This window comes from Parasteatoda tepidariorum, chromosome 4 (genome assembly GCF_982258835.1).
Source record: "Parasteatoda tepidariorum strain Cologne lab strain chromosome 4, Ptep-v5.0, whole genome shotgun sequence".
Classification (NCBI taxonomy): domain Eukaryota; kingdom Metazoa; phylum Arthropoda; class Arachnida; order Araneae; family Theridiidae; genus Parasteatoda; species Parasteatoda tepidariorum.
Window position 1 is genome coordinate 2,833 of NC_141758.1, and position 224,850 is coordinate 227,682.

Below are 224,850 nucleotides of genomic sequence, written 5' to 3' on the forward strand. Positions count from 1 at the left end.
CAACGATATCAACGATACAGTGCAGCGACGAAATGTTGAGATGGCTGAAAACGTTGAAATTTCTTTATGCAAACTTTTGATATCCAACGTATTTTCCCTTCAAGTTCATGAATCAACCTTGCCAGGTAATGTAGGCTCTACTGTAGGCATAGGTCCGGTTTGTAAAGGTAGGAAATATAATTCAAGATATGCTTTTTGCAAGAAGCTTGATTGTAGATATCAAAGGTAAATCTATTTTTAATACTGGCATAGACCATTTTAAAGCGAAAAATATTCCTCTTGCGAATATTATGTCTATTGCCACTGATAGGCTCCTGCAATGAGGGCCGACATCGCCCTTTTGGAAAGAGAGGTACCAGATATTTTTAGCTGTTCACTGCGTGATTCACAGATAGCATTTAGTAGGAAAAAATCTCAGCGACCGTTCGCATAAATCATTGCAATATGCCATGTCTGTTGTGAACAAAATTCACAATAATGCTCTTTACGATTGATTATTCAGACAGCTGTGTAAGAAGCGCAATGAAGAATTCAATCGCTTGCTACTATACACCGAGATTCGCTGGTTTTCCAAAAGCTTCTGTCTCAATAGGCATTGGAATCTTTTCGACTCTATGCTTGAGTTCTTCGGAAACAGAGATGTATCTCTGAGAGACAGATTGCTGGAATTTAAGAAAGACTGGCAGATTTATATGTAAAATGTAAGGGTAATAATTTACATCTTCAAGACAACGAGCTCAATTTGATCCCTACAAAATCAGTTATTTCTGCCTTCTTAAGAAAGCTCATTTTGTGGTTGGAATGAGTTCAGCCAAGCAGGAGAAATTCGCTCTGATGAGGCACAAGAATATTGTCAACACCTTGACTCTTTGCACATGGACTTTTCTGACCGTTTTAAAGATGTTTTGTTCCCTAAAAGTGCCTCAATGGGTTTATGGGTTCTGAACACTTTTGTGAATATTGAAACAGCAGAGGTTCAGATTTGGTCGAACTTTTAACTAATGAAACTTTGAAATGGTGATCGTCTCACAAAATTTTTGCTTAAAGGTAACGTCAGTCGTCTCTATCCTGGACTGTAGACTACCATTAAAAATTTTTTTAATTGCCATTCCTTCCTCCTAACTTGTTGAACGTGGATTCAGTGCAGTTACAGATCTTGTCACAAAAAGGAGAAATCAACTCGAAATTGTGCAGCGAGTGTATTTGCGTCTTCATCTAAAAGTATTAAACCGACTGTAAAGAAATTGGTTCTGAACCATTAAGTACAATCACCCCCCCCCCCCCAACATAGTTACTTGAATGTCTCGTTGATACTTCTTTTTACTGTTAAAAATCTTTTTGGGTGTTTTTTCATTTATCTAATTAAGAATAAATCATTTTTTAAGCATAGGTCTCTTTGTTGTATTTTTTTTCCTTAAACGTATTTGTTTTGATCATAACAAATAGACTGCGTTTACCTGTCATGAGAAAATTATCGAGTTAATGTACACATTATTTAAAAAAAAAAAATTTAAAGCACAAAAAAATTGCTTAAAGATGTTGCTTCTTATAATTCAGCACACCTCCCTCCGTCCCCATGCTCTAAATAACTAGATTTTCACGAAGGGGGGCGTTGAAATGCTTTTTGCTCCTTAAGGGTTGCAACGTTAAAAAGGTTGAGAATCTATGATGTAAATGATATAATCTGATAAATTGTTTACTCATTGCAAACGATTTAATTATTAGTGCACAAGTTCCGAAGCGAAATGCAAATTTCTTCACTGAATATAACATGTCTGTGAATTTAAAGAAAATTCCCTTCGAATCTTTTTCAATCCTCCTGATCTAAAGTACAATACCCATACTAGCAAGCTTAATAACTTAGGAGTTAAGTTTGATAAAAAAATTCAACTAGAAATTTCAAATTAAATCAATATCAAACCACAGTCAATAGAGAATAACTGTTCTGAAAAGTCTAACTGGATCCCGATAGAGATGTGATAGACCACAAATCTTAATGTTACTTATAGGACTTTCATTCTACCTTTTATTACATACTTTAGCGTAAACTTAATAACAGCAAATAATCAAATTTTTAAAAAACTAGACCTTTTACAATGTCAATCATTGAAATTTGTAACTGGAGTCAACACCGATAGATGCAATGCCTTTATCGACAAATAATAAAACCATTATAACTATAATTGAAAAATTATCTCTAATTCTTTATGAGAAACTAATTAGAATCACAAGAAAAGATAGAAATTTAAAAATTTAAAAAAAAAATGTATTCAATTTGTTTGGGACCTCAAGCAGAATTTTGAATTGCCAGCTTACATTGAAGACATTGTAAGAACTCACTGAATATGATGCATGTTGAAACAAGCTTCTGATTTCTAGCTTTTGTAAGAGAAACAATTCGGGTGTGTTAAGGTGTTTAGCTCCATATACTAGTGACAAACATTACCTAGAACGGGATACATATATACACAGATGGCTCCCTTTATGAAAATCCTGATTCGCAATTGTAGGAGTTTTTTTTCTACTTCTCCTTTAATGCCTCTGCGGAAAAATACCAAACAGTTTTTGATGGAGAACTAAAGGCTACTCGAATAATTCAAAAGCATCAACATATTTTCTGATTCTCAAGATTCAGACGATTAGTTCAACTGAGCAGCTGTCATCCAAAAAAATCTCTTGGGTCAACAACATTTGCGAGAGTTTTGTCTAAAGATAAAACGTTCTATATTTCTTCATCTAGCCATCGTCTCATTTTTAGAAACAAATATGTTGACACAGTAATAAAAGGCGTTCTAGACTTCAAAGTTGCTTAAATAGTTTTTGATTTCTAAAAAGTATTGAAGGAAGAATACCCTAATAGATAAGGAAGCTTTTTCCACGTGAAGGCTTTTTTCAGAAGAAGGCATTCTGTAAACGCGTTAAGCTTATTGGTTATGCAAGTTTTCAATGTAATTTTTGAACATCCTGTGTAAAGATCTAATTTTGTGGTAATTTATTACATGCATCAGATAATTGTTAAACAACTCATTCTGTTATGTTCATTCTAACTATTGCTTAAGTAGCGTTTTGCTTAAAAATTGACGTAGTTGCTAAAATTGTACGTCTTGGTTACTTTTAAAGTGAACCAGAACGATTTAGAAGCTAATTCAAATGTCTAATTATAAGTTTTTAATATAATTTAGTATCAGTTTCATTTACTAGAATAATTTCTCTAGCTATAAAAATGTCACATCATTTGTACACGAATGTAATTCGTGAAATCAAATAATACTTTTAATTACCTATTTAATGACATGCAAGTTTGTTGGCTATATGTTTCTGTATAATACAAGTTATACAGCTTTTGGATGGTTATTCGACTAACTCAAAACACTTAAACTCTTTGGAGTTTTCTACGAATGTTGCATTAATTATGTTACAACTATCAGGACACAGGACTCCAACCATTGAACTGGTCATTTTTAAACCCTTTAAACAGTTAGTTGAAAAGTTGCTAAGTTATCCTGACCTAATCACATAGTATCAAGAGTCGAATCTAGTGACTGAGGCTGGCATTATGGCAGCAATAATTGAATCTGCTCAAGAATTTAACTGTTTAGGTGTGTGACCCGTTAATCCACCAGTTTTTAATGAAACTCTTTTTCACCACTTGAAACTACGATCAGGGAGACGAATCAATCGGATTTAAGTGACGAGCGTTCTCGTGATGCAAGCAATCATACGGATTCAATAGACATATCTGTTTCAATGCATTCCTCTACACCGAAGGTTTTAATTAAATAAATTTCCGTGAGACTTCAATACCCAAAGAGTTAATCACTTCTAAATCAGAAAGAACTGCAGTATTAAGAAGCAGACCCTTATAAAATCAGTTCTTTTTAAATAACTGTTTTTTTTTTAAGCACGATATCGTTACGAAACTCAAAATCAGAAATGTGAAGAATAGGCGATAAGGATAAGTAGGCTTGAAAACAAGGGCGAGGATGGGGGGATATTACGTTTGACTTCAATTCTCAGACCTTTTTTTTAACATTTATATTTAACTATGAGCCGCGATGGCTCAGGGGATAGAGCTTTCGCCTTCCAATGAGGTGAACCGGGGTTCGATCCCGGCGATGGCTGGTAGATACGAATTCCGCATCTGGCTCGCACCGACCACACTGCTGACGCAAAATATTCTCAGTGGTAGACGGATCATGGGTTAGAGTCCCCTTGCCGTCAGACTAACCGAGGGAGGTTCTCGTGGTCCTCCTCTCCATCTAACGCATATGCGGGTTAGTTCGATCAAAAAGTCCTCCACGAAGGCAAATTTCTCCCAATACTTGATCCAGGAGTTCCCTTGTCTTCAGGATTGGGTTCAAAATGACAAGCCTACGTAGTTGAACATTAGTAGTCGTAGACCCAAAACTTGGGTCGGCTGTTCAACGACGGTTATAAAATAAAAATAAAATATCTAACTATAAAAAATGACAGATCGTAATTGAAAAAAGCTAAAGATATAGATACCACGGGCTACCGTACTCGAGACTTGCGGATAAGTATGGAATCAAATGATGCCGAAAATTGAATTCTTTTTTTAAAAAATGGGTTTTCGTATTTTTATTTTAATGCTATATAAAAAATCAGCAGAGAATGAAGTACATGTACATTTGCACCGAGTTCCCACGGCCTAGAATTTTCTTAAAGTGGTAGCAAAAGTGAGATATATATAGATAATTTAAGCTATTAATAAATATTTAATTTAAAGGAAATATGTATGGGAGCAAAAAATAACCCGCCACTCGAAAACTCCATCATCAATAATGCTTTTTAATCATGTACAAAAACACATTTAAGGAAAATTTTCATGACTACTGTAGTGTGTCTACCATTACAAAAATACAATTAAAATTCACTAGTATATAAGATATGTTAACAAAGTAGATGGGAGACCATCGGGTTCCGACCATCAAAACAACCATTTTGAAATATAAACTCCAATATAAATCTTGACCGCTGCTTCAGAGACCGCATGAGAACAAATTGGAAGAAATTCCAAGACGAAATTATGGGGCTGACTGAACTGGGTAAAAATCATATTAGAGATAATTACGATCTAGAAATTACAGCAGAAACTCTGCAGAACAAAATTATAGATTCATACAATAAAAATTGTCTAATACGATGGAAGTTATGGCCAAAACTCACTTTCCAGGAGCCATTGATATGGATAGCAATGAAGGGCAGCATTTCATTGACTCTGTAAAAAGAATACAAAGAAATCAATGGACCTATGCTGAAAATATTATCAATCAAGACAATGTCTAGAGGGCTATCTCCACCTTCAAACTACTTAAGAGCCCTGTACCTGATGGAATCATGCCTGTAATGATCCAAAAGGCAGGAGATCCTATCATCCCTGTGTTAACCAGAATTTACAGAGCTAGTCTGGCACTGGGACACATTTCAAAGCTATGGCAGAAGACCAGTATTATTTACATTCCCAAACCTGGCAAAAGTAACTATGACCAGGCTAAGTCTTTCAGACCAATCAGCTTATCTTCATTCTTTCTCAAAATTATGGAGAAAATTATTGATAGGCGTATTAGGGATTACCTGGGTAGAAATAACCCCTTGCATAATCTACAGTTTGCCTACCAACCTGGTAAATCCAAAGAGACAGCCTTAAACAAGCTAGTATCTAAGATTGAAGACACCCTGGAGAGAAAGAAAATTGTATTGACTACTTTCCTTGATATTCAGGGTGCTTTTGATAATACCTCTCGCCTATCCATTCTTAATGCCTTAAGGGATACAGGGATAGACCAAACTTTATGTTCATGGATTAGGACCCTACTTTTGGATAGAGTCATTCAAATGAAAATCTTCAACGAGACATTAGAAAAAAAACAACCAGAGGCTGTCCACAAGGAGGTGTACTATCCCCATTACTTTGGAATCTGGTTGTAAATAGCCTAATAAAACATCTAAATAATATAGGCCACTATACCCAGGGAAATGCGGACGATATTGTCATACTCATCCTTGGTAAAGATTTTTACATAACTTGCCAACTAATGCAAAGCACTCTAAGTTATGTAAGCAAATGTTGCAGGGAGAGGAATCTAGACATAAATCCACAGAAGACCAATCTAGTACCATTCACTCGTAAAATAAAAAGGGAAGGCTTTTTTATTCCAAAACTTTTTGACGTTGAAATCAATATTGCCTCCGAGATGAAATTTTTAGGCTTAATCCTTTACCAAAAACTCACCTGGAATAAACATGTTGACTACAAAATCAATCAAGCAAAAAATGCATAATGATGTGCTGGTAAAAACTGGGGTCTACAACCAAAAATGATGTTTAGGATGTACACAGCAATTGTCAAGACCGCTTTCACTTATGCTTCAGTGATATGGTGGTGTAAAGTACAACAGAAAACTGTGAAGGACTAACTGGGGAGTCTGCAAAGACTGGCCTGCTTGTGTATCACAGGCGCAATGTCTACAGCCCCTAACAAAGCACTAAAGGCAATTCTGAACCTGACTCCTTCAGATATCTTCATGTGCAGCGCTGCCAGAATAACTGCATATAGAAATAAACTGCAATATCAGTGGTATGACAAGCCCTCTTCTGGAGGTCATGCCAGGTATTACTAAGAAAAGTATTACCAGGAGGTATTACTAAGAAAATCCACCATCCAACTCTCCTTATGCCTTCTGACTCCATAGAGAAAAAGTACGTGTTTGAAAGACCATTTGAGGTAGTTGTTCCTACCAGAGAAGAATGGAATAACAACACGATTGATACAAAAAATGATGATCTAATCGGGTTTGCCGATCGATCAAAGAAAGGTAACCTCTCAGGACTGGGGGTCTGTGGCGTGTCACCAAGATTCAATCTTTTTAAAGGTCTTGGGGAATATGCTATTGTCTTTCAGGCGGAGGTACTTGCTATCGTCAACTGTCTGCAGATAAATATTAAGAAAGGCTACCATGGTAAGCGGATTCTTATTTTCAGAGACAGTCAAGCCCTTGATGGCTCTTTACTCATTTCAAGTTAAATCAAAAATTGTTCTGCAATGCAAGAATCCCCTAAAAGAACTGGCAAAAAGGAATGAAATTATTCTTATTTGGGTACCAGGACATATAGGAATCGATGATAATAAAAGAGCTGATGAACTCGCAAAACGGGGATCCTCTTTCAATCCAATAGGAACGGAACCCTTCTGTGGAATCAATATGAAGACTTCAAAGAAGACCATCCTAAAATGGGGAAAACAGGAGAACAAAGTTTGGCGCAATTCTCCTGGACAAAAACATGCTAAGAGCATGATCAGCAGTCCATCTGCAAAAATTGTTTCTGAAATCCTTAGGTTCCCAAGATTGAAGATTCAAACAATTGTAGGCTTCATCACTGGGCACTATCATTTTAGGAAACATCTACATAGAATGGGACTTTTCGAACAAGAACCAATATGTCGGAAATGCCGTGAAGCGGTAGAATCAGCACATCACATCCTATACGAGTGCATACCTGCCAACTTTTAATCCCTTCCATTATGATTTTTCCCAGTGGTATTAAAATGGAACTAAAATTTCAATTTTAAGCAACAAAATACGTTGTATTTAAAAAAGCTCAAGCTGACAACTATGATAGTAATACATATTAATATACATGATTAATTTTTTTAAGAATAGTGGTGTTCAAAATCATTTAAAAATTAAGTTTATAAAAGAAAAAATAGTATATATTTACTACCACATTACATATGAAAATAAAATTTTACGCCAAATGCGTAAAAGTTGGCTAGTATGCGAGTGTGATGCCCTCGCCCTTACGCGTCTCACCTTATGGCTATATCACACGAGAGAAAATATGTGCAACTGCAAGTGTAAGTGCAACTGTAAGTGAAATTTCTCCAAAAATTGCTCGTGTGATATAGAAATCACGGTTGCACGAAATATCTGCAACCGTTCAGGCAATTTCTGTCATGAGCCAATCAGATCGTTTGCTTTTATGACGTTTCAATTTTATGTGATGACGTATACAAATGTAAATAAAAATGGCGGCGACGTTGGTGAAGAGGATGATCGGATGAAATTTTTTATAGACGAAACGGAACAGTTTTTTAGTTTAATAATAACATTTTCTTTAAAATCAAAGCATTAAAAATACTTTCACACGATGAAATAACCATCTCAATGCAGTTGATGTACTACCATAACAGGAACCTGCACATCATTTTAGTATCGGTGAGTATAGTACACTATTTTCTAGATAAATTTTCTTTTAAAATATTTATTTATTTTAAGCTAATAAAATTAAAACTTATTATAATTTGTTCCGATCAAAGTTTTAATTACTTTCAATGGAAATAATTTCTATTTTTATATATGTAAAGATTTATACTGGCGAAAAGCTTTACTTTGAAATATTCGCCAAGCAACTCGCCAAACTTTGTTACATTATTATAACATAAAATATAATAATGATTATATTTCTTTACTAGCCGCTTAAGGCGGCCAGCTGTCCGCCACGCTATGTTTCTTGGGCCCTAGCACTGCTAGTAGAGGCACGATCATTTTCCAATCTTCTTTGACGTTTCTCGGACTCTAGCACTGCTAATTGAGACACGGACCTCTTCTAATCTTCATTGACGTTCCTCAGGTGTTTCTCGGGCCCTAACACTGCTAGTAGAGACACGATCCTCTTCCAATCTTCTTTGACGTTTCTCGGACTCTAGCACTGCTAATTGAGACACGGACCTCTTCCAATCTTCATTGACGTTCCTCAGGTGTTTCTCGGGCCCTAACACTGCTAGTTGAGACACGATCCTCTTCCAATCTTCTTTGACGTTCCTCAGGTGCTTCTCGGGCCCTAGCACTGCTAGTTGAGACACGATCCTCTTCTAATCTTCTTTGACGTTTCTCTGAAACTTCTTGGGCTCTAGAATTGCTTGTCGAAATTCGGTCATATTCCATCCTTTTTTGACGTTCCATAGACGTTTCTTGGGCCCTTCTTCTTCTTTGAGAATCTCTTAATATCTTTTTCTTTGACAAAATACAAAGTTTTTTGGAAGGCGGTTCTGCCATGTCAGTAATCGGGTTTTTAAGAAGTCAACGAATACTTTAGAACAACAATTACTATGAAAGCAAATCATGAAACTTCAATATTAAAATCTAAGTGCTTATCTGCAAACTGAAACTTTCTGAAAATAACTAATTACATTTAATAAAAACTGTTAAAATAAAGAATAGAAAAACCAACGAAATCCAAGGTAAGTGTGATCGTTCCTTCAAAAACAATTAAATTCCTATTTTATATATTATATAGCTACAACGCTTAAGAAAAAAAAAACTAAAATGATAAATACATGAAAAGAACACGAAAACGAATTAATTTTTTATGGTATTAATTTCTATTTCTATATAATTTTTTATGGTATCAATTTCTATTTCCGTATCACAATAAAAATTATCATCTTTGCTTAAGAAAAAAAATAGAGCATGGAAAGAAGAAGAAAAACTTATTATAACAATTATGAACAGCGACAAATACATCAAAGCGAAGCGTTCTATTTACGTACCGAATATGTTGCCACATTTTTAATACAAATGTTAAACTTTTCTTCACTTTGCTAAATGTAAACTAATGCGAACCTTTCAATTATTTTATTAATTCCTTCGTATATTACTGGTTTAAGTTGTCGAAAATTAATATTTCAATTGTATGGTTCGCATTAGCACACATTTATAAGAGTGGAGAAAAGTATATGCATTTTCTAATATGGCTCTTTGAAGACGAAAAAGCATAGATTTTCTTACAAAATGACTGATAACTAAAAAACTAATCCAAATTTTTGAAAAAGAAAAAAAATACTTCTTCATTATGTCAAAACAAAATTATGTGCCGAGTTTCGTGCCTGGGCGAGGCTTCTGGGGCGATATATTGTGATTACAGACAGACACACAGCCGCGTTTATTATTATGTATAGATTTTCAAATTTTAAACTTTATTACTGTTGATTGTAAAAGCATGTGTCCGATTATTTGAAATTTTTTTATTATTATAATTATTTGTAAATTAATTATTTTATTCTTCCCTAAGAATTCTTTTAATTTTTGAAAATCTAAAATGCAAATTTCCAATCTCCTTGTCTGTTTCTACATTCATCCCCTCAATTCTTTTTTTTTTGTGTGTGTGTGTGTGTGATGATTTACTAATGATACTTTACTTTTTATTTATACTTCACATTTATATTTTGATACTTAGCTTTTCTACAATGACAGTAAGTATGTAAGTGTACCTTACTAATTTTTCAATATACATAAATTTTTAATAGTCTTCGATCATAAATACAATCTATTTTTCTTAAAACAAATTTCAATCCAAACATAAGAACTACAAAACCAAATATACCTGCCATCTTTCATTAGTGTATAGAATAATCTTAGAACTCTAATCAAAATATCTGTCAAACTTAAAATAAGTTTAAAGGGGATACCTAAGGACTTAAATGATTTCAAATTAATGGTATTTAATCTCTCTTATTCTAATAATGTGTTGGTAAAATTTTATCATGAAAGTGATTTCTTTCTTTTATTTCAGATATTTCGTATAATCCTGTAAGGTTTGTCTGGTGAAGAAGGAAAGAGATGCAATACTGTTTTTATGAAAGAAATTAAAAAATAAGAAATGAAAATGAATAATGTTCTAAATGTTTCACTTGACAATAAATGTTTTGTTTTTTAAATTGATTCTTGTATTATTTAAAATGCAAAACAAAACAAGTAAAAGTCTGTAACAAAATAATATGATACATAAAAAGTATGTTCTTAATAAAATATTGTTTTTTTTCATAGTTATAAATAAATTTTAATTTATATACTGTATATTACAATAAATTTGTCCTAAAATAAATCCTATAATTTTTAATTAAATTATCTCATACCAATAAAGAATGTTTTAAATTTTACAATAATAAATTGTAAGTATGACATTGAAAATCCTCTTATATTTAAAAAACAATTTTACTAAGAAATTGGAAAAAATAATTTTCATAAAAGTGATACTCCTGATATGCAATGTGTAAATGAATAAAATTGATGATCCCTTAAAAACCAAACTCAGCGACACAGCCCACAGAGGGCCAAGGCCTTCTGTGCCCATCTCAGTTTTCTTGACCTTTGGGCTCTGGGATGCAGGAGCATTTGTTCCGGTTAGGTAGTCAGCCATACGTGAAACCCCCAGTGTTTAGCTCCCAAGTATGCTTGGTACTCATTTATCGACCCACTGAAGGAATGAAAGGCTTAGTCAACCTTGCTCGGTCCGACGATCGAACCAGGGACCTGTGGCACGACAGCGCGAAGAGCTACCGCTCAGCCACCGGGCGTGATGATTCCTTAATGCAATGTAATGTAATTTGATGACAATAAAATTCTGACACATTGTTGTATAGACAAGTATAGACATTAGTAGTATAGACATTATTTATTATGCATTTTTTAGACTAAATTAAAAAAATAGAATTGATTTGATAGAACTAATAGTTTTGATGTTATAAATATTTTATGAGCAAAAGGAAAGTCAAAAATTGTATATTTCATACATTAAACCCTCATTTCTTCTAAAGAATTATTTCAAAGGACTATGTGTTTTAATTAAGCTTAAAAAATTAAATTTGAAGAAATGCCTTACTTGTTTAGATAGCAATGTCAGTTGCATAAAATGGTATAAGTCATAAAATTGTCCTTTCTACACATGAAACTTTTATAAATTTTCGAGTAGCTAAACTATTAAATCAGACAGCTTGTTTTTATTCTCATTCGATTTAGCGTATACATTGATAACGATACCGCACTTGCCTAGCTAGCATGTTAGATAGTAAATATATATGAAAACTTCACATGATCATGATAAAATAACTAGAATTTGACAAAGAACTCTTTTCTTTATTATATTAGCCATTAAAAAATGATCAAGAGATTTTTCGGTTCGATTTCAGAGGGTGAAAAATAAAGCCTGAAATTGAGAATATCTTGCAAAATACAGCAGAGTTGCACATGAGAAAGCAAGGATCTCACCGAACCCAGCTCACTAGGCGCACATGCGGACTCGCAAGTACTTCACCAAACCTGTAAAATGATTGGCGCTTTCATACGCTATGGACTGACGGTACGCTGAAATTGATCATGGTTGAATGAATTCTGAAAACGTGAAATAGAAAAATGTGAAAAACACGTTTTTACATAATACGTGGCGAAAATCGACATTCCCTTTTATAAATTTCATTTTCGAAAAGGGAAAATAAAGCACCTTTTAAAAACACCCATTAAGAAAAGCACCTTTAAGGGCCTTTAAAAAATGAAAATCGAAAATAAGCACCTTTAAGCACTTTTCAAAAACGCTACGCACCATGTTTTATACCTTAGTCCAGTGATTCTCAACCTTTTTTTCGTTGCGGCACACTTTTAACGATTTCGAAATTTGACGGCACACAATGAAAAAATTAGATTAAAAGTTGTTTAATTACCTATTTTACACTGTGTTAAATAGTTTGTGATAATAATTTTAAATGTGGAATAAAATAATATGCACTACAAAATCACATTTATTAAGGGATTAATTATTTCTTTCGACCAATTTTTTATTAGTTAGTAACAGTTATTTATTTTTTGCTAGTTATAAATTGTTAGCTTGTTTTCTATAATTATTAACTGTTTTTTTTTAATTTCTTGTTGACCAGTTTTTTTGCTAATTATTGTTAGCTTAATTTTTGCTAATTATCCTTTGTTAATTTGTTTTTTATATATTTGTTTTTTTAGTTATTCTTTGTTAGTTTGCTTACTAATTGCATAGCTTACTTTAATGATCAGCTCTTACAACATTTTTTAAAATTGTGTGTTAAACACTTCCATCTTATTTTAAGATTGTCAGAGACAATAAAATCGCCGACGAAGATGCTATCACGCTGTTAAAGCGTGGGAAAATTTTAAAAAGTATATACATATACACTTTTCTTTATTTTAAACTTTACTCATAATTAAAAAAAGCATTATAATTTTTATTGTATCATTTTTAATATTTGGCGGCACATTTTAAGAATTTGGCGGCACACAAAAGTGCCGCGGCACAGTGGTTGAGAATCACTGCCTTAGTCACTCAAATCAAGATAAAAAAAATTGTCAAAATTCTAGATAGTATTTAAGTTCTTCCCCCTTTCACCCCCTTATCCTTTTAGAGACGCAACATGTATTTAAGTCCATCTCCCTTTCACCCCCTTATCCTTTCAGGGACGCAGCATGAAATTCAATGATATCTTAATATCATCTCATATTATGAGGTAGAAATCATAATCCTTTTTATACTATGCTACTTCACTATTGGGGAAATAAAGTTTTTTAGAATTTTAATTTCCTGCTGAAAAAAAGACTTAACACAAATACAAATGTAAAAAATTAAATCAAAATCAATCAATATTCTACAGCGTCTGTGATTTCTTTTTCCTCCCTTTACGAACATCGTTCAGAAACTATGATATAATAAAATATGATAAAATAAAATATGAGCCAAAAGTAAAGATAAATAACAAAATATGGTAACCCAATTACATGCAACCGTTCAGGCAATTAAGCAACCCTTTCGGCAACTCCGAACGGAGGAATTGCGCTTAGAGTTTCACTTACACTTGCAGTTGCACATATTTTTCTCTCGTGTGATAGAGGCATTAGGCAATCCATATCCTAAAGAGCTTCACCTTAACTCCATTAAGGGACTGTCGGACTATATAAACAAAGTAGGCGACCCAAGACAATGGAACTAGGAAAAATTGGGCTTGGAGCATGGTGCAAAATGCAACAAATGCAGAGGTGCCACATATCTGACAAGATCAAGCAAGAAGAACATGATTTCCAATGATAATAAACAGGATATTATATTTCAATAAATTTAAATACTGAATACTCATTACTCAATCATTCAATAGTTAAAGTAATGTATAAAATATTAAAGATGAAAGAGGGAAAAAACTATTGATATTTTTATTGATTTAAGTTATAGAAATACTAATAATAATCAGGGTTGGGTTTTTGACGTCAAAAAGTGGTTTTTGACATGACAAGGGTATAATACTGGTTTAAACCGTCAAAAATGTCAAAAACTGAAGTTTGCCAAGAAAATATATAAACTTCAAAACTACCAACAGTTGCCATGCATTATATTGAAATTTAATTATACTATAGGTAATCAGCAGGTTTTAAAATATTTTTTAATTAAAATTAAGGTAAAATAACAGATTTAAAATCTCAGAAATTTATATTCAAATGCATGTGCAGAAAAATTTTGCACAAAAATTGTTTAAATATTTATATTTAAAAATTTTTTTTCTTTTCTTTTTGATACTTAAGAAAATTAAAAGTTTATTACTATGCATTTTTGACATATAAGGAACATATAACTAATATTTATAAGGAACTTACAAGTTATGTTATATAAATACAAACTTGATACAAGATACAAGTGTATAAAAAAAATTTTTTTAATGTTATACCGAATATCTTTATTATCCAGTATGTTAATTTGAATTTAAAAGTAGTTATATTTATGAATAATGATAAATATAATTCATATTGTTTATTATATTTATTTATAATTATTACACTTATCATTTTAAAACAATTTTTATCTCTTAATTTTTTTTTCTCCACTCGTATTAAGAATACAAATAATGCATATCTTGAAAGCAAGAAGTAATTATTCAACAGCTGAATATTTACAGGGTGGTCACTCAAATCAGATTTCAAATTTCCCTGATTTTTCCAGGTTTTCCAGATAAAAATCTTAAAATTTCCAGGTTTTTGTTTCTTTTTTCTTATAAAGTATAGGATGTGTACAAGAAAAGTGTCTATATTATAAAATATTTTATTCAAAATGTTATTTTTTTAACATATCATCTTGAAAAAAATAATTTATTTTGACAATTTTCAGGATTTTTTATTTATTTTTTAATGTTTTGGCACAAAATTTTGAATCAAAAATCATATATTGACCAACAAAGGAGCCATTTTTGTTTAAAATTAAAATATGTTATAAGAGGTTAAAATGAAATAGAAAAAATTAGCATTAATGCAACAATTGTAAAAATTTGTCGACAAACATTGCTGTTAGTGATTGTAAAAAAATGTGTGATTGGTTGGTTTGCTCAGAAAAAATAATTCACAGATTTCTTTGAATAGGAGTAGAAAAGCTTTCAGAAAAAGAGTGCGATATAAAATCTATTATCATAAAATTATAACCAACTAATTTTTGGAGAATTTTATAAAGTTAAAAATACAAAGATATTTTGTCAAAATAGAGAAAAAAAAATAACCACCAAAGCATCGGAATAAACTTGAGCCATAAATGGATTTAGCCCAAGGACAGAATTTAAAAACAGAAGCTAATATCCTAATTCCCTTTTTCCACCAGAATCTTACCTAAATTTTCCTAAATTCCCATAGCGGTCAAAAGTTTGCACATTTGTTTAGCAACCGTGGAAGAATTTTAAATGGCATTCTAGTTTAACAAAACTATAATGGAGCAAATTTTGATGCAAGCAAAGTATCGCTAAGTTGATGATATTTCAACTGTTTGGCGATACATTTCCGTTAAAAAAAGTGGGTATAATGGATGAAATAATTTAAATTAAGAAAATTAGCAAATAATTTAAATTAGCGAAATTTGAAAAATCATCAAAGAAAAATTTCCAGCTTTTCTTTAAAAATCCCTGATTTTTCCAGGTTTTTATCCAAATTTCCCTGATATTTCCAGGTTTTTTCCAGTATAAAAAAATTCCCTGATAATTCCAGGTTTTCAAGGTTTTCCAGGTGGGTGGCCACCCTGATTTAGATATTCAACAAAACTATATCATATTCAGCAAAATGAATAGGCTGAATATACTGTAAATCGACACTAACTACTCTGTGTATTTAACAGAAAGCACTTAAATTTGTATTGTCTTATGTTAAAAAGATTATTAAGAAGATTTAAAGAAATATTAAAAAGATTTTTCTTTAAAAGAAGATGTCTAATGTACAAAACTGCTAATGTTTATCTTTAAAAATGTCTAATTTTTAGTATAATCTATACCAGTGGTGCGCAAACTTTTTTCGACCACGACCCCTTTTGTAGAGAGAAAATTTTTGGCGACCCCTAGAGATAAATGTTCACAAATATGATGTATATTTCGAGCATTTCTTTCGTTTCATCGAATAAAAACATCATCATATTTGACTCATGTTAATTTTATTTATAATTTTAAGAAAATACTTTTTGTATAACACAAAAATCAGTAAATTGCCCTTTAATGAGATGTATGTGGCTGCAAGTTTCTAATTATCTCATCGATGTTTGGATGTATGTTGCTAATTGCAATTCGCATATCATCTTCAGGTTTTAAACGCGAGTGGTATTTAGTTTTTATTGAAAATAGTTTGCTAAATCCAGTTTCACATAAATACGTTGATGCAAATTGTATTAACACTCTGATGGCATTCTTGCATAAAACGGGATATTGTTTTTCCACGGATAGCCAAAATGTTTGGCAAGGCTGAGTCTTAAATTGATTTCGAAGAGTATAATCACTAATCAGATCTATCAATTGCTCTTTCTCACTAATTTGAAGCGTTGAACTGCATATGTCAAAGGAAAATGGATCACGAATCCAACCAAGATCGTTTTCAGAAAAATACTCGAATCTTCTTGGAAATTTTTTCTTTAACTTTTCAATGTGATTGGAAATGATGTTTTTAAATGTAAATATATCTATATTATTTTCCTTGATAAAATCGTTAAAGCAAGGGAACATGTTGATGTTGTTTTCATTCAGTTCAGTTTGCCAGAGACTAAACTTATTCTTAAAAGCTTGAATTTTACTGGCTGTAGTTATGATAGTTGAATTCTCACTCTGCAAGCTCAAATTTAAGTCGTTAAGTTTTTCGAAAATATCAACTAAATAGCTCAGCTTCCCTAGCCAAACTTCATTGATATAATAACTTGCCAATCTATGTTTCTTTTCGATTTAGAACATGTACACTTCATTTCTCAAATCAAATATCCGTCGTTGTATTTTCCCACGTGAAAGCCATCTGACTTCGATGTGTAACAGTAATTTCTCATACGTTGAGCCCATCTCATTGCAAAGTATTGAAAAGAGACGGCTGTTACATTTAATGTAGTTAATTGAACTAACAGCGTCTTGTAATACGTTGTGCAACTCTTCATCCATATCTTTTGCAACAAGAGCTTTCCGATGAATCATACAGTGATTAAATACCATATGAGGTGCCACCTTCTGAATTAAGCCTCTGAGCCCTTTATTCGAACCTGTAAATGCTGCAGCACCATCAGTACAAACCGCAACACAGTTTGCCCAGGTAGAGACTTTGTTTCAAAATATTCATTTATTACTTCGAATATTTTTTCTCCAGTTGTTTTTCCTTCCAAATTTTTGCAACATAAAAACGTTTCTGTCATATCTTCATTAAAAATAAACCTAACGTAAATAATTAGTTGTGAAATTTTAGTAATATCGGTAGTCTCGTCCAGTTGTAAAGCAAATACAGATGAATTTTGTATGCGTTTTATGACTTCTGACTCGATATTTCGTGACATTTCGGAAATCCAATTGCAATTAAACAGTGAGTGATGGCGCTTCACTCTTTATATGTACAATGTATGGTATGCAGCATGCAGGGATAATGCATTTCATAAAAATTTGGCGACCCCCAAAAAACTTCTGGCGACCCCTAGTTTGCGCACCACTGATCTATACTATACACTAAATTTGGTTATAAATAAATTTCTTAATAATATCACTGCAGATTTTCAATAACACATGAAAATGAATACATAATATTACAAAAGATGTGAGTTTTCAAAAGTACAAGATTTTGGTTACTATTCAAAATATAAGTGTTTCTTCAAAATTTTAAATTTATTTTTTCTAGAACATATTTAGAAACACTATCCTTTAAAAAATATATAAATTTTATGTATTAATTAAATTTCACATATGAATATAGGTTTTTGACATTTTCGACATTTTTGACAATGAGGTTTTTGACATGACGGTTTAAACCATGGTTTAAACTGTCAAATGTCAAAAACCTGCCAACCCTGATACTAATAGATAAGAGTTCAAGTGCGAATTGAAGAAATTTGCAACATTTTATCAACGCAGTGAGGAAGCGAGAATAAATAAAAGACGCATCGAGAAATAAAATTCCAAAAAATTTATGCAAATAATAAAAGGAAAATTAAATTAAAAAATAAAATGAATAAATTTAACTATGAAAAATAATATAAAAGTAATAATTACGCATTTGGAATGTTAGAAAATAGAATCGCGGGAAAAATGCAAACAAAGGGGGGGAAAGTAATTATAAAGTTAATATTAAATAATTATTTTGCAACCCGATAAAATAATTAAACTTTTTGAAATAAAATGTACCTCAAAAAATATTAAAACAGGGGAAAAAATTTCGGAGTCAATAAAGCTTACTAATTTAACAATAACCAAAAATAAATCTTACCTCCAGTACGCACCTGAGTCTCGCTAAAGTGTAGCCATTCAACGGATAAGTCACAACGTGCACGAGGAGGTAACGTATGCGCATACACCTGTTTGAAACGTCAGAAATCGAGACCCGTTATGGAAAACAGGGATATCGGCAGTCTCAAATCTATAGTAGTAGTACCAATAATGTAAGTCTGGAAATTTCGGCTATTTGTCAAGGGAAAGAATTTTATTATTTTTTACACGTTTTGAAAGGTATGCAAAAAAGTTATTTTTGGATAATATTTTTTTAATTACCATCAAAATAGTTTTTTAAATTTGATGTCAAATTCTAACTGGCTGATTGAAATGACAAAATCCGCAGCTTAAAACGACCTTAGAAATAAATTATAAAAATAATAGTTAAATTATAATTTATTTAATCAATGTTATAATATTAATCAATGTAATAATCAATGTTAGTTAAATGAATATAAAAATTTTGTATTTAAACAATGGACAAAAATGGTAACTAACTTGCCAACAGCATTTCAAATATATTTCGGTTAGTAAAGCAGAAATTTTTTTTTTTACTTGACTGCAGTGTTTTCACTACAGCGCGAGAACGAGAGATTCTCGCTTATTTTTTTCTTTTCTCGCATTAAAAAATGATTAACGCGAGAAGATAGCGCACTCTATTAATGAATTTCAAAATGAGCGAATTTTAGAAAAAAATTCGTCTTCTGCCATTTTGAATAAAATCCGTTTCACTTTTCTTCCTTGGTCTTTCATTATTTTCAACATGGATCCCAGATTATCTAGCTTCCCTATTCACCAGTATTGTTCAGAACCGGTGCGAACAGCAGAACACAATGCCCCCCCCCCCCCCCCGAATGACGGAACATCTTTCAGAACACATTTTTCTGCAACCACGTGTTCACGGAAGGTAAGATTTCTTCATGTAAGACCTTTAAATTTCTTTCAATGCTACACATTTACTAAGTGATTCCGAATTGTTCAGCATATCTGCCATGGTCATTTAGCACTCAAAACCGAATTAAGACAAAATATCGTATACAAATGACTGATAAACATTTGAGCAACCTAATGAGAAAACCTGATGAAAAAGTAGATATAGAACGTTTTCCATATGATGATGCAGCAAATATATTCAATGATTTAAAAATTAGAAGATGTTAAAAATGTATTATAATTAAAGAAATATTTTTTTTCCAAGTCTATTCGCGTTTTTTTAATTTTTAGAAATCTCACTTAACTTTTTGAGATCTCACCCTGTTTTTGAAAAAGGGTGAGAAATTCTCTTATTTTTTTTTCTGTAATGAAAACACTGTGACTTAATATGTGTTTTTATAAAACCTCTACTTTCCAGTGAATCTATAATAAACTAGATTTTACTTTAACCAGAACCGCATACACACATATTTATGATGAAATACGAACACAAAATTAGAACAATAAAAGAGAATTAGACTGTTATAATTAAGACATTTTACTCAAAATTCCTTATATTTGGTTCAATTATTTACTTTAAAAGTATGTAAAACAATATTCACCTGAGTGTTTTTTAAAAAATCTGAATATATAAATAGCAGTCCTGTAAGAATCATAGTAATTAAAATAATATTCAAGAAAAAAAATTAAAAGAAAAAGTCTTCCCACAGAGAAAAATCAAAATTGTTTTGTTTTAAAACTTACAAAATAAATGTTTATGACTTTTTAAAAGTTCATTCTTTGCGTCTTTTACAGAAAATCCAGACACATTAAGTAAATCAAAATAGATAAAAGAAGTATACAAATTAGCAACGACTTCTTTGTAATTCCTGAAATAGCGCTTTTTTATACTGCTGTACTTCTAGCCATCTCAATAAAATATGTTCTGCAAGCACTTGTGGGTAGTCTTCCAGGTTGACATTTGGTTATCAGTACACATTCCGTAATCACCCTCCGTAATGGCCACCAAACTGTCATACTCTGATCAATACTGACTGTCAACCTATTTTACAAAAGTTTATTCATAATATTCCTTTTTTTTCTTTTTGAATTTTACTTGTCTGGCTCTTGGATTTTGCCTATTCTCCTTGTTTTTTTTTTATTTTTTTAATTTTCATTGTGTCTTGACTTGGAGGTTTTTTTAACATGTGATTATTAATATTGTCTATGACGAGGGCTTTCTTGCTATTCAGCCTTCCGATAATTTGAGAATTTTTTTGCACTGTCGTATGGTCGTCGATATGTAAGCTATTTTCGTTGATAACAATATTGTATTCCTCCTCAATAGTTTTTGTGAAGTCTGGAAAGTTATTGCCATTATCTGGGAACTGGTCTTCTAATGAATAAGCAAAAATTTCGATTTTTTCCTTGGTCGAAAAAGTATTCTGTTAACTCGTCAAGTACAGCGAATTAGAAGGTTTTATCGCCCTTCTGCAGTGATTTTTGACACTTGTCAAAATGTTAAAAAGGGTTTTTTGACGTGACAGATAAAACCTGCGGTTAAAGTCGAATAAAACTGCCAACTGTCAATAACTTGCCAACACTGATTTCAAGATATACAATTTATCAGGAGTATTTTGTATTTAAGTAATTTATACTTTCTTATAAACAGTTAGATCTTTTTTTAAATTTATTTACACGTCTAATAATTTGATAGAATTTAATTACTTTTAAACCAATAAATTTTCAGTCGTTTTTAATTATAAAAAATTAAAAATTAAGTTCATGTTATTGTTTTAAAAAAAGTTTGGCTATTAGTTAAAGCGACTAAATATTTTTAATTAAAAAAAGTTAAGCAAATTTTCACGTTTTTTAATAATTTAACAATACTACTTATAATATAGTACTTATAATATTTTTTTTCTTAAAATTTTTTCAATGCGTGTTTGTTTGATAATTGGTTAGATAATCAGTATAATTTTTAAACTAAAAAAATATTCAGTCGATTTCATTTTCAAAAAAGAAAATATGAAAAAAAATGAGAAAATGAATTTATAAAAAAAATTGTGATCACTGATTACCCACTGGTCAAAAGCTTTTTTTTCCGGTTTGACTCCGATAAACGCCACAACATTTCAAATCATTGGTTGCAAAAACTGTCTCAATCGATGTTTGTAGTCGGATTGGTTTTCAATCCTGGCTATATACATGTTTCAAGACGTCACAAAATACTTTTCCCTCTTCAGTATTCATATTTATATTAAAATCACCGTCAAGACAGTAATTATAAATTAATAATAAAAAGAATATATAAATACTTTAAATTATTATTATGTAAATACATTAAGAATGACTGCTGGTGAAAATAAAAAGAATTCTAAAAAAATTATCAAAAAGCAGCGGTCGCCATAGCAACACATAAAATGAGGACGCATGTGCACTACTTACTATTACTCTTGAACACAGTTGAAAAGTGTGATGACGTCCAAATAAAGTGCCATAAAACCCAAAACAAGACCCATTTTGCCAATGGGTAATAAACAAAAAAGCTTACATTTATTTTTACATTTTTTAAGTATAGAATTTGGCTATTAGTCAATTTAACTTTATTAACTTAAATAGATAAATAAAAAAAGGTCTAACGATGTTTCAAATGCACGTATAACTAAAGTGAAAATTTCTTTGGTTTTTTTTTTTTCCTTTTAATTTTTAATGCATGTATGTAAAATATTTTGTTACAGTTTTATTATTATTTTTAAATCAATAATTTTTAAGTCATTTTTATTTTTTAAAAAAATTAAGATAAAGCTTGTGATTTTTTTTTAACTTTAAAACGTCGGTTTTTAGTCAATCTATATTCGTTATTTTAATTGAAGAAATTATGCAATGCTATTGGATGTTATGGAAGCATTTTTTTGAAAATAACATTTTTTACTTGATTTATTCCTTTTTATTAACTTTTGATTGATTTAAAGATTTGTGATAGATAATTTTTGAACACATGTTAAATCGCGATACATCGCTATGTCTTACTGACGATGTATCACGATAAAGAATTTCTTATATCACCCAGTCGTACTCAACACCCGTTGATTTTTACTTGAACTTTGATTTATAATAAAATTACCTAATTTTTAAGATTAAATTCAAATAAATGATTCACTTTTGCATAAAACAAAATTTTACTTTTAATTCTATTTTTAAAATTATGACATTCATCAAATAAAATTTTTCTTTTAAAAAGTTACGTTTTAATTTCAAATATGAAATACTTGATATGCATTTTTCTTAAATTAAAAAAATTGCAACCCGCATTTGCGTGGCATGGAGAGGAAAACCACGAAAGTCTCATGATTAGCCTAACGGCAAGGGGACTCTAACCCATGATCTGTCTACTACTGAGGATACTTTACGTCAGCACTGTGATCGGTGAAAGCCAGGTGTGAGTTTTTATCGACCAGCCATTGCCAGAATTTGAAGCTGGTTCATCTCTTTGGAAGACGAACTCTCTATCCCCTGAGCCACCACAGCTTTCACACCTTTAGTTAAACTTATTTAATCCTATTCAACTAATAGAACTTACTTTGTCATGGTCGATAAATTTCGTCAAATACCAACAATATATAATACCAATAATATAAAGGCAGCAAGCCTTGTGCCTCGCAGCTCATAGAAGTTCGTATCCACCAGCCATCGCTGGGTTTCGTACCCTGTTCACCTCATTGGAAGGCGAAAGTTCTATCACCTGAGCCATCACGGCTCTGGTCATACACATTGGGAGGGGGAAAAAATGACAATAGTTGTGTTGCAAACCCCTCTGCCTTTACGAGCTTACATAATGTTTGAACGAACCCTTGAAAAAATTTTTACACTTAAAAATAGGTTTATTTTGAGAAATTTTAATTTTGTTTCTTAATATTCCAAAGTTAAAAAAAAAGGTAGAAATATGAGCTAAAAGTAATAAAATGTAATCGATTTATCGTTCTGGTTAGCATATGCATTACATATTTTTAAAAAAATTACACAAAAAATATCCAAGTAGAAAAAACTCACACATACGAATTTCAGATGAATTCAGTAAATACAATCTATATATATATTTCTCTTACACGGCGACAAAAAAAGCCTCATTACAACTCCCCGAATGGCAACGCTAGAAAATCGACCAATGGTTGTCTCTAAAAATGTCACATGCCAAATCTTGCTGAGGTGGCTCAACATATAGCGCTTTTAAAAACGGAAACTGAAATAACCAGAGAGAGCATCAGCAGGTTGTTCAATTCAGTTGCTGCAATCTCATACTATTAAGCTAGGCAGAAGTGGGTAGTATTTGTCGATAGATATCTATTTTAGTATTTTGTCGAAAGCGCTTTTTTTCACGAATTTATATAGACTAAACCAATTTTTAGTCATGGACAACTTTATGTTGGCCTCTCTAGGGTTAGATCATTTGACAGCCTAACAGTGATAGCTCCAAGTCCAGAAATTTATAATTGTGTGTTTAAGGAAGTTCTTAATCTTTAATAGTAATTATTTTTTTGTTATTAACAAAGCCCTTAATCTTTCTCAGTATTTGCTCGCATTTAGCATTTATTGCAAATTAATGTTTAGTTTCTGCAAGTTTTTCTTTTGTATGTCAAACTTCTAAGACTTATACTTATGTTTTTAACAAAGTTGTGAATCGTTCATGGCTATTATTTTTTAAAAGCATAATGTATGCAGGTTTTTCCATTGCAATTCACTTATTTCAATTTTTAACAGACTTGATTATAGCCAAAATTTTAACCTTTTTAAAGAGATATCAGTTTTAGAAATTTCATCTTAAGATTTTATACTATTGCACATTTCTAATAGGTTTAACGAATTACATGTCATTTATTTGAATTCAAATTTATTTCAATGACTTAGTATTTACTAAAAAGATGTATTTCTTTTTTTTTTTCTAAAGTTGTTATATGGATTTGAATGATTGTTTTGAATTCTTAGAATTTTGTGCATTTGCAATGTACCTAAGTTAGTAGCGAGCGAAGCGAGCTTGGTTTGCGAAGCAAACCATATAAGATTGCGTAGCAATTTTCGGGGGTTGGCGAGCGTTAGCGAGCAGGGGGAGCAGCCCACTAGTATAAAATAATACGTCACATTTGATAACAGCTAATAGTTTCTTTTATTTGAATTCCCTCCTAAAACGATTTTCTAGAATAATTTATGATAATTACTTATTGTGCTTAATCCATGTTTAGTAAAATTGTTAGTGCGAAAAATTAAAAAAGAATTAAAACCAAAAAAAATATATATATTTATTAAAACTAAAATGAGTTTCTCAGTAGTTATTACTACTAAGCATAGTAAAGACTCATTATAAGGGACCTCCAATGCCGTTCCAAAAAAATAAACTATGAACACTAGGCAGAAAAAAAAAATTTTTTTATTGTTATTCGGCAGCATATATTTTTTTTAACCTAAACTCTAACAGAATTCGAGAATGACGTGGTATGTTTAAGCAAATCTAAAATAAGGATGTCCATGTTTTAAAAAAAAAATGAGTGCATTTCGATTAAGTACCTGAATTAAAGGCACTTTCAACAGAGCCAAGATCCGTAAATAACGAAACGAAATTAAAAAGGAGAGCATGTGAATAATAAATTTGAACATTTTAAACTCTGGCAATTTGATTTGTTCACATATTAAGTACTAACTCGAATTGCTATTCTTAATTACTAAAATACTACTGTAAAAGGCTAGAAACTTATTACTGTTATTAAAATACAAATGAGTTTCAACAAAATTAAAATTCTGCAATGAAATAAAATTATACAAAAGAGCATTTGAAACTCCATAATATTTTGATATATATACATATGAAATGCTAATTAAAGAAAGGATAGTGATTTTAGCACAATTTTAAAAATGAAAATAATGCAACGAAATGAAACTAAAAATGATACACACTTGCACTTATTAATGCTGACAGGGCGTGTAGCCAAATTTTTCAACAGAAAATAAACACTTTTAAAGCACTTTTCAAGCACTCAAAATATTTTTAAGCACTTTAAAAAAATAACATAATTAGAGGGTTGGCGAGTTTTTGACAATTGTTGGTTTTATCTGGTTTTAACCGTCATGTTTAAAAAAAAAAAATTGACATGGTTTTTGACAATTGTCAAAAACTCACAATTTTGGAATAAGGATATTTATTTCCTATTATAAATATGAAGTATTTTTAAATTACCATACATGTAAAATTACAAGTGTTCCATCAATTATGTTCTTGAATTGTATTTAAACATAAAACTCTTTTGTTTTGAAAATTACTGCCAAAACCCAAATTTTGTTGCATAAAATATTAAATAATTATAAATAAAAATAGGTCAAATTGCAATTTATCCAATCCCTTAATTTGTTTAAGCATTGAAAATAAAAATACAAAAGCAATTACCTTATAAAAAACACTGAACAATCATCTTTTTCAATTTTAATAGCTGTACTAAATATTGATAGTAAATCAACTAAATCTTTAAATTGATCGATTTAAAAAATTATTAATAAACAGCATTAATGTAACGGCCCTCACCTGCTCCAGGGACTTCTGGATTGGGTTCAAAATGACAAGGCTACGGAGTTGAATATTAGTAGTCGTAAACTCGAAATTGGGTCGGCTGTGCAAGGACTGTTATAAAATAAACTAATAAATTTGGCCGGGAAAGCCTGGTTGATAGGGCGTTGGACTCGTGTTCGTGAGAATGGGAGTTTGAATCCAGCCGGCAGAAGAATACCCATGTATAAAATGGTGACTGGTGCATGTTAAATCTGTCGGGGTCACAAGTTCTCATAACAAAGAAATACCTCTGGGTACAAATCAAGCAATTCCCTTGTCTTCTGGATTGGGTTCAAAATTACAAGGCCACGGAGTTGAATAATAGTAGTCGTAAACTCGAAATTGGGTCGGCTGTGCAATGATTGTTATAAAATAAACTAATAAATTTGGCCGGGATAGACTGGTTGATAGGGCGTTGGTTTCGGGTTTGTGAGAATGGGAGTTTGAATCCAGCCCGCAGAAGAATACCCATGCATAAAATGGTGACTGGTGCATGTTAAATCTGTCGGGGTCACAAAGTCCTCCAAGTTCTCATAACAAATAAATACCTCTAGGTCCTAATCTTGCAGTTCCCTTGTCTTCTGGATTGGGTTCAAAATTACAAGGCTACGGAGCTGAATATTACTAGTCGTAAACTCGAAATTATGTCATTTGTGCAATGACTGTTATAAAATAAACTAATAAATTTGGCCGGGATAGCATGGTTGATAGGGCGTAAACCCAAAATTGAGTCGGTTGTTCAACGGCGGTTATAAAAAAAATAAAACTAAAAATCAAATTATATTTTCTTGTTTTCTTTCTAACTCTTTACATATTTTCTAGGCACATTCAAAATTTCATGTTTCTAAGTCTTATAGATTTTGTAACGTAAAGAAAAAACAATTGAGAAAAAAATTCGCAAAAAAATCATTAAAAATTGCAAATAAAATATATTCAAAATGAATCTAAAAAAAAAAAACTCTGTTAAATATATAGTGGCCCAGCACGCCAAATTTTGACTCTGTGCTTCAAATGTGCTTCTTTTGTAACTTTTTCCCTCGTTTAAATGATATATGTGCAATAAAAGAAAGGTTCTACATAATAGTCTCATCACAATTAATATATTTAACAATAAAGTAATATTATCAAATTTTTAAATAACATTATGTTAATACTCAGCAATAAAAAATAGTGACAGTTTACTTTAGGTGTATAGAAATGGAATTGAACTTATAAGGGCCCCATCATTTTCAGTAGCTTAGGGCCCCACCAAGCTTAAATCCGGCCCTGCAAGGAATCCAGCTCAATATACGCACATGCGGACCCGCAAGTATTTCATCAAGCATGTAAAACAAATGGCGTTTTCATACTCTATGGAACAACAGTACGATGAAATAGATTGAGGTTGAATTAATTGTGAAAACGTTGAATAGGACAATATCTTTTTGCATAATTCGTGGTGAAAATCAACATGGTAAAGAAAAAATATCTTATTTTGGAAAATAGAAAATTAAGCACTTTTTTAAAACACCTATTGAAAAAAGCACCTTTAAGGGCTTTTAAAAAACAGAAATCGAAAATAAGCACCTTTTAAAAACTCTACGCACCTTGTGCTGATTAACCAAAATAGAACTACAAAATAAAGTGAAATTGAATAGAAACATTCATCATATACAGAAAACAAAAAAAAGTTTAGATAAAAATCAAATTATATTTAAATACGAGGAATAGAAAAATTACCTTTTAAACTATCGTTCCTCTCCAGCACTTTGAAAGAGAGACTGAAACTTCCCGCCACCTGAAAGGAAAAGAGGAGAAAAAAATATATATAAAACAAAAATAAAAAGTGCGGGAACGAATCACAAGAAAAATAAGAAAATGTATCGATATTTTCAAGTTATCATTTGAGTAGATGTTTTTCACTGCGACATTTATTATCAAAAAAGGAATCGGCGTCAACAGATTTTTGCAAAAAAGGGAAAAAAATGTAATTTAGAAAGAATTTTAAGTTGAAAACTTTAAAAACAGAAGAGGATGATAAGAAGAATTTAATTGAATCATACTTTGAAAAAATATTACTTTTTAAATATTTAAATTAAAAGTGATTACGAAAGGGAAATCATATGCTTACTAGGGCATGAATTACACGAATCATTTTTTTAAAAGTGTAATTGATTTTCTTATTAAACTTTTGGAATTATTAATGCGAGAATTGTTCCTTTAAATTTCTGAAATCAACTCTAAGGACACCCATACAAGTATGAATACTGACTATCTAGCGCACGGACCCTAGACACTCATTACTGGACACCTGCGGCGACTTGTTAATCCGCCTAAACGTAATCATCACGTCGCTGCTTAACATAGTTCCTTTACCTGCACAAACTCACTATTTTCATTTTAGCATCTCCCCTGTTCCCTATTTTAATCCACAGCATAAGTAATCGGTGAATTTGAAATTTTTGACGAACTTTTTTATTTGTGGTGGATGAAATTGGAACTGCATTGTTTATCGGGGCACCTTCACCGGGGTGCTTATCTCTGGTAGAAAGGTTGTTATTGTCAAAGAATACAAAATACCTGAAGTAGAAAGTATACATGATGATCGGCGAGATAAAAAGATAAAGCTAAATCTTATTCTAAGTAATTAAGTAAAAAGAAATAAGTATCCTGGTGTCGAACTATCTGGCCATAAAAGTTGGCGAAAGAATTCTTAAGGCATGGCGCAGGAGGTTAATGCCTGACTCATCTACGGTTTATTTGCAATTGAGGAAGGGAACATTTACATGGGTTATTTACAAAAGTAAATTAACAAGGCAAATTTACAGGGAATATTTACACGTGAGTATTAACATAAAAAGTTTATGTGAGAATTTTAAAAAGGGAATATTTGTATAAGAAAAATTACTTATGAAGAAAATAGGAATAATAAAAGATTAACTCATAATTCCTTGGAAAACGTGCAAACATTATGGGAGTTCAAATAGCATTTCTCGAGAACTCATCTTATTTTTTGCTATTTTTCCTCAGAACAATAGGCTGAATAGTGCTGCTATCTAGCGATTAATTATTCAATTAGCAAAAGCTTTGTTTCTGTTCAAGAATTGGAAGCGTATAGCGCTTTCATCTAGTAGGCAAAGGTCTTTTTTTTAGCAATTCTGTTTCTTTCAAAAATGTAGCCAGAAAGTGGGAACTGGAACTAAATTGGTATTACGGGGCGCCTACACAAAAAGTGCTTATCCCCAGTGTAAAAGTTGTTTTGACTAAAGAATAATTTCCTTGTGATGAAAAGTTTACATGACTTTTTATGAAAAAAGAAATTCGAATTCTGTAAGAATTAAATCTTAAGATTAATAATAATAAAAAAAAGGATTAAGTTCCATAGATCCGGTTGCTGCTACTGGCTTTCGGAAAAGTCATGAAAATTTATCGAAAATTACGTATGATTTTGGAGGCCAATTTCCTGACTTACCTCAGGTTTATTTACAAATAAAGGGAATTATTTAAAGGGCGAATGTGCAAATGATGATAGCAATGCAGATGGATTATGATAACATACAATGTGATTGATGAGGGTCACTTTTTAAAAGGGGATCTTATTTTATTTACAAAATATACAATTATTAAATTTCATCATTCAAGTATGAAATTTCATCCTATAAATAAGATGGGTGCATGAAAAATTGAAAAAATTGTAGAAGAAATAGAAGGATAATTCTTCTTTTGAAAGTTCAGAAAAGATTCATAATTTTTAATGCTCTTTTCCAATAACTAGTAACCATCTCGTGGTGTCCTCTATTGGTTGAATTGAGAGTTATTCAGGAGCCGTAAGGTGCTTCCATCTGGTGCACAGTTGCTTTCCGGAAATTTAAGTTGAAGTCCAATATAATAATGAAGGGGATTAAAAGATAAGTGGAAACAATATTGAAGAAAAGGGAATTGAAGAAAAGGGAAACAATATTTTTCTTGCTGCTCCGTACAGTTGAGATTCTTCTTGAGATTTCTACTTATGAAGAAAAGAAAAAGATATAAATATTAAATATTGGAAGATTGTATTATAGTTGGGTGGGTCAATTTTTAACGCTGTTCGGGGTCTGTATTTGTCAGATTGATGATAATAATCATATATTGGTAGCTTTTTTGAATTTCAACACTATTAATGAAAATTAAATTATTATAAAATTTTATAGCTAATTTTTGAAAATATGCGTTGATATTTTTAAATCTTTACTAATGTTGGAATTTCTGTAATACCAGGGTGCGTTAGTTAAATACCTTAGTGTTGTGTTTTGAAGAGTTTGAATTTTTTTGAGATGGGTTGTAACAACACCACCGTATATTGCACATTCATAGCTGACTATGGGGCGTAATTTCATTTTATAAAGCAATAGCTTGTTTTTAATGTTTAATTTTGAGTTCCCTTCAGAAAAGATCAGCAATAAACTACAGACCCATAAGCTTGCTATCTGCTATTAGCAAAATTGCAGAAGAAATCTTCCTAAATAAGATCAGAAATCACTGCACAGAAAATAAACCCCCCCCCCCCAACAATTTGGATTTCAACCACAATTATCAAATACCCACCAAATATCAGAATAACGGACCTCATCCACAACGACTTCTTTAATAAAAAACACAATATTTCTTGACCTTGAAAAAGGCATTCGATAAAGTAGGGATCGAAGGGCTTATACACAAATTATTTTCGCTAAATTTTCCCTACACCTTTAATTTTTTTTATAACCGTCGTTGAACAGCAGACCGAATTTTTCAGTTTCCGACAACTAAGGTTCAACTACGTATCCTTGTAATTTTGAACCGAATCCAGAAGATCCAAGGAAACTCCTGGACCAAGTATTGGAAGAAACTTGCCTTCGTGGAAGGACTGTATGAAGGAACTAACCCGCATTTGCGTTACTCGGAGAGGAAAACCACAAAAACCTCCCACGGGTAGTCTGATGGCAAGGGGATACTAATCCATGATCCGTCTACCACTAAGGATATTTTGCGTCAGCACTGTGGTCTCTCGAGCCGGGTGTGAAATTCGTATCGACTTGCCATCACTGAGATTCAAACCTGGTTCATCTCATTGGAAGGCGAACGTTCTGAGCCCCCACGACTCCCGCATCTTTAATTTTATTTCGTATTTTATAACCATCGTTACGACTTCTAATGTTCAACTGTGTAGCCTTGTAAATTTGAACCCGATCCAGAAGACAAGGGAACTCCTGGATTAGGCATTGGGAGAAATCCTGGATCTGGTATTAGAAATTTGTCTTTATGGAGGACTTTTTGATGGAACTAACCCGCATTTGAGTTACAGGGAGAGGAAAACCACGAGAACCTCCCACGGTTAACCGGACATCAAAGGGACTCTAAACCATGATCCGTCCACCTCTGAGGATATTTTACGTCAACACTGTGGTCGGTGCAAGCTAGATGTGGGTTTGTATCGACCAGCCATTGCCTGGATTCGAACCCGGTTCATCTCTTTGGAAGACGAACTCTTTATCCCCTGAGCCATCACGGCTTTCACACCTTTAATTAAACTTATTTAATCCTCTTCAATTAATAGAACTTACTTTGTCAAGGTCGATAATTTCCGTTAAATACCAATAATATAAAAAGCGGCGTGGCACAAGGCAGCAAGATAGGACCAGTACTCTTCTTATTAATGATGTTCCCAAGCATTAAAACGTAATATTGGCTCTTTTCGCATTTATACTTTTTTTTACTTCAAGCGTAGTTCTCAGGAAGACTATCAGCTAACTTCTGGAGTCTCAAGAAAGTTTTATTTTATTTTATTTTATTTTTAAACTTCTTTTCTCTTTGAATAGATTAAACATCATCTAGTATCCATTCCTTACTGAAGACAGAATCACAAATTGTAAATTAAATCCGCCAGATGAAAACACTTTCTGGCTAAAGAACTTGGGTGAGCTGCCTATTATTCTGATTTTTAATGCCTATTATTCCTATTTTTGATGCCAATTTTATTAATGTCTATTTTTCCGGGCTCTGCTTCGATTTTTAATTATAGCTGTTATTTCTTTCGGTATAAATATGTTTCTTGCATTACTAATTTCTTTTAAGTATTTATGGCGGGCCTCATTAATTGCACCAGTAAACTCTTTTACTTTGATATCAATTTCTTCGGTTGTGTTCATAGGGTTAAAATTCATTTCTGTATTAATTAGGATTTCCTGGAAGCTTTCCCAGACTGTTATATTTTTATTTTCGGGTGGAAGTTGAAGGTGTATTATGGCAGGTCAGATGCTAGTTCATTAATTGCTTTTGAATGGATTCCGAAATCAATGGTGTTTGCTAGATTTGGACCAAACTTGGTTGGGGTAACAAGATAAACCATGTCAAGCTTTACTTTGGCTATAAAGTCTTGGAATCTTTTACCATTTCTGTTTGCTAATGGACAATTCCAGTCACGGTACTTGAAGTTACCGGCTATTAGAATATTGCTATTGAGACTTAAAAAGGTTTTCTAAATCTAATGTGAATGCGATATCGGCATTTGGGTTTATATAAATTGAAGTTATGAGGTAGTTTACATTAGTTTCGAATGCAGTGGCGTTGCACTGCCTGAGTAAGGGAGGGGTGAAACTTCTGTTTGGGATGAAGTTCTTAATAAACATACCGGTACCGCCTTATTGTCCTCTTTTGCAATGGTTTCTGGGGATATGATAAAAATAATAATTGCTAATTTTAACTGAATCATTAATCTTAAGTTTTGCTTCTTATATTAAAATAATATCCGGACTGTATTGTTCAGAAACTTTGTTTTTAGAACATTAATTTTTGGTTTGAAGCTGGTTGAGGAGATTTTCTGCTTTTTTCTATATTATCATTTATGGTTTTTATGTCTTGACTGAATATATTTTCAGGGTTTTTAAAAAACCATATTAATTCGGATATTTGCTCTAAGGCTTTATTCCTGGGGCTTGAGTGGCTACCAGGCGCGACGGCAGGTGGTGGATAGCCGAATGTCCTGTAGCACTGACCGGATAGCCTCTGAATAACATATAGGAGGTCGCGAATCAACTCCCGTAACCCAGGTGTTATTCGACCCGTGCCTTGGGTGAATGGCACTGCGGTTAAAGTGTCCTAATGGAGCCTCTAGTTCGACTGGCGAACCTCTAGAGTAATAGCCTTACCCAGCAACTCAGGCAATACTGGGCTGACTTTCTTTACCTGAACTTTTTATTTGAGGTAATTTATGGCTGAAAATGACGAAAACACAACTTAAAAAATTACTGCTTCTGCAGGTGAAATTCCCAAAGTAGACCGTTCTGCAAAAGGAAAGGAAACTAAGGAAAAACCAACTGAAGGAGAAGAAATGAACCCTTCATCAAAAGAGGTAGAAATGACCTCTACCCAGTCAACATCTCAAGTGGGGTAGGAAGCTATTAATAGCATGACTGCCTCCTTGGGTGGGATCAAACTTAAAAAAAGATTGTCTGGTGCACAGAAAAAGAAACTTGCCCGAGAAAAGAAGATGGCTGAAGGTACCTGGGTGGAAAACCCAAATCAAAACAGAGAGGCGAGAAAAGACAAAGGATGGAACAAGATGTGGCCCCAAAAGCTGCCAGGAAAGAAGGACCTGAAGGTATAACCTTTAAGGAAGCTCTAACGGCAGTTAAAATGGCTGTGATTCTTGAAGGACGTCCTCTTGAGAGTTTATCGGAAGAACAGGCCTTAGACCTTGAGTTCTTGATAACTAGAAAAATTTCAAGAAATGAAGAGGGTTTTGTCTCCACTTTTCTTTCTTGTAGACTAGAAAATGGGACACTTATTATCAACTGTGCAGATCTGGGGAGCTCTAAGTGGCTGGAACAGACTGTAGTTGAGTTAAACCCCTGGCAGGAGCAAACTCTCTTGGTGGGAGAGGCAAGGAAACTTTTCAGGACCACTAAGATTATTGCTAAACTGCCGAAAGTCTGTAGTAAACTGGAGCCCAAAGAGGTCCTGAGAAAGATTGAGGCACAAAATGGTGGGCTTACTCCAACCGAATGGAACATACTTCATCGGAAGAATGAACCATCAGGACAGACCATCGTCCTTAGCGTGCCTGAACTGGATGCGGCTACACTTGGCAGAAGGGGATATAAATTTTATATCGGACTTCATCAAGTTCAAGCAAAAGTCCTAGACAAACCTTCCAAAACTGATTGGGGTGAAGGTTCTTCAAGCCAACATCCACCACAGTAGAAGTGGCACCACGAACCTCACCAAGAAATTTCTTGATGAGGAGGATTTTCACCTGGCCCTGATCCAAGAACCTTGGCCAGTCAGGGGAAAAATCAGTCGCCTCAAAGGAACAAAAGGTAAGCTCATTTATGATCTTAATAGTGAAGCTAGAACATGTATCCTAATAGATACAGATATTAAGGTTCTACCTCTTAAGTGCTGATGACACCAGGCAACCAAGTGGAGGCAACTAAGTTAAGAAACCGGTTTTTGGTCTCTCGTTTGTGATCACACGTTACAACCTTCGTTTGTTCAACCAACTCTGAATAGTCCAATACCAGAACTTATATTTTTCAATAAAGTTTATTGCTAAAAGCTCTTTTAATTTTCATAGAAGCGATTATTGACGATGTACTTGAAGTAGGCATTGAGCTGATAGCTGAGGTTCTGAAAGAAGAACTAGAACAGAAAAAAGGTGATTTAAAAGCAAAATAATTTCTTTTGTTTGCTTTCAAAATTTCATTAGTACTCGGAAATATCTGTCAAAGAAATATCTATCAAAATGAGTTTAAAAAGCTTAGCGTTCAAGCTATATAATTTTGAATTTTCAAATATTTAAACAATTGTAATTAGTAATATGCTAGTTTTTTTTCATTCACTTTTAAAATTCAATAATAATTTGTAACTTTTAATATTTACACAGAGGAAATTAGTTTATAGGGAATTAGTTTATTCGCATAATCTTTGTTATTTATGTCCCAAAAACAAGGATACGTTTGAAAAATTTCAAAAAAAAAATACATATATCACTAGAATTCCATTTAAAACTAGTCATTGTTAGAAGATTAAACCAAGTTTAAATTTAAAAGATAAAAAGTCAGGATGCGTCAGAATCAGCACGTGTATTTTGTTTACTAAATGGTTGCTAGTTAAGGTTGAAAGTATTTGGAAACTACTATATGACACGTTTCAACTAATCTGGTTGCTCCACTAAAGTTGAAAGGTTTTAACTTCAGTTGCTAGTTGAAAGCAACCGGGCAACCATCATATGACACGTTTCAACTTCACCGAAACCGCTAGTTGCATTCAACTAGGTTGCCTCGTGTCATATAGCCTTAACAGATTTTATTTATAGGGATTTAACAGCAGTGAAAGTCAGACTCAACATAGAGGGAAGAGACCGAGAAATTGTTTTTTGCTCAGTCTACCTACCCTATGAGGAGAAGGCTTCACCTGATCAAACACTGCACAAACTCCTGCAGTTCCGTGCAGAACACAGCTTGCAAGTATTCTTAGGGCTAGACTGCAAAGCTTACCATACTGTCTGGGGCAGCACATACACAAATAAAAGAGGTGAGTGTCTTTTAGAATTTATTCTTAATTACAATTTATCAAAACATCCATTTTGAAATAAACTCCAATATAAATCTTGACCGCTGCTTCAGAGACCCCATGACAACAAATTGGAAGAAATTCCAAGACGATATCATGGGGCTGACTGAACTGGGTGAAAATCATATTAGAGATAATTATGATCTAGAAATTACAGCAGAAACTTTGCAGAACAAAATTCTAGGTTCATACAATAAAAATTGCCCAATACGTACGAGAAAAGCAAAGCCCCAATGTCCTTGGTGGAATAACTCTTTGGAAACTGAAAGGGCAAACGCCAGAAAACTTTTCAATAAAGCAAAGAAACATGGTGAGTGGGACAACTATAAAAGAGCCCTCACCAACTATAACAAAAACGTTAGAAAAAGCAAACGAGAATCCTGGAGAAAGTTCTGTGAAGAGGTAAATTCTATCTCTGAAGGAGCTTGACTCCAAAGAATCCTTAGAAGGGATGAACCCTTAATAGTTGGCACCTTACAGGATGAGGATGGCAACTTTGCTACAACTGGAAAAGAGATAATGGAAGTTATGGCCAAAACTCACTTTCCAGGAGCCATTGATATGGATAGCAATGAAGGACAGCATTTCATTGGCTCTGTAAAAAGAATACAAAGAAATCAATGGACCTATACTAAGAATATTATCAATCAAGACAATGTCAGGTGGGCTATCTCCACCTTCAAACAACTTAAGAGCCCTGGACCTGATGGAATCATTCCTGTAATGATCGAAAAGGCAGGAGATCCTATCATATCTCTGTTAACCAGAATTTACAGAGCCAGTCTGGCACTGGGACATATTCCAAAGCTATGGCAGAAGACCAGGATTCCTAAACCTGGCAAAAGTAACTATGACCAGGCTAAGTCTTTCCGACCAATCAGCTTATCTTCTTTTCACCTCTTCCTTTCCTCCTCAGCTTATCACTCCTTTGAAGAAACTCTCGCCGCGCCAATCCTCCGATATTCTCTAGTGTCACTTTGGCGCAAAGCTCGTACTTTTACTTCAAGAACAGAGCGTTCGGCCTTACTAGCTCTAACTAATATTGGAGCATTTCTTCTTGTGACATATTCTAAGACATTCATTATTTTCTATAATGACTTTCCTCAGTTTTTGCCGTGAATTTACAAAATTTTAAAACTATTAACGAAATGCCAGTTTGCGCGATTGCAACTTGCAAAAATTCTGATAGAAAAACAAAAGGAAAAAATATAATTTTCCGCTTGTTCCCTAAAGTAAATGAACAACTATGTAAAGAATGGATTCCGAAATGACACAGTTAATATAAAACAGCAATACGTTTTTTCTATCGTTAAAAACTTATATAAAAATTCGTTATCTAAATAGAAACCGCCTCGTTACTTCAAAACTGCATGTGAAAAAAATTAAAAAATGGATGAAGAAAATTAAAACGTAAGTAAAAAGTATAAATAAAATATATAGTGTACAGTTGAAATTCTCCTAATTTCATAACTAATTTTTGAAGTTATACTTCTTATGCGACTTCCAACAAGGTTGCATTAAACGTTTAACGCTACATTTTCATTGGCCGGGAAATTACGTGGTAGGATCCAGTTTTCCCTTATTCATTTCCATATTGTTTTGGTTCTCACTAGCATAAAAATAATGAAAGTCATAAAAGTATTGTTTTTCTATAAATATTTTTTTAGTTTGTTTTGATACACATATAATTTAATAGGGTAGTATTTTTTACTTTGAAATTTAGTGGATTCCAACAAAAATAAAAATCAGCCACCAAACCCATAGAAATGTTGTAAATGACTCGTTTCCTTTTTGGTCCCGTTCCAAATTTAGGGAATGACAAGGCTTGACCTTCAGAGAGCATTGCCTGCAGGACAGAGCCGTTTTTATGTTTATAGGGGCCCTTTATGAGTAAATTTAGAAAAAAAAATCTAATTTTGAATAATTTTTAAAAATTATTTTAAGATTAAAAAACATATAAATTAATTATAAAAGCTTATCACATCATCAAAATCAATTTCCTGTAAGACATACATTTTGCTTTGCAGCTCAAAATCTGTAAGATTTAGAAACATCAAATTATGAAGGTGTGTAGAAAATATGCAAGGAGTTAGAAAGAATACGAGAAAATACAGTTTGATTATGTTTTTTTTTTTTGTTGAAAAACTGACTCAATTTTGAGCCAATGTTTAACTACGTAGCCTTGAAATTTTAGAATCAATCCAGAAGACAAGGAAACTCCTGGAACAGTACCCAGAGGTATTGAATTGTTATGAGAACTTGTAGGAGTTTACGATCCCGACAGATTTAACATTCACCAGTCACCATTTTATACATGGGTATTATTCGGCCGGTTGAAGTCGAACTACCATTATCACGAACAGAAGTCCATTGCCCCTACCAACCAAGCTATCACAACCATTTTCACAGAAATGAAATCAAAGTGAAGTTCCATATAATAATGCTTCCATTATAAAGTTAATTTATTATTAATTCAAAACTTTGTTTAACATTCAACATATTAAATGTATAGAATATTTTTGAGTGATTGTAATAAATAAAATAATAGTGTAAAATAAAGTTTTAAACACCACGTTTTTCATGTAAACGAGAGAAAAAAAGAAATAATACTATTTTGTCACACCTAAAAAAAAAAAAATTAAAAGCACTTTCTTAAGACTGAGAAAATAACCATCGTTATAAGAACGAAAGCTAGTTATAATAATTATAAACTAGGAGGCTTCGCCCCCTGCTCGCTTGCGCTCGCCAACCCCCGGAACTGCTTTAGCAGTTCATTTCGGATTGCTTCGCAATCCGATGCTCGCTCATTGGATACGTTCTTAACGTCTAGCTTTTGTATACTTTTTTGAACACTGAAGTTCCGAAAACTTTTCACTGAAGAAAATTCTAAACCTGTGCATTTCAATATTAATTTGAAATTGCAAACAGTTCACATATTTTTCTTAATCACACTATTCTAGATTTCAGTTGTTGAGAAAAGTAACTGTTGTAAGTTTTGTTTTAAAGTCTTTACCACCAGAGGGCTAAAACCATGTGTTGTAAAGCAATATGAAATAGTACTGAACGCCGGATGTAAAGCATCGGCTTCGATGAAGATAATTTTGTGAGAATTTTTTTGATAATTCGGTGAGAATTCCCCCGATTAGCCATATGATGCTCACTACGTGCTCTTGTGCGCCGAAGCCTATCAATTAAAACGTATTAGCGTTTTATAATATAGATTAGCCATATGATGCTCACTACGTGCTCTTGCGCGCCGAAGCTTATCAATTAAAACGTATTAACGTTTTATATAATATAGATTAGCCATATGATGCTCACTACGTGCTCTTGCGCGCCGAAGCCTATCAATTAAAAATGAAAACTGTTGCCAATGCGAGAAAAGAAATATCACCGGTTTTATTGATACATACGTACGTATTAGCGTTGTATATAATACTAGGAGGCTCCGCCCCCTGCTCGCCAACCCCCGAGAATTGCTACGCAATCCTATGTGGTTCACGCCGTGAACCATGGCTCGCTGCGTTCGCTCACCAATGAACACAATGTTCTAGCACAAAGGCATAATATATTATCATCAAAGACATAGTATTTTATCATCAAAGACATAGTATTGTACTTATGTAGAAGAATTCTACCAATGTTCTTATTGGCTTTTAAAAAAGTATATTAGCTATTTAGATTGTACATGGTGAAAAAATCAAAACATTAGCTAAATAAGAAACATATTAGCAAAATAAATTATCAAATATTGCTTCACTAATATTCTGCATTTTAAAGCGTGAAAATTCAATGCATAAATAAACGCGAAATACAGGGTGTCTATAAAAGAACTCCGGGGTTTTAAAAATTCATATCTCACTAACTATAAAAGATAGCAAAATTTAGTCGATTTCTCTGAAAAGAGTAGCTCAAAAAGTTTTACTCATACCAATTGGGAATGTTTGTATCAACTGTTGGCGGCGCTGCAGGGCGTTGACCTTGAAATGGCGTCGCGAAATTTGAAATGATGGCGACTCCGCAACAAAAGGCTCAATGTGTTATTTGGCTCATAGAAACGAAGTCTTTAGTTACCGTACAAAGTGCAGAGAAAATTCGTCATGTTCAACATCTCAGGGAACGAATAGTCAATTGTGTGGCAACCGTCCCCCCACACATGCTCGCCAGGACATGGGAAGAGGTAGAATACCGTTTAGACGTCTGCCGTGCCACTAACGGGGCTCATATAAAACTTTACTAAGTGTTAAAAAAAACTTGAAAATGTAAGCTTTTCAGTCATGTATAAAACATGTATGTACACCCTGTATAAAAAAATTCAATGCATTCAATACAAACACTTAAACGTTTTTTAGACGTTTAGGTAGCTCCCAGTAGAAAAATATCAATTCAACAGCGGCCTTTTAAAGCATTCTCACTTCAATTAATTAATTAATTCCTAATTGAGTTTAAATTAAATATTGTCATGTTTTTAGTGCTTGAATCTGAATAGAACAACCTGATAATGCTCACTCTGGTTATTGTTATCTGGTTGCTCACTACGTGCTCTTGCGCGCCGAATCCAATCAATTAAAAATGAAAACTGTTGCCAGCGCGAGAAAAGAAATATCATCGGTTTTATTGATACATACATACATACATACGTACGTATTAGCGTTTTATATAATATAGATAGATAGATGTTATTGCTAATAAGAAAACTTAATATAAATTCACGGAGAACTGTCACGGGTATCCCAATATTCTCAGAGATTTTTTTAAAAAAATAATTGATTATCAATTCCGTTTTTATACTGAATTGAGCTTTTATATATATGTCTTCATATTCTCCACAAAAATTCGTTAAGTTCGGTAACTTTTTCTGACATGAATATTAACTTGAAACCCACAATGAAAATACTTTTAGCAAAGATTTTAAAAACTCATTAGAAGACATTACTGAACACTCGGAAAGTTTGAATAACATATTAGGCTATATTTTTCAGGAAGTTTTTTTAAAAAATAAAACACCAAAAATGTTAAATTTATTTTCCTTTTGCTCTAAAATCGCAGAATACGTGATTAGCGTTAAAAACCCTTCAAGGAATTAATTGAAAATTTTTTATTTCCCCCAGATCCTTTGAAAAAGCGTTAAATTTGGCAGTTATATAAATTTATTTATTTTTTGTAAATTTACTTTAATTTTAATTAAGAAAAATATTTTTTATCTGTATTGATGTTCTTAATTACATTTAAGGAGAATCAAAATTTTATAAGTGCGTAGGGGTGCTTGAGCTCACTCATCAGAACCTTTGAGGCTCTTAATCCAGCCATGCATACTCTGCTGCAACATGTCGAGAATCTGAAAAGCACATCCTCATAAGAATCAGGGTTGGGAAAAAATTTTAAGGAGTTGATACCATCAAGAACAAATGCTCCTTATAAACCATCAATGCAAAATTAATAAATATATATAGTTTTACATTGTTGCGTTGCATGTTACTTTTGTCTCGGGCTCTGGAAAATTTTTCTGAGCCAAAACTTTGTCGTCCAGTCCTGTCCTTGTGTATCATTCACATTCAGAGTATCACAAATCCGATGTTGTATCAAAAACCCCATGGATCTCGAAGCATCCATGAAATCCAACAATTGCTCCCAAACTGTCAGTTTAAAATCAATTGACAATAAATTCCATCACCTACGAGCCGTTACAATATGTAAAAATCCCATTTCGATGCAAAATTTCAAATGTGATGTTAAGAATGGCAACTTGACGCTAATCAAAAATCCTCAACACTCAATTTTTTGCTCGACCCAATATCCCAGCCGACTGAAAAACCAACCGGAAGTGACGTCATAGCAAGCTTACGATTCTGGGAACAAGCAGAAACGATTGCTTAGACTCATCAAATAACACAAGATTCGTTTTTCTTGAGGTTATGAAAAATTGTATGTTGACTTGTGATACTTTTAAACAACACATGACCAGAGACGAGCTAGAAAAATTACCTGAAATGAAGAACATCGGTTTGGGAAAAAACTTTCAGGAGCTGAAGCCAGCAAGAACCAACGCTTCTTAAAACCATCAGGGTAAAATTAAAAAAAAAATTAGTGTCTGTTGATTGAACATTTCGTCTTTGGTTTAGAAAATTTTTCTGGACTCTAACCAAAATTATTCTCCGAGTTCGAGTGATTGATTGTTGCTTGGCGAGTGTTGGGTATTCTTGTTAAGGCTTTAACAAGTGCGAAGGAGATTTGAGAGCAACTCTTCTACAACAGAGATGAAATGACATGTTCAGGAAATTACCTATCCTCGGTGTGCTTCACAGCATTCAGATTTTGTTTTAATGCAGAGCACATAAGGTGGTAGCTGGCTCTTCAAGTGTTGTGGGGGCAGCCTTTGCTTTTTACCCTTCATTTGTAGAAAAAACCTTGCACACATCACTCCAAACAATGACGGAATACTATCACTTATCGCTGTTTAAGGTGTTGATCATGTCGTGCAACTCCACCTTTCAATGCGCCACTTTTTTAGAATCGGTATTTCGTTGTCACAGGCAAGACATATCTTCCTGCACAGTTGTTAAATTGTCTCTTCCAAACAACTTTGCGCATTTTCAGATGGTTTGGGTAGAATCCATGAACACACTGCACTTTTTCTTACGTTATAATGAATTTTTGTTTCCTAAATTCCTTTGCTATATCATATTTTTTGTAAAACCTTAGATTCTTCCGCATTAATTATCGAGAAATTGCGATTTTCCATTCAAAAAACTCGCAAAGATCAAGAAATGATGCATTTACTTTCATTTATCGCAAAAGACATAATAAAAATAAATATACGGAAGGTGTTTTATTTATTAAATAGAATTCCAACGTTTGAATACTTTTTTTTATATCGTTTGAATACTTTTTTTTTATATTTGGTAAAGATAAAAATAGTACAAGGTAAGTGAACTTAATGCAGGTTTGAAAAATGTTTTAAAGGAATAGAAATATTAAATGAGGGGTTAAGGGAAATTACCGGGGTGCTACTTTCCTATCCAATGGTGTTTAACCACAGACTCAGCACTTAAAAAAAAAAAAAAAAAACTATTTTTTCTAGTTCAGATTACAAATTTTAAGAGCTTGTTAGGACCATTTTTAAGCTAAGATTGCCAAAAAAGGGTGGATTATACATTAGCTAATTATTTGTGCTGTTATTATCTGAGGGATTACAGACGTTCTTTTGATACAGCAATCCTTTAATCCTCAAAATATTATGAAGAGTTTCCACTCCTATTTCGTTAACGGAGCAAGTAACAACAAATAAGTAAGCTGCAGCTATGCTTGCAAAGTCCACACTACCAGGGAACCTCCTTTATCTCCACTTCTCTATTTTTTTTATTTCCAGCATTTAATACTTTTTTATATAGGAAACAAACAGCACTGTTTATGTTATAAACATAAATAAAGAAGTAAAAAATAAACAATTGAAAATTGTGTCTACGAGGGGGACCTTTTTTTCTAGTCACTCAAATTGACTTCAGAGTGAAGAAGGTATCACAGTAGTAGAATTCACAACTTAACTTTATTTTTAGTTTCAATATCTATCTCCGTGTAATAAATGGGTATATCATAAATAGAATAACTACACAAAGAATGATTTTTTAAAAAATTTTTTTATTCACTAATAAATATATTGCAAGAGCGATTTAGAATGTGTCATCCAGAATTCTCCTAGCTTGACATTTCAGGTCAGATTTTCCACTAGGGAAGTAAAAATAATAAATAAGGGAAATAATATTTCAAACATTTGTCAGACAAATGCAACACAAGCTTTGTGTAGACCTATTCTTTCAAATTTAGTACATTATGACACATAAGTCAGCGGTGTCAGTTATATATTTTTACCAGATCTGTATAGTTCGAACAAGAACGTAAGAGGAAGTTCTTTTCAGGGTATCCACTACAATTATCTTTGAAAATAGTTGCGTTAGTAGCCTTAAATATAAAAAAATAGTAGTATAAATCGCCTTCTCAGAGAAATAACGAAGCTACTTTTTCCATCCATGTAGTAGCTTTTTGAAAAATTATCAAAACACCTAAATTGAAACATCACATAATACAAATGTACAATACAACAATTGAAAATGTAGATACTCTATTTATCCCTAATTCTATCTTTAAACAGAATATTCAGAGAACTTAATTTAAGTACACATCATTCATTTAAATATAAGTGTACCAATTTGTTTAAGAAAATGACGATAATAAGGATTTAAATTTAATAACGTATTTAGATTTCAGAATTCAGCATGAAACTAAAACAAATAATATAAATGATAGTTATTTTTTTAAAAATAAGCATAATTTTTATTTTCTTGTAATTAAAAAAAGTTTTTTGTTTACATTTAATTTTTTAAAAAGTAACTTGTATTGAATTTCATTTAATTTAAACTCAAATAATAGTAAAACAACTTTATTAATCAATTATAATTTCTTTCAATTATAATTTCTTCCAGGAAGAGATCTCAACCATAATGAAAACATACTTATTAGGAAAAAAAGTGTATTTATTGATTGCTGCCAATTTTAACAATTACATAATTACAAATTTTAATTTTTAGAAATTGATATATTATTTCATTTTAGTTTTATTGTATGAAACTTTAATATGTACATATTTTATTCATTTAAGTTCAAATGAACTCATATTTTAAACATACCCATATTTTATAACAATATTGCTAACAAAGATCAATTCTTTTTACATATTCAGATTATATTTTAGTAATAAAAAAATAGATAAAAATAGTGTCAGGAAAAGTTTGAAATTGTATGAATACATACTGTGATATTTGATTTTTAAAACACCAGAAAATGAATCCTTTTTTTCATTTTAGTTTGTGAGCATGATATTTGATTTTTAAAACACACGGAAATGAATCCCTATGTTTGACTTTAATATGAACTGTGATGTTTGATTTAAAAATCTCACCTGTGTAAATTTGTACTATCAATCCCCCTTTCTATTTAGTCTACTTTTTTTTTTTATCTTTTAAGTAAATCATCTAAGTTTTGTATTTTTATTGAATATCAATTTTATTGAAATCTATCACAGGTTGCATAATGTGATGTGAAAATAAAACATAGCAATTAATATTCATGCAACTTTAAAATCGATTAAACTACTTCAAAATCAACATTTAACCCTGTACCTAAAGGGGTTATTAATCGGATAATGGTTGGAAGATGATGCAAATAATTTAAACACGCAGGCCTGCCAACCTTCTTGCAAAATATTTTATAGAGGGACATTAGACATTTAAAAACCAAAGCTTTCAGAATTTTTGTCAGCTATTTAAAAGCTTTCCCACCAAAGAGATGGAACAAAAGTGTGGAAAATAAGTTCAAATTAACAAAATTGAATATTAAGTATCACAAGAATAAATTTTTACAAAAACTGTATTAAGTCCTGAATACAGGGTTATTAATAAATTCTCATCTTAAATTACACTACCAATCATTTACATATAGTCTGACAATCACCAAAAGCTTCTCTCTTGGTTGCTGGACAGTACAGAATTAAGTATGAAACTGCATTAGAAAATGAAAATCACAGTATGCAAAACATACACTTTAAGTTACTTAACTTATTTGTAACATACCAATAAATAAAAAGAAAAAAAATTTGAATTTTTTTTTGGCCATACACTTGCATCTTTTTATGTGATGTGAGGAAGAAAGCTACCTACATACAAAAAATTTTTTTTAAATTCAGTTTCTTTTCTTTGAAAGAATTTCTTCAAATCTATTAAAAAATATGCATTTTTGACAAGGCATCTTAACATTGCAATGCTTTCCATAAAAATTAAGAGCTCCAACAAAGAGTGGTCAGAATGAAACAATGTGGAAGTGATTAAAGCAAAATGATGAAAAAATAGAAATGAAAAGAGGTTTCAGTACAGTCACCGCTAGCGCAGGCTCTATGATAGGTTACACAGCTGCTTCAAAAATTGAATGATTTGAGATGACAATCTATTTAAGTGCTGTACATTGAGGCTTTTGTTTGGAGTGGTGTCACCCTCAATGGGATTGGACTGCAACGGAACCAGTGATGAACCCAGATTTAGTTTAGTCAGTGATGACCATCTTTAAGAAGTGCGGATATGATAACTAATATTGATCCAGTGCACATGTAATGCCACTCATGGCAGGATCCATATTTCAACAAGACAGGAGTGCATTTGACCAGCTTGATCCCCAGGTTTCTCACTAAACAAGGGAAGCATCAAAGTCTGGCACCTCCAATATAATAATTGAGAGGGAGAATGTTAATCTGAGATATGATATACAAAATGCGTTACAAAGGTTGCGTCAAGGTAGTAGTATCTCCCTCATGGCAGGCCAAATTTATTCAAAAAGTATGAATGGGTATTTACAATAAGCGGAATCATTCAAAAAATTATGTACAATAACTACAATAAGAGAAAAAAAACAGTAGAATGATAACTAAATTTGTATCAATAACATTTGGTATTATAAAGATATTGAAGGCCATTTAAATTCAAGGATAGATGGCGCCAAAAGACAGAAGATGGATCTAAGTGTGGCATTAAAAATAAAGAGTTTATTGCGTAGGGAGAGTTTTGATTGTTAGCTTGTATCATATATCGAATGTAACACAAAGATAATTAACGGCTATTGACCGCCGCATAGTATTAAACAATGTCAGAGGATCATGGATTTTCCTTTTGATGCCTAGGATGATAGCCAGACACTTAACAGTATTAATTGAAATTTTCCAGTCTTTTAGCCAATTTTCGAGAGTAGTGATAAAAAGTTAAAAGTGAATGATGGCTGATCCATGATAGCAGTATCATCTGCAAAAATAAAATCGTTTACCTTTAGGAAGTCACACAGATAGATGAGGGGGTTAAGGAGAGATCAGAGAGCTTATGCAGAAGGATGTGAATCATGGTGTCGGGGAATTCAAGTTGGATAAAGATGTCTAAAGCTTTAGTGACGTCTAAAAAGAATGCCACTGTTAATTTCCTATTTATGAATTCAGTTGGTTTATTGTGGTCATTAGGGGTACTAGTAAAAATTTTAAGGTATTCACTGTTAGGTTTACCAGTTATTTCGAAATTTAGAGATTTGTTAAAAAAAATCTAACATTTCAAAGAAATTTTGCTCCATTTAGAACATTATTGGGTTTAGCTTGGGTGCATGGATTAAAATGAGAAGATTGAAGGTTTATATTGGATTGGGAAGAGAATGAGTGGTAAGATTATCAATAATAATTTCATTAGATTCTGAATCAGGATTATCTGTGTCGTTATTTGAGAGCGGTTGAAAAGGATTAGAACTCTTTTTAAGTAGGTATGCAATCAATCACGTTGTTTGGGTAGCCCTTTTGTGGGGGTCACCCTGTTTGGCAATAATATCATGTAAAGCATTTCTGAACAAATTAGTTTTATGCTTGATAGCATTTATAGGTTTATTGTCATTATTAAAGAACTTTTGGTTGATATCAAAAAGGTTGGGATAAAAATAAAAACAGTATTCTTATAATTTTAAGAGGATAAAAACTCACAATAATGCAATATTTTTAAAAATTAATAGAGAAATCATGGTCTGAAATTGACTTACCCATTTCTTTTAAAATAGCATTTCACTTTGTTGATTTCACTGATTCTATTGTGCATAACAAACACAACATAATAAGTGCTGGGAATGAAGCATAACCCTGAAGGGAAAAATGAAATGAGTAGAAGAGAATGTCCTCTCTCTTCAAAATCAAAATAGGGATTTCCTTGTCACCAAACAAGCATATCTGGGAGTGAAAATTTGACAACCCCCAAGTCTATTTGTTTTACAGTAAGTGGCAAAGAGAAGGTACTAAAAATGTTCATTTATTTGAATTTTTTTTTCTGCAATAAATGATATTTTTTTAATGCCTTACTTACATAAACCTTGTAAAATTTTACATTGTAATCATATATAAAATTTTGTTTCATTTTGACAATCTTTTCTAGGAGCTCTAATCTTTATGCCAATGAATGTATACATCATAATATAGTTAAGAAAAGCATCACAAAATTCTAGTTATTTTAATAACTCTAATGTTTGAAGAATATAAATTTACAAACATAAAACAAAAATGAAATAGCTTATCAAAAGAAGCAAAAATGCAAATAATTTAAATACAAGACTGTCGGAGGACAAGATTAAAATGAATTAATTAAAAAAAAAAATAGAGGATGCCTCAAAAATGCAATTAAAATCATTAAATAGAAAGGTTTTTGTTTTACAATAAAATCTATTCAGCCTTCTCCGAAGACACCTTGGAAAAGGTCAATTGTCGGGTTTTCAACAAGACATTTAGATAGGTAACAAAATGTATGCCATGATATTTCATTCTTGATTAAATGACTTAAAATGACGCTAACATAAACAATTAAAACACATATGCAGGTATGCATGTATTCATCGAATGCATGCTGACAAACTGGTTAATAATATTATTGTAAACCAAAATATACAAATGTTTTATAGACACACATCAAATTCAGAAGGATAAAACTATTGTGTTTCCATGCATAAACACAATTCCAATACTCAACATGACTAGAATATGCAATGGGTACAAATTATACACTTCAGAATCAAGTAATTGTGTTCAGTAAAAAGTTGCAAAGTCAAATTCAATGAAAATGATTACATACATAACATATAATACAGATCAAGAGTTAACTAAAACAAACAAATATATATTTTCTTATTAGACATTCATGAAATCAAAATAAATACACACTAATATATAAACAATAAAACACACAAAAAAAAGTTTTGTTATTAACCCTTTTTAATAAGTATAATTTAAGCAGATCTCCTCATCCATTTAATACGTATGATTTAAAGTATATGTAATGACAATCAGTTGTATTAAAATTGATTTAAAAATGACATCTAAATTATTAAACTAGAAAATCTGTAATTGAACAGTTGAATTTTTATTTGATTTAAAATTCTATACATTCCTGGGTACGGATGTACAATAACCATGCTTTTTCATTCATAAGAACTGTGTGTGAATATCATTTTTTGCACAGCATTCTTTTGTTTATTAGTATGAAAAGGTTATAAAATCTTGTTTAAAAATTAAAAATCTATTTCATTTCACTTTTTATCCTCACTACTCCAAATACCACTTTACAAGACAAAAAAAAATTTTTTTTTATTACATTTATTTTTAATAACAATAAAAAAACATCAATTTTTTTTAAACTTTACAATGTTAACTACAAGGAAATGTTTGTTATTTTTAAAAAACTCCAACATAATCACTTCAGAAAAAAAATATTCATGATTCAAATAGCTTTGATTGTTGCATGAAAATTCTATTCCAAAAAATTTTAGGTCTCTTTCTGTATTTCATTCAAAAAGATCATTTCCATTTAAGTTTAAAATAAAATATGGTTATTTTCTAGAGAATTGAACAGGATTTAATATAATAAATTAGAGACCTTAAAAAAATATATATTAAAAGAAAAGAATATAAATATAAAAAGGTGAAAGAAAAACACATGAAAATTACTATAAGCTCATTCTGTGTTTGTACTTTCTCTTTTACATGTGATTTTGACCTTGTAATACATGCCTAAAACCAGGTTGATGGGGAGGAAAAGGAGAACCTCGATGTGCCTCGTTGGGGGAATTCTGCAGAGGACTGCTGTGGGGAAGCCTGTTGATGGGAACGTCAGCAGGTATGTAATTGGGATGGTATTTTCTATGAATGGGTGATTCTAGGGATTGATCAGAGTAATCACTGTAGGCTTCATTGACAACAATGTTGTTATCAGTAGGCATTCCACGAGCAGATCCATTAGATTCTGAAGAATCAGGGGGAAAATAATGTATTTTTAAAAAGTCCCAAATAAAATATACTCAAACAAACAATAAATATTCCCTTTAAACTGAAAGAATATTTTATTTGTAGGGAATTTAAATTGAAAGGTGGTGTTTAACTTGTTTCTTTCTTAAACACAATAATTTTTCAATTTATTTAAAGTACAGTCCGCAAAAAAAAGATATCACCCTGAATAACTTTTGTTCTAATCATTGGATTTTCACAAACTAAGTATCAATCTTAATGGTTTCTGGGGGTGACCTCAAATATGCTAATTAATTAGTGCTAACTATTAATTAAGTTACGAAATCAGACACAAAAACGTACTTTCTCTGAATAAACATATATTTTTTTTTACATATTTGGAATCTAGACACTTGAATTAGGGGGGAGTAGACAAAATTTTAAAAAAATTGGGTGGTAAATTGGGTAGCAATAAAGGTTTATATATTTGGCGATAGTCCAGAAAACCGCCAAAAAAAGTCGCCTGCTCAAATGAATATTTTAAGATAACGCATTGACTAATTCAAAAGAGGAATGCTTAGTTTTACTAGGTTGCTAAGCAACCAAAATCTGACCGTAAAAAAATTGAAATAAAGTTCTGTGATTGCTTTAAGAGGTTTTATTAATTATTAATAGAAAATATCTCGAAGTTTCTAGGCAATAGACAATTTTTAAGCTGATTTCTGTCCAAAAAGCAAAAAAAAAAAATTTTTTTTAATCCCCTTTGTAAAGAAAATTTGAATCGATTTATAAATTATTTATTTCGTTCTGAGTTTTTAGTCTTTAAACACATGAACTTTTCATCTGATATTATTTAGATTATGTTGTTTTTGCTATATTTATTCGAGGATTTCATACTAAAATCAAATTAACATAACTTATTATAGCTATATACAAAATTTTAGGGATTATCATTTTTGAAGGGAAAAAAAGTGCTTGAAAAATAAAATGTAGATTGTATAGTAATTCTAATGCACATTCACAGAGTTTTCTATAATTTACGATATTTCTTTTTTCTATAACTCAAGGAATTGCTGAATGTTTAGTGGCATTTTAAAAACATTGAAATATGTTATGCTTAAGAATAAGATATTGAAATAATATGTTGCATATTGTATGATTAATTGTTTAAAAAATCACTTCATTCTGCTAGATATTTAGGTTACATGGTTTTCTTTGGATAAAGATGATTAGAAAATAGCATCCTCATGTTTCGATACATTCTGAAACTTACGTTCTCAAATTCACCATTAAGTGTCGCACAGCATATTCTTCAATTACGATAAGCTACATTTACCACCAAATACTGCTCCTATGATTATTTTTGTTTCCCTTATGTATATCTGATACTCTCTTTCTAAACAGAGCTTGTAAGATATTTAAGATACTGAAATAGGGGCACAAAAACTTAAAAGATAAAATATTTAATTCCATTAACTGAAAATATCTGGTCACAAAATTTTAATTTTTAAGTTAAATATAACTTTTACAATATTGATGCTCTTAGGTTTTTAAAGACCACGTGAATCCTGTTAAAATATTAAAATGCATATGTTTACTTTAACGAGTGTAAAATCCTTATCAAAATAATGATCAAGACTCAACTGTAAAACAGTATAATTGACAATAAAAAGTCAACTGGCTTCAAAACACATGAAGAGGGTATTGAAAGTCGACAAGTTTCGAGCGTTCAAATATAATCGCCCATTCTCAAGACTTGTCAGGTTTGAGTAACTTGTGACTTTTATTATTCTACGCTCAAAACATGTCTATTTTTAATATTATCTATTATTTTTTTAAATCAATGAAGTTTTTATATTTTCGATTCAGTTTCTTGTGATTATCCATTTAGTTACACAACATATTAAATTATTTCACTCGATATTAAAATAAGTTTTACATAAGTTAGAGGCACAGGTTCTTAGATTGAAAAAATTAATAATTCACTGCTTTGTGAAAAAATCAATACAGTACAATTTTTTTTGCTGCAAACCTTAACATTTTAATTCAAGGACATAAAAAAATTCAGTTTACAATTGAAATTTCAAAAATCGAATGTGAAAATGGAATGTCCTCTGGCACCAGGAATCGAAATTAAATAGTTACAAGGACTACTATTTAAAACAAGTTAGCGTTCCTGTCCTACTCAAAGTTGTTTGAAAAGGTATTTTTTATATATCGATTTCAAAGTTTATTCTACATATATTTTAGGGTATACATTCAGAATATTTCGATCGAGTTTATTTTTACACCTTTATTTGCTTAAAATTATTAAATAATTTGCTTGAAATAAATTATTCAAGCTACATGATTTAATGCATTTATAGTATAATAGTAAATGGGGCTTCCATCGCATATCCTTAACCTTAATACCGTTATAAATGGAATAAGCTTAGATAAATAATAAAAGTTAATTTTCAAGGAATAATATGTTTCGATCAAACAGATTTCATTCTGGAAATAGCGAAATTATTGAGTAGATCCCTTGGAGCAATATAAGTCTTTAAAAAAAACTTTACTATAATTTTGAAAGGAACTTTACTTTAAAGAAAACCTAAATTAAAGTACTAAAAAAATTTATTAGTATATTAATGAGGAAATAATAAACTTAAAAGGGTAAAGAATTATACTTTTAAAAATGTTAAACTTTAATTAAATAGTTGGTAAAATAGTTCTGCGAAACACTTCCGGAAATTTCTTTTAAGATTAAGACGATATAGGGTAAACCAACAAGTGAAGGAACACACCCCAGTGAAGGAACATTTCATAGATATTTTTTAAAAATACGATTTTAATCATTTTGATTTCGATTGATTGGTAACAGTAGCTTACTACTTAACAATAGGAAGTCATCTAACAATGCACTGAGTTACCTGGTCTTAGAGTCCACTCTGGAAAAAGTTTTGAATTTGTTAGTATCTGTTCAACGCCTTGTTTCTTTGACAAATTATAAGGTCTGGGTTTGTAGTTATCCGTTTAAAGTACAATTAATTGCATATAATAATGTTTTTTTTTTCTCATTGTGAAAAAGAGAATTCAAAAAATGGTTATTGAAGTTACGTTTTATTTATTTTAAGCATCATAACATAAGCAAGTACTGAGATTAGGGGGTGTTTATTAACTGGATTACCAAACGATGAAAAACCAATGAATAAACAAGTGTTCCTTAGCTGGGATTTTTTCAAGTTAATGAAAATAAAAGAAAAATTTTAATTTTCTTGTACCTTTAGTCATATTATACATCAAAATTATGTTAAAAATACAATAATCAACTTCTAACTAGTGAAGGAACAGACATGTTCCTTCACTGGGAATAGATTTCCCAGTGAATGAACAGTATGTGTGAAATATGATTTTACATGGATAATAAGTAGCTTTGAGGTACAGAGGACATCCAAAATTCAGTTAAATGTTGAATGAATAGTTCCTATAACAATTTCATTTCAAAATGCAAATTTAATTACTTAATTTATTTAAAGAATTATAATAATAATTTATTTATTATTTATCTTTATAAATGTAGTGATTAGTTATTACATCATACCTTAGACACCTTGATAAACTATGTTTTCTGACTAAATATAACAAATAAATATAATAATAAAAGCTTGAAACGAAAATTTCTTTGCAGGTTTTTGTGCCAATAATTAGCTAAATTATTATCTTATTGCGGTCCTTAATGTCCAGACGGGAACTGGTAGGAAAAATCAATTTAAAGACAATCATCCAGGTGAAAAATGGGTGAAGTTTTTTTTAAGGTGACATCCACCGATAACTCAGTGCAATGCGAAGATAATTTCAAAGGGCAAAACTTCCCTTAGAGAATAATATTCGAAATACTGGTTTTAAGAACTTTAGAAGAATCTTTAGGAGGGAAGTAGCCCTTGCACCCTTTTAGAAAGTGATTGCATTAACAATGCGAACGAAACAAGAGTTGAATACTGCCCTTAAACGGGAAAAATCTTTGGCCCAAAAAATTATAAGGATTTATATTCTAAAGTACCTAGGAAAGAAAAAAGTACCTCCATTGGTAGTTTTTCCTTACTGAAGAATTCTTTGAGATATTACAGAATCAGTCACTACTATATATTTCATTGGAAAAAGCGATTCATGAAATGAAACGATGACCGCAGCAACATTTTACAAATATATTGCAGATGTTTCTACCCATGGCTAATTAAAAATGTTAGCAAATTTCCTATTTTGCTTCTTCTGGATAGATATAAATCTCATATCAATTTGAAACTGAGCAAGTTTTGTTCATCAAAACAAATTTTCTGGTTTAGTACCTAATTCATGGAACTCTCCCGTTAGATCTTGAAAACAAAAGAATTGTAAAACATATGCCGGGAAAATTTTACATCCATTTTTGAATAAGATTTTAAGGCATCAACTGATGAAGTTAAAATGCTTTTATGAAATGCGATATTTTTCCATTCGATGTAGAAAACGTTTACTTTAACAAATGCATGTGAGACAGACACCAAGAGTTAATGAGCAAGACAGCTTATTAACAAAACACATACTTCGAGAGTAACGATGCTCTATTTCTTCAGAAGCTTGAGAAGGAAATCTCACAAGTTATGTTGCAAATTTTTAAAGGAACATTGACAGAAAAATTGAATCTCCCAAATATCCAATAGCCTGTGCTTTTCTCAATATTGAAGAATTTATTTCAAAAAGAAAATTTGGTTAATCAAATTTTGGCACTGAAGCTGATACAACTAACATTGATAATGAAAGTATCTTTAAAACTGATTTTGAGATAAGCCCTCTTGAGGCATTGTTAGTTGCAAAAAAAAATTGCTTCCATAAGTAAATGGTAAGTACTGCTGAAGATCCACTAGATATAAGATGGATTTTACTCAAACTTCGAAACTCCTTTTTCTCATTTATTATCCAGTGAGGAATTCTAGAAATGGTACTGTAAAAATCAAAAGAAATTTCGAAGATACATTTACATTGGCCAAAAATTTGGAAAAAAGAGGAAGGTTAAATCAAAAGAAAAAGAAATAAATTGCTTTTTTGCATTAACTTCAGAAAAAAAACGAAAATTTAAAGAGATTGAAAGAGCTGGAAAAAAAAGTTAAAGCAGAAAGTATGAGGAAGAGAAGAAAAATACTTAAAAAGATTTTTAAAAAAAGCTTAAAAAATATAGGGAAAAGAGTAAACAAAAAAGTGATCTAATTATAATAATAATAAAAACATCACCGGATTACACAATGATAAACGCTCATAATTTAGAACGGACTACTAAACTGTGAGAAAAAAAAATTAAAAACATTTTTTTAAATTATGTATTCAAACATATTTTACTTTCCATTCCATGCCTGAAAAAAGTAACATTTTCCACGTTAACTGTGGTTATATGTTGTAATTCCAAGAAAAATCTTGTTTTTAGGCATTTGTGTGGCCTATGGATTCCTAACGAGCATCAAACATTCTCAAAATTAAGTGTTCATTCACTGGAAAATTTAGTGTTTATTCACTGGTAAGAACTGTTACTTCACTTCGTTATCTTACTACTTATTATTTAAGCCACCAAAAGCTTAAAACAATATTATGTAAGTTATCTAATTTTTTTATACATAATTTGCATTTAATAACAAATACGTCGACACTATCATTTAGCTAAAATTACAGATTTTGAGATTTGTATGATTTTTTTTAAGGGCAAGCTAAGCTTAAGTGTTCATTCACTGGTAAGTTTACCCTATAAGATGTTGAGAAATTTGCGATGTTGTGAGAGATGCTTAAAAATGTTGACTACGCATTTTTATTGATATTTATAAAATATATATTCAAGAAATTGATAAATATTTTATTCCAAATTTATTCATACGTATGTATATTATTGCAATTGTATCAGTTATTGAGTAAAAAAAACTGAAAAATAAAAAGTAATCACATTAAAGAAGCACAATCTGTTGTATAATCATATTCTATCAGAAGCATGCTTTTATAAAACTCGACATTCGTTGAATAAAATGTTTTTTATTCAATAAAATGTTTTATTCAAATTTCCTTACTAAATTGCAAATCGATTTTTAGAAGACTAAAAAAGAAACATTGTATCAGTTATTGAAAAACAAAATAAAAAAAATTCAAAAATAATCACATTAAATAAGCACAATCTGGTGTATTCTATCAGATGCACGCTTTTTTAAAACTAGACATTTGTTGAATAAAGTGTTTTTTATTCAAAATTCTTTACTAAATTGCAAATAAATTATTAAATGACTAAAAAAGAAACATCGTATTTTATAGTGTGAAAGAAATAAAAATAAAAAGATTAGCAAACGATTATTAGCGAAAAAAATATGAATGAAATTTTACGCTACGCGCGCGAAGTCAAGTTCCTCCCAAATTTATCACATTTTAATATTAATCGCCCCAATTAGTTATTTTTTTATTGTCGCCGAATTATTTTCTTAAAAATAATTAATTTTATTTTTTCTCAGCTTCTAATAAATAAAAACAGTTGAAACTTTAGATTTTTCAATTGAAAAATATGTAGATTTACATGGTATAAAAAAATTCATACCTTATAATTCAATATTTTTTCATCCTCACTTTAATTAAATAATAAAAAATAATAAATAATTATTAAAAATTATTTTTTGCATGGAATTATTTTTGGGTAAATGAGTTTTATGAGAGGGTGCAATTTTTTTTTGAATTGCTTCATTAGTTTTGAAAATATTACTGAAAACACAAAAAGCGAAATTAACATTAAGGGGTACGAACTTTGAATCGCTCTCCTGACCAAACTATGGGGACCACATTTCCCAGATTGCGGCTACCCCCTATATTTTGAAGGTTAAGAATCCAAATATGTAAAAAAAATTATATGTTTATTCAGAGAAAGTACGTTTTTGTGTCTGATTTCGTAACTTAATTAATAGTTAGCACTAATTAATTAGCATATTTGAGGTCACCCCGAGGAACCATTAAGATTGACACTTAGTTCTTGAAAATTCGATCATTAGAACGAAAGTTATTCAGGGTGATATCTTTTTTTTTTGCGGACTGTACAATAAATTATTCTAATGAATGCTTCTAAAAACATCAAAAATCTTCATTTTATTTAAAATAGTTTTGAAATTCAATATTTTTTTAAGGAATATATGAAGTAAACTAAGGATGTTTTCAAAATCGTAGAAGCCATATAGATTTAATGAATATAGAAACAACTATATTTTACGTTATTTTGGTTACTCTTTTTCTCAAATTTAATACACAACTCAGATTAGTTTTAAATTTGAGTACATATTTTAGAAACAAAATCTTTGTATTAAAATAAAAACTAAATAAACAAATAAATTCTACAAGGAACAACTTACCATTATGAGTTTTGACAACTTTATGAGCGTTCTTGGTTCTGTTTTGATAGTGGGCATTGAAAGCTTCATCAAAGAGTTTTAAAAGAAATACTTTATCCTTACTGGCCTGCAATAAAACATCAGATTTTGATTGAAAACTTGTAGAATGAATGAATTAGAGGAATGAACACACCCCCTCCTCTTGACAAAATTTCCATAACAAAATAAATTATATTGATAAATGCAGAATTAAAAATGTTACGACTACTTTTCATAATTTGTACTTTTTTCAGAAACGTTTGAAGTGAATTGTTTTTTTTTCTTTTAATTTTTTATTAATATTGGTTTATTTTTATTAATAATATATTAATCTAAACTATAGGATTTGGAACTTTAAAAGAAATAATTTTTTATCATTTTCCAAAAAATTGTTTTTCTCAGTTTTATTATTATTGTGACGCTTATCGTCACTTAATTCAGAATCACAATAAAACATTTAAAATAGATTTATCGTAAATTGCAAAATAATTGATTAGATTTAAAATACTGTGGAAACTTCCATTAGTACATAGAACTTAAGCAAATACCAATAAACTCTCTTGATTAAAGTTAAGAAATACGTGTCGGAAAGGGTTAATCAGAAGTCTATAGTCCAAGTTTGATCTCTTGTGTGACCTTTCCAGAATTTAGTAATAGTTTTATCTTGCAAAAAGTTTAGTATAAAAGATCAACAAAAACAGTAGCAGTAGAAGTAGAGAGAGTAGAACCGAGTCATTTTGAGGTTCACCAACTTCCAATATGAACATCAGTATGGGTAAGTTCTCTCCATGCCAATTAGTTTATTTGTTGCTAATCAAAGCCTTTTAATTAGTTTAATTTGTTATATAAATTTGTATTTGATTAAAGCTTTATTAATTTAAGTATTTTAAATAGTTGAGGTATGTAAATTAATTCGACAATATATGCATAAAATAAACGATCACTGGTTATAATTGAATAGCAGTAGTTTGTGTCTGTAAACCACCGTAACATTATTTACTTCTAAAATACTTCATTAATTATTTTGGACAGATGTAAATAATTCTAAGCAGCTTGTATTTCTTATTTTAATTCTTAATAACTTTTTTCTGGCCAATTACACAAAAATACAATGAATTATTTTTACACTAAAATTTCAATATCAATAAAAAGAAATGGACATGTGTTTTAAATCATTACAAAACCAAATAACTCAATAGATGAAGTGTATTCAAGAAAAAAAGAGCTGTACCTGTTAATTCTCTAAGAATAAAATCCTTTCGTCTCAAAGAATAATAATAAAAAATAATAAAAAAAAGAAGTGATCTAAAGGGAATTTCATAAACATTTAAATTCAGTACAATGAAGTATGTTAAAAGCAAAACAATATTATAAATTTAAAATATATAATTATGTACTGTTAAAATGGTCTTTGAAACAAAATAATGAAGCTGCAGACAGTTTTTATAAAAACAAAATAAACAATTTAATCCCTCCAAAACAAATTCAAAATTTAAATTTAAAAAAATCTTTAATTTTGGTTTAAAAATAGCTAAAAAATTAATGAATGCAACAATAAAATATTTACATTAGGACGCTTTTAAAAAATTTAATGGACCTTCAAAAAAAAAAAAAAAAAACCATTGAATAAGTAAACTCTTAACTTTGATGTTATGATAGAACATATTTATAAACAAGCAATGGCTGGTGGTCCGCTCCTTTGTCCAAAAACATTATTTTTTTAATAGAAAAAAATGAGACAAAATAAAATACAAAGATAAGCCTTTTATTTATGCTCAATGTAAAAGAGAAACTACAAATATTAAGTAAAAATATGAGGACAGTTATGAGCAAAACTTTTACTTATTTTCATGCAAAAAATAATACCATAGACTACTGAATGCAATAGTTTAGCTTTCTAATGCCTTTTTTTAATCAATTTTTAAGATACTTTGATAAATATGCATAAACTGTGACTACTGAATGTGAATTGTAAAATAGAAAAAAATAGTTTATTCAATTAAGTTCAAATAATTTTTTGTTGATTTTGTCCAATTTTTTTATAAGTTTCATTGTAGAAGTAATAGAACATAATGCATTGTAAGTTATTTCTTTAAAATATAGTACTGACTTTTTTTTTAGATAAAAAACACACATGCTAACTTATGCTAAGAAATATTTTATATGTAGGGATTATGATACTGAAAGTGTTTGGAATAAAATTTTCCTTTAAAAAATTATAATGCAAAAGTCTTGAAAGTAGAAAATATTGTGTTATCAATGTCTTACATCTTATTTAAAGTCTAATATAGATTAAAGTAATGCAGACATGTGATTGCTAGAAGGAGAAATTATCTGACATTTTTTATTAACTTAATGGTTAGTTAGTTTTAATTTCGAATGAAACACTTTTTAATACTACATTTTTTATATACACAGATAAGAACAGTAGAAGGACTTATATAATGCAATTCTCACTAGCCAGCTGTATGGGAAATAACAATGAAATTTGCAATAAATAATTTGCAATTTTTAATTTTATCTAAAGTTGCATTTTGCTCTTTTAAATCTGCATTAAAAATATCGCTATTGAGCATGAATGAGGGGGAAAAAAAAGAGGAGTAGCAAATTATACAACAAAAAATAAGCACCTTTTAAGCACTTCTCAAGCTCTCAAAAAATATTTTTAAGCACTTTAAAAAAATATCATAACAAGGCAGAGCTTTCAAGTTTTTGACAATTGCAGTTTTATATTGTTTTCTTTAAAAAAAAAAAAAAAACCTTTTAGCATTGTTTTTTTTGACAATTGTCAAAAATCATGAAATTTTGAATCATGTAAAACGAATGGCGTTTTCATACGCTACGGACTGACAATACGCTGAAATAGATTGGGGTTGAATTAATTGTGAAAACATTGAATAGAACAATATGAACCGTGCCTTTTTGCATAATTCATAGCAAAAATCAGCATGGTAAAGGAAAAAATCTCATTTTGAAAGAGGGGAAATTAAGCACTTTTTTAAAAACACCCAATGAAAAAAGCACCTTTAAGGGCTTTTAAAAACGAAAATAAGCACCTTTAAGCATTTTTTAAAAACGCTACGCACCCTGTAGTAAAAGAAGAAAGAATGTCACTTTAACTGGATTTCACAAAATTTAAATTGTAAATTAGGGGAACACCAAAAAAGTTTTGTCAGAACATAAATTCTTGATAAGCTGAAGTCTTTGATTCAATGGTACAATTATAACTAAAATATTTAACTTAGATTTCTCAATTGAATTGTAAGATAATTTTTCTTAACTTAATAACACAATTACTTAATATTATACATTATTTCTTGCTACATTTATTCCTAAAAAATATTTTTAAACAGTTTTAACAAGAGATTTATTGATATGTTTTATCTATGTTTATTATATGCTTTATTTAATTTTTTTTTTGCTGTTTATCATAACTGAATGAATTTATTTTAGAATGTATTATTGCTTAACTCAGTTTAAGAATGAAACTTGAAATAGCAGAATTTTTGAAATCACAAAATTTTGAATTAAAAGCAAAATTCTTACTTTCTTTTTATCTGAAAAATTTAAATCTGTACAAACATATTAAAAAAATTTTTTTTTTCAGATTAAGATTATTTATTATGTATAAATACATAAGAAAATCCATTTTAATAACTTGTATTTTTAATATTAAAAGTTGACACATTATTAAATATAAAGAAAATATTTAAAATTAATAATGTATAATATGTCTAATATGTATATTTGTCTTACATTCAGTTTAGTTCCTCAGGTGCCTCACTTTTTAAAATTTTCCCCTTGAATATTTTCAAACAACAAAGTGCAAACTAGCAAAAATACAGTAGAAAACCAATTATTTGGGATACTCGGGATCATCGCTATCCAGGATGTCTGAGTTCTTCGGTTTTCTGCATCGACCAAAAAGTCTCGTTAATTTATGTTTTATTGAACCCAAATTACAAGGAAAAAGTGTAACACATTTTAAAATAAGAAAGAAAAAAAAAAGGAAAAGCTCTCTATATTAAAAAAAGAAAAAAAATGGTAGAAAAATAACATTTAAAAGAATAAAAACATTTGCAAGTTTAGAAAAGAAAAAACAAGTTTAAAAAATACAAAATTCACATATTTATTTATTGAAAACAATTAAAATCACAAAATTAAGTAATATAAAACAAAACCAATGAATTAAAAATGCAATGTATTTCATACCTAACTATACGAGGGGGAAAACGATAAAATAAAAGAAACACATATTAACCTAAATAAAAAAACACTTGAAAATAATTGAACAGAAACGATAGTTTAAAAAGACATTAACATAAATATTAAAACCCCAACAACAGCAATGAGATTGGCCAAAAGTCAAAAAAGCTGAATTTCCACCCGAGTAAATTTTACAAGTGTGCAATCGTTTAATAATAAATTCCAGACAATTTAAGATAATAAATAACTATGTGTTGACATAAAATTGTGTACCAATTTATTAATATATGAATGATTACATCGATACTTAACATTTAGTAAAAAGTAAAATTACCAATAGAAAAAATAAAGCTAGAAATTATATTTTTCTTCAGTTCACATAAAGGAGACAATTATTACTAGAGAAACTGCCTGGTTTAGCAAATTAAAACTACTGAGAACATACATTAACATTCTCTTTCTTCCAATAAATACTATTACAAGATTTATAACAAATATATCAGTAACATGACTTTTTAAATTATTTAGAAAAGAAAAGAAACTTTTACAATTAGAATCACTATGTTCATATTATAATCTAATCTAGCTAGAGCCCTGTGAAACACGTCAATAACTGTGAAGTAGAAACATATAGTAATTCCTTAACATACAAAAAGTGCTATTTTAGTTTGAAAATTACATGATAATCAGCAGCTGTTTAGATAATTATTTTTCCTCTGATAAGAATTTTGCATTTCATAGCATAAGCAGTAGCAGCATTATTTCTTAAATTTTGGTACTGAGTAACGCTTTCCAAAAAAAAAATTTGAATAACTTTTTAAGTGATTGCTTTTGTTTGCCATATCTTTTAAGTTTGCTATATTTTTATTTTTTTACTTTTGTTTAATTTGCTGCGAATGCTTCACGTTTTACAAAACAGGCAAAAAATCCTTTAAAAAGGTCAAATTGCTCGTATTGCAGCTTGTGAATGAGGGGAAACAGATTGGTGATCAATTTAGTCGTTAGCCCATCTTCAAACACATTTTAACAAATCTTATTTTTTCTTTCTTTACCTGCCTGTGTCACATTCTTCTTTGGAAGCACAGAATGTAAGTTTTGAATATGCCTTCTTCTTCTTCTTCAGCACGACAGCCCCTTACAGGCCTTGGCTGCCTCAACCACGCATAGCCTCCAACGCCTCCTATCCATGGCGACTTTTTTCCAATTGTTAATCTTTATTACTTTGAGATTTTTAGTAGTGTCATCCAGCCATCTAATTGGAGGTCTTCCTCTGGTCTGAGATCCAAAAGGATTTTTAAAGGTGGCGATTCGTACTGCATTGGATACCTCTCCAGATATGGCCAAGCCACCTTAATCTGTTGCTTAGGATGACCTGCACTATCTGTGGCTGTCCATAGAGTCTATATAATTCAAAGTTGTATCTCATTCACCAACAGCCTCTTTCCTGTACTGGGTCAAAAATATTTCTAAGGATTTTCCTTTCAAAAACACCAAGAGTACGCTGAGTGTCTGCATTTAGTGTCCATGTTTCACTTGCATAGAGCAATACAGGTAGAATAAGAGTCTTATAAATTTTAATTTTTTGACTGATTAGGCTTGATCTCAATTGCTTTCTAGTCCAAAGAAACACTTGTTTGCCATTTTAATTCGGTTGTCTACTTCTGTTTCTATGCTGTTTTGGTCATTGATCATTGTTCCAAGGTATTTGAATTCATTAACCTTTTCAAAGGTGTAACCATTTATGAATAAAGGATCATGATTTACAGTTGTGGTTAAAGATTCCATAAATTTACTTTTATCTTCGTTGATGGTAAGGCCCATATTTGTGGCAGAAGTTTCAAGAGCCAGAAAGGCCTCTCTCACTGCTCTCTCTGACCTTCCTATGACATCGATGTCATCGGCATATGCCAGAAATTGAACTGATCTATTCCAAAGGGTGCCTTTTTGGTCTAATCTACTATCTCTGATACACTTCTCCAGAGCTAGAATAAAGAGTAGACAGGCGAGGGAATCCCCCTGATGCAGGCCTCTCTCTGTTGAAAATGGTTCCGATAATTGATTTTGAATTTTAACCCTGCATCTTATATTACTTGGTGAAGCTCTGGTTAAGTTAATGAGTATAGTAGGGATCCCAAATTCGGCCATTGCTTCCAGTAGTTTATCTCTCTTTATGCTGTCACAAGCAGCTTTAAAGTCTATAAATAAATGAAAAGTTTTATATATACTAATAACTGACAACAGAAAAACAGTTACCAGTACTAGTTACTATACGTTACAGTAACTAGTGAAAGAAAAACTTACCTCTTACAAGAATTACGATAATTGATTTTAAAATCGCGTGAATACAAATAGCGATCTTGGATTTTAAAATCGAGTGAATATGAATTGATAATGGATTTTGAAATCACGTGAATATGAAACTCGATATTCGATTTTAAAAATGAGAAAATTCAAACAACGTTATAGTAATTTTAAATCGCGTAAATACGAATCACGATTCATAATTTTTAGATCGCGTGAATGCGAATCCCAATGCCTTATTTTAAAATCACATATAAATATGAAGATCGAAGTTTAATAATACAGTACAGAACCTCCTTTCTGGAAATCAGAAAACCGGAACGAAATTCAATAAATGTTCCTGCTATTTAAAATAATAATAATAATAATTTTTTTCATCATAAGATTCTAGGATTTTTCTTTCTCTTTTCAAAGATGTTTACTTTACTATTATTTCAGAAATAATCATTAGTTCCCTACACTGTCAAGAGAAGTAAGAATCTTGTACTAAATATCATCAATCATTCCCTTCCTCACCCCCTACATAGTTGTTTCTTTTAAATCATAGCTCAGTGAGAAGGGGTGACTCATTGAACAACTTATCATCTGGCCCTTAAACAAGGGGAGTCATTACTACCAGCTTCTCACAATAGGAGTCATCATGTTTGTTGATTGCTTATAGTCTAAGAGAGTTAAAAACAAATAATTTTATTTGTCTTCTTTGATTCTTAGAAATTTCTTAAAGTGCTCCTTACAGGGACTGCAGAACTCCTATTATCCATGTACCCCTTTTTTTTTGTTGTTATTTTCAACTTTTTCTTACTTTTTAAAAAATTATCTGACACTTCTGCTATTCCCCCTTTTAACATAGTGACAGCAAAGAAACAGGAACAATGACTCAAGGTCAGATATTGCAACTGCACCTGTTTTTCAATTCATTCATTTTGAATGGGGTGTGAGGAGAGGGTAGAACATAAATTCTTTTTATTGTCAGCTTCTGTATGGGCGTGTCAATTTATGTTTAACTGGAGTGGAGGAGAAATAAAATCCCTCAGCTAAATAAGGAATAAGATTGTGATGCATGTGTTTTTCCTTCTGATTTCAATTAATGTTTTAGCAAAATGTTGAAACCCAAGTTAAACTCTTCTAGATAGTAATCACGTGCCAGAAATACGGTGATATTGTCGCAGAACGTTCAAGAGTTTTTTGCTAAAAGATTTTTCCTTTGGGAAGTAAAAAAGTTTTCATTTCTTTTCTGCAGAAATTTTCAAAATATTTTCTTTTCATCCAGAATTATATTCAAACGATGTCTTACTCGCATATAGGAGGGTCAAGAAATGCTCACGATTTTTCTCTTCTCATTTGAGAATAATAAAGAATAATTAAATAAAAAATTGTGTTTTTCCTTTGCCCAGAAATTTTCGAAGGATTCCTTTTTTTCCCATCCAGAATTATATTCAAACAATGTATTTCTCACGCATAGGAGGGGAAAGAAATGCTCGCGATTTTTCTCTTCTCATTTGAGAATAAATAAAGAAAAATGAAGTAAAAAAATATTTTTTTCTTTTCACCAGAAATTTCTGAAAGATTATTTTTTTAATATTCAAACGATGCCTTAAGGCCTGGTTTCTTAGGACAGGACGCCGTCAGCTGGAAATCAGCACTAACCTCTGATTGGTCCATTTGTGAGTTTGATAGTATACGTCATCGAACGCTCATCTTGAACTACAATTGCCGTCCAACTCAACTGCAGTTGGATTACAGCGTGACGTTAACCACAGAAGCAATGGCGGACAACATCCAACAGCACATAAAAATCAGCCGAGATTTTGATTTTGACATTAAACATAGGTTCTTCATTAAACATAGCACTCTTCATTTAGCTCAGCTATAATGTGTTTTTTCTTGGACAAAGTCATTATTTGTTCTCTAAAACACTGGTCGACAATAATAAAATCAATACAAATTCAAAATAAATATTTGTTTACGTTATTAACGCATGCGCAAGGAGAGATAATGTCTGCGTTGGACCGACTGCTTACGCTGAGCTAACAAAAAAGTATTTTTTTGGCGTCAGTTCTACGTCAACTTTCCGCTGACGCCCAGATAAGGCGCTAGTTCTAAGAAACCAGGCCTTTACTCGCACATAGGAGGGGAAAGAAATGCTCGATATCTCTCTCGCGCAGAGGAGGGAAAAGAAATGCTCCTGATTTTTCCATCCCCCCTTTTTTGTTCATTTTATATTAAGCCTGTATATATTTCTATTTCTTTATTCTTTTTCCTTTTTATCTTATTAAGCTTATGTGTATTACTTTATCGTTTTTTCTTCTTTTTAAAAAACTTTTTTTTTAGTTGGGTCTGACAAAAAAAAAAAACGTTTTATTGTAGCGATTCAGAAAACCAGAAAAATCAGTTATCCGGAATAGCGATGGTCCCGATCGTTCCGGATAATCGGTTCTCAACTGTATAACCACATGAGCAAATCACGATATTGGATTTTAAACTCACGTGAATACGAATCGCTACATAGGATTTTAAAAACACATAAATACAAATTGTGATATTGGATTTTTAAATCTCGTAAATAAGAATCGCAATATAGGATATTTAAATTGCAAGAATAAGAATAAAAGTATTAGCAGATTCCGGACTTGGGACACATAAAAGGCTTGCTTGATGCAGTGACGTCTTAATTACGAAAATACGAGTTATCTGGCGGGCGGGTAAAACGCGCTTATCTTCTGCGCATAAAAGCAGAGAAAATAGCCAAAATAAGTAAAAATGCAGAAGGGTTGGCAGCAATGTAATTTGAATTTTCTCTTTATCTTTGAAAATCGGAAATAAATTTAATTATTTAAATTCAGCGGCTAAATTTTCTGAAAAAGCGGAATACTTATTAAAAAAAAGTAAACTTTCAGATAATCAGAGTTTTCGATAAAAAGGCTGAAATTCGAGACAAAAGGGGAAATAAGCTAAAAAGCGGAAAAATCTCATCCCTGCAACAAGGCAGGATATTATAAGATTAACTGAATTTTTTTAAAAAAATATTTAATCATAACATTTATGAACAAAAAGAATTTATTTATTGTGAAAAGAAAAAAAGACTCAAATGTAGTGGAATCAGAAATGTATCACTTTAAAAAAAAGAAAACTGCAAACTGCGTCATAAAATAATCGTCTGCTATTAGTAATAAATAATTGTATGCTTAGATTAATAAACAATCTTCTTTTTTTTAAAAAAAAACAGACAATATTTAACAAAAACAGACGCGATTTGTGATTCCACCTTAAGAAAAACTTGCAAGTGATACCGCACTTCTAAAGAATCAGAATTTATTCAAAAGAAAAATATTATTTCGTTAATTGATGTCAAATAGATAAATATATTATACATAATAAATAATGTATTATCTGAAATTATAAAACAATTTGTCAAAATAAATCAAGGATAACAAAAACTGAGTAACTAAAGTGGATTTAAAATAAATCTAACATGCAAATATACTCAGAAGTTTCGTTTCAAGTTCCTTAACTCGGGCATACAATTGACAACACTTAGATACTGTTATGAATAATAGAAGAATCTTAAAAATGCACCTAATGATGATTGTTTCGGAAAAAAATTGGATTTTCTCTAATCCCCTATTGCGTGAGAGCAAATAAGGCTATTACGAAAAGCGGAAGAGTGAAATTCAATTTGATCGAGTGTCGAATTCTCGGACAATGACGATTCCCGGTTTTGGGGTAAAATTGCATTTCCCCCTAACAATTCACTAAAATTTTTTCAGAAGCTCGTTTTTCCTGACTATTTCCGGGTCTTATGAATCTGTCATTTTACTTTCCGAGAATATCGTCGTTAAATTTCCGAATTTTCATTCCAGATTCTAAATTTAACATGATCCAAGTTTAGAAAAAGATTCATACTTTTTTCTTATTTTATTTTTGTTTTCAAAACTTCATGTTCTTATAAGGAGTGGCAAAACTTCGTCGCGCTTTAAATGAAATGTTCCCAAATTTTTTTCTTATTTAATCCACTTTAAATAATGAGTTAAAATTAAAAAAACTAACCACTCAAATTTGGATTCCAACGAATGTTCTATAACTCTCTTTCGAATCATTAAATGCTAGCCTAATGGTTGTTTTTTTTATCCCCCCCCCCACTAGCACAGCCAATTATGTTAATAATTTACTAAATTATAATTACAAAATTCTGATTATTTTTTAAACGATTAAATTCTGCTTAACTATATTCCTACTTTATTATTGAATAAAAAATATCCGTTTTTTAATCGTTTTCATATTTCCATTTTACTTTTTCTTAGATAAGTATGGGGATATATTTTTCTTTTTTATTTCTCTTTCATTTTCTGTTCACTGATATGTGTGTGCATATGCAATGCATTTTCCCCACCCCCTCGTAAATCAAAGAGAAAAAGAAATCAGCATGCCACTCCTTTAAATTTGATTGACGGCAGCATATCAAAAAAATTATTCTTTCTGACACACGTGAGAAAATAAAAAATTTGTCTCTTCCCTGTCCTTCTCGACCAAAAGATCTTCAAGGTCACGGAAGAAATGAAGTTTCTCAGGACAAACGGTAAGAAAAATCCACCCTTCCCCTCATTTTTCTCTACTCAACTTCAAGAATGAGTCAAATTTCCGCTTTTTTTCTTTAATCGATCTAGTTCAAAATGGTGGGAAAACTGAGCAAAATACCCCCTGTTTTATGGTCTCCCGGATACTGGATAAATGGTTCGCTACTGTATTTTCAATCTATTCGTGTTTTGATTTCCCCAGTATATATTTCTATCTAAACAAGCTAGGAAGTTCTCAAGGAAAGTAAAACTATTTTTCAATAAAAAATTCATTCTAAATTAAACCATTATTAAAAATTAAGGTCAAAATTATGACATTTATTTTACCCTGTATAATTTCTACAGAATAGTAGAAAAAAGTGTTTATGGTCTATAAATAAAAATTACATTCAAAGAATTTTTTCATCTCGCGGCTTTTTTTACACACACTGTTAAAGGAAAGTTCATCAAAATAACGACATCAAAGTAAGCGGTTCCAAATTTTGGTGCATCGTCTAGTTTACTCATTTGGACAAAATATGACATCAGCGTATGCATCAACACTTTTATCAATGTAGGTTCTCTAGGAACATCAAATAAAATGTCACAACTTTAGTGAATAATAAGGAAAGAGTGCGTTATAAAATCTATGAAGTTGAATGTGATTTCAAGAAGTAGGGATTCAATTATATTTTCAAATAAACAAATTAAAGAATGTAAATTACGGCAACCTAGGCCAATGAGCCCATACGCCAATTGTAAGATGCCTCATGGCCTTGACAGAACCCAGCCCAGTTTATATACAAGCAATACGCAGACAACGGGCAAGGCCCCGAGTCACGCAAGAATAAATGCACCATAGCTGCGATCGAGAGCAAAGGAGGCCCGACAAAGACCAAGGAGCAAGCTTCTGCTCTAAAACCTGATGAGCGGCAGTGCCAAACCCCCTGTAGACGCCAGGGTTCGCCAAGTGGGCCCACTTTGAAAAAACCCGCCCGGGTTTTATTGGGCGGGCCCACCTTGAAAAAACCCACTTGGAACAATAAGTGGGTTTTTTCAAATAAAAATTTTTTTTTGTTACTGAAACTTATTGTTTTGCATTTACTTTTATATAATTTATAGTGCAGCATAAATTTGTCAAATAGAGTTGCATGATTTATATGATTAAGTTTTTAATATTAGTAAAGTAAAAGAAACTCGAATCTTCATATAATTTTATAGTAGGTATCTACTATTGAAAACTTCAAGTGGGTTTTTTCAAAAAGTAATATTTTAATGATATTAAATCAAATAAAAATTTAAATAATATACTCTGAAAAGATCAATTTTTCAAATATAGTTGCATGCTTTCTATATTAATAAACAGGTTATTATTATTTAATCATATGTTTAAAAAAGTTGAAAAGAAACAATTTTTTTCTTTTTTTACCAAGTGATACATTAACAAATTTAAACAGTTTTATTTTCTGGCTTAAAAAAAAAAAAGCTAAAACTTTTTATTAGAGAACTTTTTAAAATTATTTATCTAAAAATTAAATCATTTTCCTAGGGTTAATTATTTGAAAACAAATGGGACAAATAGCTGATACTCTTTATAATTATACGTAGTTTTAATTTCACTTTCTATTAACCTTATTATAAAAAAATGTAAGACCATTAAATATTTATTTCAGTTTTTTATTTAACTCAAGTCAGATGAAATTTTAGTTTTTACTGATTATAAATATTTACAGATTATAATTTTATAATAGGTAATATCCATATGTTTAATAAATATAGTAAATAAATGTGTGTAAAAACAAAAAGATTAATAAACTTGTTCCTTTTATATTACTGCATTTATATTTTATAATTCCTAATTTAAAAAATTATGAAACGTAATGCACTTAACAATAAAGAAGATTCAAATAGGTAGTGATAATGCGTTATTTAAACTTAATATAAAATACATATAACCAGGGTTCCCCAAGTGGGCCCACTTTGAAAAAACCCACTTGGTGTTTTTTTTTCACAAATTGTTTTTTTTTAATTTGGTTCAAAAAGAAGTATCTCCTAATACTATCATTGGACACATCGTTGAAGTTAACAAATATTTTAGAAATGTGCATCAAGCACATGGATGGGCAAATGAAAAAAACTGCTTGATGACCCAATGACACTAGGTGGAATTCATATTGTGAGCACGTAAAAACTTTTGCCAATAATTATCATAAATATGAAAAGATTGTTCTTGAACATCAAAATGAATCTAATAATAATATGTCAAAAATATTAAATATTGTTGGCCTTTACCAATAAACTATCAATTGGGAAAAACAGATATCAATTGTTTCTTAAGCTTTAAAAAAGCTTCAATCAGAAAACATTTCAATTTCAGAAGCTGTTGAAATATGAATTAACTTACTATCGTGTGATGAATTAGAACCCTAAAAACATTTTGTAAAAAAATTCAATCAGGCTGTTCAGCCGCATCATTTATTAGCGTATGCATCCTGGATCCCGAAACTAGGGGACAATTTTTGAATGATGAACAAGACCAATTAGCAGAAAACTGTCTTTCTAAGCATCATCCAGAATTTCTGCCACGTGTTATGGCATTCAAAATTTCCGATCCTGAATACTTTCCAAAATCAAAGATGCTTGACAATGTTATTCAACAGTTTTCATCAAAAAATAGTGGAAAATTATGGCAAAAAAAAAAAAAATTAAATAAATAAATAAAATTCCTAGCTTCCACAAAATTTCTGTCAATTCTTTTTTATCTGAACTCAGCACCAGCATCCTCTGTCTCTATCGAAAGACACTTTTCAAGTTTCGGTTTGGTGCAGAGTAAACTTCGAAAAAGATTAGGAATAGATAAAGCTACAAAACTAATAAAAGTGTATCACCATCTAAGAAAGAAATGTAGACACTCTGAATCTGTTGTATGATAATAATAATAAAGGAAAAAATTGGACCTTTTTTTTAAAGTTAACTCTTAACATCTGCTGACAATTTTTAAATATTTGGAGAAAGTTTATCACAATTAAAAAACAGTTAAAAATTAAAATATTACTTTTAAGATTTTTTAAATATTATTTTTAAGATTTCATTTGAATACAATTTATTTTGTTTCTTTTAATCATGTTTCAAAATATTGAAAGCAAGCAAAAAAAAATTTCTATTAAGTGATACATTAAACAACAATAAACAAATTTAAAGTTTTATTTTCTGATTTTAAAAAAATAAGCTATAACTTTTTATATATGCTTTTTTTATAATTTTAAGATTAATTTGTCTTTTGAAACTATAAAGTTAAAATGTATCTAAAAATGCATATATTTATCTAAATATTTGAAAAAAGTGGCAAATAACTGATACTCTTTATAATTATACGTAATTTTAATTTCACTTTCTGTTAATCGTATTATAAAAACATGGTAGACCATTAAATATTTATTCCAGTTCAATTTTATTACAGGTAAAAGTCAGATGAAATTTTAGTGTTTACTTATACAACTCTATTTAATAAATAAAAATATTTTCACTGTAAAATTTATGAGCACTAAATGAAAAAACCCAATTTCCCCCGGGTTTTTTCAAATAAAACCCAATTTTCCCCGGTTTTTTTCAATAAAACCCAGATGGGTTGGGTTTTTTCAAAAATCCCCGGGTTTTTTCAAACCCTGGTAGACGCAGTCAAAACTGGGTCGACAGCAGGAAGATCGCTGCCACCCTGCGATCCATCGAGCGGTCCCAAGCCTGGAAGGCCCTAAACCACATACTTTATTAATTTAGAAAATACAAAATTGAAACAAAGTAAAACACAAAGCAAAATAGGATAGTTAATCCTATTTTGCTTATTAAGTTGGATCCGTACTGCTTATTCGTCTCGTGACAATTGATGCACTTTGGTTTATTTTTGCATGATGCCGCACGGTCTGCTTCATCACATGTGGAGTAAGTTTCAGTGTGGTAGCAGTCTTTGGCCATGAGACCGAGCCTGTTGCAACTATAGAATCAGAGTGGTCTTAGGTACTCTTTGACTCTGTAATTTCTCCAACCAACATAGACTCCTTCTTGCGCTAGAATCTTTTTAAAACTCTTTGCCTTCATTGCAAAGAGCACACCCTTCTTAGCTTTGATTGGGAATGCGACCTCAAGGTCGCCTTCTTTAATGTCATAATTGTTGGCTTTTGGGGAGGCCCTCTTTGGTCATCCTCTCTAGTAGCTCGAAAATTATAAAATGCGGTTTGCGTCTAATAGGCACTTCACAGAGCATTCATTTGCCAAGGTCTATTTCAATTTTCTCTTTCAAGATTGCCAAGTCTTGTCTGGTCTCTAATTCGACCATTAGTTCACCTATCTGTGTCTTTTTCAGCTCTTTGACCTTTAGTTCAATTTCATCTGGATCAATTTTCTCCTTTACAGCCTCTTCCATTGCCTATGGAGTAGAGTTCTCCTTTGTCTTGATCACGAATATGTGTTTTTTAGCTTTTTTCGAGAGATGTGCTTCCCGGCCAATTTGATTGCTTCTGCATATGTCTTCTCTTTCTTTCTTTTACTGTTCTGCTGAATCATTTCAGTTAAAGCTCTTTCGGCCTCAATTTGCGCACCCTTGGTGTACGAAAGAAGTCCGTTTTGATTTGACTTATTCAGGACAAACTCTTGCATAATACTCATAATTTTCTAGACTGCAGCCGCTGTAAAGGATTTCTCCTTTAGTTCATTAAGAGTTCTACTCATTTTTTCTCTAACAGGCACTGCGCTGTAGTCGACAACTCTTTTTGCTTTTCCTCGAAGGAGGACACGAAATCTTCAGGCGGGCCGAAATCGTCTTCATCAGAGCTCTCGATCATTCTATCTCAATCAGTAGGCTCTATCCTCTATTTCAATTTTTTGTCCACCAACAAATAAACAAATTAAAAGAAACAAAGAATAAAGTGAAAAAACTAGACTTAATGCAAAACCCAGAGGGATAAGGTCTACATTGATTAGGTAATAAAACATTGTAAATAAAAAGTAGAGATGTATTTTACTCACCAATATAAGAGTTTCTCTTATTTTTTTGATGACTGAAATATGAGCATTTGCCTGAGCTCTCATGTAATGAACTGCAAGACTGAAATTTAGAAACAGAAAATAATGAGTAAAATAGCTTAGTACGGAATAACAAAAATATAGTTACAAACAAAGCACTCACGAAAAAATAAAACTAATATTTCCCAGCCTCTTTATTTTTTTTTTGCCAGTACACTTATAGAGCCAATTTTCAAAAGTTTAAATAAAAAAGTTAACAGTTTAATAAATTTGTGAGACTTGAAAAAATGTCTACATAGAATTTTTTTTCCAAAAATATAAAAAGCGCGGTTTAAATAAAAATTCCCAATTTATTTAAAAATAAAAAGAATCAGATTTATTTGATTCAAATCAGAATTTTTAATATTTAAATCAAATTTTTAATTTTTTTTTAATGTACCAGTCAAATCATCAGATAAAGTTTAGTAACAGTGCTTAAAATAATTTAAAAACAATAACATAGTTAAAATAGTTGATATTTCTAACTAAAATTTTTCAAAAATTATTTTTTAATTACTATGAACTTATCACTGAATAAATAAAATCATGGTTATTTTTGTTTAAGCTAAACATCCTAAAACTTTAAAGACTGGGAGGCAATTTGTCAATTAGATATTTAATTAAGAGCTAATTAGTTAAGATCAAAATAAATAAAAGAAAAAAAATATTGCAAGTCTTTCTTCACTATTGGTAAACACTAACTACACACTTAATATGTTTCAAAAGTATTCAAATAAGCACAAAACAAAAAGTTAAAACGTGTTTATAAACATAATATTTCAATTATACTCCTTTTTCATCTGCAAAAGAGTGGATTGAAAAAATCTTTTAAAAGAAACCATCCTGGGCTGTTGTGTCACCAATGATGATGCAGCAAATTATTTCACACACAGGGAATGGAAAATTATAATTTATCAGTTTAATGTTATCCATTTTCTCCAATTATTCATTTATTAGTCTATTTTGAAATATTATAATTAACCCTTTTATTATTTCTTTGGAAAAACCTTTTCTTTCAATGAAGTTAGAGTTTTAAAAGAATCCCACCCTAAATAATATATATAAATGAATTATTTAAAAATAAAAAAATCAGTTTAAACAATAATTTTCTTTTAAAAAATCGCAGTTGAATTAAATCAATGATTTAAATTAAATTATTCAAATCATGCCGATATTGAAGTATTTAAACAATATTTATGAATTGCCCATGATGGTGAAGTATTTAATGTACGATTAAGGAATATAGAGTTAGGTACCGCTCTTGTAAATATGAATTTAAAATTAAATATTTTTTCATAACTCAAAACTCATAAAAATGCTAAAAAAACCTAACAAATAAATTAACAAGTGTCATTTTTTTTAAAAAAGAAAAAAATATTTAAAGTGATAACTAATAATAACAAAACTCTTTTAATCAGGTACATCTCTCTTTAGACCTCTATTTCATAAAATATTTTTGCTGACCAAAATAATATATTTTTTAAGAAAAGAAAATTTTAACTGTTTCTCTATTTTCAATTGAAATTTAGGAATCATTTTTTGTCCCAGTCCTAAAATAGATAGATTGATAGTGCAGGATACTTGTAAAGAAGCTCTGATTGAGAAAAACGTGCTAATTTAATTAATAAAAAAATTATACATATTTACTGATCTTGAATACAGCTAATATTACATCAAAATTGATTGCAGTATACCATTTTGTAATGACTATTTTAAATGTAATAAATTGACAATAAAAAAAATTGGTAGATACTTGTTAAAATATTATTCTTTTGCTAACTAAAAATGCTAAATATAAAAAAATTTTTGCTACCCCAAAATTTTTTTCGAATTTCAAACATTTTCATTTACAAAATAAAAACAAAACCATTTTAAAAGCTCTTTCAAAATAACCTCAAGCTTTGGGTGAGAGAAATGCAGAGAGAACTCACCACAAGGCACAAAAGACAGCAACCAGAACACTTGGAGCGGTGATATATTTCACAATGTCTGCAACAACGTTACCCACTTTGCCCCCTAAGATCGTACTCCGTAAGGCTTCTCCCACAGTATCAAAATTCTTGAAGGGGCCACAATCCGACGTTTCCAATCTGAAAGAGAACAACCAGCTGATATTCATAATTAAGAAACATGTTTATTTTTTTATTATTAATCAAATGCCAAAAGGGAATAATAGTTTAGTTCATTAAATATATTTCAATTATGAATTTCTCTTGAATTTTGTCTAGCTGGGAATCAAATACAGTCGGACCTCTATTTAACGTAGTCGCTAAATCCCGAAAAAAAGTTCGTTATATGGAAAATTCGTTAAATAGACAATCAACTTTTGAAATACTTACACAACACAAAACAGGTTTTAAATTCATAAACACTAGAAATAATTAAAATTGCAATGGATACAACTTTATTTTGTAAATTATTATCTATTATTTATTTTATAAATCATAACCATAAAAGAATTCTGCAAAGAAAGTAAGAATAGAACAAAATATTATCCAGTGTTTCACTATCATGCTACATATATTATAAAAGTAAATTTAAACATACATTATCTCATGTGTTCTTAATTTTAATTGCTACTGATAAAATCCGTTAATTTTGTCTGAGTTTTTCGTTTGAAAAAGTGTTTTTTCTCAGAATAAAGGTTGTGCATTTTTGTAATGCACCAAAAACTCCTTCATGCGTATCCTTCTCAAACTGCAATCCACGTCAAATTGTTTAAAATGATTTTAACATTTCATCATATGAAGGTTTGGTAATTTCTTCATCATTTCCTTCTTTCTCACAATTTATAGCTGCATTGTTTTTATTTTTCACACCGTCCGAAATATCCGATTCAGTTAATGTTTCGGTGGTTTCAGCTTTAGAATCAATAGAAAGAAAATCATTAATCCGTATATCATCATTAATTTCGTGGTTCTCTCTTAGCTGTACCCACATTTTTTTAAGTTCTAAAGGAACTCCGCACTTTCCAAATTCTCAGAGTTGACGAAGAATCCAGTTTTAGCAAAACTGTTACGAATGGTACGATCTGTAACATGCTTTAGAAATTTCTGTTATGGTATCTCGCAAATTGATCTTTGGCATAGATTGCTTATTTTCAACCGCAGTGATAACTTTTCATACAATTCTTTTGCAGTAGTGCAGTTTAAAGTTTTGAATCACCCCTTAATCCATTGGTTGCAGCTTCGATGTAGTGTTTGGAGGCAAGTAAAAACTGTTAAGTTTTTCAGTTTTTTGTTGATTTCTTTCGGAAGGGCAAGGCAATTGTCGAAAATTAGAGCGATTTTGCGATGCTCTGCAATCATAAGTTTGTCCAACTTATGAATCCATTTTCACAAATTTCTGATGTCATCTATGATTTATTGTTGAACTCATAATCAACCTCCAAAGATTTTGTACCCTTAAAACATCTTGGAGTTTTGCTTTTTCCTATAATTAATGGCTTTAATTTTTGATGGCCAGTCATATTTGCACCTAGCATGATAGTTACTCTTACTTTGCTATGTATGTGAGGCATGGCGCAGTTGGTAAAGCTGTGTAGCAAGTTAGGTTTCTCATACCGGTTGCCATGGGTTCGAAACCCTTCGACGGTCGACATTCAAATTTCGCCGGCCAGGTGGCCGAGCGGTTAGCGTTCCTGACTGCGAAGCCAATGGCTGCGGGTTCGAATCCCGCTCTGGGCATGGATGTTTCTCTCTGTGTTGTCTTCTGTTGTGTGTGATGTGTGAATGTGGCCCGCCCTATGAACGGGTTTGTGGCAGTGTGGCGTGGGTAATGTTGCTCGCCTCCGTGACTTAGGTTCACAGGTGCCCACTGGGTAACGCTAAATGAGCAACACTTCCGGCATCTTCCGAGGTGAAGAACGAGAGTTCAAGTGCCTGCCGTTATTTAAAAAAAAAAAAAAAAAAAAACTTTGCTATGTTTTCCTCCAAACAGGGTATCTGCTACATTTTAGATTTTCAAATTCATGACTTTCCATGACTAATTCCAAGAACTTTTCATGACTTATTGAGGTTACTATTTTCTCCGACAAAAACAGAATGATAAATTTAAAAAATGTTCTAATAACATTCATTGAAATGATAGGTATAACCAAAACTGTTTTACTCTGCATCTTCATATTTATTGATTTTAAATTCAAAAAACAGAGTTGAGAAAGAGTTGAAGCAATAAAATAGCTGAAAAAATAATAGCTGAGCAAAAAAAAATTTTTTCTGCAGAATTATATTCTAAAGGTAATTTTCTTGTTCATCAGAAAGGAAAGAAATACTCCTGTTTTTTCTATTCTCATTTCAGAGTTAAAAAAAAATTGCCAATGACTAGCTTGCTTAAGCTAGAATTTTAAATTGATAAGATAAAAATAATAAATAAAAAATAATAATTCTGTAATCACAGAAGTTTAAAACATACTTCACTCTAGAAATGATACTTTTTCTTTAATTTTTTGAAAGAACACCATAATTTTTAAAGAACAATGATAAAAACATTTTATATTTTAATAAAATATGACTCTGAGTGGGGATTTTGTTACAAATTCAGATATTCGGAACACCATGATATTGGGGGGGGGGGGGGCAGCAGAGGAATCCCATTCTAAAAATAAAATTTTTCGGCGACCTAGCTCCATGACTTATCATGGTTTTTTTTTAAAATAGTTAAAATCATGACATTTCATGACAAATTTTGCTCAATACCGAAATTCATGACTTTTCATGATTTTTCCTGACTTTCCAGGTGCGCGGATGGCAAACATTGAAAAAATAAACTCGTCTCATCAGCACTAAAAACAGGGTGGCCACTCCAAACCCATTTCCCTGATTTTTCCAGGTAAAAATCTTAAAATTTCCAGGTTAGCGTTTTTTTCCTTTTTTCTTATAAAGTGTAGGATGTGTACAAGAAAAGTGTCTGTATTATAAAATATCTTATTCAAAATGTCATTTTTTTAAACATATCTTGAAAAAAATTAATTTTTTTACAAGATATTTTTTTATTATTTTTTAATGTTCTGGTACAACATTAATTTTTAAAAAATTATGACGTGGAGGAAATAATATGTTTAGCTTGCAGAATATATTGTTTTTATTGAATAATTTTAATTGTTTTTATTGAATTTAATGTGTTACTTTAAGTAGTATTTGCTCAAAGTGTACCTACAAAATGACAAAATCAGAAAAACCAATTAAATCTTGGATAAATATTGTTTAATATATTTTCATTAAGGAAAAGAAAACCGTTTCAGGTGATAATATATCAATAATTTTTAATAATTACAGTGGCTCCCAAAAGTGCTCACTCACTTATAACTTATATTGAAATAGGAAATAAAAATTTAATAATTAAAATGAATATTTCACATTGGGTATTTGATAATAAGATGTATAATCTATTCTTAGCAAAACTGCTCGGAATATTTTAAAAACAAAGCAAAAGTTAATTTTTTAATCAAATAGTAACAAAAATGTTACCCCACGAAAGTCATCGTACATTTAAAAGTTTCGTTAATTTAACGAAAAATTAGATTTACTAATAGAGTGAGTTTTTTCTTTAAAAGTGTATAATGACTTTTGTGGGAAAAAGTTTTTGTCACTTTTCGATTATTGATTCCTTAAAAATAAACTTTTCCTTTGTTTTTAAAATATTTCATATTGTCATTTAAAATATTTCAACTTTGTTAAGATTAGAACACATTTTTTTATCATTAAATATACATTCTGAAACATTCATTTTAATTAATGGATAGTCTTATTTCATTGAAAGTCATAAGTGTATCAAGACTTTTGTGAATCACTGTAATTACATTTCAATATAAAGCTGTACTGTATACTGCATTATACTGTATTTCATCTTACCAGTGCTTTTTATAAAATTCACTGATCATATTTTCCTTAAACCAATATCTCAAGTCAAATTTTTAAATAATGGTACTTTGAAATAGCATTTTTATTTTAAGAGATTCAGTATAAAAAAATAAATGTCAGAAATGTAAAATTGTCTAATTTTTAGTTCTGTACTCTATAGAAGAAAAAAAATAGATAAAATTCCTTAAAATTTATACTTCTTTGATTTTTTTTCTTATTTGAAATTAAAACATTTAAAGAATTCCAATCTAAACACAAAGTTTTTTAGTTTAGCATAGTTAATTGTTTTTGTTAGAACGACTGGAATCTTGTACAGTGCAGAACTAAAACAAGTTTCGTTTTCCTTCTCCTGACTAAACAGATATGAATAAAAAAAATTATATTTTATGTATATACATCATTTAATATGTTTCCTATATATTCCTTAATCATTGTCAGCTTTTTTAGGTAAAAAGAGGAATAGTTTTGAAATATCATCTCTGGAATGCAAGCAACATTTACGAACTTTCGATACTGTGATAACTATACAGTTCGAATTTTGAATCAAAAAACTAATATTTACCAACAAAACCCTAAAATTTGATATTAATATATAGCTAGTTCTAAAAAAAACTTTTTTCAAAATAAAAATATACTATAAAAGGTTAAAATGAAATAGAAAAAATTAGCATTAATGCAAGAATTGTAACAATTTGTCGACAAACATTGCTGTTAGTGATGGGGGGAAACGCGTGATTGGTTGGTTTGCTGAGAAAAAATAATTTACAGATTTCTTTGAATGGGAGTTCAAAAGCTTTCAGAAAAAGAGTGCAATATAAAATCTATTATTATTAAATTATAACCAACTAATTTTTAGAGAATTTAATAAAGTTAAAAGTACAAAAACATTTTGACTCATTTTGTCAAAATAGAAAAAATTACCACTCTCAATTGCGAACAAACTTGAATCATTGTGTGAACAAACCCACGGACAGAATTTAAAAACCGAATCCTAACCCCTTCTTCCACATCCACCATAATCTTTGCCTTTCCTAAATTGCACAGTCTGCATAGAGATCAAAGACATTTGCTTAGCAACCATGGGAGAATTTTATGTTGTATTCTAGTTTAACAGGGTTATAATGGAGCAAATTTTGATGAAAGCAAAGTAAGTTGATGATATTTTAACTGTTTGAAGATACATTTCCATCCAAAAACTGTGGGTATAATGAATGTAACAATTTAAATTAAGAAAATTAGCAAATAATTTAAATTAGTGAAATTAAAAAAATGTATAAGAAAAAATTTCCAGCTTTTCTTTAAAATTTCCAGGTTTTTATCCATATTACCCTGATTTTTCCAGGTTTTTTCCAGTATTAAAAAAAATTCCCTGATAATTCCAGGTTTTCCAGGTGGGTGGCCACCCTGAAAAATGTTTTCTAGCTTATAGTCTTTTAAAATCTTATTAAGAGTTTCTGTAATCCAATTTATGCAATCTTTATCATTGACGTCATTACTTTCACCAGATATAACTTTTGCCATATATCCCTTTTTTCTCTTAAACTTATCAAGCCATCCACTACTTCCTTGAAATTCATCATGTCCCAATTCCTTTGCAAATTGAATAGCTTTCTCAGTTATTAAAGGTCCAGAGATGGGAATGTTTTTTTTTTCTCGCATTGCGTGCATCCACTGCCTTATATTCAAAACTGCCTAATTCACATCTTCATGGACTTATGTTTTAAACAAGGATTCGGTAAATCATTGTTTTTAATCTTATCACGGTTCCTTATTATCGTTGCTAAGCTGCTTGAAGAAATACCAAATTTTGAAGCAATATCTTTGAAGACCCATTCCCTCTATCTTCCCTGCTCTTTTCCTACTCAAGGAATTTCCCTCTTCCCCCCCTTTTCTAGAGGTGTTGCATTTCCTGTATGAAATGCAAACAAAAAGTGAAAGGAATTTTACTTTCTCTAAAATTCAAGTGGATGCGAAAATCAATGCAAGGTCATTTCCTCCATAAAATGCGTTAGCAAGTTTATAATTTTCTCAAATATTTTGGGAAATAAGGAAAGTAGATCTAAAATTTTTTTTCTCGATAAATTCACTTCGCTATTTGGAAATTATTTTACGAAGCAATTTCCAAAATGTTCTTGGTTCCACGAAAAAATTTGCAAAATAGAGAAATTCGTAAAATGGAAGTTTGTTAAATAGAAATCAAACTGTATGAATAAGAATTTTGATTTTATAAAATAGTCATTTCAACTGTTTTATTGTGACTTCGTTCTTAGATTTTTCAGAGAAATGTAACATCAGTTAATTTATTCTAAGTTTAATTTTTTGAGCAGATAATATTCTTTTACTTGAATGCTCGTTGTATATTCTTTCACTTTGTTTGAAAGAATGAAAAATCTAAAAATATGCATAGATTTTATTTCATTTAGAAATGATTAACTAAGTAAGTAAAAATACTTAAAGAAATAAAAAACATACATTGGAAGTCAAGATGAAAAAAAAAGCTAAAATAGATTTAATAAAATGCTCTGTAGTGTTTAGCAATTCCAGCAGAGGACGTGACACATTTGTCTTTCAGGTACAGTTGTGAAGCAAAGAAGGGTTGCTAGCTGTCACATGAGATTATTTTGACTGTGTTGTGTGAGCAATCATTTTTATGTTAAATTGTTTTGTCATCTTAATAAAATTGTGATTTGACTCAACTCAATTTGTTTTAAGAACACATCGAAACAAATTAACATGTCGTATGCTTCATAATATATTAAAGATTATTCAAATATGGGGAGTCTTATAGATTTTTTACACTTAAATGCTTGAAATCAGCTGAAATATTCCCCAATTTTGATGGACATTAAATAAACATCAAGATACATTTTTTCAGTATGTTTATTATGTTCTTTAACTCATAATTTTGAATAGCAAAAGCTTTTAAGCAGATTACCTTAAATAAGATGAACATAAAAAACAAGAACAAGAAATATCTTTGAATGACTTGGAATAGAAAACATTTTGAATGTATTTCAATAAAAGAAACACAGACACACAAGAGACAGATTGTTTTCAATTCACAACTTTTACCCTAATTAAAGAGTTGAAAAAAGTTCCACCAGACATTTTCACAACAAACTTATTTCGTCAAAAACTAAACAAAAATTTTTGCTTTTCTGCACAGATAAAGCAAAGTATTTTGTTTAAAAAAAAATCCAAACAATCTTTCAAAAAAAAAAAAAATATTATTTGTTATATTTTTTTGGGTGGTTATTTCCAAAAGTATAAAAGAATGTAGAAACTGAAAAAAGGAAACACATTAAAACACCGTAAAAAAATTATATTAACTTAATATAAGATTCCTGCCAGGTTGAATGGTTTCAGCATCATCCTCATATCATTCAAAGCAATTAAAATAAAAATATCAAAATTGCAATATCGGAAACACAATCTGTAGCTCTAGTATCAAATTCTGTAATTCTCATATTCTGATATTCTTGAGCCAAATTCTGCGGGCCACCAAGGCGAAGTGGCAATTGAAAATTTTGCATCCTGAATAATCATGAATAGTAATTCTTTTAATGCTTTGGTTCAATTTTTATTTTTGAAAAATATAATATACACAATAATCACATAGCAATGAAGTGTAATACGAGATTTCATATGCAAATATAAATTACATAACTGCTAAACTGTAGTGGCAGTTTACTCCTCTTGAAAAAAATTTAAATAATCAGTCTTATTTCCATTTCTAATTTTTTCTATATAAAAAACAGTCCTGTATCTAATTAAAAAATCTGAATATAAAGTATACACAATAGTTTTAACCGTAGAGTAACAATTTATGTGTTTACTTTATGTACATTGGGTATTTAATAAAGGGGTCTATCTGATTGTTTCCTTTCTGAAATTGAAGATCGCAATTTGTTGAATTGATTCACCAAAAATTCATTTGCATCTCAGCCTTATCAATCACTTGGGGCAAAGCTGGGATAGCCTGGTTGGTAGGGCCTTGGAACCCCGCTTGTGAAAATGGGAGTTCAAATTCAGCTGGCCGAACACTTCCCCTATATCAAATGATGACTAGTGCCCGTTAAATCTGCCAGCGTCACAAAGTCCCCCAAGTTCCCATAACAAATCAATACTTCTGAGGGGGGCCGGGATAGCCTGGTCGGTAGGGCGCTGGGCCCATATCCAAGAGGTCGTGGGTTCGATCCTCGCCGGCCGAAGACTCCCCGTGTAGTAAATGGTGACTGATGCACGTTAAATCTGTCGAGTCTCAAAGTCCTCCATGTTCCCACAACAAATCAATACCTCTGGGGGTACTGATCCAGGAGTTTCCTTGTCTTCTGGATTGGTTCAAAATTACAAGGCTACGGAGTTGAACGTAAGTAGTCGTAAACCCATGAAATTGGGTCGGCTGTTCAACGACGGTTATAAAATAAAATAAAATAAAATACTTCTGAGGGTACTGATCTAGGAGTTCCCTTGTCTTCCAGATCGGGTTCAAAATTACAAGGCTACATTGGTAGTTGTAAACCCAGAATTGGGTCGGCTGTTCAATAACAGTTATAAAATAAAATCCCTTACAACAATCTATTTTTGCATTTTAGGATCCTCTAAAGAATAAACAATGCAAGTGAAAAACATGAATAGTGATTTAGTGCAAAGAAGATGCTGATGAATGCCCTTTTTGCAACCACCCCAGGAATTACAATCAGTTGCAAGGATTAACGCAAACACAATCCCCCCTTTTTTTGTTGCAGAAAGGAAGAGAACATTAAAAAACATTCTCTAAAAGGGATATCTGTCTCGAAGGTATTTCAGCCGAAGACAAACTTTATTTTTAGGAAATGTATGATTATAAAAAGAGTAATAATGCAACACAATTTGCAAATGGAGGAAATGGAGAATGCATGGACTAGTTTTATATATCCTACTGTTTTTCTTTTTCTTCGATTGCTGATTTAAAGAAATATAATTTTGATTTACTTATTCTATATTTAAATTAAATATAATGATTTTTAGGTGTTCCCTTAATTTATTCTTTTAATTGATACATAATAAATTAGTTATTTCCATTTTTTAAAATTTATTTTATGAGTTTTTAGCAGTTTAATCATTTGATTTATCTAAATTTTGTATGCTAATAACTAAGTTCATACTCAAAAAGATATTCATATTTAATAAAAATGTAAATTAGAATGTAAAATCAAAATATCAAGTTCATAAATTATTTTTATTTTAAAAAAAAATCTGATGATTTCCTGAATAATCTTGGTGCAAATGAACCCTAAATAAAAATATACAATCACTAACACACATTAGGAAGATCAACTATAAAAAAAAAACTTCCTTAAGAAAATATCAACAATTAAAGTTTCCCACTTTCTCACACTAAGGTTAACTCTAAAAAAGAAAAGGCAAAATTTTAACTAAACTAAAGAAACTCTTCAAGGATCTGATAAAGATTCAAAATTATGCAAAAACTTACTTAACTTATGATTCCAATTTTTTTTATAATTATTATTTATATTGAAAATAGTAAAAATAAGTCTAAGTAAGCTGTTGAAACTATGATTTGTAACTTAACTGTACAAATTAGTTAGATAATTTACGGAATGCATCTCACTGCTTGAAAATAGGATGAAAAGTTGTTTAGCACATTTATACTATAAATAAAATTAGTTTGAAATCGCTATGTGATTTTCATGATGCAAAATTCTAATAGCTTGAAAATTATTAATAATTCAAAATACCCAAATATGGTGTATCCAACAGTGACTACAGTAAAGAGGAACATGACAAAAGTCAAGACTAGATAGAATGTCTGCATCTCATTGATGGACCAGGATCTTTTTGGAGGATGGCAGTTAGAAGACATGGACACCATTTTGATGTAGAACATAAGAACTAAAACGATGACGATGACGAGGGAGATGAAAGGAACGTAAAACATGGCCAGCCTGAAAGAGAGAGCATTAATAGAAATTGAAAATACTTGTGTGGTTATTTCTTTAAAATATCACTCACCAGGCTAGAGTCTGGAAATAAATGAGATCGAGTGTGTTGTATGCTACGTCAAATTCTTTCAGAGTGATTCGCTGAGTGATGTGTGAATGTACGAGTTTTCGGACAAACTCTCCCATAAAAGTGAAAATAAGGATAGCAATCACAAAATTCACCAGAATAAGACGGTAGAGTTCACTGCCCAGTTCCGTTTCATAACACTTTAAAGAACAAACAAAAACAATTATTAACACAAAATGTTCTTAAAATAAATATTGCAGTTCTATAGAGAAATGAGTTTTTTTTTTCTTTTTTAATGAAAAAGAGGAAACAAATCATTGCTCAAAAGTCTGGTTTAATGAATGTGCCAATCTATATCAAATATGATTTGGCATAGGGTTTCTTTTTGTTTGTTTTGTGATAACTGAAAAGGGTGAAGCTTGAGTCTTTTATTGTGAACTTAGGCTCTTTGATATTTGGTCGTTTTCATTTTTTTAATGTATATTATCTACACACCCTTTTAAATGCTATTTTTTGGCATGGGTTTTATGAAAATTATTTTTTAGAATTAATACAGCATTCAATCAAATCAGTTGGTTTCTCTTATATCTGCTTACTATTTCATTCCGAAGAAGAATTATGATTTTGTTTAACTTTTGTGGATTAAACAGTAGCTAAGATGAGGGAGATACATGGGCTTTTGTACAAATGTCGTAGGTGCTCAAATTTGACTTTATTTACTGAAATAATTTGAAATATTCTGTTTCCAACAAATAAATTGTGTCTACTATTTACTTTAATGAGATAATATTTTCTTCTATTTAAAATCTTATTCATTTTATATTAAAAAAAAGAGTGCTGTCTGATGGATACAATTGAATATGGGTATTATGGTATTGGTACAATTGGTTGAGACTTTAAAAAAGTTTAGTCACAAAAAAAGGAAGGGCTAATAATATAATCACAGCTCTTGAAATAGGGTCACCATTAGCAACCAATAAAGTTTGAGTGGCAGCTTTTCAATTATGATCTGATATTTTTCTGTAGTTCAATATTTATGCAAAATTAAACTAGAGCAATACTCAATTTTTTTCCTATTCTTACCTGTGTTCTCAACAATCAGAAAAAAAAAATTAAATTTTTCCTATGCTTCTGCACTGTTGCATATTCTTTAAATTTCTGATTCTGAGTTTCAAAATATGTTAAACAGAAATTTGAAACGTCATGTGGACACTCATAAGAAAAACTGCAGAGTTATGCTCGAAATCAACATAGACACAAAGCTATTCCCTCGGAAGGAGCATCTATCAGGAAAATACTGTGGCGAGGAAAACAGACACGACACACCACACTTTCCCCAATGAGTCCCTTAACACGAGCTTACCCTAGCAACATCACCACCAGAGCTAGGCCCAATGCCTGACCTCATTTCCTAATTTATTGTTTATTTATTACTCTAAAATTATTTAGAGACATTGTATAACTATTATAGAGCATTGACTATTGATATTTGAGAGCTGAGAGATCCAACAGAAGAAGCACGGCTAAAAATAAGATAATGTAGGAAGACACTAACAAGAAAATAGCGAAAAGTAGGAAAAAGTATATTCATGGGGGGGGGGGATTATATTTGGAACAAAATTTGAGCAATTGTTAGAATCAATTATAAATGCTTTTCAAAATTATCTGAGTTGCTGTTAAATGATGGTAGACAGGATGTGTTCCTATAGATATATTCAATTTAAAATTATTTGCTAGTAGACATAAAAAAAGGCATATAAACATTTCATAAGAACCTGATATAACTTAATACAAATAGCATGATCCAAAACTATGCTTGAGATTATAGTGATAATCATAACATGGAAAACAATTTAAGGTTTAGAAACATTCTTTTTGTAAGAGCATTGCTGTTGCTGCATTTAAAATATTAAAAGTCCCACACTTTATGCTTTAAAATCTTGGCTCTAAATATTATTAAGTTATCTCATGAAACAACTTAAGAATACATAAAATTTTAAAATTAATAATATAATAATTAATAAAGTACAATAAAAGTTCACAAAAAATTCATGCAATTGGAGGCCAGTCCCTGAAGTAAAAATATTACCATCAAAATTCTGAAATAATTCTTAAATTTAATGAATAAAAGGTAAAGGAAAATTTTGAGGAGATGAAGCTTTGGGATTCTTAACTGCTCTCAGGACCCACGTGAAAATATGTGATTAGTGAATGATCCCCAAGTCAAGTTGAAAGATTAAGGTACTGATCAATAAATAGAATATCTCGAGAAGGCCATTAGCTTGCCAGTGACGAAGACGATAACGCGTCACCAACATTGAAATTAAGGGAGGTATTGTTACTCGCGTCCGTGAAATTCCTGAATTCACACGTGCCTCCTGGGTGATGCTAAATGAGTAACAGCGTTCAACTATTGCAGCTCGCAGCAAACCGAAGGAAATGAAAAGAGTTTCGTTTTTCTATACTACAATGAAATGCTGGAGGTCTTTCCATCTCTAAGTTTAAGGAAATTAAGAAAATTGATTTTGAAGAGGATGTTGACACCCTAACAATGCAAGAAGCAAATATCACAGAAGAGAAAATGAAAAGATATTACATAAAGAATTATACTATGCATGGACTTTTTAAATCCAGGCAAATTGCCAGTGGTATACTTTTGCAATTAAAAATGAATTAACCACAACTTTCAAAGTGGTGAAAGAGATGAACAACAATGATTCATCAGAGATAGTGGAGACTAACATTTGGAACAGAAATGCCCATTTCAAAGTTTATGGTATTTATAGTCCTCCTAATAACAACAATCTTAACCTAGACATGTTGACTCCATTCAAGAATAAAATTATTGTAGGGGATTTCAATGGAGCATCCCCAAACTGGGGTTACTCTTATCAGAATCAGGTAGGAAAAATTGTAGAAGATTTTATTGGTACCAATGCATTATTTCTTTTATATGATAAATACGATCCAAACACCTTTATCCATTACTCAGAAAGTTCGACTAATCCAGACCTAAGTATGGTTTCTGCAAACATAGTTGAACAATGCAAAAGATCTGTGCTGGGCCAGACAGGTAGAGGACACAAAATGATTAAGACCTTAATTACAACAAAGTTGAAACTCACTAAGACCCCATTAAAAATTACGTGGAACTTTAAAAAGGCCAACTGGAAAGACTTTACTACAGAGGTTGAAGGAAAAATAAGTAACATAATGAATGAAACATCACCATACAAGCGAGCTTTATCCTTCTCTACAATTCTTCTTCAATGTGCAAAAAAGCATATCCCACGCGGAAGAATGAAATCATACGAGCCTTTTTGGAATGAAGAACTAGCCAAACAAAAGGCCATCAGAGACCAAGCTAGGCTGAGAGCAACAAAAAAAACTGTGAATAAAACAGAAGCGGAATGTCGCCTAGATGTTATTAAATGGAGACGCGAAAATGCCATCATGAAAAAGAAAGTTCTCGAAGCCAAAAGAGAAACTTGGAAAGAATTCTTTAATAAAATGGACTATCGGGTAGATGGGAAAAAAGCCTATCGTTTAATTAACAGTCTCAACAACAAAAGAACTCCAAAAGTTAACCACCCAATGGTTTTTGGAGACAAAGAGATCCGAGATCCAAGTTTAATAGCTACAAAATTCAACGAATACTTTCTCAATAAATTCTCCTTAAGTAAACAAAAGAAGAAGGAGAGGACACAGCTTAGAACAAATTACTCAGAGAGAAATGTAATAGACCCCATTTTAGTAAAAGAATTTTCAATTGCAGAACTCAACCAAGCAATTAAAAATATTCAAACAGGTAAACAACCAGGACCAGACAAAGTCTTCCCTGAGTTTATTAAACACCTAAGTGAAAAAAACAAGGTTTTCCTACTCTCCATTTATAACACGTTTTGGAGCAAAAATATTAGTTTACCAGCCGACTGGGTGAAAGCAAACCTCATCCCAATTTTTAAACCAGGGAAACCAAATGAAAATTCTGAAGCTTATAGACCAATATCTTTGACATCTATTCTAGCTGAAACATTCGAAAGAATGTTATCCTCCAGACTCAAATCTCTACTTGAATCAAAAGAATTAATCCACGAAGAACAGGCAGGATTCAGAAGCAATATGTCCACAAATAATTCAATAATGAAGTTAGTTCATAAGTTCAAAACAGGGTTCAACTCTAAAAGAAGCTCCTTGGCAGTCTTTATTGACTTTCAGGGTGCTTACGACACTATCTGGAGAAAAAAGCTACTTTACAAACTTGATAAAATCGGAATAAGAGGAAATATGTGGAACTGGGTAAGAAGATTTTTAACCCAAAGATGGGTAAGAACCATATGGAATGACACGGAATCTCAATTCCGGCAAAGTAAAATTGGCTTACCTCAAGGAGCAGTTTGCAGTTGCTCTCTCTTCAACATATATATCAATGACCTTATAACAATTTTAAAAGAAATTCCCGGGGTTAATGTCTCCATGTTTGCCAATGATCTAGTCATTTGGATCGAGGCAACTAACTCCAGAAAATATCAAGATCAGAAACATTTCCTCGAGAGCACCATGAATGAAACATTGAAAATACTACAAACTTGGTGCATTGATAATAATATGCTTTTAAATAAGAACAAATCTATGTGCCAATTCTTTTCCCTCCAAAAAATTAAGATAGATTTTGAATTGAAGATAGATGATGCTACGCTAAGTAGGAGTGATTGTACAAAATATCTAGGCGTAACACTAGATAACAAATTAAACTTCATTGATCACGTGAAAGTCACTGCAGAAAAAGTGGAAGGCAGAATATCAATGATGAAAAGACTTGCAGGAGCCAAATGGGGATGCAATCAAGCAACCCTGAATACAACGTATAACACATATGTTAAACCTATAATCAAATATGGTAGCAAGGCCTTGATTTCTACGGCAAAGAGTAGTATTGACAAACTAGAAAAAGCGCAAAATAAAGCCCTTAGGGTTATCATTGGAGCAGTGAAAACTATCCCAGTCGCAGCAATGCAACTGTACACTTCCAACCCTTCCATCAACATTGAAATTCAAAAGCAGGCAGTCAGAAGTTACATCAAAATGTTGACCTCACACAGAGCAGAGTGGATTCCAAATGAGGAACCCAGTACTCTCAAAACTCAAGTTTCACCAGTAGAAATATGTCAAAACACACTTCAAGATCTCGATGCTAACATTCCTACTGAAAGCACGTATAAAATTATCAATCCACTTGAATATGTAGACATCGAAAACAACTTGACTGCAGGGAACTTAAGGAAAAAAGACAGTATCGAGGCAGAGCTGAGGGCAACTGCGTTGCAAATGATCTGCGAAAAATACCCGGAAAGCGACTGGCTACATGCATATACCGACGGATCTCAGATACAAGATAGATCTGGAGCTGGTGTTTTTTGTAAACTATTTTCCCAAAGCGCCCTCGTGGGTCATTATATGACCAATTTTGATGCAGAGATCCAAGCAATTTATCTAGCATTACAGAACCTAAAAACAAGATCTAACGAGTTCCTAAGGGTGGTTCTATTGGTAGACTCCATTTCTGCACTTCAAGCAATCACAGAAAACCCATGTTTTAAAACTAAGCAGTTAAACGAAATTCAGCTTGATATAAACCTCCTCAAGGAAATGAATAAAACTATAGTTATACAGTGGATCCCTTCACATATTGGTATCGAAGGCAATGAGAACGCAGATTATCTGGCAAAAAACGGAACAACTATGCCTCAAGAAATAACAACCGTCACACCTGATACTCTTAAAAAATATGAAAAAACTCAAAGGAATAAATAATTATGATTTAACTATAAAATCAAAAGGCAAAATATTCAAGGCAATTGGAAATTTCTCTGTTACCAACCCCGTAAAGAAGCAGTAACCCCTTTTAGGCTTAAAACAGGCCACAATTGCTTATCAGAACATTCAGTGCCCCCCTCCCCCGAGCTCTTGGGCGCATTCATCCTCCCCAAAAAAGCCCTGAAAATGGCCAGTTGCTTCTTTTATTTATGTACTTAAAAAAAATTCTCTGGTCTAAATTTCCCCCCCCCCCCCAATTATTCATTTTATTTAGTGTAAAAATCCCCCCAAGCTTTAAGTAGGCGCATCGTGTGCCCATCTTCCCCCCTGATGGGGGCCCCTGAGAACATTTGTATAACATAAAAATTCTTCCCAGCAAAGCATGCCTGATTTGTGACACAGATGTATTAAACTCTGATCACCTCTTGTTGTGCAAGGGACTAGATAGGAACTCCCAGAAAAGTGGGAATGTCACTAAATTGTATTGGGACGCAAGAATTCTCATAAATTGTCACTAACTTTACCTTTTTCATGTTAATGTTTAAAATTTTATATTGTTGAAATGTTTATTGTTCTTTTTTGTTCACTTTACCTAAATTGTTGAATTGTTTCTTTGTTATTTTTCTGCTCCTTTGTGATGCAGTTAGCTGTCAGATTTTCTGAATTGAATTCCTAATAAAGCCATATGAAATACACACTGAAATTAACAAGAGAGCTAAAATTTTTGGTCTCTATTAGGGAAAAATTTTTGACAATATTTAGTTGGCCCCCGTGAAGAGGGCAAAAATGAAACTAAGAATTTCTTGCAAAATGCAGCAGATTTGCAAGAGAGGATAAAAATCCTTCCCGCTGAATCCAGCTCAGTATACACACATGCGAACCCGCAAGTATTTCATCAAACATGTAAAACGATTGGCATTTTTTAGGCTACGGACCGACGGTACGCCAAGATAGATTGGGGCTAAATAATTAAATCTTCAGAAAATCAACATGATAAAGAAAAAATATATCATTTTTGAAAAGGAAAATTAAGCACTTTTTAAAAACACCCAATGAAAAAGGGCCCTATAAGGGCTTTTAAAAAACGAAAATCAAAAATAAGCCCCTTTAAGCACTTTTCAATATTGCAATGCAGCCTGACTTTTCAATGACTTTCAAGGATCTACTCAGTAATACTTAATATACTGAAATACATGCAAAACAGATTTTATTACATAGAAGTATAAATTAATTTATCAACTTTAACATGCTTAATAGATGTGGCAATTTTTTAATATGTGTAGCTCACAGCTACCAATACAAATGGTTTCCTTATTACTTTGTGGCATATATCAGTTTGAAGTATTTGCTAAAAATTTCCAATTGATATTAGCATACTTACCAACTTTCAAAGACTGGCACCAGTAAAACTTTACATTAAAATTTTAATGAAGCATATTAGAATCAATGGGGTGTAGTGTGGCAGGCCTCCTTGTGGTGCACCCTGGGTAACGCTGAATCTGCTACAGCCTTCGCCAATCTCTTGCTGTCTTGTACTGATTTTGAAGACTATATGAAGGTTTTTAAAAATGTTTTAAAAAACTGTCCTTTCAAGGGCGCGGACAACCCCGGCCTTGAGGTTCTTTTCTGGAATGCCGGTGGCCTTACTATTGACAAGTTTACTGAACTTAAATATATTATTTCTCATGAAAAACCTGATGCAATTGGTATTGCTGAAAGCGGCTCATCTGCTGACAAGCTTGAATTTTTCCCAATGAAGAACTATAAATCATATTCTCTTACACGTTCTGGCCAAATAGCATCTGAAATTGTTATATTCGTTAAAGACACTCTCATTGCAGAACCACTGATTAAACATACCATGACATCCTCTGACTTTTTGGAAGTAATTGAATTGAGAGTGTGGAAAAACCACATTGGCTTTCGCATTTCATTCATTTATAATCCACCTTCAAATAAACCTGACCTAAATTCTCTCATTGTGGATTGGAATAAACACTCCATTATTTTAGGTGATTTTAATGCCCACTCCACCAGATGGGGTTATGACCAAAACTGCCCTATTGGCAATTTGGTAGAAGATTTTATTGATACAAACCAGATTGATTTTATGGAAAACTCAAAGGCCTCGCCTACTTTTCTTTCATATGGGGGCAGTTCTTCTCATCCTGACTTATTGCTGTCTCACCCACGATTAACACCTTTGATAAAACACGACCATATCATGGCTCCTGGTGGTGCTGGTCATAAGATCCTTTCTGTGATTATCTCAGAGCCAAGACTGACTAAAGAACCCAGAATTACTCGATGGAACTTGAGCAAGGCTAACTGGAAGAAGTAAGCAGAATTAACAGATTCACTTTTGGGAAACTGCCCTTTACATGAAAATGATGACACGGCCCTTGATCGGATCGTGATCAAAATTTTGCAATGTGCCAATGCTTATGTCCCCAGGGGCACATTAAAAATGCAAAACCTTTCTGGAATGATAAACTTCAGGCGCACAAGGAAGAAAAAGACCATGCAAGAGCTAGGGCAGAATCCACTGGCCTCCTAGAGGATTGTATCTCCTTAAGAAAAAGCCAGGCCATTTTAAAGAAAGAGATTTTAAATGCAAAACGCTCTTCTTTTAGCAAGTTTCTGGAAAATATGAACTATCGAAAAGATGGACCAAAGCTTTTAGATTTCTATCTGCTTTAAATGGAAAGCGCACACAATCTTGCAAACAACCTTTGAAGGTTGGCAATAGAACTTTAACCTCAAACCAAGATATTGCCAAAGCTTTTTTGAAACTTTATCGCAAGATTAGTAATTTTTACCCGATGACTAGGATTAAGAGGGGTGAAATAAATCCCTCTGGTGATAACCCAGAATGGAACTGCCTTTTCTCCTCACTTTTCACTGTTAAGGAATTTCAGAGAGGACTACATTGCTTGAAGAGAGGAAAGAGTGCTGGTCCTGATGGCATCCTCCCTGAATTTATTTTGGAACTTGGCGTTAAAGCTAAACAAACAATCCTTAATTTTATAAACAAAACTTGGGGTGGCACTTTCCCGAGCCTCTGGAGAAAGGCTGATGTTATACCTCTTGAAACATGGAAAAGATCCGACGGACATCCAAAACTTTAGACCAATTTCCTTGACCTGTATCCTAAGTAAGCTAACTGAAAGAATGGTCGTTGATCGGCTTCAGTTCTTTTTGGACTATGGTGGCCATATCTCTGAGAGACAGGCTGGTTTCAGATGTGGATACAATACAACGGAACAGATCGTCAGACTTTCACAGCATATTAAGGACGGCTTCCAAAGGAAGCAAAGTACACTTGCTGTCTTCGTTGATTTTAAATCGGCGTTTGACAGAGTTTGGAGAAAATTGCTTCTTAGGAAGTTGCTTCATAAGAAAGTGTATGGAAATCTTTTTAAGTGGATTAGTGATTTTCTTTCACAAAGATTCTTGAACATTAAATATGGCAATTCTCAATCAGGGTATGGGCAAACCAGGCAGGGCCTTCCACAGGGCTCAGTTTTAAGTCCTGTCCTCTTTAATGTTATGGTAAATGACCTTTTGAGCTACATTAAAAATGCTGTTCCAGAGACTGAATCTTGTATGCTGATGACCTTGTTATTTGGTCTACTGGCTCTGATATCTCTATGCTGGAGAAAACACTCAATTTGGCTTTAGAGGCTCTGGCATCCTGGACAACGAATTAAAGGTTAACCCGGAAAAGACAAATTGTGAACTTTTTACCCTTAGTACCAAAAAGTTTAATGTTAACTTGGTATACAAAAATAGTACTCTGGGTCGGACCGATTGTGCTACCTAATTGGGCATAACTCTTGATACCAGACTGACCTGGACTAAATACATAAATCAAGTGGCAGATAGCGTGACAAATCGCCTTGGTCTATTGAAACGTCTCGCTGGAATAAAGTGGGGTTCATCCCAAAGTGTCCTTACTTCCACTTTTACTTCTTACATTAAACCAGTATTTGACTATGGTTCAGAAATCCTTGTTACTGCCTCGGACAGTGCGCTACCAAAACTCGATTTGGTTCAAAACAAAGCACTAAGGCTCATCACTGGTTCTGCGATCTCAACCCCTATTTCTGCCATGCAGCTACAGACAGAAATTTATAATTTATCTGACAAACGAACTTATGCTTTCCTTTCTCTTGGTGAAAGATTGTTGAGAAAGGAGCACTTTTGGCCGTACTACAATCTTCCTCAAACTAGACTTAAATCTCAACATTCCTTTCTTTTTGAGTACCGGAGACTTGCAGAGATCTTTGAGGTCTCCAACTCCAAACTTTGCATGTATAGGCCACCTGTTTTTACGGGCCTTCTGAGATATGCCACTGCCAGATTAGACTTGGTACTGCCTGTTCGGAAATCGGACTTCCACCAGACCGAGTTGTATCCTATCGCTCTGGCCACTATACACAAGAGATACTCTTACGAGCAATGGCTGCAGGTTTTTACTGATGGATCCGCCACTTTTTCAACTGGTAGAGCTGGAGCTGGTGCTTACTCCAAATATTTCAGCCTTAGAGAACCTCTTGACACTTGGGCAGATAATTTTGATGGAGAAGTGTTTGCAATCCTTATAGCTATTATAGCTATTGGTAAACCATCTGAACAAAACATTGTTATCTTTGTCGATTCTCAGGCTGCTATTCAGACCATTTCTGAATGTAATTTATATCCCTCTGAATTCGAATTTAAGTGTAAACAACGCATTGACTCTCTTCTTTGTTCTGGAAGAGAGGCAGTCCTCCAGTGAATCCCCGGCCACTGTGGCATTTACGGAAATGAACGGGCTGACATGTTGGCTAGAGAGGCTTCAGCACTGCATCCATCTTCTCATCCAGTTCCCCTAAGAAATGCAGGCTTCTTAAGAGCAAATGCAGGCACAGAACAATATCTGCTCTTAGGGACTTAGCTGATGGAAAATCCTGGGCTAGCCTTCTAGATAACCAGCTGTGCTCTCACCTTTCCCTCCTTCCCAGAGCTGAGGGAGTTGCTTGCCTTAGATTAATTACCGGACACGACTACTTACAGGCCCATTTATTTAAAATTAACTTGGTCAATTCACCTCTTTGTGTGCTCTGTAACACTTCGCCTATGACTGCCTTATGTATATTCGCCTTTACAGAATTGAGAAATTATAAGGGTTGAATAATATGAAAATCTGGTTAGCATACTGATTCTACACTATGGTAATGAATTACATTTTAGGTGGATGAAGTTAGTTAGTTTATTTAAAAGGGTTTTACTACAAATAATTTGTTTCTTCAGGCAAGGATATTTTGTTCCACAGGAATTTTAAAGTGATAGGATTCTGTTAACAGGCATTTTGTAGCATAGTGTAGTGGAGAACCGATTTCTCCACAACTACAAAGTTTATGTCTTGACAGCTCAAATTCTACATTGATTTACGACAAAAACAGTGCTAAATCCTACTAACATGGTTGAAAATCAAAATGCTCATGTACGCAATTATTGAATTATGTGTTGTAATACTTATGATTTAGAAATATTGAGATTTTAAAATTTATTTTTTAAAAAAAATATGGTATAACTAGCAAAAAAGCAGTCAGAAAAATAATGTGAATTCACTGCAAAATCGGCGCAAATCAAATATGTGAATAAAAAGTTATTCAAATGATCAACCTGTGTAATATCTGATATAAATGTAGCAGGATTTCTAAAACCATGCAGAAATCTGCTATAATAAATGTTGAAAACCACAAGATTTATGATGAAATAGGTGATGGGTAAATCATTGTCAATTCAATAAGTATATGTGATTTGAGTCGTGACAGCTTTGATTTAAAAACATTTATTTTTTAAGATTACATAATTATCTATGGGTATAACTAGCAAAAAGCCAGGTAGAAAAACAATGAGAATTCACGATGAAATCGAAGCAAATCAAACACACACATCAAAGAGTTATCAATTCCAAGAACACTTATGTGATAATATTCTATTAAAAATATCAAGATTACTGAAAACTGTAAAAATAATTTCTGAAAATACTATTCTGTTTATCTGTATTCTATTCTACTGATTCGTAAAAAATTGATCGGTAAAAATAATTGCTGAAAAACTAAATGGATTTATAATGAAAATCCAACTCGCCAAAAGATGATGAAAGTTTTGAATGTGAAATTCAAAATTTCCGTGACGCACTTTTTTTTAATTAATAAAATAGATAAACATGTTTGATACAATTATCTTTATCAGACACATGTTTACATGGAACAAAAGAAAAATGTTTTTATTCACAGCTATTATGCAATTTTTGTGTAATGTTAGTGATTTTTTAATTGTTTCTTTCTTCAGCTCGCGGAAACTCGGAAGTTTTGACTAAGTTTCGTCCCAACTTATAAATTTGCATAAAAAACTGCTATAATCAACCTTATTACATGCAATTGCAGGTTCTTAGATAAGAAACATATTTAATTGTAAAAACACAATATCCTGTTGATTACACATAGATTTTAAACATTTATAATTTTTTTTTTTAAATTTTATATTCCATTATGTTGTAATAAGAAATTCATTCTTTTGTACTAAGCATTCCAAAAGTAACTATTTCAAGAAAAACAAAACAAGAAATAGGGAAGGTAATAATATTTGAATATGCTACCTGAAATTCTAACCAGTTAAAAACATTTTTAAATTCTTAAAGGAGTCATAATAGTATTTATGAAGAAAGCCGTTCAATGAAAATTATGCCTAACTTACAACTTCTTGATGTCGAGGAGGTTTGTAAACAATCATCCAGAAATATGTGACTATTCCTAACACAACAGCTCTTAGCATGACAACTCTAAAAAATAAAAAGATACTTTTAAAGTTAACAAACAAAGAGAAGAAAAAGTTTTTAGCATAATTTAATAGTTTTTTTTCTCCAAAAAAGTGAATTTTTATTCTCCAGTTATTTGACTTCATCTAAATTTACCACTAACCAAACATGTATAGTATACACAAATGTTGCTTGTGGAAAATTTGTCTCCATCATGGAAAATTTTTAGAATTACATTAAAAACAAAAAATGGTCCAAATTCCCCTATTTCATGTCACAGTAAATATTTTTTTGGACTTTATGGATAATATTATAGTATTCATCATTATAAACGAAAAACAGTCCCCCAATCTTCACATACAGTCAAAATCTTTAAGCAGAGCAGAAAATTTTTGAAATTACTCATTCAAAAAAAGTCAAAACTGGCAGATCAATTTTGCAGACTGATATATTAACTTTTTTTTCTGCTTTGCAAAAGGCATTCTTTTCCCAACTTGTATTTGACTTTTAAGTATGCTGGTATTTATAATATTCAACATGAAGTTTTTAAAAAATAAAAAGATTTTTTTAAAAAATAAGTGATTTTTAAACAAATAACACCAAAATAGCTCTGTAACATAACTTTGTTACTAACATAATTTCAAAGATAATTGAAGTTTTTATTGCCAAATTTTTCTTAATTTCTTTGTCCTAAATTTCGGAAGGCATATTTCGTTAAAGTTTGCAATTTTGCTAACTTCTCAGCAGTGTCCATGAATTGTTGAATTTCTCTTGCATATTAATTACTTATAATTCTTCGAAAAATTATTTATAGTTTTTATCTATAGTTTGAACATAACACAATTTGTGACTTCATTCATGGATAATGTCTTTTTAACACTTTCTATTAATTTGTGAAGATCTTATGAATGACCTATTTATTTTCTTTAAAATAAATTCTATTCCTTCATACACTTGAAAAGATTTTTTCTTAAGGTCTTCAAATAATGGATCAGTTTGTTTGTCCACCAATATGTAAAGGAAAAGGTGGCACTTCCAGCAGTAAAATTAAACAAGATAGTAAAAAAAGATAAGTATGCACTCAAAATTTAAATGCTAGATTTGAAAGTTGAAATATTCATATTCCTGTTCCCAAGAGAGTGAATGAATTAAAAAGTTTAGTATAACCATCAGAAGAAATTAATGTTTCAGTTCATACATTCAAATGGTTGTACAGTGCGTAAAAAAAGGATTTTCCTGAATAACTTTTGATCTTCACGTATCAGAACTCAATCTTAATGGTTCAAGGGGGTGACCTCAAATATGCTAATTAATTAGTGCAGACAATATTTTAGGTTACGAAACACTAAAACGTACTTTCTCCGAATAAATATTCTTTTTTGATGGATTTAGATTTCTGATCCCTAAAATATAGGAGGTAGCTGCAATCTGGGAAATATGGTCCCCATAGTTTGGACCCCTTAACCCACTGACGGTTCTGCATGTAAAAAGTCGCATTTTAACCTGCAGTCTTCTCTGCATAGCAAAACCGGTTTTCCCATGTTAACTGATAGGGGAACTGTGTGTAGGGGAGAAACATTCTCCCAATTTTGCCCATTTCCTTAACCGCCAGTGGGTTAAAGTTAATTTTACTTTTTATGCATTTTGCTATATCTCGAGAAGTTTCTAAATAAATTAAAAAATATTAGCACACATTTATGATGATTAGCTCTTAAACAATCATGTGGTTCAGTTGTTTATTACCACCATTTGAACAGCAAACATAAAAAAGAGTAATAGCTTGATTATAGAATAATAATTAAAAAGAAAACAAAGGAATAAAACCTTATCATTGTGAAATATAGCCTCGTCTTATTGGACACATAAGCTTCAAATGTTGTAGCAAATTTCAACAAATAATAGAAGATACTGGAGATGAGAGTGACTGTAATAGCAAAAGTCATGTGCTGAAGTATTGGTATATCAACCTGCAACCAAATAAAACAATGAATGATCACAGCAACTAGGAACAACCAGGCTATTCCGGCCCTCTGAAAATAATTCTTAGTGGAAGTGAATTAAGACAGTGATCTTTATTTAGAAGAAACTATAACTTATTTTAAACATGACCAGCACTTAGAGAGATTACTAATGGTTTAACTGTCCTTTAAATTTCAATATATATATATATATACAGTGAAACCTCCTGTTATGGACACTCCTGCAAAACGGACGCCTCTCAATACGGACATATTTTTAATTCCCCCAAAATCTTCTATGAATAAACCATTATGTACATTCTCCGCAAAGCGGACACTCCCGAAACCGGACAGTCATTTTGGCCCTGAAACGTTATTTTTTATCTCTTCAAACCGGACACTACTTTTTATAAATTTGAAAGAAAAAAAAATTTGCTTTAAATTGCAAGAAAAAATTCAACTTTTCACCATTTTTATAGCATATAAATTTTTTGCCTTATCCATAACTAAAAATATTGTTAAGCTATTTCAATACTGAAGAATCAATCTTTCTCCTGTCACCTTGCCTTATCTTTGTAAAGAAATGAGAGAAAATGATACTCTTCTTTTTCTAAAATTTTATTTCCAATGAGATGCTGCTTCCAATGAGATTTCCAATGAGACGTTTAGTTTCTGCCACACTAGATGGCAGCACCGAGACTCTAATTGGATGCTAAAGTGCACTAGGAATTTAATTTTGCCGGAAATGCCAAGAGCCAATAAGGCACTCCAGGGATCTTTTACATGCCGCATTATCATACGACATGGCTGCTGAGGATTTTCTGCACCCCGAAAATCCGGTGTCTGGGCCGGGGATTGAACCCGCAGACTTGGGCTCAGAAGGCCGACGACAAACCAACTGCGCCACCCAGCCACTGCACAGAGAAAATGATACTGCCCTCCTGAAATAATTCGGACCCTGGCATCTTTTGATCTTTTCATCTGGACCACACAGGTTATGAGACCCCCCCCAAGCTGAAATGACATGTTAAATGCTCTCAATGCTTCTTCCCCATTTAAAAATTCTTTAATTTTCTTATCAATTTGAAGACTGTGTTTAACACAGGCGGAGCAAAAAAAAGAGAAAAGAAGTATAATCTTTAAGGTGTTCATATAAATGAAACATTTATTGGGACACTTGATAGCTCATCAATTGCAAATAATCAACTCCATAAGTCCTCATGACTTACAGGTACGCATTTGCCTTTTTGGTCTTCAGTGAATCGTGGGAGGTTTACATTCAAGAAAGTATTAATCATGTTTCCTATAAAATTATAGGTAAGTGTAAGGGGATTAATATAATATAAAAAATAGATTAATATAAAAACAGTAATAGATAAAAACAGGATAATATAAAAACAGTAATATAAAAACAGTAATAGATTAATATAAAAACCTACCAATCCTATATTTTTAAATTTGAATACATAAGAAATCTAGGGCATTTTATACAACAACAAAAAAAATCACAGTAACTTTCAATGAACATTGCTATAAATACTAATTGATATATTAGAGTTCCTTGTTAACAGGGAATGCGGAATGGGATTCATTTACCATAAACATCAATTTGAACGGAATCTGATGTAATGAATAAATCATAGGTAAATTTGTTTGATGAGTTTTAATCAGGGAGGTGGATTGTGTTTGCAAAATTAATAAAATCTATATAATTAAAAATTATTAAGTAATCAATAAATCCTGATGGAAATAATTTCCCTCATAGAAATGTAAAAATAGGCTTCAAAAATTGGTATTTTGTGGTATGCCTACAATCTGTAGAAAAATACCCTCACCGTTAAAGATAAAATTGTTAAAAATACAAAAATCAACAATGTTTTCCCAATATTCAAAATTGACATCTAAAATATTATTGAAATCATACAAATATGAAAAAAGATCATCTTCTAGTTTGTCCAGTGGAACTTGTAAAAAGGTCCTTGAAATCAAAAGATGTGCAAGGGAATTATTTTAAATACAGTTATTTACTGGATTATTGTTTTTAATAATCCCTATAAATCCTGAATCATAGCCACATAGATATAAAGCGCTTTAATTTTATGAACTTTAAAATATGAACATTGAATATGAACTTTAAAATCATTTATATGTAGTGGGGTGGAAAATAAGTTTAAATGAAATAAAATTAAAAAAAATTAATATATACATTTAAGCATCACTAGAATAAATTTTTACAAAAAGCATAGAAAGTTGGCAGCTCTGCCTTTGTAAATATTCATTGTCATGAAAGTTAGATTTAGTAAACTGTCACTCAGATCACCAAGAGTTTCTCTGGCAGGAAAAAATATATAAAAAAAATAACAGGGTGGTCACTCAAAACAGATTTCAAATTTCCCTGATTTTTCCAGGTAAAAATCTTAAAATTTCCAGGTTTGGGTTTTTTTTTCCTTTTTTCTTATAAAGTGTAGGATGTGTACAAGAAAAGTGTCTGTATTATAAAATATCTTATTCAAAATATCATTTTTTTAAACATATCTTGAAAAAAATTAATTTTTTTACAAGATATTTTCTTATTATTTTTTAATGTTCTGGTACAACATTAATTTTTAAAAAATTATGACGTGGAGAAAATAATATGTTTAGCTTGCAGAATATATTGTTTTTATTGAATTTAATGTGTTACTTTAAGTAGTATTTGCTCAAAGTGTACCTACAAAATGACAAAATCAGAATAACCAATAAGACCTTGGATAAGTATTGTTTAATATATTTTCATTAAGGAAAAGAAAACCGTTTCAGGTGATTATATATCAATTTTTAATAATTACAGTGGCTCCCAAAAGTGCTCACTCACTTATAACTTATATTGAAATAGGAAATAAAAATTCAATAATTAAAATGAATATTTCACAATGGGTGAAATATTCATAATAAGATGTATAATCTATTCTTAGCAAAACTGCACGGAATATTTTAAAAACAAAGCAAAAGTTAATTTTTTAATCAAATAGAAACAAAAATGTTACCCCACGAAAGTCATTGTACATTTAAATGTCTTGGATCTCAGAATTAAAATTATCGTCAATTGCTTTTTTTATTTATTTATTTTTCATTTAATTTTTTATTTCTTTATTAGCAATTTAGTATCAAACCTATAATAGCAAAATTATATTTTAATTTTTGCTTGCTAACTCCGTAATATTTTATTTTATCATTTAAAAATGACTTGTGGTCGTAATAAAATAGATCAAATTTGATTATTCGTCTTCGTAAGAGGTAAATCAGTAATGAATATGTTAAATTAGTTTACTGTATTCAATTGAACTGTGCAATATGTGATAAAATGCTTAAAAGAAGGACTTCATATCAGAGATTAAAATTATAAATTTTGTGGAAAAATTCATAAATTTGCAATTGAGTGTTGTAAAAGTTTCTGTAAAAATTTTAAAAAAATATTCTGCACGAATTTCATCTAGAAAAAAAAAACTAGTTACACATATTTTCAACCTTTAAAAGCTATTGTAGATGCTAAAGGAAACTCCACTAAATGTTAATTTAATGAAAAATTAGATTTACTAATAGACTGAGTTTTTTCTTTAAAAGTGTATGATGACTTTTGTGGGATAAAGTTTTTGTCACTTTTTGATGATTGATTCCTTAAAAATAAACTTTTCCTTCGTTTTTAAAATATTTCATATTGTCATTTAAAATATTTCAGTTTTGTTAAGATTAGAACACATTTTTTATCATTAAATATACATTCTGAAACATTTATTTTAATTAATGGATAGTCTTATTTCATTGAAAGTCATAAGTGTATCAACACTTTTGTGAATCACTGTAATTACATTTCAATATAAAGCTGTACTGTATACTGCATTTCATCTTACCAGTGCTTTTTATAAAATTCACTGATCATATTTTCCTTAAACCAATATCTCAAGTCAAATTTTTAAATAATGGTATTTTGAAATAGCATTTTTCTTTTAAGAAATTCAGTATAAAAAAATAAATGTCAGAAATGTAAAATTGTCTAATTTTTAGTTCTATACTCTATAGAAGAAAAATTTCTTTTTAGAGAATTTAATAAAGTTATAAGTAAAAAAACATTTTGTCAAAATAGAAAAAAATTACCACTCTCAATTGCGAACAAACTTGAATCAGTGTGTGAACACGGACAGAATTTAAAAACCGAATCCTAACCCCGTCTTCCACATCCACCATAATCTTTGCCTTTCCTAAAATGCACAGTCTGCATAGAGATCAAAGGTTTCTACATTTGCTTAGCAACCATGGGAGAATTTTATGTTGTATTCTAGTTAAACAGGGTTATAATGGAGCAAATTTTGATGAAAGCAAAGTAAGTTGATTATATTTTAACTGTTTGGAGATACATTTCCATCTAAAAAATGTGGGTATAATGGATGAAACAATTTAAATTAAGAAAATTAGCAAATAATTTAAATTAGTGAAATTAAAAAAATATCTAAGAAAAAATGTCCAGCTTTTCTTTAAAATTTCCAGCTTTTCATCCATATTTCCCTGATTTTTCCAGTATAAAAAAAATTCCCTGATAATTCCAGGTTTTCCAGGTGGGTGGCCACCCTGATATACTAAAAATTTACCTTAGTAGAACTTTCAAACCATTAAACAATGATTTCTATAAGAATGACCTCATAAATTGCTCAAAAAATCTCTACAGCATAATTACACTAGCTTCAAATGAAATTCAGGAACAAACCTTGAGAGCTTTTCTTTCAAGCAAAAAGTAAGTGAGGTATCCGACACCTCCTATAACTGCTAACGAGAAGAGGGATACACAAACAAATGACACTTTCTGCAGAACATTCTGAGAAAGGGTGATAGTTTTTTCTGACAAGCGTTTCATATACAAAAGCTCCTGAAAAAATAAAAATCAATTTAAAACATAACTAATAAATATTAAAAAGATAATTTGCAGATTTTTTCCCAATTGAATCACACAGAAGGTAGTTTTAATATAGAAAATAGTTATTTAGGAAGACATGTGAGCATTTATCAAAATAAAAAGCATATTATGCATAAAAATTCCTAAGTATAAAATAAACTAAGATCTACTACGTGAAAAAAAAAAATTTATTTTTATAATTAGATTTTATTAGCTGCACATGAGCAGCAAGGACATAGAACCCTTAATCTAAGAAAATCACCCAAAGAAAACAAGAAACAAAAAATAAAATATAAAAAAATTAATGAGAAAACAAAAATATTTTAACAAAAATTTCTGAAATACAGTGGAACCACTTTAAAAAGTTTTCCCGCGAATGAAGTTATTTGTCAAAAAAACCAAATACCATAATGTTAAATTTACCTTCATAAGAAGTTTTTTTCCCATTTAAAAAGTTTTCACTTCCTTCCAATTCTCTCTTTTTTTTTAACTTTATATTTAAAATGTCTTATCTAGTTATAACTTTCTGTCACAAAAACAGGCATGTGAACTATGCAAAATCAACAAAGACCACTGACTTTCCTCCCTTCTCCATTACAAAAAAGGTGATTTATCAGGAACAGGTATGAGCAAAGGAATGTAAACCCTTTGATGAACAATGAAACTGATAAGAATATGGGGAACAGCTTGGTCTGATGACTCATGCACTACACTGCTGTCCCCACCCATTCAATGACTGATGTGAAAGATACATCTAAGCATTTAGCAGCATTTTGCTGGAAATTTTCCTAGTATTTTTGATTTTTATCTTAAATAATGCAGAATTTTTTTTTTTGATTTTTGTTGAAAACGTCCTGTAAAATCATTAAAACGTAAAGCACTATCTATTGAGGATAAAGTAAAAATTTTAAAAGCTGTTGACAGCTATTCTCAATTAACAAGGGTTCAAACAGCAAAAAATTTTAATCTTCCTGTTACTACGTTAAATGGCATTATTGCTAAGAAGGACATCATTTTAAACTCTTCTTGCTCCAGTGCATCCCAGAAAATAAAAAAAGTGAAAAGAGAAAAATACGAAGATATTGAAGAAAAAGTGATGATATAGTTTATACAAGCAAGATCCGCGAATATTCCTGTCAACGGAACTCTTTTCAGAGAAAAAGTATTGAAGATTGCTCAAAAATTGAACGTTGATTTCACGCCTTCCAATGGATGGATTGATCGGATGAAGAAACGAGCTGGATTAGTTTATAAAACAATTAAATGAGATTGTAACAGCGTTGATTTGCAAGAAGTTGAAGAATGGAAAGCTAAATTATCTTAACTTATTTCAGTTCATCCATCGAAGGACATTTTTAACATGGATGAATGTGAACTGTTTTTCAATCATTTACCCAATAAAAAGTATGCCTTTAAAGGTCAGGAAAAAACAGTAAAGAAAGTTTGACAATTTTAGTTGAGGCCATCAGTATGAATGGTATAAAAAAATTACCAATTTTAGTTATTGGTAAATCGAAAAAATCTTGATGCTTTCGAAATTTTAAGTTGCTGCCTTGTGATTATGACAGTAATCAAAAATCCAGGATGGCAATCGCAATTTTCGAAGCCTATTTGAAAAAGTTAGTACAGTAAGATGCAGAAAGAAACACAAAACATCATAATCTTAGTAGACAACTGTGCTGCTCATTCCAAAGAGAATCATCAGGTTGCAGTTTTTACCACCAAACCCTACTTCTGTGCTACAACCGATGGATCAGAGAGTTATCAAGGTATTTAAGCAGCATTATAAAATGCGACTCATCAAAGGGTTCACATTCCTTTGCTCATACCCGTTCCTGATAAATCACCTTTTTTGTAATGGAGGAGGGAGGAAGGTCAGTGGTCTTTGTTGATTTTGCACAGTTCACATGCCTGTTTTTGTGACAGAAAGTTAAAACGAGATAAGACATTTTAAATATAAAGTAAAAAAAAAAAAAAAAAAGAGAATTGGAAGGAATTGAAAATACAGGAAAGCTAAAAAAGTCAATGTTTTAGAAGCTATTGAGTTTATTGTATCAGCATGGGAATTCATAATACATTCTGGAATTGCTAATTGTTTTCAAAAAGCTGGATTCTGACGGAGATACAACTGAAGAGTATGATTTTGAAGCTGAATATGAAATGTCAGATGAAGAAAAAACGAAAAGTTTAATAATGATTGGAAGTTCCTCCAAAATAAACTTAATTTCACTGCATCGTTTAAAGAATATGTATCAGTTAATGACGAAATCTTACCTTGTGATGTGCTTACAATTACATTAGAGGATATTTGTGACGTTACAAATGAAACAGAAGAACTGAGTGAAACTGAAGAAGATATTGTTAAACCTCCTAATTTTTCTGATGCCAGTAAAGGATGGGTTACTTTTCGAACATTTATTTACAGTGTTGGAAATGTGCTCCCGGAAATGTTGAAATATTTACAACAGTTGGACAATTTTAACTTAAAGGTCGGTGAGAAAAAAACAAAAACAAACAGCTTTACTTAATTTTTTCTCGCAAAAAGACTAGGCAATAATTGTAAAAATGTGTAAAATTTTAAATAACATTGCATAAAATAAAAAATAAGGTAGTTAACTTTGTTTTATTTATTAGCAAGTTTTTTCTAAATGAATAGTAAAATTAATTATTCATTCCATTATGCTGATTTTGTAATATAAGTTACACAATGTAAAAATTTTTTAGTTTTTAATTTGTGTGTTTTTAAACTTTACCGTTTAAGAAGTTTTCCCGTTTAATAAGTCATTTTTTCCACTCCCTTGAAAAACTTCTTAAGTGGGTTCCACTGTATTATCATGAAAAGATTTAGCTTCTTTTTCAATCCAAACAGTTACATCAGGAAATATTATATGCTTTTTAATATTGTAAGCAAATTCCAAAGCAAAATATATAAATACAATATAGTGGGAGGGGCATCTGAGAGAGAGAGAGAGACCAAATTATTAACACAATTTAATCAAATAAAACAATATAAAAAATAAAACACACAAAAATATAAATAAATATTTAAAGCATAGGACGCCCAGTGGCTGAGCGATAGCGCATCACGCTGCCGTGCCACAGGTCCCTGGTTTGATCCCCGCCCGGGCAAAGTTGACTCAGCCTTTCATCCCTTCTGTCGGTCGATAAATGAGTACCAAGCATGCTTGGGAAGTAAACACTGGGGGTTTCGCATTCGGCTGACCACCTAACCGGAACATCTGCTCCTGCACTCCAGAGCCCAAAGGTCAAGAAAACTGAGATGGACACTTGGCCCTCTGTGGGCTGTCGCGCCGCTGAGTTTAGTTTTAGTTTTTATATAAAGCAGAGTGTCAACCAGGTGCCAAGGGGGGGAAAAATTCATGACCTTAAAACAAATTTTCATGAATTTCTTCACGGAATTTTGCTTTTAAATTTGCTTGTTTTTAGAAATTATTCAGTTTATGTTATTCAATACCCTTTATATCCATGTGATTAGTAAAATATAAAAAACAACAGAAATTTTTCAATGGACTATATGCTGCTGTTTTACAGGGTGAAATGTTGGTGACATGCTTTTCTGAAACATACATCATCCGGGCATATGGAATATTATTATGTTAAAATATTTTCAAGTACTGTTATTTTTCTATTGAATTTGACACTCTGTACATAACAATTTGGCAGTAAAAATTCAAGTAAGTCCGGCAATAGATTTAGAATAACAGTTTTAAATTATCATCTCTTCTTTAACTTTTTTAATAATAAATGTATGTCAAGAAAAAACAAAGAAAAAAGAGTTTAGAATTAATTCTTATAAAAAATCCATACAATTACTTACATCTCTTCTTCAAATTTTATAATATTAAAAGTATGTCAAGAGAAAACAAAGAAAAAAGAGACAAGAATTAATTCGTATAAAAAATCTATACAATTATTTACATAAAACTTATAATTGCAAAAATAAGATTTTGTTTGTAAGGCTGGGAAAAAAATTACCAATTTTCTACTGTTTCTCAGCTTTATTATTCTTCACTATTGGTTAGGAGAAGCATATACGAAAAATTCTTTTAATTTACTCTAGCGGTAAAATAACTTGGGCCCTCATTGGATAAGGTTTCAAAGGGCTGTTATTTTCAGATTGTAGAAAATTTATATTTTGAATTAATAGATGGCGTTGCAAACTTCTAATGTGTACTTTATGTTTTGTTGTTATCAAAGAATATGAATCCTTACCTCTCTGATGCTTTTTCAACAAGGTGCTGAAAACCCCAAGAAGATGATTGAAAATATTTATTACTGAAGAGGGGTTCGTTTGAATTTGATTTTGAACTTAATATTACAATTATTTCTTTTATTCTTTATTCAATTATTTGCTCTGAATTCGAAAATGTCAACTGAACTTTAAAAACGGAAGCAGAAAAGAGGTGCGGTCTGAGCATTGACGACTAGATTGTTTGGCGAAATCGAAAATGAAATAAAAAATGAAATTCCGAACATTGAAACTTTAGATGAATTACTGGCTAAACTTATTGAAAAGGAATCTTTATTGAAGGAACTGGATTTGAAAATTGAAGATTTGATTGATGCTGACAAAATTGAAAAGGAATACCAACAATCGGAAGAATATTCTGATAAGATTATTGTTTTAAAAACGAGGATTTCAAGAATTTTATCTTTGTTGAGTGCTAAGTTGGATATGGAAAACCGTAAGAACGATAACAAAAGTATTTCAACCGAAATTATTTCTGAAGAATTTCAAAATGTTCATCGAAAAATCGTGATCGAAAAATTCTACGGTGATGTTAAACTATGGAATAACTTCTGGGAACAATTTAAATAGACTATTCACGAAAATAAGACATTGAAAACTGTCTATAAGTTTGTGTATTTAAAGTTACATCTTGGCGGAGCTGCTGCAAGAACTGTGAATGGACTTTCGATTTGTGATTCTAATTATCTTGCAGCCATTGATATTTTACATGATCACTATGGAAGAAGTGACTTAATTATGAATGCTCACATGAACGAACTGTTAAATTTAACTGCAGTAAAGGCTTCTAGCGATGTTGATGCAGTGAGGAAACTTCAAGATAGCATCGAAATTGAAATACGAAGTTTAAAGTCTTTAAACGTGATGCCTGAAACCCATGGAAATCTACTCTGTCCAATATTGATGAAGCTGATTCCTGAAGATATAATTTTGGATTTTAACCGACAAAGAACGAAGGATTCTACTTGGAATATTGAAGAATTGTTAAAATTTATTAGAAACGAGATTGATAGCTGTGAACGATAAGCTCTACTCTAAAAAAAATCAGAAAAAGGTAATCTTAACGAAAATTTTAAATTCACTCCAGAATCAAAAGTAGAAGAAAAATCTTGGAATAAAAGAAAACTAAAGGTAAGCGCCTTTGCTTTATCAACATTGAATTTGAAATGAATTTTTTGTTCTAAGACTCACGATAAATTTAAACGTAATGAAGTTAATGTTTATAGGAAAAGACAAATTTTAATGAAAAGTGGTAGAAAAGTGGTTCAAAAAGGACATTTATCTATTTCTTCGGTTTGCATGAAAAGAAATCTTGCTTGTTTTCACTGCAAACAAAAGCATAATTATTCTGTTTGTATTAAACCTCCTGAAAACGAAAGTCCCGTTTCGAATAATGATAAAGAAATGCTCGTAAATAAAAATAATGGATCTCATGTTGTGTAAACCTCTGTGAAACAGAATTCAAATGTAATTTTACAAACTGTTACCGCTCTTGCTGTGAACAAGGCTGAATGTTTAGTTAGATGTTTGCTTCACGGAGGTAGTCAAATGTCTTTTATAAGTGAAAAGTTATCGAAAAAGTTAAATTTGCCTGTTACAGGAGAAATCGATCTTAATATTCATCAGGAATGAGATTAGCCAAAAGGCAAAAAAGCTGAATTTCTACACTAGTAAATTTTACGCAAGTGCAACCCTTTAATAATAAATTCCAGACAGTTTAAGATAATAAATAATGTGTTGACATTCAATTGTGTACTAATCTATTATTATATAAATGATTACATTGATACTTAGTGAAAATAAAAATTACCAATTGAAAAAATAAAGTTGGAAATTATATTTTTCCTCAGTTCACATAAGAGACTTATTACTTGAAAAACTACCTGGTTTAGCAAATTAAAACTACTGAGTATATACATAAATATTTCATTTCTTTTAATAAATACTGTTATGTGATTTATAGCAAATGTATCAGTAATATTACTTTTTAAATTATTTTGGGGAAAAAAAACTACAATGGGCAGAATCATTATGTTCATATTATAGTCTAATCTAACTAGAGCCCTGTGAAACATATCAATAACAGTGAAGTAGAAATATATAGTAACTCCTTAACATACAAAATTGCTATTTTAGTTTGAAAAATTAAATGACAATCAGCAACTGTTTAGATAATTATTTTCCATTTGATAAGAATTTTGCATTTTATAGCATAAATAACAGCAATTATAATTTAAAATTTTGATGATGAGTTAATTAACTCCTTTTCCAAAAAAAAAAAAAAAAAAAAAAAATTAATCACTTTTTAAGTGATTGCTTTTGTTTGCTATATCTTTTATGTTTGCTATATTTCGTCGTTAGTCCATCTTCAAACATTTTGTGACAAATCTTACTTTTTCTTCCTTGAAAGCACAGAATGTTAGTTTTGAATATATTCCCTTCCAGTTTCTCAGATGTTGATACTAATAATCGTCGTTAGAAAAACAGTCACCTTTATAGTAACTAATTTTAAAAATTTTTTTTACTTCTTACAAGAATCGCGATAGTTGATCTTAAAATTGCATGAAGATGAATAACAATTGTGGATTTTGAAATCACATGAATATGAAACTAGATATACGATTTTGAAAATGAGAAAATACAAACTGGGATATAGAATTTTCAAAACGTGTAAATACAAATCACGATTCATAATTTTTAGATCGCGTAAATACGAATCATGATGAGTAATTTTTATATTGCATGAATAAGAATTATGATGCATAATTTTTAGAATGTGAATTTTAATGTCTTATTTTTAAATCAGATATAAATACGAAAATTAATGTTTGATATTATAACCGCATGAGCAGATCAAGACATTGAATTTTAAACTCGCGTGAATACGAATCGCTACATTGGTCTTAGAAAGATTTTGAAAATGAGAAAATACAAACTGGGATATAGAATTTTCAAAACGTGTAAATACAAATCACGATTCATAATTTTTAGATCGCGTAAATACGAATCATGATGCGTAATTTTTATATTGCATAAATAAGAATTATGATGCATAATTTTTAGAATGTGAATTTTAATGTCTTATTTTTAAATCAGATCTAAATACGAAAATTAATGTTTGATATTATAACCGCATGAGCAAATCAAGACATTGAATTTTAAACTCGCGTGAATACGAATCGCTACATTGGTCTTAGAAAGACGTAAATACAAATCACAATATCGGATTTTTAAACCTCATATATAAGAACCGCAACGTACAATATTCAAATCGAGTGAATAAGAATCGCAACATGCAACTTTTATATCACGCAAATCTGAAAAGCTATGTTTGATATTAAAATCGTGCCGGCCGATGGTCGAGTAATTAGAGTGCCTGACTGCAAGCCATTGGCTGCTGGTTCGAATCCGGCGCAGGGCATGGATGTTTCACTCTGTGTTTTGTTCTCTATTGTGTGAATGTGGCCCGCCCTGTAAAACAGGTATGTCGCAGTGTGGCGTGGGTAATGTCGCTCGCCTCCGTGACTTAGGTTCACAGGTGCCCATTGGATAACGTTAAATGACTAACATTTCTGGCATCTTCCTCGGTGAAAAACGTTAAAGTTCAGTGCCTGCCGTTAGGAAAATAATAAATAAATATTAAAATCATGTGAATAAGAATCGGGATATTAGCAGATTCCAGGCTTGGGACCTCTAAAAGGCTTGTCAGAAGCACCGTCGTTTGAAGTACGAAAATCGGAGCTATCTGGCGGGCGGGTAAAAATGCGGAAAATCTCATTTGCTGCATGTAAAAGGGGAGAAAATAGCTAAAATAAGTAAAAACGAGGAAGGATTGGTAACTATGTAGTTTAAATTTTCTGTTTCTCTTTGAAAATCGGTGAATTTTCTGAAAAAGCGGAATATTTATTAAAAAATGTGAAATTTTTAGAAAATCTGAATTTTTGATAAAAAGCTGAAATTCAAGAGATAAAAGTGAAAAAGGCGGAAATCCGCTAAAAAGTGGAAAAATCTCATCCCTGTATTCATACATTTGGATCTAGTAAGAATGTAATTAGTCGTAGAAGGAAAGTGAAATTGAAACTTGTTGATCTAATTGATCCTGATAAGTTTGTTATTATTGAAGCTAATGAGTATCCAGTGATTACTGCTGCTGAAATTAAAATGTCTGGCAATGACTTAACTAAAACTTTGCATTCTTTGGGAATTAAACTTTCAGATGATGTGCCAACAGATCACCAACTGTATAAAGCAAATGAAATTTCAGTGCTATTAGGAAATGATGTTTACTGGAAAATTGTAACTGGGAAAATCGAACGAATTAATGAAGCATTAGATGCTGTAGAGACTAGATTAGGATGGTGTATTCAAAGTTCCGTTATGAGTTTTGATTTACGATCAATGACTGTTAGTTCAAATTTATGTTTAGATGAAGAGCTATCTAATAATATTAAATCTTTCTGGGAAATAGAATCGTTAGGAATAGCACTGGTCTTAGATGAAAAAGAAGATATAAAAGCACTTTCTTTATTTGAACAATCTATTCGCAAAAGAGATGGCCGTTATGAAGTAAACCTTCCATAGAAGAATGATATAGTTGATTTACATAATTTTCATAATCCTCGAATGAAAAATTGATCAAGAGATTTACGTCCAATCCTTATTTTTTCGAACTGTATAAAAACTTAATAAATTAACAACTGAAGGAAGAAATAATAGAAAAATCAGAAAATAATGCCTTTAACTCAAAGAAAACTTATTATGTTCCTCATCGGGCTGTAATTAGAGAAGATCATTCCACAACAAAACTGTGTGTAGTCTATGATGCTTCAACTAGAGAAAAAGGTCATCATTCTTTGAATGATTGTTTATTGCCAGGACCTAACTTAGTTCCTGATTTACTGATAGTTTTATTGAATTTTCGTAAAGGTGAAATTGCTGACATTCAAAAGGCTTTTTTACAAATTTCAATTGCACCAGAAGATCGTGATGCCTTAAGATTTTTATGGATTTCAGAAGACGCTATGTTTCCCAATACAAAATTTGAAATTTACAGAATGACTCGTGTGATGTTTGGAGCAACATCAAGCCCCTTTTTACTAGCAGCAACTATGCGTCATCACTTGAAGAAATTTCAAAACATCTATCCCATGACAACTAAGCTGTTAAATTCTTGTATGTAAACTCCTGTTTGTGAAAATTGCAACACCATGAAGGAATCGTCATAATTGAATGAAATTTAATACACATTTGAGTGGTAGTGGTACAAATAAATGATTAAACTTTCAAAGCAAACAAACAATAACAAGAGATCGAAATCAGTATTTTGTGTAGCCACCACGCTTCGCAATAAGTGCTGCTACACGACGCGGCATGGAGTGAAGCAAACTTTGAATGTCTGTCTGAGGAAGAGAATTCAATACTGTTTGTATGTGTACCCAAAGTTCGTCTGTAGAAGCAACAGGACGAGGATTACGAGCGAGACGCCGACCAACGAAATCTCACACATGTTCAATTGGCGACATATCCGGGGAATACGCCGGCCAAGGAAGAAGTTGTACCTGTCGCGATGCAAGGAAGGATTGAACAGTCCTAGCAATATGAGGGCGGGCGTTGTACTGTTGAAATACAGCACCTGGCAAGGCTTGAAGGAAGGGAACAGCTTGGGGCTGTAGAACTTCACTGATGTACCGGTTGCTGTTCAGATTACCCACAATTCGTAGCAATTGAGATCATTCATGATATGCTTTGTTATCGCAGACCATAACCCCGAGTGTTCGTCCACTGTGGCTTTCGATAACGCACTCCGGAAGATGGCGTTCACCGGCATAACGTCTGACACGAATGCGGCCATCATGGTACCACAAATTGAAGCGAGATTGGTCAGAAAACACGACACGCTGCCAATCAGCAAGCCAGTTCCTAGGCTGGTTGGTCCATTGCAGCCGCAGGGGGCGAAGGTTTAGCGTGAGGGGGATCCTGTATAAAGGAGTCCTTGCTCGCAGTCCACGCTGCAGCAGACGTCTACGAATTGATAAAGCACACAATGAAACACCTGTAGCTAATGACCACCGTGTTGCCAGTTGTCTAGAAGGAGCCGTACGGTCCGTTAGCGCAACGCCGAACAGGTGTCTATCATCGCGAGCTGACGTGACATTTCAGGGCCCACTCCCGGATTTCCGAGTTGTCCGACACTCGTCCATCCACTGCTTTCAAACTCGCATCACTGTGCTGCTGTTACGCTGCACACGAGCGGCTACTGCACGATGAGATAGTCCAGCTTCACGAAGGCCAATGATTCTCCCTCGTTTAAACTCCGTAAGTTGTTGAAATCTCGCTCTCTTTCATCAAATAGGCATAAGTAATGACTAAGCTAACATTTACCACTAGCAAATAACCACCGATAACCATACTCGCTTGGCTACAGCCGTCTATTTATTCTGATCCATCCGCCGTTCAGAGGGCACTGTTCAGTATACGCATGCGCTACGGGTCTGAAATTCTAATCATTTGCATATCATGCTCTACTTTGCATTTCCTGAAAATTTCAGCTCACTCGGGTAAGTCCTTCATGGTGTTGCCATTTTCACAAACATGAGTTTATGTTGATGATCTTGTGTATTCAACGAATTCTGTAGAGGAAGCATCGCAAGTACAGGAAGAAGCAACCCTAATATTTAAGCAGGCCTCCATGAACCTCGTGAAGTGGAAATCCAACTCAAGAATTTTGAACAACAAAATATATGGCTCAGAAGTTCAAGCTGATGGAAGCGAAGAAGTTCTTGAAGAAGTAAAAGTTCTTGGATTGTAGTGAGACTTGTCGAATGACTGTTTTAATTTTAAAACTGGAGACATTTTTAACTTTATAATTTCTAATCCTCGTACAATACGAACTTTATTGCAAGCTACTTCAAGAATTTTCGATCCTTTCAAATGGCTGTCCTCATTCATGATCCAAGTCAAAATCATGTTCCAAATTTTTTTTTTGAAAATCGATTGGGACGATATTCTACCTCTTGAAATCAATAAAAATTGGCAAGAATGGCACAAGCAACTTCATTTTTTAGAACAAATTGTGGTTACTAGGTGGCAAAATAGAGTTTTGGATCCATCTCGTGATGAATTACACTGCTTTTGTGATGCAAGCAAAAGTGCTTATGGAGCTACAATTTATTTGATATCTGCCAGCTCAACATCTAGATCATCCCAGTTAGTGATAGCTAAAAGTTGCACTTCTCCATTAAAACAATTGTCTCTTTCTAAACTAGAATTGATGGCTGCTGTTATCAGAACCAGAATGATTGTATCAATCCGTGACCAATTTCCTGAATCAAGAATCTTTATGTGGACTGATTCAACTATCACTTTGCATTGAATATGTGGATCTCCCCGGAAATGGAAATGTTTTGTCTTAAACCGAGTCACCAAAATTCAACAAAGAAGCGATCCCAATCAATGGAAACACTGTGCTGGTTCTGATAATCCTGCTGATTAGTTGACGAGAGAAGGAATCGACGCTAGTGCCCTTGTGCAGGACGATGTATGGTGTAAGGTGGCATGGGCCTCCATGGAATGAATGGCCGAATGAGTAATGAATGGCCGACTACTGATGATAGTCAGTTTTCAACAGGGTTGGGTTTTTGACGTCAAAAAGTGGTTTTTGACATGACAAGGGTATAATACTGGTTTAAACCGTCAAAAACCCGTCAAAAATGTCAAAAACTAAAGTTTGCCAAAAAAAATATATAAACTTCAAAACTACCAACAGTTGCCATGCATTATATTGAAATTTAATTATACTATAGGTAATCAGCAGGTTTTAAAATATTTTTTAATTAAAATTAAGGTAAAATAACAGATTTAAAATCTCAGAAATTTATATTCTGATGCATGTGCAGAAAAATTTTGCACAATTTTTTTTTAAATATTCATATTTTGAAAAAAAAAAAAAATTTTTGATACTTAAGAAAATTAAAAGTTTATTACTATGCATTTTTGACATATAAGGAACATATAACTAATATTTATAAGGAACTTACAAGTTATGTTGTATAAATACAAACTTGATACAAGTGTATGAAAAAAATTTTAATGTTATACTGAATATCTTTATTATCCAGTATGTTAATTTGAATTTAAAAGTAGTTATATTTGTGAATAATGATAAATATAATTTATATTGTTTATTATATTTATTTATAATTATTACACTTATCATTTTAAAACAATTTTTACCTCTTAATTTTTTCCCCCCACTTGTATTAAGAATACAAATAATGCATATCTTGAAAGCAAGAAGTAATTATTCAACAGCTGAATATTTAGATATTCAACAAAACTATGTATATAGTATTCAGCAAAATGAAATTCACAAGTATTTGGATAAACTAAATTTTCAGCATAGTAAATGAATAGGCTGAATATACTGTAAATCGACACTAACTACTCTGTGTATTTAACAGAAAGCACTTAAATTTGTATTGTCTTATGTTAAAAAGATTATTAAGAAGATTTAAAAGAATAATAAAAAGATTTTTCTTTAAAAGATGTCTAATGTACAAAACTGCTAATGTTTATCTTTAAAAATGTCTAATTTTTAGTATAATCTATACTATACACTAAATTTGGTTATAAATAAATTTCTTAATAATATCACTGCAGATTTTCAATAACACATGAAAATGAATACATAATATTACAAAAGATGTGAGCTTTCAAAAGTACAAGATTTTGGTTACTATTCAAAATATAAGTGCTTCTTCAAAATTTTAAATTTGTTTTTTCTAAATATTTTTTCTTTTTTAAATTAATTATAGTGTTTCTAAATATGTTCTAAAGAACATATTTAGAAACACTATACTTTATAAAAAATATATAAATTTTATGTATTAATTAAATTTCACATATAAATATAGGTTTTTGACATTTTCGACATTTTTGACAGTGAGGTTTTTGACGTGACGGTTTAAACCATGGTTTAAACTGTCAAAAACTGTCACATGTCAAAAACCTGCCAACCCTGGTTTTCAATGACTGACGATGTCCAAACTGAAATAACTGTTTCTTTTATTGCAAGTGTTGATCCAGATCCTGTGCTCAAAGTTGAGAACTTTAGTACTTTACGTAAATTATTGCATGTAACATCCTATATTTTCAGATTTCTAACCTTGTAGGCCTTGTGTAAAACAAAATGAGACAATTACGAGTACTGAAGCAAGTGAATCAAATAATTATTGGATAAGAACTGTTCAATGTAAATACTATGCCAATGAAATTAATTGTTTAAAAAATAATTTAGAAATCGATTCTAATTCTAAACTATTTCAGTTGAATCCCAAACTTGATGAAAATAAGATTCTGAGAATTAAAAGTCGTTTAGTTAATTCCTCATTAGATGTCAGTGAAAAGTGTCCAATAATATTACCTAATAATGATTATTTTGTTGTTTTAATTATTAAGGATTGTCATGAAAGGGTTTTGCATGCTGGTGTGAATGACACTTTATTGCTAATAAGAAGTAAATTTTGGATAGTGAAAGGTAGACAATTCGTGAAATCTGTTTTATATTGATGTAAAATTTGTAAAAGATGTAGTATTACTTCTGGTAAGCAAGTAACAGGTAATCTGCCTGTTGAGAGAATCGAAAAATCTCCACCGTTTAATATAACAGGCATCGATTTTGCAGGATCCCTTTATTTAAGGGATGGTTCTAAGTGTTACATTGCATTGTTTACATGTGCTGTAACTCGTGGGGTTCACTTAGAGTTAGTGTCTAGTTTAAAAGTTGAAAGTTTTATTCAGGCTCTAAGAAGGTTTTTTTGGATGCAGGGGCATTAGTAAAATAATATATTCAGATAATGCCAAAACTTTTAAAACTGCTGATCGTGAAATTAAATATTTATTCAAATTGTGTAAGAATGACGAACTTCTACAATACTTAGAAAAGCAAGGAATTGAGTGGAAGTTCATTGTCGAAGGTGCTCCATGGTGGGGTGGTTTTTGGGAGTGCTTGGTAAGATCAGTTAATTGCATTAAAACGAATATTACATAAATATTTATTAACTTTTGAGCAATTACTTACTGTACTTATAGAGATTGAAGCTGTTATTAACTTATATGCATAACAATATTAATGAACCGGATCCTTTAAGTCCTTCGCATTTTATGACAGGTAATCAATTAACCGTTTTACCATCCTCCAGTTCTAAATTAGAGTCTTCCAAAGGAGAATTAACAAAAAGATGGAAACATAGGCTTACGATGATAGAACATTTTTGGAAAGGCTGGCAAAAGGAATATTTGCTAGAATGTATGTTAATTTTCTCATTATGTGTACCTTTATTCAATCTTTGTAAATTTTATATTGGAATATGTTTGTGTATAATTGTTAAGCTAATCTGTATAGTTTATTGAATATAATTCAATGGTGGGTGGATGTTCAATATCTCAGAAATATAGCGCCAATTTGGCATCTTTGTCTTAGCGTCCTCGCCACCGCTTCTTGTAACCCCAAACAGTTGAAAATTGGTTGTTAATCATATAGCAATAGCGTGCTCGTAGCACCAATGATAATAAAAATCTTAATTACAGTCCATATGTTACTTTATTCATTTGTTATCAAACAAACCAGCATAGAAATCAAATCAATTGGTATCGAACAGAGGTGTCTCTTTTAAACATTCTGGTCAGAATGTTTCTGTCATAAATCACATTGATTTCCTATTGCTTTTTGGCCATTTTTATGAAATTTTTTAAATTGAAATATTATTAATCCGATGTTATAACACCACAAAATTAAGACACTTTTGGCAGCATTGCAAATGTTTCAGCAATTGAGCAGACAGGCACTCTTGTTTTCAATCTATGAATAAAAGTTTAATAGGGGTGATTGAAAAGCTCAAATTTTTTGCTTACCTTAGAAATTTGGAATAAATATAAGAATATTACTCTATAAACAGGTGAATTTTAAAAAAGTAACTAAAATATCAAGTATTAGGTTAAAAAAAATTGGAATTTTCGAAAATAAAACAGATTTTTGGGATGAAAATAAGAGGGTGGAAAAATCCCGCTGGGTTTCCAGTTATTTTGATTATTTTTTCTTCCTTATATAATTTAAAAAATGCAGGATAGAAAAATTTTGGCAATGAGGCTACTTTTTCCAATTTTCAATAATAAAACACTAATTGAAAAATAATTTCAACAAATGAAATGCAAAAATGAGAAGTGCCCAAAACTGCTGATCTGAGGAATAATCTTATGAAAAATACATTCATGAAGGGAATTAGTTTTTCAGTTACTTCAATAGTTTATAGATAGGAATTAGTTATCTTCAATAAAGACAGCCTAACCTGAGATTGAATGTAACTATGATTGATATGTGCATTAAGAAGTAAACACTTTTATCACTTGTTTCGATCATCTCTTACCCTATCTTGTATATTACGAAAAACTTTCATCTCCCATTAAAAAAAGTATAATCACCCTGAGGTCGTTGCAGAAGGTGCGCTTCTGTAAGATTGCAGCATTCTCTGTCTCAATAGCATAATCCCACGCAGAGAATATTTTGTTGCAGAACACATTCTTGATCTCTCCAGCTGTGTCAACATAGTTTTTCTGGTAGGAGGCTGTAATGCTGCAATTATTATTAAAACAGCTTTCAAAAGACATAAATACAGATAATATTTAGAGAAAACTCTCTGAATAAATTGAGCCATATTTCTTATACAAATTCTGAACATTGAAAATATATGGGGTAAGTCGCCATAATAGAAATAGGGTAAAAATAATTTAAACCTCCACAATGCTAATTCCACTCTTTATTATAATGCCAATGATGTAATCTACAGCATAATATGCAACCAAAATCTTTTTTTCAATCTATAACCTTAATACTGTTTTATTCTAAAAATAAAAATAGTACATTTTTGAGAAGAAGAAATTTAATTTCACTTGTCTCTCTGCAAAAAAAAAAATAAATTAATTAAATTAAACACTCCTGTCACAGCTACTTCTTTTAAATGAATAAAATACATATTTGTATAACATCAAATCAAAAATGTGTGGTATGCTTAATAAATAATTGAATACATATAACACAAGAGTAAAAAGAAGTTGATCCAGGCTTCATTTTATAGGGACAATTTTTTGTGAAAAAATAATGAATTTTGAAGGAAAAAAATATCTTTGTGAAAAATGAGAAATTTTATGAAAATGTTTAATGAAGAACCTTCAATTTAAGCAAGTACTATTTTTTATTCCGCTTCTTTTTTCTTTGTCAATATCCCAGGGTTTCAAAAAAAAAAAATTTCGGCTACTTCAGCTTTTAAAATTAATCTTAAGATACTTAATGCGTAGTTGCAACATGTGAATTAGAGCTCTATTACTTTTAGACTTGTTTGACTCCTTCCATCATCATTTGATGATTATTATTGATACATTCCCATTTGAGAAAATGCTGTCGTAAAATGACATAGTTTTCAGATTTTTTTTTCTCCTGAGATTCCAAAGAACTCTAATTTTGTGAAGGAATTTCCGCCTGAATAGACCCCGGAAAAATCATATCCCCTTGCAATAAGAAATAGTTTCATAAACAGAAAAAATTAACAAATACTCACTGTCCAGACCAAGTACACATGCAGCATGACGTAAGAAAAAAAAAATAGACATGTTTTCTTGACATAAAATAAAAATTCATAAATAAAAATACTCCAAAAATAACATAATTATATAATTATAATGCATAAGAAAGAAAATATATATAATATGATTTATAATTGATAATCAGGCTACTATTGATAAGTGACAAAGAAGTTCCTTCTTGTTTGTGTAGAAATTAGATGTTAACGAAAAGTTCATACCATGAAATAGTATTTTGCATAAAATTCCATACACTTCATAAAAAAAAATTTTTTATTGAAAATAAGAATAATAATTTTTATATATTTTTTTAAAAAATTTAAATATATTTCAGATTACATGTTCCATATAAATAAATTGTGCTCAAAACATCTAAGGAAGGTTAAGAACAAAAATTTACAATAACTTAGGCAAACAAAATTCACTTTATATTAAATAAAATTTTCAGAAACCAAGTTGCTATGAAATGAATAGTGTTTAGCAATGAATAACACTTTGTTTTAAAGAAATTATTTAAATTAAATTATTTTTAATTCAATAGTACCTATAAATTAATCAATTGAAGGTTATCAAAGTTTACAGGAAGTGTGAGATTTAGGAATGTTTTGGTTTGAACATTTTTTTGAGAAATCTTTTTTTTTCTTCCAAAAGATTTTTAGGCTTAAAAATAAATAGATTCAATTTTACTAAAATATTGGACGACAGCTACAACATTTTTAGCACCATAACAATCAGGTATGCTGAATAAAATAATGTTTTACAACATAAAAAAGTGCTTATTAAAACTTGACTAAATTACGCTATAAAGAAGTATGTACAGTGTGGGGGAGGAAATAGTACATTTTAAAAACTTTTGATCTAGTGAACAGAATTTCACATGTTGACATGCTATGGTTCATTAATGGTTCAAGGCATACTAATCCAATCAAGGCATGCAAGGCTGGTTCTTAGACATGTTAATTAATTTATGGCATAAACTGCAAAATATAGTCATGATAATTAAGTCAGAAGTACCAGTGGAAAGTTTTGGAATCATAATTATAATTTAACTTTTTGCCTATTTTGCAATATTTCAAGAAGTATTTAAGTAAAAGCAAAAAAAGTTTTGCACACAATTATGAAATTTGCATACCAAAAATAATTCGGTGCAAAACAAAATATATTGAAATTATGAATATCAAAAGTATTTGAGCTATAAGGAGTACAAGTTTTCATATCATTTTAACCTACGTAGTTTTAAATGATAAAATTACACTAAATTTTAACAAACTCAGTAAATTTGTTTGAAAGAAGTAAAAGTTTAAAAAGAAGCATTTTTAACTTTATTATAATATATATATATATATATATATATATATATATATATATATATATATATATATATATATATATATATATATATATATATATATATATATATATATAAGCTCACCAGACAAAAAATGAGTCACACTAGTGCACAAGCCCTGATAAATCATTAGGTTTCGTTAGATCACGCAGTGGTCAAGTGACATGCTCAAATGCGTGTGCACTGCCTCAACGTGATCAAAGGCAATAGCCATCAGTGAGATTGTGTGTAAATATAAGAATGTGACAGAGTGGCAAAAACGGGCAATTGTGTTTGGTTGTGCCCATGGTCATACGGTGAATGAAGTTGCTAGAGTTTCAATGCAGACTGTTCAACAAGGAATGGTGTAATACAAGTGGTCACAAAAGATGTCAGAATTGTGGTCGGAAAAAGATCCTGCATGAAAGGGAATCAGAGAAGCGTTTTACAAAGTGTCAATCAAAATCGTTTCCAGACTCGACAGGAATTGCTTTAGCTAGTATATGAAGGTTCACCCCAACCTATTAGTGAGAGAACATTGCGACAGGAGCTACATGCAATAAGCATTTGGAGTCAAACACTACATAAGAGGCCATTGCTCACACAGGCACATAACGCTGCACAATTTCAGTGGGCTAGAAGTCACCGAACACGGACAGTTGCTGACTGGAGGAATCTAGTTTGGTCTGACGAATCATGTTTTTGCCTTTATTCAAATGACGTACGTTGTCGAGCGCACCGAAGACCAGATGAAGCATTTCATAACGACTGTTTGCAAGGTCAGGTTAAAGCCAGAGGTAATACTGTCATGTTTTGGTGGCGTTTTCTTATTATGGATTGAGCCCCCTCACTGAGGTGGCCACTAACATGAACCAACATGCTTATTTGAATATTCTGGATGATGAGGTGTTGCCTTTCAATGTACATCTTCATGATGAGTAGGCTGTCGATACCTTTATTTTTATAGATGACAACAGAAAAAATCATCGATCAGGAAGAATATGCGGATGGTTTCGTAAACACTTAATTACATCTCAACTGGCTTGCTAAATCATTTGACTTGCACCCCATTGAAAATTTGTGGAACTGGTTGGAACAGTGGTTAAAACACCGAAATCAAATCCTCAGCAAGTGGCTTAAACTGGATTCGACGTACCTGCAAAACTTTGTGGACACACTTTTTAACCGAATCCAGGCGATTATCAAATCCAGTGGTGGTGTTACATGTTACTAAATGATGTTTTTTATTACTTCTCTAGGTGACTAATTTTTTGTCCGGTATACTTAAATATATTTATATACATAGCTACTCACATCATTAAACAATTGGGAGCATATTTTTCAAATTGTGGCTATTGATACATTTTAAAGATTAAAAATCCACCGATCAGAAAAAAGTCCTGCATATTCAGAGAAAGAACGTTTTCGTGTTTAAATTTCAGCACAAACTAATTTACGATTTAATGTAGATTTTTCTAAGTAAGGTTTGACTATTAAGATTATGATGTTCTGCTTTGTTAGTGCATTGTACAATAATGCAAAAAATAAAGGACCACCCTGAATAGCTTTTAGTCTAATGATTCAATTTTCACGTTTTAGGACTATCTTAATGGTATGAATAGGAGACTTTGGATATGCTAATTAATTTGTGTAGACAATATTTTAACAGGGTTCCCACTCTTTTAACAAAGCAAAAATTAAGGACTTTTAAGGACTTTTTTTGAAAAAAATAAAGGATTTTGTTGAAAAATTAAGTACCTTAAAAATAGTATAATAATTGTTTATCCTCAAGTATACATGACAGTGCCTAATTGGGTTTTTTCGAGTGAGTCCACATAAAGAAACATACTTCATTCCAAGGTGGGATTTTTCAAAATCTATTGAACCAGATCATTAGGTTTTGCTTAAAAAGCAAAATAACTGATCGTGGAAGAAGATTTTCAAATAATTAAAGAAAAATGAACTTGATACATAAGTTGAAATATATTCATCTTATTTTAAGAGCATACTAATGTGCCTTTAATTATAATGGATAAGTGAAGTAACTGTTTTTTATACAACACGTTGTGAATATATTTCCACAAGTCTTAAATTAATATTTTTTTAATTCATTGTAACAAATATTTTATGAAAATTTTTATAGGATAAAAATACAATTATGGTGCAGAGGCTTTATAATGTTTGATTTAAGATGTCTCATATATTAGTTCTCAGTGTATAACATATAAAATAAAATAGTCTAAAATGATTTTTCAAAGTTGTCAGCACATTTCTATGGCAAGAAAATTGGTAAGGTTCCTTAATTAAGCAATAAAAAATTTATTTTTCATAATTTAAAAGCATTCACTTGTAATATTTCTTTGTCATCCTTTCTTAATATTATTCTCTACTATTGTTATGATTTGATATTTTATTTTTATAGCAAATTAACTAAAAGCGGTATTTTTTTATTATAAAGTAATCCTGTAACATCTTTTTATTATGTATCGCTTTATAAAAAAAATTAAAAGATTCAAACATTTAAAAAAAAACATATTAAAAATGATATACAACTTTACCATTCTAAAATTATTACTAAACAGCAATATTACTATGCTTAATTATTGCTAAACAGTAAATATGTTATATTTACTTTGATAATTAGCTGTATATAAAATTATTTCCAGCCAAAACTGTTATTAGGAATTAACATCACATAATATTACTAAATAATCTGGCAAAAAATATTAACTAGTTTTAAAGTAACCAAAAGTTAAATAGAAATTTAAAAAAAAAAAACAGTATATTAAGTCGTAATTTTAACTGAACAAAATTATTAATAATAAAATCTAGGTTTAAATTTTATTTTAATATACTACAATATAAAAAAAATTTTGATCTTTTAATTGAGTTAGATTTAATTTCTTAGGCAACAATCTGTTTATTCTTAAGAAATAAAAATAATAGTGTAACAATCTGAAACCACCAAAAAGATGGTTTTATTGCGACAAAACAAGTTATAAATAGCAACCAAAGATTTAACTCGAGGTTCCCATTAAATTTCAGAGAAAAAATTCCCTGACTTTTCCAGGTATATCAGGAAAATCTCAATGTAAATCGAAACTTTATTTTATCTATACCATACAATTTTTCACCAAAAAACTTTGATTTTTCTTAATAATTGTAATGGAAAAGATTTAGATTTTGTGAACAAATACATATAATAGAATGAGAATGGAAACATTGAAAATTTCACTAAAAAATTGAATTTTATACAATAATTGTATTATATGTTTGAATTATTTAACCTGAATCTCGATAACTGATTACAGACAATTCTATGACTGGCTATTTTCCAGGTATGATATAGGAATTTTTCTGGTATTTTGTAAAAATTACAACTTTCCCTGACTATTCCATGCTTTTTAGAATTAAAATAAAATTCTCTGACAGGTTTTCCCTGACCCTGTTAACTTTCATGTTAGAAGCAAATCATGCATTCTTATCATGCATCTAGGGTACCATTCTAAGCAAAAGAAAGAATTAATAATAAAAGAGCTAATACAGTAGAGAACCATTTATCCGGTATCCAGAAAACCGGGAAGAATTTTGCTTGGTTTTCCCGCTATTTTGAAGTATAACTACTAAAAGCGGAAAAAAGCGAAAATTTGACTCATCCTTGAAGTTGAGTAGAGGGAAAGGGGGGAATTCTTCTCCTTTGCCCAAAGAAACTTCAATTCTTCCTCTGACCTTGAAGATCATTAGATGGAGAGGGGGCAGGGAAGGGACAATTGTTTTATTTTCTCCTGTGTGTCAGCTGTTTTTCTGATAAGCTGTCCTCAATCAAAAGGAGTGGCATGCTGATTTTGTTTTCTCTTTGATTTAAGTAGGGGGTGGGGAAAATGCATTGCACAGGCATATCAATGAATGTCCCAGTTATGAAACTTGAAACTTCCGGCTAAGAGTATTGACATGTGAGATTTATTTTAAATCCACTTAGTTACTCAGTTTTTGTTATCCTTGATTTATTATGATGAATTGTTTTATTATTTCCGATAATGCATTTTTTATTACGAACAAAACGTTTTTTAATCACCAGTTATATTCATGTATTTGACATTGATTAACAAAGCAATACATTTTTTTAAAAAATAAATTCTGAAATGCAGTATCATTAGCAAGTTTTTCTTGATGTGAAATCACATTAAAAAAGCAGACGAATATTTTATGAAGCAGAAAAAAGTTTTCTTTTTTTTAATTTTGATTTTATTGAGTTTTTTTTTCTTTTTCTTTTCAAGATAAATTTCGAACTCAATAAATTCTTTTTATTCATCAATTTTATCATTAAGTTGTTTTTTTTATTCTGTTGATCTTATAATATCCTGCCTTGTTCCAGGTTTTAATATTCATGTTAGCGCCTCTTTTAAATATCGTTTCCGCTCGATAATTTTCAAGTGTTGTTTTTATTTAGATTAATAAGTTTTCCTTTCATCATTCCCCCCCCCCCATATAATTAGGTATGAAAAATATTGTGTTTTTCAATTATTAGTTTTGTTTTATATTAGTTAATTTGGGGTTTTAATTATTATCGAAAAATAAATATGCGAATTTCGTACTTTTTAAACTTGTTTTTCTTGTCTAAACTTGCAAATGTTTTTATCCTTTTAAATATTTTTCGACCGTTTTTTTTTTTTTTTTTTTTTTTTAAATTTTGGAGATCTTTTCATTTTTTTCTTATTTTAAAATGTGTTTAACTTTTTCTTAGTAATTTGGGTTTGTTAAAACATCGATTAACGGCACTTTTGGCCAATCCAGAAAACCGGGAAATTCAGACATCCAGGATAGCGATGGTCCCGAGCTTCCCGGTTAATTGGCTCTCTACTGTATATTAATGAAAGAAGGACATGATTTCTTCCTCTTGCCTTGCACACGTCCCTTCTTGTCTCTCTAAAATGTCTGATGCATGGTCTCATTCTAGGCCATAAAAGAACAACTTTTCTTTCTAATATTTTTGTAAGACTGAAAAATTGTTTCAATTAATTATAGCGATACCGAAAATTAAGGACTTTTAAAAACCTTGTACCAAAATTAAGTACTTTTAAGGGCCCTTATTTTCCAAAATAAAAATTAAGCAGTATTTAAGGACTTTTAAGTTCAGTGGGAACCCTGTTTAAGTTATGGAATGGTACACAAAAGCATACTTTCTCTGAATAAACATATCTTTCAGATTTCTGACCCCCAAAATACAGAGGGAAGCCGCAATCTGAGAAATATGGTCCCAACAGTTAGTGAACAGAGTGCTCCAAAGTTTGGACCCATTAATGTTAATTTTACTTTTTGCATATTTCGCTATATTGAGAACTTTTAACCATTTTGAACAATTGGTTTATCCAAAGATAAATCCATAAAAAAAATTTTTTTTTTAAATATTCATTATTTTTATAATTTTATTTAATAATGGTTGAAAAAATTTTGAATTCTAAGGTACATAATTTTTTGTATAACTTTAAAGAATGTAATTTTGCATGGTAAAATACAATATTTGTGGAAAATTGTTTGAATAGTTCATGAGAAATTGAATTCAAAAATTTTTAGATGTAAAAAATAGAATTTATCTTAAACAATTTATCTGATTTTGCTCAAAATTTGCACTTTGCCTTGTAAAATTACATTCTTCAAAATGAAGAAAAAATTTTATACCTTACAATTCAAAATTTTTTGACTATTATTAAACAATATAAAAAATAATAAATATTTACTAAAAGAATTTGTACTGAATAATTTTTGGATAAAAAAATTTCATAATTGTGTGCAAAAATGTTTCAATTCGATTAAAAAGTTCTTGAGATATAGCAAAATGTGCAGAAAGTAACAGTAACATTAAGAGGGCCAAACTTTGGAGCGCTCTCCTGACTAAACTATTTGGACCCTATATTTTGGGGTTCAAAAATCCGAATTTGTCAACAAAAAAAAGCACTTTACCTGCACTATACATAGTTTTATGGACAGACAAATAAAATTTTTAAAAAAAAACTACAGTTAGAAAATTAAAAAATTAGGAAAAAATAAGAAAGAAGATGTGAGAAAATTTTAATCAGCTGAAAAAAAAATTTAATTGTTGTTAAAAAAAAGTATTTACCTAACACTAACTACAATCAGGATGATCAGCATATTGGAACCAACTGCACATAAATAAGCGAGAGGCATGTTATACGGAAATCCTTCTATTGGTTGAATAACATCACTAGAATACGAACCAAAATACAGAAGAGAGTTCATCAACCATCCCTGGAAAAGAATATGCATCTTAAGATATATAATTTAACCTAACAATAGTTATTTAATTATTTTTTTTAAAACTACTCTGTTTCAATCATTATCTAAAATAAAAATAGATATTTTAGGAATAATAAAAGTAAAAATGCTTACTTTAGTAACTTTGAAAAAAAAAATTTTTGATGTTTTTGATGGCTCTTATTGGAGAGCTTACAACAATTTTTGAAAAAAGAATTACACAGAGTCTAATTGCTATTGAATTAGGTAAAAATTAATTTACAAATCTCATTTTACTCCTCTTTCAAACGGGGCTGAGAAAGAAAAAAAACATGCTTCTTTTGGAAAAGCTCAACCCAAGTGGTTCTTTTAAGGGGTGGAGTAGGCATTGTATATAATTTTGTTAACAAAATTAATTGTATAATAATATTAATTAATTGTAAATAATAATAAATTTATTGTAAATAAAAATTAATTGTAATAATAATAATTAATTGTAAATAAAATTAGAGTTAATATTGGAGGATAAATTAAATGTAATAAAAAAACAACTTTCTATTTAATTTATCTTCACACTTCCAATTCGAAAAATATTACAGTTTGTTCTCCTTTGTTACTCCTAATGTGTAAGAAACAGTAAAACTATATTTCATTTATCTAATAGCTAAATCTTTTTAAATTTAGAAAAATGGTGGTAAAAAAAATGGTTTTATTTAAAATCAGGGCACATCACAAATTCTCTGGACGATGACGATTTGATATTGATTTTTTTGTAAGACCTAAATTTTTAGGGAACACGCACACATTGCCACCTTTTAATAATCTAAATCCAATCATAGACAAAGCACAATCCAAATACAGCCAATCTATAAAATCTAAAAAGTACCGTTCCAGTGAGTAGGTCATGCCATTGGAAGGATCCAGCATCTTTAACCAGGAAGGAGGAGGTGGAATTTTTAAAATTCTTGTGGATGATTTCTGGAACAATCACAAAGCAGAAGGTGATAAAAAAGTTGCACAGATTAAGGTAGAGTAGCCACCTCAAGAATATGAAATAAGATGTAACGCATGAGCCGAACTGTCCTTGAATGGCTTTAATAGAAGAATGCCACGGCTCCAACAAGTAAAAAAGGTTTTTTAGTTCAAACCAAACTTTGTGCAAAGTCTGAAAAAAAAAACATTATGAAATAAATTAATTAGTATTTTCTTAAAAGATGAAGCCGATATGGATAAACTAGCATTCAAAATAACCAGAACTCAGAGAAAAAGTTCGGGACCCACAGTAGACACAAGACAAGCACACAACCTTTTAAAATTTGCATTTATTCTACACACATTTTAATTTAATATAATGATTTACTTTTTATTCTAATAATTTTAGTTAATTATGTAGCTAATATAATGTTCTTAAATACATAAACTTCTAATAATAAAAATAAAACATAGCAATTAATTTCATAAAACTTTGTGAATTTGAATTGTTTTTTCTTCCTCATTAGCATTGTAAATACTGTATACAGAAGTGTAGGTAATAAATGTAACTAAAAAAATTAAATTAAATTAAATTATGGGAAAATTTTTGTTAATAGCAGGAGATCACGTCTTCTACTTGCTTACAGACTCTCGCAAGTTCCTTTGAGTTCACTTTGTTCTCTTACTGGATATTTTAAATATAATAGATTAGCTTTTAATGAATAGTGGTATTTTCATAAAAATATAGTTCTAAAAATATGGAAAGTATACCTACTAAGAAACTCCCTTGACCTAACTTATATATATATATTTCAATGCACCTTGAAAATAAAATTTAAGACTAATAATAAATAGAATTTTCCTTATATAAACTATATTAAATTTAAGAGTTTGGAACTTCAAAGTTTTAAATCATTTATATTATCATTAAAAATATAAAAATCAAAGAAAATAAAAAAAAAAAAGAATTAAGGTAGTATTCCAGGCTTAAAACAAAAATTTAGATTGAATGGATGACATTCAACACAGGTAGTAAGATGATGTTTGGTCTGCACTTTCATTAAAGCACTTCTTTATTCATCGGGATAACACTATTGAAATTAAAATATTACGTAACCTGCTCAAATGAATAAGCATAAATTAAAACAAAAATATAGTTCATCTTTTTTTATTTGCTTTTTACTTTTCATTTTTATGCAGCTGATAGCTCTACTGCTCAGTTAAGAAATTATGATTTTGTTTAACAGAAAACTCAGCTAAAAACAGTTGGCGAACAAGTGACCTCTATTGTAATCATAAAATTGACACTTCAAAAATATTTTACATCATTGGATTTTCATTTTTAAGAAACAAATTCTACTTATCTTAATAAACAGTGGCATGAAAATTTTTGTGGAAAAAATGATGAAAACAGTAATCGTAATAGGCAATTATAAAAATTGTTTTCGCAACTTCGAGTCAACGAATCTATATTTTAATAAGATTTCAACCTGAGAGACACTTTAAAATGATGCCATCTTAGTTTTTTTCAAAAAATGCATACCAAGAATAGTTTGGATGAAAAAGTGAGCATTTATATTTATTTTACAAAATTGGTACATAGAATCTGCGATAAAATTTTTTTTTACTTGTGTCAATCTAAAATGCAATGGCAAAATATACAAGGTATTTGACTGTTATGATCAATCCTTTAGTAAGACACAATATTTAGAGCTGAGTTTTCTGAGCCATTCTGCATCCCAATAATTGGGAGACTAATATTAGGCACGAAAATATTGAATTAGCAAATAATAGTTAAATGCAAGTTTAAATTTAAAAGAAAAGAAATCATCTAAATAACTAAAAAAAAAAAATTCACGTGTAAACAAAGGGAAGACAAAAATTCATGCTTCTTTTAAAAAAATTCAATTTGCAACTTACAAAATACTAAACTAGATTATCAGCTTATCTTAGATTCAAAACTGGAAGAAAAGTAAGATTTTAAAATTTATGTAAAAAAAAATGTAAATTTTTTTTAATGTAAAAAATGTAAATAATTTAATACTTTTTTCATTTGTTTTAAATATGTTTTCATAGCTTAAGAACATATTATGCCAGAGACCATAATAAAAACCTTCCTGCAACTAGTTTGTCGAAGCACTGCATTCGGGCTCTACCTGATTAATGTATTGTTTTAAATCAATTAGATTCATAAAATTTAAAAAGTCTTTTTCTCAATGAGATTATTTATAATAAATAGGAAAAATATTTGCTTACTTATTTGATCTCTATTTAACTCTGCAATTTTATTTTAAAAAAGATTAAAAAAAATAATTTTGCAAGCAATTATATTATTTTTAAATTTGAGATACAACAAGTAATCTGCCGATGGAGTGATAATCTGCGGTGGATTTCTGCGACGGAGGTTGTCACAAAAGAAATTGCAAGTGAAACAAAATAGTTAATAGTTGTGAATAATATAACCTGATAGCATTTTATATATTTCTATATTGATTGATTTAAGACATACGCAATGAAGGAAAAAGCGAGAATCAGGTAAGAAATTTATTTTATCTTTTCTAATGAAGTCAGTATAAATCTTCAGATAATTAATATACTTTTGCCATTCTTAGCCATCATGATATGTCTTCATAATTGATTTCACTATAGTTTTGTATTCACTAATTCATATGTACATACAACCAGCACTGTGATGAATGGAGAGAATAATTGTAAAAAAATGCAAGACTGATAAGCAAGAAAGTAGTCCAATAAAGATCTTTCCTAAGGTTACCATTGTCTAGTGAACCATTGTAGTTAAAAGAGTAGCAAACTACATCCCCAAGGAAAAAGTGTTGCTGTGACATGACTCTAAAAGATTTAATTTTTTTTCTTCTGTGGCTTGTCAATGTATAATGTAGGAAAATTAATATTTTGATCTAATTTATAATGAGGGATGGATCTAAAAAATTATACCACTAATATGCTTTTATTTTATTACCAATTATCTGTACGAAAAAAGAACAACAACTCTCTTTTTAAACCAACCCACAGTGAATCTTCAACAAGGTAATTAACAATTAGTTATACAATTTTTAAAAAAAAATTCAAAAGGAGTTTCATATAAGCCTTAATCATAATTTCTCCTTATTTTTTTTTAAATTTAGAACTATTTATAATTGATTTTAATTTATACTCCTCAGATAACTGAATAATTATTTTCTTTTTTGTTCAACTGAAATTTTCTGTCTAAACTAAAAAATAACATTTGGAAACATTTTAAACTTAATTAGCAGATTCAAAAAAAAAAAAAAAAATTAGAAGAAAGGGGAAGAAAAAAACAAGAGAATAAAATTTTAGAATTGTTTATCCTTAAATTCAGTTTGCCTCATCACTAGAGGGTACTATTATTCATGTTCTATTTTTTCTATTAATTTTGTTGTTCAGTGTGTGTGTAAACAAAGAGGAATAAAGTTATGTTTAGAAGTGCGTGCTGTTCCTTGTCTCGTCTTATCAAGTATAATAACAAAAAAGATTGCATTTTTATACTTAAAATAGGAATAAGAACACAGCAAAATAAGTTGCATTTCAAGAAAAATCAAATCATTAATGCATATCAAAAGGGAAATCATTAAATTAAAATAGAGGATTATCCTAAAACTTTTTTCGAAAAATCTTAATTTTTATTAGTTTTTAGTCTATTTTAGCTCATACAAATCAAAAGATATTTTTGAGAAGGTCTTTTAAATTTTTACGTTAAGTGTCTGATTTCACATGCAACACAATAATGTGAAATGTGCTTGGCTATAAAAAAAGAGAAAAAATAATCTCACCATCCCAACACTCAGTTTACACCTTAAACAGCTTCCAAGAGAGTGGGAGGCAATCTTCCTCTCCCTGTCCGCATCAAACTTTTCTTTCACCTGTCGCTTGATGGTCAGGCTCTGGTGCATCTCACGAAGGGTCTTCATCTTTTCTTCTTCATTTGAGTCTGGATTTGAGTTGAGGATCTGAGATAAATATAAGTTTCAAACGTAAGTTCTAATTGATTTGCAAATGGTTCATTTAACTTTCTCTTCATTTCGTTCATTTCACGGGCATTGTTGGGGATTATCACCCATAAAACATTTTTTTTTTTTTTTGCATGTTTTATTTCCTAATACCATCACACTTTGTTGTACAGACCATCATTAGAAGGGTACAATGATTTGCTAGTAAATCTTATTTAATTGTTCAAAATGAAATTGGTGGAAAACCCCTTATTATTTTGAGCTTCTTTTAAAAAGTAAGAAAACCACTTAGAAAATTACATTACACATTTTAAATTTCTAAGATATTAAAATCAAATTTTTCTATTAGTTATCAAATACAACTCACTACAAAATTAAGAACTTTTTTCAAATTAAGAAAATTTTTCCAGGCATGTGCAGTACAAAAGAACTACCATATATACTTATATCTTGAGCAGTTTTTAACTAATTTTTCTCAAATTTTAAAGCAATAATTTTGTAATCAATTTTTAATTTATTCAAAAGTTCTGTATAATTTATTGAATATTTTCAAAGTTATAGCAAAAAAAATGTTCATATCTCCATAAACAATTAAGCTATGTTTACGAAATTTTACATAATTATTGCATATAATAACCAAAATAATAGTAATAAGTTACAAATGTATTACTACATTTTTTGGCATACAGTGTTTAAAAACATTTTTTCCCATTTTTAATCTATTGTTGGTCCCTCAAACGTCAAAAAGCCTTTAACTTATGATACATGTATGAGATGATGTTATTCATATGAAAAATTGCCCGATCTAAATTTATAAACTATTTCTTTAAGTATTTTTTAAGAAATATCAAAAATTGTGTTGGTATTGAAGTGCTTCCATTATTTTGTAGAACCCCTGTATATCCTGCTTAGATGTAAAGGTTTGACAAAATTTGGAAACACTTCGATACCCCTGTATAGAAGTGTTTCCATATTTTGTCAAACCCTGTATAAAACAATTCCTTTACTAAAATTCGGCAGCAAAATTTTTATAAATTAATAAACTAACTTATGGTGATTGCTTGAAAAATAAAATTATAACAAATAATCTCCATTTAAGAACCATTTAATTTTCTTCAAAAGAGAATAAAAGAGTAGCTTGCTCTTAAATTTAAATATTCGTTGCAAATTGAATGGATAGAAAAGAACCCTTATTTATTTGAGCTTTTCTCAGATCGATCATATTATAAGGATATTGTAACAAAAAGTGAAATTTTGAAAACGTGAAAATTCATAGCAATACCTGCTATTGTAACAAAGTAAGCATGCAAAATTAAGATTACTGAAATGCACAATTAGAAATTTGCATGTCACAATACTCTAACATATTCTAAACATTGATATTTTAAAAACAATAAAAAATTTGTAGCAATAAATGCCAAAATGATGATAAACAACAGCTAAAGAAAAACATTGGCATTTTTAGTGGCATGGAGGACAGCACTTAACAATTCTAATTATTTTCCTCATAGATAATGAAGAGAGGATTGATAATAAAAAAATATTTATTCAAACAAAACATCAATTTCGTAAAGAAAAAAAAAGATTAGTTTTATAAAATTTCATTCCTCTAAGCATAAAAGCCTAGACAAAATCTAGTAAACTTTTTGTAACTTTCAATATTTTTTTATCCTTGCTGTAAAGTTAATTTTAAAACATCAAGTTTTTTTTCAGACATTTACTGGATTTATTGTACAGAATGATTAAGTGAGTGATTAACATAGTCATTTCTCTATTCATAAATAGTTTTCATCTATTCCTATACTGCCCGGCAAATAAAAAATCAACCTAGGCGACAAAACTGAGATTTTTATATATTTGGCATCTGTGTATAATAAGCTACATATTGCAGAAGTTTTTCAAATATAAATTTCGTTTTATCAGTTTCTTGAAATTATATTTTACAATTCATAGCATTAGCAATAGAATAGTTGTCAAGCCACTTTTCTTGAAATCTGTTGTGAAGCAAGCTGTTTTTTAAATTGCACTGCATTATACAGTCCCAACTTTTTTTCTTTTTTTTTAAACTATCGTTTCTCAATTCCTAAGTGATAAGAAGTGAAATCTACATCTGTAAATTTGCTTAGTTGTTTGCATGGAGAAGAATGAAATTTGTTATTTTCATGTTACGCATACAGAACATTTTAATCATCCAGAGAAGAAAAGTCAGAGTTTTTCATTTTTAAAGCGTATGTCTAATAAAAATGTGATTTTATAAAAATGGGACAATGATTCTATTAAACGGCACGTTTCAAGACATGAACATGGTTTGATATTGATGTACTCCGTTCCTGGAAATTTGATTTTAAAAAGTGGCTGATAATATAAGTGGTGGTCACAGTAAATAGTTTTAATAGAATGAAAAGCACATTTCATTTTAATAGATAAAAATAAATATTTCATACTACCTCATAAATTTTGTTTGCACTAATTCCTTTATGACGTGAATTAAGAGTAGCATTTTTAAGCTGAAGTGTTCTGTAATGAGAATCTCTCCTTCGCAAGCTACTTTTTGTTTTATCCTCTTTTTCAACTTCTTCTTCATCAAGAAGGACATCTATAATTTTCATCAAAATATGATTTGAAATTCAAAACACTCAACACCGTTTCAAAGATTTTGTAATGCAAAAATATGTTAATAAATTTTAAAAAATATTATGAACAGTAAATAAAGCAATTATAGTATTTTCCTGAACCTAAACCTTTTCACACAAATGAGAATACATTCCATTAGCATTAATCAATATAAACTTTACTATTAAAATTAATCAATATCAATACACAAAAAAAAACTAATTTATGATGTTTTAACTATCCACTAATTGCTGCTTGTTTCGAAACCTAATCAACAGAGATCTGCCAAAAAGCAAAATTTGCGAAAGATAATCAATCGTTTAGAACAATGCAGCCGAATGGTAAAATAACAAGTGTGAGAAAAAAGACTAGCTGGTCCCAATAAGCCATTGGTAAATAAAATTTGCCTCACGTTAAGAAAAAAAAAGAAAGCACTGCCTTAGAAGATAAAAGTTTCTTTTAACCCATGTAGAAGAAAATCTTCATGCAAAAGAAACATTAAAATAAATTTTTTAAACACTTTATAACTGCACAATCCACTTTAAATAATCATACTAATTTCCAAGCTATTTAAATAATCATTTTTAAATAAGTGAAAACTAAATAAAAACATCAATTAGAAAGAAAAATAAATTTAATAATTTTCTTTATAATCAAAACAGTAGTTTCTTTCAATATTTTACATGAAATTGTATATTAAAACATAATTATTTAAAGGAACTGTTTTAACGGAGTTCCCACTTTTTCAACAAAGCAAAAATTAAGCACTTTTAAGTACTTTTTTCGAAAAAAATTTAGTACTTTTTTGAAAAAATTAAGTACTTTTTTCAAAAATTAAGAACTTTAAAAATAGCATGATTGTTCATCATCGAATATACATATGTCTCCAGTGATAGTGCAAATTATTTACCACCCTAAAAAAAATCAATAAATAAAAAAATCACAAAAAACAATTTTATTATAATGTAAACACTGATATAATTGTATGAATTTAACATGGCTCACCAAGGAAGTACCAGGCAATTTTTGTAAACACGGGTCGGGTTTTATTTCAAATATTTTCAGATATTTAAAAGTTAACGCCATTCAGATTGTAAAAGTTAACGTATGAAACTAATCTGCATTCCATTTTAAATTATTTCATTGAAATTGAAAAAATTGAGCAGAAAAATTGTTCCTGTCAACCATAGTGATGCTAAAAAACTAAAGACTTTTTAAAGCCTTGAACCAAAATTAAGTACTTTTAAGGGCCCTTATTCTCCAAAATAAAAATTAAGCAGTTTTTAAGGACTTTTAACCCTGTTTAAGGATCATCATCAACACTTATTAATACAATTGGATTACATACCAAACACATACACTACTAAAAACCACATTTTGAAATCACAATTAAAGATAATATACTAATTTCTAAAATAAAATATTGTTATACAGTCAAACTCCGCTATAGTGAACCTTCAAGGGACCGATATTTTGGTTCACTATAACCCGGAGCTCACTACATCTGTTACGCAGGCAATTTAATTAATGGTTCCATTACTCCTCTCTTTTATTACACAGTAATTAAATAAATTACTGAAATATATTATAGTAGCGAAAAATGTGTTATTTTTCATTGCTCTTCGTCTTGCTTACAAAGAAAAATTAGTAATCTTAAGCTGATGAGCAATCCTCAACATCAGATATGGAAACATTTCCTGACTCTCAGATAATTTTTCCTGAATTTCTGTTATTCCGCTTTTTTAACCTGTCTAACCTGCCATTCAAGCACATAAAAGTAGTCTCCTAAAATTGCTTAGCAAATTCATCGACATTTGTCCAGATACTGGAAGATTGCAGCTTCTTTGAATGCTGAAGCACTTCAGTAATGCTTCTTCAACATCCTTGTGATCTGCTTTTCTCAACTTTTTTCTGCCATCTAAATTTTTTTCATGAGTAGAAATAATTAATTGCCTATTTTTCCACATGCTACAAGCTGCAGATTTGTAAAGTTTATATTCCCTGCAAATATCAGCTTGATTGCATTCATTTCAATTTTTCTGAATACGCCCATTTTATCATCAATGGAGAACGTTTTACGTTTACTGCTCGCCATAGTTAAATTTGAGACACTTTGTTTACAGCCTTTTTTAAACTGAACTGAGAGCAAAAAGGAGTTGAAATGAAGGCCTTATCAACACATATTAGTGTCCAACCCTTTGACCAATAATGAATAATTTACTCATTCCCTCTGACAGAAAATGCATATTAATCCCACTGAAACCTTACAGGTGCATTATCTGCCTGGGTTGGAAATATCTACTTAGTTTGTTTAGGGATGGGAAAGTGAGATAAAAGAAGCTTATCGCTAAATTCCTCTCTATAGATGACTCTAAAAATCGGTATACGTATTTATTTTAAAGTAAAAATTTCAAAATTATTACAAAAAAATGAAGAAGAAAATCGGTCGAAGACAGAAAAAAGTTCATTATATCCAAATTCCTCACTTTTTGGTTCACTATATCCACAAAAAATAACATTATAAGTGTATAGCAAGGCACGGGACCAAACATTTCATTCACTATATCCGGGAGTTCACTATAAACCATGTTCACTATAGCGGGGTTTGACTGTATATGAATACTGGAACACACTCTTACATAATATGATACATATGTAGATTTTAAAATTCTGTGTAAAACAATATGGAAATTGTTATTGTTTTAAAAAGTAGATTTGAAAAATTTTTTACTTCCTAGAAATACATTAAGTTTAATTTATTTAAATGCAAACTATTTCTATAAAACTTACAGCTAAAGATACATATTGATTGTTTTTTAGTTTTATTCCATCACTTTACAATGTGCATAAATTAACAAAACCCCAGTGATTATCGAGATTGCTATAAAATACAGTTGGAAATTCTGAAAAAGTGAAAACATTTAAAAAGATTCCATAAAGAGTCACCTAAATGTCTGCTCGGCAGCTGTGAAATTAGAGCTTGAGAAGCTTTCGCACCATAAGGCTGAACATAACCATATTCATCTTCATGATATTCCACTAAACATAAATTAAGATAATTTCATGTCAAATGAATGTTATTTCAATAAAAGTATAGTTTAGGAAAATAATTTTTTTTAAAAATATCTAACAAAATCTGGGAAAATTTGACAAAATTTAGATTGAATTGTTTAAATTTCATTAAAATTGTCAATAGAAAAAACCACAAGAAATTTTTTTTTTTTTTTATTGTGATTTTGTTTGGGTGTCAATAAGAATAAAATATTCCCCCCCTTTTTTTAATACATTTTCATTGACTACAATGTTTTCAAATCTTTGACATACGAGGTGTGAGAAATAACTGGACTAATAGCTTTGTTAAAAACATTATTAGTTTATTAGTCCCCTCTTTCCTATCAATACAGTCCATTGTTCAAAACAGGTCATTAGATGATACCTTTAAGAAGTATTCTGCCACATTTGAAATCTTAATGATGTAAAATTGCTTTTTATATGAGTCTGCAGTACCGTACAAAAACCACAAAAATTTCATAAATCTTTGTCAAAACAAAGAGGATTTTTATGGAATTGAGGCATTTTTACGCAGATGGAAAAGGCATTTGTTACAGTATAGGTAGGAGCAATTTGAGGAACTGTTATCAATCGTTGATACTCAAAAGTTCCAAGCATTCATCCCTCTGAACTGTTTCCAAATGTAAATAAAAATAAATTCTTTTTCAGACTACTCATATAATTGAAGTAACTTTTCATATTATTCATTGTTCCTTTTCAAGAAATTGCTGTGTATGTTGCATGCCCATAGAAATAAGTGGAGGCTTGTCCAGTCAAGGATAAATCAAAGTTTTTTCCTTCATCCAAATATCCAAGAAAATCAGACATTTTGACCATACCTAAAATATTAATTTTATGTCATGTAATTTTTTTTTTTTTTTAGTATATATGGTTTATGTCAATGTTAAACTACAAATTATTATTATTTTCTTTTTTTCATCGTGATTTCAAAGAAATATCAACTTGAAATTCGGCACAAACATTGCTTAAAAAAGAATTAAATATTTACTCTTTCAAAATATAAAATTTCTTAATTTTAAAATGTAAGTTTTATTAAAAAATATTTTTAAAAATAATTTGACCAGGTTAATTTAAATAGTCTAATTAAAAACAGAACAAAATTTGACTCCCTCGGTCAAATAGTTTGAGTTACAGCTGTTTAAAAATTATGAAATTGGAAATAATTTAGAAATTTTCAAAGTTTTAAAACTCAGAACATAATAATTCAAAAAATGGCTGCCTTGTGAAATGGTAACTAAAAGGCGGAAAGGGAAGAAATTTTTACTTACAAAAGGCTGAAGATCTCATCTTGTATATATAAAATAACAAACAATGAGGTCATATTCACAAAATTTGTATACATAATTATTTTATAATAAAGAAAATGAAATACCAATTTTTTATTAATTGCAAGCATGTTCTTAAAAAAAAATTTGTGAACTAAAAAAAAAAAAAAAATAAATGAAAAGAGATAAAATAAAATTTACAATTTCCAAATCTTCCATCATCATCTTCTTCGGAATTTTGGAAATTTAAACGTTTACTTGAACCAGCCATTTGATCATATATCCTTAAAATAAAAGATGACAAACATTAATATATTATATTTATTTATTAAGGGTCATAAAACTTCATTAATAACATATTTAGAGCTTAGAAATATACATGGGCCTTCTCGTTTTCTTGTAATTCAGTAATTGCTATTATAGCTTAAAGCAGTGAAATCTTTTGATCATATCACTCGACTTTAGAACTTATTCAATCATATTGGTTTTAGTCTCAAAGTAGTACGAATATTCAAATAGATACCTAAAAGGATGGATTGATGAGAACTTTTGCAATATTACGAAAAACTTATCTCTTTTTGTAATCCCTGTGACACGGCTTTATAGTAAAAAAAAAATTATCATTAGATTTATCAGCTATAACTGTGCCAATCTAATATGAAAAGCTGATGACAAAGGAATTCAATCGCAAAAATTATTAAGAGCTTCATGCTCTAGGCACATCATCAAATAATGCTGATAGCAACTATAACAATGAAACCATCAGAGTAATTTGTAAACAAATATGAGAATACACTAAAAAAGAGAATTAAATGCAAATTAAAGAAAGATAAATCTTATCTGATACACATGCCCGTACTACAGCAAATGTAATTCAGAAGAATTGCAGCGTATTGGTTAGTTTGAAAATAAATTAGGTGCGTTATAAATATTCAGTTTCATAAAATGAAAAGGTGTTTTTCAGTTTATTTTTAGAAAAAATCTATAATTATAATGATTTAGAAACTCAATTGTCTGAACAAGTTTTAGCAAAACAAAAAAAGTCTCAAAGTTTCATTTACTGAGACATTTTTGCTACATAAACAGTAAAAAAAATCAACGGAATTCCAATCTTTGACCATATTTATGGATTTTAGATACCTAGTTTGGCTCTACTCTCAGAAGTTTACAAAATACACTTTCGCAATCAAAGTTTAAGGAAAAAAAATATATAATAAGAAAGTTAGAAAAATTAAAACAGCATTCCGTACTTTTCACGAATACTTAGTGAGTTCCAGTTTCACGATATTATGCAGAACGATATAAATTATTTTTTACACCTTATAAGCACAAGTGCATCAAATATAAAACTGAAATGTAAACTTTGAACAGGAAATTTACTTGATAGCCTATTTCTTCTCATTGTTATTTCTTCTGAGCTTCTGAGTTATGAAAGGGTCTCTATCTTTTAAGGAAGGCTGTTGCTTGGCTGACCGCCTTTTTAATAAATAGAGGCATTTGATTGGTCGATTACATCATCGTTTTCATCGTTATCTCTTCATCGTTTTGTCAGGTTTACTAGAATGGCGTTTTTAGCATTTTTGTTTGGCGCAATTTTAATAACGCGCATGCTCAGTTTGATAATTTATTCAAACCAATCTAAGTACTTCGTAGACAAAGAATATAGACGCTTGTATCCCCTCCTTTGCTCGTGTAACTCAAACAAAGACATAAAGATGGAAAGATCAATCACTGTACCAAACAGATGTCAGGGTGAACTTTGACACTGGACACATCACTGGTCTCTATTTTTTTTTATTTGATTTTCATAAATTGTTATGATAAATAATAACATTCTGTTACTGTGCCAGAAAAATCTGATCACATTTTTTTTAAAGATTTATAATTTGTAAATTTTAAATGAAAAAATTAATGTATTTTAAAAAAATGATTTTTATATTGTTCTGAAATTCAAATACTTGAAATAAATAAAAAAAAAAAAACAATTTAAGTGCTTATTAAAAATATATAAAAAATATAAAATAACTAAAAAAATTAATAAAATGATTAAAATAAAATAGAACAGTTTTATAAGCAATCTAAGCTGCCCAAAGCATTTAATTTCATGATGAACAATAAATTGGAAAATGTTAATAATTGCTGAGATAGAGTCTCATAATTGCCTGTTAGCGTTCAGTTAGTTAGTTATTAAAACTTATTCATGATATTCATTTGTGCGTAATCTAAATTCTAATTATTTTCATTCAAAAAGTCTTTCAAAATATAATTTTATTCCTGTATTTAAATTACAAGTAACTTTGATATCTGGGTTGCCTACAAAAATTCAAAAAAGTACAAAAAAAATTTAGAGCATTTCACAGCATTTACTATTTATCAAAGATGATAAAAAAAATTATTGATTATTAAAAAATAATTTTATTGCGATAATCAACATTAAGCTGGAAACCTATTACTATTAAGCAATTTAAAAGACTTTTTCGTGGTTTTCCTTCGCATGTAACACAAATTTGATTACTTTAACTTAATCTTCATTAAAATAAATTATTCTTATAACTTTCATGAATTTGATTGTATTCTGATACTTAAATTGTTAATTACTTTGATTTCTGAATTGGATTAAGCATAATAAGGGTGTTTCATTACATTCACAAAATAAAAAAGCTCACACTTTGATTTCTGGGTTGAGTTAATAAGAAGAGCTTTTCGTTCTGTTCAGAAAGATACCCTATCTATTAAGGATAATAATAATGAAAAATTTTTTATTTATAATTTTACTCCTATACTTAAATTGCAAATTATTTTATTTTATATACCAATAGCAGCAATCTGAAAAACATTTTTGTCTGTTTTTCATAGCGTATAACGCGAAATTTGATAATTTTAATTTCAATTTAATCTTGATTATAATTAATTATTTTTACAACTTAATTGTTTATTAACTTAATTATTTATTAACTTAATTATTTTAACTTAATTATTTAAAATTAATTTATTAATTAATTTATCAATTAATTAAAATAATTAATTAACTTAATTATTTTTATAAACATAATTATTTTTATAACGTAAATATGGTTTTATTCCGATACTAAAATAGCGAGTTACTTTGATTTTCGGTTAAAAACTACAAAAATTTGAAGAACATCTCGTTATAGTCACAAAGAAGTCTCTCAAAGATGCTGAAAAATGATTCATTATAAAAAAAATTCATTGCGATTACTGAACTTCTAAATGGAATCAAGCCATCTGAAAGATATTTTCGTGGTTTCCCTTCACGTATAATGCAAAATATGATTGTTTTCTCAAATTTTTATTCAAGCAAGGAAGAAAAATATTTATACCATTATTAACCACTCCAAAAACCAGAGTAAATGCTTTATTATAAAACTGATGCGTCCAGAATTTGGAATTATGATGAACTTGCCTGTATATTTTGATTCAATAAATTGATTTATTTTCTGCTTCCCTTCTTACCATTATTATTTTTTTTTTTTAAGTGAAAAATGATTCTTCTTCATTACTGTTAGAAAATTTGACGGTTCATCAGGTTGTCTTTTGTCAACATCTGAAAATAAAATTCGAGCAAATAGTATTGTATTTGTAATGGCGAAAATATCCAAATGATAAAATAAACATGAACTTTTTTTACATTGTTAAAATTAAAAAAACTTAAGTACTCGGGTTCCTATGATTTTATTATTTTACTAATAACTTATTCTAGTATGTTATATTGAAATATCTGATATATGTTATATTGAAATATCTGATATATGTCTTATGATTTTATTATTTTACTAATAACTTATTCTAGTATGTTATATTGAAATATCTGATATATGTTATATTGAAATATCTGATATATGTATTTTGAAATATCTGATATATGTATATTGAAATATCTGGAGAAAAAAAAATTTCTAACCAAATGTTCTTTGAGTCAGGAAGAGACAAAAAATACCTGTTGATTTTTTTGAAATATACTTTCTATCACAAACGCCTTAAAACTTTGTTATCGATAAAAATAATTTCAGATGATTTTAATCCTTCATCTCTTATTAACCTCGTTATATCATGCTTTTGATCAAAGTTCAGCAGCGTGTCTGCGTTCTTTCTCTCCTAAATATTAATTTGATCCCTACACACGTTTTTTATTCCATTACTTAAAAGGATTCGTAAAATATATATTAACGGCCCGGATTAGAGAACAACTGAATTATCTTCTTCAAAAATGGCAGTTATTTAATTTAAATTTGATACTTTTGTGTGTGATCATATCTCAGTGTCAACCATATCGGTGTCACGTATCAATGACATCCAATAAAAATCTAACTGTCAATGAACTTATTAACTGAGGTGAAGGTATTAATTGAATGCTTAATAAAATAAGAGCTTTCTTTGATGATATGTTTTTTAAATTAGTGGTGAAATCGTCTAATAATTATTTTGAAAAATCGTTGCAAGAAAGGTTTGCAAGGGTATTTTTTTTTTCAGACTCATGCGAGTTAATTCAAATCAAATAAATATACTATATGTACTCTCTTTTTCTTTCTTCCGGATTCTAACGAATTAAAGAGTATTCATACTTTCAAGGTATTTTACAACAAAGTGCTAACATAGTACAAAGGTACATATAGTATTGATTTCTGTGCATAGATTTTTTTTTCCTTCTATATTTGCTTTCGGAAATTTAGCTGTATAATATTTTATACCCAGTTATGTAATTCTGTTGCGATCGTAATTTTTCTTAGAAAATTATTATTTAGATGATTAGTTGAATATTCATAAAGTACGTTAAGAAGAGGTTTGAAAAAAAAAGTAATCAATATCATGCGTAAATACTTTGGTTTTTTTTCCATCTTTTTTTAATAATGTGTTACGTTTTCTTTTTTTAAATCATTCATTGCCACTTATTTAATTTAATTACATATAATTTCAAGATAAAAACATATCTCAGTTTTTACATAAGCATGTGAAAATCTAATATTTCATGCAGTCTTTCTGGTGGTTTGTGTTAGAGTGATAAATATTTGTTTCAAAACTATAATGTATGTTTCCGCAACTCTATCTCAGTACTATGACCCTTAGCAGTGAGTTCATTAACTAACATTATATTCAAATGTTCTGTAAATGAAATGAATATAATAATTTTAAAATCTAATATTTTATGCAGTCTTTCTGGTGGTTTGTGTCAGAGTGATAAATATTTGTTTCAAAACTATAATGTATGTTTCCGCAACTTTATCTCAGTACTATGACACTTAACAGTGAGTTCATTAACTAATATTATATTCAAATGATCTGTAAATGAAATGAATATACGTATATTGATTATCACTAAATGTCAAGTTTACTACTATGGATTGCAAATTCATTCAATTTCTTCTATTCTTTATGTAAGTCAATTTCATGAAATTTTGAGAAATTTTTTGTACTATTTAGAGATAAAAGAATTCTTTGCATGCATTCTGAGATGTATAAAGCAAGATTTTAGAAATGTTTAATTAATTTTTTTTAAGTACTTTGAAAACTCTGGTATTTGATAACTCCTTTAATATTTACGCGATTTCGTTATAAATTTGTTATATAGATAACTATTAATCTAACTAAGTAATAACTATTGTTATTTTAATTAAGTAAAGTTAATAAACTGTATACGATTGGAACAATCATTTGAGCAAAGCACAAAACGGGAATAAATTTAACTATTATAGGTTATATTCTCTAAAGAATAACTACCTCGTTTTTTTCCCACAAAAAATTTACTGAATTTAAAAAAAAAAAAATTTTTTTAAAGAAAATAAGATCAATGCAGAAAAGATTATATAGACAATATATAATTGATTTTATTTTGAACTAATATTTATCTAACAGATAAATTTTATTTAGATATAAAAAAAAAGTTATAAGGATAGAATATCTCTTTCTAAAATTAGATATTCATGTAAATAAACTATTTCAGCTTAAAAATTGGCGTTTAACTTCTAAATTGAGTTAATATAAATGAACACATTAAGTTATATTTTTTAATCAAAGTAAAATAATATGTTTCTTAAAATTCAAGCAAATCTTTTTCGTGTATTATATGACCAAGTTTAATCATAATGCAAAACTGAAAATGTGTTTCTCTCATTATAAATATGTAAAGTCACACTTTAGGGCCAAATTAAATACTAAATAAAGAAATTAAAATCATTTTTTCTTTTTTAATTGTGTTGTTATGTCTTTCTGTTTTGTGCATATTCCATATAAATAAGAAAAGATTGGTTGCAGATAAGACATTAATGTATAATTTATTCAAAATAATTCATAAAGTAATCAAGAAGGATAAAATAAAATTATCAAGATCTCTGGAGAAGTTTAATTTTTATTACAGCATTGATTGTTATACCATGTGTTCATTTATTAGTTCAATAATGGATCAGTAAAAACTTATTGCAACATCTCACATATTTCAATAGCAGTTTTGACAACTGTAGAGATTTCTTTCCTCTACTATGTTAAATATAAGTTTAATCTGCGTAATTTAATCTACACAAATAATCAAATGAAGGCTATTAAATCAATTAACCAGTATGTTTTGGAAAGCTAATTATATTGCTTTAAATTCTGATTTTAATTATAAAATCAGAATGTGAGATATATAACTTGCAACATTTTAATATTTCAACAGATTTTTTCTGACAAAATTGTTATAAGTCGGAACAAATTAGATTTGACAATAAAATTCAGTATCATCCTCTTACATGTCATATTTTGCTGGCATTTCAGTATTTCTTTTTCTCTTTGAAAGATAGAACAAGTTTATGTTACATTGGAAGTAAGATAATTTTCAATTTTTTATAGGTTCGAAGTATATTAAAAACGAAAAATAGGTAATGGTTGTAAATAAGTTTTTGCTAATTTGGTTGGCTATAGTAATGGAGATAAACTATCCTGTTCAGTTCTTGCTAAATAGCCATCTAAGTCCTTAAGAAGTTAAACATGTGGCAGCAAAACTAAAAAGAAGTATTTTAATATGTGTATATTCACCACAACATTCAATATTTAATTTCAAAAACTTGTAAATTCGTGGTAACGAAATGTGTGATTTTTCAAATTCTAATTTTAACTTTATAATTACGACACTAATGCTACAGTTTTCTTAATTTATTAAGGACAATATAAGTCCTGTTAAAATATTAAGATACAGACTACTACAAGCATAAAAACTTAATTTTTCTAAATGAAATTTCAAATTTAAGAAAATAAATAAAAAGAGTTTCAAATCTTTGAAAAAATTAAAATTCGCCAAAAATTGACGTCCATGTCCTGAAGGTTCTAGTAAATTGCAGAGTAAATTTTACTTAGAGTTTTTCGTTGAGTTTTGCCGTTGTAGATTATTTAGAGATTTGCAAGTTTTTATTGGAGTTTTACTAATTTTAATTGAATTTAATTTTAGTAGAGAAAATAATGTTCCACTGCTCATACATTCTAAAAGAAAAAATAGTGGCACTATATAAAAATGGAAAATCCATCACAGAAATTAGTTGGGTATTGAATATGTCGTATTATACAGCTAGAACATGGCATTTGAGGCAAATAAATTGTATTTTTAAGTTGAAAATTCGTAATTTAAAGATATATATTTCGAAATAAATTCCTTATTACTTAAGTGTATTAAATTGTAATCAGCATCTGATTTTATTTTTAAATTTTTCATGTATTGTTGCAAAAAAAAATTAGTTTCTCAAAACTATTTGCATTATTAACTCTTTAAACGAACCCTCTATTTTTTTGTAAATTTATGTTAAACTACATTTCAGATTTTTTTGTAAAATAAAAGTTCATGGAGCCTATTATTTTTTATAGTTTGCCTAAAAGTAATTTGGTTTTTAAGGCCTATGATGAGTTGTAAAATTTTACCTACAGTAAAGTATTGACCATTCAGTACTTATAAAAAACCGAATTAAAATTATGAATAATTTATAAACAAACGGATAAATATCCAAATATGCAAAAAAAAAATTTTTTTATTCAGAGAAAGTACGTTTCTGTGTCCGATTTCGAAACTTAATAGTTAGCACTAAATAATTTTCATATATGAGGTCACCCTCAGGAACCATTAAGATTGACACTTAGTATGTGAAAATCAGATCATTAGAACGAAAGTTATTGAGGGTGGTTATGAGGGAAAGTTATTATTATTATAATTATTTTTTTTTTTGGTCCACTGTACAATGCTAACATGAATTCGCAGATATTCAATTGTTAATAGTTTTAGTAGTTCCTGTACTTAAGTGAAAAAAGAAATATTTCTTAAAAATGTGTTTTCTTTCTCACAAAAGAGAGAATAAAATTGCCTAAATATAGAAAATCGTTAAGTTGTAGCAAAATACGAGGATTTTCTTTTGAGAAACAGTAGAGTATGATGGGAGTAGTGAGGTAAGAGATTTTTCTATATTCCTCTCACACATCGAATATGCTATCAATTTAAGAGTAATTGTCTCTAATACTGGAAGTAGATTAATATCGTACTTGAGAGCTATGAAGACTTCGTAGTTCATTTTGTTATTTATTTTGTTTCATGAAATTTCTTCAATATTTTTTTAGATAAATAGTAATTTTTCTCCCTATTAATTTCAACAAAATTTTAAAATCACAAAAATTTCGGGACATCTATGGAAATGTTTAATAATTAAGAATACTTTCTTTATCTTATTTTTTTAAAGGAAATTAAGGATTACTTTGAGCCCTGATTATGTACTACTATAAAGCAGTTACATGTTTTGGTGCATGAAATGTTCTGTTATAATTTAATTTTCATAGTGTATTTCAATTATGATTACTTTTATAAAACTTAATTTAATTAGTTATGAAGTTAAGCTTTTAAGTATATTTAGAAAAATTCAATTTATGTTTAAAAGTAGTATTCCTCTTCATTTTATAAATTTTTTTTTAGTAAACACAAAGAGAAAAAAAAAAGGAAGAGAGAGAGACTAAGTCAGTAGAAAAATCATTTATTTATTATAAAATGAAAACAATTTAGACATACATTTGGATCAAAAATACCACAGCTACCTACATTATAAGAAAAATCCAGTACATTTTACAAATTAAATAAATAAAATTTTTAGTCTATGAACAAAATGTAAAATTCTTCTTTTACAGGAGCTCTTTAAAAGCAGTTAAGATAAATAAAATACCAAAAGTAATACTTTTCGATGTGAGTGACAGTCATACATTTCATTCATAATTCTAAATATTTATTAGGCGCCTATTTAACTTTTGAAAGTTTTAGATTACAAGATATAAATATGATAGGCATGCTACAAAAATTTGAAAACAAAATGACAAAAATTTGACAACAGTTTAGAACAATCATGTTTGAAATTACAAAAGTGCTGGTATTTCTTTTTAATGTTAAGACACTTTATGTAATAAAATGAAACAAAACATTCTAAAATACTATTTATATTGCAATACCAGAGCCATTATAGGGGTAGAGGAAAACAGAGCCATATGACTAGATCTCAATGATTTTACACTGAGATCAGGGTAAACCCGAAAAAAAAATTGTTTTTTTTCCATTGCTTTTTATAACAAATCAACTCTAGTTATTAAGTTTATAATAGAATAATATTTATATTTCCATCACTTCTATATTCTGCGCTTTAAAATTTTTTAATTAACTTTTTTAAAAACATTTATTATTAGAAGAGAGAGATAATGTACTAAGGTGTTGAGTTAATCAATCACAATATAAAAAAAAGGATGATATAAAAAAATGCTACTATATACTTTATTAACTCAAATTTACCCAAGTACTATTAACTATATCATTAAAACAAATTAAAATGTTCAAAACATTATTTTAATCAACATTACTTTCAAGTAGTCAAAATGTATACTAGTCCAATCAGCTTTCTTCATAACATTCATTTGGGTCACCTAGAAATATCTATTTCTGTACTGAGGGACCAAAACTGGATTTTCAACAAGACTGACCTGGCAGTCGTAACAATACTCAGGTCAGAACTGTGAAAAATTCAGTCAATGCAGGAGCCTTATTTCCACATGTAACTGATGATGATGACAACCTAGAACAAAACTAAAAGCATTGCAACTGAATATACATAACACGAAGCACAATTTGTGTTACAATACAACTTGTGCTTTTCAATATTATTCTAAATCATTATCTATTATTCTAATGTTATCATAGCAGCATCAAACAAATAATAAAATATGTAAACAGAGAACTTTAACACATGTAAACTAAGTTTTAAAACCAACAATATAATAAAATGGGAATCAATATTTTTATTTGAATACCATTTAAGCATATTCATGCAAAAAAAGTTGATAATTTTATTGGGTATTTTAAAATCACGGTGCAAAATATTATTAATTTAACCTTTTCCTCATACGAAATTTAAAAGTGGTTTCCTTCCAACCTTGTATTATTAAAGTTATAACTCATTTGTCACTCCTTTTTCCTTTCAAATAACATTCAAGAAAATTCAATACACAGAAGTAATTTAACAAATTACACATAACTCCCACTTCAGACATACAGGCACACTGAGGTTGTTGAAGGAGCTTTAAAATAATGTGTTTTATGAGTTGATAAGAAAGTCAACCTATAACAAAACAACACATCATTACATTACAAGTGTTACATATTTGTGCTTCCTATCAACCATCAAAATTTTATTCTACTCCTTTCGTATTATTCCAAACTATAATATCAATTTTCAAAATGTCACTTATAGTAATGTTTAATAAGCAGAATCTCACAAATAATAAGAAATGTATACTATATATAATATATTAACTCTAATTTACCCTAGTACTATTAACTACATCATTAAAACAAATTAAAATGTATACTAATCCAATCAGTTTTCTTCATAACATTCATTTGGTTCACCTAGATTTCTATTTCTGTAGGTACTGAAGGATCAAAACTGGATTTTCAACAAGACTGACCTGGTAGTCGTGACAATACTCAGGTCAGAACTGTGAGAAATTCAGTAAATGCAGAAGCCTTATTTCCATATGTAACTGATGATGATAACAACCTAGAACTAAACTAGAAGCATTGCAACTGAATATACAAATCACGAAGCACAATTTGTGTTACAATACAACTTGTGCTTTTCAATATTATTCTAAATTTTAAAAAAATCATTTATAGTAGTAATGTAATCATAGAAGCATCAAACAAATAATAAAATATGTAAACAGAGAACTTTAACACATGTAAACTAATTTTTAAAACCAACAATGAAAAAAATGTGAATCAATATTTTTATTTTAATACCACTAAAGCATATTCATACAAGAAAAGTTGATAATTTTAATGCGTACCTTAAAATCACGGTGCAAAATATTATTAATTTAACCTTTTACTCATAAGAAACAAAAAAGTGGTTTCCATCCAACCTTGTTTTATTACAGTTATAACTTATTTGTCATTCATATTTCCTTTCAAATAATATTCAATACACACACACACACACACAAAAATAATCTTTATAATTAACAACAAAAATTCTTGCTTTAAATAAAAACACAGATCCGACAATAATGCTAAGAAAAGTGATGAAAATGATACCTGCAATATGCAATGCTAGCCAGTAAAAATGTCAACACCAAGAGCTATTTTATATTAATTCAGCAAGCGCTGCAATACTAATGTCCAGTATCTAGAAATCACTTTGCATGAATAAAAATATTGTAGTAAAAAATATGTATTTCCTAGCGTATTCGTTACATCTTTCCAGCTCAAACATTTTCGCCATTTTCAATCACGTTCAAAATGCGGGCATCCAAGCAGTTGGCGATAGATTTCGTTTGGCAATCACCCATTTCACCAGATCGCCAAAGTTTAGGGTTATAAGAGGGCGGTCAGCCAAGACAGTGCGTTTAAGGAATTGGTAACTAATTTTAAACCATAGTTTCTACTACAGAATGGCAACAAGGAAATGATAACGTCGGATCAATGGGCTTTTCGCATTGTGATTGGCTGTTGACTATCACTCATGGTTGCAAGAATTTGGGAAGTTATCGCGTTTATTGTGAATTAAAATAAAAATTTCAATAATTTTGTGCACGCCTGTCTGTGTTCTCGCGTAATCTCGTATTTGGTGTGATGAAACAATTGGTTCATTGATGGATTGTGTTTACATTTATTTCGTAAACAGACACTGGAGAAAAAGGGATTTGTGTTTAAAAAAGAAATTAGGCGAAAATGTTTTCGAATTTTTAGATATTTATAAATGTAACAATAAAAATGAATGTTTTCTTTGCTATGTTTATTATTTGTTTTTAAATAAAAGTATGTCATTTTGATATTAAGAGTATGTTAACGGGGGGTGCTCTTAAATACTTTTAAATTAAGTATTCTCTTATAAAAGCTTAGCTGCAATATTTATATAATTTTCTTACGTTCTGTTGTAAGGAAAAGAAAATTCGGATCTAAATTAAAAGAATAATTATGCCATGTAATGTCTAATCATCCTATGCATATTTCCTAACATTTGTACTTAATTATTAAGCATTATAATTGTAACATAAAAAATAATTCTGGAGTAAAGTTCAAATTTATGTTTAAGTGTTTATATATTATGTTTATTCGACATTAAAAGTGTTTCTACTTCTAACATTTTATAAATGAATATGTAACCCGCAGTTTTAATAAAATAAAATTATCGTTAGTTATAAAACTATGGCAAGAGAAAAATTATCGGTAAAATTTTTATGTGGTTATCAATTATTATATATTTATTTGGAAGTAATGAAAAGTAATAATATATTTGTGAATCTAAGCACATCATGATAAGCAATAATATTGGAAATGAAAAAAAATCATGTTACATGAAATTTATTTTCGAATAGTTGACTACTTACTTTTATGATGATAGATTAGATTTTTTATTACATATTATTTACTGCTGTGTATTAAGAGTTAGGTCAAATGTGCATCAAGTGGCTAGTATAAAAATGTTGCTTTTTTTAAACTTACCACTGCTTTATTAGAAAAACAATTTTGTAACAATCAAATAATAAATATATAAAAATCTATATTTGAAGCATATAAGAGTAAAATTTTTTATTTTTTGATTTAGAAACTATCAATCAAAAAGATCCTTTAAAATTTGAATTATATTATATAATAAGTAGAAAGAAATATTAGCAAAGGAAAAATTTCATAATGAGTCATTAAACAATATATCAATCACTTTTGAACTGACCCCCCTACTATTTTAATGAAATTTGGTGGAACATGCACGCATGATAAAGTAAACCATTCAAACAGTTTTTAATTTGAAATTTGCCCAAGTTATAAACACTTGAAAAAATAAAATTTTCACTGAAAAAACCACTAACTTGCATACATATAAATAACTGTATTTTTTTTTTTACTTAAGAAAAGTTACTTTAAGAACTTTTATTTTATAAGTTACTTTTTTTTTACTTTAGAATAGAGTAAATGGTGTTTAAAAAAAGATTTGAAACACCATTGCAATAAACCTTTCATTTGATACCTTATATGACTTTCTGAGGCTAGGTCAACTTTCAAAGCAACCTGATTTGACCTGTGATATGTGGTCTCAAAGAATTATGAAAGAAATATTTTTTTTTTATTACAACATTCTTCTACACCTTTCAAATTTGTAGCATAGAAATTGAAATTTAAAAAAAAAAAAAAAACATTAATTATTGCAAACCAAAATTTTTATTAATTGAAAGTGGTATGCTGTACAACTTTTTTCCCCTTTAAGACATTTCATACAATATACATGGAAAACTGAGTAAAAAGCCTAAAATTCTTAAACCAATATATAAATCAATGATCATTCATATCAAAAGTAGTATTTATCCCATACTTTTGTCTCCTAAAATGTATCGAAAATAACATTTTTATTTTTAGCAAGTGTATTATATTTTTCTTATTAAAAAATGGTTTACCTTTTGATATGCAAAAAATATGTGAAATAGTTACAAGTTATAAATAACATTTATTTCATAGAAAATATTTTTTTAAATTATGATTATTAACTCTGTTACAATATGTTATGAACAGAATTAGTAATTTTTTAAACATATAAGCATTATAAAATTTTATGAAATAGTTAGGAATGATGTAGTGCTATTTTTTTGTTAATTATTTTTATCTCATTAGACGGTATGAAAAAATCTTAACCTGTTGTTGTTAGTACTTCAACCTTCTAAATGATCTGTGATTTATTTACTTTCAATATCAAAGGCTTCTGTGGGTACGAGTATGACAGTGAGGGTCCACGAGGCTGTAGAAAACGTATCTTAACTTCTTCGTAGTTTATATTTACATCTAAAATACATCGTATACACCATTGGTTGTACTGTAAAATTACAACATACCCTCTAATATCTTCTAAGAGCAGTTCTAAAGGCTGTAACACCACTGACTGGATCTTACTTTCAGATGAATTTTAATACATTTTCGTTTTAATTGATGTGTGGCTTTCGTGTCTGTTTTCATATATTTTTTTGTGTACCGGAGATTGTGTGGCTTTTCAAAAAAGTGTCTCTATTTCTCACAATCATAATATGATTTTATAATACACAAAATTTGTTTATTGAACACAATATTAAAAAGTGAAAATAATTTACTCTAATTTTTATTTCATAAAAGTTTTTTATAGGATTGTTTTGTGTTGAATGAATATCTAATTTAAATTGGTCTAAATGTTGCTAGCATATATATATAGATTTTTTTTTCTGAAAAAGTTATGTATGAATGCTGAAACATGAAGGAAGAAATTTTTTTTACAGTACAACTATCGTTTTATGTTAAAAGGGCATTTATTTTTTATGCTTTGTTTAGAAACATAAAGAGACCAAAGAACATCTTAAGGGATTGTGGATCTCATTTCAAATCAGCTTAAGTAAATAGAATTAAATTGTTTTTTATTATTTGAATTAACAGTGTTTATGCTTACATGGTTACTGCTACTTTATAGCCTAAAATAATAATTTCTTGTTTTGTAATCAAATGGAGAAGTGTATTATTTCTTCTTAGTCTAAATCAACTACAGTTTAAATGGTCATAAAAAGTATATTAAATTCTTAATTTATTTACCATTTGCATCAATGTTAATGTACTCAAAGTTTGGTATGAAATAAAACCTAATATAAAAAAGAAGCTGCTTTTGTACATAGTCTTAAAAAAAAGCTACAAGTAAAGTAAAGTTTCATTTTTTCATAACATGTTACACATATATAATTTTTTTTCTTCATTTTTTTATCATGGCTAAAATAAATTTTCATAAATTTAATACAGAAAATGAGATTTGTTAAATATTTAGTTAATTTTTTACTCATGAAAAAAATATATATATATAATTTTTATTTTATTTGCATGTATAGAATTGGCATTTTATGTATAATCTGCACTAAGGCTCTTTCTCATACTGTTTTGGAATTTTGACATTTTTTTCAAAAAAATTATTGAATATAGCTTTTTTTATTTTATTTATTTTTGTCAGTTCTTAGATGACCCTTTGACTATCCTTGGGCTGCAACCCGCAAACAGTAAGCCTATACTTATCCCCATGATTCATGCATAGAATAAAAAGGCATACCCCATTAATTTAACAGTACTTTTTATTATTTATTTTTAATTGTTTATTTGTAAAATCGCTGTTTGAACTCTAATGCACCATTGAAAAAGATTTTCCTTAGAGCATGAGTGGTGAGTTTTCATTGCTTATTACTAAGGAAAATAGTGAGGTTAACTGGTAATCAATAAATAACGTTTCAATTTTGATTTGCTACGTTTTATATATGAATTAATTGTATTTGAAGAGAAGTGTGCTTAGGATAAAGCTCAAATTGGACTGACTCTTTCTAGATGAAATTTCAGTTATAGTTTAATGACAGCATTACCAGAATCGACTACACTGTTCCAAACATCAATGATATTAAAGAAAGCTCATCAATATTTGCAACATGCCTGATAAACCTAGTATGAAACACAAGGATAAAAGCAGCAGAATTTTATTTATTTACTTTTTTTTTTCCAGAGTGCCTTCGACATTCTAAATGCTCCTCAATATCGTTTGAACACTAAGTTGTTCTTTTTTTCGTAAAATCTATGCAACTTTTTACAATAGCTCATTCTAAAGAGCGTTCGAAAATATGAGAACAAATGCTATGACAATTCGCATTTCCGTCGTATCTATGAAGTTAAATTCAAGAATTTAAAAATATTTTCACATTACAGTAAAATTTATTTCTCCAAAACTAATGTTGAAGTTCCTTTAAGAATTAAATATTATTTGTATTTTATTCATTAATGATTATAAAAAGAAGTGTATTTTAAAAGGTATGAAACATTTTATATCATTCTTAACATCATAATTTTTCAACATAATTTTGAAGAGACGTAGTAATTACAAGAAGTTAAAAAATGATATTTTTAAATTTTAGGTATTAGAAAAGCTATTTATCTTATTAAAATTTAAATTTGATTGTGAAAATTACCTAATTAATAATCACGTAAAATACTGTATATCATACAGGGTGTTCTGTAATTACATCTAACACGTTGTAAAAGCTGCAAATTGATATTTCATAGAGGAGAAAAAATGACAACTTCATCGTATCAGTTAAATTAATTGGTAAATAAGCGGTATGAAATATAGAAAACCAGTTTAAATGGCCGATGACACACGAACGTGTTAAGTTTTAATCGCCTTCTAAGTTTTGTTTTCTCTAGTAATCACAAGTTTTTAGTCAATCCCACCTTCATCAGTCGTGATTCATTAAATTTTGATTTTTTTTCCCTTGCCTAAATATTAATTTATGACCCTTAATGTGTGCACTCGTTTTTTTACTTAAATTTCATCAAGGATTTTAAAAATATACATTAAGGTTGAACTTTAATGAAATGCCCTGTTAAGTTGAAACCTTTTATTGTTTTTAAATGAAATTATTACGACAACCAGTTTCGACAACAATGATTGTAATAGGATGATTTGAATGCAGTCATCCAACTCCATCCAAACTCAAATATGTTATGCAGTTTAAGTAATGATATTTAAGAGCTTTAAATCTGACTCTCAAAAAAAAAAAAAAAAAATCGGGATATTACTGAAAAATATTGTGATTGGAGCGCGTGGTTTTTATTTTATTTCATAATCGTCGTTCAACAGCCGACCCAATTTTGGGTTTACTGTTACCAATGCTCAACAACGTCGCCTTGTAATTTTGTACCCAATCCAGAAGACAAGGGAACTCTTGGATCAAGTTTTGGGAAAAAAATTTTATTGAAACTAACCCGCGTTTGCGTTACACGAAGAAAAAAACCACGAAATCCTATAATCCGTCTACCGTGGAGGATATTTTGCATCAACACTGTAATAGGTGCAAGCCGGGTGCGGAATTCGTATCGACCAGCCATTATTGGGATTCGAATCTGGTTCACCTCATTCGGAGGCGAATACTCTTTCCCTTGGTTCCATCTTCACTGAGTATTAACTCTACAGGATGTTCCAATTTTATTGATTGGTACCAATTTTATTGTTTTGTCTAAATTTAGTCATCTTCAAAATGTAAATAGCAATTCGATCGTAATTTATGGAAATAAAAGGTTTTTTTCTCTTAATCCGCAATGATTAATGAGAAGCAACCATGAGGGTTGATCAGCAACGTAAACAAGAGGCGGAACTTTCCAGTTTTTAATTATAAAATTACAAAACTACGAAGTTGAACATTAGTGGTCGTAAACTCAAAAATTGGATCAGCTGTTCTACGACGGATATAAAATAAAATAAAATCTATCTATTATAGGCCTGGATAGTAGGGCACTGAACCCATGCCCAAGAGTTCGTGGGTTCATCCACAGCCGGCCGAAGACTGCCCGTGTAGTAAATGGTGACTGATGCAAGTTAAATCTATCGAGTTGCAAAGTCCTCCATGTTCCTATAACAAATCAATACCTCTGAGGGTACTGAAACAAAAATTTCCTTGTCTTCTGAATTTGTTCAAAATTACAAGGTTACAGAGTTGAACATTAGGAGTCGTAAACTCAAAAATTGGATCAGCTGTTCTACGACGGATATAAAATAAAATAAAATCTATCTATTATAGGCCTGGATAGTAGGGCACTGAACCCATGCCCAAGAGTTCGTGGGTTCATCCACAGCCGGCCGAAGACTGCCCGTGTAGTAAATGGTGACTGATGCAAGTTAAATCTATCGAGTTGCAAAGTCCTCCATGTTCCTATAACAAATCAATACCTCTGAGGGTACTGAAACAAAAATTTCCTTGTCTTCTGAATTTGTTCAAAATTACAAGGTTACAGAGTTGAACATTAGGAGTCGTAAACCTAAAATTGGGTCGGCTGTTCAACGACGGTTATAAAACAAAATCTATATTTTAAATAAGGCGAGTGAAAAAGTCATTCTCACAGTTCAAATAAGGGGGAAAATCAAAACTGTTACTCGAGTAACCAAAAGTAGATTACAAGACAGGATGTGAATATTAAAGTGCAAGAGTGTTTAGTTTAGAATAGTAAATTAAGAAAAAGACTTCGACAAAGGAATAACATAAAAAGATTAGTTGAAGCGCTTTATGTTACACACACACATATATATATATATAGGGAGGGGGGAGAGACTCCCCCCACTCTATAGGTACTGCCGCGGTCATAATTTTACTTCTTATAATCTTAGCTTAACTAAATTACGCCGAAGGAAAAAAATGTAGCTTTAACTTAAACTAAACTCAGTGGCGCGACAGCCCCTAGGGGGCCAAGGCCTACTGGGCCCATCTCAGTTTTCTTGACATTGGGCTCTAGGGTACAGGTGCTGATGTTCCAGTTAGGTGGTCAGCCGAACGCGGAACCCCAAGTGTTTAGTTCCCAAGCATGCTTGGTACTCATTTGTCTACCCACTTAAGGGATGAAAGGCTGAGTCAACCTTGCCCGGCCTGAGGATCGAACCCAGGACCGGTGGCACGGGAGCGCAAAGCACTACCACTCAGCCACCGGGCGTCTAGCTTTAACTTAAGATAATTTAAAATCTGTTCTCCTATTTATATCCAATTATGTTAGAGGCTATGTGTCCTTTTCGCTCGCACTCACTTGTTTTTTCCTATATTTTAAAAACATGAATGAAATTATAAATGGATGCAGAATTTAACAGAGTATTTATAGTTTGTCTAAGCTAAGAACTCCCCCCGCCACATGGTCTGAGGCCGTCTGCTGCTATGGATACAAGAATAGTGTATTCCAGGGAAGGTAGCTAGCCGACCGGCCTGTGGAGGGGTTAGGGAACTGCCTTTGCACCAGAAAGGTTCTGGGATCGAATCCCGGGCAAGGCATGGATGTTCTTTTCTTCTCTGTACTATCTGCCCTTACTGTGGGAGCAACGTTGGCCCACCTAATATGGTGCCCTTGTAAGAGAGGCCAACAAATCTGCCCTGTTAATGTCCGAATTGACGAACAATGTTAACACAGGAGGGCATTGGGGGGGGAGGGAAGGTAGCTTCTCTTCACTCTAGGGCTAACACAATAGACTGGAAAAAAAGTCCTCTTACTCTCGCTGAATCTTAGCCAAAATCTGTCCTAAGCAATGACCCCACATCCCTTGAAATAGTTAGACCTCGTTACCATAGTCACCGCCCAGGGTCTTGACAAATGGCTAGGCGAGTTTTTACTTTAGACAAACTATACATTAACTAGTTCATTAAACATTTTTTTAGAAAAAATTGCACGTTGAGACATAAAGGTTTGCCACCCCTGGACTAAACCATCCGACAGAGAGCAATGAAATTTGGCATACTAATAATTCGTCGCACGAAGGTTACTGTTCACATTAAAACATTATATTACAAACCGTTCGAGCGAAAAACGGATTGGAACTTTCTTGCGTCATGTCCACTTAATTACATGTCGGATAATCGAATAACAAGCTTACACGAATGGAACCAAATCATTTTGTATGCAACTAATGTTAAACTTCCCCGTTTAAACTGACATTCTTTGTTTTTTGTCCCTGCCTAGTTGCATGAAGAAGAGGTACTGAAATGAAAAAAATTTGTTTATTTTGGAGAAATGCTCAACTAACTGAAATGAAATTTTCGTTTTTCAGTTAAGAAAAGGATACAATAGGTGGTCACTTCAAAAGGGTCCTGTTCATTAGTTGGTCTAAACAGGTGTTCGGGTTAAATTGAAAAAAAAATCTAATCTTGCTGCTAGTTATACATTGAAGTGAGCGACGAGTGTTTTACCCCTCTTTGAATTATAGTTTGTTTACGGTAAGAACTCCCCCCGCCACTAAATCTGAGGCCGTCTGCTGCTAAGGAAACAAGAATAGCGAATTTCAGGGAGGGTAGCTTCTCTTTACTTTAGGGCAGTGTTTCCCAAACTTATGACTTTTGTGTACCCTTTCTAATTTTTCGTAATGCTGTGTACCACTAATAAAAAAATGAGTGTATTTTTTACTATAAAAAAAAATTGCACAAAAGTTAAAAATCACAACTGGCTGTTGACACCACTAATTATTCACTGCAAACTCCGCAAAAAGTAGCAAATAGAAAAATACGTAATCGTAAATTTTCATGGCTAGCTTTGTTTTTAAATAAGTTTGTTTGAAATTTTCGTTTATTGCTAGATATTTCGCATAAGGACGCGTACCCTCGCTAAACTGTTCCCGTACCCCTGGGGGTACGTGTACCACACTTTGGGAAACACTGCTTTAGGGCAATATGAAGAAAAATGATTCCCTTTCTCTCCCCCACCCGAGACAAAATATATCCTAAATAGTGACCCACACCCCTATTTGAAATAGTTATACCTTGTTACCATGTCACCCCCACAGGTCCAGACGAATAGGGGAGTTCTTACTTTAGACAAATTGTACTTACTTACACATCATTTAGAATTTTAAAAAGGTACAGAGTGATTTGTTTTGTAGTCAAGATTTGTGGTCCCCTCCTGGTGCGCTATTAGCTTTCATAAGAAAAAATTTCAAAAACGTAACAAATCAGTATACAGTGTGTCTTTCTCTTAAGTAAGAATAATTATTGCTTAATCCCGAGAATAACTCTGAGAATGATTGCAAGTTCAGCGAGAAAAGGATGGATTTGAATTAATCGAGGGGGGGGGGGGCAATGAATCTGAGAAACGATATATTAAAAAAAATTCCAAACTAAAATAGCTCATTAATTTGGAAATTCTCAAGACGAGGTCAGAAAAAAAAAATTTAAAATAAATTATCTGACTATGCGTTTGAGAGGAATACGCAATTATTCATGAAAGTCTTAATAGAAACTGAAAGGGAAAATCTAATTTTGATAAATTGACGAATTAAACGGGTATAAAAATAGTCTTCAATTATAGATTTTTTCGGAAGGGATCAAATAATATTTTAGTACCTATATATTATACTATTCACTAATATTGATTTATTTTTATATAACTTTAAATGACATTTATATTTTATGATACTAACACAGATACTAGTAATCAAAATTGTTTATTGATCATAAAACTAAGTTTATTTAATCAAAACACTATAATTTGCATTAAATACCATGAAAAATAAAATTTCGCAGAAATTTAGGATAGAATATTGCACTATCCTTTTAATCGAATAACCCGCTCAATTGCATAGATTTGGCTGGAACTGATATTCCTTTAAGCGGGGTTGACTGGTTAAGCCTTAGCCTTTGTTTCCTCAAAAATCTTAAAGATAACATCATTGATACTTTATAGCTCTATTTAATAACAATAAAAAAGAGTTATTGCTTGTACTTTATTTAGTTTTTTTTTTCTCGCTACGTCATAATTTCAATCAACAACAGTTCCGCAATTGACTGATTGTTGACACGTTCTCAGTAGATCACCGAAGTCGAGCATAACTGGCCGCTGTCAGCGTGCGGGTTAAAAACTACTTGGATGAATCTGTGAAGGGACCGAGGGTGTAGGTATTGGTTCTCGTTAAAATGTTATACGTAAGTACTTGACTTCACGCGCATGTCGTCGGTGTATCGAAGCGAAGGGAGCCTCACCTCGGCAGAGTTCAAAATTGTGATGGCATGTCTTCAGATGATTGTCAGGAATGTTTACCAGACCGTTACCAATAGCCCATTGAGCAGCTTTAGTGCGACGTAAACAACAACAATGAAAAAAAAATTTACGTGGTAGCACTATGTCACCAAATTATCTCTAAAGTTATCTGAAATCACGTATTTAATTTGTCACGTCTGTCAAAATGTGTTTCGGTATAAGTAAATAATTTAAAAACAGCGGTAATTAAAATTTAAAAAGAATTCTTTTGCAATGAAAGGCAAAATTAATGGGAAAGTGGTACAATTTGCTTAGGAAAAACGTAGAAAATTACTTCAGTTTTATTAACCGCTGTCCCTCTTTTCTTTTTCTCTGGCCTTTTAATTCCTAGTAAGAATATATATATTTTTTTGGTATTCTCTCTTTAAAAATAAAAAGTCAAACAGCTGATAAAAAAATATTTGTTAGATTACGGAATTATATATTTTACTGAAATATAAAATTCAAAATAATTAGTTTGGAAAAATCTTTTTTTGATTCATATTCAAAAATGTATTAATGATTTTGTAAATTAAAGAAGTTTCAATTATAAATAACTGTTTCGCTAAGATTTAAATAACTGCAAATTAGTTAAATTGTTTGGAAGTGAGCCGCGTTTGAAATATTTGACTTTTTATGCAGGAAAAGACATGGTGTTTCACGTTATATTTCATCTCACCAAATATTATTAAACTTCTAAATTTATTTCTCACCTATCCTGACATGAATAAATACAAAGAAATAATGAAAAAAAATATATTTAATGAAAATTCTGAGTCAAAGTGTTAATGCTGACGCTCAGTTCATTTAAGTAATGTAATAGATGCATATTGAAATACTAAAAAGCAAGCCATTATGTTACAAAAAGCAACATTTATGGAGTTCAGGTACTTATTCGTATAGATTAATCGTAAACAAGCGCCATACTATTATTGTCGCCAATGATGCTTAATTAATATGGGTAATTCCTATTATATAAATTAAAAAAATTACTTATTTACAAAAATTCCAAGTTAATGGTTAATTTCGATATTATGCCTAGTAATGTTGAATACAGTTAATCTCAATTTTAATGGGCTGAACAACAAAAAACAGGTTTTGTTATGTTTTTGCTTATTAATTTTGTCAGTATATACCGTTCAGTTTTGTCCACGATTTCATTGGGTTGTTCAGTACCGAGTTATTGTTTTTTTGATTTTATTAATCCTGTTCGAAGAGTGGATATTCAGCTAGTTGAAAATAAAAAAAAGTTGAATTACAGTTCGTTAAAAATAAGTTAACTAACGCTTTTCGTTTCCCGAAACTCTTGTTTTTTTCTCAGGTCAAGAGCTAGCCCTTGTACAATACTTATCAATATTTTAGTCAAATAACTTCTAAACGTACTATTGAACGCATTTTCAAAATTTTAATTAAATATAGTAGCATTAAATTCTAACTTGAGATTCATTTAAACTGAAATAGTTGCAGTGTTATAGTAGTAGCACCTTGGATACATATGTACTATAAAATAGTATCTTTCTCTTGATATACATCTTCAAGAAAGAATAAATAAATGAGATAAATTTTCTTTTGAATATATTTATTTTTAGTGGTAAGAGTACAGCATATGTAAAAAGTATAAAAAAGGAAGAAAAAAAATTTATTCAAGTTGGATCTGAGAATTTGAAGCACGTATATTTGTTTTTGTTCTTACACAATAGACAGAGTATGGTAGCTAGCTTGACTCTATGAAGGTGCTTGCAGATGGATGCAATCATATAAGGTCTATGACCACTATCAGTGGCATCATCCTGAGAAAAAGAGCAGCTAAGTCTTTCTTTATAACTATTGCATAGCTGCCAACCTTAGGAATCAAAAATGAGGAACACTATATGCGACAAAATTATACGCACTAATTACGAGAGTAAGATAAAAATTTAATTATTAAATCATAACATAAATAGACATAATTTAAATATGTAAATTAGTAAAACAAAACTATAAACACTATCTTTTGTGGGAAACTTATAATATTAATGTTTTATAATTAGGAATACCGGTATAATATATTAAAAACAAACATTACCTATTAATATATAATTATTTATCTCCAAATTATAAAACACTGGTAAATAATAATCTACATCATAAACAAATATTTCTGATGCAAGTGTTTAAATACTACAAAAAAAAATTTCCAAAAATAATAATTTAGTGAAATAATCAGCAACAGACAGCTATTGGAATAATATTTTCCAATAAAAAGCTACTAAAAATTACTTTAGCACAATAATCACAGGATGCATGCTTGTGGCGATCAGAAAAAAGGATTGGTTTAAAATCAAAAATTTTATGAAAATTCAGAATTTTTATAAAAATATCAGATTGGATTTAAAAATTAGGAACAAATCCGAAAAATTCTGAACAGTTGGCAGCTATGCTATTGTCTGCTTAGTCAGCTGTAAAATAAAAGCATTTTTCTAGATAAAAAAATAGAAATCATGTTACTTTAAAATTCTACAGTGGATCAGAATCCAATCAAAGACTTCAGTTATATTAATAACTGACAACCGTGCCGGAAAATAAAGAGCTTAATTATTTTTATGAATTTAAAAAATATACAATTATATTTAATACATATAGCAAAATCAATGACTGAAATGTTATCTTGTTACGGTACAGAGATATTCTTCAAACTAAATGAGACTCTGCATAAACCATTGTAGAAAATCAAGTCCTGGTAAATATATCTCACAGAAAAGCTTTAAGCAGACAATGCTGTGAGACCATTCCCCGGGACAAACATGAATCATCAGCAGAATCCAGGCAAAAGCTAGAAGAGAACAAGTTGCTTCAAATTAATATTGTAATCAAGATACCTTGTTAAGATTTCAACCAATGGTTAAGTATATAGATAAAAGCACAACTCTTCAAATTGTGAATCTAATAAAGGATTGCATACATTAGTTTGAATCAATTTGAATTACAGAGTGAAAGAACATTTAGCACAGAAGTATAAGTTTTAAGTCATAAGCACAAATTAACAGAAATTTTTTTATTATTATTAAATCTGGCATATCCATCTTTTTCCACGCATATGGCATACTTGCGACACTTTCAGAGTGGTCTCACAACTCTTTTGGGTGGAATCATCACTCAAACTCATACTCGGGGATTTGACACATCTGTCACTTTAAAATCAAGACATAAAAAAGGAGTGTAAATTATTGCAACATTAGCTTTGTTGCTCGATTTTTTCTTTTTGCAGATCCCCAATTTAGTCAGGTTACTTACATCTGAAAGAGAGGGAAAGTGTCTGATTAATATTATTTAATATTTCTATTGCAGCATCAATCAGGGTTTACATATAAAGACTAATGGTTTTAAGAACAAGACAATCACAGGACATTACATCACAGCATTTAATAGTTAGTCACAGCACAGATTTTATTATATTTTCTTTACACAACATAAATGACCCCACAGCCAATTGTTCAGTTTGTGTGTGCACTGTTGAGTCACCGTTTACCCTAGAGACAGCCACGTAGGCTTCTTAAAGGCACGAGTCCATGATGGATCATGGAATGTGCATGTTGTGTTATCCCCACGCTGACTTTTAATGATGAGCCAGTACATGTTGATGTGTTTGTCCATTGTTCAGGTTTGATTGCACTGTTCCCAGTTTTTTAGTATCTAATCATCTAAATTCTGTCGACATCACCAGTTCCTTAATGAATATTATTTTCTAAACCTTTTACAAGAATAAAAAATAAAATCATAAATTAATTTTCTAAACTTATTAGTATCTAGATCAAACATTAAATTAGTTTTTATTTAGAATGCAATAAATGCCACTGATAAAAACAAAAGTAATAAATATTTATGAAATAATCAAAGTAAAAGAATATATATTATTAATAAAAGAGGAATATACTAACTGGTAGGGCACTGTCTTTTCCTTAACCACGGTGTGATTAAAGACAAATACTGATAAACATTAAAAGATCATTTAATTCATTCTGACTTTAATTATTTTATTAATACTGTAATAATTTATAAACAGTGCTGTACTAACAGTAAACAATCCGTACTATAACAATACAGTTGGGAAAAAAAAACTCACAACGATTAAGGTATAATGCCACTGTTAAAAATATACAATTCTCCGAATAATCAAAACATTATAGTAATAAAAGAGAAAGATACTAACTGAGGCACTCATATTAGCTTCTGTTGAGTCTAGATCTCATTTAAGCTAACAAAGAATAGAATTAGATCAATCTCCGTGCAATCTAAAATTTTTTATAATCTCTTTAAGTGTTGAACATATACCCATTGCTATTTAGAAATAGCAATTGGCATTATTCATTAGCATTATTAATTTAGTATATTTTACCAAAGGCATTTAAAGTAGCAGAGTATTTATAATTCAGGTACAATGCTCTAAACAATCTTCCCTCTGTCTTTTAAGGGTAGAACCAGAATCATTGAGAGAGAACTAGTCATAAAATATTCTATTGCATCTAAAAAATTTTCTGCATTGTGTAAAGTAGCACAGATAAGAATATTAGAAAAAAACACTCTCTACTGAATATTTTTCTTTACAGCATCATAGTAGTAAATCTGTTCAAGTACTGTCAGGGATCTGTCCAGACATTCTGTAAAAGGTCCGTATTTGTAAAATTGGGAAAAAATTACTTGTAATTTGTGAATATAAAATAAACGTTAAGTCACATTCCTTCAACCAGGGTCCTGCTTTTGTGAATTTGTGCAAATAGGGTCTGTTATTGCAAAAAAAAAAAAAAAAAACTTTTTCAAGGAGTTTTTAAATTGTAAAGACTTACAAGATTATGCCCAACACTGTAAAATTATAATTAAAATTTAAAAAATAAACAGCAATTGATGCTACTGAATTAGAGATGAAACACACAAATATTTGGTATTTTGCCTATACTGCTGAACGCAGAATATTCATTTCGGACAAATAAAGGAAGAAGTGTCTGCCAAAGACAAAATTTATTTCGTTTACATCTGACGTTCTCCCCCCCTCTCCTGGGAAGGGTTTATTCGATTAACAAAACAATAATGAAGATAAACGAATTTGTGAAGGTTTGTGAATAGTTTGTTAACGGACCCAAATTTCTTCTAAACAGACTTCTGACCATGACTACTCTTTCTTATTTGTATGGGATGAGTTCTGGTTATCTGGCTAAATGTCAAGACAAGATTACAATATTTTTATATTATTAGTATATAAAGTTGTGTATAAATACACTTCTTTTTTTAGCAACTTTGCTATGCATTCTTCAAAGATGTTTGCCAGTTGAATATGGCTCTGGCAGTTTAAATGTATGTGGTCTTAACCAATACATCCATCCACAGATAAAGCTGATTCACAAAACATTAGTCCAAGTAAAATTCACAAAGTTTTAATTACTTCATTGAATCGCTTTATAGTGACGTTTTCAAGATTAACAAAATGTTGATGCATACGCTGATCTTTCAGCAAGAGAAATTTCTAAACTCTTCGTTCGAGAAAAACAACTCAGAAATATTTCTGTATTGTGATCTGCCGTGCCAACTACAATCGCCAAGGTGCTAAACAGATTTTAAACTTGTAAATTTAATAACAACAAAAAAAAAACAACACATGTAGAAAGTTGTCCGGGGGTGGTTACGAGTTATACCTTCTGAGTTCCCTTCTCTTTTTATTAGTTCCTGGCAGCTGGCTACCCAGAATTATTCTCCCACAGATAACCAAACAAAATCTCCCCAATAACCCCACCACAAATTTTATTAACCACACAAGCCAGTTTTTTTAAGTTGGGCATTGTACCCAATTGCACATCATTAGTTCCTTTATTTTTAAGAAAAGCAAAATAAATTATTATTTTATAGCACAACCATAAGTAATATTAATAAAAAAATAAATAAGTATCTAAATTAGAATAGTTACACAAGATACTAACAATGCCAACAAATGGTTTAGATATATAATCATTAAATATGTAAATAAATTACACTTCAACTTACCAACATGAATTAAGACAAAAACACAATCGTCCCTTCACAACTGCACACTTAATTTGTCCACACCGATTCCAGGGTGTGCAAACATCAATATCCCATTTTCATTCAGCATTTAAGTAATTAGCCAAATACTTCTCCAGGGAATCACCTAGTAAAAAAGTATTTTATGAAGAGAAAGAAGAAATATGAAAAGTTTGCTTTACATTGTCCACGTAAACTGTCAAAAATCTTAGGGTAATGAAAAAAATACAATTATAGATATAGTTTGAGAAGTTAAATAATTGAAAAAATTCAATTTCATATTAATATCCAATAAAGATAACTTAAATTTAAGATAACTTGCTAATCTGAATTATCTTCTAATTTATTATAGTATTTGTATTATGTATTTTAAATAAAACAAATTATTGAGTACAAATTGTTTTGCACATAAATGTGATACACCTATAGAATTAAAATTTTCTTTTGAAAGTATGCATTCTCATAATTTATTCAATAGTTAAGACAACCTAAAAGACTAATAATGAATGCAGTAACTGTGAAAGAAAATGATAAATATTATCTAAATTTATACCATTTTTTTTAGATTAGTTTACAATAAAATTGAAACAAATTATTTTAGACATGATCAAAACCCTCTTCACTATTTTTAAGAAAATTCAATATTAATCTTTCTACATAAAATAAATTTTAATTAGCAATATATTTCATAGAAAAAAAAGATACCTCTGTATTATGTCACTAAAATGAACATAAATCAAGTAATTTAACTAAATGAAATTTCATTACTAAACTGCTTCACACATTTTCGGCAGATCAAACAAAGGATTTCTAAGGAAGCAGAGAAAAAATTTGATAAATGAATTTTTATAACGATTTTCTTAAAATACATACATTTTACAAACTATTTACTTTAAAATCTAACGCGTGGTATTCACAGATATTTAATAAAATTCATTAATCTTTTTAAAAATTTCATGTAATTTTTTTATATACTGCTATGAAACGTACACTAATATTATAAATTTTTAATTAATAAGAATTACCTGTAATTAAAACTTTCATGATGATAAAATATGAAATCCCGCGCAGACAAATACAGATACAAACGCAGACAAATGGCTTCCTCTAACAATAGCTTTTGTTTAAACAACGCCAATTGCTTTGGCGAAAAAGTTTGGTCACACAATCAATATAGGGTTATAAGAAGATTGATGGATAAAAGCTAGCGTCAAGCTCACTCCGCCCAGTTACCAATTCCTAAATTGACCAAATATCGTTATGAAAATAAACTAATTTAAGGCCTTACTACCAGCGTATTTGTTTTCTAGAGCAGCAGTCTTCGTATAGGCAGAATTGAGTAGCTAGAAGCTTAATTTGTAAATAAAGTGATAATTTCATTGTTAAATGATAATTTTTTGAATTAACGAAATATATTGACTAGTTTCTTTCTAAATATTTCAAAAGTGAATTACCAGAACATGTGAAATGCTTTAACTAACAGAATTAAGTTTTGATTTTTTAAGATTTTATGCCAAACTTATCACGCTAAAGGTTAGACTTAAAGATTCTTTTACTTTCTATGTAAAAATTATTTTCTAATTTAGTCGAACTGAAATTTGCACATTATGAGGGGGATATATTTGTTTCCATGACCACTTATCTAGTTTTTAGATAAGTAACGCTGTTGGAGATACGCGTTATCTCTAACTTTCAGATAACAGCTAGGTGCAAATAAATCCGAAACTTTTTTCTTCCTTTTGAGCTTTTGTAACGTCACGTTGTTGTTTGTTATGGAAATTCATAACAAATGAGTAACAGTAAAAGTACCGGTGTCAGCTATGTCCAAGTCATTCAAGTTCGTATAATAGTGTACATTCAATTATAAAATCTTCATCATGCAATGCAATTATCATATAGTAAGAAAGATGTATAAGTAGACAATTTTTTCATTTTGTTCTGATTGGAGAGAAAAATCTTATTGTTTCTTACGTTAACTTAATGATTTCATTCGTCACTGTTTAAATAAAAATTTAGGATAGTTTTCTGGATATTGAATGGAGAATCAATGTCACATTCATTTTTCATTAATGAAGTGATTCTTTATGTTGTATCTTTTTATATATCATCTTACTGATGTGTCCTATTTTTTAGAATGATTACTGAGCAGTATATATACATAGCTTACATTTTGTTTTATTTATTATTTTTACATTTTCAGTCTAGAGCATAATAAAAGTATTTATAAGAGAAGATATCTCATCCACCATTTATTAGTGTTGATATGAGATAAATAAAATAATGTCTTGGTTAATACGTGTGATAGCTAGTGAAATTTATGATGCATCCTACAATGTTCTATTTGATTCTATCAAACTTCACTTTAAATGTGAAAGCATAAATTGATAACAATGCATTAAACATTTGATCTTGTATTGGCACATTTTTATAAAAATATGAGTAACATTATTAATAGCTTTAATATTGTGATTCATATTTTTTCAATTGATTTTAAATATTCAAGTAAAAACATATGAAGGGTTTATATTTAGTTAATTATTTGCCAAAAAGAAGGGGAAAAAAACTAGTCTTAACATGTAACATATCTTGAAATTAATCATTGTATTTCAATTTATTTTTTTTTAGTGTGATTTAATCTTTCATAAATTCTTATTTCTGTTTATAATATCCAATACTATTTTCTATAATTATGTACGTTTTGAAAATTTAAAACTATTTTCCTAACTAAAAAATACTTATTAGAAATATATTTTTATTTTCAAAATTTCATGAAGTTTTACCTAATTTATTTTATAGAATTTATCACGCAAAACAGTCTGCTATTACTGTTTTTACTGCAGATAAATTATGTAAATATATTATTAATTAATTATGTAAAAATAATACTTTTAATACGTATAGATCTTTCTCTGATCCATATGTGTGGTTTTAAACAGTTACACTCTTACTTCTGAATGTCTTTTTTTTTTTTTAAAAAAGTAAAAGAGATTACCTACTAATTGCTGTTCTTCCCAAATTCAACCTATTGATATCACAAAATAAAAGATCATACCATACACATGCCTTACTATCCTTTTATAATAATATTTCTGTGCTGTGTTTTATTGTTCTAAAGTTGAGTCTTTCAAACCTGTCGAGTTTTTAGATTTGTATTTTTCCATACTCATTGAAAACAAAAATTTAAAAAAAATACATTCAGTCAGCAGAAGATAGTGAAAGTGCAAAAAAGAAAGAAAAATTCTTACTTACTACTCCAGTCATCCAGTTTTTTTTTTTTTTTTCCTTTGATTGATTTTTATTTTCTTAATTTTTTTCTGCAATTTGTTTAGTATTGTTGTCTTTCTTTTTGAAAACTAGTTTTGCAGACTTTTGAGAGCTTTCCTGTGAACAATTTACTATTAAACTTGAGAGCCTGCATTTGTTTTAAGCATGTTCATCAGTATACTAAGCTTTTTTTTTTTTAATAAGATTATTAAAAAAAAGAAGCTATTAGTGAAGAATTTTATCGAAAAAAAAAGAAGAAAAAAGCATTTATGAATTTTGTATTGACTAAAATATTTTTTTTTAAAAATTTACTAATGAATCTTTAGCAGTGATTTTTTTTTCTAACTTTCTTTTCCAAATCTATTTAAAGTAATGCTTTGAAATTCTATTGAATGCATCAATGAAGCCGCAATGCAATGTTTTTGTTTTTAAAAAAATGAGAGGGTTATTGTAAATAAACAATAATAATAGCAACAAATAAGTTTTTTATACTTCTGAGTGTTTCTAAGCAGTGTTGGCATGATTAAAGTTGCAATTTAAATCAACTAAGATTTTTTTTAAATATATTATTGATTTAAACCAATTGGTTTTTTAATAATTCATTAAGCCAAAAATATTTTTCTAAATATATTCTTTAGTAGGGGTGCTCAACCTGCGGCCCGCAGGCCAAATGCGGCCCGCCAACCCTCGATGTGCGGCCCGCGGCAACAATCTGAACAAAATGAAAAAAAAAATTTAATATTTGTTTTTGAAAAATAATAAAAAAAATTCGGTAATTTAAATTTACACTTTTGAGTTTTTGACGCACCCAATCTCAATCAATGTAGTTTTTTGATGGTTAACGCTACGGATTTCAGCATAGTTTTAAAAATCCCAATATTATTAATACATCATTATTACGATTTACGAATTTTAATTACCACTTTTGACGCTTTTCGTATGTGCCGATTCCAATGACTTTTCGGTAGTTATTGCTACCCATTTTCAAGTAGTTTCTGAAATAGCGATTTTTGAAAGTTATGAAACGCTTTATTTGTGCAAACTTCATGGAAAATCTAAAGGACTTTAGATCCTTTCTTCAACAGTTATTGCTGCACATTTCCGCCCGTTTTTTAAAACTTCGATATTTTAGCACGATATTATTACGAATCGTGAGTAAAGAATCGCTCATTTAGATAACCATTTTTTGACATGGCTTATTTGTAATGATTTTATCGCAAATCAAATTATTTTTCAATCGTTATTTTAGAAATTATTACTACCCATTTCTACAAGGTTTTGAAAGTACCGATATTTTTTTGTACCCTATTGCGGCATTTTAACTACAAGGTTTTGAAAGTACCGATATTTTTTTGTACCCTATTGCGGCATTTTAATTTCAAATCCCGCATTTAAATTACATAAAATTTTGATGGACTTTATTTACTCCAATTTCATCTGAAATATAAAAGTATTTTGGTTATTGTTTTAGTAGTTATTATGTTTTCCCCGTGATTGCACATTATAATATTTTTAATACTATGTTTTGAATCGCACATTAAAATAATTATTTTTTACGTGCTCTGTTTGTGCCGATTTTATCATTTGCGTTGTGCCGATTTTAACACACATTTTTTAAGAGGTTTTTCGAGCGGGCTTTTTCTTCTTTCCCGTTATTGCTGCATTTTTATTTGTGATTTAGAATATACCTGATATTTTCACACAATATTACAACTCGTGAAATTCGATTCAGTTTTAATTTTTTTTCATAACTTAAAAAGTAATTGCATATCTTAGCCAAATCAGCACCTTCCCCGGAAGAAGAAAACGAGATGTGCTTATATTAAATGCGGTCCGTTTTGCAAAAAAAATAATAATTCAAAACACGGCATAATTCTTTAGTCCCATGAACACGTGCAAGTTTAACAACACACATCGAACCTATTCTTTTTGTTGTCACATGTAATTTAAGAGTCATACATCGTAATTTGTATTTACGCTATCTGAAAATTGCGCATCGCATTTCGTATTAACATTAACGAGATTTAAAAATAATCCATCGCATTTCGTATTTACGGGATTTAAAATCACATATCGCGATTCGTGTTCTGGCGTTTAAAATATCATCCGTTGCGACTTTTCTCGCAATTCATATGCATGCGTTTTAAAAACCATATATCGCAATTCATATTCATGCATTTTAAAAATCAAGTGTTGTGAGTAGTCCTTTCGCAATTTAAAAGCCACACGATTGGTATTCACGCGATTTGAAAAACAACCATCCAGTTTTTTATTCACGCAATTTAAAAATCACACGTGGCAATTCCTATTCAAGTAATTAAAAAATAACACATAGCAATTCGTATTCAAGCAATTAAAAAATAGCACATCGCTATTTGTATTTCCGCAATTTGAAAACCCAGAAAGGAAGAACACCATCAAGGACAAATTCCAAAACTGATTATGTTATTTGCTCTAAGTTTAATACTACCCACAACAACAGCTTCTGTCGAAAGACTGTTTTCCAGAATGAATTTGGCCTGTTCAAAATTACAGAGTAGTCTTTAAATACAATCATTACATTTTCATTTAATGGCTCAAATAATATCACATGATCAAGTAGATAAAATTATCACAATATTCAAAAATTTTGCAAATTACAGTATAACCATTAAGAAATTTTTTAAACCATTTTCTACCTTCATGGAGCATTTTATATCATTTATGATTATATGCTGGGAAATGATTTGTATATCATTAAATTTTAACTGTTAAAAATTTAATCAAGATAAGTTTCGTAAAGTAATGTAAATTTTATTGATTGTTAATTGATTGTGTATTAATTGTAAATAGTAAGTGTCATGTTCAAAATATATTCGTCATAAAAAGTTGTAAACAAGTATCTTAATAGTTTTTTATTATTAAGGAATATAGTTCCTTAAAATTTAATGTGTTTTCTTTCTTTCTTTTTCTTCCCTCTCTCAGCCTCTTATTATTAATTTAAAATAAAAATGTCTGAAAGTTAAAGTACATTCCCTAATAAATGTTAAATCTTATTTTACACTTAAGGGGTTTTGTTTCAGTTTTAATCATTTTTAACCCTATAAACTTTCTTTAAATCAAAGTATTTAACTTGTTTAACTTGTTAATCAAAGTATATAACTTAATTTATGTTTAAATGGACTTTTGTATTTTGTAATGTGATTAAAAAAATTTCAATTTTTCCATAGTTTTTTAATTATTTCAATTTATCTAAATTTTTTCTGATAAATTGATTCTGATTTTCGAATTCTGTTTTCCTTCTTAAGTAATCAGTTTTGCATTTTCTAATTTTAAAAGTTTTAAAGTATTGTATTTTCTGCAAAGAGATTACAAGGTTAACCGACAAAAAGAATTTAGTGTTATATAAACAATGATGTTTATATAACAATCACCACCAACAATTGCTTTCAATATGTCGGTCTAAACACTTTGGCATGCGGCCCTTCATTGGTCAATCTGCTGTGCATGTGGCCCTTCACTGAAAAAGGTTGTGCACCCCTATTTTTTAGGATGTGATTTTTTTTAAAGTTTAATTTAATTGATAATGAAAGTTTTATCCAAAGAAATACTAGTAATAGGGTTAATTATGTTTTTTTTAAATAAACAAATAAATAAAATTACAAACTAAAAGTGGAAAAAAGTAATGTTAAGCTGTTCAATTATAATTTTTCTATCTAATTACATTTGGTAATTTTGCATTATTTTTTAATGCATCAATACTCTGAAAGATTTAGCCTTTGATTTTTTTTAAAAAAATACTTGTTTTGTAGCTCTATTGTTTTGAGTCATAAATTAATGATATTTGTATAATTATCAAAGCTATAACCATGACTATTCCAAAATTTCCAGATTTTGGGTATTTTCTCAGGATAGTGGTAAACACCCGTATAAAAATACTGTATCTTTGGGTATTTACCTGACCCATACTTGTATGTAATGTGATAGAAGTCTTTAAACTTTTTAGTCCAAGAAGAATACTTCATAAAAGGGTCATACATTATGAATACTACATCTAAAAAGGATTCATGAGGAACAGGTTCATTCCCATCTATAGCTAAAGATATTTAAAAGAAATATACTCCTTCTGCATAATTCTCGAATGGTTTGAAGCATTTTCCAAAACAATTTGATCATTTTGCATCACACTTTGACTAATTTGCCCAATAACTAACTTATCAGTTACTGTGCTAAAATATAATTAAAACAAACTTTAAAACATCAAATACCTACCATATCTAGGCCCATTTTGATCCATTGTTTGGAGAGCCTAAGAGGAACTGAAAAATGCTATTCTGTATTAATGTTATTATCTAACATAAAATGTTAAAAAAGTAAAATGTTTGGTAGCTATTTATCACACTTGTTTTTTTGTAATGCTATCATTTTATTTATGATGTTGAACAAAAAATTTTGTAAATTTTTTGCATATTACCAATAAGTGCAATGCCTTAGTCTGAAAAATTAATAGCTTTAAGGATGGTTAAATTTTTTAAGCAGTAAAAATTATAAGAAAAATGTTTAATGCAACAAATCTAAACAGTGCAAGACAAAAATGAAAGTGGCTAAATAAAAAGGAAAGATCTATGGTATCTGAAGTTTTGTCTTTGTAGGTCCTGTATTTATCTCAGGTAGAACTTTATTTAGTATGAGGTTTATTGCTACTTTATCCTAATCATTTTGTTAAATAATATAAAGTATGAATAGTTCCTTTTCTGAAATCTTTAACTCATCCATGGTGTATTAATTAATTTAATTAATTTTTTTATCTTTCATTAAATTCTGTTTAAGAACCTGTATTAAATCGATTGATATATTCATAAAATTGTTCGTGTGGTATTTTTTTAAAGTGACTTCGCTCCTTGGGGGCTTTTTTTTCAGTGTTGCCCTTTTGGTGCCTTTTTTTTTCTATGCTCTTTTTTCTTCTTCTGCATTTAATAACACGGCTATGCAAAATCATAAACAAAATTCTAATTCCTGACTTTTGCATCAATTTTTCAAGACCTTAAAAATGAATTATTTCATTTAAAAGTGTAACAGTGGATTAATAAAAAAAGAGGAAGGGATACAGCCTAACAGAATATTCAGCTAAATTGGCAAGTGTCCCAATGCATCCCTAGCATTAAGCGTTTAAAATAAATAATTCATAAGTATTGGATATGCCCTAATTGCAGAACATCCAACTGCAAGTGTAGTGCAACATATTAAACAATTTGTGCAATTCTTAAGGAAAGTAAAAAGAAAACACATAGTTTTAAGTAAGCTCTCAATTCACAGAAGTGTGAATTGAAAAAAAACTCAATTCAAAAAAAGATGATTAACTCTAATTGTTGGGAATTATTTTGAAAATATAGTAACTTTTCTTAAAAAAGTTTTAAATATTATTTTTTGTGACCTTTTCCTTATCTACTATATAAATTAATATTTTTTTTCCACTTGTGCACAGGGCATTTTAGCAACTTTTCTCTACTTTCTCCTTCACATTTGTTTAGAGCTAGTATGGTTCCAAATACAATTAAATTTAATTAAAATGGAATAAGAAAATATAACATTTATTTATTTTTATTTTTTGAAAGTGTATGGTCTAAATTTACCTTTAAAAGAATTTCATTTGACTCAGACCTGAGGTACTACTATTATAGTTTATATTTACTTTTTTAAATTATTAAACAATTAAAATTTTGTTTTTTGTGTGAATTTTAAATAGTTTTAGCTGTTTAAACTTTAATTTAAATATCCTTTCAGAATTCATTTGAAATGACAGATCCTCGCCATGACTATTCTCCATCCTTTGGACAGATGGCTGATAAACCTCTCTTTGGAGTTTCCAAATGGCAAGTAAGTCTGCCCTAAGCATCTTCATTAAAATTTTTAGAACTGATTGTGATTACCAACTGATAGTTAGTTCATCTAGTGTAACTATCTTTCTATGAAAGCTGAAGATAGCATTTTCATCTCATATATCTAGGTTTCATACCAGTATGGTGACAATTGTCTCCAAATCATCAACAACAAATTGACCAATATCATATGCATGAGTGACAGTTTTATCAACAAATAATGTCATTAAATATTAAGTACCAAATTACCATTAAAAATTAAATACTAAATATTAAATATATTTTTATGACTTTTTATTCTGATGTAAAAAGATTCAATATTTATTTTCTCATATTAAAAAATAACTACTGTAAGAAATTTGCTTCTGACAATAATCAGTTTTAAATGCACAAAATTTTAACTTTTTGACAAATATGTGCATTTCTCAATTTATTTTAAGTGTTAAAAAATGCTATGACATTACAAAGTCACAATGTTAGAAACTATTTGGGAGCCCATAGTAATAACTGTGGGAAAAGTGATAGTTAAAAGCACGTGCTTTTATGGTAAAATTGTCTGAAATCAGCAGTGAAATTAGTGAGGTTGCTTTTACAAATGCTTAATTCAACATTTTCGTATTATCATAAATAATACCATATTTGAAAAAAAATGGATTTTTAATTTCTATGGATACAATTAACTGACAAAAAAAGAAATCTAAAAACTATATAGAATTTACAATGGAATCATTACACATTAAGTTTGCTATAATATTGTATAAAAACAGGATTTTAAAGCCATATAGAGTTTAGATTGTTAGAATGTTTTGAATTGAAAATTTAACTTTTAAAAATATGTTTAAATGGAGCTCTTGTAATGTGCTCGACATGAAATTGAAATCTTGGCATCATTTGAGTGACCAGAGTGATCAAACTACTATTTCTTTATTTTTAGCAGCAGCACTCGATACATGTATCATTCGCTGGAGAGTGAAAACACTCCACACAAGCATACTAAGAGAATAAACATAAATTACTAATATCCAATTAAGAAAACATTACAGTATTGAAAACATTAGAACATAGAAAAAGTATTTTAAAAAATATATATTAAAAACATTAAAAAAAAAAAAAGAATGCCATTCAGTTAGCAGGGATTGTAATAACTCAAGTGCCCTCAAGTATCTGTCGTAGTTGTTTTCTACCACTGCTCGGCAAACCCCCAGTTGCTCAGCATTCATCAGGGCGTCCTCCTTGCACAGAATGCAATTTTGGTAAAGAGGATACTTAAGTCTGTAGTGGTGAGCAGCAAGTGCTAAAGGTCGTCAACCTAAACTCAGTAACCACATTCCGTCTTGAGTGATCTGGGATTCTATGTAGACTTTCCTTTCAAGTCTTACCACCAATTTGTTCATTTAAATTATTCTCATAGTCCTTATTGATGTTATTTTTAATTCTTCTGTTTATAAATAAATAATGTATTTCTCTCTCGAAGCACTGCAAGATACCATTTTCAGCTAGGACATCAGCCATCTCATTTCCAAATATATTACAATAGTGTCATCTCATTCTCATATATGATAAAACTATAGATGCCCCTCCTTAGGCATAGATGTGATGTTATGTGCAATCATTGATAAGTGACTTTTAATGTGTGCATAATTTGTGTAGCTTTAACTTTTTAAATTTTTTTTTTTGCCTTGTTATATTTTTGGTCACTAAATGATTACCTTAGTGTAGAAGTGCACAACCAGCGGGCCACATGTGGCCCGCCAACCCTAAATGTGCGGCCCACTGCCGCAATATGAACAAAATGAGAAAAAAAAATAATTAAATGGTTTTTTTTTTTTTTTTTTTTGAAAAAAAAAACATCGGATATTTGAAATATGCATTTAAGTTTTTGACGCACCCTATCTCAATCAATGTAGTTTTTCAACGGTTAACGCTACGAATTAGCACATAGTTTTACAAATCCCAATATTTTTAATACGTCACTATTACAATATACGAATTTTAGTTATCACTTATGACGCTCTTCGCCTGTGCCGATTTCATCGTAAATCCAATTACTTTTCAGTAGTTTTTTCTACCCATTCTCACATAGTTTCTGAAATTTCAATTTTTGAAAGTTATAAAACTCTTTATTTGTGCAAACTTCATGGGAAATCTAAATGACTTTTAATCCCTTTTTTGGCAGTTATTGCTACGTATTTCCATGTGTTCTTATAATTTCGATATTTCAGTACGAATCGCGAGTAAAGAATCGCTTATGTAGCAATTTTTTGACGTGGTTTATTTGTACTGATTTTATTGTAAACCTAATTATTTTTCAATCGTTAATTTGGCAATTATTGTTGCACATTTCTACAAGATTTTAAAAGTCTCTTTATTTTCGATACGCTATTGTGACTTTAATTTCGAATCCCACCTTTAAATGCATAAATTTTTGACGCAATTTATTTAAGCTAATTTCATCATAAATATAAAGGGATTTTCATATTTTTTTTGGTAGTTACTACAATGCTTTTCCCTGTGATAAAAAAAAACTGATATTTTTGACTGCACATGAGTTTGGAATCACTCATTAAAATAATAACTTTTTATGTGCCATATTTGTAACGATTTTAACATAAATATAAGAGGTTTTTCGAACATGTTTTTTTTTCTCTTTCCTGTTATTGCTGAATTTTTCCTTGTGATTTAGAATATCCTGATATTTTAACACCATATTATAACTCATGAAATTAGATTCTATTATAAATTTTTTGTAGCATAAAAAGTAATTACGTATCTTAACAAAATCGATACCTTCCTGAAGAAAAATGAAAATAAAAAACCAAAAAACGTTAAAGAAAAACAAAAAAAACCCCGAGATGTTTACATTTATATTAAACCCGGCCCCTTTTGCAAAAAATAATTCAAAACTCGTGCATATGCAAATTGTCCCATGAACATGTGCAAGTTTAAGAACACACACCCAAACTATTTTTTGTTGTCACATGATTTAAATATCACATATTGCGATTCGTATTTACAAGTTTTAAAAATCTTATGTTTTGATCTTTTTTGTAATTAAAAAGACACTCATCATAATTCATGTTTTCGAGATTTTCAAATTGAACATAATTGGACATAGTAATGCGTATTTATGCAATCTTAAAATTGGACGTTGCATTAACATTAACGAGATTTAAAAATCATTTATCGCGATTCATATTAACGAGATTTAAAATCGCGATTCGTGTTCTGGCTTTTAAAATATCATACATTGTTATTCTTCTCGCAATTCAAAAATCATACACCGCGATTCATATTTCTGGGATTTAAAAACCACATATCGTGTCACATAATTCACTCATTTTAAAAATCATATGTTGTGAGTCATCTTTTCGCAATTTAAAAACCACGTATCTTGATTCGTATTCACGCGATTTGAGAACGACGCATTGCGTTTCTTATTTACAAAATTTAAAAATCACTCATAGCAATTAGTATTCAAGCAATTTAAAAATAACAAATTGCTATTTGTATTCACATGATTTAAAAGTCGGGAAAGGAATAACACCTTCTAGGACAGATTCCAAAACTGATTAAGTTATTTGCCCTAAGTTTAATACCAGCCACAACAACAGCTTCTGTCTAAAGACTGTTTTCCAGAATGAATTTTGCCTGTTTAAAATTACAGAGCAGTCTTTAAAGAAAATTATTAAATTTTCATTTAATGGCTCAAAAAAGCTATCACATGATCGAGTAGATAAAATTATCACAATATTTAAGAGTTTTGCAAATTACAGAATAACCATTAAGAAATTTTTTAAACCATTTTCTAAGTACTTAGACCATTTTATATTAGTGATACTATGCTGGGAAATGATTTGTATATCATTAAGTTTTAACTTTAAAAAATTGTTTCGAAAAGTGCCGTAAATTTTATTAATTATTAATATATGTTTGTATTAATTGTAAATGTTATGTTAAAAAAATATTCGTCGTAAAATGTTGTAAACAAGTATCTTTATAATTTTTTATTATTAAGGAAAATAGTTCCTTCAAAATTCATGCTTTCTTTCTTTTTCTTCCCTCTCTCCGCCCCTGCCTCTTATAACTAATTTGAAATAACTATTATAAAGTTAAAGACTATTCCCTACTAAATGCTAAATCTTATTTTCCGCCGAAGAGGTTTTGTTTTAATTTTAATGATTTTTAAACCTATAAACTCTCTTTAAATCAAAGTATTTAACTTGTATTTATTTTAATAACTAGAATACAGTGAACTCGCGATAACTCGAATCTGATAGGACTGACGAAAAACTTCGACATATCGGAAGTTCGACTTACCGTTAGTTTCGGTTTTGGACTTTCAAAATATTGTCGGATTATTTAATTAATGCTTATTAATTACAAATCTTCTAATTGCTTACAATATTTAAGATACTTTTTCTGACAAGCCATTTACGATAAGACTGTTTGAAGCACTTTTTGATACCCTGGTCCATCGGCTGCAACTTTGCTGTTGTGTTTGGCGGGAGAAACTGCAAGTTTACTGCTTTCAAATTAGGAAGATCACTATGTGCTGTGCATTTATCCATAAAAAGTATCACTTTTCTTTTTTTTTGCGAAGAATTTCCGATCCAATTTTCTTACATAGTCTTCAAATAAAACTAATGTCATCCAAAACTTTTTGTTAGACCTGTAATCCAAAGGATACGTTTTTACATTCTTAAAACATCGGGGATTTTGGTATTTTCCGATAACAAGTAAAGGCAATTTCTCTGTCCCAGACGCATTTCCTCCAACTAGGACAGTCAAACGTTCCTTGCTCATTTTACCCCTCGAGGAGTTTTCATCCATAAACATCATAGTCTTATTTGGAAGACATTTAAAAAATAAACCCATTTCATCAATATTCAAAACATCATTTTAACTGTATCCTTGAAGTAAATTTGGTAACGTTTCATTTAACCACTGTTCACATACTTCAAGAGGGACAGCCTTAGCTTCTCCATGAAGAGTGCGAAAGACATTGTGTGTGTGTTGCAAAGGAAGGGGCAAGATATCAGCTCCTAGATTTTTTTTCTTTCTTTAAAAGATCCAAAAAAAAATCGAGTTAAAGGGAGTCAAATTCGAGTAATCGAGAATAATTAACAAGAAATTGAAGATAAAAGGGTCGGGACCTCATAAAAAAATCGAGTTATAGTAATATTCGAGTTATCGTACTTCGAGTTATAGCAAATTGACTGTATTAATTTATTTTTAAATTTAATTCTATGAACAAATTTTATAATGTTAAAATTTATGTTTAAATTTTTTTCTGATAAATTGATTCTAATTTTCCTTAAGTAATCAGTTTTACAGTTTATAATTTTCAGCATTTAAAAGTCTTTAATTTTATGCAAAGATAATACAAGGTTAATTGACAAAAAGTATTTAGTGCCTAGAACAATGATGTTTATATAACAATTACTACCTACAAGTGCTGTCAATATGCCTATCTTAATACTTTGGCATGTGGTCCTTCATTGGTCAATCTGCTGTGCATGTGGCCCTTCACTCAAAAAGGTTGTGCACCCCTACCTTAGTGATATTTTCATACCACTATATTTTCATTGTTGATATGAACCCGACATATTTTTTAAACAGTGACAAAATGACTGTGAAATACCCTTAAATATTATTCTAAAAAAATTGCCGTTTTTTTTTTTTTTTTTTTTTTTTTTTTTTTTGAAAAAAAAAAAAAAAGACACAACTGACAAGTTTATCCCATGATTAGTGATCATATTTACAGTTAATTTAATGAGTTTGCACCTTTTTTGTTGAAAGTAGCTAACCGGAGGAGACTATTTTTTTTACTGCCATTAAAATTTAATGATATTTTTATGTAATTAGTTTTTATTTTATTGTAATTATTTTTTATTTTATTGTAATTATTTTTATATTAATTAATAACAATCAACATGTTTTTTATTTAAAAGGAAATTATTTAGATTTTAACACAAATTCCAATTTTTGGAGAAATAATCTAATTCTTTCTTTATTTATAATTTTTTTTATTTTATTTATATTGCCTTTTTTTAAAAATTATTACTGTATATTCCGGCGCATAACGCGCCCTGGCGTATAACGTGCCCCGGCGTATAGCGTGCACCCGTAATTTCTAATAACTTTTTTTAAATTTTAAGATATACTCTTCGTATAACGCGTATTAAATACGGTGATATGATCTCTGATCTCGGGGTTTTCAATCATAACAAACGCCTTTTAACATAAAATATATTTAATAACAAGAAGGTTGATGATGATGTTACAGTGGCATGGAGGAAACTGATTAGAAACTAATGATTTTACATTACTGCGCAGAGCGCCATCTATTGAGTATTAGAAATTATAATTAACAAACTTCCCCCCGATGAACTTTTAGTTCATAACAATTTTGTCATTTCATATATTAATCAAAGTTATTTTTCTCAAATGTAAGGTACCAATATTTAAAATATAATATATCTTACCTTTTTACAATATGAGCCCTTCTTAATTATATAAAGATTATAATGCAATAATATTAATTGAATTCTTAAAATAATATGTTTCATGAGCATTAGTTCAAACCTTTAACAAACTATTACCTTTTAAATGAAATTATTGAAATTTAAGTAAATATCAATTGATGAAATTAAATTATCATATCATGAATAATAAATCAAGCAATTTTCACAACACAAATTCTTTCACATGCAAAATATTTCAATTTTAAACAAACATGCATTTAAACAAGAAAATATATATGTATGCATATTTTCTTTAAATCAAAAAAGTTCAAATAATATCTTAAGATAAACTTAATTTGTAAGTTAAATGATTATCTTAAGTAATATTGTAAAATAAAATGTTCAAATAATAATAAATGTGAATTTAAAGTTCAAATAGAATGTTCATATGAATTTAATTGTTCACTTCTAAATTATATAATAAATTTATAGGACGTTTTATTATTGACGTATCTGTTTTCAAAGCACATGCTCTTATTTTGTTATCACGTCCTTGAAATGTTTCCACAATTTTTCCAAGTTTCCACATGCTCCTTGGAAGTTTGTCATCATGAATCAAAACAATATCATTTACCTTAAAATTTTGATTACCTTTATCCAAATTTACATAATTGACAGCTCTTAAATTTAAAAGATAATCCCTTTTCCATTGGTTCCAAAATTGATTTATAAGTTTTACTCGATATTTAAATTTTTTAATTATCATTTTTTTGTCAATCATGCAGTCAATACCGGATAACTTGACTGACGGTAAACTTATTAATCGTCTTCCAAGTAGCATGTGGGATGGCGTTAGAGGAAAAGTATCTGGAGAGTCTGTAGTCACGTAAGTAATAGGCCTCGAGTTAATCACAGCTTCTATTTCACATAGAACTGTTTCGAGTTCTTCACTAGTCAAAGATGTTTTCCTCAGTAATTTCCGAAGAATGATTTTCATTGAACGAACCATTCGCTCGTAGAATCCACCCCACCAGGGTGCTCTTTCAACGATGAATTTCCACCTTATTCCCTTTGAGGAATAAAACTCACTCACTTCAGAACTGCTCAAAATAGTCCACATTTTTTTCAATTCAAACTCTGCTCGTTTGAACGTCTGAGCATTGTCTGAATAAATTACAGAACAAAGTCCTCTTCTGGATATGAAGCGACGAAAAGCAAGTAAAAATGCTTCAGTTGTTAAACTGGAAACAATTTCCAGGTGTATCGCTCGTGTAACTGCACAGGTGCATAGCATGATGTAAAACTTACTGTCAGAATCTTTCACAAATAAGGGTCCAGCAAAATCCAGGCCAGTAACTGAAAATGGAGGTGACTGTTCTATTCTGTCCTTAGGAAGAGGAGCCATGATTTCTCTTCCTGATCGAACATTGAATCTTTTACATAAGACGCATCTTCCAATTATTGACTTAATAAATTGCCGACCTTTCGGAATCCAAAACTTCTCTCGTACCTGCGTTAGTGTGTCTGAAATACCAGAGTGTAGGGTCTTTTCGTGTGCTTCTTTCACTATCAGTTCTGTAAATGTAGTTTTTGATGGTAATAGTATAGGATGTTTTTCATAATAGTTCAAATTGGAGTGCTGTAGTCTTCCACCCACAAGTAGAATCCCTTTGTCAGAAATGAACGGATTTAAGTCTCTGATTTTTGAGCACTTCTGTAAATGTTGTCCTTCCTTTAAGCAATCTATATCCTTACTGTAGTTCTTTGCTTGTACGTGTCTCAACCAAAGGTTTTCAGCTTCTTCTAATTCTTCTGCAGTTAAAACATTTTTGATTCTATCTTCTTTCTTCGCTCTCAAATTCGTTATAAATCTTCTAATCCAGGCTGTTATTCGGTAAACCTTCTTAATAGAACTAAATTTGTGGATATCGAAAATTGAATCGTTAACATTATTTTCACTTGCATAATTAACTGCAATAAATTTCGATCTCTTTTCTCTAGTTTCAACATTATCATCATTCATCAAATTTTCAATCTTTGTTATTAATCGAGTTGTTAAAGAGCGAATTGTTTTTCTTTTATTTTTCAAATCATCGTATGAATCCATTATTTAAATCAATTGCACTCACCTTTAATCAAATTCTTAGCTCCAGGTTGGTGCGCCAATATTAAATACGGTGATATGATCTCTGATCTCGGGGTTTTCAATCATAACAAACGCCTTTTAACATAAAATATATTTAATAACAAGAAGGTTGATGATGATGTTACAGTGGCATGGAGGAAACTGATTAGAAACTAATGATTTTACATTACTGCGCAGAGCGCCATCTATTGAGTATTAGAAATTATAATTAACAACGCGCATGAAAATTTGGATTGTACATGTGCAATATCTCGTCTAGTATCTATAGAAAACCAGAAAGCCTTTTAGTGTGGGACATGTTTAGATCCCACCTTACAGATAATGCAAAAAGAATTGTTGAAAGAATGTAACACCGATGTGGCAGTTATTACGGGCGGATTGACACCATTAGTTCAGCCATTGGACTTCTGCTTTTAAAGCCAATTTAAAAAAACAGTGGAACACTTGGATATTGGAGGGCGAGAAAACCTTTAAGAAAGGAGGATATATGCGTCATGCAAGTTTGGAAACAGTGTGCGAATGGATATTAAAAGCATGGGATGAAATTAAGCCTGAGATGGTTAGAAAATCATTAAAAAATGCAGCATTTCAAATAATCTGGACGGATCAGAAGATGACTGTTTATTCATGGATGAGGGTAACACAGATGATGAAGACGAAACAGGTTGTGATGACGTGCCTGAAGAAATAACGGAAGACGAATATAATGAACTATTTATGTAATAACGAAAATCAATAAAGTATATAGGTATGTTATTTCTTTAAAATAAAAGTATTTTTCTAAATTAAATTTTTTTTAATCTATAATTTTTTATATTCGGCATGTACCGCGCACCCGTAAATTCCAATGTTATTTTTTGCATTAAAAGTGCGTGTTATACGCCGGAATATACGGTAGTATGTTCACTTCTTAACGTTTATATATCTTTACTTGTTTGTCTTACCTTGACGGCAGGTTGACAAACATTAAATAAAATAACTTAGCTTATTGATTTATTAAAAAAAAAAAAAATTCACTCTATGAGAAAAAGTAATCAGATTTTATTTTTAAACAGCTTTTTCATGCCAAGATAGGAATAATTTCCTTTTATTATTGTATATACTTAAGGAGCCTGAAATAAATTTGCTATTTTCAAATGAAACATTACTTGAAGATTATGCTTGAAAACTAGGATTTTACTCTACCATTTTGTTTTCTACAAAAAAAGAAGAAAAAATCACTATCCAAAAACTACTTTTTATATTAAAACCATAACAATATAACTGTCTTAAATTTTCACACAGTTTTTAGTTTACATTCAAAAAATTTAAAATATTTTAAAATGTTATTCATAAGTTTCATAATTGAATACACACTGCACTAAAGTAATTTTGCTAATTAAAATTTATTAACACAGTTAGGTATTGAAAAATAATTTTTAAACTTAAATTTTTTTTTATAATAATTTAATAATTTATTTGATTTAAATTTTAAACTTACTAAAATAATATTTTAACTTATAAAAATTTATAAAACCCTTAAACAGTTGTTAAATATCAAAATGCTATGTAAAGTTTTAAATTGATTTTTGTGAAAAACCATTTATAATAAACAACTTTTTTTTAAAAAAAAAGAATCACTTGATTTAAATCCTAATTTAAATTGTGATTAAAATTAAGGTGAATTAAATCAACGAGCCCTGAATTAAAGATTAAATAACCAGCATATATTTTTTATTTATTTATTTTAGTTTCTATGATCTTTTTTCTGCCTAAATTGCTCAAAAAAAACATCAAAAACTTTTGCACATACACTAATGATATTGCAAGTGACAAAGATTATTGTGTTGGAGGAAAAAAAAAAAACGGTTTTATGAAATTAATAAAAAATTTTTAGTTAGCTTGGTAACTTTCGTAAAGCCCTGTATACGCTCTTAAGAAGTTTGTTGTATTTTCTTTCTCATGATAAAGTTTTTGTCATTTATTACTTATTAAATGTTTTAAAAAGTAAATTGTATCCTCTTTTTTTTTCGTTCTAGGATCGTGTTATAAATACTACATCTGCAGTTTTCACATCACTTGTTGTAGGGGTAAGCTTTTTCTGAATAAATTTTATTATTCAGTATATTCATATTATCATTTGTACATAAATTAGGGTACTTTTTTTTAACTAAGTGCAAGTAAATTCAGAAATTTTTATTTTATTTATTTATTTTTAGAGAGGAATGTCCATTTTGTTTTGTGTTTAAAAAAAACAAACATAATTAAAAAAAGTTGAATTTACCTCTATGCCTTTGCACTAAAGTACATAAATTAATATATTTATGTAACATATTTTATAATTTTCTTAAAATGTAGGATATCCGATTTTTCAGTATATTGACTTTGTAAATAGGCATGGTATATATCATCATTTTAGTAATTTTTTCTCTCTTTTCTGTAGCATGAAAATAACAAGTTATGCTGCATTTAATATTTCTTTAACATTTTTTTTTTTTTACTTTCTTTTTAACATTCCATCTGCTAAAGTTTGAATATTCTATCATTGAGTGCTGTAGCTTGTATAAGATTTCTTAACAGATATCACCTTTAAGTAGCATTGTTTACGCATTTATATTTTGTTCCAGGTTATGTATACACTTTTAGTATGAAATGTAAAGTTGACTTATTTTAATATGAACCCTAAGAGTTCCTTAAAATATTCAAATTGCCAAGAACATGATTTCCCCCTTTTCGCTTTTTTTTTTAGCATTCATTGAATAAGTATCATGTAATCTAACACTCTTTGTTGTGTGCTTTGCATTTCAAAATTATGCTAATACAGTTTTAGAGTTATCAATAAATTTATGATTGTGTTTTGCTCTTCTAAAAATACTCTACCTGTAAAGACAAAAGAAAGGTTGTATCTGAATATAAAGTCATTTAAATGAATTTCCTACAAACAAAGGAAAGAAATTTCCAGATTAATGAGAATAAATGTCAGTTCAGTTTGAAAACTTACCTTTGTGTGATCCTTTGAAAATTTTATTTTCGAAATCAGGATTTCCTCTACATCATCAAATTACAAGGAAATTTGAGTGAATAATAAAATAATGACATAGAAAGTTCTAGAGATGTTTCCATCTTCAAACTAAAAAGTATGTCCAAAAAGTAGGTACTGAAGTGGTCTAGCGAAATATGTTCAAGGCGTTTTCGGAGAGTATGAACACTTCACCGATAGCAGCGAAAGAAATTTTTTTTTTTTTTAATTGTAGGCTGCACACACTGTAATCTTGAAGATTTTGTTTTTCTCTCAACGTCATCCATTATTTTTACAGTGAGCTTTGTTTGATTTACAGTGAACTCTCTTTGTTTGTAATGTCTGCATCAGTTCAGAATCCCATCAAATGTAAAGTGTGTTCCATAATATGTCTTCTTTGTGCTAAAGGTGAGTGTTCAGTGGATATTCATAATGAAGTTTTTTCTATTTATGGAAACATAAATAGGCAAAATATGGAGGAAAGGTGTCTGCTTTATCTGAAGGTAGGACAGTTGTTCATGACAAAATCAAAACAAATAGACCATCTGTGATCACTGATGCCCTGCTTCAAGAAACAGAAGAAGCAGTTTGAGCAAATAGCCATATTAAAAGATTTGCATTAAATCATACAAGTAGTGCTTATGACAACGCTTTGTGTAGCTGTTATCTTAGAGTACCACAAATTATGTGCACGATGGGTAGCAAAAATTGCAATGGAAGATCACGAAAAGAAAAGCCACGCACACGAGTTTCTTAATGGATTAAAACATGGTTTGAAAATGGTCTATCAAAAAATAAGGCATTTAGCAGTAAGTAGTGTACATTTAATAAATTAAAAACATTTTCAAGTGCGTTTATATCTTTATTTTTCATAAATGCATCACATCAAATTAAGAACATATAAAAATACACACAGTATGAAATATTTTCAGAAGATATATTCAATGATACTGAATTCGATCCCCTCATCTCTAAGGGTAGAGTAGTGTCAGCTTCAAAATCTTTAATAGTAACCTTCTTTTCTCCTACAGATCCAAGAAAAGCTCTGATAAAATTTAGGTTTTTACTTTTCAGTTCACAGTTGATGCTGTGATCACATAAGTAGAGAGTATTAAAGTAGATATATTTCAAATAATATATGTCTGATTAAAAAATGAAATTGATATTTTAAAAAATCATATGCCCCTTGAGATAACTTTTTTCTTATTTTAAAAAGTATTATCCAAAAAGAGAATTGAAAGTTAATCTTATTATTATTTTTAGGTCACTGTCATCAGTGCATTCATCTTCCCCCAGTGGCCGCCACAAGCTCTCAATATCTTCTATGCAATCTGCATTATGCTTATGTGTGTCTCACACATCACCCTGGTAATTATTTTTGCATATCCCTTAAAATTACGATAAAATCGGCGTAAATGAAGTATGTCAAAAAGTGGTTCTTTAAAACTTGTATATAATCTCTGATAATATCTTGATAAAAATATAGCATTTTCAAAATCACATTGAAAAGCGGAAATAACTGTTTAAAATTAATTTAAATTTACGATAATCTTGGCAAAAAAACTTGTTGATTTAATGGCGCAGTCCAACTTAGAGATTCATAGTATCGTATTAAAAATATTAAGGTTTTTAAAACTATATATGAAAATATGATGTTTACACAGCCAAAATATTACTTGGAATTCACAATGAAATTAGCACAAATAAAGTGCCTCAAAAAGTGATTACTTAAATATGAGATTTGAAACTCAAGTATCGTAATAATAGAAACGTAAAAATACAGCATTTTCAAATCGCATGGAGAGGCATAGAAATAACTCGAAAAAATCCTTCAGGTTTACAATGAAATTGGTTCAAAGAAAGTGTATTGAAAAGTGATTACTTAAATATGTGATTAAACTTCAAGATTCAAAATATTACTGTACTATTAAAAATATCAAGATTTTTAAAACTTTACGAAAATATGGTGTTATAACCGTTGAATTGGGGAACATTGGGGATTTATGTTAAAATTGGCAGAAATGAATCACATCAAGCATTGATAAATCAAATACGTGATTGATAACTCATGAGTCAGAATATCCTAGTAAACGTACCAGGATTTTCAAAACTGTATGGAGATATGTCGTTGTTACTACCGAAAGAGCAATCGAAGAGTTGGCTGGATTTATGATGAAATTGGTAAAAATAAAGTGAGTTTCAAATATTATTACTGAAATTCATGTATCATAATATCATATTAAAATTATTGGGTTTCTTTGACCCTTTCAATACGGCGAAAGATCAATCCGGGTGCTCCCCATCGCCGGGATCAGTTATTTCTCCTCCAAGCGAATATTGGATAAAATAACTTTTATGCCTAAAAGATTGAAGGTCTTGGGGACGCATAAACGTCCCCATAACAACGCACCATCAACAACAATGATTTCACAAGCTTCATTGATGGGACAGCATATGTAACCAAAATCCGCCGTAAACCCAAAGCAGCTAAGCCCTGGGACAGGGTATGTCCCGGACAGAAATCTAGAGTCAATAACTCATTCTTATTGACATTTTACTTAATATTTTGATGATTATTTTAGGCAACGTTTTTCTTATTAACATTTTCATGTACATTTGCGTTAACATTTTTATTAGCATATTTATTTATAAACACTTTTCGGAATTAACAGCTATAAAATAAGAACGGTAAAAAGTTGAAAGTAATGGAGGAACAACAGTATCTAAAGTCTGGGTTTCTTAAGGGTGTGTTAGGGCTGGAAACAGTTCTTGCACAGTGCTACGTTGCAAGAGGTGCACACTATTTTCGAGCGTGCCTCTTTCTTCAATTTTGCGCACAATGCACATCTTCGCGTTTTTCTCTCAATTAGGAAATGGTTTAAGTCTCGATGTTGATGATGACGATAATATAGTTTTGGAAAAAGAGGGCCTTTGCTTATTGACTTCCTTGTTTGCATTTCCAAATGTCAGGAGACTTTCTGCAACAGCAACGAGGAATGGTAATAAGGAACGTCTTCGTTCAGTAACGTCTTGATGAACAGCATTGGCATTAACAATCGAAGTCATCAGTAATCTGTAGAATACTTTTTCCACCACTTGGTGGATTTTATCATCAAACAAATGCTTGTGATCAAGTGGAATGACTTCATTGTCCTCTTCGCTGCTTTCTTCGAATGTGGACTCAGTGTTTTCAGATTCAGAAGAGTCACTAATATAAGCAAGCTATCTTTGTTAGCAGGGTAAATTCTCTTTCGACCCTTCATCAGAAGGAACCTTCGAATAAGCCTTCGAATTATTTAGAAATAGTGGTGGCTTAAATCCTAATAAAATGAATTTATTAAACCACAATTCAAAATTAATAAACTAACTACCACTCGAAAATATTTATTCACTGTCCGGAGAAAGTTGGCATCTCTGCAGTTGTCGGATATGATTGACATGAGAAATTTATGGAATCAGAGCGATGAGACGGCCTTAAAATCAGTTTGGATGTCGAAGTGGGTGTTATTTTCTGTCCTAGATATTTTTCCGTAACTGGGACATATGTTGTCCCAGTCGTAATATCAAAAATTTTCGAGACTGGGACTGCACATGTCCCGTCCGGTGCGAAAGGGTTCAACCATACAGAATTTCATACAATAACTGCGGAAAAAGTGATCGAGAAATTACATAGGTTTACTATAGAATCTGTGAAAATGAAGGGTATCAAAAAGCTCAAATGTGCGATTTAAAATGTTCAATATATATTTTTAATTTTTGGTAAAAAAATTCATTGTGTTAAGCACTTCAGCAGTCGGTAGGCTGTAGATCGTACTCCCCTAAACTAAAAGCTCAAATATTAAGCATTTTTTGCCAGGAATCACCAAAATAAAAGTTAAAAACTTTTGCTCAAGAAATCGCGTATTACTGGAACCAATGATTTGCGCCTGTTTTTTTCTCTCCAAGGAATATAAAATTTCTGTGTGTAAAAGTTGTTTCAGAGGAAAAAAAATATATAAATAAATATCATTACATACATTCATGTCTGCATTAGAGCAATCATATTGAGTATAATATAATTTTGGAGGAAAGTTCTTTTGACTTATTATATTTTAAATATCTCCATCCAAACACAAAATGACCATGTTTCTAAAATTATTTTAATTTAAAAAAGTTCTTTAAGTTGGCGTCATGCATATTTATCATGGCAACCAAAAATGAAAGTCAAATGATGATGAATCAAAAAGTTACTGAATTACAATAAATATGTTGCTACTTATCGGATAAATATTCTAGGGTCCATTCTACCAGCAGAAACACAAAAGCTAGCTTACACTTCAGCAGTTCGAATTCGTAACTGTACATATTCTTAATTACTGCAACTGCCAATAATGTTGTTAATGGCAATATTGGAGTAAGAATCCAAAGCTCTCTACAAAGAAATATATAAATAATCTTCCCATAGGGATAATGATAGACGTTTTTCCCTAGAGGGAGAACAAGCAAACACTGTTTAGGTTTTGTGAGCAGAGCATAAGTTGTTCTCATCCAGAAATGTTGTTCATGTGATTTGTATTTTTAATTGATTTTATTAAATTTGCTTTGTGTTCGTTAAGCTAAGTATTCAATGGCTATCAGTTTTAAGTGTTATTGCTTAAAAATTTATATTAATCAATACTCATTCTTAACAGTATATCAAAAGAGAGTTCTTGTTTTTCTTCACTTTTTTCAACTACATAAAATATTTTAAAAATTATCCAGCTTCATAAAAAATACCAACCAATTTCTTAGAATAAATCAAAATCATGAAGGGTTGTCAGCATAGATGCCAACCTAGAAATCCTATTCAAACATACTCATAAGATCCCCACAGTACTTAAAATGGTGGTGAAAGGATGATTAAAGCATGCATTTGTTCAGTTTTGTTAATTCTTAAAATTTCACTGCAGAGTTATCAGATCTTTTATGAATTTGTTTATATATTGTGGTCAAAATTAGAGATGAAACAAATCTTCCACTGGTTTCAAGTGTTCAATACAAACTTTTAAATTTTGAATTCCTACTAAATTTCATTATAAGATACATTTGTACATACCTTAGAAGACAATATTTAATTTTGTAGTAATTGTTAAAAGAACATTCACAACATAAAATGTCACATAAACCGCAAACATTGCCATTGGCCGTATCACAGCTTATTATTTGGCCAAGACAAAGGTTTGTGTCATCTAATTTTGACCACAATATATATGTAAGCGAATTCTTATTAGACCTGATAATCCTGCAGTGAGTTTTAAGAGTTAGCAAAACTGAATAAATTAAGCTTGCTTTAATCGTCATTTCTCCACCATTTTAAATGCTGCGAGTTCATGATTTTTATTTATTCTAAGAAATTGGTCGATATATTTTATGAAGCTGGATAATTTTTAAAATATTTGTATTGAAACCTTGAAACCAGTCAATAATTAATAATATATACTGTAACCATTTTCCAAGAAACAATAAGAAAACAAAATACCGGGCTAGCTCTGAAATTATTTATTTATATAGTTACTAGCAGAGCACAGAAAACAGTTACAAATTACTAAAAAAAAACATATTAACAAAACGAAACTCACATAACACTAAACGGACAGATTATTTTGGAGGTGTTCTCCAATCGGTTGCCGCAGTTCAACTCAAAAGTTTCGCCACAAGATGGCGTGGTGGTAATTCAGTATTAAAGTAGTATAGTTCTGTTACAATACTATTTAATTTAAAAATTTCTAAGAAGGAGCTATTGCATGAAATATTCTATAAGCATTTTTAGATTGACTTAGGTATGCAACGAATAGTGATTTAGCCTAATACTGCGGCCAAATAGCAACATTATTTTTTAATAAAATAAATAATAATTAATTTTTTTATATGGAAATAAGTTTAATCACTATTAAAAAATAATCAAAACTTAGCTGTGTTATTGATATGGGGTGGTAATAAAGATATTAAGGTAATAGAAATATTTAAGATGAGAGAAAACTAACTAACAGCTATTAAAAAAAAGTTGTAAATTTAAAAAAAAAGAAGTAAAAAAAAAAATCAATATCTTAGTTTTTAAAACAAAATTTCAATGTTAAAAATAATTATTCATGAAATATTAAAAGATATATCTATCAGAAACGTTTTTAAAAATGCATCAGTATCATAAAAGCGCCTACAAAGATTACATACAAAAGCAAAGTAAAAATCTATTTTAATTTTTTAAAGAAAAGTTTTAAGCAAAACATTTCAGTTTTTTGATCACTGATTTTCAAGAAAAATATATAATTAAAGTCTAATAGAAGCCCTCTTGATTGCGGCGTTATAATGATAACCTCTTAAAAACATGAGTTTTTTTAAAAGGAAGAAATTGTATAGAAACCAAAACAATAATATTTCTGAACTTTTAAACAAAAGATTTGATGCTACAAATTTTAATTTGACTCTTTTGGATTGTCGTATTTTTAGAAAAAAGTGACCATGAAAAAATAACGGTCATTAGAAATGAAAACTAGCAGAAAAGCAAAAATGAAACAAAAAAAGTTCTCAGTTAAAGCAAAGTGTTGAAAAAAGGATGAAATCGATTTGCCTAAATAGAATTAATAAGAGAAAAAAAAATCAGAATTACAAAATTCATGGTTCAGTATAAAAATAATCTAGCTTCAATTTTTCAAATTTCTCTTTTCCACTTGTCTTTTTGAACATAGGTTAACAAGTTTTAGAGCTTAACAAATATGTGTAAAAACTATTTCTAATAATATAAAGTAAAAAATACCATCTTAGATTATTCTTTATTTGGTATAATAAATTTAAACTTAGTTAAAAAATAATCTTCCAAATAATGCTTTGCTGAATATTCCTTAGGTACCTAGCTTATATCAGAAATTTTTTTCAAAGTTGGTTATTGTCACACAATAAAATGTTTTGTAGGTTAATCATTGGCATACTATAAAATTTTTTCTATATTTATCCTATTACATACAAGAATCACCTCTTTTGATCATACACAATAACCTTAAAATGTATGAAGATAAGAATTTTAAATTTTCTGTATTATTTGTTATCATTGGAGTTCAATATGTACAGCAGCTGAAGTTTTGATATAAGGCGTTTTGACCAAACTGAGCTTCTTGGCATTATTTTTTTTAAAATTAAAACTGTTGTCGAGCAGTCAACCCAATTTTTGGGTTTACGGCTGCTAATGCTCAACTCCGTAGCCTTGTAATTTTGAACTCAATCCAGAAGACAAGGGAAATCCTGGATCAAATATTGGGGGAAAATTGTGGAAGGCTTTTGGATGGAACTAACCCGCATTTGCATGGAGAAGACCACGAGAACCCCCCACGGCACAGCAAAGGGATTCTAACCCATGATCCGTCTATCACTGAGAATATTTCACATCAGCACTGTGGTCGGTAGAAGCCGTATGCGGATTCGTATCGATCGGCCATTGTTAGTATTTGAACCTGGTTCCCCTCATTGGAAGGCGAACGCTTTATTCCTCGAGCCATCACGGCTCTCTTGGCATCATTAGTTGAAATCATTGTATATATCAAATTTCTTAAAGCACAAAACCACATTCAATAAAAATTCTCCCATTAAAATGTGAGCATGCATAGGCGCCAGTCATTTTATGTAGGATTTCAATTGTAGCAGATAACTTCATATTAGAGGGAAAATGAGAAATTTAATTGACCCTTCTAAAGAAAAAATATTCGTTTGTTATTTTGTGGATGTACAAGTTTTTTTCGCAGACCATTGTGTGTGTGTGTGTGTACTAGACTGATTTTTGATAGTTTTATTATCTGCTTTGCTCTTTCTGACTTTAATAATTGATCAAAATTCATTTAAATATTAATTTACTATTTATTAATCTTTCAAAAAGAAAGTCATTATAAACAACATCAGACATGGGGTTTCTGGAAGAAATGATCTAAATTGTTTCTTCTCCATATTTTATACTTAATTTTTTCTTTTGTACATAGAAGATAATTAAAAGTGTCTCGTTTTTGTACACAAAAGTAACATTTATAAAATTTATAGAGAGAAAGTAGTAATTTTTTCTCCTTAACACATAAAAACAAACTGCATATTTCTCTTTTTTTTCACATTTTGCAAATTGTCGTTGCAGAAAAAAAGGGATTTTAAAAACAATGAAATTCACGGCAATAACTGAAAAGAGATAAATGATAAAACTAAGTGTATTTGCAACGAAATCACATGAATCAGACTCGTCAAAATGGAGTTAATTAAATGAACGTTTCGAGATTCACGCGTTGTAATATATAAACTAGTATTAAAAACATCAAGATTTTTAAAAATATGCGAAAATTTGTTGAGATGACTGCCGCAAAAATTTTAATAAAGAAAACGATAGAATTATCGCGTCAGATAGTGAATACTCAAGTGCGGAATTTGAATTTCTCATATTATAATAATATCGGAATTTTAAAAAAATCAGAAAAATCAATAGCAATAATTGCAACAAAAAAAAAAAAACGAAACATATCGAAGCGTCCTATGGATTTTGACCAGATCAAACGCGGAAAAAATTTCTTTCGCAAATTTGTGATTCAAATTTCTCGTTTCTTAATTATATAATAGAAAATATCTTTATTTAAAAACAAAAAAGTGTGCCTATATGTATGATATCACTGTGAAAAGAATCGATCGAAAAAATAGTGGTATCTCCGCGTTCAAAGTGACTAGTCAAATTTAGTGTGTCATAATAATAATGTATGAAAAAAAACATTGGGCAAATTGGTCTAAAAAATAACCGATAAAGCACACCACATGGATTTACGATAGTATCGAGTACATTAAAAGTTATTACTCCAATGCATGATTCTAATATTGTAATAATATTGGCATTTAAAAAACTTTTAGAATATCAATTGCATTCATTAACTGCCAAAAGAAAAAGATCGAAACACGGATTCACAATGGTATCGAGTGCATTGAAATGAGCGATTTCAAATTTCTGTTTCGTAATATATTAAAAATTAATTCCATCTAATTGAAGACTAGTACAAAAATATGATACATTGATTGAATAATTCTTTTATTATATATTGGAATTTGCAACAAAATTGCTAATCATTAAACAATTTTTTTTTTGTTTTATAATTCATTAAAATATGAAGAAGAAAAAATTGCTGAACAATCTTCTATGCGTTTTGCCAATTCAGATTTACTTTTTAGATTATCAATTTTATACTTTTGTTTATCAATTCTCTAGCACAATGTTTCCCAAACTTATGACTTTTGTGTACCCTTTCAAAATTTTTCGTAACGCTATGTACCACTCATAAAAAAATATATGTATTTTTTTAAAAATATGATAATTTTTCTTTTTTGGTACAAAGTTTTGTTAATAAGTTTATTTGCATCAGTGAGAAGGATGATATTGTTTTTGCTATGATAACAGCTGATCATAATTCGGTTCTCTTGTGGTCAATTTTAGTCTGATTCCAGGTCCAATAATCTATTTCTTTTTTTTTTTTCGACTAAATGTTCACGAATGCTGAAAAAGCGACTTGAAATTGTCGAACTCGAAAGCGAATATGAAGTTGGAAAAGCTCTGTGAAAAGCGAATATGAAGTTAGAAAAGCTCTGTGAAAAACGAATATGAAGTTAGAAAAGGCAAAATATATTTCACAACTTTTTCTGTTAAGACTGGATACATATTTTGCATTTGCAGCCAGAATGATGTTGAAATATCCTCCTCATGTTTATTTTTCCAAGAAGGATAAAAATTATATTTTACAAAAATAATCAAAATAAGTAGAATTTATTACAAACCTTTACTGTAAAAAAATTGCACAAAAGCTAAGAATCACAACTGGCTGTTGACATCACTAATTATTAACACCACTTGTTGACACCACTGCAAAAAATTGCCAATAGGAAAATACGTAATCGTAAATTTTTATGGCTAGCTTTGTTTTCAAATAAAATGTTTTGAAATGTTCGTTTGTTGCAAGATATTTCGCATAAGAACGCGTACCCCAGCTAAACTGTTCCCGTACCCCTAGGGGTACATGTACCACACTTTGGGAAACACTGCTCTAGCGGAAGTTATTATAAATATTATTTTTAGTCTTGTTTTCTTGAAGTCTAATAAAGTAATTATCGCGCATGAATGAGGGTGCTGGTAAGGGCAGTATAAATGGTTTGTTGACGAGATTTTGCGTAAGTAACAAGGTTTAAATTTTACATTTGCAGAACTCCGAGAAAATTTTGTCAGAATCTAAATTATTGATTCTCAGAAGTCCGCCATCTTGAGATAAGCAGAATTCCTGTCATATTAAACTTTTCTATATTTGATGATTAATTAATTCTGGTTATTAATTGTTGAATATTTCTTTTAACAGATTCATTGGTACAACGAAGGTGGTGTGGATCCTAAATTTAGAGTGCTAATCTATTTTAATACTGTGCTTATAATTTTATTCTGCATTTGTGCTAACTGTTATTATCATTCATAGATGAAATAATTGCCTCTAAACACTCATTTCATGGGTGTACCATACTGTTATTTGACAAGCATGAACTTTTTTTTTTCATTGAATGTTTATGGAACATTGGTTAAATTAATGTTTTCTCTTCTCTCTCTCGCTGGATTGTTTATGTCTTTTTTTTTTTTACCTTTTTCAGATAGTGAATTATTGTTGTTAAGACTTTTCTGAAATTCTGTTGGTATTTAAATAATGTATGGCATTTTAATAAGGGATTTTATTTTTTTAACATTGTTTTTAATCAAATCCTTAAGCAAAAGATTTTGTCATTGAATACTAAAATAAAATTAAAAGAAATATTTTATTAAGATTTTTTAATAAGTAATAATAATTTGTGTTTCCTTTTTACTTGTGTATAGGCAGTGTTTAAAATGTGTAAATATTTTCTTTAGGCAAAGAAGGCGATTTTATTTATTTTTTAATTCGTATTTATTTCTTTTGTATATTAGTAAAATTAAATCATTTTTAAAACATATTTATAAAATATTCATTTTTGGAAATGTCCATTAAAGTTTTTTTATCATTATTTCAATCTTATTTATGATCTTTTGTATTGCCCTTTATTTAATACATTGCTTTAATATAAAGTTTTTTAATCTTATAACATGAATTTTTCTTAAAACTGCAGTGCTTTTTTCAATCTTTTATTCATTTACCAAAAAATTATTTTAATGCTGAAGTTTCAAAATAGTCATTTCCCTTCTATTAATCAGTAAACAGCCTCTATCTTTCATGTGCTTAAGATAGTAGTGTTGTGGCTTAGATTTTTGGTAATTTTTCTTTACATATCCTGAAAATGATATTTAATCAGAACAAAGATTATTATGTGTAACCTATTTCAGAAGTAAGAATTTGTTTTCAATGGTAAAGTTAAGAAAAAGAGATTTATACACATCAGTATTATAATTCTTCCACTCTCAAAAAAAGTGACTTACTTTTACAAAATTATCAGACAATAATATTTTTACTTATGACATTTTGAATTAAAACTATATAAGGAAATTTTTTTAAAGTGTGTTCCAGTCAATTCATTCCAGAAAATGATATGGGCTACAATTTTATACATTTGAGACTGAATTATAAGAAATATTTTATGATAATCATTCTTGTATATTGCTTTATTAGTATTTTTATAGAGTTATTGTGTATGTGATATTTTAACTATGACTGAAAGTGTACATTTTTGTCTTTTATAAATAAAAGTGCATAAATAATACTCTTAAGTATTGATGAAACTTTTAGATGTTTTTTTATTAGACAAAACAATATTTTTATGAATGGTTTTCAATTTATTTATAAATAAAAGCAATAACAAATTTTCCACATATGTAAGCTTTTATTTTAAAAAAATTTTTTAACTCAATATGCTATCTTATGAATAAAAACATTTAAAAAAAAAAAAAGAGAGAGAGATGAAACACTTTGAATAATTTTTGTTCTTATGATCCTCATGTGTTAAGATGTAATCTTAGTGGTTTGAAGAGGATCTTAAATATGTTAATTAGTGCAAGTGATAATTCAAGCAGACACAATGTTCTTTTCCTGAAAAATATATATCTTTCCTTTTTCAAATTTTTATGTTGAGGATGTTGGAAAGAAACCACATCATCAAAAATTTTCTATTGCACACTTTACAAAATGTATAAAATTGATAAAACCATAAATATTGAAGTCATTTGGAGATTTCATTGTGATTAACACCCATGTCCTGAAACTTTAAAGCACCCCTTTAAAATGTCAATTTGAAGTTTCACTAAAAGTTTTTTTGTATGCGTTATTTTTTCTAAAACAAGTCTTTTTTTTTTATATTAAGCAAAACATTGGAAGATTAACTAAGAAAGAGCAAATAATGGAGTTGAATGATGAGAAATTTTCCTGAAGATTCCAATGAGGTCTATATGTTTTGTGCAAAAGTTTTTTAAACTTGGTAAATAATATGAATTTCTGGGAGAAGACTTAATAAACCTCCCTTTTGGAGACCACATTATTTTTTTCTATTATTTTGGATAACCTCCTTTTTTTCTGTTATTATAATAATAATTATTATTATATTTTGAAAACTACTATCTTTAAGATTGGTCTCCTGGTCTTCTTTTAGCATAGCAAACAAGAAATTAGAATTCGCTCTAATAATCCAATTTTTTTCAAAATTCGAAAAAAAATTCATTAGTTATCTTTTTTATTAAAAAAAAAAAGCTCGTTTTAATAAGGATAGAATCTTTACCTTTGACTGTCAGATCATGGTGAATCATTTTTAACGAAAAAAAGAAATAATAGTAACTCTGATAATTATTTATTGTTTAGAATAAATGAATGGCATTTTGTGTCATTCTTAAATTACAGAGCTCTGTCACATTTTATTTCTTAAATAATAATACAACTTATTGATTATTTCAAAAATTTGATCCAAAAACTTGATAGATTTATGATTGCAAAATATATTGAATCTATTCTAAAATTTATTAAGAATTGGGTAGATTCAAGATATCATTCACTAAACTAGATTTTTAAGAAAAGTTGTTTGTGCTTAAAAGTTTTAAAAATATATCAAAGCAAAACTTAGTATAATAATAAAATGATTGATAATCGCAAAATTTGATATTGAGAGATCGTCCACTAACATTGCACAAAATAATTTCAAGCATTGTTACTGAATTTGTTGGTCAGTCTTTTGAACCACTCAAAGAATTTCACTATTACAAATTCATTCCTATAAATCCTATATATTTTTTATAAACGTCCTATATTTCCAAAATAGAGTAGTCATATGAATCCTATTTTTTCCTTCACAGTGCAATGATTTTAGGTCCCATAATACTTAAAGAATCTAAATCATAAGACAGTCATCTATCTGTGCTTGTCTGTCTTATATTTTTTTTTCTCCATAATTCATAAAAGAATGATCACGATGTCGCTAATGATGTATATGCTAAATACAAAGCGCTAAAGACTTCTGAGTAAAAAGAACAGGCAACCATCAGGGCTGTAAATACACCAGGAGCCCGACGGTCAAGAATGAAGGGTCCACATCTCATTATTTTAAAATTAAGTTGTTATAGGAAAGATATTTTGTAAAGATAAAATTTCAGAAAATTTTTCTTTTTTGTAATGGCATATCTATTTTAACACAATGGAAAACATAAAGGAGAGGGAGAAAAAAACAGTAAAAACTCATTTTTCCCAGAATTATTTCCTTCCCTCAAAAAAACAAAAACACTTCTCAGAGAGGGGAGAAGGCTGCAACTGCATGTAGTTGATTGTTAAAACATTTTGTACATTGTACTTCTGTCTGACATACTTGTTTCATCTAACTACTATCTAGTCAGACAATCTAATGTGCCAATGGGGGGGGGGGCAGAGGGTGCAGCCACATAAATACTTAACAAAATCTAAGTGAGGGGGTGAACAATGTGTTTTGCCCTTCTTGAAATTTAGACAATTGCAAAAATAAAGTCAAATAAAATTAGTTTATTTCAGAAAGGAAAAGAAAAAAAACTTTTTTTTATAAACTTTAAAGCTATATACGAAATTTTTCTCTTAATTTAAAGTGAAGGGATGAAAGATTTTTTTTTAAGCTATTTCTCAAATAGAAAACTTTATGTTCCTCTAAAATTTAAGTGTGTGGGTGAATAATGTGCTTCGCCCCTTTTGATATTTAGACATTGGCCAAGACAAAGTCAAGTAAAACTGGTAGTTTTCGAGAAAAAAAGCTATTCTTTCTCTACTTTGAAGCTATACACCAAATTGGAAACTTGATTTTGTTCTCAAATTAAATTGAAGGGCGAATAGATATTATGTTAAATAAAACCCAATGTTTCAACGAAATCGGATAAATCCTTCTGTGAAATAAAAATATGACTTTATTTTTTATGGACCATTCAACGGGTTTGATTAGGATCAAATTTTTTATGTTGCTATTGCATAACAGGACATGAAATCATTCAAAATGTTTTCGAACATTAATAAATTAAAATTATTAAATATTTTTGTACACAAAATTTAAGTTGTAGAATCAGACGCAAAATCGTACTTCTTGAGAATTAACACAGCTTTTTTGTGAAAGATTTTGAAACCAGACCCTTAAATTATTGTGGTATTGCTTTTATGATGTTTTGTTACTTTTATATATATGTGGTATTGCTTTTATGATGTTTTGTTACTTTTATCTTTGCTGCACTGCTATAATTACTTTAAAGTTTTAGTTTCTCTTTCATAAGTTTTCACCTGCCCTTAAATAATTTAGCCAAAAATAAAATAAAAAAGAAATAGCAAGTATAGCCCTACTTATTTTGTGATGGTGGTAACAGCCAATAAGAGTTGAGTATGCTTTGGGGGCTGGGTTAGAGAGGAGGTGAGAGAAAGGAGAGGACACACATGGTTTTGGAGAGCTGAGGTTAAGACACAAAAATATGAGGATCCTCAACAGCTAAGTTATATTATAAAATTTTTTTATCACCCCTTAATTAATTTTTATTTATTTTATATATTAGCAGTGCAGCTTCATAATGTATAATTTCATGTTAAATTTTTCTATGTACCTATCACAAATTTTGTTCCAGGAAGGCATTCACTCCAATTAATAATAGGTACATAGAAAAATTTAACATGAAATTATACATTATGAAGCTGCACTGCTAATATATAAAATAAATAAAAATTAATTAAGGGGTGATAAAAAAATTTTATAATATAACTTAGCTGTTGAGGATCCTCATATTTTTGTGTCTTAACCTCAGCTCTCCAAAACCATGTGTGTCCTCTCCTTTCTCTCACCTCCTCTCTAACCCAGCCCCCAAAGCATACTCAACTCTTATTGGCTGTTACCACCATCACAAAATAAGTAGGGCTATACTTGCTATTTCTTTTTTATTTTATTTTTGGCTAAATTATTTAAGGGCAGGTGAAAACTTATGAAAGAGAAACTAAAACTTTAAAGTAATTATAGCAGTGCAGAGCAGTGCAGCAAAGATAAAAGTAACAAAACATCATAAAAGCAATACCACATATATATAAAAGTAACAAAACATCATAAAAGCAATACCACATATATCTTTCCCCCTGGGGAAAAAAAAATTTAATAAATTAAATTTTTTTCTTGACAAAGATCACTGACTAGTAGGATCTTTTGGAAGGAGTCACTGATTAGTTATTCTTGCATAAGGATGGTTACCGTTACAACACAAACTATGGAGTCTGATGTTGAAGAGAAGTGAGGTGGGAGAACTGAGTGATCAGGATGAGCAGTGTGTCTGTTTGAAAGTTCAATTCAGTAAATTAACATGAAGGTGTTGTGTTTTATGGATGAGGTTGCAGCAGGGATCAATGAAAGCAGGTATCATGAAATCATTGATCAGCAGGTATCATGAAATATTATTTTTTTTTAAGACAATGGCTACCACGCAGCTGAGCATTTACCAATGAAAAGCGAAACAATCAAGAGATATTTGTGGCCTTATGATGCCTCAGGAGTACCTATCTTTCACACGCCATTGAAGAGTTCAGAAGTTAGAGTCGTCGGCATGATTTTCTGGCGAGGATTCAGCAAACACTTTCACTTTGAGACAGATCCACTCACAGGCAACAACTCAGCAGTCACTTCCATAGGACTGATCCACTCAGACTCCCAACCAGACTAATTCTGAAAGAGTTCCACTTAAACGTCCTTAAAGTTCACATTAAATTGCTTTTAGTTCAGTAACATGAAGAGATTTAGTCACGAAGCTTTCTTGATTATCATGATAAGCACTTTACACATACACAAGAATTATAATATATATATACAATGACAAAAACATAGTATAAAATAGCACATTAAATATACATTATTACAAAGTAGTTACACCCTTTTATTTTTTACAAATCCCTGAGGATCTCTAGGTCTGAGATTATATCTCGGTTCTACCACATCTGACGAATCAGATTCTGGTAAAGAATCATTTAAAAATGAAACGGGTGAAATAGATGTATCACGAAAGAAATCATATGAAGAATTACTTTCTTCACTTTGAACATCTGTTTGTACATCACGATTTAATTGAGCCCTACAGGGTTGTGATACAAAATAACCAAAACTTAGTAATTCTTTCTCATTAATGGGCTTCATTAAGGCAGGATATAATTTTTTATCCGCAGCAGGGTGTCTAACCTCACACCCTTTAAGGTTATCACTAATTACAGAATTTTCTTCCTCAAATATGGAAGACGATGGAAATATTTCTCTCTCTGGAATTTTTATTATACGATTGACATGAGATGTAGTAGTTTTTAATGGGTTAGCTACTAAAGTTAATTCAAACAGGACAGGGGAACATTTCTTTGACACCCTATAAGGACCATGGTTTAATTTTGAGAGTTTTTTCGAGGTGTGAACTTTAATTTTAGGTGTATGAAGATAAACCAAATCACCTAATTTTATATCTTTGATATGTCTAGTTGTGGCAGTAGAAGCAACCTGGTTATCAGCAGCTTTCTCTAAATTTTCTTTTACAATGGCAAATGCCTGTTGCAATCTAGGAATCAATTCTTGAACATAGGTAGGATTATCATTGTATGTCCTAAACTTTGACGAAAATATTAAGTCATATGGCATCACCAGATCACGACCATATACTATATATGCTGGGGTTTGCTTTATTGTACGATGGAATGCTGTGCGAAAAGCCATTAGAGCCAAGGGAACACGTTCACACCAATCTGTTTGGTTTATACTAACAAGATGGCTGAGGGAATCAATGAGTGTTTTGTTTAATCTTTCTACTACACCGTTTCCTTGCGGATTATAACTTACAGTATGCTGCTTTTGAATGCCAAGTGTATCATATACTTGTTGCATTGCTTCGGAAATGAAATTCGTTCCTCGGTCTGAGTAAAAAGTTTCCATGAGTCCATGACGTGAAATGAAATCAATCAAAACTTTAGCAACAGTAGAGCTTTGGATGTCAGGTACAGGATATGCCTCAGGATACCGTGAAAAATAGTCTGTTATAACAAGTAACCATTTATTTCCATTTTTTGAAGTCACTAGGGGTCCAACTGCATCAATGCTACATTTTTGAAAGGGTCTACTGGCAGTTGGAATCTTTTGTAAAGGTGCCTTGTTTGAGGCTTTAAATCCTTTACGTTCAATACACGAGGGACAAGAAGCAACATAATTTTTAACATTTTTGTACATATTATACCAAAAAAAATTTTCTTTGACTCTATGAAGGGTTCTAGACAAACCTGGGTGGGCAACACTGTTATTATCATGACATTGTACTAATACAAGTTGAATTAAAGTTTTGGGAACAACTAGTTTAGGATTTAAGGAATTAATCCTAGAGCACAGTAAGACACCATTCTTTAGAAAAAAATTTGGAGAAGACGGGGAAAATTTTACATGAACACTTAATTTTCTCACAATTTTCTGGCAATGAGGATCATTTTTCTGTTCATCTATTAATTGGTTTTGTGATAGGTTAACTAACTGAAAGACTTTTAAATTGTTTTCTTGGGACTGTACACAATTTATGGTATCATTTGTTTTTAACCGCGATAGGTAGTCTGCCATAAGATTCAATTTTCCTGCCTTATGTATTACTTTGTATGAATAAGATTGCAAGGTCATTAACCAACGTGCAATCCTTGAATTATGATCTTTTAGATTTAGTACGTAAGATAAGCTCTTTTGATCGCAATAAATGGTGAATTCTTTTCCGATTAAATATTGTTTGAAGTGTTGAACACCAAAAATAATTGCCAATGCTTCCTTTTCAAAAACAGAATAATTTATTTCACTATCCTTTAATTTCCTAGAGGCAAAACTGATAGGATGCTGAAAACCAGTCTCATCTTCCTGAACTAATACAGCACCCAACGAATGTTTACTCGCATCAGTACAGAGAGCAAACTGTTTATCGAAATCTGGTAAAGCCAGACACGGTTGAGATATTAAATGGTTTCGCAATTTTTCAAAAGCGTTTTGCTCAAGTTCAGTCCAAACAAAAGGAACCTTTTCTTTGGTAATATTAGTAAGGGGAAGAGCTAATTTCGAGTAATTTGGTATGAACCTACGATAAAAGCCTGTCAAACCAATAAATGCTCGCACCTCACGTTTACTCTTAGGAGGAAGAGCCCTTTGAATAGTCTGAATGTTTTTAGGATCTGGCATTACTTTTCCTTCTATAACACGGTGGCCAAGATAAGTTACTTCATCTTTTAGCAAAGAGCATTTTTTTGGTTTTAACTTTAGGTTTGCCTGATTGAGACGTTCAAACACAATACGCAGCTTTTCCATGTGCTCGTCAAATGTCCGACTTGCTATGATGACATCATCAATATAACAGCCAATAGATAAGTCTGACAAACCGGCCAATACAATGGACATTAGTCGTTGAAAGCTAGAACTGGCATTTTTTAAGCCAAAAGCCATGCGCACATATTCAAAATTTCCAAGTTCAGTGGCGATTCCGGTTAAATGAGCATCATTGGGATGCATGTGCATCTGGTGAAAACCCGACGTTAAATCTAAACTAGAGAAAAACTTTGAACCCGAAAGTAAATCTATCATTTCATTTAGATTTGGTATAGGAAAATTATCAGGTAAAGTTTTTGCATTTAGTTTTCTTAAGTCAGCTACCAACCGATATGAACCATCCGCCTTTTTAACTAGAAGCACGGGAGCAGCATAGCTAGACGTTGACGGCTGAATAATTCCCGCATCTAACAGTTTGTTAAGCTGACTCTTCATTTCCGCTTTTAAATGATAAGGCACGCGGTAAGGTTTCTGACGAACGGGAATATCATCGGTCAACTTAATGCGGTGCTGAACCAGTGAGCAAGAACCTAATTCACTTACATCATTTGCAAAAACATTCTTGAATTCTAGCAAAAGATCGGAAATCATCTTTCTTTGATTTTCATTTAAGTGGTTCAGATTAAACAGTTTCAAAAAATCGTAGTCATTTTCAGTAATTGTGTTTATCATTGATTTCTCACTATGTTTAATTTCTTCGACTGTGATATCTTTGATTGTGCTTATTTTAGCATTTTTGTTTAACGCAAGGGTACTATCATTAGGGTTAAAAATTTGAATCAAGCATGTGGAATTTTCCAAAACCTCAGTTACAGCATGAGCAACAAAATAATTAGCTTCTTTAATGTTAGTATTAGGTTGAATATATATAAAGTCACCTTTTGAAAATTTATTTGAACCAGAAATTCTTACATAAACATTATTTATTGAGTGTGGCGGTAATTTATGTTTCTTACTCAAGACACCAAAACTGTGTTTGTTACATAATTTAGAATCATTTACATTATTTAAACTGTTGCTTGGCTCTGTACACTTGGCCTTATTTACAATTATGTAATCATTTTTGTCAATGGAATTCAACCATTTTATAGCAATCATGTTATTAAATAACAGACAATTTGAGCAATCAATTATGAATTTATGTTTCCTTAAGAATTCAAATCCTAAAATAATATCAAAATCTGATGATAAAGTTTTATTGGAGACTATAAATTCAGTTAAAAATGACTCTTCATTAAGAGAGATTACAGAGTCTATTTTTGAGCAAGCCCCTATGTCAATACCAGTGACTGCAGTTAGATTAGAGTTATATTCTTTAACTTTAAAATTGTTTAACATGTGAAACACATTAGGCGATACAACATTAACCGTGGCTCCAGTGTCAATTAAGGCTCTACAGGTTAAATTATCAAGTTTTATGGATATTATTGGCAAAGGGTTTGGACTTAAACTTCTTATACGATTTTGATTTGGATCTACTTGGGGTTTTACTGAAAAAATGGATCCTTCATTCATTCGCCCCTCTAGCAGTTTGGGGGAAACTCATTTGATTGAGGAGCTCCCTGATAAAAATGATCATTTAATGCTTCAGGGTTATGTTGCATAGGCGGATAAAATGGCGAATGGGGTGGTTGGGTATATTGCGTAGGAGGACGAAATAACAAAGGTGGCGGCTGGCTAGGAAAATTATTAGTACCTTGGTTAAAATACCCTGGAGGATTAGCATGATGACCCCCATTATAGTTGGATTGACCTGGATTATAGCTCCGACGACCCCTATAGAAATTTGAGCGATCCCTGTTATAGCTTGCACGTTTCTTTTTTCTGCAATCAATTTCATCATGTCCGATTATCTTACAATAGTTACAAAATTGTGGAGACTTATCAGAAGTTTGGGAAGCAGTAAGCCTATCTAATTGTATCTGCATATCTCGAACATTTTTAGTTAAAGTCGTTATTACATTTACCAAGTCATCATGTACCTCTTCCGAGTTTCGCATTTGGGTATTGTTTAAGGAATTTACATTAGGAGTAATGGTTTGTAAAGATGCTTCAACTCGACTAGTTATCTTTATGGCTTCTTCGAAGGTCTGAGGGTCTAAAAGGATTACCTGAGCTTTTAACATTGGTTTCAAACCGTTAACAAATTGCGACAATTTAACTTTTTCTTGGAATTCGAGAGGTAGATTCGCAGATTTGGCTAAGCCTTCAATACGCATAGCAAAGTCTCGAGATTTTTCACCAGTGTTTTGTTCAGCGGTTGAAAATGCAGCAAAATTTTGGGCAAAAAAGGATTTTGGAGTGAAATAATCTTTGATACTTTTCTTTAGAGCTTCATAATCCAAATCTTTCCCTTCTAATGAATTATTATATAATTTTCTAACAACGCCCTCCATTTTTAATTTAGTTATAATTACTAATTGCTCCTTTTCCCAATCTGCTAATTTAGCAGTAGTTTCAAGAGCCTGAAAATAGTCATCATAATTATCACTAGTTAGATTGGGGACAATTGACAATAGAAATGGGGATTTTAATCCTTCTGCCATACTTAATTGCTTAACATTATGGTGATAGCCGCTGTATTTAAAATATGGCCCCACTAGTTAAATCAGAAAAGTGTCAAACATTTTCAACCCTCTTATTCGTTTTTTGCTTCTTCAGCTTATCTCTGTGAATATTTAAGCAAATCAAACAATTTTGCTCATAATTATGAAACGTTTATTCAATGTAAAAATTTTATTTTAAGTACCATTTGATTTAATGAAAGTCTAAAAATTTTAAATGCCGCTATGTAAAATAAGAATGAAATCATAGTTTTTGAGTCACATTTTTAGATTTTCATTTCTCTGATTCCGTTTGAATTTTAAATTTGTCATTTAAAATTGTATTTATAAAAATGTGTATGGCTTACAATGTTTTTTCTACCATTCTTAAATTTATTATTTAAAAAATAATTGTAAAAAACTATTTTTTTAGCTTGAAATTATCATTTGAAGGACAACTTTCATAACTGTGCTAAAAAAAATTTTTTTCTTAAATAGATTTAGAGTTAAGGCGAACATAGAAATTAACCATCATTGAACAGCCAATCCAATTTTGAGTTTACGATTACCAATGTTCAAGTTCGAGACCTTGCAATTTTGAACTTAATCCCGAAGACAAGGGAACTCCTGGAACAAGTCTTGGGAGAAATTTGCCCTGTAGGGCTTTTTTCACTCCGTATTTGCTAACTTACCCGCATTTGCGTTACGAGCAGAGGATAACCACGGCAACCACACACGGTTAGCCTGAAGGCAAGGGGATACTAACCCATAATCCGTCTACCACTGAGGATATTTAGCGTCCGCCGTATTGACATGCCATCGCTGGGATTTGAACCTGGGTTATCTCATTTTGAGGGGAGAGCTTTATCCCCTGAGCCACTGCGGCTCTCACTGAATAATTAACATTTTTAAAATTAGATCGTCAAACCATTAAGAGTGCATCTTAGTATGTTACTTCGATGCAGGGGCGTACCCAAGGGGGGAGGGGTTAGGTATTTAAACACCCCCTTGAGCTCAGACAAGGTGAATTTACAAAACAATACAGACAAAAATAAAAATTTTAGTAGAAATTATGCTGGCTATTATTTTTTATTTGCCTTATGCCTACTTTTTTTTCTCACGTTATTTCTCAGAATACTGAAAAAAAATTTACTATAATAGGGTTGTACTTTTGAAACCAAATTCACGTGATACTGTTACGGGCGAGCCCCGATAGCTGGTTCCTTTCTGTCCTGCCAGTCGCGATAGTTTTCGAGACTGGCTGGCATTCGCGAGGTCTGAAATCCTAGGCGTTATGTCGTCTTTGAGACAATTCGAGAATTTTGTAGATGCGGTAAAAAAAAAATTATATGAAAGGGGGAACGGAGTACAGAGTTAGTTAGTCAGACTAAGAATTATCTCTGCCGCTTGTCTTTCGGAGCTCGTCGCTAAATCTGTTTTGTTTTGGAGATACTGTGCTCGTTGAAATGCTGTCTTGTAGGTCTTGCCTAAAAGTTTCTCCCCTACCTGAATGATTGATGGAGTGGGCGGAGGATCTCTATTGAAAAAGAACCCCTTCTCCTGCAGATCATTACTCGCCAAATCTTTATGATGCCAAAGACGATAAAGGGTTTCAAATGGAAAACCGATTTACTTCGCTTTTAAGCGTCATAGTTGATTAATTCTTCCTTTAGTTGGAGAGTGAAACTTGCGGAATTTTTCTGAGGCGCAAGGGATTTTTAGGAGAAAAGCTTTCTTATTCACCTCGTATTCTCGTATGAGAGGGGATAAATCAGTAAAAAGTAAAGAAATTTAAGATTTTAAAAATAATTTTATAAAAAATTAGTATCATCTGCAATTCAAGACGCAAACATGCATTTTTTATACTTAAATTTAAACGCCATACTGCAATGCATGATCCGATTGTAAATGCTGGGAATAATCAAACTATAGCATTTGTTCTTTTTTTTTTTTTTTTTTTGAAACCTTAAAATTATTGTGAAAAAAAATCAGTGTGCCACGATAGTTATTTCGTGAAGATGTTACTGTTCATAAAGATGCTTAATGAATAGTAGCATGGTATTACCATAAAGATGCTTTATGATTAAAATTTCCTTAGTATGTAATATTCAAAAAACTCATAAACATTAAAGGACTCGATTAAAAAAAAGCTTTTTTTACAAAATAATAATGGAAAAAAAAGATTAAAAAATTAAATATGTTTCGAAAAAGATATTCGTGGCACTTAAGTTTTATAAAGGAATGCTTTCACTTTTCTTAAAAAAGAATGCTTTCATTGCTGTGGGTTCATTTGTCGTCGTCGTAAAGTGTAGGGAAAAAATTACAAAGGTAGCATATTAATAATCTTTTGATGCAGATTGGTGAATGATGGTGTCCGTTTAATCATTTTTTTTTCTGACGTTCTAACTATAAGCAAAAATATATTTAGGTATTTTTTTAATTATAAAAAACACTCGAATAGTTACTAAAAATTCGTTTAGATTATCAGGAAATAATTTGTGAATTTTTTTTTTAAAGCGTTATTCAAAAGAATTTTTTTTATAAAAGTGTATCAATAATTCTTATTCAAAAATGTATCAATAATAACAAATGTCATTTTAAATGACAAAATACAATTAACGATATTTTATTTGGAAAGATGAAACCTGTGGATGAACAAGTTGACAGTGCAGCAAGCAGAAGAAAATTAGAAAATAGAAAAAACATTACTCCAATCATTGAAACCATCCTATTTTGTGGAAATCAAGGTCTCGCTCTAAGAGGATATAAGGATTCGGGAATACTTGCTGAACAACCAGGTGAAGAGAACGACGGAAATTTTCGGGCATTGCTTCGTTTCCGGAGTAAGAACGATTCGACTCTTAAGAACATTTTAGAGTCAAGCAGAAAAAATGCTCAGTATACCAGCCCTCGATTTCAGAACGAAGTTATTGAGGTTTGCAATATTTTAATCCTGCAAAAACTAGTCAGCAAGATTAATGATGCAACTTGCTTTTCCATTCTTGCAGATGAAACAACTGATATTGCAGGTATAGAGCAATTATCGTTATGCGTTCGATATGTCGATAAAGAAAATTTTAACATCACCGAACAGTTTTTGCAATTCATTCCGGTGCATGACTTAACCGGAATAGCAATAGCAACAACAATATTAGACCAATTACAGCAGCGTTTCTCAAACTTTCAGTATTCGCTGCCCAGTTTTCAATCATAATTTTCATCGCGCCCCCCTCTTACAGTAAAATGTATACAACAATAATGTATGTTGAGTATTCTGATTTCTGTCTTTAAATTATTTTTAACTAACTGCCAAAACAAAAGTAAAGTAACAGCCAACAGCAATTGAGATTGTAGAAACTATATTTGGAGTTAATTTTTCAAAGCAATTAGAGTCCATACCTCTTTCAAATGATACTGCTGCTCGTCGAGTTGGTGATACAGCTGAAAATGTAGTGTCAGTTTTTCTCGATGTTGCATGACAAAATGCTTTCAATACAGTTTGATGAAGCAACAGATGTTAATAAAGATGCTCATTTAATTGACTATGTTTAATTTTGTAATATGTCAGTAGTAGAACTACTTTTCTGCAAATCAATAAAACCCAAAACAGCGCTAGCCTTATTTGCTTCTTTAAGTGATGTTATGAATGAGGCAAACATAGAATGCAAAAATTGCATCGGAATATGCACCGATGATGCTCGTTCAATATCTGGCAGTGGCGAATATAAGTTAAAATTTTGGAGGGGGCCCAACATTAAAATTTTTTTTAGTTTAAAAAAAACTTAAGTGTTGGAATTAAACAATCTCGTTATCATTTTTTTATGCTTTCAGTTTATAAACTATGAGTAAACAAAATTGAACGTAACAATTGATTTTATTTGGATTGACGACTGTACATACATATATATATATATTTATATATAAGAAGTTTGTCTTTTTAAGTAAAATTTACAAAACAAAGTTCAGATTTCTTGGTACACTTGCAAACTTATCAAGTACTTCTTCATCGCTTATTTTAACGTCTCTATGGATGGAAAGTAATGCAAATCCATTAAGTCTATTTTCCGAAGTGGTGTTTCTTAAGTAAGACTTCAGTCTTCTTAAACTTGAGAAGCTTCTTTCCACAGTCGCAACAGAAACAGGTAGAACTGCTAGTAATTTTAAAAGAATATAAATGTTAGGGAAGAAAGTCTTGTCACATTTTTCTAAACAACAAATTGCTGTTTTGGGAAGATCTTCAGATTTATCCCGACTCCACTTTTCTTTCCATAACATAAATTCACTTTTCACGGTCTCTTTATGGGACAAATCGTCTTCGTAGAAATTGAAAGCAGCTTCCAGAGAACTGAAATCTGTTTTTATACAAAATTCTGGAAGTATGTGTTGTAAGGATGCAACTGTTTCCTTGTGAGATTGAAAGCGTTCCTTTAGGGAATTACAAAAATCGTCAAGGTAAGGTACATAAACAATTCGTCGATAGTACTCTTCCTTTGTGCTGTAAGGGACGTTGTTGCGGGCTGTTTGAAGACGACAAATTCTTGGAATCTCTTCTTTAATGTCGAGTTTTTCAGCAAATTCCTTTACTTCAACATACAGGGTTTTAAAGTTGTCTTCAGCATTTGCCCTTTGCTTCGATAGCAGATCTAAGACGCTTGTAACATTTGCCATGGCTTGAGAAAGATCTATGTTTCTTTTTTGAAGCGTCTCGGATAAGTTTTGTGTAGTTGACAGCATGCGGCTCAAAAGAAAAAGATTGACAAGAAATTGAAATTGACTGATAGAACTACCTAGAGCATGTGCCTTAGGTGCTGAGTCACTTGATTCTTCTTCTATTTTCAAAAGAGAGAGAATGATTGGTTCTAAAATATCTTTAAACAAAAACACAGAGTCGTGCCTATCCACCCATCGTGTTTCACAGAGTGAAATAAGTTTCTTTTTTTTCTGTTCAGGACAGCAGTCAGATATCGTCGATTTCAGTATTTCAGTTCTTTTGGCTGACTTGTGGAAAAATCCGCAGACTTCTTTGATAACGCCCATGCAATTTCTTATAGAAGGGATGTTACTTGCATCTGACAAACACAAATTTAGACTATGTGATGAACAATGTGTATGGATGGGTGATCTAATGTAAACAATAACAAGCGTCCTTAAACCGGAAGAAATTTAGAAAATTTCCGGTGTATCCCTCCGCTTATGTTATGACTACGAGGCGATGTGTGAACAAGCCAAATATTCTATGCAGTTTTGTTATTGTAATTTGGGTTCAAATCTAAACTTAATTGTACCATTCATAAGATCTTTCAGAAATGTATTGATTCTCAGAGGTCGTAAGGCCAAAAAAAATTTTGGAAAGTTTATATCTCATTGTGAATAATTCTTAAGGTTTGCCATGTTTTGTATTTATCCCTTATTTGGCTACATTTGAATAAAATGTTACCAAAAATATCTTTAAAAATATCTTTTTAAGATAGCCTAATTAGAAAATATTCTAATGATTATAATATTAATATGATAATGCTGAAGTTTAAAGGCTGAAAGAAAGAACTCGGTACATGTGAAATACTGCAAAAGATATGATGCAATAATATGATGGCGCGTTTTTTCAATCTGCGGCGTAAAAATATATCGGAAGCAGTAACCCGGAAGTCTAGAAAGAGCAATTTTACCACTAGCGCCGCCACCCTTAGCTTTACACGATCACCCATCCATACAAGGCCAGTGGAAGTTTTTCTCTGATAAAAGCTTATACCCCTCTGAATTGCCCTCTCATCGCGGAAGCACCGTCGTATCCTTGACCTCTCATTTTCTTTAAGTCAAATCCTAAACTTGACAAGGTCTCCAACAGTGTTAGCTAAGCCTGCACCAGTAACGTCATGAACGGGGACGAAAGTTAAAAAATCTTCTCTAATTTCGTATGATTGGTCTTCAACATACCGTACGCAAAGAGAAAACTGCTCTACTTGGCTAATGTCAGTGGTTTCATCTGCTAAAATGGAATAAAAAATAGACTTCCTGACATTTGTCACAATTTGAGATTGGATTAAATGACCAAACGTGTCAATGATTTCGTTTTGTATAAAAGAACTGGTGTACATACTCTTCCCACCACTGTTCATTAATTGATCTTTAAGGTCTTTATCTCCACTGTTAGCTCGGTATCTCAGCAATGATCGAAAATTTCCGTCATTTTTTTCGGGTTCTTCTAGGCCTATTCGTCCACCATCACGATAACCTCTCACTGCTATTTGTTGCCTTCCACAAAATCTTATAGTTTGTATAATAGGAATCAATCTTTTTCTGTTTTTTTCAATATCCAATTTTCTTTGAGAATTGACTTGATTGATAACACTGTCAGCTTTTTTTTTACAATGGATTTTGTGTCTTCAGCAATCAAAACTGATGTTTCATGATAAATGCAATTTTCCTGTTTACGAAATATTTCCTTGGCTTTTTTCAAATTATTAAATGCCCGTGTTACTAATGCCCCTGTTACTTGATGATCTCCTTTTCCTACAGTATTGGAAGGTGAAAATATTACGCAATATTTACAAAAAGATCCGGATTTTTCTTCAGAATAAGCTAACCACTCAAATTCTTCTAACCATTTCATTTGAAAAGTTCTAGTATGGGTTGAAATAGAACAACTGGAATTAGAAGGAAATTTGTATGCAGGTTGTGGTTTCCAAACATTTTCTACAAGCGAAATTTTTTCTTCATTTGTTAACGAACGAACGGAATCGTTTTGACAATAGTTTCCAATATCATAGATATTTCTTTTTACCTGGTTGAAGTCCTCTGTAAGTGGGGCTGGATGTGGATCAACCGTACCAATACCTTCGAAACCAGAAGAAACATTCTTAGTAGCACAGCCAACTTCAGTACTGTCGCTAATAGACTTATTTACAATCTGTTTTTTTGCAAAAAAATTTATAATAGAAGCTTGTCTCTTCATTATGAATGCAATTGACTTAACAACAAATGTTTCCCGCTTATATAGATTGAGTTAGAGCGCATGAATTCGAGAAGCTTTGATTTCTGGAACAGTCTAAAATCTTCGAAAAGGAACCTATTCAAAATCTCGATTGGGTCTTCAAAATAGGCCACGCCTTCATTTTAGATTTACGATACTCTTAGCGCCATCTATACTTTTTTCGGAAACTATTTGCTAGCAAAGCCATCCGAATATGAACTAACTATACGTGTATATATATAATTTTTTTCCTTCGGGTTTCGGGAGGGGCCCTGGCCCCCTCGGCACTCCCCATATATACGCCCCTGATATCTGGAAGGTTTGAAAGTATACAAGCACTTGTAAAAGAAAAATCCTCAATTCTCTGGACACATTGCATGATCCACAAAGAAGCTTTGGCTTCGAAAGAAATGCGTCCTGGTTTAAATATTGTGTTAACTACGGTTGTAACAGTTGCAAATTATGTAAAAATGAGAAACCTGAGAATCTTTTCCGCTCTTTGTAATAACATGGGCTCAGTACATTCAGAGTTACTATTTAAATGCGAAATTTTTAAGAAGTTTTATGCGAGAAATTTTTGCAACGTGTTTATGAATTAATAGAAGAAATCTCCATTTTCCCAGAAGAAGATAACAGACCGGAAACCGAGAATTTTCACTATTGTTTATTTGTGATGAAATTGAGCTATTGGTCGTCATATTCGAGAAATTAAATAACTTGAATTTTCAACTCCAAGGAGCAAAGACACATATGTTGGATACGAGTGATAAAGTTAATGCTTTTTGTAGAAAATTGGAATTATGGGGCAAAAATTTAAAGCAAAAAAACTTAACAGGGCTTGCAATTGTGGATAATTGTACTAAAACTTATAAGGCTGAAGAAGAACATGTAAAAATTGTTTTTTTAACCATTGAAAATCATTTAGCCATGCTGGCAAGGAATTTTAAAAAGTATTTTCCTGCCGACGACAAACTGATAGCAAGTTACAAGTGGGTTAGGAATCCATTTCATAAAACTCCCGAATGACTCTCAATTGAAGAGGAAGAAAAATTCATAGACTTCACGACAAGTGGCGAAGCCAAAATACTATTTAGTAATAAATCACTATTTGAATTTTGGACAGGAGGATGATTTTTCTGCAGTAAAAACAAGGGCATTTCGCATTCTATTACCATTTTCAACATCCTACCTTTGTGAAACTGGATTTTCTGCTGTGGCTTCTTTGCAGACAAAATATAGATCACGCCTAAATATAGAAACTGAACTGAGAGTGGCTACTTCTAATATTAAACCTCACCTCAAAAAACTTTGCTCTGCAAGACAGGCCTAAGGAAATCACTAAAAATAAATAATTTTTTTTAAAAATTTAGTATGTTTTGATTAAGTAAGGTGAGTAAGACAAAGGTGGCCAGTGCTCCTAACGTAGCCCACCCCCCAAAGTAAAATTAAATTTATTTTGAATCACAAGATGTCCCTGCTGCATTGTAAATCTTGTATCTGAGGAATTGGAAGCTATTTCCTTGAATGGCCTTCATTGATTGTGATTTAATTTTTTGCAGTTGTCGTTCTAATTTCAGGATGAGAAGATATTGTAATTAATATGTGTTTAAATTAATGGAACTTTGAGTTGTGATATGTTTTCCAAAAGTTTATTTCTTTTTCTTTAGCCGCATTACTTTAATTCTAATTAATCTATCAGATTAATAATTTCAATTCGTGCAAATGGTGAGAGAGACCATATGCATGTTCCCAAGGTGGCCCGACGCCGGTGCCACCTTGGGGGCACGTGGGCCACATTCGGAAACAAACGTGAAATCTATGAAAAAGTTAATTATAAATCATCACGTAGCATATTATTTCTCAAAAAGTAATGATTGAATTGAATGCCAATTGATTTATTTCATTTCATTTTAAGCAAATGTGGAAATTTGGTATTTTTAAAATTTTTATAATATATTGACGCTCTCTGCACTTTAGTAGAGTTTGCGATATTTTTTTTTCAAGTTTTTTGTATTGTTTGAATTTTGAAGTAATTTTTCAGGCATTTTTTGATTTTTGTGGTAGTTATGAGTGTTTTTGTGGTCGATTCTGGTATTTTCTTGTGAATTTGGGTATTTTTATACTAGTTATTGGTTAGGTTAGTTAACTCTAGTATGGTTATTTAAGTCTTGTTAGTTAATCCTTTTGAAAAAATTAACTCAGTAATTCTTGATTAATTCTAATGAGCTAACTCAAAAGAATCTCTAGTAACTTCACACAAGAACTATCAATGTAAAATCAATAAACAAATTATACACTCTAAAAACAGATTTCTTTTTTAAAGTCAAAAAACTTGTTCCTACCAGCGAGACAAGTGTTTTTCAAAAGATGTTTGCCAGTCCGAGAGTCTTTTCTAAAGATAATTTGAGTAAGTGAAAAAGTGATTTCAATATATTGCCCACTTTTGTAACCTGTGGGAAACCGCAGAAGTGGCGAAGAAAGCACAAAAACGTAGAAGGAAGTTAAGCACAGAAGGTACAATTTTGAAATTGTACTATAAAATAAATGAAATTTTATTTTACAACTAAAAGCACGCGTGATATGTATTACAGATAGGTGTAAGATGTCACAAAAAAATTTCAGCTACTCAGACTTAACCAAAAAATTTGTAAAAATCCTCAAAGCAAAGCCACTTTTGGCTCCCCACCTTAAGTTTTGATTTAATAAGTTTTTTTTTTTTTTAACTTTAATAAGTTATTAAATATGTCGAAATTTATTTTGTTTTCTATGTGTATGTGCGCTTTCCTTTCAGACAGTAAACAAATTTTTTCAAGTTATATTTTCTCTTGGATTTTCTCGCGCCACCCCACTACCGTGCTCGCGCCCCTCTAGGGGAGCGCGCCCCACAGGTTGAGAATCACTGAATTACAGTCTATGAAAGTTGATATAAAAAAGTTACGTGGACAGGGGTACGATGGTGCTGCACCAATGAGTGGAAAAATTAATGGTGTACAAGCCCACGTAAGAAGTATTGTCCCATCAGCACTCTATGTACATTGCTCTGCTCATAGCCTCAATTTGGCTGTATCAAATGCATGCGAAATAACTGGCATTCGAAATTGCTTAGGGACAATTAAAACATTATACGACTTTTTAAATACGCCAAAAAGACAGTATGTCCTATCTTAAGCAATAGAGGAGATGGAAACCAGCTCTAAGAGGGAGAAAATTAAACAGCTATGTGCAACCCGTTGGATGGAAAGATACGACTCAGTAACCGCTGTGGTGGAACTTTTCGAGCCTATCGCCGAAACACTACAAAAAATATCAGAATGGAAGGATAAGGAATCAGCTACCCATGCTAATTCTTTACTGTGCACAGTATCTAATTGCCAGTTCGTAATATCTCTTTTGTGCATTTACAAAGTTTTCACCATAACAATCCATCTCTGTATAGTCCGTTCCACCTTAAGTTGGCACTGGAGAGAAAGGTAGGAAATGTAATACTCCGCCTTTGAAAAGTAGTTCTTCGCTATTTTGGAATTAATTGCAGTTTAAATGCGCGTACAAATATAAATAAATGTTGCATAGTAAGAAAAGTATATCTTGAAACATTCATTAGAAGTTTTTCATGTTTAAATGTATTTAACTTATAAGTACCTTCTCAGAAAAGCGAATGTACAAAGAAGAAGGAGGTGTTTTAGTTTGGCGCTGAATTAGTTTTCAAGGACAAGGAATTGGCTCATTGGCTATGTTTCTACACTGGTCGGGCAGCTTTTCCATTCGCCTTGGCTTTGCTTAAGTGTCGTATCTCTTGTGCAGTTCTTATTTCGTTTTTTTTTCTTTCTTTTTTTTATATTTGATTATTTAATTTTCTAAATATTAACCTCATCTGTACAATATTTAATGAAAAAATTTTTCCCCTCAGAATAAATGAAAAGGAAAAAAAAAAAAAAAAAAAAATAGACACCCCAATAGACAGGTAAATATTATTAAACTGATGACAGTTGAGCATATTTGCTGTGTAGCTAATTCAACATGTGATTTTATTATTATTTTTTTACAACAAAAGAAAAAATTGCTTTCGCTTTATTCGATCTCTGTAAAGATTAAAATTTTGCGTCTTTTGCGCCATGTTTAGTTCTGAAGTACAATTCGCTTTTTATAGGAACTTAAATAATGTAAAAATTTAAGATTTTTAGCTTGTTCAATTAAAGGGACTTTTAAATGTTATCTAAAATACAATTTCCATAATAGAAGTGTTAATCCGTTAGTTATAAACTAATAAAATGTATAGGAATTGAAATAATTTAAAAAAAGACGCAAAATTTGAATCATTAATTATTTTTAAACATCGAAAGGTTAATTTAAACCAATCAATATTTTAATAATTATTTTTGAAATAGAAAACCCAAAAAGCTGAGAAATCCTTTCTCTTATGTAGAAAATATTAAGATATTTCAGTATCTGACAAAATATTTCGAGACTAACTAATTCTACTGTACTTAAATAACAAATTATACGGATTTTTCTCTTAAGCCTCCTTTCACCTGCAAAGGTCCTGAAAAGTAAAGGAAAGTTCTGATATTTCAAAATATGTATTTTCTTTTGAAGAAATGCGCCTACCCATCCAAGTAGAATTTCGCCTGATGAGAAATTGTGGATTGAATTCAATTCAGGGCTACCCCACAAAGAGTTTGCAGAAGGAACTGTCAACTGTTAAAATATTAAATGAATAACATGATAACCACCAGGATAGGTTGTTATCATGTTATTCAAAGAGTTCCTGTTGAGTCTAAGAGGGTGGGATATGGCAGCTGAAAACATGGGGGGGGGGGGCGAACAAACAGTATTTCCCCCATATGGATAATACTAATTATTTTTTTCAGCTAAGTTATTTTGTCTCTTAGAAACAAATATATTTCAGAAGAAAAAAAAAATTATAGTAAAAAAAAAAACTTTTCTGAAAATTTTTTATTTATAAAAAAAAGAACAGTAAATATTAAAAAAACATAGGTATGATATTTTTCATGATCAATGATTTCCTGCCTATGTTGACTTTTTCTTTCCCAACAAAACACCAATGAGGGATAAATTAATGTACATTAATCTAAAAAAAATAAGCATATAAAAATAAATATTTAAAACAAAGTATTTATGCGCATCTATGCAATTTGTTTTTTTTTTACTTAGATTTCAGCAAAAAAGAATCTTTTTAAATATATTTTTTTATTTAAAATTTGTTTCGTTTAATTAAAAAATAATAATAAGAAAAAAAACAGTAAGTATTATAAAACATAAGTATGATCTTTTTCATTATCAATAATTTCCAGCCTATGCTGACTTTTCCTTCCCCAACAAGTCACCAATGTGGGATAAATTAATGTACATTAATCTACAAAAAATAAAAATGAGAATATAAAAATAAATATTTAAAACAAAGTATTTGTTTTTTTTTTACTTAGATTTCAGCAAAAAAGAATCTTTTTAAATATATTTTTTTATTTAAAATTTGTTTCGTTTAATTAAAAAATAATAATAAGAAAAAAAACAGTAAGTATTATAAAACATAAGTATGATCTTTTCATTATCAATAATTTCCAGCCTATGCTGACTTTTCCTTCCCCAACAAGTCACCAATGTGGGATAAATTAATGTACATTAATCTACAAAAAATAAAAATGAGAATATAAAAATAAATATTTAAAACAAAGTATTTTTGCGCATCTATGCATTTCTTTTTTTTTTTTTTTTACTTAGATTTCAGCAAAAAAGAATATTTTTAAATATATATATTTTTTTCTGTTTAAAATTAGTTTCGTTTAGTTAAAAAATCATAATAAGAAAATCTGCTTTTTAAATACTAATTAAGAAATCAGCTCACAACTAGTAGTATCTTAAAATAATAATTATGGTAAATGCTCTAAAAAATCGTGCTCTTTTTCGTATTCTGTACAAAATTTTAGTACTATTCTTGGTTTAAAAAAAAAAAAAATCGGCGTTTTGCTTTCTTAAACGCCAATACTGGCCACTTTCTCTCCCTTTGTTGCTACCTCATCCCCGTACTGACTTAAAGAGTAACCCAGTTTCCATGTAATCCGGTCTACCTACCTTTCTCTCCAGTGCCAACTTAAGGTGGAATGGACTATAGATACCTACAAAAAACAAGCATAGATTTGATAGAGGCAGTGAGTCTTGCAGAAGATGTATGTCATTAAAGATCTAAAATTAATGCGTGAAAATGCCACTGAAACATTCTCTGAAATATTCAGCTCTTCTTCTCTTATGCTAACAAGCATTGGATCTTCCACTTCCATGCAAATCCCTAGAATAACAGGAAGACAGAAAAATCGCGATAATTTTCCCTCATCGACACCGGAAACATATTTCAGAGTTAGTGTTTTTATTCCATTTGTAGAAAATTTTATAACACAATTAGACTTAAGATTTGTATCGCATCGTGATATTTTGAAAGGATTTCAGTGTCTTCTACCTGCCGATCCTTTCATTTGCCAACCTTCAAACATAAAGGCTTTTGAAGCATTAGTGGAATTTTACGCTGAAGATTTGGATACCTGTAAAGAAAGCCTTAAGTCTGAACTAAAACTCTGGTATAAAAGATTAAAAAGGATTAGTGAAGACGGAGGTAGTGTTCCAAAAACTGCGGCGGATGCTCTTGGAATGTACAATAAAGATATAACACCAAACATTTTCAAACTCCTAGAAATATTGGTCGTTCTACCTGTTTCAACGAGTGCAAACGAAAGATCCTTTTCGACTTTGCGCCGTTTGAAGACTTATTTACGCAACTCAACGGATTTATTCCTACTTTTTAATAAAAATAAAATATTTTACCTCTTATTATAAAAAAATTATATTCTTAAACTTAAAAAATAAAAACAAAATTTAACTAAACAATGTTGTCGAAATAAAAAGTCAAAATTGTCTA

General features: G+C 30.4%; 3 protein-coding genes and 3 long non-coding RNA genes across 14 annotated transcripts; 3 read left to right on the forward strand and 3 right to left on the reverse strand.

Moving 5' to 3' along the window:
• Positions 1-43,251: 43,251 nt before the first annotated feature.
• On the reverse strand, positions 43,252-170,466 carry LOC107443255 (transmembrane channel-like protein 5). 6 transcript variants are annotated; one of them, XM_043053601.3, is made up of 17 exons: positions 170,327-170,466; positions 140,966-141,048; positions 139,374-139,466; positions 136,262-136,410; positions 133,638-133,814; positions 129,740-130,018; positions 128,720-128,868; positions 120,120-120,270; positions 104,186-104,344; positions 99,311-99,453; positions 97,426-97,510; positions 84,862-85,058; positions 84,588-84,794; positions 74,917-75,075; positions 72,950-73,028; positions 56,850-56,955; positions 43,252-43,358 (listed from the first exon to the last, which is right to left on the reverse strand). In XM_043053601.3, the coding sequence occupies exons 1-17, from the start codon at positions 170,332-170,334 to the stop codon at positions 43,342-43,344; spliced, it is 2,241 nt and encodes a 746-aa protein (XP_042909535.2). In that variant the 5' UTR covers positions 170,335-170,466; the 3' UTR covers positions 43,252-43,341. The 6 variants fall into 6 exon arrangements, with proteins under 6 accessions (XP_042909535.2, XP_042909531.2, XP_071037660.2 ...); XM_043053597.3 differs by having other exon boundaries at positions 43,252-49,486; XM_071181559.2 differs by lacking the exon at positions 170,327-170,466 and adding an exon at positions 142,015-142,182.
• On the forward strand, positions 57,281-84,902 carry LOC147810141 (uncharacterized). Its single transcript, XR_015432917.1, has 3 exons — positions 57,281-57,642; positions 77,723-77,815; positions 83,442-84,902. It is a non-coding gene; the product is annotated as an uncharacterized LOC147810141 (long non-coding RNA).
• LOC147810142 (uncharacterized) lies at positions 148,714-153,097 on the forward strand. Its single transcript, XR_015432915.1, has 2 exons — positions 148,714-149,185; positions 151,694-153,097. It is a non-coding gene; the product is annotated as an uncharacterized LOC147810142 (long non-coding RNA).
• Positions 164,405-170,124, reverse strand: LOC147810143 (uncharacterized). Its single transcript, XR_015432916.1, has 3 exons — positions 169,898-170,124; positions 168,855-168,999; positions 164,405-166,572 (listed from the first exon to the last, which is right to left on the reverse strand). It is a non-coding gene; the product is annotated as an uncharacterized LOC147810143 (long non-coding RNA).
• LOC107443256 (transmembrane protein 243) lies at positions 170,266-201,332 on the forward strand. Of its 4 annotated transcripts, none has more exons than XM_016057063.4 (5): positions 170,266-170,405; positions 177,900-177,992; positions 188,623-188,673; positions 190,866-190,970; positions 199,973-201,332. In XM_016057063.4, the coding sequence occupies exons 2-5, from the start codon at positions 177,912-177,914 to the stop codon at positions 200,084-200,086; spliced, it is 351 nt and encodes a 116-aa protein (XP_015912549.1). In that variant the 5' UTR covers positions 170,266-170,405; positions 177,900-177,911; the 3' UTR covers positions 200,087-201,332. The 4 variants fall into 4 exon arrangements, with proteins under 4 accessions (XP_015912549.1, XP_015912547.1, XP_015912548.3 ...); XM_016057061.4 differs by lacking the exon at positions 170,266-170,405 and adding an exon at positions 170,498-170,709; XM_016057062.4 differs by lacking the exon at positions 170,266-170,405 and adding an exon at positions 170,613-170,770.
• A 13,568-nt stretch (positions 201,333-214,900) lies between these two features.
• LOC147810144 (52 kDa repressor of the inhibitor of the protein kinase-like) lies at positions 214,901-217,904 on the reverse strand. Its single transcript, XM_087160428.1, has 2 exons — positions 217,502-217,904; positions 214,901-216,021 (listed from the first exon to the last, which is right to left on the reverse strand). The coding sequence occupies exons 1-2, from the start codon at positions 217,902-217,904 to the stop codon at positions 214,901-214,903; spliced, it is 1,524 nt and encodes a 507-aa protein (XP_087016554.1).
• Between the last annotated feature and the right edge of the window lie 6,946 nt (positions 217,905-224,850).

Bases quoted from the DNA above. Each gene is read 5' to 3' on its own strand.
- LOC107443255 (XM_043053597.3), bottom strand. The intron at 75,076-84,587 runs GTATTTTGAATT...GTTCTCTTTCAG, and splicing joins GTTGGATACACCATATTTGG to ATTGGAAACGTCGGATTGTG. The intron at 49,487-56,849 runs GTAAGTTGTTCC...CTGATTCTTCAG, and splicing joins AGTTGTCAAAACTCATAATG to AATCTAATGGATCTGCTCGT.
- LOC107443256 (XM_016057061.4), top strand. From the start codon at position 170,662: ATGAGTAACAGTAAAAGTACCGGTGTCAGCTATGTCCAAGTCATTCAA. The intron at 177,993-188,622 runs GTAAGTCTGCCC...TTTTCGTTCTAG, and splicing joins TTGGAGTTTCCAAATGGCAA to GATCGTGTTATAAATACTAC. The intron at 188,674-190,865 runs GTAAGCTTTTTC...TATTATTTTTAG, and splicing joins TCACATCACTTGTTGTAGGG to GTCACTGTCATCAGTGCATT.
- LOC147810144 (XM_087160428.1), bottom strand. From the start codon at position 217,904: ATGAAGAGACAAGCTTCTATTATAAATTTTTTTGCAAAAAAACAGATT. The intron at 216,022-217,501 runs GTAAATATTGCG...TGTGTTTGTCAG, and splicing joins AGAAAAATCCGGATCTTTTT to ATGCAAGTAACATCCCTTCT.